Source organism: Manduca sexta, chromosome 19 (genome assembly GCF_014839805.1).
Source record: "Manduca sexta isolate Smith_Timp_Sample1 chromosome 19, JHU_Msex_v1.0, whole genome shotgun sequence".
NCBI lineage: Eukaryota > Metazoa > Arthropoda > Insecta > Lepidoptera > Sphingidae > Manduca > Manduca sexta.
In genome coordinates this window covers 12986309-13274666 of record NC_051133.1, presented here as the reverse complement: position 1 = coordinate 13274666, position 288358 = coordinate 12986309, and the positions used below count along the sequence as shown (strand labels likewise).

The following is a 288358-nucleotide window of genomic DNA, read 5'->3' as shown; positions in this document are numbered from 1 at the left end:
ATTAGAACGATTTGCAAACCACTTGCCACTGCAATTGTTTCATTCAATTATGTAGCCTTGTAGATATTGTAACAGCCCTAATGCATCCTACTGCCTATATTTTATAATATATGCACATCAAACATTTTTTTTATTCGGTGCCCAATATAAATTAAACATCGTTTTTGTACATTTTTCTGTTACTTAGCTAACAATTTAAATTAAAGAGGTAGGTAAAAATTAAAAATTATCACTGAAAACAAAATTACCTCAATACATCCTACCTCCTTTGGATTCGGTTGAAAAACTCCTATACTTACGCAAAATCTAAATTATAAAAATTTCATCACGCAGCAACCCTCAATGGGCAGCAGGCGCCATCGCTACAATGTAACAAGTCCCTGATTTACGTGCGTCGCATGCAAGCGAGTACCACGTAGTGCTTCACGGACCGTTGCACCTCCTCACCACGCATATTGATTCAATCCGTATTACTACGAAATAAGTGACACTGTACGTCGCAGTGTTGTTTGTTGATCGAACGAGCCTTTATAGAAGGAAAGTAAAGAGACTAGGTCCTATATGAGTGAATATTTTTATGTTCGAGAGTTGAAATCGGAATTAAATTAATTTCTGGATTTTTCGCGTGTTTTATTTTATCTTTTTCTCCCGACGTTTCCAAGACTGCACCTTCATGGTTACGGGATGAGCTGAAATGTTCGTCGTCCGAAGTCAAAGTCACAATAGCTACATTTTACAATTATAGAATAAGTCAATAAAGTCGGAATAAAATCAAACGTTAAGTTCGAAACGTCGAGTCGGAATAATATTAAAATATAAAACATCTTGATAAAATCCTAAAACTACTTTTCCTTCGATGTCCTATATGACTAGTTACTTATTACTCGGAGCTCCCCCTGTGTGAAACTCCCTTACAAATAGACTTTGCACTTTAGCAATAAAAAAGTGTAAAAGTAATGCAGAACATCAGATCTGTGTGCTAAATTTAATCCAAATCCGTTGAGCAGTTTAAATATGTATTTCTATGAGGTTAGAAATGTCACGTTGTTAACTGGTAGACACTTGTAGTATTGTTTTATTATGTTTACACATATATACCGGATTTAAATGACTTTGATATTATTTTTTATTAATTAACATTTTCCTTGTAAATTTTCATAAATTCATTGAGAATTTGGAATGCCTAACAAAACCTATATAATATTGTTAGGATAAAAATATTATTTAACAAACCCGGGCAGTCGTCAGCAGTCGACAGTTGGCAGTTGGTAGCGAGCAGAGGGTCTACTTCGAAAAACGAACGTCGAAACGTCAGTCCGAAACGAAGAAACGACGAACTTCGGATTTAACTCTACTACAAAATTACTTCGGATCCGTCACAGTTCTGTAGCTTACCTTAGTGGTAGGATCAATATTCCGTATATTTTTTTTTTGAGAAAGCAGTGGAACTTCATTCTCGCAGATAGTTTTAAAAAGGGATGGTATAAGTTCTTACAAATTCCATGTCTTAAATATTGCGATGAACGGATCGGATCCGTCGTCGAATCCGTCATCGGATCCGTAACACTTCGTAGTACCAAAATGTGCGATCCGTCATCCGAAACTACGGATTTCGTTTTTCGAAGTAGACCCTCAATTGTTTATTAACAGTCGTACCGGTCGTCTGGTATATGAAATATTTAAGTGTATCTATAATCAGTGATATTTCTTTATACTTTAATAAAATCCTAACAATATGTTTCCTCTTTAAACTACCGCGTCTTTCTTTTTCACAATGTTAGATATAATTCCTTACCTTATAATTCCACTAAAACTGACGCAACAAACGAGTAATTTCCCGGCCGCATAATGAATATTTTCCCCTTCGAGCATAATAATACTAACACAGTACCCCGATGGCCCACAGCCCGAGGGCACGTCAGGATATTGCGGCCGCAACAGCGACACATTAACGTGTCCTACAGGATGTTTGGCATTCATATCGGCTGAGTAATAATTATGTACTCATTTTGACAATATATAAATAATAAAATGTTTATTGTAACACTTCCGAAATTTACAAATTCGTGGAATCTTGGCATATGAACTAGGGTATCCTGTGTCTCAGATGCCGACATTTAATATATAGAAAGAACACATACTTCACGCCTTTATCTCCGAAGGGGTAGGCAGAGATGCAACTAAGGCACCCATTATTTGTCTGTGTGTTTCATCCTGTGATGTAATAGGGAGCGTGTCTATCGCCATATTGGGCACACATTGACTCCGGGCTGGTACTAAGCAGAAAAACTTAATATCACTTTGCCTGACTCGGGATTCGAACCCAGAGCGGCAGAGCTGTGTCGTGCACGCAATAAAACTACGCCATCGAGACAGGCTATATAAAAAGGATACTTTCTAATTGCTTAGAGCCATTCTCGAAGTTTCAATGAACATATGACGCACGGCAAACGCAATGAAATCGCGCAGTAAACGCGATACTATCGAGAACATTCTGGGTACTTTAATATAAATGATCGTGCATAGAGCATGAGTTGTCCAGCCCTGGGGTCTTGTATACAAGAGTTCATCTGTATAGACCAACGATAACTTTGTGTCCTAACCAGGGTGTAAATTGAACTTTTTTTTAACTACATTAAACCTTGTGTGACGAACTGTCAACAATTTTTTAAAATTTTATTAATAATTTTAATATGTCTGTCTAATCAATTATTATTATTTTAAATAATATATTGACAGTTAATTTTGGATGCCTGAGGTGAGTGCAAACCGCTACTGTTTATGCCCCAAGGGTGATATTAACAAATTAACTACAAGTCATTCTTTAAACTTTTTTTTTTAATATTTCACAATAATTTGACACTAGTCTTGCACCAATACGTGTAGCTCCAATGACAACGCTAGAAAAAAATGTTACATTAAAATCCTTTATTAAACTTTGTTACAATCAACATGAATACAAACACGCCATACATTTTTTATTAGTAACGAAACGATTTGTCGACAGCCCCTCCTAAACTAAATAAAGTGGACCCTCTCGGAGGGAAGCTCGGAGGCTCGGCGGGTACACCAATTCGATAATCTCTATTTGGACATGATTTCGACAGTTCCTTTATGAAGTAAAGAAAAAAATGATCATAATACCTATTGTATTTTAAATGGGATATTTTGGAGGTTAAGTATCAACTCAAATGTTTTTATGAATGTTTTTTTTTATACGCACACAGAATAGTGACCCAACTACAACATAGTAATGGAATGGCGTCCAGATGGAGAATCGAATGTCGGAAGTTCAATTCCTCGCCAGTCGGCATAGTTATACCAACCTGTTCAAAGTCTCCCGCTTCCTTCATTAAGCGGTAGCATAGATGAGCAGAGTGCTCTCGGGCTTAATTGCTAATGCAGGCAAATTATATTCGTATATTGGCACTATATTCCAGGGACTAAGTTACCCAGAAATATCACGCAGGCAATCGATCCTGAAGCGGCGATAGCCTAGTTGGGTGTGGAACGGACTGCGGAGACGAATGTCCGCAGGTTCAAATCTCAAGGGCACACACCTCTGACTTTTCTAAAATCATGTGTGTATTCTTTGTGAATTTATCGTTCGCTTTAACGGTGAAGGAAAACATCGTGAGGAAACCTGCATATCTGAGAAGTTCTCTATAGGAATTTCGAAGGTGTGTGAAGTCTACCAATCCGCACTAGGCCAGCGTGGTGGACTAAGGCCTAATCCCTCTCACTAGTAGAGGAGGCCCGTGCTCAGCAGTGGGCAAGTATATAATACAGGGCTGATATTATTATTATTATTATTAATTGATCCTTAAAACTAAGTCAATACTTTACGCCAACATCCATGAAATGTTATGCTAAACCAACAATGACTAGCACAAGGGCATATAGAAAATACGACAGTAAGCATTTACCAGTAATTCTAGTGCTATCGCGTGCGTAAGAAAAAAATTCTTAAGACATAGCAGTTTATTTTTTCAACTAATGTTAAACCTATAGATAGATATAATATCCATCTAAAGGTTCGACAGTAAACATTAACAAAAGCATAATATAAAACACGAGACAGTGTAATTCCCAGGAGAAATCCCGCGATGCACTTCAATAAAGTGTGAAAACACAGTAAACGTCGATTTTGGGTGTTTTCCGACACTCTTAGTCGCCTTTCACAAATAGCGGTTAATTGAAAACGGACTCCCGTTGTGTGGTACAAGGTAGGAATTGCAGCGAGTTCGACTTACCTTTGTTACTGCTAACGCCATCTATCTGATTGGCATTAGGGTTATCTGTACAATTTGAAAGCTCTACTTTTTGACATTATTGTAGTTAATTTCCTGTTTTGCGATTAACTATAACTATAAATAAAACGATAGCGCTAAATATGTAACATAATAGTATATCTTTTTTACACACAATAATATAGCAGTGGATAAGTATTCATTTTCAGGAGTAGATTGAGAGGTAACACCCACATTTCGCCATATAATATTATTATTATGATGAACACAAAATTTGGTTTACACAATTCTCAATCCTTAGATTCGCCACTACCTCTGGGGCCTCTAGGCTTACATATTGTAAAATGATGGTTATACTTACCTTTATCTTATAACTTGAGTCAGTCGCCAAACATCAGGGGTACTCAACCCGGGGTGCGCTTCAAGTGTTGCTTCACACAACAACTTTATTGCGCCCGGCCGCCACCCTAGCTCGGGCGGAACCTCACGAAGCGCGGCTAAATAGCCCCATTTGCTTATTAAATGTTTTCCTATAGACAGGAAAGGCGATTGAGCTGTTAACTCAGTGTTTGTGGTAACAACACGACTTGTTTGCGATCTCTGAATGCAAAGTAAGTGTTGAGTCGGTAGCTTTCAATGGAGCAAATAGACGTGTATAATATTTTATTGCAATAAAAACGGTTAAGAACGTTTAAAAAATAACATTAATAATTTAAATATTGTTAAATATTCGTCATACTTTTATTACATTTCAACTAATTTTTACTTCTTATATTCGTATATAAAGTAACTATGGACTATAAAATAAAGATAAAATGAGTACTCAACATGATACGCGTGTTTAAAACAATAATTTCGTTGCTCATTGCAAAGGAAATTCGCGTGTAATGCCTCGTGGTGATGAATGAACAGAAGCGACACCTATTAATCACGCCCACACGCACTAATTGTGAGTCTTTGGCCCAGATAATAGCCCACGTAATCAAGTTTTTTGTAGTCATTTATTTTTTATTGTATTTTGTGTGACGCGAAGGTGACTACGTGCCCCAGCTTTTGTTAATGCATTTTTTTGCATTCGCTAATTAAAAACATGTTTTAATTTCTTATCTAAAAAAACAAGTCAATGATTGGTAAAATTCTTTAAATCTGCACCGTAGATACTTAGTATAAATTATAAAAGTTCAAATATTTCGAATGTATGTTAGAAGATAAAGAACCAACAGATATTTAACTATTTAAATGAAATTTTACCGAATTTAACCACAGATAGACCAAGTCGTATTATTAAATGGCTATTTTTAGCCCGATTTGTGTACAACTAGACTTGCCACAAGTAAAGAGTATCTTAAAATTTATCAGAATAATATTCATGTTACTCTCAAGATTTCATAAACAAATATCAAATCAATCATTATGTTACGTAACTCAAAAAGTTTTTTCACTTAGTCAAATTAATAATAAATGCGCTACCTACATACCTACTGAAGAGAATTGATTTAAAAAAGAAAGAGCAGCAGCGCAGCTGTCAAAGTGACAGCTCAAAAGGCGGGATACGGGTACAAAATAAGATGTCAATAGGCCTACAAGTTGTCGTAATTTTTACATCTTATTTAAACTTTAAATTAAGTGTGCGTCATTTTGTTTAATAAATATTTATATAAAAAATACAACTATAACCTATCGAATGGAAGAACGAGAATAATTATAAACATATTTTTTTATTAACACCTTGGTAGCTTTACGCGATATCGATTAATACTAATTATTACGTGCGACGTTGATATTTGTATAGTCCGGGTGTATCGGATATGAACATTGTTTATGGTTCGCAACATGTTTGTATTCTATCGATTATAAACTACGACCATAGATACAACGAATGATTTATATTTATCCCATTCAATATACAATTATTATTGATGCTAATAAATATAATTACCCAAGCGTTTCCTTATTGCAACTCTAAGGCTATTTAAATTTATAAAATTTACTGTTCGTTTGTAAATAATACGACAGTAATGGCATTTTTTTTCATTTGCATCGTTTTTTTTTTTATTATAACAGGCAAATGAGTACGTTTATCAGCTGCTGATGGTAAGCGATCAGAGTTTTATTACACGACCCCCGAAAAATATTATTGTCGTGTTGCTAATTATTACAGTAAAGTAAGAAAGGTTTAGTGGATGAATGTGTCTCCTTGATTGACAGTTGAATAGAGCTAATAGCCAATAAAACTAAACTAGGCTAGTGGGAGTTGATGTTGAATCGACTTTTTAAGAATCCTAGAGTACAATTAATGTCCTGGAAGTAACGTATGCCTGGGATTTATAATTATCTATATCTTGATAAGGAAAATAAAATTATAATTTACATACTTACCTACCTAAAATTGTTAACTTTTGTTTTGAAACTCGCCACGCTTCTTCTTCTTCTTCTTCAACTTCTCTTCTTCTTCCTACCTCAACATAAATAAATCAGCACAATTTTGCCCCCAAATGTAGCGGATGTTTATTGCCATTTAAAATGCGTATAAAAGTGGTTCTTTTACCAATTATCACCAATCTGAGAAGGTGGAGTTGCAACAAATCTTACTGATGATATAGAAGATCTCTTTTTATGTATTGCATAACCCTTCATACCATATCCATCATTCTATAAGGCAAAACTGATATAAAAAACAGACACTTTTTTGCCGTAGACTTATACAAACACTTATTTACTATGTAGTGATGTAGAGTGTAGACATACATTATACAATAGTACATGAATACGCGCAAGTGTTTGTCCGTCCGAGGCTCATTAGCCAACGATACAACCGTTAATTTGTTTGAGTTGCAATTAACATGTCGGCTTCGACGGCTGCTCGCTGTTTGTTTACTAAGCGACCACAAAAAACTTGGACACGCGCGCTCTGATTCAATATTTTAATGTTCCGTATATTTTTAACTTTTTTGTGTGGTTTTTATAGTCTTACACAATTTTTGAAATAACTTTTTGCATCGGCTGTTTCGTTATTCCATATTTCAGGTGAAAGGTAACAATTATGCTTTTGTGTCTTTTTAAAATGGTTATACCCTGCTAAAACCCCAAAAGTGCGCATACACCTATATTCTAGAATTGTGTTCCACTAAATATTTTTAATCTACTGGTGGTGGGTCTCTCATATGTGACAGTCCGCCTGCGTAGGTACCATCGCAATGTATATTTCTGCCGCCAAGCAGCAGTGTGTAGTCACTGTTGTGTTCAGGTGTGAAGGACATTGTAGCCAGTGTAACTACTGTATATAATGAGACTTAACATCTCACGTGTTTCTACTTCTTCTTCTTCGGCAAGCTCGTCTTGTCGTTCAAAGCAATAAAAAAAATCTATTATCTTTATTCTATTATCACAGCATTACAATACTTTGATGTAAATTGTTTTGGAAATAAATACAAAACAATACAAAATAGTCTTCGTCACGATTTCAGTTGACTTCATACCAAATATGTAAATAGTTTTTTTATTTTCATTATAATTATGAATAAATATATTTATATAAAACTAATAATGGTAATGAATCACAGCGGATTACATTTCTATTAGATTACAAGACACTGTTGTCGACATTTGCATTCTATGTTAATGAGGTGATGACAATGTTTCAAATGGCGATATGATTTACTGCATCGAAATGATATCTCGTTTGGTTTCTACATAAATAACCTTTATTCATCATGTTATAACCTTACAATTGAAGGGCTTTGTATAGCATGTTAGATCCCTATAAATTTTAAACAAAGAAGGAATATTTCTTGACTTTCAAGGAATTGATGGAATTTTGACCATTCGAGGAATATTCATGGATTCCCAAATTATATACTGAAACGGAATTTTAAACCATTACTGGAGTTTGCATATTCTGGAATAAATTTAACATCAAAATTAGTAGTCAAGATAATCAATGTAATGTTAAAGTAATCTCTTCGAGAAAATTCGATAGATTTAAAAAATGTAGACCCGAAGAAAAAATTACGCCAACATCGTGAGATTTACATTAAAACCTAACTTTTTGTCCTCCAACTTGTTTGAATATGGAACGTTAAACAAAAAAAAAGATGTCTATGCTTCGATTTGACAGCTCGGTCAGCCGTTTAAACAAAACAACGCTAACTGTAATCATACCTTACGCCAATACCGCATTGTAATAAGGTCCGATGTGACTGCAACATGTTTTTACAGTAAATTCATTTACCTAGCAGTAATCGATGTTGTAACGTTCAATATGAACTGGATAATCCATTATTAAGATGTCACAATTAATCAGTTGTGACTGAAAGTTGATTTATTTGCGCACTTATTTTTGCAATCAGCTAGTTAATGTTGCCAAAATATTTTTACGTCTTTCTTATGAAAAATATTGACCTTATGTTAAAAGCAACTGTTGTCATTGTCAGTATATTATATGGAAAGGTCGGTAGCGGCGGCATATCGTGTGATATTTAACATAAAGGCCTAGTATCTCCATTGCACGAATACAAAATGTAATGACACTTTCAATTGTATTAAAACCTTTTTCTTACTTCTACCTTAAAAAATACTGGCTATTTATCTCTATAATATCTTTGTATATTTTAAAATAGCTAGATTATCACTTTAGTAGTTATTCTTGGACCTTTTCGCCCTATTTATGTATTTGAACGTTTCACAAAATACTCATTCAAAAACATTGGAATACTAACTTTAACTACTATATTTTTTTGTTAGGATCTAACATATTGCTACGGAAAAATGTATTATAATTGATCAATCCGACAAACGCAATTACTAAGGTGTTATTATTACAATTAAGTAATCTTATACAGTTATAACTCATCGCATGCACTGATTGTATTCATTCAATGCGATGAAAAGCTATAATAACTAATATCTATAGCCTATACAGTTCATTATAATTCGGTATTGTTTGAAGCTAAATGATATTTTTATACAACTAAATATGAATAAAGGTAGATATAATGTACCCACACACGTCTTTTACCCCCGAAACCGGAATCGCAAATGGTTCCCACGTCCCACCGTGTATATTCCGTCCCATGACACGATAGCCTATCGCCATATCAGGCACTAATTCCAAACTCCAGGCTGATATTGAGTAGAAAAATACAATATCACTGCACGATCTGAAAATTGAACCCGAGACCTCAGCACTTGTACGGTAATACAACTACGCCACCGAGGAAGTAGATATATTATTTTCAGTGGTTATCTAAGATATTCAATGTGGAACACAAAATTTTATATAAGTCTAAAAACTTCTCCGTCTCGCCTTGATGAGGGTTCTCTCGTCAGCAATACAGCACGATAACCGCATTTTTAAAAGCTATCTATTCGAATTTTATAATACACTACCTTTTGCCTGCAGCTCTGCTCGCGTGAAAAAGATTTTCCAGGATAAATATTTTGTATCTTCCCAATAGTATCTTTAGTAGATCAGTGATCAATTTAAGAGATATTTGTACTTACTAACTCAACTAACAACTTACCTTACAATACAAAAAAAACACAATTCCATCATAATTGATATAACATTTTACCATGTCTGGCTTGATTGATACCTACAAGTTCTTTTTATTAATCCACAACCAAAACCCGGAACAGCAAAATTCTTTAATCCATAAAAAAGGCGAATCAAGTATCAATTTTACCTTATAAGTGTTCCATAATGATTAAGTAATTGCAAAATGATCTACAGGTGGCAATTAGAATCGTCTGACTAAACAATTGGACGTTTTTATACCTCAATAACGCAGTCCGCTTACATATTGGCTCACTTGTCCGTCTGTCACAATGAAATATTGACTTAAGAAGCCACTTACTTGATTACGATTTTGTAGGCTGTTTAGACGTTTGTCTGTCTAAATATTTTTTGTTAGATGATTATTTATTGTTGTGCAGTTATGGTTTTGTTTTGATTTTCGCGTGTCATAGTTCGTTTTTAAGAACATTTAAATATTATTCATTCTTTAATATCTTCAGATAAGCTGCTATAATGCATTAACTGTCAACAAGAAATAAACTAATCTCGCTACGATCAAAATGCCTGTTGAAACTCTATAATCAGATGTATATTTTGTGTGATCCACAAATATTAGTTGTTTTAGCTCTAACCCAAAGCCTGTCTTATTTTATACACAAGGGTTCAAGACGGATGCTTAATATATCTTAGTATGGTTATATTAACATTAGATGCCCCTAACTCTAACTCGTAAATACATAGTTATGGTGAAAAAATAAATAAAGAAAAAAAAAATTATAAATTTCACCCGATTCTCATTATGAAATAATTATCTTTGCTCGCGGCTCCGTCCACGTGAAATAGTTTTTTCGGGATAACAGTCCCGCTTTATATATAACCAGGGTTTAAAGTAGCCTATAGCACTCGGTAGTAATGTAGCTACGTATTAGTGAAAAATAAATCTAATACGGATTAGTAGTTCCTGAGATTAGGGTGTTCATACAAACTCTTTAACTTTATATATTAATAGATAAAGCGATTTTGCCATGAAAATATTGTGAGATTTTTATTACTGCTACCTTTACTAATGCATGTTGTGGCAAACTTTAAAGGCAGTGCATTTAAACTATTTGATTTTATATTGTATACTAACCTTAATATAAGTAATAGTATAACTCCTACTGGTTGTACATAAATAAATAAAGATGTGCTGCTTTTTCAATAAAGATCGGTAATTATCATTCTTAGAAGAATATAATAAATTTTAATTAATAATTCTCGCTTAAATCTATGACATATTTATATTATATACATTTTATCGCCTTTAATATCTAGGCCATCTCGTCCACATTGCATAAACACATTCGCTAGAGTTGTCCCTACCGGAATGCGCGACCGCAGGAGGGCATGTTAATTAATAGTGTTGTGCATACCGGCGGAGTTACGGGTGTCACCCGCTCAAAGGGCACTGCCTACACAATAGTTATTGTTTCTAATCTAACGGAAATATTAAAAGAATATAGATAATAAAATATTAGAAATTGTGTAAATATTTCAGTTGGAGCCTGATGCATCGATTGTTTTTTGTGCTGACGGGTTACGATTGCGCACTAGCAAATTAAACGATTGTAATAAATAAGTTTGAAAACGTATACTTACCAACTAAAGTAGGTAGAATATATTTACAAAAAAAAAAAATATAAATGAAATTCTAGTTATAAATCATCAACACACTGAACATAAGCATCTTTACACACACCATTAAGCTTTCCACAGGTTATTGTTATAAATTGTTCATATCCACGGCTTATGCGAATCATCTTCATGACCACAAACTAAATAAAAAAAAATACGTTTCATATTATCGACAACGGAAAACAATGCCGCAATTGCAATCTTATATTTCAGCAATATGTTATGCTGTTAAAAATATGACAATTACTATATAATTGTTAGCAGTCTCCAGTAAATATAATTGAAAATTATAAAAATTAAATTAATGTTATATAATTAACTTAATCGATCGATCCCTTAACTTCGACCATATTAGGCGAAGTTAGAACTAAGACTCATATATTTCTGTGTGAGATCTTTATTTAGTACTTTTGATTAATTGTTAATATTTATGTTACTAAACATGGATGGGTGACTGCAAGTCCTTTTAAGTTCTTCACATTAATATAGAAATATTATCTGCATGTTATTTGTTACTAAACTGGAAACAAGATATATCATATTGCACCTGGTTTCACTACTTTAATGGAAAACCTCATTAATTCAAAATTTAATCCTCACCTGACTAAAGGATATCACTTCAAGGGAACTCATACACACCCGAAAAAAAACTATAATTTACCCATGTTACTGCGCCTATGAAGTGAAGCCACCATTTTGACATGCTATTTTTTACTTATTTTTCTTCTGTTCATACTCCATTCCTTTGATGTTCATTTGGTTTATCCGTGCTTCAACCAGACGTGAAATACAAACGACGGACTCCGTAGCCGCCGGCGACTTGCCGCGTAAAAGCCGTCGGCGAACCGACGACATCTCCGGCAGGCTTCCATCATAAGATCAGTATAACAGTAAAGTAAAATTCAGTATAATGGTGTGACGAACAGATAGGGTGGTTGAGAAGTGCTATAAACAGAAGTTTGAAGTAACAAAGTACAACATTTCATAGTCCTACGCTCGTCACATCAGCATTTGCTGGTGGTAGGATATATTTTATATCCGCCCGGATGGCGTACAAAGTGTTAAACCCGCCATAGTGGCTCGCGTACCGGGATCGGCCTGAGTATGCAATTCGAACGGGCCGGCATAATTGTGTCGCCTGTCGAAGGGTAATCATCTCTCGTCAGTCGACATTCTATTAGAACTCACTTTACTTTTAGGTGCAGTGGGTCACTTTCCATACTGTATAAAAAACATCAGATTTCAAACAAAGACCAGCAATTACTTGACTGCAATTTTCTTTAAACCATCGAACAGTGTATGGTCACTGCTATCTAGAAAATAAATAGGCAAATTTTTTTTAAACCAAAACGGAATTCCGAAATGATGCCACGTCTCCAACATCAATTAATGTCATATACATAAGTATCAGATTGATGGCTTAGAAGCCTATATGAAGTCACTTCGTGTAATCAATAATGAGATTTAGGGTTAATTTTTCTATAATTAGTTTTTGATACATCAAATAAATTATTATTATTATTATACAATAAATTTAATTTTGAATTCGTTTGAGTTGTATTTATCCTGCGCATATTTTTTACCTGATGATGGAAAAATCGGCCCTAAAACTACTAAGCATTAGGCATTATTTGGCAGTGTAACTAATACGAGGCGCTAGGGGATATATCTTTGCGAAAGCTTTATACCCGATTGCTGAAATGGTTTTCTTTCCTTGCAGGCTCGAGACACCTTGGAGCGATACCCTGAGTGATTGCCACATTCGCCACTCTAATCCCACCACTGTTATTTAGGATTTTGATGTTAAATATTTTTAAACTATATCCATTATTTTAATCCTTAACTAGTATGACCAGTTCATCAGAGTAACCTAAAATAATTCCGTAAGAGGTGAATTACCTAAATAATTTATTGTAATATACATCAACACTATTATTAAGTAACGAAGCATAATTACTACTGCGAACAAAATAAAACATTAGTGTTTGCTAATAACGGCTTGACAATCTTATAATACATTACTCGATACTATACAACGGTTAATAATTATTATAATTATATATGTTGATATATAGCCTCGTTTCCTGCGTTACTTGTTAACTGAATATTGTAGAATATTATTTGCTTAATGTAGCCCATTTAATAAAATATGGGTAGTTATAAAATAATTTTCGAAGTTAATTGTACATGTCAATATATTAGAAAAAAATGTTTTATAAACAAAAATAAACCGTAACGTAAAAACTTAAGAATGTAAATTCTCTCCCCCTTGTTCCTATTGCTATTATATTTGAATTTTTATGAATTAATAATTGCGTTTTTTTTAAATACCGAAGTAATCCTTACGCTATTTTACATTACCATCTACTTTATTTATACAATTAAATATTCTTTTCTATAAACTACACATACGATGAAACTACATTAATTTTCAGCCTATACGTAGAGTTCAGTCAGGCAGAACTATTCCTACCACTAAGGAACAGAATCCAAACACCATTGTTTAGAATAGGACACAATACCACACCCTACTAGACACTGAAACAGAATGTTTCTGAGTAACAAACGCAATGCAGTGCGTGAAGTAGTTATAATTCAAAGTTATGACCAGCATTGCTAATAAAATGGCAGGCGTAGCTTACACTGACGAGCGACATGACTCGAAATTCAATTATAAAAAAATATATATTAATTTAAAACATGTCCATTAAATTAATAATCATAGCAACTCAATATATGGGTGAGTCTAACTCACGCATTTTAACCAGACTTGATCTAACTGTAACAGTATTTCTTTGCTATATAATAGTAACGGGCCGTCAATTAGAACTATAATGCTGTGAAATTACAAAACACGAATAACATGTGACAGACATAATTTATTTAGTGATATGGATTGGTTATACCGTGCAAGTTGACTCGCCTGTCGAGCGCCGTGTAACAAGAAGCTAGGCGAGTTGTCACAACTGCCTATGTATAGATGGTATGTACACCGTACGGGCGTGTGTAATGCTATGCCAATATAAGGATGTGTTATATTTTACACCCGACAAAATGACCACCGTTCATAGAAAAGAAAGACTTAATAGTGGCTAGTTCTGTGGGTTCGCGTTTAAGTATCTTCTCATAGACAGTTAGATGCATAGAATACGGTAAGACGCTTGTCATGTGAAGATCTACAGGGTTGTAAATATTTTTAATGTTATGTACCAGACGTTTGTACTATATTAATATCATGTATTTTTTTATTCTATCCCGTTTTCTGGCCCTAATAAAAAAAAAACAAAATAGTCACATTAATACTCATCGAGGTTGAATTCAACATTATATTTGGACTAAATAGGTTATTCTTACCTGGTTCAATGACGTTTGCGCACGATGCTCAGCTAGAATAATAAATAGAGTAACCAATACGACTTGAACTTGTCGGTGAGCACATGACAGTAAATGTCCATACAATAGACAGTAACTCGCCGAGTGTAACCTCGTCATTAGTAGCAATAAGTACAGCTGCGACTCGCACTCGAGCTTTCAATAACTCTGACCTTACTATAATGTTAATTAAACTTATGTTTACCTTTGGCGTAAATTGTTGACAATTTTGCATTATATTGTGTAATTTGTACACGTCCAGGTTATTTTATGGGTTTTAGATTATATCTAGGGGCGAAGGTAGATTAAACAAAACTGAAGGAAATACGCATGTGTGTAATTAGGTGTTGATATTATTTTTTTCTAATAAAACTTGGCGAGTTTAAAGTATTTGTCGCAAACCGCCTTAAACGTTAAAATGTTTAATATGTTTTGGGTGGAATCTACACACATTTACGCCGTTTTATTTACGATATTTTATTGATTTTATTGGATTCTTGAGTGCAAGAAAAAATATTGTTCACCACAAATAAACATCCATCCAAATATCGAGCTTCTTTTTCAACTCAAAATACTTATAAAAGATTTTCAATTTCGTTAATGCTTCTAGTGAATATTTGTATTTAAAGAGAGATCGAACTTATTTTTAATGACAAAATAAAGCTACTGATGCTGTTTTACAAACTTATAACATTCATTACAATTTCACAATTTTAAGGAATTGCTTGTGAAATATCTATTCAGAAATTTAGCCATTAGGCATTTTATTATGTTACAATCTTCTAAACACGACATTTAACTCAACTATGATTAAACTACGAAGTCACAGGTTTTGCTGAATGTTTGTGTAATTGTGTATTTGCAATAATTAAGTAAATATAATAAATCAATGTTACTATTTCCAGTACAATTCTCAGAACTAAACATAAAATTAATTATTAGCACATATTAATTATCGTTTTTCTCTGTTATTTAGGCATAAATCTTGACTTAGCTACAAATTGGTAGGAAATTTGCTAATTTTAAATTTAGAATATAATATTTATTTTTTTATAAGTAATAAAAGATTGCCAATTTATTTATTCTTGATTGGGTTAAGAAAGTTCTGAACCTTTTTGTACATTAGTCATCACGAAATAAGTATAAAATTAAAAAGAAACAAAACCACGTCCCGTGACCTTTAATGAAACACGTAATCGTATAATTGTAACGAAAAATTAAAGCAACAAATTAATTTCGAAGTAAAATTATTTTCATAATAAAGTGTTTTGTAAGCAATGGATCATAGAAAGGAGCGCTCGTTGTAAAAACTGAACGTTTTCTTATTGCAAATGTAAATAATACAAGAGGCGTTTTGTTTACGAATATAATTTTATTAACAATTTTAATTTAATGACTGCACTTGTAAGTCGATATCGTATTTACAATTTGCGATTTTATAATAATATTATGATACATTTTACAATTCTTAATCTACTATTCAACTAATAGTTAGTCCGTCCCACGTCTAATGCACAAGTTGATAAATAATCAAAACTTAAAAAATAATAATTCGGAAAGTTTGCCAGACTCGAAAATATATAAAATTTGACATGTTGACGCTTAGTTCGTGTGTATAGAAATGCTGTAAAAACGATTACATATATTTTTCTATGTGCATTCATTTTAATATTTCAACTATATTAACAGAATTTATTCAGATAATATTAAAATAAATGCAGCATACACCATATTCATTATTTTGATTGAATTATCTTCGTTTTTAGTATCTCGTCATGTGTTATTTGTTATTTAAACCAACGCTAAAAATTCTATATCAAGTATAGCCTAATATATTGTGCTCTATGTCATATAGAAAACTTAGATCAACGAAAGAAATGTCAAGTTTAAAAATGACTAAGACACATTACATAGCTAAAGAGCTAACTCAAAAAACAGCTTAAGATCGTTTATAAAACACCCACTCGTACTTTTCAGACTCTTCTGCTTTAGTGGTTATTAACGCGGCTTATTGATTTCATTGTTTGTTTCTGTTGAATACATATTACGCAAATATACTGAAATGAAATAAAATCTCTAAATAAAAAAACACGTTTAAACTTAAATTATCACTTTAAAATAAGGTACCCGATACTATTTCAAAGAGCGAGACTTCAAATATAAATTTATGAAATATGTAACGGTATGTACGCGGCGCGACGCTTAAAATTACGTTTTATTTTCTAAAATCTATAGTATCGCCTGCAAAATGCAAATAGTTATGAGAATAGTCAAATGTCACAAAACATTATACCCAAGCAACTTACTTATTTTAATAACAAATTTTATTCATTATATTGTTCCTTCTCTGGCTTCATATCCGATTTATTAAATTTAAAATAGTTATCTTTTGACACTTAACTTTCTTTTATAAAAGTGATACTTAATTTTTATTTTGCATTTAAATATTATAAAAACTGATTTAATATTGGATTGATATCTCTAAATACACATTTTCTGCAATAGAAATTTGTTGTTGAACATTAACGTCATAGCTACTTTAAATAAACAAATAATTTAATGCATCGACATATATGTACTATGTACTATATTTAGCGTTCCGAACTTTAACTGTGTTCAACTGAATTGAACTGCAATCCATTCAAACTGACTCTAGTATGGTTTATATTGAGTGGTTTAGAATTTTTAATAATCATATTAAAAAAATCTAACTCGAAATGAAAGTTTCATATATTCCCGTATATTTTGTTCTTAAATAAACACTTATAGGTATTTTTAAACTTCATAATACAGTTATGGATTTATTTATACCAATAACAATAAATTGCCGCAATGATAAAAATGGTTACAGTTGTATTATTTTATAATATTTTATTTATAAATGAAGTTAATGTCACTATCCACGCGATATACAACAGCTGTTAAATTAACGCGAATTATCGACAAATTCATTAAAATATACCTATAAAACCAATATCTTGTTATAATATTACGCTTAGGTATGATATTTTTGTATGTCATAGATAAAGTCGGATATATTTTTTCTACCTATTCTTCAAGCAATTGACCGTTTACAATCTTATGTTGGATTAATAGGGCATAAAAATAAATAAAAATAAAGCTGCCAGAGAGCAGTAATGTAAATCTAAATTCACTTCGATAATCGGTAACAAAATACTAATCGAACTTGGTCTATAAAATAAACTTCGATTTAATGTAAATCCGATGTAAAAACAATTACAATTGAACTCTATCACAGAGTTCTTTTAAAAAGCGACATTTTATAATTATTTGCCTTCTCCATCCTTTGGCTTTTTCTTGAAATCAAAGACTTTGTAATAAAACACGGATTTAACGCGGTTATTTATATTATTATTTTCTCCCGACGTAACGAAGACTGCAGCCTTCATAGTCCTCCCCGTTACCAAATTGTTCGAAACGTCGCGTCGGGAGAAAATCATAATATAAAATCCGTAAAATAGATTATACCAATGTCTAACATTCGCGTAAACATAAGAAATCAAAGACTTTGGTGTGTGTTTTCGTCAAAACCTAGCTTTTACGTTAATCGAAGACTGCACCCTATCTGTGCAAAACTACATCGATTAAGCGAATAATTTTTACATCGCTGTCACACATTCTTTATAAACTTATCCATTTATATGTAAGACAAGAAGTCAATATTTAAATAGAACATCGGAGCAATTTTTACTATTTACTATTTATCTCGCTCTATAGACTCAAACAATGATTTATTTATTATCTTAACTCAAAACGACATCCTGTTGACTGAAATAAAACCGTGGATCTTATATCGCCTTTCACTTTAATTTGTCTAGATTCTAAAACAAATGTCAAGTACGTAAACCAGGTAGATAACATATCGAATTAATAACACTGGTATACTGACAAGTTGATTGTAATCTGTATTATGAATACGACGTAGATAAACACGTAAACTTAAAACCAGCACATGAATATGGGGCAATACAGACCTAAAATACCCATAGAAGTCAGGCTAATTTAGACATGGTGGATCAACATTAAAAAAATATTATTTTATTGTGATTTAGTTATTCGTTTTAAAAACATCTCACACGTTATCTTTTTGCACGTCTTTGATTCTGTTTAATCGGATTTGTTAAATTTATACTTGATTTTAAAATAATAATTATATCTTAAGAGATATTTTTTTAGACCAACGATATAAAGTGCTTTCCGAGGCTTTAAAATATTTGGGATTTTATCCAATTCACGTACTCGATCGAAATATAAGATACGAATAGAAATATTTCTCGCAATTTTTTGACGCACATATTCCCGAACATGGCATAATTAATTTTCAAAATTAAATAATAAAGAATTTTGTGGACCAAAATGAAAAATAAATATAATAAAAATCTTGAAATAATACTCGATAGGTACTTTAAGCCGAAGTTATCAGTTTTCACCCCAATAGTAAAGTTAGTTAAAGTAATAAATTGTAGATTTTTAAAACATTTGTTTACTATACAAACTATTAACGCAAAAAATTTACTACTGTTTGTGTACGTATAGCAGTTAATTCATAACTATTAAATGTATTTAAATATTTACAACGTAAATCAATAAATTAGTTATATCACGGCTCATTATAATGTTCACGGTAGGTACATGATTGATATATCGAATGGATTTCCATACGACAAAATAAACTTCAACATAAAATTAAATTGCTAATGCTGTTAAAATATTCTCGCCTAGGGTTTAAAGGCTTTAGAGCTTAAATAACCATAAATAAATAACACTCCATCAATAGAGATTATTTTACCGATAACTTGTAAGTATTTTAAATGAAGTTAAATTAAAAAATTATGCAATTAAAAAATCTATTTTGCTTTATGTTAAGAAGAATAATTTAAAACCGTGTTTACAATATTTATTGTTTTTATTTTACTTTGTTATTAATTTAGAGTGATATGTATAAAGTGAATAGTTGAAAATAAAATACATAACATAGTACACGTAAAACCGCAACACATATTTAGGAATAAAACTTGTGCATGTTATACGGAATTTACAAACGTCAAATTCATAAATAAAAGTGTTTATACAATTTATAAATATGACAACAATTTGAGTAAGCAGATTACCTACTAGAATAGTCATGAATCATACATGGCTGTCGATTCTATTACTATTATAAAAGGACTACTTTTGTGTACTCTTTTTATGCCTGAAAGAACTAAAAGTAATATTGAAAACCTAATTTAAACTATATAAACATGTCTAATGTATTATAATGCCTGTAATTGATGTTAAGAAATAGACTAGCATAAAAATACAGGCGTAGATTTTCTTTACTAGCAATAAAAATGACAAATAATGCCATATTAATGCCAATAAATTTTTAAATAAATTTGTTGACAAACTAAAAATTCAAGTTTAATTTTCTTTTCAATATAAGTGACACTGGTAAAAAATATTTGTTACTATTCTATTACCACGGATCTTGCTTTATGTATTAAAATATTTGCAATGACGTCTACCGAAAAATTTATCAAACATGGAAAATTTTATCGAATTGCGACGCGCCTGCAGAAATTTACCAACCCAACTACCCAATAAAAGTAGTAGGGAACCCAGAAACGAACACTTTAAAACTGGTTGAGGCCTAAGATTATGTAAATGATATTAATATAAGTTATCACATTCTATAACTACAGGAATTGCCTCAATTTAAAATTCCTTAGTAATAGATTCTCTTCCCATAACAACATAGAGTTTGTTCTATAAACATAAATACTTTAAAACATACGACGGCTTAAGTATCCATTCAATATTTAATAATTTATGAGAATAAGGATAATATAGCTTCTCACTAGAGAAAACATATCCAATATGTTCTGTGCCAGAGATTCGCAAATGCAAACTAACAAAAACTCCACGTTTGTAATATTCACGCACTCACTCACGTTTTTATGCCCCATGATGTTATAAGGGATGAGCCTATCGCCATATCGGGCTCCAATTTAAGACTCCTAGCTGATACTGAGTAGAAAATCCCTATCACTTTGCTCGACCCGGGCTCGATGCCGAAATCTCAGCACAGCACGCATACAGCAACACGCCACGGAAGCAGCCATTTATAATATTTCTAACAACTTATTCATAGAGACGCATATGATTTTTCCAGTATTAATTCCCACTCTTTACTTCTCTGTGATAGATAATAAGCTTATTATATATTATTAAAGGAAATATCCGTATCTCAACTTACACCCAAACGCATAAGTTTCTGTCTTAATAAACATCCAAACCTCCAAAAATCTTCACAAACTGAATATTATTGATGACAAATGTTATATTTCCAATTTCCTCTAAATACACAAATTTCTTTGTTACCATCTAAAAGACATCTAAACCTCCAAAAATCTTCACAAACTGAATATATTTGATTACAGAAGTTAATTTCCGAAATTCTTCAAAGTCATGTATGTGAGGCACGATCAATACTTTTTACTTTAAACCTGATTGTACAACTCCATTGTTCCATGAAGCTTAGTAATTGCTGTTGATCATAGACTACTCCCTAGTGTTTAGTATACAACACCAGCCCTGTGGAATTACAGGCCAGTGTAATGTGTGTTTGAGCCATTAGTAAACTGCATTGGATGTTTATTAATGGAGAAATTACTATGCTTATGAATTGATGACAGTTGTAAATACACAGGAAATGTATTGAAATCGATAGATTAACTTAGTATTATAGCCTTTTAAGTTTGATAAGGTTTCTTTACTTACTAAACTCAGAGATAGCCGATTCAAATGTGAAGCCACTGTCTAATAAGGAATATTTTATCAGCCCCATACATAAATAATTTTAAAAAAATATATTAATGTTATAAATAACATATGTTCAATATGTTGTGTTATTCAATGAGAAATGTTATGGTAAGCATAATTGTAAATAAATAAAATTGATATATAATACCGTCTATTGCTAGCGGCTTCACCTTCGTGACAAGCCTTTACTGCTACGAAAGTCCCTAAAATACTGTAACGATTTATAGCACCGGTATGAAGCCGATTGTATCTAATTAAAAATTCAGTTATTTAATCCACCATTTTGTCTATTCCTGCTGTCAAACTGCAGCGTTCAAGCATCATTATGTTTCGGCGCGACGGCATCCAATACTTGCATCCCATGTAGGATATAAGATTGTTTGAGTTTACGTTGTTATATGCATTACAGTAGTGCAATTTTATATAATTCAAAGTTCTAGGTATGGCATCCAACATGTAAGTATGAACCGAGCTACTAGGCAACAAACGCGCGTCTTATTTTAATTGTATAAAAATCATGAACTCGTAGTTTTGCTTTATATTTCATTACATCATTTTAATAAAGTATGTCTGAGAATATATTTTTTCAAATCATTAAAATTAGAGTGATTGGAGATTTCTTAGACTTATAATAATAAAGTTTATTGGAAAAGCACGTTTTTGCAGTGGCTTAGGAAATTGAACCAAATTACAGAACAACTTAGAGCCATCCATCACAAAATTAAATTACCTAGAAAATGTGCGAATATTATCGAACGCAAAAAATATAACAAAAGACTTTAACGCGCTATATCATTAACAATAATATAATGTTCAAAAACATCGCGATTTTAAAAAACGCAACACTCATTTTAGAAATTATTATAATCATTAATGGTATTTGGTGATTAATTCATTATATTTCATTTTTTTACAACATACCAGTAGCAAAGGGTCCATATAACCCGATTCCTGTCGGCTTCCCTTTCGTAATTTATGTAAAATATAATTATTATTAAAACGATTTGCAGAATGCATTTATGCATATTATTAGTACCTATAAGTTGCGTCGGGTTCCTTTTCTAAAAATATCACCCTTCACAACTGCAACATATTAAATAATCTTTTATTAATAAATAATCTTTTGAGACAAGGTATTCTCGTCTTATTAAAATTGAATTGTAAATTTTGGTTACAAGGCTAATTGTGTTAGACATAGGTATGACATAATGATTGAATATTTACGATAAAATTATTTTACTTATAAAATCACTTACATTGTAATTACAAAAATAAAGGAACTTCACCGGCTTCTTTCATAGAAAAAAAAAACAAATTAAACCAAAATTAAAACCGACCGAAACAGTGCAAAATAAAAATAGTACTTTTAAATTAATACTAATTCTCAGCAATACGCAGCGAGTCTAGTTGGGAATGGAACAGACTGCCGAGATAAATGTCCGCAGGTTCAAAACCTAATGGCACACACCCCTGATTTTTCTAAAGTTATGTGTGCATACTTTGTTGACTATCGCTTTCTTTAACGGTGAAGAAAACTTGCATACCTGAGAAGTTCTCTATAAGAATTTTGAGAGTATATGAAGTCTACCAATCCGCACTAAGCCAGCATGGTGTACTAAGGCCTAATTCCTCGCAGTAGTAGAGTGGGTCCGTGCCCAACAGTAGGACAGTATATAATAGAGGGCGAATATTATTATTTATATATATCTAGACAATGCAATAACTCAATTAATTAACCACCCTCAATGGCCAAAGTTGAGTAGTTTTATAAGGGGCTTTCAATTAAATTATTTCTGTTACAAAGATTTTATAAAATGCGTTTCAGGCCTATAAATTGAAACAAGAAAGTAGTTTTGCCTAACATAGTAAAATGTCTCATTATGTGTAGTTTTCATAGATGTTAATTGTTCATGTTTTTTTATGAATGAATTAAAATAAATATATTCTTATTGAATGGTTACACTAGAATCCTTCTGAAGTAGTGATTAATAAATCGCCATTATCACTTAAGACCTCCCCTGAGCAAACGGCCTTGAGCATTCCTTCGATACATTTTCGGCGCACGAGTCAGGGCAGGAATATGCAAAAATTACGAATAATTTCATTGAAAAAATATTTGTACGTCTTCACTGCCTACTTTATGACGTGTTAATTTGTATACAGAGGACACGAGCAAACAGCACGCCTGCTAATAAGAAATACACTTGGTTATATAAATTAACAACGCCATCAAAACATCGCGCGATAATTATGAAATGATGCTTACGCAGAAATAGACAAAACAGTGGGACCTACTAAAACAAAATCGCATACATCGACTAATACCATAATGAAAGAAAATATACCTAATAACCACGTTAACCTCATAACCCAAACTAAAATCGAAGTCACGTATTTGTTCAGTAATCAATCATCGTAGTATGCCGGAATAACACATATGACTACCGAAAAAATGAAATCCGGATGTTTACGCGACTAACGCCACGCAAAAGCTATATTATATTCATTCCGATTTTTTTCTTCATTTCTACAACTGTATGATCCAGGAGTTTGCCTCCAAGAAAGGTCTAAAAACGAGCTATTTATCCGTTGTGAAATACATATAAAATAACCTGTTTGACGCAGAAATGTCCAAGATAGGAGGCTCAACTATTTTATTTAACTTGACAATATAAATTTTGTAGCAACAATTTCCGACACTTCCTTTTTGCAACTTTCTGTAGTTTTTTAGGTATCGTTCCCGTCATTAAGGTACTATTACTTTAGTGTTGCCTTGCAGCTTGTTTTTAGTAGGAACGGCTCCGCTTCCCCAAACTCTTATTTAAGCGAATCATAAATTTTGATGACTCAATATTCTTAACCAGTCTAACTAGTTACGATTCTTGTACAATGTTGTCAAATTATAAATATAGGAAGGGGTGAATTACGACGCAATACTTCCCAACACGTCCAGTTTTTTAGTCCAAGCTGATATGAAGCTTAGGCTATTACTAAAGCGTGTTTATAATTATTTTGTTGTTAAGTTTACAATATCAGTGGATTAAAAAAGACATTGTAGATGTTAAAAAGTGTAGTAAATTATTCTATTGAAATTAAAGAGAGCGACATAGATATCTTAGAGATTTAAAATCATTTTCTTATTAAGTTTGACTTACGAAGCCTTACACCGTTTTTTTTCTATCCCGCGTAGCAAAACGTAGCGCGTTTGATACCCGAACGGAAAAAGAAGAACTGCTAAAACGCCTATACAATTCCAGTTTATTACAAAGAGTATAAGCCATAAGATTTTATTTATATTACAAAACAGTAGCCAAAAACGTTTAAAGACCTACCAATGCTTTAATGAAGTTCGCTTATAATCATTAAATTAGTAGTTCTCAGGGTGAAGAACTTATAACAGTACAAATCTAATTTCGTTAGTATTCTTCCACTAAAATTCTAAGAAAAAAAACCATTGACATAAAAGGCTACATGAAAAATTAGAATGATGTATTTCAACGCGGAAATCAATCGGGATTGCGCAATCATTTCCAAGCCCATTTTCCCGCTTTGTGATGGACGTGGATTGCTTTTAGCCTACGCGAGTATTATTGCAATAACTACATCGTTGTTTTAAATTTTATCACCGTATTGTGAATAAATACCAATCAAGAGCAACTTGGCGATCTTCATATTGAGAACAGGTGCAACTTGGTGATATTTTGAAAATCATAAAACTCTAACACGCATCGAAACTGGAATGTACGTCCCAAGCCCAATACATTGTTGTTAATCCATGTTTACTTCCTCGCTATTCAAAAGGAATACACCAGATATTAACATAACTAGTATAGCGTCAAGTCTGTTTTATCAACTACCATTAACTACAAACTTTTTACTGTTATTTTACGAGCGTATGCCCGCGGTTTTACCTGCATTAAAGTTCTGTCTCTGTCTTTGATAATGTAATACCTTGTAATTATCACTGGTTACTACTGTATAAATGACAAAAAAACTGTGATATTTAGAAAAGAAATAAAAATATTAACAAACAATACATAAAAACAGAACTAATGTCGCTAGGGGGAGCGAATAAAAATAAATCACTGGTTTTTTATGTCATATAGCCGATTCTGGACTCTTCCCGATAATATGCATAACTTGCCTAGATTGTCAAACATATTTTTTTAATATGTTACCTACCTCAAAACGCAACCTCTATTGCAAATACATTCTCCCTTTTTCCATGTAATATTTGTAAGCTATTAAGTTTTTACTGGACTGGTTGATTTATTACTAAGATTGTATCTAGTCATTGACCTGTACATATCATCGGTTAAAAAACGAATAGTATGTCATATGTAGAGCGTAACTACAATCATTTGTTCCTATTTAACGTTACACTAAACATGACGTATGTGTTGTAATTCTACAGAATTTATTTCTTATTAATATTGTACTTGTAAATTATTGTGAAATTTTTAGAACATTTTTAAATGTTTGTCAAATAATGATTATGGTAAAAACTTTTCAAACAAACATAAATAAAAGATAATAGTATAATAGATCAAAATCGAGAACTAAATATATTTCGAATAAGATACCTACATTTTTTAACATCTCGTTCGCTTATTTAAAACGTAACTTTAGTCAGAACCACTTATAAGATCATTCACACGGCAACGGTTTTCTTTTTATAAAAAATCTAATTGAATTTAAATAAACCGAGTTGAAACACGTATACAATCACGCCTAAATCCTAGACGAGGAGGCAGAGATGTAGGAGCACACCAACATAACTCTCAAGAATAATAAATATCGATTGTTACTTTAGACGTCAGTGGCGAAAGGTAACATTTTCCAAAAGGCAGCCCGACACAATATATAAGTACTAATATGCATTAATGCAGTCTGCAAATCGTTCTGATGATAATTAGATTCTAAATCAATTCTACATAAAGGATAGTCAGCAGGAACCGGGGTTATATGAATTCTTCGGTTTTGTTATACAATATACACCACTTTCAGTTCACCTACTGTCAAGAACCCTCTGCATTACATTTGCATGTCTGTTTAACTTCTCTTTCTTTAAAGTTAAAAATTTGTCAATCATACTTTCGATACGGTCGATCTCTATCCACTGTTGAAATAAATATAAAAAATCCATAACTACATTCTAGGGTAAATTAATTCATATTTATATGAGACATTGAGCTTATTGTTTGTATATCCTATTTCTTTTAAATAAGGCTGATATTAAAAAAGTATTTTTTCCAGTTCATTGGTTTTGATTTCCGTAACAATTCTATTGTATCGAGAACGATAAGATAAGTAGGTGGTTATTTATTTTCAAAAGTTATAAAAAGTAATACAATTCACGCTAATTGAAAAGACTTTGTATAGTAAATAATATTACATATTGGAATTACACGTGTTTGTCCCGAGGAGCGAACTTACTAGCGTTTTTAATTCAAGAATATTTTAAAGTTTCGCCAAACTTTAAGCCGTCGGATACCACAAAGAGTTTGACTTAATCAGAAATTATTTGTAATCAAAATGACGTCAATAATTTTCGATAAACAATAATACGGTCATTCCACTATTAAATAAATTGCTTTGTCTAAATATGTATTCAACATAAACAACACATTGACGAGATAAATAACTTTTTAAATTAATAGTAACCATATAGGCCTAGAGTCTAAGCTCTAAACCATATCGTAACACTTTTACAGCATTTCTAACAATTATAACTGATATCATATTAAAAACATCACTAAAGTATACACTCCTTAACATACGTAGAGGTATTGTGAAATCCAAATATTTAGTTCTAAGCGTCCAAATAACTAAAATGAAACTTCGTGTTCAGGTACACACCTATAGCATCAACTACGCGAAAATATATCCCATATGTTACAACTAAATGTTATAAATAAAATCTATATTGGTAATATGTTCAGGCAAGTAAATGCTCGTTGAAATTCGACGTCGGTACGAGAGGCTTCAATAAATAAACTAACAACATTCCGAACGAGTTCATAACGTAAAATAACCCTGTTATACCTCCACTATAACCGATACACTGGACACGCAGCGGCTCTCTGTCACTTCTGTTCCTACGTTCAAATGTAACTACTGTATTAAAGTATTGTAGAGTTTTTATATGTAAAGTCGTGACGTTTCTGGTAAAATTCTGATAAGACTTGATTATTATAAAAACACAAGCGACAAAAAGCCACGTACGTAGTCCAAACTAGTGTTCAAATCGCGAAAACCTAACACAGTGCTACATTGTGTGGAAGTCCGCAACAAAATCGGTACATACCTGCGAGGGCCGCCGGCGCACGCGCAGCGTCCGGCACTCGCGACACTTCACTCTCACGCCTACACCACGCTATACAAATAGTCCTGGAGCGGTGGCGGCCCCCGCGGCTACTCCTCGTCCACGTTGATCTCCGAGTCGGCCGAGTCCTCGTCGTATGTGGAAGAGGAGGCGAACCCCCGGCCGAGCAGCGCCGAACGGTTCTTGGCGGCGGCCGCGCGGTCCCGCTGTCTCCTGTTCTTGAACCAGTTGCCGACTTGCGTAGGCGTGAGGCCCGTCGCCGCCGCCAACTCACGTTTCTTCGTGGGGTTTGGATACGGGTCCTGCAGATACCACTCGCGCAGCAGTGATCGAGTGCGTTCCTTGAAGCAGTGCGTCTTCTGCTCGCCGTCCCAAATGGTTCGCGGCAGTGGGAACTTCTTGCGCACGCGATACTTGTCAACGGGTCCCAGAGGGCGCCCGCGCAATCTCTCCGCCTCCTGGTAGTGTGCCTCCAGCCACAAAGCCTGCAACTTGGCGTGGCTTGAGCGCTGAAACCGGTGTCGCTCAAGGATGGAGTAGAGCTCGCGATGTCGCCCTGCGTGAAACGCTACAACGGCACGGGCTCGTAGCACTGCCTCGCAGCGCTCCAGCTCGGCCACGTTGGGGTGCGCCACCGGCAGCGACCACAGGAATCGCGCCAGCCGCTCCACGTCTCCGCTCTCCTCCAGAGTCTCGCAGACGGTGGCCACCTGCGCGGCGCTGAACGACAGCGTCGGCAGCGGCAACAGCGGCGTCGGCGCCGCCAGCTCGATGGCGTTGAGTGCGAGCGCGGGCGCGGGCTCGGCGCAGGCGGCGGGCTCGGCGGCGCGGTCCGCCGCGGCGGGCCCGCGGTGCGCCTCCAGGATGCGCGCGTGGAGCGCCGCCGTCGTGGACTCGTCCCAGGAGCCGCGCATCGGTGCGAGTGTGCGCGCCGGCGTCGCGCGCGGTGTGAGCCGGCGAGCGCCGCCGAGAGCCCCGCCCGCGCCCCTCGCTCGCCCCTCGCGCTCCGCGCCGGGGGCGGGCTCGTCGCCGAGCACGATTGGCTATCGGTTACGGCGTGGTGCGCGCGCGGGCCAATCGCGCTCGCGCCCGCCCGGGGGCCGGATAGCTTTCAACCGCGGCGCGGCTCCGCGCGGCGTGGCACGGCTCGGCGCTGTCTCGGCGCGGCGCTCGGCCGCGTTTAACGAGGGCGGCGGGCGGCGGCCCCGCTCTCCGCGCCCGCCGCCCCGCGCCGCCATGATCCGCCACCGCTCGCCACCTCGCACCACCTCGCACCGCCGCTCGCCACCGCCACCGCCGCCTACCTCTATCGATTACCTGCAAACCTGCAATTAATAGCCTCCATACAACCATCCGGGTGGATTACATGGCGCGCTGTTTGTCCTGTGTGCAATGGATTCGCTGATCGATAAAATATTTAGCCTGTAATTTGCATACTTAGCGCGGCTCCCACAGCACGACGCACACGGCGCAGCGCACGCCCGCAGCTGCACGCACCGACTCTACCGACAGCCTGTTCACCACAAACTTCATCATGCTAGTGAGGCTATAAACTGTTGAAATATTGCTTCCTGTTTCGAGCATGGATCAAACTTGTTATAAAGTTTACCTACGACAATGTCGCAGTCTTAGGTACTAAATTATTTTTACTATTCTATCGGATGAGTAGATGAACTTCTAACTGAAACTACTTATTACATAAAAAAATGTGAAATTTTATAACCATACAATTGAAATAAACATAAGCATTAAGCAGACGTAAGAGAACCACTCATGTAACCAACCTACAAACCGTTAAAAATCCCCCAAATAAATAAACTAATAAAATCTAAAATATCAAAATGTTAAGTCGTGCTCTACCCGGAGATTTCAGCGTGAAAGCCTTTCGAGAGTATTAAGTTATTGAACGGCAAACCACACCCAGGCTGTAACTCTGCCAGGTGGACCCACACCCCGGCCTGCCCCCGCACACCTAGTCACCCCCCACCGCCCAACCCCACGGGATTGTGGGTCGCGTTACTCGTCCTGTTGTGACCTATTACGTGTTCGTATTGCAATCGATCCTATGTTATTTACTGTTAGGATAATATTTTTTTGTTATGGGACATTAAACTAAACAAGAGGTAAATCAGAGATTTTTTATTACGGTTTTTATCATCAAAGTGCTATGTATAACAGCGAGCTCATTAGAGTGATGGACATACCATGTCAATAGTATTTAGCGATACAGTTTAAAATATTTCAGTCAGTGCTGCCTCTTGCTCGATGGTAGATCGGGAAAGTCTGTCTGGGTTGATATAACCGTTCTGTCTATTTTTCCTCTAAGCATACTGGGTAAGGAATGTTTTGTTTTTGTTTATAAGATTATAACACTTACACTGCATCTCGATTGAACCATATTTGTGTTGATACGTAGACCCGCTTACAAATAACCGTTAATCTATCCATACATATTACAAAACAAAGTCCCCTTTTCTGTCTGTCTGTATGTTGTTGATTTTTTCAAAATCTACTGAACGGATTTTTATAAAATTTCGTATAGAAATAGTTTAAGACGTTGGGAAGGTTATAGGCTACTTTCTATCCCGGGCAAGAAAAGCGGGACTTTTATCTCGGAAAACTACTTAACACGGCCGAAGCCGCGAGCAAAAGCTAGTTTGTTATAATCGATAGACAGAGACAAAAACTTGAATAATTTTTTTACTCAAGTAGAATATATTGGTCGGGCTCATAAACCTGTAATTATATATTTGTTTGTTTATAGCAGAGTATAAAACAGCTCTTATAAAATTAAGTTTGGTGTAGAGCCGTCGGTAAACATGAAAATAGTTTCTAATAATTATTTAATAACCTGTTGATGAACTTAACTCGTAGAAACACAATTTTATGACGATTACGTTATTATTATTAGATTTAATGTTAGCAACTTTGCGCTATTCGCGTGAGTATATTTATATCTAGATACCTCAAGGTGATTAAAAGGACCTAATAATGAATATACAAATAATGCGGTAGTGAGCAAAAAAATATATTTTTGTATATTTTACGAACTATGTAAGTATAAAATTGTTATTTAATTTATATAAAAATAATATTTCCATTGTAAAACAAAATATATTGGTTCATGATTATGTGATACATATACTCACTTATATAAAGTAAAATCGGTGGAAAAATTATTAGTGCATTGTTTAGTTCGATTGATTCCTTCCTAAACGAATTTCGGCCACGGCGGCCAATCTCAACGGATTTCAGCCAAGTACGCAGGAGATGTTATAGTGCAGAAGTGTGCGCGAATTACACAGGTGCACTCTCTGTTCCTTCACTCTCATAGTTCAGTGAGGCGGCAATCCGACATGAACGGACAGAGATCAGGCGCAGGACCAACTGCTTTACGTGTTTTCTGAGGCATGGGAGTATCATACCGCCAATTTCCTGACTCCGAGCTACGACTGTGTAATTTTTAAGATTGAAAAACCCAGTCAATTATTTTGGCCCAACCCGAGATTAGAACCCAGGACCTCAGGGGGGTAGTCGAACTCGTTCCACCAACAACTACGCCACCAAGACAGTCCAGGTGCGTGTGTTTATAATAATAATATAGACCAATAAGACGCTAATATCCGAACTATACTAACTAATCAGACTACTCTCCGATTTATAGACTTATAAATAGAATTGTCAGCGGAACTGGTGGTAGATCTCTCATAAATGAGAGTCCGCCTGGGTAGGTGCCATGGCAATAACTATTTCTGCCGCCAAACAGCAGTGTGTAGTCACTATTGTGTTCCAGTTTGAAGGACATTGTAGCCAGTGTAACTACTGGATATGATAAAACTCAATATCTCATGTCTCAGAATGGCAGGCGCAGTGGAATACCAAATAATACTTTGTAATTCATGGTGTTGGATGGTGTTTCTACTGTCTATAGGCGGTCGTATCGCTTGCCATCAGGCGAACGGCACTTCGTCTCGTCATTCAAAGCAATAAAAACGAACGTATTAGCCGACTTTGATACAAGTTAAATGTGTTAAAACAAAAAAGTATTTAATTTTCTAAATGTTTTATACGGTATACTTCATGTCCTTCCCGACACGTAATACGCACGTCGGATCCGCCGTTGTTTCTACAGATTTGTACCAAATTTGCATTTTTCCGCTCCCTACATACTGTACCGCTCTGATTGAGTGTCTGCCGACTGTAATACATTTAACAATTGTCGGCAGTTCTGCTCGCGTTATTAACTTCTGAAAGATGCAGTTGTAACTAATGGTGAATTTGGTGATAATGAAATAAGGATAGGCTCTCAGTGGCGAAAGGTGACATTTTTCGAAAGAGAACCCGACAAAATATAACAGTACTAATGTGCATTGATGCGGGCATCAAATCGTTCCAATGATAATTACATATCTATACGTAAATGGAATTCGACAGGAATATATAGACACTTTGTCATTGTAGACTCTATTATATGATGAATAACTTCTATCTCCCTCCCTCCTTCTATCATATTATGAATAAATTTTACAAGCTGCGGTAGTTACTGTTGTGTTCAGGTGTGAAGGACATTGTAGCCATTGTAACTACTGGACATAATGAGACTTAACATCTCACGTGTCAGGATGACGAGCGCAGTGTCATACCAAATAATACTTTGCAATTCGAGGTGTTGGATGGTGTTTCTACTATTTATGGGCGGTCGTATCGCTTACCTTCAGGCGAATGGAAAGTTCGTCGCGTCATTCAAAGCAAGAAAAAAAAATTGTCTCTGCCTATCTACTCGATAATACCAGCGTCAGTGTTTAATATATCTACCAAAATGTAAAAATAAGAAAACTCACACTAAAACTGAGAGTTTGTTTGTAGCATACGTCAATTTTGCGTCAATTTTATAGCAAGAAAGTAGTCATACATGTTAGCAGGGTATATCTTATGATGATCTCAATCACCTACGAACACCCAAACTGAAATGGGGAGACATTTTAAAATGTAGATCACCAACTTTAAACCTGCAATAATGTAAGACAAGCGGCCCGTGAGAAATAAGGTAATATTTTTAAATATTTATATTACCCGCGATAATCTTACTAACTGCCATTTTCAATAAACGATCAATCGCTTTTTTCGATCGATAAAAATAGACCAATCAGAACAAAGTATTATTGACAATATAAATGTGTTATTTTGATTGGTTCATTCTCCAATTCGGATTGAAGATTGAGATTGGGATCGTTTATTAAAGACAGCTGTAAGTTGCCAAATATAACAGTAACGTTGCGGGCGTCGGACTCCCCAAATTGTTTCGACTGTGGAGTAAGAGATGACGTATATCATGTTTTGTCGAAGTGTGTGCGGATCACATACTTTGAGCTTCAATATGGTCAGTATAAATAGTTTTTTGTCGGTTGCTGTATCGGAAGAGGCTTTATAAAAAAAATATTTTGATATCATCAAAACTTTGTAGGCACAGGTAAAAGTGGACGTACGGAGCGACATAGTCGTGAAATAACGACCAAGCTCCTTAACCCGTCATGACTTGTCAAAATTTTATTTTCAAATATGTACAGGTAGCTGAATGTTTGCCGCCAAACATTGACAGCTACGCGTGTGACGGAAAAATAACCTTATTATGTAGTATATAAGGTTATAATCCCGTGACACACGCAAATGTCATGTAGCTGTCTTGGCTCGCCGGCGAGCCACGAGAGACCAAGAGTTAAATAATGAATTATAATTAATAATTATAACAGTAACGTCACTCCCAATGTCTTCTGACAAATAATGACAGAACTGTAGTCAAGCCGACCAAAGCATACAGACAAAACTCTACACTGTACTATATACATTGATTGAACCTGTTAAAATAAAACCTACTTATTATAAGTCAAGCAAAGTCACGGGTGCTTACTCGTCAAAATTTCCAAAGGTTCTTAACGTACTCTTTATTTACTTTTGAATAATTATTTAGTTGGAGAGTCTTAGGAGGGGCGATTGAAAAGTTTGCCTTTAAAGTTGTCTTCGAATGGAGGGGGTAGGGGGGAGCTCGCGATATTTTACTTTAAAAATAGCAGAGAAGGTATTGTGGAAAAAAGACTTTACACATTAGTTAGATGAGATAGGAATAAATTTGAAATTTATTTAGATATTTTTATTATATTTTATTTTCGTCATATTACTAGAAATTTATTTATTAATTTTACTATTGCTCCAGACTAATGTAGCGTAGACTGTTTAGTGCATTTATTCTAGAACTTTTCATTATAAATAGCTAAGGTGATGATTGCCGCCCATAATCACACCTATCAGGAATAATTATGGATAATATATTTCCTTTGAAGCAAGAATAAACTCTTTTCGTACAACCTAATTCGTTTTGTGTACCCTTACTAAATTTATAAATGCAAAAGTTTGTAAACATGTTCTTGAAGTAAACATACGAATTGCAAATATACCAGGAGTTATAATTTTGTCTATAATTATTTCTAGATTTATCTTAGATTTATAAAAAAAGAAAAATATATTTTAAAACATTAATTTGTTTTTTTTTTTCCAAAATTTAATGTAACCGAATCTTCAATCTTACATCTAAATAAACAAAGCATAACCTAAATTATAGGTCAAGCTTCTTTTAACACTTTTTCCACAGACAAGTGGCCCGCGGGGTGGCGGGCGGCGATCGATGCCGCGAGATGTCTTTGTTTGGCTGACACCGTGTAGGTGTGGCTCCCGACACTTCATTACTAACATCTCTTGCATTGTACCTCTGAGCTTATTTCGCTGATGGATGGCTGAAAAAGATTTTCGTCCGTTGAATAGGTCTGAAAATGGAAAATGTTCTTTTTGTTACGTTTTTTATGTAGATGTTTCTTTGTCATTTTTATTAAAGAAAATATTTGTGAGTGAAATATAAGGTAATGATTTTATAATATCGCTCTGCTTCTTGAAAAGGTAGACAGAGGTGCAAATTGGATATCCATGAACTAGCTAACATGCAACTTATACCCAAACACTTCAACGTTGTATAAATCTATTTACCTTATTACCTTTAAGGATGAATTTATTCTCTAGCAACTCACGAGTTCCATAACGCACAAAAGTTTGAAAAACTGTCGCCTGGATTAAAAATCGAATCCAATGCCCTTAGACCCAGACCACTTATCCTTCCTTAGAACGCTACTAAACCCATAAAGTGAAAACACCATAGAAATATTTTTTTTAATTAAAATAATACTTTCAACTCCTCCCTATCTGTTCATTTGATTAATGTTCTTGCGAATTAAAGACAGAAAAGTGGTGTAGGAGACAGAATTTCGCCGCTTGTTGTCATATAAGTGCCTCTGCCGTCCCTAGCTTATAGGAGTAGCAGTGTTGGGTATGAGGGCAGAATAATCTGTCAACAAACAAACACACATCACGCATTTTTCTCTGAAAGAATTAAGGTGCAACGGGAGCACCCAATTTTCTCCGAGTGTTTTCCGTCCCATGGTGCAATAGGGGGCGACCTTATCCCCATATCAAGCACAAATTTCAAACTTCGAGCTGAAACTGATCCACAAACCCAAATCAATTTGCCCGACCCGAGATATGAACCTGAGACCATAGAGTGGTGTACCGCTCACGCAATATAACTCCGCCAAGGCAGTTATCATCATAATATAAATCTGTACATGATAAATATTATGACAGGACTCGAACCTCCGGCACCGCAGTTGCACTTGAACATTCGCACTTCACGTACCATTCATAAGATAATAGTAGTGTTTGCAAACATCCTGGGATGTATGTGGGAATTGTCTACTACACGTCGGCGAGAGCTTTGTCGAATGCGTCAGATAGTCCAGCAGCTTGATGCTAAAACAATTGAGTCAACTGGTGGTACTTTTTAATAAAAAATTGTGAACGAGTAAAAAGGAATCTCGTCTTAAGTTTTGCTTTAAATTCTGGTAGTCTTCGCTTATCATCCGTCAATCGTCACCATCTACAACGGTGTTTGCCTTACGAACTGATTTAATTCTTCACAAGTAAAACGATGATCACGGCACATTATTATGGATCGTACTGCTAAGTACCTAAACAGTTTTTTAGATTTTGGATACTTTATTATATACTTTAGTAGTTATCGAAACAATCACATCTTCTTTTGCAGAATAAGACAATGAACTCCCAAATTTCCCATAACATTGCAAGCGAAAGCTGCCGAGCTCCCCGGCCACGAGTACAATGGCCTATTCGGAATACCCACGCGCCGCTCAATCCGTCTGCACAGCGAAATAATAAAACACTATAAAACAGCTACCAACGCTACACAATATGCTATTTTGCATTTGCAAATTTGAAAGTAAAATGTCGAAGCTACTGTGTCGCAACTATGTAACTTACTACATCCTACATTCAACCTTATTTGAAGGGGTTAACCGTCCCGCGCTCGCTGTGCGGTCTCGGAGGCCCGCCTCGGCGGATTCGCGTCAGACAATGCGTAATACGTCACGAGGTGAGTTTACGGTCGCGAGGTATCGCTAGCGGTTTGACACATCGCTTAACGTCGATGATTTGTGGAGGGTTGGACTTTGAATTGATCATCTATGTTGAAACCAAAAGTTTTTATAGGTTCTATTGGTTAGCAGTGAAAGCACGTGACGTGGTTGTCTTTGTATTACAGTCTTACCTTCTATGCAGTGATAGGAGATAAATGGAATAAAGTCAGAATTTATTTAAAACATGCTTGAGACCTATCTTTTACGTTGTACTTTTACCAAAAACAATTTCGTGCTATGTTTTCTGAAAATATTATAGGTTTTGAATGGAGAATCCATGAATCACAAGTGACTCTGAGTGTTTATATATGTATTTACCCACTTAGACTTACCTCAAACTTCGTTTTCTAGATCTCAGCATCGATCTATTACGTCGGAAAAGTTTTAAATTAAAAAAACCCGATTTCTTAGCCTTTTTTGACCTGCTGGCACTAAAAATAATTCCAAATAGTCCACAACGAAAAATGGAACAATCGCCGACATAACCTCATTAACGATCAAATGTAGACGACCCACCAACCAAGCACCGCACGGCTGGCCAACAAGAATGACAAAAATGAAACTAACAGAATGATCACAGAGGCCGGTTAACCCTTCAGTACGGTTAGTTAGCGGCCTCCGCGACCGCCCGCGCATATTCGGGGTAATCGCACATGAAATTGGCCGGCATGCAGATAAATGCGTTTCAATAGCCAATTCGAGGACATCAAAAAGTGAATTACGGACTTCTAATCACATTCCTCGTTTTGTTTACATTTTATAAATAACGAGTCGGCATGATTGCTATGTTTGTGGTCATAAGCATGTCTGAAATAGTTTCGATGATTTCGCTTGGCTTTATATAAGTTTATCCACAATTTTAGATAAGTTTTTTGTATGGCACGCAGTCTTTTGTAAATCAAAGTTTTTGTGTTGCTACTGTTTACCAGTGGCGAAAGGTCCATATAACTCTATTCCTGCCAGCTTCCCTTTATATATAATTTCTGTAGAAATATCATCAGAACGATTTGCATCGCATTTATGCATATTAGTACCTATACGTTGTGTCGGGTTATCTTTCAGAAAATTTCAACATTCGCCACTGCTGTTTATATAATAGTGGTAAACTGACTGTGTGTCTATTACCATGCTTTTGAATATTCAGTATCTGATTACTTTACATTGTCTATTAACATCGCTGTACTTTGACTCTGTGTCTTATTAAGGTATCGTATGATCCACAACTTGCTCTGTAATACACCGTGTATTTTGTTGATGCGGCTTGAATTGATATTCGTGCCCATTATAGCTATGGACAATATGATACATTATACTTTTGCTGGTGGATATATTTTATATCTGCCCGGATGGCGACCACTGTGCACAAGTTGTTAAAACCCGCCGTAGTGGCCCACGTAAGTTTGTCGCGTTCCTGGATCAAGCTGTATATATTCAGTACCAACAGGCCGGCACAATTGTGTCGACTGTCGATGGCTAATCATCTCTCATCAGTCGACATGATATTAGACCCATCAGGTGCAATGGGGCCATCATGCCGTGCACATATAGAAGAAACTTTTAGTATATAGTGGGTAAGCTGCCGGGTAACGTAGTTGTATTGCATACGCGGCACGACTTCCGCTCTGACATATCTGATTCGAATCCCGGGTTGGCGAAAAGTGTTATTGGATTTTTCTGCTCAGTATTAGCTCTGGACTATGTGTCGTATATGGCGTCAAGTACATCTCTATCACATCATGGGAAAGAATACACAACACTACGTAAAATGGGTGCACTAGTTGCACCTCTGCCTACCCCTTAGGGGATGAAAGGCATGGGTTAATTAATTATATAACCACATACTCTTTATGTTAGGCATACCCAACATAATTATAAGATATTATTGTTACATTTCAGTGTCGAAGCCACCATATTGTCAATTATCTCCAAATAGCTTCCATAATTAATTCATTTCCGATGCATTCTGTCTAATACTACAGCTAAACTATTATACTGGCGGTATTGTTCTTGTACCGTCAACAAAGTGATCATATATTGACTTTACTACCACTATCTAAATAAATATCAATACAATATCTAAATAAATTTAACAGACACTAATATCCCGTAGTAAGAGTTTAATTAAGGTCATAATCTGTTACGTTTTCTTTAAGTGAAGGTACAATATACATTCTATAATACAGTCCAGCATAAATTTGGCGGTCATCGAATAGTATAGCATGTCTCATTGTTCGATACTATACCGACCAATAAAAATCCGGCTCGAAGGACCACACGATTCAACCAAAAATCGAACTCGAAAAGCTAATCGTTCGAACACACGAAGACTTTTAATCCGCCCCGATTGTGGCGAAGCATTGATATTCAAATCATGGAGTAAGGGTTGGTATATGATGGAATTGTAGTGGTCATTGTGCAGGACACCCACAAAGGGACATTCGGCGTGTACAGTACAAGCCTTCCGCTGTTACGCGACGTTTTGTTATCGGTTTGTGTGTGGTCTAAGTCATGAGAGCGAGAGGAGGCGAGTAGCGGGACTGACGGCGTTTTTACGTGTAGAGACCCGTGTTGAGTAAATTTGGTGATACAGGATATCCGTTTAATGCGTGGAAATTGGGAAAAGTGGTGCAATACAATGGACTCTTGGATGTTTAAATAAATAAAAAAGAATGATAGTAAATACTGAAAATGGTACAAATATTTAATTTCTTACGTTTATGACATAGTAGTATATCGTGTAACAGTGTACTTTCATTAATAATGTATAACTAATAATCGTATCTTATTCCTCATGAGATGTTTCTATTTTATTACGAAACATAACCTCAAAATCAAATATTCTTAAAAATTCATAATTTTACATATAGAATTTCTTGGTAATACACCATACGTTTATTATGTTTCTGCATTCTCCAACAATAACACGAAAACAAACCGCTACTTTCTTATAGCTTGTGACAAATGCAAACGACACATAGCGTTGTGAGTTCCTTTGTTCAAACGACAGTTTAGCAAAAGCAATTTTGTGTTTTATGCGAGTCGCGACTGCAAGAACGAGCAACAGATATGAACACACCGCGCATTGCATTCCATATTACATGATTGGAAATCAATTTAATATATACACGCATATATCTAGAGGGTGAGCAGTGGCGCATTTACTTTTGATCATCAAGTTTATATCCGTCGTATAAAATTACGTGTGTAGGTATATTATAACAAGATTTTAATGTTACTTATTCTATGAAATCGGTAAATAGACATAATATGATTGCTTAGCGTAGGATTTTAACACAGGACATAAAAAATCACAATCCTAGTTCTCTGTCATAAGCCAGTTAAGCCAATAGACAAAATACGGTTAATATCATCTATAAATATTATAAAACAAAGTTCCCTTTTCAGTCTGTCTGTATGTTATCGATTTTTCCAAATCTACTGAACGGATTTTTATGAAATTTGGTATGGAGATAGTTTAATACCCTAGGAAGGTTATAGGCGACTTTCCATTCCGGTAAAATATAAAGCGGGACTTTTATCCCGGAAAACACCTTCACGCGGGCATAGAATAATATCTCGCTATTCCTTTTTAGCTCTCAGATCCTTTTCAATTTATACTCAACTAATATATATATATATATATATATATATATGTAAATGATATATATATATATATATCATTTACACGTAATTTCCCTTCGTTTCATTAATCAGCTCGTCTACAGTCACAGAAACCTCATAACTCCATGTGTCATTTAGAAAAATAAAATCGTCTATGGTCCGTGGAGCGAACAAAAGGTGCTTGCGGCGACGCGCTCCCGCCGTCCGTTATTAGGACATGTCGTCGTTCATCTTGCGATGATTAGTTTATGTGACTGGTCCCAGCTCTGCGGTCGTGGTCATGTTACGTGTCACCAAAGGGATTGGATTGATGTTTATGGAACAAGATATACTCTATGACTTTGAAGTTTAGTAAAGGGAAACTCGGTTTGTCGTTGCCATGATTTTAATCTTCGAACTGGTATGCGGAATGAAGGTTGTGAGGACGGGGTTTTTGGGTCTCTGGTAATTTCATTGATAATTATCTTTATCTGCCAGCTCGCAAGGATATTTAACAAAATATTTATTATACTACTAGAGTAATAAACTTATACAAAACACATTTATCGAAAAAAATAACTTAACGCAATAATATTATTCAACTGATTTCACTTTGTCGAAGAACAATAATGTTCAAATAAAGGTTAACAAATCCCAAAACATATTTGCAACTATCCTTAAAGGTTCCTTAATTTGAATTACATCATCATACAACAACGTTTATGGAAAGAATGGTCAATGCAACCATAATTTACCACACATAACTCAACTAACCTAAAAGTATGTTTTCACGACACGTAATAAGGTAAGTTTGGAGATAACATTCTGACGTGCATGAATCACGGTTAACGCTGCGGTTACTATCGGCTAAACGTTACAGTAACTCGCAATGACGATACCAGCAACCTTTTAACCACCTCATACTAACCTAAACTTATCCTTTTATTTCGCTCTACCAGCCAGCCTGAGCTGGTTACTTCGGTGTATACCATGTTTTCATTATAAATTTTATCCCTAATTTAAAATGTCCATAGTTATATAAGTAATTTTAATGGATGTTTAGAAATAATAATAATTATTCTTATACACTGTTTTGACGTATCATAAGTGCAACTTTGTTCGCCTACGTGATAAATAAAGTATTTTATTTTAAACCATTCTAAGACGGCCAAAGAAAATGTGTTAACTAGACTCAAGAACCTAGAAATTAAGTTTATTTTGTGATAGAGCGGCGATAGCCTAGTTGTGTGTGGTACGGAGTACGGACTGCCGAGACAATATCCGCAGGTTCAAATCCCAAGGGCACATACCTCTGCAATTCTAAAAAATATGTGTGTATTCTTTGTGAATTATCGCTTTCTTTAACGGTGAAGGAAAACATCGTGAGGAAATCTGCATACCTGAGAAGTTGTCTATAGGAATTTTGAGGGAGTGTGAAGTCTACCAATCCCCTAGGCCAATATCTCTCTAAAGGAGACCCGTGCCCACCAGTGGGACAGTATATAATAGGGGCTGATATAATTATTATATTTTATGATAGAGATATTCTAATACTGGCGAAATATAAATTATATCGTGTTCGAGTAAAGCACAAACACCTTTCCCTTTCTTTGAAGAATTGCAATGCCTACATCATTCTCTTGGTATTTGTAAATGACTGTGTAAATTGATGATCAATTAACATCCACTCACTCGATTACTCGTACCTGTGCTTAAAAAGACATTCTTTGAACTAAAACAAGTGCCTGCCGGGTATTTATATTGCGTATGACCAACACTCTGAGGTCCCGGGTTTGAATCCCTGGTCAGACAGTGATATTGAGTTTTTCTGTTCAGTATCAACCCGGTGTTTGCAATTTGTGTCCAGTATGGCGATATGCTTGCGCGGTATCACATAGCGAAAAGCGGCCTTTTTAAGGATAAAGTTGTGATGCATGTTTGTTTTAAAACATCAGTTAGTAATCCGCAGTTTTATGTAAAACACTTCACAGCAGAGCTGATGCTGATTGCATTAACTAAATGCATTAACACTTAATGTTTCCACGAACTATTTCACGCTGTAACGGTAATCCGGAACATGTTTTCCATTAATACACGATACGTCATAACACATGACGCTGTACAATTACCCTAGTCATATTAAAAGCATAATTCTTAAATAAACATACTTTATATATTTGATATATCCACATATATTATACTGATTTTTATGTTACTTTACTCCTTAACATTCAAGCCGTTCTAAAAGTCTAATAATAAGATTCTAGTAACAGGAAAGCCGGCAGGAATCGAGTTATATGGACCTTTCGCTACTGATAGGATATTTTTATCCGGATGCCTATCGGTGGCCAAGTCGACAAGGTCGCACATTTGTAGATGCCTTATTCTTAATTAGCAGCAACTCAATAATGTTACAAATATTATAAATAATTTCTACAACTCTATAAGATTTCAAAACAAGCGTGAACTTGCATGCACTCCACTACGCATGCCAAATTTTATAACATTAAGTTTGCATACTAAAAAGTACACTAGCTTCATGTTTGCCGATATATATCTAAAATTTGCTGTAAAAAATGCCCTTGACGGTCTACTTACTGAATAAACAATTTAAATTTCACAGTTTACAATGCCAGTGGTGTGAGAAACCAATCCCCAAAGCATTGATCCGACAGTGTTTATACCTCCGACATTGCACTGCGCAGTCCATTATTTCAGCGACACCCCAGCCGCGGCCGCAGACCTGTCAACTGTCAATCATGAGCGTAAGCGGATTTGTTCACCCGCCTACTTGTACTGTGGTGTAGGGGAAAAGAGGGAGCGGGTGTAGGCAATTTTTGAGCAATAAGCAATGGTAATTTATTGCATTTAAATTCCAATTCCAACACTCAGCTCCGCACTCTAGCGTCTGACTTTCAATGCCTCACGCCCGCAATCTAGCATTGAAAGTGTTATATTTATATTTTTCTGTGTTTTGAGTTGTTCACTTTAACATTGCAGAGAATATTACTCTAAAAAAATATTTTATTAAAGGCTTTTATATGAATTTCTATGGTCGTCCACATGATTTCAACAAAGGAATCCCGTACAAATTTCAAGAGCTACTTAATAAAATAACAAATAAATAAATTATTCTCATCGTCCATCACAATATCTGCCTCTATAGTTTAGAACACACATCCGAAATTTTAATTCATAGATTCATCAAACTAAAACAGTATATGCTCAAACATTTATAAATACCTCTGAAACTCATGTTTGTCTTCATTTTTAACTCTCTAATCCTGTACAAATTTCAACTCACAAGCCGAACTAAGAGTATTACTAGGAAAATCTCTATTATTTTATTCTTTTGGTTGGCACCTTGTAACTTGCACCATAAACGCACGGTGTACGCGGTTGAAACTTTTACATATTTATTGTAAAGTCTCGCAGTTTCTCGCGCATATTAACCTTTTAAACCACACTATACCACATTAGCATAAAAATTCGTTTAAACTATCTATTCAATAATACATTGTAAAATCCAAATATTAATTGCGTTATTTAGGACTAATTTAATATTATTACATACTAGCGACCCGCCCCGGCTTCGCATGGGTGCAATGCTGACTATTTAATGGATGTTATTATACATATAAACCTTCCTCTTGAATCACTCTATCTATTAAAAAAAAACCGCATCAAAATCCGTTGCGAAGTTTTAAAGATTTAAGCATACAAATGTAGGGACAGAGAAAGCGACTTTGTTCTATACGATGTAGTGATTTGTATATAGCAAGAGTAAGACATGTAATGACGAATCCCAAAAGTCCCCTCACACAAATTATTTCCCGCCCAGGATCCGAACTCTAGGCTTCCCAATACCGACTCATCGATACTGCAACTAAACTAAGTATGCAGCAATTTATACACAAGCCAACTTTATTATAAAAATACTCAGACATATACATTCCTTTTATCCCCAAAGAGATAGGCAGAGGCCCAACGGGTAGTGCACACACTTTCCAATGTATTTCGTCCCATGACGTGATAGGGGGTGAGCCTATTGCCATATCGAGCACAAAGACTCCGGGCTGATACTGAGCAGAAAAACATAACATCACTTTACCCAATCCGGGATCGAACCCAAGACCTCACCATTGCAGTCATCCCGTAATACACTCCACCGAAATCATAAAAATAAGTACCTATAATATACGCACCCCTAAACCAATTCCCTCATAAAACAAAACTTAAACTTAATACTACTTTCCATAAAGCTCAGTAATATTTAATTAACATGAAAACATAAAATCTTTATAACAACATTTAACTCGCTACGTGGGGCTATAATCGGGAGCTTTCGCTAAGCTCATCGGGTTACTGGAATAATGTTTGCGTTGTCCAAAGCTCATGTTTGGCATAGGGTCGGTATTAACCTATTCGTTTCAAACTACCCCCACTCACACCCTTGTAATGTTCTCTGTCGGATTATACTGCGGTTTGTTGGTTTGCTTTTTTAATTATTTATTTTTATATCAGTTTTGAGCATTTGGCTTGTTATAGTAATTATTAACCTCAAATTAATAATTACTAATTCGAGTAAAAATATTTTGAATCTATCTATTCACTAAGACCCTGATTCCATATTTATTGATTCCGACATTAGTCTGTTAGATCATAAAAAGCATGTATCTCACTTCATCGTGTGTATGACAATTAAAATTAGGATACAGAATATCATTATTTTTTTTATACTTGCACGCATATAAGTGGAGTGGAGCCCAATAAAATGTCGACTGACGAGAGATTATTACCCCTCGGCAGTCGACACAATTATGCCGGCCTGTTAGAACCTGATATACACAGGCTGATCCCGGAACGCGACACACTTACGTGGGCCACTATGACGGGTTTTGACACCTTGTGTACGATGGTCGCTATGCTGGCGGATATAAAATATATCCTATCACCAGCACCATTCCACGCTAATTTCACGAAGAAAACATAACGCGGTCACGTTTTGAGCTAACACTGTAATAGAGAATAAGGCCCAAGATCTTGTTAGTTAAAAATACCCTATAGAGACATAGAAGTGACTTTATATTGAGCAGAAATTAGTACTATGGAACATGATTGAAGTAGTCACATTTGTACCTACCGTTTAGAGATACAAATCATCAAACAAATACGTGAAAAACAATAACATAAATATTTAAACGTATACTTATATTATTACTTCCATCACTGGTTGAATAGTACCTACTCTGCGGCCAACTTTGCCAATTTACGAAACAATACATAACAATCCGACGTCGAGTTGGAATCGTGCATAACATTACAAGTAACGTACGACGCTTGTTAATATTCGCGTGTGGAAATAGGTTTGACACGCAAATGTTAGTATTCACTGTATCTCAGATCTCCCATTAAACTACACTCGCAGCAATGTTTTTTTTTGTCTATATAGGCATCCAAATTAACCTTTACTGAAAGAAATAATGCGTGATAAATGTGCTAGATTGTTCAACTTAAAAATACTAGAACATTGTAAACATATGTGGTCAGATCATAAATCCTTTTGTGTTCCAATTGGAGGAATAATGTGGCTACTGTAAAAACATTATGAAACTTATTATTTAATATATAAGATTGACTAGCATAAAACTAAGCTTACTTTAAAGTATCTTCAAAACAATACCTTTAGCGTGTAACGGTTAACACATGGTCAATACAGAAAAAAATACGCTGCACTCCCTAACTCTCACTTGGCTACCTTAATATCCAGTGAAATAATTCTCGACAATATCAAGCCGATATGTCTACACTCAACAATTGCCTTATCCGCAAATCTATTCTACGAAATGTATTTATTTCAATACGGTTTTGGGATGTTTTAAAAGGTGCCAAAGAGCCGGATCAGTCCAAACACATTAACTGCACTGGATGCTTTGAAAGAATACGCTGTATTGGGTATTCGCAAGTTATAAGATCAAGCGATAAAAATTTTCGATAGAACCATTTTGCAAAAATAAGTATAATTTTTCTTTAACATTAATCGCAATCTGAATGTACCCATGATAGTTCCCTGAAGGGTACATAAGCATAAGGTTACGCTGTAAAACTCGTGTCAGCCTATTAAAACCAAATTATTTTATAATTAAATAAAAAAAATATTGGTACTTTTTTAACGCGTGTGACGGACATGATTTAAACAAGTTTCGTTTACTAAAAACAATAAAACTGAATAATTGCATTGTATTAGTTATTGAAATATTGATATAATTTAATCAAAATGCTATAAGTTTTGTCATTTTTCTGGTAAAACAAGTAACCTCAGTTCAAATGTTACAATGAATAAAATGAATTGTCAAAAAAACAATATTTTAATCTTATAACTTGTACAGCATGTGTCTCACGGATAAGACGACATTGGCCAGTGTCCAGTAAGCAGATTATCCGCTGGCACATTACCCGCAGACACACTCCGACGCCTCAACACACAACACCTATTGTGCAGGATACACGTGCTACAATGGCATCGAGGCATAGACAATATTATCCATAGACCACATGCTATTCACATAGGATAAGATATCCATATATATTATAATTCTCTTTGGGATAAGAAGTTCAAAATATTAAAGTGTTTAATATGTGTTCTGTCAGATAGTGGTACTGCCCCAGTCCAGCCGATTGGTTCTGTAAACAAATATGTCTACAGCGTCACATTACTATTACAAAAACACTAATATTATCATCTGGTTATATAATTACAATTAAAGTGAATTTTCTGGTCAATTGTGCCCAATATTAAGCTTAACCTTCAACACATTATGGGACGGAACACACATGGTGAATATGTGTAATAGCATCAACTACAACTAAAGGATCACCTTTACCTACGCCTGGGGATAAAACGCAAGTCTGATTATACAGTTTCTCGTATACTCAGGTAAAAATACTGACAATATAACATATCAAACTTGATCAGGTTTGTTCCCGTCAAATCGCTGCAGTCATTGAAATACAACGAACAAAACCACCAGACAATATCCTCTTCCAAACAATACTTATATAATTTAATTACAAAATAGAACGGTAAACTGATATTTAGTTGCATTAACATAGTAATTGGTTGATTTTAAACATGTATCGTTGGACGGGGGGATCGGGTTACGGCTAATGCGGTTATTCCGCCCAATTACTCCCCATTACGGATAATTCCGGCCGGCCGGTGTTGCCTCTCCTGTTACACGCTACTGGGCTTTGGTTTACTAGTTATCACTGTATAATGCAAGATGTATCTGAGGCATAGTTGATTGTATATTAGATACAGCTTTTCCCCGCAACTCGTCCCGCGTGCAAAAGTTCTTCCGGGATCAAATTTCCGCTTTATATTTTACCGGGATAAAAGCTTATAACAGGAGTACCTAATGTAGCTTCCTAGTAGTCGAAGAATTATCAAAATCGGTTTAGTAATTTTAGAGATTAACCCCTATCTTCAAACCCATTTTTTATATAAAACATTAGTACCTCTCTTATTAAATCGGTCTACTATCATATTTCTTACGGCCACCATATTCAATAAAAACGTATTTGAATGCTACGATTAAAAATGGAACGTCAGCTCCGTCTTCCACAAGTCGTAAAAATGGTCTCAGAAACAAAGTTGCAAATTGAACAGCGGTACTTTATTGAACTTACGACCGTGTTAGGAAATGACCAATGACCATCGTGGGCGGGTGCTCGTCATTTATAAATAGATTGTTGGAATCCCATGCGTCTGATTCTAAATATTATGTTCAACTTTTGTTCGCAGCTTCGCCCGCGTGAAGGCGTTTTCCGGGATAAAAGTCCCGCTAAGTATATATTTTCCCGAGATGTGAAGTAGCCTATAAACTTCTCAGGGTCTTAAAATATCTTCATAATAAATTTCATAAAATTCCATTCAGTAGTATTGTCTGGTATTCCACCGCGCTCGACATCCTGAGACATGAGATGTTAAGTCTTATTATTTCCAGTAGTTACACTAGCTACAATGTCCTTCAAACCGGTACACTACAGTGACTACACGCAGCTGCTTGGCGGCAGAAATAGATAACCAGAAAGAATCTACTAATGACTCTTTCTTGGTGCTTTTAATGCCAATTTTCCAAACACCAAAAGGATATTTTCACGTGCTCATTATATTACAAAAAAAATTGCATAAAATTGGCCTTAGCAGCTTAATAACTGAATAAATTTGAATGAATACAATAATTTATATTATAATACATTCGAAGTTACACTCCAAAAAAAATAATTAATGTTACATTTCCTATCGTTCCGTTTCGAATGCGTTCGTTTTCCATCCCTTATACATAATCAAGTATTGTAACACATAATACATTGACTGTAATACAACCATTTAGTAGTATCACGCGGTGTCCGTTGACGCGCATTATGGCACCCCATTTGCCGCCTCCCTCCGTGCCTCCATGTCACATAGTACATAATTACTTGGCACAATGGAGCCGGGACAATGCGAATGTATCGCTGCCGATGTCGCGACACCCGCCGTTCGTTCCGCATAGCAATGGCGGTTTGGTTATTCATTTTGATACTTTGTATTATTTGTAGAGTTATGGCGTGTTTGGTACTTTAAAGTATCGTTTTGACTTGTGTACTCAAAAATACGCACGTATGCACAAATGTAACAATTTGGTCTCTAGTAAGTAACAATTGAATTGAAGCCATACATCGAAACTTTAATCAAACCTTATCTCATATTGTCTAGTGATATATTCCTCACTATTTAATACTTGTGTGATATATTATATGGACTTTAGTATTACAATAACAGAAGATTAACGATTCTAAGTTACTTGCGTAACCTGGCTTAAGGTTTTCGAATTTAAAGTACACCACAATGAAAGAAGATAATGTTATCAGTTTCGTAAATATGTTTTACACTAAAGTAACTATTTGAGGTAACTCCCAGCTTACCCCATTATAACAAAGGGTGAAAGGCATGTTGATCCGTTTTGAATACAGGCCATGGGAAAACGCAACACCACGGACAAATGTTTCTGGAACTTTCTTGATAGTTGTGATATTGTCTAAGGGTAACCCCTTTTCTTAATAGGTATAGGCCAAAATATCCATTACAAAGAAAAATTATAAAGGTAATAATTTTGTGAACAAGACTAATGTTTATGTCTACTGATATAAAGACATACAAGTTTAAGCAACCAATTATTTTAAAGGGAATGTTTGTACTATCCCCAAATACTATAATATTTTGTGTTGAGTCTTGGAGTTACAAAAATCGTGAGTCGAATGAGGACTAGTTACACTAATCATATATTTAGTATAATTTGTAGATATTAGGAAACTTTACTAAACGTTACAAAAGCCGTAACCTCTCATACGTCTCAATACTTCAATATAATATTATACTCTCAACATACCAACTTTTTTGATGACTACTATAATATCAAATCCCACAATGACAAAGCTCACATCATAACACGAAATCTCCCAAATATTCCAAATTAAATAGTTAAAGCAACAAAGTGTAATTCGACGCGCGACCGAGCGCGGCCACAAATAATTGATGCTCCATGCTTCGTCTTACTGAAACTGTACACCTAGTGATTCGACCACAATGGGTCCTGTCGGGACGCATTACATTTTTTACATAGATCTAGTTCGTTGGAATTCGTATTTGGGATATTTCAAACACAATATCATCCCAGGCGCAGAACTGTTGTGGTCTGATCGTAGGCCGAAATCTTTTGTACCATATTTTGCGCAACATGAGTCGGTAAAGTTTTGAGACATGAGTGATTTACAATTGTAATAGATAATAACTTCAATATTCAAGAAAAGTTGTAGTGTGAGGCGATATGATTATTTTATTAAATAATACCATAAACAATATAAAAGAATAGGGCTAAAACAAATGTACAACTTAGCAAACGAAAGTCATTCTTGAGATGATTACTGCAAGTATTATGTCAAAGGCAATTTTAGTTAAAAACACCAGTCCTAAAAAAAAATAATAGTTTAATGGCCTTTACAGTTTAACTATATGATTCTTAAACTGTTTTTTATGGTACACATGTATTGAAACTGTACTGAACTACACATTTTAAAAAACAATTAGCTTCCAATCTCACGTATTTTCAGACCGCAAGTTCTATTGTAAATTAATAAAAAACTTCCGACGCGATTAATAGACGCGACGTAATACTTTCCACATAATAACACATTTAAAAAATAATCAATACACGAACATACATTTGTACGTAATGACAGTGGGTAGGCAGACCGATAGTTATCTAAGACACGGTACGCTGACTCCGACCGCTTCTATCATTGTTAAAATAAAATGCGACTATTATGTGTTATGTAAACGGAATTATATTCAAATATTTTTCACATAATAGTGGAGTGAGTGACGAACGGATAATAATATTTATGACTCTTTATTGTGAAGACTAAACGATACATAAAAAACTGCATAAACACGGTAAAAGACATACATTTACGAAGAACGTTTGACTTCGATGCAATTTGCTTGAAGCTAGTTGTTAGAGGGAGGCTTCTTGTACTTAAAAGTCCATCTGAATATTTTCATCGCCAAGCAACAGTTTGCCACAGTGTTTTGTTTCAGTATGAAACACGGTTTGACGTCCAATCTGACGAGGTGAGGAATACACACTTATAAAGTAGGTACTCTGTAATACAAATCTCTCAAATTACTTGTCAGAAAATAGCATCAAACTCCTATATAAGAATTTCAAAATAAATCAGTATATGCTAAGATGTTTTTATTACATAGATACGTTGTCCGAGCTCAATACTGACAAGACGAAAGTAAGGTAACTGCCCGACATTGACTTAGTCAACCTCCAACCACTGTCGCGGCTAGTCGGCTTACTAACTTCTTGTATTTTTATAAATAAAATGCCTTCCTATGTTTTAGACGATGTACAAATTATACTCAACTGTGAATGAAAAAACGTTTCATTTCATACGTTAGTAAGAAGTATACACTATTTAACTTATTTTTTAAACTAATAAATGCATTTCATTCGACTGTCATGGCGACGGGGCGGCCGACGCTCGGGCCCATTCGGAACCGCTCGGGCTCGCTCGGGCCGTATCGATGCGAGCCGCTAGGGCTGTGGCTATAGTAAATACTCCGCTGTTTTTATGTGCAATTTTGTTAGGGTATGACGCGTCTATTTGTAAAATGTCATTGAGTATATGAATTTCCTATCAGCGGGGTCTACAATAGGCCTAACCCATTTAACCCAGTCATAGAGGTCCATGCCTAGCTGACAAATTAAAAACATGATAATATTAACATCTTTATTTAACATATATACAGAAAGAATAACTTGTCACGAGTTTCAAGACATCAAGCTGTCAATATTGATATTTCCACAACACTAGACTTTCAAGGATCTTTCACACATCTAAGAAGTGTTAAATTTACTTACGATTCATCGAGGCGCATCCTAAATAACTTACATAAATCCTTATAACTATTTGCATAAGAATCAAAATGCAATGTTGCATTATTTTTTTTATTTGAGATCATAATATGGTGAAATAATCCCCATTGTACGGTGACAAATGGTGTGGATGCGATGGTCGTGGTGGAACGGTGTGGTAATGCGGCGCGAACTCACGGAGCCCCAGATCGATATCTCGCGGTAATCTACCACCTTTTGCTTGTATATTGACTATATTGCTCTTTATTTTAGAGATATTTTACTTGTAATTAAATCTTAATTATTTATATTGATAGCAAGACGAATAAAAAAAATATACTTACTTATTATAAATCACATCGAAATTCGTAGAATTTTTGGCTTTTCAACAATAAGAAAGCTTGTGCCAAGATTCGGAAAATTATATAGAAACTGCCAAATAACTTATCATATATAGGTATATCATAGAAACGGTTCAAAACCTAATTGATTAATCATTTTGCTGTCTATATTCTTCGCAAAATGCAGTAAAATTTACAATATTAATGACAGTGAAATACCATAAATTAACAAATAGAGTTAACAATGACAAACATCAATAATACTAAAACGATGGTCACACTACGACACGGTGCGATGGCGTCAATTTTGACACCAACGGCTGCAGCGTAAACCCACACTATTTATTATTTGTGTATTATTCAGTGTAAATAAATAAGAGGATGAGTGAATGGTGTCCCCGCTCTATTGTCCATTATACGTACCATAATGTTTTTATGCTGATCTGTAGCAGTTTGTCTATGATTGTAGGGGACAAATGTTTGATGAACGCATCGATACTGATATTGTTTGCATGATCGCGTCTATTATCTGCTCTTTTGGTTTAATGCTAAGTATTTATGACGAGCAAAATAATTTCGGTGGAGAATACATATTTTTTACTTAATTATTGATATGAAAATATATAATACGTATAATTTAGAAAAGGCTAAATAAAATAAATTTATGATTTGAAATTAAAACCGAAATACCTAAATACTGTTATTATCATCTGCATCCCTTTCGCAAAATAGATAGAATGTTAAATCAAAAATGAAAATATTTACAAGTAAATACAAAATCCTCAACATAATATCTTTACAAATCCACTCTACGCATAGCAAGAATAAAACTTAACAACTATTGTTCATTTGTACGTTCTCAGGAAGCAAATATAATGAGTCAAATAATACTAAAACACGTATCTAAATGCGTTGTCAACCGCGATTACCTCACATGACTCACCGAGTCATCAGCATTATCACAATGCGTATACAATGCAAGGAAAATCAACAATGGTTCCATGCAAAAATCATAAACTGTCCACAAATCTTATCGTCATTAGAGCTCGCTAATCCCACCCTGAAAGAACTCGAAAAAAATAAATGCGGATTCCCATTTTAATCCCCCAAACAATCCAGTCCCTGTCAATGGATTTCTGAGCTCCTTATTTCCAACAGAAGTTGTTATTTCTACAAACTTAACTTTGCCGTCGGGTTAATTTTGCATCCGAACACAATACAACTGTGAAAACAAATTACAACCGCAAGTTACATTTTGCTGTGACGTTGGCTAAATAGCTTGCTTCGAAGAATGTATTTTTTATGTGAAACTAGGTTAATGACATCGGTCAGCGTAATCCTGGTACGTCCGGCATCGATTACTGGCGAAGAAAAAAACGTTTTCGCCACTAAAACATGTCAAAACAGTGTTTTGTTCGCTCCGGAAGGATTATAAAGATTAACCAAAGATAAAAAGTTTTAATAAAGTTATACATAAGTCATTTTACTCGGCTTATCTTTGCGTAACATCTGGTTTTAATTAAAATTCTTTGCTGTTATAAACTATTCTCACAAATGAATACATTATCAAAAATCTACAACGTATTATGGCACGGAAGTGAACAATTCTAATAACTGAGTAAGCGAATCTCTGATCTTAAGAGTGAAAGTTAATTATTGTTGATTGTTTAGCAACTAATCCATTTAATGCTGACATATGTAACCTATCACTTAGATAAATCATTATAGAGACTTCAGTGTAACGTAAGCTTCCTGTAATGCGAGTTACTGTTCGACAGACTAAGGCTAATCCTCAAAATTTTGCAATCAGGTAAGCGACTATTTGGGTATAACAAATATGTGTATGATATTTAAATTAAATAGAACGAAGACAAGAAATTTATTATAAAAACTTTGAACACTTCTATAATTATTGCACAGATAACTTTAACTAGGGTAATTGTTCGGAAATAAATGGAAATGAAATCAGCGAAAAAATTATATAAAACTCATAACCAGTGCTTTTATTTTGACTATGTAAATAAATAATTTACTTTCATTTACAATATAAATAAACAAAAAGCTAATATCGAAGGTTTTAATTTGCTATCCATTTATTTCTAGCTACAAATTTGGCAAAAACAAAGCTCTAACGAGAGCGCAGTAACAAAACACCGGCATTTAGTTGAGCGATCCATCGTGATTAGCAGGTACCTCGCCTTGGCGCAATTTTCGTGTAATTTCCCCGCTAATGGCGACACACCCGGTTACTGTTACAGTGACGTACAATTACCTTTGTGATACGAGCCCGATGTTCGCTAAATACCGCTTTTCTACCGAGCTATGGCACGAGGGAGCGCCGAATAGTGTCGGGTCGCTTGTTAACTAGTTTAGTGTAAGCAGTGTGATCGCTTCCATTAGGTAAAGTTGTTTATTAATGCTCGCCTCCTTCATAATATATTACAATACATGACTACAAGCAGTATATCGTTCAGTTCGTGGTATCACTATAGGCATTTTAATGTACTATTAGGCCACTAAAACTAGGTGACGACATTTTTTTTACTTATATGAAAATATTATAACGTAATATGCAACCAAGGTAATTCATATCACTATTTCAACGAGCAGTCGTTAGATCCTAATCTAGCTTCATAAATCATTAGACACTCAAATTTGAATACTATTGCCATCTATTACTTTAAATATAAAACGTTGATCATACTCCCATGGAAGACATTAATGCCATCTATTATTCTTGCCTATACTAATAATTGAGTAAAATGGCTCTAAAATATCGTCAATAGATGTCTCTAACGGTAAAAGATAAAATAATAATCAACAATGTTTATTAAACATTGTAATTAATATAAAATCATAATAACACGTAATAACTGTAATTAATAATGAAATTAAATATTACGTAAACGTACATTTAATTGTGAAATGTCTTTTGTTGAAAGTTGTATGAACAAAATATGTCAAAGTCAACTGTCAAGCTAAAATACAAATGTCAAATGTCCAACCAAACATTTTTTTCTTTACTTGAGCTTATTGTTGCAGTTTTACTTAAATATTGAAATATTTACCATGTTTGGGGTTAAAATGAATCCTTTTAACGATAGCGAACAAGAACAAGATGCTAATTCTGCCTTAACCGAATTAGACAAAGGTATAAATACAACATAACCATAAAACATTCGATCTATTCGAACATAGTTAAACAATTTTTGTTTAATTTCGCAGGCCTTCGCTCAGGAAAAGTCGGAGAACAATGCGAGGCGATCGTGCGCTTCCCTCGTTTATTCGAAAAATACCCTTTTCCTATACTAATTAACTCATCATTCCTGAAATTAGCGGATGTGTTTCGTATGGGAAACAACTTTTTGCGGCTTTGGGTTCTGCGCGTTTGTCAGCAAAGCGAAAAACATTTGGATAAAATCCTGAATATAGACGAGTTTCTACGAAGAGTTTTTAGTGTTTTACACTCAAATGATCCTGTTGCGCGGGCGTTGGCCCTCAGGACGTTAGGCGCGGTGGCGGGAATCATTCCGGAGAAGCAAAACGTACATCACGCCATTCGCAGGGGATTGGACAGCCACGATAATGTCGAAGTGGATGCCGCGATTTATGCTACTACGAGATTTGCCGCACATTCCAAGTAAGATATATCAGCTACTAATGATTATAATGTATGTAGACATCTTGCTTTAGTTAATATATAATAATAAACTGTTGGTGTACTGTGTAGTAAATAAATAATATTCTTTAATTAAAATGCTGTCTGCTGAATAATATGGTCTACATATTATGTTCAGATGAATTAATATTATTAATTATTATTGTCCAAACTTGACATGATGAAGGTGAATTAATTTAAGTTCTGTCTAGGCATACTTACACTGAAAAAATAAAACATATTACTGCATTAATTAAGTTTATGCCTAAATCTCATAGGGAGTTCTAGGGGAAAGAATTCTGATTAACCAAATTATTTATGCAGCTAGGAGGTAGTTGATATTTTATACAAATAGGCATATCAATTATGATATTATTTCAGCACATTTGCAGTGGCCATGTGTAACAAACTCTCGGACATGGTGGAGTGTGAGAGCACCGCAGCTGAAAGACGTGCCAAGCTAGTCAGGGCTTTGAGGACAGTGCATGGAGGAGGTAAAATTATCTTGTTGTATTTATAAAGCTAGAGAGTTTGTTTGTTTGAATGTGCTAATCTCACAAACTACTGGTTTGAATTGAAAGGAAGGCTATAGGCTATATAACATCACACTATGACCGACAAAAGTGCAGCTAATTGACAGACTCTATGAAAAATTTTCATTTTCAGAGCTTCCATTGTATGTTAATTGTTAAAATTACACAACAAAAGTATGTCAAAATTGTTCTCCTTAAAAATTCTAAAAAATGTATATTATAAAATAAAACACATGCCCCTGACGCAATGCAATTATGTCTATTACCAATAACACATCCTATTCACAAGTTATCAAACAAGAAGTATCTATTTTAGCTGTGCGAGCGCAAGGCGTTCTGAAGCTTCTCCGCTCATTGCTGGAGAAGTTTCCATCGTCAAGTTCTGTACGCGCCGCCATCACAGCACTGACGCATATAGCCGCCGACACGGTCGTACATGTTCCTGATCAAGTGAGTTCTATTTCAAAAAGCTTTAATATAACATGCTATATTAACATTAATATGTATTACTGGATTCAAATTAATAAATTCATTCAGTTCATTTGCTATCTGAAATAAGGAAAAAGTCAGAGTTTCCTTTACCCACGAGGTAGTCTAAAATTTGAGTAGTTTTCCAATAGTAGCAACATTTTGTTAACAGATCTGTGTAAGTTAAGTTGTCTATCTATAACCTTTAGAAAAGTCTATTCTTTAAATCATACTCCCAGGTGGAGCTGCTCCTAAGCCTGGCCCGTAACGATGCCCGGTCATCCGTGCGTCGTGCGGCACTCCTGGGCCTGAAGAAGCTGGCAGAACACGCATCGCTGTGGCCCGCCACCTGCATCCACGAGCTGGTGCGCGCCGCCTCCGACACGCAGGACAACGAGCACACCATGCTGTGTTTGGAGGTCATGCAGGTATGTTAACAGGGTGTGTGTAAATTATAGGTATTTATTTACCACTGGCATTGATTAATTAATCCCAATACATTTTTTGATCAATCGCAGACCAATACATATAGTTTTTTTAAATGTTTACAAATAACTTATTTTGTTAGGTTTATTCTCGAGATCGCAAGGAAAATTAAGATTGGAATGGTTTATTAAAGTCGGCTGTTAGTCGTTGGGATAAAAAGGGAACATTAAGAATGTAATAATATTCTGTCTTCACTTTACGTTCCCGCGTGTTGCAACGTGACATGGTAGCATGCAATGTTTCCGATGACGACGTCATGAATAGGGTGAAGGGGAAGAAAAATGTGAAGAAGGCTAACCGCACCATCATGTGGAAAGATTAGTCAGGAAGAGAGAGAAAATTAATGTTCCCATAAATTTTAAAAGCCACATTTTGTATTGAGATCTTTATTTTTCTATACAAATTATTAGAAATTTGATTGTGCAATGCGATGGTATCAGCAACTATCTTATGTGTTAGATGTTGGTGCGCTGCCCGGCGGTGTGCGCGGCGGCGGGCGAGGAGGCGAGCGCGCTGCGGCAGTACTGCGGCGCGGCGGCGCTCAGCGCGGACCTGCGCCGCGCCGCCACCGCCGCCGGCGTGCTCACCGACGTGCTCGTGCACTGGTATACCTTCCCATACCTACATTACTAAAATTGTTTCCTTTGAGAAGTTTCTAAAAATATACAGGTTCTCATTGGTAGTGCGTTAATAAATGAAACCACTGGTCTATGACTTTTTATTGATATTTATTTCAATGTTTAATGTTCGCGTGAACATTAGAAAAGATATTTATTTTGTTTGAACCTTACTTTTTCTTATTTTACATCTATGTTTTGAATAATTTATGGTAAACGATTATTTTCAAGTAGATAAATATGTGATTTCTTTTAATTAACCCAATGTCGAAATGAACTTTTATAATCCCTCCTTAAAACACACCCTGTTAAATTAATTATAGTCGTAAAAAAAAATTTTTTTTTTCAGCTATGAGGAATCTCTACCAGTGGATGGTTCTGATTTGATGATAGCTTTGGAGACGTTAGTCATCGCAACTGGTGTGGATAACAACCCAAACAATATAAAACCTTTGAGGATTGGTTTGCGGTGCTTGGTAAGATTTACTGTATTACTATTTTATGCTATTGAATCGTCAAATGTAGTCTACTTAAAAATCTTTTTGGGAACTGGTTCAAGACGACCCAGCCATGGAGGACAAAGATGAGAACTCTAGAATTTATATTAGTATCGTTGTTTTATTTTTATATAGACTTTTGACAAATTAGCAATTGTTTTTATTAGTCTATTTAAATTAGCTCTCTCTACAATTTTCTATTACAATCTCCAGGTGCGACTGTGCGGCGCGCAGGGCTCACAGTCGGCAGCGCGTGCGGCCGGAGCACTCGGGCGGCAGGCGGCGGCGGCAGCGGCAGCAACCACGGCAACCACTACGGCAGCCACCACAGCAACAACGGCACAAGCCGCGCGTCTCGCCGCGCTGCTCGAGGCACTCGCCGCGCTCGGCTCCGCCAGCCCCGCCGCGCTCAAACCAGCCAAGCGATCGCTTATGGCCACGCTTCAAACGCTACATAGGTATGGACTTATTGCAATGAATATTTTGTATATGGAATATATTAACGCAAGACCCAGTGCCAGTCAATAAATGCAAGCGATCACAATCATGAATCTGTAATTAAAAAATAAATAACTTAAATAAAAATTAATGATTCTCCTATTTTGCGATTAATTCATAATCCTATATTTTTATAACATCCTGTATGGTTATGACTGTCCACAGCGAGATAAAGTCAGGCAGGCAGTCGGACGACGGCACTAACTTGGTGCTGGCGTGCACAGTGCTGTTCCAAGAGCGCGCTGGGACGGCGCTGACGTGCCAGGTGTACGCCGAGTGGCAGTCGGTCGTGCTCGACGTCGTCGCGGAGGCGGATGGGTGGCTGCGGTACAGGGTCGCCAGGGCTGCTCTCAGGTACAACACATCAGCCATTTATCCCCGAAGGGGTATGCAGAGGTGCAACCAGGGCACTCAGTTTTCGCCAAGTGTGTTCCATTCCATGATGTGATAGAGGGCGAGTCTAGATACTATTAATATCAAAATAATGGATAGTTGATTTAAATATTTTTTTACTTTGTTTGTCTGAGTTGCGTGTAAAATTATTTTTAAGATAGTTATGTAGCACAAATATTTTATGCAGTTTTTAAAATTATGTAGGTTTATTATTGTATCAAAAATCTTGTATAATAGAATCTTTAATAATATTTGAGCATTCATTGTCTTTAGGTATGGTCATCACAGCCTGGCGGCCGAGATCCTATCGCGCCTGTGCGAAGAAGCACCGAGCGAAGCAGCTCAACGCTGGCTCACAGCATTGCATAAAGCTGCTGTCGCCGATGCCAAGCTAGTTGAAGAAGGTAAGATGTATTAGTATCGGTGTTTTATTTAATTTAGATACAGAGATTAGAATTTCGTTGATATTTCTTACAAATTATTGAACATTATATGTGATATAAATTGAGACTTGTAATTTTAGCATTGACAACATTTGTTTCCGTTAACCGCAGGCATCTCTGGTCTGGAGGAGTGCAGTGCGGGCTGGGAGGTGTCGAGCGGCGTGGCTGCGGGCGTGGGCGCGACGGGCGCGGGCGCGTGCTGCGCGGCGTGCGCCGGCTGCGCTGCGTGCGCGCCGCTGCCGCCCGCGTGGATGCGCGCGCGTGCGCAGGCGCTGTCCGCGCTCGCCGTCACCGCCGCCGCCGCGCGCGCCCTCTGCACGCAGCCGCCGCCCGCCATCGCGCATGCGTACGCACAGGTATGCACACGGACCCACAGCAATAGTTTATCTATACTGGCGACTACATAACTTCGTAATCAAAGGAATATTCTAGGTCTGAAAAATAATATTCGAAATAAAATGAAAGTCGAATTTAATAAATTCCAAAATATATTTTTTAAAATTTAAACTCAATTTAATTAAACACGCTGTATAAAGTAATATTTGTATAATATAATTCTACTCTAATCACAAGAAATACATAACTTTGGCCTTTTCAAAAATAACTTGTATCCGTAACCGAAGCATATAACTGTTACTGCAGGCGAGCCGCGACCCGCTGCTGACGGCGGGCGCGGCGGCGCCGGCGCTGCGGCGGGCGGCGCGCGCGGTGTCGGCGGCGGCGAGCGCGTACGGCGCCATCGCGCGCACCGCCTTCCACGCCGACGACTCCACGCTGCGGCACCTGCACATGTATCCTTTACTACCACTAACAATATACAGGTGTTTAAAAATATTATATTTAAACCCCTAATTATAATGGTAAAATAAATATAATCATTGAAAAAAATATATATTTAAACTGTAAACTCCAATTATAGTAACTCCTGCAACGCCGTAGATAAAAATAATATTAAAGATCGTTTAACTTCGTAATTTTTTGAATATTAATTATTTTATAGATTTTCAGTTAGTAAAAATTCTTAACTCGGTACCAGTTCCCAACACACCTATACACAGTTAGCGCAGTTTCTGGACCGAATAACTTCGAATCAACAGGAAAAAGCGACGGAATCAATGAGGGAGATGACGCCAAATACTTTGGACGAAATGATTGCACTCTTACCAAGCAAGAAACTCACAGAGATCTCTATAAAACTGTTCGATAATCCCACTACTAACCCTGGTATTACGCATCGGGTGAGTAAAATTAATAATAAAATAATTGTTTGTCACCAAAAATGAAACAATTTATGTTAATTTTTTTTTTGTTATTAGTTATAATTGTTATGTTTTTATATAAAAAGGTAATTATTTCTCTTAGAATCTTTGATGTTCTTTTAGCTATGAGATGCAGTGCATGTTTAAAGCCTAAGTAAACTCGAAAAATTAACGATTATTTTTAAACCACCGTTAACCAAGACTGTATATAAACGATATAATGATATGTGTTGTCAGCACGCCGAGGCGGTGCTCGCGGCGGTGCGCGCGTGCGGCGGCGGCGCGGTGTGGGCGCGCGGCGCGTGCGCGGGGCGCGGGCGGCGCGCTGTGCCGCGTGGCGCTGTCGCCCGGCGCGCGCGCGCCGCCCGCCGACCACGCCGCCGCGCTGCCGCTGTCGCACCGCCTCGCGCTCAAGCTCGAGGGCGTCATACTGCCCGCCGTGCCGCTCAGGTGATATGCTTGTATAGCACAATTCAACATACATACATACATAACATCACGCATTTATCCCCGAAGGGGTACGCAGAGGCGCAACTAGGGCACCCACTTTTCGCCAAGTATGTTCTGTCCCATGATGTGATAGAGGGCGAGCCTATCGCCATATCGGGCACAAATTCCAGACTCCGGGCTGATACTGAGCAGAAAAACTCAAATATCACTTTGCCCGACCCGGGATTCGAACCCAGGACCTCAGAGCGCTATTGTACCGGACATGCAATACAACTACGCCACCGAGGCAGTCAAATAGCACAATTCGAGATTAATATATTTGTTTTATTATTCTGTTTGTACCCTTTAATCGCAACATAAGCATTCTGATCGTAAGACAATCCTCATTTCCTTTGTAACAAAACAACTATAACCATAAATTTAAAAAAAACATATTTAAATGCTATTGACTTATACAGAATTAAAAATGTAAAACACAAGGAAGTAAAAAAAAAAACATAATTGCTCCAACTAAAATATTGATATAACTTATACAACGGTATTTATTGTTTACAGTAAACGGCAAAAACAACGTCAAGTAAAGGGAGTGCAGATCACTGTAACGGCGACACCTCACCCGCGGACTAATGAAAAGGTAATAAGAAACTTTTAAAGCATCTTTTGAGACGTTGACATCTATATAGTTGACTATATCGTGTTTTATTTGCATGATTTCATAATTGGGTTAAAGTACCACCACAAAAATCTCAGTTCTTACCTAAATAAACATACCCTTATTTTGCAAAACCCTGTATAAGACACTTTCGAATAAACTTAACGATATATTTTACAATACATTTGATGGTTAACTATGGCAGGTTAACAGCCACTATACTACGGACTGTTACTAACACTTTCCCTTGTCAAATGACCTTATGACTTTCTATAGTGTAGAAAACTGATTGAAAAAGACTCTATAGTTTATAGACTTTTGACAATGCATTGTAATAGAGGTTTGTAAAATAAATAAAATCCTAATTAATCCCCTATATTGAACACTTTGTCGCCAGACGGTAGAACTAACAAACATCCCGCCAGTGCTGTCGGCGGTGCAGACGGTGACCCCGGTGCGGGACTTCTTCTCCGCGCAGCAGCTCATCAGCGTGAGTGCGGCGGGACTCTACACTGTGGCCGTGGAGGCCGCCTTCGTGGACGAGCAGGGAGAGCTCTGGAACACCGGCCCGCGGACCTCTATTGTCATCAAGGTAAGAGTTAGGTTAGGTTGGGTTGTAATTTTAAAGTAAACGTAGTATACGGCAGTTCGGTTTAGATTCTAGATTAGTTACCTACACGTGAGCTATTTATGTATGGTATGGTAAGTTTTTTTAAATAATTGAGGAGCTAATTGGTTGATAGAATTCCTCAGTCTAGTTATTTTTATATATACGTATATGTATTATGAATCAAAATTGAGTAGTAAAGTTGGATTAGAGACAACAGACCCCAATATGATTCATTTATTCTATTATCGAAAATGGCTAGTTATAACAGTACTAAATATATAGCTATAACAAAGGGAATCAATGGTAATAATATTTTTTTTCTAGGCCCACGAGGAACCCACAGCCAAAGGCAACGCGCAGACAACCAGAGGGAGATTTTGAAATAAGAAGAAACATTAGGTTAAGTAGACAACATTAAATACAATTTTGTAGCATAGAATATAAATTGGTAGTATAATAATGTAGATAGCAAAGGTAATGCATCAGATACAAACAATATGAAACAACGCACCAGGATGGAGGTATTAACAGTAGTAATAACTACAAATGGTGTAATTAGTGACTTCACTAAACATATAAAAGAAAATAAATATCTGATGATTGAAAAATCAGCCTTTTAATGGCTTCTTAAAAATAAAATAATGGTAGTATTATTACCAAAGGCCTGATTTACCATTTTTAAGTAAATTGTGACTATAGTTAGCTAATAACGTTGTTAATCGAATAATTAAATAGTTTTCGATCTTTAATTAACCATTATAAGTACAGAATGTGGACTCGTATAATAGTTTATGCATTTATAAGACGTCAATAATGTTACTATCAATAAAAAAATATGAAAAGCTCTATTATATAAGAGGTTAGATATTTTATTATTACTTATACGAATCTACCGCTCTGTATACTTAATATTTAATATCTCGTAAATCTATTTACAAACCAATTTATAATTCAACGAGATAGAAGCGAATTGGTGATAGGACATGTGTAGACGTGTTGAGATTGGAAGAAATACTTTAGTGCGTATTTTGATTGTAGTAATACTATCACAATGTACTGTAGAAAGGTGTCGTCATATTCGTTTAGTTAGGTGGGGTAATACCGGATAGGAGTTATACCATTATTCCAAAATTCCTGCTACATACGACATATTTTACTAAAATGGACTAGACAGCCAGAAATGGTATTTTGTAATCTACCACAATTGTTTGCCCTGTATTATTTAAATTTACAGGTTAGCAGTAATTTTAAAACAATTGGATATTCCGTGATCCGGTCTTACCCCAACTCACCCTTTTGTACTTAGACAGTGGATATGGCGGTGCTGGTTTCGGTTTGTGGTCAGCAATTAGACGGTTTGTCGGAAATTTTACGCCAAATCTATTTTGCAACATGCTTGAAGTGTTTCAAAAGTATAGCTACAAGAACATATAGACATGAAAGAGAAAATAAATATTACTCTAAAAATGACATGCGAATATGTATTTTTTTTTTTTTTTTTAAGAATATTAAATAGAATGCCAAGACTCGAGGGCATAGATCTAGAAATATAATCCTAGAATTAAATATGATATATTTTTATTTTAAATAATGTAACATTTAACGAACTTCTAGTATGTTCATATCAAGTCGAAAATCTGCAATATTTAATGACTTTATTCTTCCAATATTGCAAATATTTTTGCACAGATATAATTATCACAATATAGTTGAAACTAGATTGTTTAGCTCATTACAGTTAATGACATAAACTCAAATAAGTTTATATTTAATTATTGTAACATAATAAAACATGTCTCTTATCAATGTAATCTCGCAATAAACAAATAAAAGGACAAAGAGGTTTTTTTTATCAAACATAGACAAAAATAAATATTATTTTACAAAGACAACAATAGATTACTAATGATATATTGTCCTAAAAATATATAAGAAATTAGTGATTACTCGTGATCCCACTCGCTGTACCAGTGGCGTAGTAAGGTAACCAAGGGTCAAGGTACAAAACAATATGACCCCACGCGATCTCGTAGTGTAACACGCTTAACCGATGCACTGAATTAAGCGGGAGCATAAAGATCACTTGTCAATCGTTAGGATCCAGGGGCTTCGGTCGACTGCACTGCCTAGCTCTACGTTTCTATTCCTACGTATTACAGTTCATACCCGAAATAAGTTACACTGTGGTCCTCGAATATGGCATAACAAACAGCCTGTTTTTTTTTTATGCAGTCAAGACCGGGGGAAACTGCGAATGGTCCTGGAATCCCTTGGCTTAGCGAATGCAGAGTGAGGAGGAAAGTGTGGAAGAAGGATAGGAACCCTTTTTTAGGATGGGCGGAGTGGAGAAATAGGGGAAATGTTCGCGATTCCTTATAGACCTCAATGTGTAGTTACAACCAAGAGATATAGACACTGAACTGTGTATACCTCTACCGTCTAGAGCCACGGCAAATGTCTGCAATATGAGTGTACATTCGGTAAATTTATTCGAGTGCAAAAGAATTGCTTCGCGAGGGAGGAAGCCTTTTGAGTGTAGCAAATATCAAATCGGACGTGATATAAGATTTATATTCAGTATATTTATTTCGCATTTGATATGACTGCAGAATTAGTGGCAAAAGGATTTTGTGTTCCTTTTCTTGTAGTTTAATATCCGTCATGAGTTAAGTGGATGATTGTCATAACAAAGATATAGACGTCACTCACCGTACAAACATATTGAAGTAACTAGCTAATGCTCGTGTCTTCGTCTGTGTATATTGTGATTTTATGGAAAATCTATTTTTTCGGATGTAAGTTGGTTCTGAATATAGCTCAGAATATATTTTATTTTATATAGTTTTGTATTTGACGAGGCATACAAAATTCCCTTGTTTTACTCCCTTTCGATATTGGGCGAAAAAAATATTTACATGGCACATATTTATTTTCACAGTCCAAGATCCATCCATGTTCATCCGTCCATATTAAATTGCATTGAAGTCGATCTAGTAGTTTATACATTCCCATATTCTTTTAAATTTTATTGACATTTTGTTCTCTTGAGATGGAAAAAAAATACGGTTACCCAACTCCGTCGCTGATATTCATAAAAATTGGTTCAGACGTTTAACCGCGAAGACTTCATCAAACAAACAGACTCACTATCGCATTAACAATATTTACGTGAATGTGGATTGTAGTGTAGCCTAATGACCAACAATCAGCGCCATCGACGATAACACCTCTATCTGGCTGATAAGCGATACACCTGCGCAGTACCACGCCGGCCCGCGCCAACAATGCACATCATAATAATATTCTACCTCATATACAAAGTCGATACCCTATCAGTGTGTGACAGTGTGTGTGTTTGTAAATACAACAACCAAATAAGCGACGACTATCAAGGCGAGACCGTCGATTGTTCGTATAATGTCGGCATTTTTGATAATAATGTCAGTCTTCCGAATAAAGTGCACTCCTTGGATTTATCGTTCAGCAATCTGTCGCGCATCGACTCCACGGCCGTGCTGCGTTCGAAAACAATGCGCGAGTTAATTTTAAACAACAATGCCATAACCGATATCGCTCCAGATTCGTTTTCTTTGCCCGAGTTGAGGAAAATCGATTTGAGTTATAACAGCTTGGAATTTATCGATAAGGAAACGTTCAAAAACTTGAAGAAGTTGCAGTATTTGAATTTGGCGAATAATAAGTTTACAACGTTTGAGAAGTTAACGTTTCATTATTTGAGTAATTTGAATGAGATAATCTTGGACGGGAATCGGATTGGACCGAGTCTGGAAGAGGTAAATTTGTTCGACCGAAGCGGGTTTGGACTGACGCAGAAGGTGCAAACGATAAGCATAAGTAGAGTAGGTTTAAACATAGTTCCTGATAATTTCTTCGTCGACGCGTATGATCTCAGAAAACTTGTGATCTCAGGCAATAAGATAACTGATATTTTCGAAATTCCATTCACATTGGAATACTTGGATTTATCTGATAACCCTATACAAGAAATATCAAGCGAAGATTTTGCAGATTTACCAGCTCTAAGAGTTCTCAAACTAAACAATGTATCCATAAGAGAAGTACCTGAGTATGTCTTCGAACCATTACATGCTTTAAGAACTTTAGAGTTAGAGAGAAATAAGAATTTAACTATATTTGATAAGCTAGCTTTTGGAAGGGATGTTCTTCAAGATCCTAATGATTTTCTCCTCGAAAGATTGTCTATAAAAGGATCCAGAATAAAGAAACTGGATAAAGATCTGCTGGATCCCCTTGGACAACTGATCCAGCTGGATCTCCAGGGTAATCCGTGGATATGCGACTGTGACTTGGTTTGGCTAAAAGAACTGCAAATAACAGAACAATACTACGAACATTTGAGGTGAGTGTCTTCAAAAACCTAAACTGTAGCACAAACAATTTCTCTGATCATCAAAGTTTATTGTCGTTTTTAATTAGTTGCTTTGCTTCTCTTATTACACTTGAGTCTTTATAAAAACCTTCAAAGGGGCTTTAAAAATTTACAATATGTTGTCAACGAACCTAAGTTTATTTATAAACAATCCTTTCTCGCATTTCAAACCCACATCATTATAACACAATCACGCCTTTTTTCTGCCCCATATACGGCACATTAAGGCATCGCGTCTTCTCTGAAACAAAGGAATATCAAGGCTATGCCATTGACTTTATCTACTGTACAAATATTAGTCACAGCCAAACAAAGCTGCCTGGGCGTTAATCGAAGAGTTATCGGTGTAATCCGATCGCGTCATGTCCAATAATGATGCATAGATCGTGATCTAGTCATTTGCTAACATCGTTGCATAGAACAAATTGTTTATTACCTTTGTGTAATGGCAACGTGAAGCTATGAAAATTGTTGATTTCAGTTCTATAGTCTTGGAATCTAATTCGAGTTTAGGGGGCCTGCCTAATTAATCAAATAATAGGCATTTTGTCCAAAAAAGAATATCGATAACGATGTAGGTACATATTGTAGGAGAAAATGGTTAGTAAAATATATTACAGACACACAAACTATAAGAAATTATTGTAAAAAAAATCAATAGTGTCGTTATGCATTAACTACTCATACTCTTATAAACGTTGTTTTTTTTTTATTGATATAATGTTTACCGACTTCAAATGGGACTGGGCGCTCTGTAAATCTACGGGGCTCTCGACTGCAGTTCAAAAAGCCCTTATGCTAATCTGCGGCTGATTTAAATACTTTGTATTTTTTTTTTAATATCCAAAGTTTGGTACCAATTTAATTTATTAAATTTTTTTTTCAGGTGTTTCACACCAAAACCGCTATACAACGCTCGTATCTTCGATTTAGACGCGAAATACTTCACCTGCGGCGCCAAGAAGCGACATGTCGGGGGAATCCTTGCTATAGTTTCCTTCTGTCTTATACTCGCCACTCTTGCAATATGGATATTCCTGTTCTTACCAAAATATATATCTAGAGGGAACGTGATACAGCAAATGTACACCCCTTCTACAGCATACAGTATATTGCCTATGTCTGCGACTGTACACGATTATAGAAATTAATGCAAGGGATTTGTCTATTTTTATGGTAGCAATGTGGTATTATGCTCTTATATGAAGCAAATTTAAACCTTGGAAATCTAGGGAAATGAGGCTTACATCCATTTCCAAAGATGAATTCAGTGCAGTGTGACTTGGTTTTTAACTTAACATTTCGTTATTCGGTTGTATAAAAAGTTACATTATATATTTATATGTAAGTTTAGTATAAGTAGGAAAATGTCATGACAGGGCTATACTTTGTTAAATATTTATAAATAAAATATGTTGCCATCATAGAATGATGGAAGAAAATAAATTGTTTTTTATATATTATTATTCTTTTATTTTACTTTCCTAGAGGAAATATACGAAACTCATATCTCGTGAAAGTTTTAGCCATTCCGCGATCCCCCAATTCCTAAAAACAACTTTTGCACAGTGAGAAACATCAAAATTTGGTTCCCTATTTGCATTTAGTCACCCTAGTACTTTTGGAAAGAAAAAATAATTTTTATAAAGAAGCTCTGAATAAAATATATTGCAAGCCGTTGAACAATGAACATACTCACGTTTTATGCGATCCTCGTTTTTCAACCCATTTTATAATTGTTATGACCATGTTAGATTACCTTATTACTCTGAATATTACTGCTCTGAGTATTACTTCCTTTTGTGCTACGCTGAACGATATGGCAATAAATGCGTGTGCGCGTTACTATCGCATTAATAATATAAGTAAAAAAATATATTAATATACGATTTTAATCTAAGCGTTTAAGTTAGGAATTCGTGAGTGGGAATTTCTTTCTTTACAATATACATTGGTATTAAGATAAAAACATTTCAAAATTCACATTATATATTTAAAAAATACAAAGTGTACAAATCATTATACAATGAATACAATGTTGTGCATAATTGATTTACTATGAGGCGTTTGTTTTGTGCTTCTGACAATACGTCAAATTGAACAATTTACATTTATTTTAAGTCAGTCAAGTTTATGTGTTTAGATTACAAAAAAGTCTTAGTTTTGAATTAACTGTAATAATTGTTACATATACACATTTTTAAAACAATCGGCAAGAGGTTACGCAGCAACGACTTAGGGCCCGGCCACAAGCGCGGCGAGACCGGAGGCGCGATGTGCGGCGCGGCGTACGACGCGGTTTGCGATGGTATGCCACAGCTCGACTAGTTGCGACCACGGACGAATTTATAATTTTTAAAAATGGTGCCATCAAAAGTGGCTGTCAGTTCTATCAAGTATTTTAATAAATTGTTCAATATTCATTATGAATTCACTACGAACTCGCGATAAAAACAAAATATTTTGTTTCGTTTGCCGAAGCCGCCGCGCGCGCCGCTGTGAGCTGTGGCTCAGTTTTTAGGGGGTCCCGGGTCCCCATAATACACCACTGTATTAATAAAAATATGTAACGGCAAGATGAATTCTTATTTACATAAAAATATCGTAAATTTCATGAATTACGACACCTTGTAGAGCTACTATAAAATTTATCAAACAAGACGCGTTTCGTCTTTTTTTATTAATTCAAAACTAACAGCTTTATATATTAATTCAAACACATAAATAATAGTTTAACTTACACCGCGTTACATCTCATTACTAAAGATATTCGACCAAAACTATTCAGTAAAATAAATATACGCCAAAAAGACAGCCATGATACCAATTTAAGATGCAAGTATTTTGTGTGAATTAGGAAATACTGATAACTTTCGATGCCACAATCATCATCATCATCAATCGCAGGATGTCCACTGCTGAACATGAGCCTCCACTAATATTTCCAGATCGACCTATTGGAAAAGGCCCGCATTCAGAGACCCCTTGCGACTTTTATGAAGTCATCTGTCCACCTCGCGGGTGGACATCCGACGCTGCGCTTGCCAGGTCGTAATGCCACAATGCGTAATCCCAAATTTTTTGCAAAATGCTTGATTTTCGCGGCAAATATTTTACATTCGGCTCTTGAGTAACGCGGTATAACTTCACTTGTAATTATCTGACAATCGTCATCTCTTCTACACAATCTCGTTCAAACCTAATCCAATCAGTAATACGATTCACATTTAATTGTTTTGTTTCGCTTACATTTACATTTTCTTACACTTTATATCTAAGCAGGCACAAGCATCTTACAAAGGCTATTTTTAAACACGTGTTGCTCGCCAGGGCCCTAATGAGAAGTATATTTTGGGCGCCAATTATTTTAAATTTATAATGTCGATTACTTTTAGTTCATTAGTAATTTGCGATATAAACACCCATGATTAATGTTTATTTTTATAAAAAAATACAAACAATTTTTTATTAGGACCCAGTAACATTAACAATCCGTGACTTGATCATTTTTACATCCAATACGCGAAGCCAATACAAATTTTGATCTTATGATATGTTACAACTATGGTTTTAAGCAGTCTTTGGTCAGATTAGCAAAAAATTTATATTATATAATTTCGAAAATTGATTCTGTAATTATTCTGAGCACAACCTTACATAACTTACATGGAAATGTGTAAAGATATCAAAAATGTCATGAAAAGCAGTCTTAAATATGTCAGCATAAACATTCAGGCTTTTCATTTACAAAATGCTCAAGTCTTTAAAAGATAAAATTAGTTCTAAAAAATACACAAAATAATCTCTTGAAAACAGCTGGGGGATTGGCACCCCAAAAACGCCTAAATACTGTACTTACTGTACAATAATAAGGCATTGTTTTTTGTAAATGTATTACAGAGTATTAAATCACAGAAACATCTGTCTGTATGTTGCACTGCAACAGTATGGAATATTTAATAAATATCAAAAACTAACCTATGATATGACTGTTAAACTATTAAAGATATATTTGAGATGCATACTAGTTGTCACAGATTACGTTTAAAAACACAGTAATGGAATAATACAAATGGAATTTATTACTCCGACGCGGAGTGGAAATCACATTAAAAATTTGTTTTAAATCAACAAATTATACTAAAATAATAGTATGTTACGAAACAGTCGGAAATGTTAAGGAGCAAAAAGATCTTGAGACCCATAATAAAATTTAATAAATAATAATAATCGCCCTAATTGACATTTCATTTTAAATCCAGACGAATTTCAGTGAAAACTTATAAAATAAAACAATATGAGTATAAACAAAATAACAACAGCCATACTTTAGCGCTCATTTCAATATAAGGGCGTAGATTTCTTTCTAACTCAATATAACGTTATGAAAGATATCTTAGCTCGTAAATAAAAAGTCATGTGAAACTAAAATTTCTGTCTGCCAAAATTCCTATTTTAAGACCTAACTCTGATCGCTCTTTAACATTTCTTTCCAAATTGGTCCTAATAACTTAAATCCTAAATCATGTGATGAACACATTTGAAATGTATGACACAAAATGTACAATTATAAATTAAACTAAAATTATATTGTAAATTACACAATGCCCGCTGAATTGAGAGCAAACCCCATCTACAAACCGCTATGACCAATACAGCTATTATCATTTATACATGGGCTCGGTATACGCCGAAAGGGGCCTTGACCCCTAACAATTAAATATTATAAAAGTTTCAAACCTTAAAACATTATATCTCCATACGAAATAGTTGATCTCATAGCTCTATTGATTTCACAGTAAGAGACAGAGATGATGGGCATTGTTCTTTTAAATGCAGTCTAGTCTTTACAGAATATGTCAAAATTTGAGCTTAAAACTTAATCGAGATTCTCAAACTGAGATTGCACACTTTAATCCCTTAATAAAACCATTTTATTTTACATTTTATCTTTGTTATAGAGAGAAATTTGAATGCAGAAACAAGTTGGTGATGGTTATTTGTCTCTAATATAATTTTACAAAATTAACTTATTTATTAAAATGAGTAAATTTTCTAATAATCTCCTAAGAAAGCTAGCGTCTGCACTGCGCTACAATTTATTAAACTACATTAGAAAAGACAGCAATGGTCAGGCATTAGACACTAAAATAAATAAATGGGTGACTGACTTTTACCGCTGCATGTTAGCATATCACAGGTGCATGAAGCTTATTTGACATTATCTTTCTTTTGAATTTCAAAAAATATCCCAACCTACACAGGCCTGAACATGCAAATACTTTTTCATTAGTATCAGTATCTATAAGAAAGGTTGGTCCCACCCAAAAATGTACCCAAATTTTTAACCCAAAATTGTTGTAAAATTTTTCTTTGATTCAATATGAACTACCTTTCGAGAATTGACAGGCCCCCGAAGATCTTTTAATATGATGCCATTCACCTTCTCCAAACAAATTCCCCGAATACAACTCTCCCAATGCCCGACTTTTGCTGACCAAACTAAAACCACTCCGTATGTCATACCAGCCTGTCATCATCGTCATTCTCCCAATATTCTTCCTGTCAAACGGACGTCTCTGAGTTAAGCCTTAGAACAAACCTGTTGCTCTTGGGGTCTACTACTTCTTCCGACAAGCTGAACTTGGGAAGTTGTTTTATTGTACATATTAGTGAAATGTCGCCTTGCCTCAGTTGAAACTCGATGTTGTCTGCCAGTGGACGGGCAAGTAGCTCGTCGGAGATAAGCGACCACCGCTGGATGGGCCGGGTTTCTTGGTCAGCGGAGAGGACTGGTCCTTCCACGAGGAATGGTTCAAGAAACGCGCGCGGTGATGCGTCTTGCGATAGACAGCGGCCGAGATGTGCTAGCACCTGGAAATGATATTATGGTATGGTATGCTTTTTTTTATCCATTGTGACCAGTATCAGTAGTCCATACAAATTACTTATAAATGGCAAAAGTAATATATAATATGCTCACCGAGTCCGCGGAATGTCTAGGCTGTTGCCGCGTGGCGCGCAAGTACTTCTGCAGCGCGCGCGCCAACGATGGAAATACAGCTTGTGCTGCTTCCCGCGGACCTAAGGCACCACCTGGAAAATCATGAATATTACAAATAGTAATAACTTTTATGATGACCTCAATTTTCTAGGTTCTACTAATCACATTCTTCAATTTCTCAAAATTGACGATTTTGTCATCAGCACAATTAGAGCATGACAGGTTATAATATTTCTAAAATCTAGTGTACATTTTAGAGCATAAAGACTCTACCATCCTGACCATTAGCGCTGGATACGCGCACGCGGCGGACATGCGCGAAGGCGTCTTCGGCGGCGCTGAGAAGCCGCGCGCGACGCTTGCGCACGCGCCTCTCGCGCTCCGCCTCCTCGTAGTAGCGCTCGTTGTGCGCCGAGCCAGAGTCGCGCCGCCGCCCAGCGCTGCCCGTACACGAACCAGTCGTCGACCTGACAACAATTACATGTTTAGCCGATAGCTTATGCCATGCGAGGTGAAACATAAGTTAAAAATTTTTAACTAACCGGCACTACATACAATTGAATAATCATAAAAATCACATTACATATAAAAATAAAAACGTCATAAACACTACATGCGTTCACACTGTTAATAAAAGCGATGTACGCGGATTGTTGTCACGTCTTATACACGTGACGTGGTCGGAATAGTAATGGGGCCTTAAAAATATAACTATTCCAAGAAAGATTCATGTTAAGATTGCGTGTTAACTACGATTATATTATCGTCGGAATATTTAATGAAACAGTCCAGATGCTGATGGAAGAATAATACATTATGTATGTAAACTACAATATACCAATCAGTCCATAATACCTATAGTGCAATATCTGTCAGGGTTTCTGTTCTGACTTATGACACTAGAGCATATTTCTACACCCTTAAGTAAAGGTAACAAATCAACTTTGTAAATGTGTGGACACAACCTCTTTAGTTTCATAATAATTATAATTAAAATACAAACTTGCAATTACCATCTTATGAAACTTAAATATTTGTCAGCCTAAGATAAATTGTAGAAACTAACATCAAACTTCAGATGCCTTTTATTGGTAAAAATAAACTTACCTAGCCTGTCCTGGGGGTCCATTGGTATTAGATCCGTCAACTTCATAGAACTTAATACTTGACTGAGCTTTCCGCTGACTCTTGGATATTGGTATTTTTTCCAAATATGGATTATATATTGGAAACTCTGTATAATATTTCTGCAACACCCACACAGCTGCCCTTTGTATACTCAATTGTCCTATTGCATAGGACCTGCTTTCTCCATCGGGACTCCTGACAATTTTTATATAATATACAGGCTCCAGATGCCTTATTTCCATTAATATTACTGCTATATAATGTATGAAGAGCAATGTGTCTGAGAAACTCGATACATATGATACCAAAGAGTTGTAATCTGTTGCTTCATCACCAACTGCCAGAGCTTTAGTTGCCTCTGTTATTTGAACTATATAGAAAAGCCAATATGAGAATATGCACACAGCTAAAATGACTAATGTAACTGCTCTGAAGACAAATATTCTTGGTAATATCGCATTTCGTGGCCTTATAAATACAGCCCAAACTCCAATTGCCAATAAAACTAATTTAAAAGCTAATGAAAGCAAGATTCCTTTACATTCTGCTGCACAGGCTAGGAGCTGCATCCTCTGACTGGGCTGTATTGCTATGTTATCAGTGAATCCGGGGAAAAATCCTATTTTGGGCAGCACCACCATAGCCAGAGGGCTTACAAAAGACACAAACGACAGCCCAAGTGCTATTGTTGATCCAAAGTATCTGGAGCAAACAAATCCCAGACCACTGTCTGATTCCACGGGCCAGTTACTAACATCTTCCATTGATTGGGAGCCTTCAGAGGTGTTTCCGGTGACTGCAGTTGTGTTTTCACCCCAGTTTTCATCCTGTGGAAGTATTTGTACTTCAATAACTTCCTGTCCATCCCGACCCATATCAGGATTGATATTGACACTGGTTTGGAATGGTGCCATCGTATTATCGCCACCTTCTTTCCTTTGAGACTTTGTACTCCTGCAGAATTGTTAATGAATACATTAATAATTAAATTTATGAGTTTCAGCAATGCACAATTTAATTTAATGACAACAGTACAAATAGAAAATTTTGTAGTTAACATGTCCCAAGAGAAATCAAATCAGATCTGAGAAATTATTATTATTGATTGCAACTTGAAACTGGCAATGGCTTGCCCTAGATATGCTTCATTTAATACTTTCTCTGTATTATTTCTGTATTTGTATCTACAAAGAAATATTATTTAATTGCCATCATTGTTTGTATTCCGAAAAGCAAATTTACAATTCTTTCTTAATTAAAATTACAGTTAAACCAGTTTTGATCACAAATATTTTTCTTCCTCACCCTTAGTTATAAGGCTCACATAACATTCTCCCCTTTATAATACATTATTGGCAGAACTCTGATATGTAAATTGAGTATTTTCTGCTTACACACCAACCAAGAGGAATTATACCAACTGTACTTTTTATTTACATAATATGATTATTTAATTATTTTATGACAGTGAACAGTTATAATTCTAGTAGTAAATTTATTTTGGTAAACTCTTGCTCAAATATATGCAAACTTTATATATAAAAATAAATGAGCTAATGTATGTACATTTAAATGTGTTCGATTTAAATTCAGTACTTATCTAAACTGATGTCGAGAAGGGACATTTTTAAAGGGTATCTAATAGGTACTAATATGTACATCCATGGTACCAATGTAGAAAGTAAACAGGAACAAAACAATATTGTGCATAAAATAAACAATCAGAGTAATTAATCTCCAACGGTCACCAGTAAAGTAAACATACCGGGTGCTTCTATGCGTGTGTCGGTGACGAGAGCTGCGGCGTGACCGACTACTCAGCTCCGATCTCACAGACTCCGTCTCCATGATCCCGTCTCCTGATGTATTCTGCCAGGAACCTTTTCCTTCAATTCACCCATCAGCACACTCCCGGATAAACCCAAAACCTACCATTAAATATAGGTAATCACTGGCAATTATGCCCGCAGTCACGGCATCTGAACACGCAATAACCACGCCACTTTTCCGCTTTTCACACAGAAAACGGAAAATTTATTTACAAAAAAACAACATTTGGACTATCTTTTTTCTGGTTTTTGTATATTTTAACAATAAAACGTTGTCATATTTGATAAAAATGTATAAATTCCAATAGGAGCGTCTTTACGAATGTCGATCAAACGGATTCATGTTAAAATACCCAGTGATGTACAAAAACGCCTTTTGACTTAATCAAATATCGGTTATCTCGTTCTTTCTTGAACGCGTTAGTATAGCACAACCTTTCTATCTCGCTTCTGCATGTGACTTCTTTATTTTGCTGGCTTTCATTTTTTTTATTACGCGTTCAGAAATTTGATTCCATTAAATTATTACCAAATTATTTTTTTACATTTTATTTTCCTTAATAAACATATAATAAATTATGGAAGTTTATATTTATCAAATAATGCGTTTGAATAACAAAAATATTTAACATTATTCAGTTTACGTATAATAAACTAAAATGGATTGGCGGTGATTTCAAAAATATAGCACAAGTGATTACACGAAATGATAAAAGATAAGATAACACACCCATACCACACTGATAACCCATTCACTAATCATTAGTTACGAACATGAAGTTATTGTTTATTTAAAAATAATGGAAAATCCTAGAGTCCCCGATACCAACCAAGTAGAAAGAGGTGACAACAGAGTAGAAGACCTACACCTTGACAGGGTTGTAGCTTCGCAGCCTGAAATCGGTCCTACGCCCCCTGACGGCGGGTATGGGTGGCTTATTGTAGTGACCGCGGTCATTTATCACATCACAGTACCAGCTCTGTTATCACTATATGGGTTGATTATTCTGAAAGGTATCCGAGAAGAAGACCATGAAGAAAATGAGCTGATGAGACTATGGGACGTCGACATCGCCCTGGTGCCAGTGATCATGGTGGTCATAAGGCTGCTGTTGGAATCGTGGTGCCGTGCTGTGGTGAAAATATTCAACATGCCCAGGTTTATGGCCCTGGCTGGTCTTTGCATGACAGTGGCCGGCGTCCTGCTATCCAGCTACTCCACAGATGCGGATACCAATGATCACATCATCAATATATTCTCAGGAATATTTCTGGGTAAGTAGGTACCTAATAAGTATTTTTAAATTGGTTTATTTTAAACGTTTCTGATTTCATTTACATTTTGAAATTTATATTTCTACTAAGGTAAATAGGTTAAGGTGGTACGTATTTATTATAGTCAGCACAAAATTATTTATATTATGATGATTTCAAACAATCAAAGCAGGATACGTATATAGTGGTAGATCTGTGTACTGGATTTTGTTAGCAGATATCTATATAGTGTTGAAGTCTTTAGCATCATAATGAAAACACAAGCACGTGAAGATAAAATGACGTCAACATAATTACCTACTTGGTACATGCGGAATATTTTTTACATGTAACAAACACAAAATAAATTTACATGTTAATAAACACACAAAACTACCAATTGTTTGAACAGCTCAACACTCTCTTTGTTCTATAACTCGTGATGTATTTGCACAGCTGGCCAGTGGCACTCAACGTTTCGCACGCTTATCTAAACAAGAATAAAAATGCAATAAAATTTATAAAAGCTCACGCCCGTAACCGTGAAGGGTCAGACAGAGGTCGCACTGCACATAGATCCCTTATTTGTTTGTTTTTCATGTCAGACTCACATAAATATTGCCCGATCCGAGGATTCAACTCCACGCCGCTCTAATGTCTTAGCCTTAATAAGTCTGCTGTCAGACCAGTAAGGTCATAATCGTTTTATTTATTGTGTTTATGATTTTGATTTCTAGGCATCGGATGTGCTTTAACCGGTCAACAGACTGAAGTCATCATAACACACTTCTTCAGAGACAAATTGACGATGGCTCAAAGAATAGTACGCATGGCACCTTCTGTCGGAAACTGCGTGATTCCTATCCTAATTGGTTACTTATGCACAATTTACACAGGAGACGTTGTCGTCATGATTTACGGAGCTATTATTATGCAAAACTGTGTTTTCTTAGCTTCATACACTCGACCAGTTTACATAGAAAAAGTAATTCGGAGCACTTACAACATGTTAAGAGACGCGATGGAAGATGACGATGAAGTTATATTTTCTAATCAAAGACGCAACGCTGAAGAGAGAGAACGAGCTCAAAGAGCCGCTGAAACAGAGGAGCCAGTTCCCAGAACAACACAAGATGAAGACGCGGCGGATGTCGTTGTCTTTAAATCTAGAAGGAATGCTAAAGAAATTCTAGATCCATCGATGCAAAATAGAGAAAACGGCAACCAATCCCGTTTTTCTTCAGACTTCGGTTCGATGTTCGATGGTGCTAATTCAAATAGATTCTCGTCAAATTTTGCAGACTCATCTAGCAGATTCTCATCTGATTTTGGGGCTTTGGATATAGCTGATTATGGGAGGGTTAGTGGCTATCAGGAACTCGAGAGTATAGACAGAGATGGTCAGGTTCCTCAGCCCTTGTACAGAGAGACTACAGTGAACGCTCCACAAGCCGTTGTGTTTGCGGACGAGATGACTCCGGGAACAGCGAGAAGAACGGCGTCACTGAAGAAGAACTTCATTACAATCACAAATATGCTTTTGGATATAAATTTCTATTTGTACGCATTACTACATTTATGCACGACATTTTCGATTCTTGTACTTGGAGTGGTGTTCCCGCCTCTTATTTGGGAACAGAACCCTTCAATGAATATTTGGCAGGTTAGTATTGTTTTAATTAGAATAGTAAAATTATTTAAATCAGCATTTGAATGCTTAATTAAATGCAACCTATTTCAAAGACAACATTTAAATACCGGGCGCAGCGTTATTAATAATGTTTTTTTTTTATTTAAGTAATTTAATAATTTCTTAATTGCAAAATTTGTGATGAGTAACGATAGTACGAAGAATGTACCGCTCTTTATCAATGTAACAATGAATAATGATCGCGTTATATTCATTTATCAGTAACGTGGTAAATCAATGGGGGTATTCTCCCGGACTTTATTTCTAGTAACTGTATACTTGATGTCAAATAGGACAAATCTTGCACTGTCCGTGTAAGTACAGGTTATCTATCTAAAGTAGCAAACGAGAAACGCACGCCAATTGCATGTCGCCCGAAAGTCTTCAGCAATATTGGCTTTGTTCTTGCAGTGTAACTAACTCTAAACCGGCCAATCCACCGCAGCCGTACTGTAATTGCAATCGAATATTAGTTTATGAAATTATATTTCAAAAATACTTCAGACTTCTGCATCTAATGCAGATGATTCATCGGGATTTACGAGTCGTTTCAAAGCTGCAACAAACAAATTGAAAGAAATATCGTAACTTTGTTTAACCACATCATAGTTTACATCATTAATATCGGCTTTATTTACCGTTAGATACCTATTCCAATAGATCAAAAGATAAAAGATGCGTAGGTACCTATATACGTTATAGATTTAATGTAAGGAAGTACTTTTTTTATATCTGTTCTAGAAAATAGTAAATATTTTCTAACTGCATGCGATATGTCTGCAATTATGAAGGAGTAGCGATGTCCAACTTGTAAAAAAAATCCCTGAGCTATCTATCTGATAATGTGATAGAACCTTTTGTTATATTGAACACGTACTTATACCAATGACAATTAAGTTTTCTTGAAATCGAAACACTTCAGGGATGAACCCTAAGTACAGCATTTATTGCTTCTACAATAAATGCTGTACTCCTCTCAAAGCCAATAAATTTGAATACGTACTACTATTACCTGGAATAGGTACTTACCAATCATTATTATTGCTCCCAACACCTCGACTTAGCATATCTAAATTGCCTAAGAGTTTCAATAAAGTACCTACACGACCACGAGGACAATGACGCGATCATAACAAAGTATTATTATGAATGTCTTATCGGTAAACACCTCAGACGTATCGTTCGATGAATCAATACTGCAGTAATGTAAAATCTTCGTGGAAATTATGGCTATCATTAACATGATGCAATTATTAAGAAGTCATTAATTAAGATAACATTTTTTTAACATTTCCTCATCATTTATTTAACTAAATGATGCCAAATACATGTCACCCGATATGTTGGTAGAAGTTGCCTAAAACTTTAAAATTTTAGCTCCAAAATTATTATTTGACCAATAGATATTCTTCCTCGCAACCACTTATAACATCCGGAAAACAACCTTCGAATTCAGAATATTAGAACAACTCAGAATTTTAAATAATTTCCTAGCGCTTCACTTGTCAAAGCTTAAGTTTCAGAATTCTCCGTAAATAAATGATCTACCAGTGGCGAAAGGTCCTTATAAGCCGATTCCTGTCGGCTTCCCTTTATGTAGAATTTAATTATCATTAGAATGAATTGCTGACCGCATTTATGCATATAAATGTCAGGTGTCAGGTTCCCTTTAGAAGAATTTCACCTTTCGCCACTGTGACCTACATCTTATAAACAGTTGCAAAAAGAGACTGATCTTACATAATTAGGTGAAATACACATACAAAACAGTTGTACCTAGAGAGATAGACTCACACAAAAAACCTACCACGGACCTAGTGTTCCGGTTGTGCTGCATTTATGACCGCTTTTTTATATAATCTCCTTTTATTTTCCTTCAGGTGTCCACATTAATCGCAGTGGCACACGGGTCAGCGCTGTGTTTCATAATGCTGTGCATCGTGCTGCCTAAATCGATCAACGAAAAGGAGAGACTGTGTGCCGCTTTCTGTGTGGCTGGGGCTATTGGCTTCTATGGTAAATACTATGTTTTTAGGCTGTTATATGCATATATAAAAAATCAGTTATCATGCACATGATAAAATTTAGATTCAACATGACATTTTTATCCTTATTATTAATGCAATATATTATCATGTATCGAATGGATATTGCAGGACTTGGGGTTCAAAGCTGACTAGTGAACTTCAGTTTCTCAATATTCTAAAGCAATTGTATTTCGATATAGTACTATAACTGGAACATTCCCTTGTTTCCTGTCATTAGCAATTCCTTTGAGCAGTACTTTCGAAATCCAAAATCATCTTCTAGAGCCACATTGGAATCATGAGATAAATTATTTTTCACGTTATACTCTACTTATTCCAGGAATAACACTGACCAGCGGCAAGAGCCTGCTGGTAGTGTGGTGCATGCTCGCCAGTTTCGCCACCGCAGCATCCAGCATACTCCAACAGCCTTTATACAACAGCACACTAAACGAATTCGACACAACAGCCACAATGACAGCGTCAAACGCGATAGTCGCCATCTTTATTATGATTTGGTCCCTCACACACAATTACGAGTACAAGACTTGTTTCTTGACAGCCAGCGTGCTGCAGACTGTTACTGCTTGTATGTTCTTTGCGCTGTCTTTTAGGAGGCGAAGGTAGATTCAGGGTTCTTAGAATTACTATGTAATTAGAGGTTTTAGATTAGGAAATACGAAATAATTCTAGAGTAAGCCACAAAAAGCAGCTCCTCATATTAGGGGTAGTTACTCCAAATAAAACTAAAACTTGTGCTCCATTATACAATAGAAAGTATGACATTTTTTTATATGTGGAAACATACAAGTTTGGTACAAAATGGGGTATTTCACATTTTACACAATAAGGTAAAGGCAAAATGTGTAAAATACATATCTACTCCAAAGTGAAATATAGGGTGCACTACCTTCTGCTATGTAATACTTTACCAATTTCCAAGACTATGCTAAACCACAATAAGTATTATGGAAATATAAATATATATACTAGCGTAATATAATTTAATTGTAAGTAAATAATATATTGATTTATGACACGATTTAATTGTAATAAAAATACATAAACTTTTCTTCCATTTATTTTAAAAAGAGATCAATTTATGACAGAATCCATAAATAAATATATAATTATAGCTCACATAGATTTAATAAACAGAAATACATTATATTAGTATGTATAATGTATGCATTAGAAAATAGTCAACATAAGTCAAAATTTACCATTTCAACGATAAGTACTTACAACTTAAAATTGACTACCTTATACGAAAATAATACGAGTGCTATCAATTCATACTATGCTGTAATTAAAGCAAATGATATGTTGTCGCATCCCACGACGAGCAAGAAAACCCAAATAGAAGTTTGTACATTTTAAAGTAATAATCAACAAAAACTGTCATTTACCTTTTCTCACCTGTAACAAATAATTAACTAACCCAAGAGCGTCAGTAATAGTTCTGACCCCACCCATTTTTTCTATTAAAGAGGGCAAATAAGGAAGTAGATGGCTTGATGGTGAGTGATCTCCGTACCCGCACGAGGCTATTCATGTGCGGTCGGTCTCCACTCTCCACACGAATGCACTCCCCTGCACGGGGGGATATTTGTCGCGGCTCTAGGTTAAGCGTGTATGCCTCTTGGTTGCCAAATTCACATTGAGGTCTATAAAGGCTCGCGAAGATCTTCCTTCCTTCTCCCCTTCGCCCATTCTAATATAGTTCCTTTTCCTTACCCCCACACTTCCTTCCCAGCTATCCCTTCCCCATTCCTCTAGGGACTGCCATGGTTGCTTAGCCAGGGGATCACCTGTACATCATTCGCAGGGTACCGTACGGTGATAATCACGGTGGCACCACAAAAAAAAAGTGGTCTCCGTAGTCCAGCAACATGTAAAGTATCAGAGGAATCTATTCAGTCTAATCTGCCATGGATGCCTCAACATAATTGTGGAACTCTCAAGTATCAAGACTCCCCCGAGATGGATAGTCTCAAATAAAAAACTTATTGAAATTATTATATGTACCTTCGTACAATAAATACTATAATTAAATAGGAATGTATAACTAGTCTTATAAGCTTTAAGCGTTACATTATATAAAACAAAATTGTAAGTTTGATCTTCCATTTTTATCAGCCGTTCAATTCATTTCAACATATCAGTATTTTTATACCTTTATAACCTCCCCTTAACATAAAGGACAGTCAAACCAGCTAATAAACAACAAAACAGCACAATGGCGTTAAATAAAAATAAGTCGAAGTCGCATGTTCAATAATATTGGCGGTTGGGAGAATCTTAAATTTAAGGAAAGAGGAATGCAATTAGCTTTGAAATTAAAAATAAATACTGATAACCACTGATAATAAAAAAAAAGAAAGCGTAATATCAGCAACATTTAAGTGGATTCAGAGGAATTTCTTGCAATTCCGGTAAGCACATAGTCACCGTACAATGTACACTCACTCATAAGAACCTACTTATGACTTTGTACGAGCTGCAACCAAACCTATTCTCATATACATAGATATATCTGTTTAATATCTACAGAATTAATGAAACGAATTAAATATTCAATTCGAACAATCAATGGATTAAAATAACCGAACTAAATGCTTATTATTTCATCTTGTAAAAGGAAAATATTATAAGCAATTCAGTTTGAGCCCATCTACAAATTATTTACTTTTGAGATTATGAGATAGATTAGGCACTTGCTTCATGCTGATTACTTTAGCAAATTGCGATATTTGTAAGGACCAAAATCCTTTTAACTCTTTCCTCCATGATTTAATTGACCCATCTTCTATTTGAAAATGACTATTATTAAGCACACAAGAGTACAAAAATATGATTGTAGTGACTACAAAATAATTCGGAAGAAATAATACAATCAAGACGTTTCAAGTCCAGCAGCACATTACAAGAACATTCAAAACCTGTTTCACTCCTAAACTAATTCAATAAATCCATCATCTCACTATCACTGAGTTTTTTAACATTATTATTTGACGTACTCTGAGTAGGTAATAGAGATTCGAACGCTGACCAATCCTGTTTTACCTTTTGATTTTGGGTTTGGTTGTTGGACCATTTGTTGTTGAAATTTGGGTTTGAGGCTGACCACCCTGGCATTAGTGCCAACTGGTTGTCAAAGTTTGACGTGTTTTGACTTTGGTAGACGAAAGAACCTGAGTTTTGTGGGCGTGTAGGAGCTGGCAACATCGCGTTATGGGTCATGTTACCCATTAATGGTGGGTGGTAATTGGGTGAGGTGATGTTTTGTGTGCTTTGTGGATACTTCTGTGTGGACAGTTGTGAGAGGTTTGTCTGGAGGAGGGAGGATGTGAGGTCCACGGCCCTGTGAGTTGGCTTCGGAGGTGCTGCGATTGGCATAGGAGGCGGTTGCTGAGTGAACCTCTTTACTGTCTCTTGCTGTTGTGCTATCCTGTAATTATTAGAAAAAATAATAATGCTTAGTTTGATGAAGATCCGTATGATTGTTAATTAATACGAAAAAGGTGGGTCTCATCACCTGGCGGACACTGAGCCTATGGCCTTTCGGGCATACTTTGGACATAGAAGACTGGGATGATGAGTATGCTGGGGGCTTTTTGTGTATAGTCTTTATACACTTACTACCTTCGGTCCCAGGACAAAGGGCAAATAAATTATTTTCTTTATTTATTACTTTCAGAAAATAAATTCAAAGTATTAATCATGTAAAATTTATCTAAAATATTATGGCTGATTCCTTCTAATGCAATATTTGTTAATATAAATTATAAGAAACAATTTGGACGGGCTGTTTGCATAATCATAAAATCACACAATTTATTGTACATCTTGAAACTAAATCCCATGTACCCTATTAAAATAATTAAAATACTGAAGTTCTAAAATATCCATACCTCTGTTTCTCCTCAATAGTCATCGAACCCGGTACATCCGCCATATTCGGTACAATGGGTTCTGGTTTCTCTGGCTTGGTGTTGTTGAATGAGAATGTGTCTATGCCCAGCCCGGTAAACATCTTGTCTATGTCCGTTTGTGGCTGCGGCGCCGGTACCAACGTGTCTGATGTCGTTGATAATGCGTGTTCCATTACTCTGGAGAGAAAAAGAAATTGTGGATAGAGATCGCCATAAGACGACGCGATAGCTGGCGAAATTTGGGACAGATACATAACCGAACCTTGGAAAGGAAAATGGTGTAGGGAGACAGACGTGCAACACCTCAGCGCAATGGTCATAATGCGTGCACAATGCAACCACGAGGCCGTCTATTTCTTATTAATCACATCAAATTTAAAAAAAATAAAATCCTATTGACATAAATTAAACTACCTTCAAATACAACGAAAAATTAAACATTATTTAACATTACAAATGTATACTGGTAACCAATGTTGAAGTTGGTGACTAATAAAATTGCTAGCAAATCTAGATAAATATATGAACAAAATATGGAAATAATATAAATAGTTCAGTTTCAATTAGTCATAGACTCCAAAATTGGTAATCAGTATATTCTATTATGTTAAATTATTCTTTGAGATTGTTTAAGGCGGTTTAATGTTTGCTATTTCAAATCAATACCAAAATGGACCAATCAAAACATAGTTATTTTGACATGCTTACAAATGACTTACTTTGATTAGTTTATCTTATGTTTATTCGGATTGTTTATCTGATCGAAGATTAAGATCATTAAGTAGTTATTGCCTACTCCATATAATATTATATTAAAACAACGGACTAATTAGGTGTACGAAAAAAATACACGAAAGCATATTAAAAATATAGAATTAAATACTCACTTAGACTCATTCTGTATTGAGTTCAGCTGCTCCAACTTGGCCCTGTGCTCGGTCTCTACCTTGGACACCATCTGCTTGACGAGCGTCACCAGTGCGTTAAATTGGTTTAGCGTGAGGCCGTTTTCCACGCATAGCGGGATCAGGAACGGCAGCACCTTCGTCGCGAGCACCTCTTTTGTGATTCCCAGCTTCTTGTGGCCGAGGGCTAGCTTGTATATACCTAGGGGGTGGAGTGAATTGTAAATGGAGGTATTGATACTATGTAATTGCAAAAAAAATTGTAATTTTTCTTAATAATACGTTAAGACCATGTGGTTTGTGAACTTTGCTAGTTTAGAACCTAGCTTACAATAAAAAATAACAAACATTTTAAATAATGCAATCCTAAAAATTATTCTCATCTTATTATAAAACTTCTTGATTAGGTAACAAGACATTATGCCAGACTGCATTCAACCTGCCCTCCACTGCATCAGTAATATTTACTACCAAGTTTATTCCCATATGCTTGATTATGGAATATACATATTTCCTGTATGGTGATTAATGAACGAAACATAATTCTGATAAGTTTATCTATCCGGAAATATACAGGCACGGCGATATATAGTTTCTCAATGTTTGTAAATAATATATTTATACATTTTTAAACAGAAAATTCATTCAAAATATAATATTTATGTAGGATTTTAAATGCAGGGGCAAAAACGCATATGTGATGAAGGCTAAACATACTTGTATAAACAATAATATGAGAATTATTGTATAATAATAAAATGATTATTATAAACTAAAAACAATGTACAATGTGTGTTCAAAAATACTTGCAGTATATATCGCACAAGTCAGAAAAGAATCAAAACATACCTAAAATCCCCATTAAGACCGCGGGCTCCCTCGACGGTATTTGCGGTAAAAACGGTATAATCTCGTCAAGCACCAACCATTTGTCCAAATGCTCCAACAATTTGCCCAAACACAGCAAACAGTTCACACGCACAGAAATGTAATTTGTGTTCATACATAACTTTTTTATACGCGGGAGCAGCGCATTTTTCATAGCAGGATAGTCTATGAGAGAGGCAAATGTTGGCAAAACAGACAAGCACAACTCCTGAATTTGTTGAGCGTCAGACTCCAAAGCCCGATACAACATTGGCAATATATCAGTCTTCACTTCTTCACCAGGAGTTAGTTTTAATAACAGTTCCATTTTCTGCATAAATATTAACAAAATCTGTATCGGATCTTGTATCAACATTACCGGTTTTAAAACTGGGAGTATGTACTTAACATATTCCTCTTTAGAACAGTTTTCAGCTATTAGAAGAACATTTGGTAACACAAATGGTACCATTGGTGGATTAATGAACTCTTTTGTGAGGCAGGGGAGTATGCGATATATGCATATTCGTTGGGGCATTTTCTGGATGATCTGTGGTAGACCTTTGTAAAATTGAGATTTTTGTAAATTATCCCATTGGAATAACGAGTCTAAGTAGTTGAGGGTTTTTACACCAACATCTTCAAAATAAGGTATCTGGAAAATAAAATAAAAAATCAAACAAATGCTAATTATAGCCAAGAACAATTTGTGTAACTAAAAGATTGCTGGTTTTACCTTCACAAACTGATGTGGATCAGGCCTTAATTCTGGTGTAACATTTAACATTAATTTGACGTAATCTCTCAACCCCTCTGCCACACAAGCTAACCGAGATGCTGGAAGACTCCGAATTTCATTCACAAATCTTTTAAATTTCATGTAGTCTGTACCAATATTCCCTAAAGTTGCATGTCCTGTGCTATGTACAGCATATATAACCATCCCTAGGGAATAAATATCACTAGTCGGAGAATGGGATGCAGATAGAATGTACTCTGGGGCTAAGTAATCTAGTATTGGTTGTGTCAATGGATGCATAGCCTGGCAGTACTCTGTGAACGGCCAAAACGGTGCAGAACCAGATGAACTCTGATTTGCAATGCAGAAGTCAAAACCGAATATCTTCCAAGCACCCTGCTGGTTCACAATAATAGATTCTGGACAAATGTTGCGATGAAGTAATTTAACATCGTTGTGTAAGAAGGCTAGACCTTCTGCAATCTGCATTAGTCCATATTTGATTTCCAATTCATAGAGTTTGTAATTTACCAAGTGTGTGGGAGTGGGCTGGGGCATGTTTTCTGTGTTTCCCAGTATGTTTGCGAGACTTGCAAACACAGGCTCTGTGGCAAATGCTAAACTCTCTCTGCTTTCCTCGATGCTGTGCTGTACAGTTAATATTTGGGGATGCCGTAGCTTTGTCAATTGGGTGATTCCTCGTTTCAAAGTTTCCAACATAATATCCCTGTCCCCTTTCTGCCATCTGTCCAGTTGTTTCTTTTCAAATACAAAAATGGATGCTTCCTGTTTAGTTGATTTTTTGTAGCCTTTGTATATCTTCCAGAGCAAACCTACGTGGGAAGATTTTTAAATAAGATTATTTTAAATTAATTCCTTTTTATGAAATATTCTACAGTATTTATTTTATAATAAATATTATAAGAATTTTTGTGTAACTGTATATTATATTTTAAAATATATTTGTTTTATCAGCATTGTTGCATGATTTTTTTTGTCTAGTTTTAACTATGCAATGCAGCAGAGTTTATCTATTACGTTTGACTACGTTAAGCACAGTCACGGATGAATACGGTTTAACAATACCTATCAGTTCACTACATAATTAAATAAAATAAGTATGTATATAAAACTCGATCTAAATAATTTATTAACATAAACAACCCCTCTAACACCTAAATATTACCTCTGTATTTACTTTTCCAGCATATTTAAAACATAATACCTAGAAACTGCAAATCTAAAGCTACTAAGTATACATATAAAATATTGATGACCAAATTACCAGGTCCAGCGCTAGCGACGTATTGTGTGGCTTCAAATTCCCTTGTCACAGGATTTCCTGGCAAAACTCCAGACAATTGAGACACTGTATTGCTCACCGACGAGTAGAACTTATTAAAAACTTCCATTTTATAACACTTTTCAGCCTTTTGTTGAGAAAAATAAAACCATTACGAATTCGACCCGAAATTAAGAAATGTCAATAGAACTTGACATAGCATTGACGTTAGGTACTTGTTTCGTTCATAAACGCATTATGTAGGTACAAACTGCACTCAACATTAATTATATGATAGAAAAATCAAGTCTATTTAATTTTCTGCTTTCATTTCATTTTTGGCCCATTACTATAGTTTATCAATTCTTACATAAAAAAAATGCCAGTGAATTAGGTATCAATTGCATTATTTTATGTTGATAGCAATTATTCCAAGGAGATTGCGTGCGTCACGTTTGACTGACTTGAATTCTAGTTGTCTCTGATTAGAATCTGACATCTGACAACTATTGGTGTCAAGTCAAATTGCACAGTTATGTTGTTTTTATTTATAAATATGTAATCACGGTCGTGTTAAATATGAAACATGCTAAGAAGTTGATCGTAGTGCTATCTGTAATAGTCATAGCACTTCCATGTAGTTCCAGTGAGAGTGATCCGTATGCTAAAGAACCATATCAACCATTGGGTCCTCTAGTGAAATGTAGTTTCTTACCCCTAGAATTCCTTGAGTGCGACGAACCTATTGACCACAAAGGTAACACGTCCGCTAAAAACTCTACCGGATTTGGGTGCACTAAATTTGGTGGCGTCAGATACGATTCAGTTGAGAAAACAAGACTGCAGTGCAAAGCATTGGATGGCATCGAATGTTTTGGTCCCAGGAGCTTCCCACGTGACGGATTCCCTTGCGTGCGGTACTCGGGGCACTATTTCACCACTACCTTAATATATAGCATACTGCTTGGATTCCTAGGCATGGACAGATTCTGTCTTGGACAGACAGGAACGGCAGTGGGGAAACTACTTACATTAGGAGGTTTAGGTATATGGTGGATTGTTGACGTCGTCTTACTGATAACTAATAGTCTTCACCCAGAGGATGGCAGTAATTGGAACCCTTATGTTTAAGTTGTATTTTAGTATTGTTCCTACATTGTTATAATTTGTGGATTCTCTCACCTGAATCATCAGTCTACTGAATGTCATGTCATAGAAGCTCATATATTATTTTGTCATGTATAAAGTTTAGGCCTTGCGGGCGATTGTGATATTTTTCATAAAATGAATGTAAATAAATTTATCTAATAAAAATATTATTGTTAAATCTCATTCTTGTTTTATTTTCTGTCTTTTAGGCACATTAAATGGAAACTATAAAGGGAAAAAACATAATTTAAAAATGGTTACTTTATTTTAAAATAATGCCTTTGTTCAGACTTGTCAGTTATAGGCACAGTAATATACCTAACTAAATAGTATACTTTTCCCTATCCATACATTATAATGAATCATATACATGAACATAATGTGAAATAAATCTTAATTGTCTTGATGTAATAGGCTAGTTTTGATATTATATTGAATCAATCTTATGTTAATAATTATATTTAAAAACAATTTTCCATTGCCTATTAATTTATTAAAAATATAGGTAATAATTTATTCTGATACTGTTGACATTACTATATCTTTAACAAACTAACCAAGATGAACTACAATATTAACAATGGCAATCACAAAAGTTAATTACTATATCATTTTGAGTCTTTCAATTGTAATTTACACTAGAATCAATGTTAGTCTCTTCAGAAAAAGAACATCTCATTAGTGTTTATTTATTTCTTGCAATATACATTATGCAACTATTTTTGATCCCTATATAACTATAATTTATATACCTAATATACATTAGACTCATCAAATATACATCTAAAAGATTTTATTTTATTTGGGAATCAAATTCACCTCGGTTCCAGACTACCTTAGGGCCACAAAAAGCAACATAATGAATATAATCTTCTAAAAGTAAGATAAAAAATTAAACAACAGAATATGTTACATAAATTTTATTAACTTAAGCCACAAGAGCCGAAGCAGTGCTTGACTCGTATTTCCAGTTGGGTGGCAGCACACTCTTTATCTTGTAGTAACGGGCTAGCCTGTGGATTCTGGACTCAACGAGAATCAGCCTGAATTTGCTGTCCCTGTCCTTCCTGTTGCGCTCCAAGTGCTTCCTCATGGCGACAGCCTTCTTAATCAGGTAGTAGAGGTCCTCAGGTAGGTCAGGGGCAAGACCCATAGCTTTCATGATACGCAGGATCTTCTTGCCAGTGACAAATCTGACTTGAGCGACACCATGGGAATCCCTAAGCATGACACCTGAAATTTGAATTTGGAATATACTGACTGGTTGTTAGCCATGGAATTTCATAAACTTAAAATGAACTATTCTTATTATGTTTGAAATATTTCAGGTTTATACAACAAAGATTGCATATTGTCAACAATATTCCTAGCAGAAACTTAGAACAGCCATATATCTATAATTATCGTCTTATTGACATCATTTACATTTGTCAAAAGCTAATGTTTAAAGTGTGGGCTAAAATTTAATAAGAGTTTATCAAAGGGTGGTGAAAAAACTTTCTAAAAATCCTTAACCTGAGATAAAAGTTATTGCTGCACTATGTAAGAATCCCAGATCATCCCTTGGACTTGTCGAATCAATACATCAAGATAGTTATAAATATTTACGCAAAAGATACATATGATGTTAAATGAGAATACAGGAAAATTAAAAAAAAGTGTGCGCCTAAATGTCCTATCTCATGTTTTCTTGTATTAGAACTCATGGAAAGTAAATATTTCTTATCATTTTACAAAGCATGAGCTGGAGATAAAAACATGAAATAGAGTTTGAAGTCAGAAAATATAAAACTTGTCATAAGAGACAAATCGTGTACACTATAATAAAAAAATACAAAACTTTTATAGAGTCCATGGCTACGTACCAATTTGTGAGGGGGTGAGACCCTTTTTGCCAAGCTTGAAAATCTGTTCCTTGACATCGTCAGCGGTAAGTTTCAGCCATGTAGGGACGCTGCGGCGATACGGCAACGCCGATTGGGAAATACCCTTACTGAAAACATAAAATGAAGCGGTTCATACACAGGCCATGTGGTGACAGCGGCAAGGTTATGTTTCCATCACTACGGAAATTTTGACCGCGTAAAAAATACACAATCGTTAAAACACATTTTACACTATCAAATTAACACATCAAATTACCCAGGTGCGTGCATACGACCCATGCTGGCAGATTTTTATAAAATCGCCGATCTGACAACGACAACAAGAGAAACCAAAAAGATGGCAGCCGGAAGAACGACGACCTATGTTTTCTCAAATCATTCTTTTTTTTTATTTATTTATTATGGCTCGGGAAACTTATCCATTGAGCCGACAAATCATTCACTCATTCCAGTGTTTCCACTCATGATTTGGATTTTATCATGTAATCAAAATGGATTATTCCTAAAATTCTACTAATAAATGAACCAGGTTATAATAAATTGAATAGTTTTTATTAAAAAAAATGTTGGTATAACTCACGAAGATTATACGTAAAACCCTAAATTCGATTTTCGATTTTTCGATTCAAAGAGTAAAATAATAATTATTTTACTGGTGCTTCTCCTAAAACGTGCGGCACGATTCAGATCATATTTAATTTAAATATCATCCAGATTTCGGCACAAAAAAGGGTAAACACGATAAGGGTAAATTAATATGCTATTTTAAACACGTGGGGAATACGAGATTATATCTTTTCGATTGTTGACTTAAACTATACAGATGTAGCCATTTCGCTCCGAAAAAGTAACAAATCCATCAAAATGGTTACATTGATTTATTCATCATTTGTGATTCATGTCCATATCTGAATTCCGACATTAGATTTATTATGTACTAGATTAATTTTTTTTTCGTAATACATAGTACGTGCAATGAAAATAGTTTTGTTACGCAGCTAAATGTCTTGGCTGAGTCCATAGTCCCTAGCCTATTTAAAAATATATTTGTCAAAATCATTTGACATTTGTGTAATAAAAACTTCTCGTCCCTCGATCTTCTTGGATTCCAGCGAGTGTTTTCCTTAATAATGGCTGAGAAATATGGAATTTCGGAGGCAGAACTTAATCTCATCAAAGTACAAGCCGCCAGGCGTGCTACTATGAGACAAGAGTTTATGAAACAGAAGACTCACCCTTGGAAACACGCTGCGGAAGCTGGCTATGTTGTGAGTTGAAGTAAATTACGTAATTTATTATTATAATATATTATTACACAAAAAAAAATGATGATTAGTGTTGAGTGTTCCACTATAAATTACTCATTCTTTCAGTTCGATCCTGCCATCCAGAAGTTTATGTCTATGAAGGTTACGCAGTTCGACAATTTTACTCCTAACAAGAGGACAAGTTTATTTGGCTTTGGCGCTATTATCTTACCTATGTTTGTTTACGGATACTTTGTTTGGAAGGACAGAACTGACCGTGAAAAGAAAATAAGGTCTGGAGAGCTACGCTACAAAGACAGGATGTTTAAATTAGCTTAGTTTTGTGTTGAAACAATTTAAATCAAACTGTAGAAATATATTAATTTAATTGTAAATTTTTTTATTCTTCTAAAATTTCTGTCACTGGCTGGTTCAAGGTATTATTATTTATTCCTGATACTTTTTTTTGACATGTTATTAATATGAATTTGACATTCTTGTGCTAAACAGTAATTTATGGCTGCATATAAAAATGTCTACTTATGGATTCTCTGATTTAGAATGCAAAATAATTTTAAACCAAGTAAAGAGACGGGCAAAATACAGAGAGGAGTTTTTGAGAATGAAGTCAGACCCTTGTAAACACTCTAAGGAGGCAGGATTTGTTGTAAGTTGTCCAATAGCAATATTATGTGGAGAATCAGACAGCTAGTTTTTAGTATCGCTAATGTGTGCCTCTTAAGAAAATTATTCTTTTAATCTAAGTTTTACATATAATGCTTGAAATTTTACTATTGAATGGAATGGACAAATCTGTTTTTTGAATATAATATAAAGTATACATCATTCTCTTAAGGTTATAGCTTAAGGTCCATTTTTCATACATTTTGTTTCACCTTTAATCTGGGTAACTAAACAAGTATTGGCAAGTAAAGAATTTAAATTCAGTGATAATTAATATGCATGGATATTGCGGCCTTTAAAATTTCATCATATTAAATTTTAAAGGCCGAAATATCCATGCCTATTAATTATTTTTACGTTTTTCTTTCAACTGCGAGAACTAATCACTAACTAGACGTCAAGAAATTTCGTCATATTAAATTTTAAAGGCCGAAATATCCATGCATATTAATTATTTTTACGTTTTTCTTTCAACTGCGAGAACTAATCACTAACTAGACGTGAATTTAAATTCTTTACTTGCCAATACTTGTTTAGTTACCCAGATTAAAGGTGAAACAAAATGTATGAAAATGGACCTTAAGCTATAACCTTAATAAAACAATGACCTATTCCAAAGTTATGCATTTGTGGGAATCATCAATAAAACTCATTTCTTTTTGTGACCTTTTTTTTTAAGTTGCTATAAAATTTAAATTGTTAAATAATAATATCAGCCCTGTATTATATACTTGTCCGCTGCTGGTATGCTGAGCACGGGCCTCCTCTACTACTGAGAGGGATTAGGCCTTAGTCCACCACGCTGGCCTAGTGCAGATTGGTAGACTTCACACACCTTCAAAATTCCTATAGAGAACTTCTCAAATGTGCAGGTTTCCTCACGATGTTTTCCTTCACCGTTAAAGCGAACGATAAATTCACAAAGAATACACACATGATTTTTTAGAAAAGTCAGAGGTGTGTGTCCTTGGGATTTGAACCTGCGGACATTCGTCTCGGCAGTCCGTTCCACACCCAACTAGGCTATCGCCGATTCCCAACTAGGCTATCGCCGCTTTGTTAAAGATAAGTCAAAAATGAATGCTATAGCGTAAAAAAAAAAGGAAAAATAAAAAAGGTTGCGAACAGATATGGGTTTTTGGACGACTCCCACAAATTAACAATTTGGTAATAGGTCGTTATTTTTTTAAGAGAGCATGTCATGACTTTGATTTGACTAATAAAACTTCAAACATGACCTGGCTTTCACCAAAGTTTTATAATGTAATGTGTCACTTTAAAAAACACATACAGAGTGTTGTGTAAAAATGACATACTCTATAGGTAAATACATTGGGAGTCTTAATCAATTTTCAGTTTGACCCAGCAGTGCAACGCTTTCTATCCATGAAAACATGTTATTATGACACTTTCCGTCCTACATTCAAAAATGCTCGGTTTACTTTATTGGGAGTAATAATGCCTATGGCATTGTATGGTTTCTTAGTGTGGACTGAACGGCAGCAATTTGAAAAGGACTGTCGCTGTGGTAAAATTAAATATCGTCAGAGAATGTTTAAATTCATGTAGAATTATTAAATTCAGTGTAATTATATTTTTTTTATTTACTATGTTTATAATATAAAAAGAAATGGAATAGTATATCTTCTTTTTATTAGTTTACTTTGTTAACACGCTTTAACAGTGGCTTATTTTTAGTGGTTTATTTTATCAAATCAAAATTAGCATTAAAAATTGTTCATTGCAAACAGCTATATCTAAATGTATAAATAACCTGATATTTAAATAAAAATTTATTACTTAGTGAAATTTACAAAGCTTCCGTATTCTCTTATACAACAAATAATCAATTTAATATCCTGCTAAGAATTTATTTTCATGTAATTTAACGATCATCTAATGATTTATCACGAGTAATGACTGAATCGTCAAATTTCACCATGTATGTGGTTCCCTTATGCCAGTGAGCTGTCACTTTTGCAGGCTGTAAAATAAAATAGTTATATTTAGAAACTAACAGACAAATTAATTACCAAATATGAAAATCTAAATTTGCATTAATTTATCCACTTGAAAACTGAAATCATATTATTTTTACTTTGGGAAAACAGGCTTAACTATTATATCTCAGAAATGGAAACAGAAATAAATTTGCTTAAATGTGTACTCGTTACACTTCCCTAATCAGAAAACTGGTGAACTTTATATTCAACAAAACACAATATTTTAAGTGTTCCACAATTTTATCATTAAAGCAGCATCAAGTAACATGAACCACCATAGACAATATATAAAAGACATCTTGTATGATCTTTCCGTTCTGCCGAAAGTATAGAAACAAATTTTCATGGACACATTTATCGTAACAATTGTGTCTAAAATGTTACATTGAAGTTTTTTATTGCTTTGACATTGAATGACGAGACAAGCTTGCCATTCATCTGATGGTAAGTGATATGACTGCCCATTGAAATAAAGCTATTATACGGATTTTATCACGTTTTTTTATATTATTATTTTCTCCCTCTTTTTCAATGTCTAACATTCACATAAACATAAGAAATCATGACTGCCCATAATCAGTACAACCATCATCCAACACTTTGAATTACAATTGTTTGGTATTCCACTGCACTTGCCATCCTGAGACATGAAATGTTGGGTTTTATTATATCCAGTAGTTACACTGGCTACAATGTCCTTCAAACTGGATCATAAAAGTGACTACACACTGCTACTTGGCAGCAGAAATAGACATTTCGGTGGTGTGGTGGTGTTCTTGGAAATAAGCATATGGTATGTCCTTTATAGACGGTGAAAATAAAGAGCAGATAAGTAGTATACTTACAAAACCTCCCTTGGTCAGAACAGCTTCAATAATGCCAGCATTGAATGTGGCACAGTTTAGAGAGCCCTTGTCTTTTGGTACACTTATGAATTTGTTTATCTGAAAATATAAACATGTATAGCACAGGAGATATACAGCTAATTATTTAACCACATCTTTATGAATGTGATAAACTCAAGATACCCAATGGATTGTAATGAAATTTGGTTTAGAGTTTGAGATCCTATGAAGGACATAGGCTACTTTTAATCCCAGGGAAAAGGGACCTTCATCCTGGAAATACTCATTCACATGGGCGATGTCGGAGGCAAGAGCTAGTACATTATAAATTTACAACACAAGGCAAATATGGCTTACCAAAGCATCCTTCTCAATGATGTAATAAGTTTTCTCATCATCGTTTGCATGTTCAAGCTTATCAGCTTCCTTGCCGAACAACACCTGGGAACATGGAATAACATCAAACATTTTTTTGATTACAAAATATAAAAGGAAGAAGTTATTTGGCCATTTGTGGCTAGGTAATTTAAGAGTAAAGAAATAAGAATAAATTACCTTCCACAGAGTTGACTTAACAAAGAGTAACATGTTCAGTAATTTAATTTCACGTTTACTGTTTCTTTCTCTAACAAAATACAAATCCAATAACCTGGTTCCAACATCTTGACCGATTTCCGACAGCCTGAAGTAAGAAATACGAGCTACAGTCCAAATTAAAATTTTAGCAAATATATACTAATTTAATGAATGAAACTTACTTGTTCTGCAGCTCTTGTATTGAATGTGATCGATTTTGGCAATATTGTACTATTTCTGAGAATAAAAGTGCATATAATGCCAACGAAACTTCCCCCTTTCCTTTGCTTAGTGGTTTATCTAATATTGATGATTTTGAACGACTCGACGACATTGTAATCAATTAAGTGATCGTTAATACACTTTTTAAACTATTTTATTATTTACTCTTAGAATAGACACTGCTAATATAGACAAAATCTAATTAAATCTACATACGCCCAAACAACATCAAATCATTTTTCTTTTAAATTCATTCAATACATAGAGTTCGATGTTTTTAACATATTTTTTCTCTATCTCTTTTACTCTACTTGGTTTATTCGAGTATCCTTTACAAATTCATGCTATAAAATTAATTTCTGCGCGAAGCGTGCTGAATAAATTGACAATTGATGACAGATGAGGATTCGGAAACGTCAAACGAATGTCAATATTTTATTTTTCGGTATTAAAACTAAGTAAGGTGGTAATATACAGCCAGACAAAATCTCTGCAAAGGAATTTTATTACTCGGATTATATGAATGAATGAGTCTCCCTAACCGAGTTTCGGCCACGGCAGCCAATTTCAACGGAGATCAGCCAGGTACGCAGAAGATATTATAGTGAAAGAGTGTACAAAATAGTCACTCTCATAATCCAGTGAGACCATGATCTTACGAAGTATTTACTTTATATTCTCTTTGGGTGAGACAGCAAACCGACATGATCGGAGAGAGTTCAGGTGCAAGACCAACCAACGGCTTTGCGTTCCTTTTTTGCATGCATTTTGTTGCCTCCCCAAAAGTGCCGTTCGGGGCGGTCCACTCCCTTTCCCCAAATACAATACGCCACTACGTTGTCAGAGAAAGGTGTCACGTAAGGGTGTAGGTATTAAGCAGTAGTAGGACCAGACTTAAGTAAGTGACTGTCGCGTCGCAGGAATAAAAAAAAATCACCGATGTTTTTTTAGGTAAAATCGTATCGTAACAGCATAGGGTATATTGCAAGCTCAAATTTGATAGTAGGAAAACTTCTGTATACCGCGTCGGAGTGGGTACTAAACGAATGGCCCAAACGTAGCTCTATGTTGTGGTCGAAGCATTACGAAATCCCCTTCTATACTTTGTTATATGATAGCAATTATACCTAAGCATAGTGTAAAAAGACCAATGTAAGCAGTTTACCTGGTGAAAGGATGCACTTACCAACACCTCGGTCGAAATCGCCGATTGTCGTAATTTTATTTCGCAGACAAGTTAGGCAACATCGATCCAGATTTCTCCATTCCTCAACTTTCATTGCATAAAAGACATGCGTTTAAATACGTGTGTTTTCAGTTTGTTCCACTTTAAATGCTCAATAGAAACAGCACGGACACTTGACCTGTTCGCCGTTTGACCCACTTTACATGGATTACGATAAATAAAACGAGGCGTAATTAACAAAAACTTTACTTTGTATTAAAGCATATTATAACAGCGTAATGATAGGCTACACCACTGAACAGTAAAGTTAACAAATAACTAGATTGCATTGTTATTACGTATGGACGACACAAAACATTTACTTTCATGTGAAGGAAAAACAATATTTTTATAAATAAATGACAGAAGCGGGTAAGGCGCCACGTCCAAAAACACACAACTTTATTCATACATTGAATTAGAAACCAATGGGTCTTCCTCATCCAGTTGTCTCAAAACTGCTTGCACTCTGTACAGTGTCTGGTAAAGTCTGCCGGAACATTTCAGTTCCAACACATTTTTGGTTGCTTATGGTCTTACCAATGATAATCCCAACGTACTGAATTTTCGAAGAAAATATACTCATATTAACTAACTATATACTCTAGCATGACCTTTCCTAATACATTGTTTACCATATGTTTTACGACGTTAATTTTGTTTGAAGTTTTCATTGAAAAATACATGGTTAACATTTTATTTTGCGAGTAATCCCGAAAGTAAGAAAAGATATGCATTTCGATTAAAATATTTTCTTGATATTTGCGAGACAAACAATTATGAGTTTGTTATTAAAAAGTTTTAAGTACTGTACTTGGGATTCGAACACAAAAGCTGCTGCAGATGCTATAAGCATGAGACAAAGAACAAGAAATATTTGTTTGTTTATGATCGTTTTATACAATGAAATACATCTATTAACGTGACATTATTTTGTGTTTCTAAAGAAAAACTAGGTGTAAATATATAAGTATTTCAAATTTCAATTGCCTTTGTTTTTCGTAAAAAAAAGGGGAAGATGGTCATGTATGTCACGATCGTCATTTTCTTATCGCAACGTCACGTATGGATAGTTATGTTTTTAAGATAAAACGTCTCCATTTGTATTATGTTATTTGCCAACTTTACGCCTTATAACTAATTAAATTTCCCATTATTATGCCTCAAACCTTGTACGTGCCAGTGTCTACAAACTTTTGGGCGTTTACGACATGTTAAAATGCTTATAATAGTATACAAATTACAAATGCACTCTGTTTGGGGACACTGGTGACGAACATTATTTTAAAACTGTATTTTGTAACATATTTATATTGTAAAATATTTTAATCGCATATCGGAAGAGCAAAACTAATATACATTCTTGTAAAAATATATTTGAAAGTACTATTTTCAAGATTTTTTATCGAATGCTAGCCTTTGGACGAAGTATTTTGGGTATCGGAAGAACTTCCATTTATATTTTCTTGAACGAAATATGCTAATTTATACGATATGAAAATATTTTACATTATGTTTTTTTAAATGTTAGCTTCATGTTTTATTATTATGTTAAGTAGATAGTTCCGTACAATAAATGCTATATTATATATTTATATTATACCTCAGATTCTATTGATTATGAAACAAGAAATTACGCAATCCATAGCAAACATTCTAATTATATCCCGGTATTATTAAGTTCAGCGATAGGAATATTGAAATTTATTACTTTAAGTATTATTTTTTACTGTGAAATTACTGAAATATATAAAATATAATCAGCATTGTGAAACGTGGAATATGTTATTAGTCAGAGTTATCGTTACCATTATTGTAACAATCCGTCTATAAGAACTACTACTAAGTTTGAATATTTATTAGTGTATCTATATGATAGATATCTACAAAGGTAGACAGTAGATGCTTCACTCGAGTTTTCATCGTCTATATTGTTTAACCAATGTATGTGTACAGCAGGTAAAATTTAAATTTATAGTTACGTGTTTATGTAGATTTGAGGCACAAATCTCCAATGCATAATAAAATAAAATGGCAACCCCAATGAATAATTAAATCGCCCGTTTCTTGTAAATGGACGGTAACATCAGCACGAAATTTTAACACAGCTGTAATGGCTACCTATACAAAAATTATATTACTTGCCTCTCTTGATGATTTTATTTGCGAAATATATTCTCAAAATTGAGCTAATTACGTTTATGAATGCATTATTATCAATGATTATATTTTATTTGTTACGGTACATTATACAGAGCACATGTAATCACATTTACGAGACTCTTTTACAGTGTTTCACACATTCTTATCCATTGTATCGTGGACTAAACGAACTGTGACCAAAATAACATATTGATTAAACACTTGTGTTTAAAACTAAATCCTTAAATTATTGATTACAGTGTCGCAGGTACAATTATAACTAAAATATAATGTTAATGTTAGTACAAATGTACAAATTAATTATTGAATAAAAAACAAAAAACGACTATACATTTTTGATAAAATTAATTATATCCGGTGTTCCATTTTCGACTCTTTGGCTCAACTAGTTTGCCACTAAGAAATGTAGCTGCATCAGACATGAAAAAAAGATACGACCTCAGCACTTCGCATAAAAGCAAATATCATTGAATATTCTTTTATATTTTTTTCAGAAGGCTTTAAACACGGCCGTGTATGTCGATTACCGCGGTGACATTTCTATAGCGACGTTTTGTGTGATAACCTTCAAAAGACACTCAACCACTCTGCCAAGTGTAATAGACAGATATTACTGTTTTATATACGGCAAATTCGTAATAAATGATATCTAACATGACAGAACAGTTCTAACGTCATTTGAAATGTTACACGAAAATGACTCGTATTGGAATTAAAATTTACATACATATTTACATTTACTCCATTATTGAGTATAAATTTGTAAATTAAAAATATATGCATAGACTATTTTTTATTAAATGATAAAAATGAACTCAAATTGCCTATGCCATCGTCCAATTAAATATTTTTTACTTTAATTTTTTCCATACAAAAGTCAACTATGTTAGTTTTACCCATTCCCCTCATTATATTATCATTATTATTAAATGAAAAACATTTCAACAATTTTTCTATTTTTTTTTAACTCATCCAACTAGACATATGTGATGATTTTGAGCAAATTAAATAAAAATTTGAGAATAAATCATATCTGTTACAACTCTTATATGAGACATTCTTCAGATAAATTGATTATTGTAACTACCATATTGTAATATAGGCTGAAAGGTCTGTATACAAATTCAGGTTGACATTTTCCACAAAATAAAGGTGAAAACATGATTTAAAATAAAAACAATTATACCAACATGTACACTTGCAAGCGGCCTGTCAGTTATTTTTATCATTATGAGTAAGAAGCAATAAAATAAAGGAGACGGTTAAGAAATAAGTGTTAAAAGAGGAAATCTTGTTGTTTACATGTAAAACTACAAAAGACCTTGACAAAAGTCCACACAAATGTAGTACTTAAAACAATGTCGACCTGAATCTGTGATGCAGCACACCAGACGAAATTAAACAGAATCTTATCTATAAAATTATGCTTACATATTGTATATCTATAATGAGTCATTTATATACATCATTTATATGTGTGTACGTTTAACAGCATGTGGACTGCACAGTTTCTGCTTCAAGTAAATTGAAATCCATACCATTTGGTCTGTTAAAGCCAGTCTTTATACCGTCCCAGCCGTCTTCCACCTTGTATTCACCTGTTTGTATACGATTGTACACTTCTTGAGCTACCAGCACAAATGCTTGTTCCACATTCAGTCCAGTTTTTGCTGATGTTTCTACATGGTGTAAACCTAAAATAATTGTATTTCTTTGTTACAATATTTATTGTTAGTTCAATAAAAAAGCATGTACATTGGCCAGGATCAGAATTTGAGTCTTATATTGTCCTATGTTTTTCGGTCGTGTCGGATTGCCGTCTCACCGGTCTATGTGAGTGAAGGAACAGAGTTCACTTGTGTATCGTGCACACAATTGTGCACTATAATATCTCCTGGCTGATCTCCGTTGAGATTGGACGCTATGGCCGAAATTCGGTTAGAAAAGATCATGTTCAAATAACTGCACTAAATGAATTTCTGGCTATACTACTGTATAAGTATAAAAGTATGAATATTTCATTTTCATATTCTCATTGTTAAAAGTGAAATTCGATTTGTAAAGGTATATAATGATATATGAAAGTCTATTGACAAACAACAAACAACATAAAGGCGTTAGATTTGGAATTAAGCCAAAATTTAATTGGGACAAATACTGCAAATAGAGAACAAAATTAAATCTATTTTATATTTAGCTTTGGTAGATGTGAAAAATATCACAAATGATAACCAGACCGGATAGTTTATTCAGCTGCTACAAACATTTCAATCAACTACTGAAACACGTTAAAAGTAATTTTAAAGATAAAGAAGTGAATATCAACCCTTTAGCCTTTTTAGTAGAGAATCTTCACCAGTGAACAAGTTAAATTATCTAATGTTTGTTGGAAATATACATAAAAAATTACATTAAAAAACCATAATGAATGAACAGTCATGCATAAAAGTAGGTGAACTAATTCAAAACTTCAAACGAAGTAAAGTAAAACTTTACTTATGTAAAAAAATAAATTTGGTTTGAACACAAACATTTTATGCAATTTGATGTTTTGAATTTGTTCACCTACTTATGTGGGTGAATTTACTATGAAAATCACATCAAAAAAATTGTTTCTATTATTTCCCAGCACTGTTGCATAGTAGTCAAATTGTGTAGTACATATTGTATAACAAATGTGCCAAACCTATGTATGAAGCCTTAGTAATGAGAATTTAATTAGAAAAGCTATTTATGTGAATTGATACTATTACTTGTCCACTAGTTCTTGTCTGTCTCTCTTGATAACATAGCAATTTATGATATTATGAAGTACAACACACAATCAAGATTAATTTTACATGACTTTCCTGTGGTTGGTACATTTGTGATTGTAATTTAATAAGATTTTATTGATCCAATTTGAATTTGTCACAGAGAACTGAGAATAAAATAATTTAAGCAATCCTTGTATCATAGGTCCAAGCTTATCAGTATTTACAACATGATGCAACAACATGATATAATTAATGTATTTTATTGAAGTGATTATAAGTAATAGACATAATAGACTCATTGGTATTTTCTCATATATTTGTTTATAGAACTAAATGATGAGACTAGCTTGTTGTATGTTTGATGGTAAACTCTATAAGTGCTTATCATCATCATCATCAGCCGCAGTATGTCCACTGTTGAAGATGGGCTTCCCCAAAAGATTTCCAGATTGACCTATTGGAAGCAGCCCGCATATAAGTGCTTATAAAGAGCAGTGATTGGCAAATGCTTAAAAAACAAAGTAATTCATGGCACACAGCTTCATATTGAACAGTGTTGGTATATTCTTAAATGTTTTCTTAAAGATTATTTCTACATAGGCTAGTAGAGAATGCCACTTATATGTTCTTGTATATAAGGTCTATAATAAACAAATATGCTGTCCTCACATGCCTTTACCAAAGTAAAAAATCATGGTCATATTACTTCCTTATTTCCCTAACAGTTATGCTGATATGTTTGAATTTCCATATTAGTTTTTGTATTATAATGTGTAACAATGAATAGGTTATTAAAGGATTGCGTCCTTTTTTGCCAATCCTCCCTTAACATTAAAATATAACATACCCAAAATAACATTGTGGTGTTAATTTTATATGTGTAATGAAGTTGATTAAAAAATATTTTTACCTGGATGTTTTTTCATGAGTTGTTTTAAAATATATGGGCATGCTGGTGAAATCAGTTGATGCTTGTGTTACACATCAAAACAATACAATAATAAAACAATATTGCATTATAATGTTAAGTATTTGCCATGTGCAACTTGAGTAGCTTATTTATAAGTGAGAATGGACATGTTCTATGAATGGATAATACATGTATAGAAAATATTTACCATTCTCCTCAGCAAACAGCCTCGCCTCCTCGCAAGTTACCTCTCTTCTCGCACCATTTTTGTTGTCTGTGCCGACAAGGTCCACTTTACACCCAACTAACGCGAACACTGGCCTGTGAGGCTCTATGTGCCTCTTAGCCTCCATCATCCATAGCGGTATGTGTTCGAAACTCGATCTATTGCACACGTCGTATACGAGGAGGGCTCCAACTGAGTTCCTATAGTAGGACTTCGTGATGGACCTGAATCGCTCCTGTCCCGCCGTGTCCCACAGCTGCAACTTAATTCTAGTGCCATCCTGCACCTCAATAATCCTGGCGAAGAAATCCACACCCACGGTTGGGTCGGACAACTAAAAATTAACACGCAATTTACTATTTAAAGCACTCACATTAGTAGGAAAACAAAGGACGTTACTTACCTCCGCGAATTTTCCGTCTGTGAAGTATTTTAGTAATGAACTCTTTCCGACTGTGCTATCACCAATAAGGATTAGCCTAAATTGATAATCAAATATTGGATCGACCATTTTTTGCTTGCACTTTCAATAACATCAATTGATACCAACAATAGTCTCGTCGAAAATTACGTATTGTAAAAAATGACAAATAGAAAACATCGACTGACATCAACTTCATGTCACAGTCACATTACAGATGACATTTCTTTATTGTCTATGATTCTTCATTCAATTTCAATTGACATTCCAATTATTTTGTCTGATGTGAATTGTAGTTTTATTTGTCAACGCTGGAAATGATTGTATATAAAAATAATAACTTTTATAGTTTTGATCTTTGTAATGTTATTAATTATATAATTAGAAGATTTGTGAACCACTTACATTATAATAAGTAAGTAATATCCGTTTCCTCCATAGGAGGTTTTGAATGAGCGTACAAGTTTTGTTTACATCATTCATTCATTCAGTAGCTTTTAGATTATTTGATGGATATTTGTATGTTAAACTCTCTTAAAAATCTATATATGGCTTTCACTCATTGTTGTAATCACTAGCCACTAAACATTTATTAGGCTTCTTTATATTTTTTCATATTATAATAGTTGTTAAATAGTTATTGAAGAGATATTATAACCTACATGGCACTTCGTTGGCGCCCCGGTCGTTTGGGACTCCTAATTGTGTTGTAAGTAAATTCAACGTTGTATCCCTTATTTTTTTATTTATAACTTCAGTTTTTACCATAGTCAGACTGATAACGGAACTAAATAGTATAATTATTTTTCAGATAATTGCGGTTTAACAGGGAATTACAATGAACATTAATCCAGTTTACAAAATGAAGGACAGTGCGATATTAGAGCACGGCGATAACAAGACGAAATCTACCCCAATTGGTGAGTAGACAGCTGACAGCATATAGATTACCAGAGCATTGTATCTTTGTTGGTTTCATCTATTTTTATTTTAGCAGTAGATGGACTTCCAAACCATTATTATTCTTTGGTTTAACACTTAAATTTGCTTATTTGCAAACAAATGTCAGTAAAAAAAACAGACAGTTGTATGACAATGTGGTTATTGTATATAAAATTTTTATTTTCCTTCTTTTATAATTGGAGTATATTTAGGCATTCTTCATTCTGCAAGAGACAATGCCCCTAGTAAAGACATTACCTCCAACTACAAAAAATATAAAATTCCTTGTTTTGCTATAACAAGAGTACTTATTATTCCATCCACTGAGCCAAATACTAAGTGGTAACATACTGTGTTTATAATAATAACACAATTCTTGTATACATTACCATAAACAGTATAATGCTATGACATGACAGACATATCTCTACAAATTGTTGCTTTAATGGAACAAATTATTAAATATAATAAATGCTAAAAATTGTGAAACTGTTGGAAAGTTTGCATAAATTTTTTTAGGTACATATTTTCACAATTTATGTTTTTGTTAATTGTTGTAAATGTATTCTATCTTTGTTTCAGCAAAGGTTGCTCCAGAATTAAAACAGAATGCAGATGTTAACACAGAGATAACAAAAACGTGTGCCGTCCTCGGATGTGAGGACTTCAAGAACTTAGAATCTGAATCATTTTTTAGGTGAGAAGTGGGGTTATTTTGTTTGTAATAGTGTTCATGGTGACATAAATGTTGTTGGATACAGTGAGTTCAATCCCCAATGACCCTCAATTTATGTTGTACAGTTGGGATTGTTGGAATGAAAGGCTTATAGTAGTTGTTTTATGATGCATGTTATTTACTACTAGCAATCTAATGCTCTTAATGCTCTTTCATAGTAGCCAAAAATAGAACAAAACAAAGCTTCCAAGTAACAGAAACAGATTGAGGGGTGGTATATCTATCCAAACAGACTTGTATATAAAGTAACTTTGAAATAACAATGACACTGTATTGAGACTGTGTCATTTTTCTATGTTGTAACAGATTTCCCGAAGACCCAAATCGCAAACAGATATGGACAGACTTGACAGGCCGGAACAACTGGACACCCACAGACTATTCATATATATGCATACAGCACTTTGCAGTGGACTGCTTCATGATGGACGAAGATGATAAGATGGTGTTGGTAGATAAGGCAGTTCCTTCATTAAAGCTTCCAAGGCATGTTTTAGAGGTCAGTGGTATGAGTATCATGATTAAGTTATAAAGAATATAACACATACAGTCATTTAATTTAAAAATTTGTAATAATTTTGAATGCTTTCATTTTGTTATACTTCTAAGTTCAAAGTTACTAATTATAAAAACATACATGGTGTAAATAAATTACTTTCATTTATAGGTTGAATACATAGATGAAGAGACCCTGGATAATGATTATGAATTTATGGAGACTGATTCGGAAGATGAAAAACAGATGAATGGCAACACACAAATAGACATCAATAATGTTCCTCTAACAAAGGAAAGTGAAAACATTGAGCTTCTGAAGCTGTTTAGTGAAGTGCAGAGGATGCAAAGGCAAGCTATAGGCCTCAAGGAGAAACTCAAGTGCAACATGAGAGTACATAACAGACAAAACAGGTTTCTGTTGCGGATAAGAGAAATAATAGAGATGAAGAAAAAAGTTCTTAATCAAAAGAGAAAGAAAAAATGTCGAATTCTATTGTCTCTGCAGGATAAAATCAAAGAGGATACCACAGGACTGGTTCTGGCTATGCCAATGAGACAGACAGAAGATCTAAAGAATTTTGCTCTTAGCGTCTATAAATATTCCCCGCAAGCATATATTTACATACGGAATACGTTAAGAACGATGTTGCCAAGCACAGAAATTCTAGATTCGTGGGTCACGGCCGGTTACCAACCTAAAAATTTAGCGTCAAATCTGATCAAATTGGTCGCAGAACAAACAGAAACATCGTTATCATGCAAAGTTTCGTTAGTTTGATGTTATTATTAAATCTCTATTTTTTTATTAAATAAATTCAATTTTTTCCCATCGCATTTGTCTTTCGTTTATATAACCTGAAAAACTTGTAATTTTGGAAATTTTGCATAAAACATCATAGATTATTGCATACATTATACATAGATATTACGGATATGTCCACCTGGCTGTTACAATCGATTCGTTCGATGTAATTTCATAATTGTATGTAGTTCAATAAATAAAGTATTTATTTTCAGTTAGTAAAACGGTAGACATATTAATGTTTTGTCGGTAAGATAGATGGCACTGTTCCAAAGTTTTGTTTTGTTAGAAAGGGAAGGCGCAGCATATTCGCAGAGCCAAACAAACGAAGTACGAACAGTTCCGGCTCAGTGCCGTGATTCCCTCCTCGTGGAAGGTGGTCCGGTGTCGCAACTATTGACACAATCTTACGCCGCGCGTGAACCAAAATAAATATCCCATCTGTTTAAATATTGTGCAAGTTTTTTATTGTTTCCCTGAAAACAAACGTAAAGGATGTGTGTGTTCCACGACCCGCCATATGGTCTAGTACCGCAAACATCCTAAGTTGGTTTCTTATTATTTTCGTGTACGTAAAGTGGCCGAGTGATTTTGTTTTCGTATAGTGTTGTGAATGGATTTATACAACGCGATTATGAAGGCGGACGCTTCGTAAAGTACGTATGTGTGGTGAAATGTAACATTTGATTTTGCGCACACGATGATGTATTTATTTCCGTCTTGATATCAATTTGTGGAAGCGTAACGCTCGGGGTCCGCGGAGTGGCGGCAGACGGCAGCCAGCAGGCACCAACCTTCTCAGCCACGCCGGTAACTGGACTTCGCAATCACTATTCTTTGTGCGTGTTTGGCAGCCTTATTCGTCGCCCGCAGCGCCTTAACCGACCAACATTCAATAGTCCTCGAATTGCGTGTAAAATTTTAAATGTACTACATTATACAGTCGTAAAACAATTATATTTATATTATATACGAGTGTCATATTCAAATCATGTCTAGAAAACATTTCTCCACGCTGTTTATGGTGTGGAAATAATTTTCTAATTATTACGAGCGCAATTGAAAGTATTTGTTCCTGATTTCTTTTGTGTGTTTATAGTGCATTGTTATAGATTTTTAAAACGTGGAACTATTATATTACAGACGTAAAGTTGTGTGGGTGTTTTAAAAAGAGGGTAGTTTCAATGTCGTTCTGTTAAAACAGTGTTATTATAATTCAAATAATTTGCAGACGTTGAAATTTTATTTATTTAGTAACATTCATTTTCCTTGAATAGCTATTAGCTTCAGACAGCCCCGACGAGCTCTTGACAGTTGCCGGAAATTAAAACAAAAAAATGAAATTCAACGCTATGTAGATATTCCGTCTCGTAATAAAAGCCATTTACGTTTTCAGTATTTTTCTTTCCTGTCTGTACATCATTCTTTCAAAGTACCTATTTAATTGAATTTTAAATCCATCTTAACTTCTTCAATCTCGTCTTTATGTCCTGAGATAAAATCCAAATTAATAGACCACTACATTCCGTTAAAGTGTAATTGGAAGAGCGATAGTTAACATAAAATTAATTTAAAGGCAAATTGTTCCTTTTGAAAACATTTCATTCGGTTTTATTTACTTAATAAAGTCGGTTAAAATGACTTAAAAAAAGTGGAAGTTTCTTAATTCGTCGCTTTTTTTGACGTAGGCGGGGTGTGTATCGATAAAAATGTATTTTTTTTGTTTAAAAAAAATTACATTTAGTTTTCTGGAGAATACTTAGATGCAATCGTTTTCGAAGTTTATTGTTTTCTTAAATCGAATGAATAGGTATAATAACTGTAGATAATATCATAGTTTTATAGTCAGTACTAATGACTTGTATTCAAGATTCTAACTTCATAATTAATTGCGCATAACTTACAACTATGTTATTATGATTGTACAGATGAATTGTATAGATTATAAACGTCGCACGTGATTCTTTGTTATGGATAAAGAAAAAAAATAAAATTACTTGTTAAATAAACTATCATAGTCCTTTATGAAGGACGTCTCCGTGTCCATAACTACTTTTCTAGGATCAAATCTTGCAATTCATTTAAATCGCTCAGATACCTAGCTAAAATTCAGACAACGTATAAGAAAATAACATATTACCTATCGGCTTGCGCAATTCTATCAATTCTCAGAGATATTAAAGTTTAGATGTCCAGTCTTGAGGAAATTGTTAGACATGATACTTGCCTACTTATTAATTAAAATAATGTCTGAAGAAATCGGTGTCAAACACGAATTATGCACTTACTTCCCGGAATTTTTCCGGAAGAGTTTATAGATATGACCAATTAGTGTCCGTGGGGCTGGTTATGCAGAACTCCAGATCTTACTTAACGGTAGTATAATCTTAGAAAGAATATATTAATCGTGAGATGTCGATAACGTTCTAATCACGGTATTTTTATCTATAGATACCGGGTCATAATGATTAATATTACCCAGCATCTTATTGCACGAGAGGAACAAGAAATAGCACTGTGGCCTTGATTCACACCCTTTTCTTTAAATGGAGAGAGATTTTTGTGACGCAGCAAATTGCACTCGTGTTCTTCGATGTCCAACATACCATAACTTCATTAAAGAAATATGGCCTTTGCGTCGCAGGATATAAGAGAAAAAAAATGCTATTGCTATCATCAGTTTTAATGAGCATCCATATTAAAAGCAGTTGCAAATAGGTGGAGGTAAAAAGTGGTGCAAAAGGAAAGGAGCGCCGACCGCCGGCCGCCGAGTCAATGTTAGAAATCGCCCTTCGTTTGCGCAACTTCCATACGGCGATTAACCGTTTAAGTGACCATGTGTCACACCGTGCAGTAACCTTTTATAGTCTACTAGGTGACCGCAGTTTACCAGTATGAGAGACCTTTCTTGGAACGGTCCGGCTTTATACTAATCCAGGACAAAAAGTAACCTTTTATACTTACTCCAAGACAGTATGGCCTATCAGTTCAGGGGATTTTTGCGTTTACTTCAAACAAACATTCCAAACATATTTAACAATATTAATATTATGTTGTATCTTTCCTTCGAGAAATCACGGAATACAGGCCGGTCCTTTTGGAAGGCTTGCGTGGGGACATGGATCCAACACGTTAATATTATTATTATTAAGAACTAATACAAGATGTCGTCTATATTAATTATTGCATTTGGAATTTGTGTATCTTCTTACTAATTAAAATAATTATTAAGACAGCAGAGACTACTAATTCAATTGTAATCCTGATGGGATTTCGATGAAACTTTAGTTGTTATTTGGAGCGAAACTCCATGTTTGGAAAATGCTAAAATATATGATGTAGAGGTTATTGATCCAATAAATTTAGGTCGATATCTTACATTGTATAAATAGATCATATTTCATTTATCAGTGTTCGTGCATTGTAAAAATCCAATTGAAATAGTTTTCCACAAATAAAACAATACAGGAGCAGGTCACGTCATATGGTTTCACTATCACGGCCTACTTCCAAATGCCGCCATCTAATGGCGATGCTCGAGACAACTCGGCCATTAGAATGTTCTTTGAGTTAGTTTATTCCTATGTAATACATACTGCTTGGTGTTTAATAACTGCATTTTTACGTAGGTCTCTTTACACAACTGCTTCTTGATCAATTAATTGGCACTTCATTTGCTTCTTGACTTAAGGTTACATTTCTGAGTAGCAGAATAGCTTTTCAAGTTGAATACTTCGGCAGTCTTTATTGTAATTTTGCAACCAGTGATAATTAAACAACAATCGTATTTTCACGCTAATTGTAGCTTGATAACGTTGGTTACAATTAAGTGGGTAATGCAGTGACTCCCTCTGCAGATACTCCTTCAAATATAGATATTGATATAAAAGTCCTAACCTCATTAATTGATTATTTTCCCTGGTCTAGTACCAGTATATAAGGTCGGGAACCCGGTACTGACTTTGATTCTTATCTCAGGTCAATTTGTTTGTGGGAATTTATCACACACTTTATTTGGGACTGGATTTTGAGGGGATTCTCGTTAGGCTGTCGGTCAATCGTCAAGGCAATCCAAATCTGCAACATGCCTGTGTTGCGCCGACCCAAAATGGGAATAGGAAAATTTAAATTTTGAGTGAATGGTTCCTATTACCATATTTGGTTACAGAAAACCTTTTGATCATGAAAGTAGTTTATAACATTCCCTACATAGTATTAATGACATAGTATTTTATCAAAGTAGAAACTAAATCGGATTTATAATGCAACTTAACATCGAGGTTGATCAAGATCGTCCCACGTATAACCACCATTATTATTATATAGCGTTGAAATAACTTATATCAACATTAAATTGCGAACAAGCCAACCGTAGCTCGGCGGCGCGGCGCGCTGGAACAAATCTAACTTCCGTTCTTCGATATAACTGCTGCCGGACGCTTCTTTCGCATTATCCAAGTGATATGAGTCTTAAAAATACGTGCACATTCTAATCTTTTAAAGAATAGTAGAATTTGGAAATAACTAACAGATTATGTCGACGGTGGTAGCTGCAAGATGGTTACTGATTTGCAAAATACTGCAAAATACCGGCCGGTATGTGTTAACATTTTTGACCTTTAATGATAACTTTAAACTACATTGCCATTCATATGCGCCTCTACAAGTTTAAACCATTTTTAACTAAATTTATTAAGGTTATATGATCTTGGGACCACCTTACAACTTTAACATATATTTGAAACTCACCCTTAATATCGGAGCACCACTCCATCAATAAGGTTCAAAATGCAATGAAAACATTACGTGACAGTGTGCGTGCCGGCCATTGGCAACCGCTGAATGTGCAGGTCGCTCTAGATTGAACCGACAAGCGCACGGGTCGTTCATGTTTCGGTTAATTAGTTTGGGATACCTTTGCCGCCCACCTGTGGGGTGATATGACCGGTGATAGCTGACATTGATATTTGGCGCCACTTTTTGTACCAAATTACTCGCGCTATTTTATTTGATGTTAACTGGAGTGGCGTTCATATTGTCGGTAGCCTACATGGAGGTCACGGGACCGTAAGACTGCTATATCTCAAATGCCATTAGCCTGTAATCAACGAGCAGTGATGACACTGAACACCAAAAATTTCAGAACTACGAATACAGTGCAATGCCGGACAGGGCATTATAATTAACAGTTGATAATGTTGCTATTATTTCAAGAGTCTTGAGTTTAGGTAGTTCTTGTACTACACACGTAGTTTGCTCGTTCAATCCTTCAGTTGTTAAAAACGCAGTTAAATTCTGCAATAAATATCACAAAAACGGTAAAAATAAAGAACCTTTGTTGAGCCATAAATTTCCATAATGTGACTAGTACATCTTGTTTATTATGCTTTTTTCTTAAGTACGGTCAATTCTACACTTACCAGAAACAACAGCTTTGTCTGCTGAGTTGCAAACTACTCGATATAACAATAATAGAAACGCCTCTAGAGCCCAAGACATAAGTAATTCAGCGAACGGGTAGCCATTGTGGTTGCGATATAATGTATACTGTTCTTGCAATATTACAGTTCCCCACATCCACTGGAATCACTTATGGTGATTTTATCGTAGTACCCTTATCTCGGCACATAGTAAACACCATGGTCTACTGTTTATGGTATAATCTAGCGATTGTTTATTCAAATTCACATTTCTAATCTTTTATTTGTAATGGTTGGTGTACTCTGAATCTTTCTATAAACTGCCCATTCGGTTAATATTATATTGCTAATTCTCCATTATTCATCAGCAGCCATGTAATTTTAGAGAGCGTTAGTCTATGTAGAAAATCGAAGTAAATTCGATACAAAAAATAAAAAATCTGTGGTGCATAGTTCTTTGATATATGATTCTGTGTGTGGAAAATTGGAATTCAATATGGCGAACGTTAACATTTGCTTCGAAATCCTTTTGATGGTTACTCGCAACGAGGTAGAATCCGTGTTTGTTAATTTTTTTTATTGAAAAGACTGGAATACCTCTCTGCGTATCTTAGTTAGTAAATTAAATTATACAATTTCTAATGATTTTAAGTCTTATAAACGAACCGGCAAAACGGGAGCCGAGTTCCGTGCAATACTCTGAGAAACTTATAGCTATAATTACTATAAATCATTAAGTAACAAACAACCGACAGTCATGGCGCTCCAACTCGATTTGTTTCATTAGCTTTCGCCATCGTACAGTTAATGGCGTTGGACGACTTTTAACAGATGTTATTGGTATATGCGGTTGAAATGTTTATGGGTTCTAAAAAGTAAGTAGATATGCCTATCAAAAGGGGTTAACTTGTTACGTAATGTACCTGTACAATCAATGATTTTGTGTACAATTTGAAATTCAAATTTGGAACTAAGTACAATTTTATAGAGCATAGATAATGAGTTTTATTTAATAAGTTTACGATTAAAGGAAATCACACATGAAGCCAAGTTATTCGTTTTAAGAAATGCTAGATTGTATCTTCAAAGAAATTTATTCACGATATCCGATACGTGATTCGGCAGAGGAGTGGAAGCGTGACTTTTAGTTCCTGCACGTGGCGATCGCATCATGTTATATGCATACGGATGAGTGTTGGTCGGAAATCTCCCATGAGATGGTTCAATTGCAACAAACTGAATAGATTTAGAACGCAAACTGCAGATCTTTCTGTTTCCGCATCAAGTTCTATTGTGATAAAACAAAGGGATAGGTCAGTTAATAGGTATAGTAGGTAATCTTATTTTCCTATTATTTAATTTTCTTTTTAGATATTTGTTTTTATAAGTTATATAATACAGGCTATATTAAAGTTCTTGTTCAAGTATCATGGATTAAGTATTTTTTATTACATTTTCCTCGTTGATTCATTGAGTAGTTTAGCAGAACAATCGATAGTTAGGACACCTTAACGCAGTATCAATCCACTCTCTGAGAACAACTCTCAATCCATCAGTTCGATTGATTCAATTTATTTGAACCTTTACCTTACGTTTATTATTTATGAAAACAGAAAACTTACGCCAAGATGGCGTATTTTATAATCTGTATTCTAGACTCTTTAGGAGAGAGAATTACAGATGAACATTTTACATGTGACTGTAGACTAATTAAGCTTGAGATTTATTCGCCTAATTTAGCTTTTTATTGGATGTTTAATTACTTTAACACCCTAGTTAGCGCGAATGTATGAGTAAGACGGGTTATTTCGGAGTTGACTCTATACTATACATATAATTAAATGCAATTTATCAAGTAGGCATAGGTAATTTGATTCCTTGTACAGATACGCTGTTCGTTCGTTAATGTGAAGTTTAGAAACTCGTTTCTTATTGATTTTACAAACCTCAATACTACTTGCGTTGGAGCCAATATTGGCAAGTCATTTCCAAAATATGTTCCAACATTGCAATGACCTAAAATATCGATTTAAGATAGTCTTTATCTTAAATCTTCTATGCCAGAAACCCATTAGCTAATATGGCAAGCGACCAACTTCAGTCCGCAGAGTTTTTTGGAGCATGATTTTAAATCGCCCTAAAATCGATAAACCACGTGTAACGGTTAATGTCATTTAAGATAAGTCTTTGTGACATTGCTATTTTGTGGTTTGGGGTTTGCATTACATATTTGATAATGGGCTTGACTAATTAAGAAGAATGTGTAAGCTTCCACAATACTTTAAGTGGTGATGTTATGTTAATTCTACCAAGTAAATATAGTATCTATTGTAGAATGCATCGACTTCATTTTTGTCCAAAATCCAATTTTGAGTTTAAACCAGAGGTTCCCGAATTTGGGGTTCACCTGGACCACTTTACCAATCGATGGTTTAAACGTATAACCTAGTTAGGAACAGAGGTATTAGGCGACTTTCCATCGAAACCAAAATAAAAATATGTACTATTAATTTCAAAAATTGTACACGTTGGCCCAATCTTGGTCCAAACATCTGACTAGTGTAGAGATAACGAAGTACGTTTCTGGTCCAGAAGTTCTGTCATTGGAGTGTATTGTCAGGTTTGATTGATGGTTGAGCGGATTGATACGCGGCTCGTTCCCGCCGAAGCACTTAATCTGTGCGCGTTTTTGGAAATCGATCTTCGTGTCACTTCTTACTTCCATCATCATTTTTATGCCCGTTTCAGTTATGTTTGGAGCAGAAAGGTTGGTGTGAGGGAAATGCTACTAACCATAACTGACTGTATAGTAATAATTATTAAAAACCGTCCATATTGATTCGTCGTGTTTCAGATTTACCGATGTAAATCCATTTATTGTTGTTATTTACCATCAGAACCAGAAGAGACTTTCCCACCCTCACACCCACTGCTACAACTCCTGTAAGCCAGGATTAGCAGTGACACGAATTTTATGACCCCGAGAGGTGAAGGTCGGCGAGTCTCAGGGAACACTAACTTGTCTTTATCCCGCAATGATATTAATCAAGTAGAAATATAGGGAGCAGTTGGAAATATTAATTGTCCACTTCCGTCCATAGCCAAGCGGGAGAAAGAATAATGGACTAAGGAGGCATTTTAACCTCAAGTCATTCAGAGCCAGTGTCTTATTCCGTAGCGGAATAAAAGCAAAAGTAAAGCAGCTGTTTTTTATTATTACGTAAAGACAAAGGAGGTGGGTCACTTCAAGTGCTTAACACCCTTAATAGGGATTAGGGAAGGGCAGTGAGAAATAGCTATCCCAGGGTAGGTGTGTATGCAAATTTTGCTGGAGCCTTTATTATTAGCTACACGGGGACGGTGAATGAATCCTACTGCACATGATATTAAGTGGAGTAGGGTCCACATGGAGTGTAGGCTTACGTGAGATGATTACTTCCCATCAGTCAATATAATTATGCTGGCCTGTTTGAAACGCGATAGTGCTGGAAGTGTGTGAATTGCTTTTATTGTAATCATCCTTTCTTTAGTCAAGGTAATACTCACAATAGTCCTGGTATTCATGGATGGCATTGGTCATAAGCGTAGGTAGGTGAAGTGGTCTTAGCGGTTCAAACACTACCCGAAGCTAAGTTTTTTCAGCAATTGATTGGTTTTAGACTTTTTAAGACTGATAAAGTTTTGTTTTTTTTTTCTAATTAATGTCATTCAATGCATTATTTAGTTTTATTTTGACACCCCTTCTACCCGCTAACTAAAAAGACCTGGCTAAGCTCGTAGCGTTGGTCAGGATGACAGTCCCTATCGTGACAATTGTTCGCTAGCCACATAAACACTGACTTCGTACATGTACTCTTAAACTTAACCACACTAAGTATTCATTACTATTCTAAAAGCGTTAAAGTCTATGACTCATGTATCGATATTAAAAATAAAGCGTGTGTTGACCAATAGTTACTAGTTAGTTACATATGTGTGGTAGTCGGTTGAAATATTTGCTAATACGTGGGTGCAGCTGGCGTTCCTTTTTTGTTGTATAAAACTTGATCTAAGTTATTAGTAATCTAGATATACTTGCAGTATATATACATATAGACTGCAACTCAGACTAACGGATATGCTATAATTTAAGACATACTTCACTGATAGAGAATGAATAAACAAAATAAATATTCCAAAATTTTATTGTGATTATGTCACAATAGGGAGGGGGGGGATTTAACTCATTAATTATTCTTTAAGTTTATCAAATATTTACCTCCTATAATTTCTAACACAGAAAGATTAATTAAAATCTGTTAAAAGATCAAGTAACAAGCCATTGACTGTCGGTAGAAGGGGAAAGTGCCAAAAAACGAGAAAAGAGGCGCAATACGCGCACGTGACGTCATCGGGAATAAGTTGCGTGTGAAAGAATGAGATGGAGTGTTATCCTCCCTACGCGCCCACTTCTAAACATTGCAATATTTGAAACTAACACTGAGTAAGGCTACAATTATAGTGATAAGTACCTATACCAACAAATTTTTTGATGAATGATCATTCATTTTCATAGTATCCAGTGGGGTTTTTACCTCCCTTAATTCCGAATTAGACATTTTCTTGCTCCCTATCATTCAAACATCCGGCTTTACCCTTTTTGTTCCTCAGAGTTCCGCAACACACTTACAATCCCTCTGCTGCGTGGGTATCAGCGATCACTTACTTATAAATATATAAATTTTCGTGCTTACTTAATGCAGTCCCATTCTCATAATATTAAGAGAATGTTAACACAATTTCCCGTCTTCACAAGTCACTCACTTCGAAGTGGTTCTTAGAAAGATATTACACTGTCTTTATTTCCTCAAATGTCTAGTAACAGTTATAATATTAAAAGTCTAGTTTTGAAATAAGACGGTAATACTCTTGGGTCTAAAACCTTTTAAGTAAGATGATATTGACTTCCTTTAATTAGACGTTAATGTCCCAAGAGGGGTCTTCAACGGCATAAATGTGAGTGGATAGTTTATCTTAGGTCTAATGGGCTGATGCGCTATTCCTATGAGGTTACAATATGTATATAATTCTTAGAATTTGGAATCGAGCGGCTGTCATCAAGAGTTGGATGAAATGTTGGGAATTAATGTTATATAGGCTATCCTGATTCAGGTCCAAGGACTAAAATTTAAATACTAACTCTTGCTTGCAGCTCCATTTAGAGCCGTTACCGCGAATAATATTCCTTTTTCGAAACTTCGACAATTGATAAAGAAATACTATCCTGTACATGCCTACGATTATGTGTCATATGAAAGAAAACCTTTCGTTTTCTCCAGATGTCGGCAGCTAAATTGGATCAATCCATCATTTTTTTCCGGCACGGCAAAATCCTACCGGATTTAATGGCAAATACAGTTTAGTCTAAAAATAACTTACACGAGGGGCACGTTATGTCCTTCGTTGGTCGTCAGAATTATGTCGGCTACAGATACGTGATAATATTGAAGCTATGGCAGGTATTACTATATGTACGGACGTTGGTCACAATCCAGTTGGCTATAGGCTTGGGCACGAAATACATCGAATACTTACTATCAAACCTTTAAGTTGAAACCTGCGGTAAAATACTTTTACAAGGGTGCGGAGGACATTCCACAGCCTCCACGTAAGGGCGATAAACGTAGACCAATTTGATAGGCTATAAAATCCCCCTAAACTTAGAGGTACTGATATAAACCCCTGAAATACGCGATACACATGCGTGACCTTTGAACGAACGCTTTTAAAAAATGATCGTGATCCCTTCGGTTTTATAGAAATCAATATTGTTAAGTAGGTTTTTATTTTATTTAATGATTAATCTTTGATGTCTGTGATTTTGTCCGAGATGAAATCGCATTTGGATTAGATTTTGTTACAAAAATAAGTGAGATTGAACGCGTGTTCTTCTTTTTGGCGCTATGCTGCTTTCACTTATCCAATAACAGATTTTTTGTATTTGACAATAATACAACATGCGTGTACACAACTTCACTGCATACTTCCGTAGATTTAAGATAAAAACTTTATTGTTTGTCTAACTTGACTTAAGTTATAAAACACAGAAGTGTAAAAGTTCCTGACATAAAACAAAGTATCGTAAGTGAACTAAAGCGTCACGCCGCTGAAAGTTTTAAGTCAACACTTATACGGTGAACGAACTTATGGGAATAAGAGTTGACATTTCGTGCGTGCCCTTTATATTGAGTAGTGTCGAGCCATGTCCGGGGAAATGCCACGGTTCACCAAATAACGAGGCTATGTAGGCGTGGACTGTTCCAAATATTTCGCTAAAGGCCAACAATATAATTGGATCTGGCCTAAAATATGATATGCGAAAACTCCTTCGAGACGCACAACTTAATTAGTACCTAACGAGTTTTTATGTAGCTTTAAATAATTCTTGACAGGATAAGAAACTGGGTATACGTTTTATATTTTCACAATTCATTTTTGAACAGACCGTCATATATATCTTTAACATTTCCAGTGAAGGATAGGATCCTCACAGGCATTGTTATTTACAAAGTTTTCCACGTAACCTATTCTAAATAGCTTCTCATAAAGTAGGAATCCAATTGAAACTCGATAGGTTACAGTCAGGAATTTCTTTGAGCGTTGTTAAATATTTTACCGTTGCTTGTTGTTTGTTTTGCAGAGTGAATTGGGTGGGGGTATAGGTGTAGGGGCTCGGGGGCAATCAATGGAGCATCGCACACGGAACCCGCCGGAGCCGCGCGCGCTCAATCACTCGTGCTCACAACACTAATTTCTAGTGATGGTTTCGAATGTTGATTTTTAAAGTTTCACTGGTCGAAAGGCAAAGGTATTCCATGTTCGTATTTTTTCGTCCTTTACACCGTAAAAGTTGGATGATTGGTATTTGGAAGCGGGTTTTATTGGGCGCTCGTTCAATGAAAATGTAGATATGCGGCAGCCGGCTATTTGAGTTCGGATACGCGAAGTTGAAATTTCTGTATTCGAATTGTGTTGGTACATGTAAATAAATTTTTATTTCTCTATAAAATCATTTGTGCAATATTTATTTTAATTGAGTAAAAAACAATATTTATTTGTGTGAAGGTACAGCTTCAGATTATTTTATTAGTCAAAAATAAAATCGTAACTTTATGAATCCCACTTGAGTTTGGTTTTTGAATATTTATGCTAACAATAGTGTCGAAAAAACATTTCAAATATTTAATTTTGACATATGCAATTAACTATGTATTGAATAAAAAAATATATCAAAGTATTATACAAATTTGAAAACTAGTAAGGACCCGAGTTTCGTCTGGATGCTACTGACGCAGGAATTTTGTAAGTTGTAACTGGCATGGGTGATCAAGATCCTGTTTATGATAATACTCTGGTGGTCTCATGGTAGTTCTCTAGCATGCGAGAATCTATTTGGGTATGTACCACGGCTTTCTCTCTATTTGCTATCAACCACCAGTATGTAAGCACTGGTGTATCCCAGTTTGTAGGACATCGTAGTCTGTGTAGTAAGTGGGCATTAAGACTTAATGATTTCTTATGTTTATACGAATGTGACACATCGAAAAAAAAACTAGCTTTCGCATTTTATGGCGGATTTTTTATTATTATTTTCTGCCGACGGGACCGCTGCAAAATCTACAAAACTGTCAGGAAAATATTTGAATACACAAAACCGTAATAAAATCCGAAAACTAGTTTTATTTGGATTATGAGCATGATAAAAGGTAAGAAGGATGTATCGATAATTTTCTTGTCTTGTCATTTAGTTGTTTAAAAATATTAACTATTTATAACAATCATAATACTGTAACTAAAAGAAGAAGATAGAAGTGGCAGAAATAAAGAAATATAATGATGCACACAATACATTACAAACACTATCCAACACTTTTACTTGGTTCAAAGAGTCGTATATATTTATGCTAGGATTTTAGATCTCCCTAACAGTGCCCTGAGGCGTTTGTGTCAAAAACACGCGCGTTATTTCCCTCGCAGCGTTATTTTGAACTCCTTTGAATTCATACAATGGCGTGTAAAAAAGGAAAGCTGTATCCTTTCCTGTAACTCGCGTATCCTCCAGTTGTAATGTACCTATTGTGTTTTTTTACCGAGCAAATTTTAGGTAAATCGATGTATTTGATAGATCTCTTTGAAGTTTGGGAATTAATACGGTTGTGATAGGCTGTTGTAGGTTTTTTTTTAAATTCATTTTAATGTTGAGATTGATCGGCTCTTGAGCGAAGATTTTTTTAAGAAATATATTGTTATAAAATTGGGTAATTTCAATAGGTTACCTTCCGTTTTTTCCAGATTTTTCTTATATAATTATATTCAAAAGGCTAGTTGGCACTAGGTTTCATTTTTTAGAAGTATTAGATTACGTGCCCTGCAGTTGACGTAACACCATCTCTGAATAGATATGTTACGTTCATAGACCATTGTAATATTTAAAATTATTCATGTTTAAGACCACCGAATTACAACTTTAACCTCTTTTTACGATGATGGCGTAAAAGAAAGTCCCGCGTCGCGTCGTGGCATAATGTTATGACGCCATTATGCAACATAAACAATAGAGTAAAAAATAGACGCGATAGAACGTAACACGTCACGGGTCAGTTGATGAATAAAATGAGTGGGAACCGCGCGTACAGATAATATTTCCGTCAATTTTTATTTGACACCAATGTAACAAATAAGTAACGCAATGTTATACAATAAAAAAATAGCGTGTTAACTGTTACGGACAATTTTATTGTTATAATTTTAACAATGTTTTTGACTACGTATTTGGAAATATACGATTATGAGTTTGCACGTTTTTTACATTTTATGTTAATAGCTAGTAGCGTTACAGGTGTAATTATTTATTATACAATGATTTTGGCTGTGCTATTTGCTGGTTTGAAAGGTAATGGGCTTATTTTCGTCACAAGAAAAAGAGTAACTAATGTCTTAAATAAATTCCCGTCAAATCAAAATCATTTTAATAGAAATGTAGGTAATGTAGGTAATTTATAATCTGTATTTTATGTATTTATAATATTACTTATATTATGTTTGTATTTAATAAAATATAAATTTATTTAATATAGTTATACATTATAGTTACTTTTATGTATGTTTATGTATAAATATCCTTATGCACCTACCTTATTTATCTCTGCACCACCCTTAGGTTAACTGGGAGAGAATGCCTTTGGCATTAAGTCCGCCGATATACTTATTATGTATATAAAGTGCAAAATAAAATAAAATAATGCATACATAAAATTATATATCCATGTATATATTTGCTGCACGTATTTATTTAGCTATGCGGTAATACTATAAAATAACATTTTCCTGAGTTGACTTAGAATTACCAACACTTAACATATAACATCAAAACTAATGTTGCCTACGTAACATGAAATGATTTTATGTTTTGTCCGACTGGCTAATTTATTATAATAAAGATTGTATCTGGTCAACGACCAACACTCACTCACCTACTTCAGGCAACAAAAAATGATATATTGTTATGACCTACTAACAAGACGATATTTTATTTTGAACTTTATAAAAACGCTTAGTAACTAGTATTTACTTCAGTATACTTCAAACACTGCATTTCTCCGTAGACATTTCCAAAACAAAAGCATCATGCTCAAAAATATAATTCCAAAGTTGCAGATGGACAAGTATAGTTTACGTAAAACACTATTATCTAGGCGCGTAATAAAAAAATATGTGCCAGTAGGCAACGAGAAATATAAAAGTAAAAAAGCCGTGAGTAATTCGCAGTGTAGTGCGGGCAAAGCGTCATTATGTGTCTATTCTAAAAATTTTACGCTCGGCTTGCTTTATGAATACCAATATGTTCACGTCGGCACACACGTCCCTTAGGTTTTCTTTTTTTTATATATAAAAATATGTTTAGGGTATCCAGAACCGGACTGGCAGGGTGGGTATGTTTTACTCAGCAGGTATTTTTGTAATTAAATCACCTTCTAAAAAGGTGTGGTTCAATACATTTATTTTATTAAAGTTTGTACATATTGATATTATTTATACAATTGTTTTTAACCAATAAATTTATTCATAAGGCAGCATAAAAAGTTGCATCTACTTCGAATTTAACAGTGCCCTATGTAATGAGAACAAAATTACAAAACTCTTGACCATTCAAAAACTGAATTGGCTTCCACACAAAAGGCTGCATACGCCTCACTACGGAAAACATTCACGTCACCGAGATGCCTCTGGCGACGTCCCTGAGCAGAGTGCTGAGCCAAGCGGATTATTTTGTGTATTCAGGTGGAGGGCCCACGTTATCTCACCGCTCATCTGTCAACCGAGTTATGTAAAAATGATATAGTATCGGCACGTGTCGGACGCTGATTGTGTTTGACTTTTTAAGTACGCACGTAGCGGGTTGTAATTGAATTAATAACGGCCAACAGAAAGAAATTTGAAATATTTAAAAGCTATCTATTTTTAATCAGGTAATATTGCGCTATCTATGAAAAGTAGTAATGTGATAAATTATGTTTGGAATACTTTTAAATATGCTGAGGTTTTACTCTGAAAATTTCCTGAAACATATAAGGTGAGTTCATTATTTTCAAAGTTATAGGCAAGGATGCAATTAGTAGATTAATGATTTTAGATGCTTATTTTCGTTCCACCACAATTTGGTAGATGATAAAGACTAAAGAGCAAAGTCTGAGCCAACAAAGGGAAACATCGTGTTACCTTTTATAATATTTAGTGAATTCATAAAGCTGAAACATCCACAAAGTAAACGATAATAACCCTGTAGTTGGTGTAAAGAGATTTCCAAACTCAGTCTAATCTGATGCCCAAGCCAGCCACAATCCGATTGTCATCCCGACACATGACGCAGTCACCTAGAGCGTCGGGGCTTAGTACCGTTCGCAAATGAAATGCCTTGTTACTGTAGCTATCATAGAGACAGTTAATCTTGTAAACGATGTCCGAAGAATTGTGTTGAGTGCTTGAAGTTTGCCGTTAGTCCTATGGTCATCGTCAATACCGTTGCATATTTAAATGTAAGTCTAAATTTCTTCATGTTTTGTGATTACATGACCAGCTGACCAAATCCTCTGATGGTAAATGCCATCCAATGCCAAAATTAAATTACCCGTTTGCAAGAATTCGATGCAAATTGTACTGCACTGCTATGTGATACGAAGACATTGTGGCTGTTGTAAATATAAGTGAGGTTGAAATTCTAATGTTTTAAAGTAGCAAACGCAAAGCAAAGATGCCTATATTATATTTGCCAGGGTTGTGTTACTACTATTTACGGGCAGTCGTGTTTTCATCCCGAGATGGTGGTCGTCATTCAATCGTTCAAAAATCTTTTCCCAGAATGGCAATTTATCAAACAGTTCATAAATAATTTGCAGCACAGTCGGTGTTTCGGGATGTGTCACCACGAGGCACTGCTGTGAAAAATTGATAGCTTAGCAGCGAACCACACAATCGATTGACGTGCTATTTTTGCCCACTGCCAGCTAAAATGCAATCGGCTTAATACAATGTACAGATATCGGGTTTGTGATGGAATCACTAACTTTCGACCGCTATTTAGAAACTGACGATTCTGTAACGCGTTACGTTGGCACATTTGTTTGAACTTTGAAGGATTGTTTTGGATGGAGTGAATTAACTAGTGGCCTCCGCTTAATTTTATTTTACATAAAGAAAAGAGAATAATGTGTTTCGTGTATTTAAGTTGTTGTTGTGTTGTGTCTTTGTTGTGAAAAATTTTATGGATATTTTCTATCGCATAAACAAGACGTAGTTAAATTATCCAAACGTAAGACAGAAAAATAAATTATTCAAGAAAAAAATGAAGCGCCAAAGTGTGTCGTCGAACAGTTTTTATTTAAATATATTTCCGGCTAGTTTCGCCACACTCCTTGGTTCTGTTAGGATCTTTTTTTACTTAAATAACTGTTTCTAGTAGCATCTACATAACTTCGGTTTTATTTTCACCCTCGCAACTCTGCCACCCACCACTGTATCTACTTGGTAAACCGATTTATCACAGTATGAAAGTCGTTTCATACCTTGAGGTACGTGGGTGTCGCTTATAACTCCCAACCTCGTCTAAAGCAAAGAAAAACAATGTGCTAAGGTGTAGGACGATAATTGAAATGCCCTGTTCTTTACTCAACATGTACTCATTTGAGGCAAATATTTGGTATTATTAAAGGCAAATTGGTATTTAAAGGTAAAATCAAATATGGTTATGTCGGCTCGGTTTGGTGTACGGTTTCCAAGGAGTTAACATTTCATATTTGTATTGTTATTTTGTTTGCTTGCTTTTTATATTTCATATTTATGCATCATAAATATTGAATGTTTAATTTACCTGTTTTGTTTCACACATTTTGTAGGTTAAAGGAAAGAGTAAAAAATTCTTTAAATTAATTAATGTTTCAAGCTGAGTTTACGTTCAATTAGTAATAGTGTTTTATTGATAATCTAGTTATTGCACGATATCCTTAGAAGTAATCAATATTGTATTCGACAACGAGAATTTCCGCTAAAATCACTCTGGAGCTGTATTATTGGAAAGACAAATCGTTTGGTGGCACTCCGTTGTGACTCCGTGCTGTTCGTGACGGCTGCGGGGTTTCTTTTACAAAACTTTATTAATGACCTCCCCCTTTATTATAGCTCAATGATTCATTGACGAACGATACAGTGAATTGGGCTGGAATAAAACCAATAGCCACTGAATTACTCGTGATTTATTATACAGAATAAAAAAATTAGTCTGAACGTGGCTAGTTTATAACGGCTATGTAATAATTATGTAACAGGATGCATATTATCTTCATTAATTCGGATATTTAATAAAGTATGCGGTAGTTGCATAACGGCTGTTGAAATAATGTTACAATGGTGACTATAATAAATTTTATGTACGGATGTATAATTTTTGATTCATGGCTCAATAAAATGATAACCAGCCATAACAGGAAACGAATGATTATGTAAATCTTATAGTCACAATTGTTTTATCTCGTTTTAGTTTTAACCCCGGAAATACCAGTTTATTTGTATTGTATGTATGTTTACGTGTCCAAACGAATAATAAAAACAAATCTATGTCTCCTGAGATGAAACAACGTCCAAAACCGTTTGTCATTAACTAGTACCAAGTAAATAAACAAAGGGACGTCGAATAATGAAACATACATAAAAAATTCTTATTACCACTACTTCCTCAGAATGCGTAACGCGTGGAGTTACATTCTATGTGTTTACGTGTACAATTAAAATTGGACTGTAATGTTTTGTACTAGGATACTTTGTTGTATGGAGCGTTTAATTTTAATATTTTTTTGTAATGTTCTTTTAGAGCTCGTGTTCTAAATTTAAACGGTTGCATGAAATTCGGAAACGTTTTTGAAATGAGGCTGGCTGAATAGGCGAGTTATTTATGTTATCTATATTATAATACGTTTATTTGGGGATGATAGAATCATTTTGTAATACTAACAATACCTAAGAATTTGCAAACAAGGACAGCTTCGGGGTAAGATAGGTGAGATGGATTTAAAGATGTTTACTTAAATATTTCAACAAATTATTAAATCCTCAATAGTATATAGGTATTATTACAGTGTAATTAAGCCTAATAATAATAATAAATGTTTGTACTGGAATAATGGTATTACTAATTTCTCAATTGTAGGCACCTTTTAAAATAGCTTTGCGTTTAAAACCACAAATAGTTTTCTCATGCTGTCGGAGAAAGTAAAATGCATTTAAATTTCCTAGTTACTAGACATGCGGTGTGCGTTATGTAATTTATAACACAGCTAATATAATGGACTTACAAGAAAAGTTTGAACGCGTTAATTTCAGGGATTACTAACTTAATTTTGAATTTTCACTTATAGGAAGCTATATTCATTCTGAATATTTATCCCACTAAAATGTTTATCTCGGTAAAACGTTACCCCGCGAACGGGACCGCAAAACAAAAGCTGAGTATAAGTGTGGAATATAATACTAAGCTATCTAAGTCTATTCCATTTTAACGCGTCCGACATTCAAAATTTTGATAGTATGTGATATTCAGCATTAAACGCAACTATCAATTGCATAAATCTTTTACATGATAAACTACAAAACAGAAATCCTTGAATTCTAATTTGAATACTCTCCCGCTTCCCAATTACATCGCCGTTACGACTGTAAGCTGCCTGGATTGTAAAGGTACTTGACGCAATTTAGCTGGATTAATATGCACGCTGTGGCTGCCAGGCATAGAGTGCAAGAATGTCTTTGGTATCGTCTCGTCGTTTGAAGTCTATGGGCGACACAATTACTGGCGCTTTGAACGGCAACACGGCGTGGAATTAAACCCAGCCCTATGTATTTGGTATGCACTTTATTGATTCCAGCGATTCTAGTTGGCTGGATTGGAATTCTTGCAAATTAGGCTTAATTGAATTAGCTTTCTATTGTATTTAGTAAATATTTACGGATTATTTATGATTGCAATTGCAGTTTTAATTTGTTTGTGTGTCGGCTTTCAGGCGAATGACCTCAATTCATCTGTTATTTTGTTAAAAAATAATACGATTATTGGAATGATTTTTTGCTTTTATAAACTTACCTTATTGACCGAATTTATGCAGGAAGCAAGAACCCGTAGCTGATTATCAAAAATATCCGCTTTGATAGTATGTTACGTGGGTGACACTCTGACACTCGCTTGTAACCTTGATATTCAACTTAATGTTATCTATAGATAAAATAGGATTGCCTATTTGTTTGATGTTTTAATATATTTTTTTCACATTCCGATTGGCTGTATCGAATAATTTGTCAGTGTGTTATTTTTACTTTTATCCATATACATATTTTTTCGCAAACGTCTCCAATACTGCGTTTTATTTTCGACAATATGTTTACTAATAAAATTTATTGTAAACTTTTTAAATTAATTATTATTTTGTTTATTAATAGAAAGCCAGTATTGTACTTGTAGTAAACTAAGTACTTTTATCTTGCTTATGAATGAGTAGAATAGCGTTTATTTTTACCTTGATGAAGGTTCATTTTCATTATCTGAGACAATTTCGATGTTTTCACTCCATAACTCCTTTTTATTCCTCATTCATTTTATGAAATGTGCACAGTTTTAAACAACGAATATAACAACAGTCATTTCAATCAATGGAGATTGTTAAAATTCTCACAATATAAATGTAAAAAACATTTTAATATCTGTCAACGAAAAAGTTAATCAACATAATCCGCCTCCTTCCGCTGCGCTCAACGTTTCAAAGTTTTAATTAAAAAAACGGCAAACATTACTCTATGGATCGAAAAGTTGGTGCGTTCAGAAACCTTTACAAATTGAAATGATTTTTTGAATTTTTATTGGTATGCATCTTTGTTATAGTTTTTGCTTTTTACGGCCACTAGTTTATTGGCGAAAATGTAACTAAAAATCGGGTTGCAATATGATTTCCCAAAAAGGATTTTAGGAATTTTATTTTTAGGAATAATTTTGTGAGAACATCATATAATAGCATAAAAATTATACCAGCATGGGGATCGAGTCTTGTGCGCGAAAGATTTCCTTTCATACTTCCCCGTAACTTTTTCTAAGTAACTTCGTTCGTATTATTCAATATGCTTTCTAAGAATATTGAGAAGGCCGGGCGTCTAGACGCATTGTAGTTAGTTTAGTGTTGGAACTTGGCAGACTGCGAGGGATACTGGACTATGTTATACTTTTCTCCAAAAGTTTCCATTATTATTTCTTTGAAAAAAATCTAAATATAGTAATTTAGAAATCTAAATTTTTACATTACCGCAGCTATATACATTATTTTTAGTATATTAAAATTCGGAAATTAGTTTGTCGAGAATCAGTAGTACAATCCATTGTTATATTTTATCCCAAAAACATATGAAAATTTCGTCAAGCTGGTTACTTTTGTATTAATAAAAATTCAGCGCATGTCGGTCGCTCCCTGATATCTACTACTACAGCTGACCGTTACAAGCACACCCTTCCCCATCCCGCGGCCCCGCACACGTCCCACTCGTTCCTTGCCGTGGCGCGAGCGGTTGCTTGATCTATCAATTCACCGTGAATTTTCATTTATTATTATTTTTGTATATTTATGTGATCTTTTACACCAAAATATAATTTGGGTGTTTCGGCTTTATGGTATACAGAAATTAATCTTGTATATGCACCAAATAAATAGCGAAAATAGTAACCGTACGTTATTGCTTGTACCGTATATCGCCATTGTTCTCACAATTCCGAAATAAAAAAAAACTTTTTAGTTACACTAAACGTGGAAGTCTGTAGCGTTGTGTTCTCCGCGGTGACAGATGGATAGTTTATACGGACCCAACAACGATACTGGGCTCAGAGATCGATACTTCACTCAATTGATTTCATTTTTTAGTTATGTAGTGGACAATTGATTACCTTAGCGTATGATTATTTGTTTTGTTTATAATTTCTATCTAATAGATCGATGATTTTCCAACTATCGTGGATGTTTATGGGCGGCGATGATCACTTACAACCAATTCGGGAGACACATTTTTTCATAGTGATTAGTTCCAATGAGCCGACTGTTGGCAATCAGTGTACAGTCCACTTCAGTAGCTGAACTAGTTCAAAACTTCATTTCGCCTGTACGGTTTTGTGTTTGTACTAAAAGAGAAATCTTTAAATAATAAAATAAAAGGGATTTTTACTTCACACAAATTCAAAAATGTTTCAATTAAAATAAACGCGTGTAGGCGATTTTAAGATTTCATGTTTTTAATTTGTTCAACTACTTATATGGATGATGTACTGTACAGTAATCCAGGATATCATAGAAGTTTCCAACGTACATCCTTATACGCCATTTAATTGGACAGAACTATATTTACTTGTTCCTATATTTCAGACAGTAACACTATATTCCCGTATCACAAACATAAACCGCAAACAAACTCCTTTCACTCAAAAAGGAAATAACAAATCGTCTCCGGCGGGCTGACATATTTTCTCTATCCCACCCTTTTATAGATGCTCTGATTTATAGCACTGAGTTGATATTGGCCGTTACCCGAACATATGTCCCGAGGAAGCCGGGTTAGAGTTAAATTTGTAATATTTTACGCTGCCAAGTTGGGGCACGAAAAGGTTACGTATCCGAGTTGGAATACTTTTTATGTTTCGCGAATAGTTTGCGCGGCTTATTGAGTTTTGCATTGTTTTTGTTATTCAATCTGAGTGAAAGAAAGTGACAGAAACAATGTAACTTTTGTAGTTTTTAACTTGGCTATTCTTATTGGCGTCTTATGTTGATATATTTAAAGATTGTGTTTCAGTTACAAGCCTTACGAACAATAGGAGTTTTATACATCAAATGTCTCAATAGGCTTTGAACAGAAATCTTCCGTAAATCCTTATAATTAAGGCGATACCTCAAGGTCCATTTTCATACATTTTGTTTCACCTTTAATCTGGGTAACTAAACAAGTATTGGCAAGTAAAGAATTTAAATTCACGTCTAGTTAGTGATTAGTTCTCGCAGTTGAAAGAAAAACGTAAAAATAATTAATAATCATGGATATTTCTGCCTTTAAAATTTCGTCATATTAAATTTTACCCAGATTAAAGGTGAAACAAAATGTATGAAAATGGACCTTGAGGTATCGCCTTAAGGATTATAAGCTTACCCGACCAATTATAAAATTTCTCCGCCAACTTGAACAAAGAACACAGGATTAAGCTATCTGTGATTAAGGTGTTATATTTTATTTTAGTTAAACTATATTCCCATTTTATGTGAATTCAAGTTTGTAATTTTTATAAACTTATATGGTAGCCAGTAATATTCAGATTATTAAAAATGTTAACTATATTTGACGAGCAATCTAGTTTCCTTTGCATAACACCAGCATTGTAAATTCGATAAATTGTTTTTCAATTTCGAAAGTAACGACAAAGGCGATTAAAACAGGTTAATCGATAAATCAATGAAATCGAAGCGAGTGAAAGGATTAATTAATCGTATATTTGCGCAAGTGCAATTAATATCGGCTGTTCGGCTAGTGTTGTACATGTGTAATGAGCAGGGTTGGCAACTTATAATAAAGAACGTATAAAACTTACAACATATAAAAAAGAAATGTAGGCATATGGGAATAAAAAAAAAATATTCTTTATATTTTCTTGATTACACAATGTTACTTATTATTTCTGTACTCCTACATAAGTTATTGTTTTCGAAATCTAAGCTTTTTCGTATACCAAGCAAAATTCCAAATAACTGTTTCTTTTTTATTTATAGCTCCAAGTATCTCCGCCAGCGATGATATGTCTATTTATGATATGTTTTGTTACAATAAACGATATTATTATAGTGAAATAAATTGTTGTCAACCTTAGTAACGAGCCGTCCATTAGTGTTGCGATATATGTTACCGAACGCTTGCGATCTTCCGATGCTTTCATACTTTTATAGTTTGTACGTGTTTTCGATTAGTCGATGTCCTCTTGTCTAATAGTACTTGACTTTAATGAAGAAATTAACTTTCAGCTATTTCACTGAGAGGACGGTATATCAAAACTAATTTCATGTTGGTTTTCTATGACTATTAAGTATGTCCTAATTACAGTCAGGTATTAAACGAAAGTTGTACGCGCCGTAGACATATTTGTCTTAAGCATGAATGAATCGCTCCTTAAGGGAGTATCACTTTCTCATAGTGAACCAGCGCGACGTTACAGCTTGTTGATCCATATAGTATAGTTAATCAAGATATCTGGAAGATATAATTACCTTAAACTAATCCTTACACTAGTTCCTAATCCCTAAGTCTTCGAATTAAGGGTGGAAATACTTTTACATTTGTATTGGAATTGTACGTATTTATGGAAGGTGACTTAACATCGTAGCTTGTTCGTATGCTTGATAAAAACAAAATACGTAATAACAAAATTAACCTAAACACATGCTTAAAGCAATCTTGTGTTCATGTATCAGTGACCGTGACTCGACTCCGGAACCTCGCGTTGGGAAGCCAATTGGGCGCCGTGCCAACTTGCAAGAGCTAAGCAACGTAACAATACTAATGATGTTGTATCTTTACCGCTGAATTGGAAAGTTGTGGGTTTTGTGGTGGACTTTTATTCAACCCTAGTGATCAAGGTTGTGCTACATTTATTAAAAAATTGAATTTACGTTGAATTTAATGTCGCTGTAATAGTTCTGCTGTATAGTTCTGGTTCCATGATTACGATCGAGATATCGTTATGTCACAGAATCGTAAAGTGCTATGTTACGTTTTCTAGAGTTAATGAGTTTGTCGGATGCCCAAAATTCTTCGTTTCTAATTCCTTTTCCTGATTTGAGACGCGCTTTCAATTCCTGACAATGTCAGTGTTTGTTGGCGCTGGTGATCTTTTTCACCAAGAGACCAACATTGGTGTTTCCTTAATTATCGCTTTATAGAATTATATTTTTGAATACATAAAAATGATCAGATGTTTAACAGAGTAACAATACAAAAATATGTAGGTACTTGTAAAAATCTGTTTGTCCTTCAGTCGTCATTGTGTCGGCGAGATGGACTGTATAAGACAAATATTCTATTTCTCTTTATCGTAGCGTAGCGTTATTCGTCAAAAAGGTTTTGTATTAAAATATTGTCAGTTATTATAGCTAAATGTAAATCAAATACGAAGTGCGAAAAAATAAAACGATATATAAAATACAATAAACCTCGACACTTTCCCACTTATAAAAAACGAGCCAATAAGCAAAGTCAATAGTCAATATTTGAAACAAGCAAAAAGAACTTTTTACTCTATGGTATTTGTTTCCGAACGTACAGTGTTGCCATTTTTTTACCGTTTAAAAACGCGTATTGCGATACGGCGCGCATCCCGTTGATCGATTGCTTTACGCGTTTAAGTAGAACGGCTCTGGCAGCTGGCTACCGAAGCAGTTTACAGTTGTTCCAATAGTTTTTATCTGCCGGCGTGTGTGCAAAAAAACAATTTTATTGTTCTCTGCGTAGTTGAAATGAGTTTGAAACAATGCGAGCGATTATGAAATATGTAGGTTTTATTAATCTTTATTGGACGTATCAAGACCAGTCTGAAGTTTATTTTTATCTCTGGTATAACTAACGCGGATTATGACCTCATTCTTAATTGGGTTTTGCAGATCGCTAAAAATTTATCAACATCATTGATTGAAATTTAGATTCATGAAATTATTTATGGATAATGCATATACAATATTATTAACAAAAGTAACTGTGTGATTTTAGCTGTCTTGCTAACTTCTCCTTTAAAAGAAGAAGATTTTTAAGAATATAAACTATAAGTTTCAAGTTTTCAGTTATCAGAACACTATTAGGAAGATTATAAATTTTGTATAATTATTATAGAAGCTTACCTTGAGACTGTCGGAGAACTTTTCATTTAAATTTCAGCAAAAAGTTTGCTTACCAACTGAATTTCATGTTTTAAATAAAAATAGCATCTTAAAAATAGTCCAAACCGATTTGGTACCTTATAGAATTCGTTCATTTCTGAGTAGGTCCTATTTCCCACGATTTGTGTTAACGAAGCCTACAATCCGAAGAATAATTCAATTGAACTGGAAATAATAAAGTCGGGCTCGTTTAAGTCGTTCTATTAGAGTGAAGTGTGAAGGAATGGCGTTCTCGGCTCGAACAATAAATTGTTCATGAGCGAATTGTGAAAATCGTGGGTAAATTACTGCAAGCGATTTTCAAACCTACACCCTGATGGGTAGAATCTGTAGTGGTATGGCAGCCAGAACCATGACGCTTGCGCGCCCATAGACAACTGACAGCTTCCGTCGGTAATCGGGTCACGTTCCTTTTTTGAAAAAGCGCGCGGTTCAAGGCGTGGAGATTCCATAGCGAGTGGTGGGGCCCGAAATAGAATTTTATTGTGCCCTAGTACGTATCTGTGGACGGGAGCGTGTCGCGTTCCCATTTTGCGTGTACTGGGATATACGAATTGTGTCAATTTGTTAGCGAATGAGCGTCTGTTCCTTACGGGCTAAACGCTGGCTGTAATTGACAGAGTTGCGCGCTTCCAACCGAAGCCTCACTGTGAACGCAGGCAGGAATGTTTCGTTACGAAATTCTGAATGGAGGCCAGTTATTTTCTTACTTCAAATGAATAAAATAGCTAAATATTATTGATATATTTTTTTTGTACTGACATGCAGAAGTATTGAATTTAATTATTTGAACAGCTTGATATCAACATTCGGACATAGAATAATGATTTTATTTCTTTAAAGGTAAATACCTAAGAATTTCTTATCGACATACCAGTGATTTATATTTTTTAATTAATTTTAATGTTAGTAATAAAGAATCAGTTCCATAGTTCATAATATTTCAGATGATAAAGACATCCACTGGACTCATTAGGGCCAATCTTGGGAAGCGAGAAAAAAGTTTATTTATCAATCATTAATGAAGAGAGCGTATCAGTCCAGTATTTCATTGTAATGATACTCTATTAATAAACAGATTAATATAAACCAGAGGAACTTGATATGTGTAATGTGGTAATTATATTATGGAACCTAGCGTGTCGGAACACAGACATAATGTCTGCCTATCGCGTTTATATTATAATATGCCTTCAGCTTATGGTTTCGCGGAAACAGCGAAGAACAAAGAAGTAACAGAGAACAGAAGCGCGTATATTTATTGTTTCTTATGATTATCCAATTTATTTACAAAGTTTACGAGATTATTTATACATTAATTGGTTGTTATTTATAAAGGAATTCAATCAACGATAAATTACCTACATTTTGTTATGAAAAAATATATTAAATTTAAATCGGCTTTCTCTACCGACTATGTCCTTCAATATCTACAATGTTGTTCTTCCAATCCCTATTCAATACGAATGTAAATGGCGAGCAATAAGTTCTCACGGCAATAGATTGGATTGAAAGTTCTCGCTCCTTATCGAGTGGTATTGCCGCTAGTAGCTCCATCTGTCGGCGGCAAATAAGTGAACTAACAGGCCACAGGTTGCATTTTACGTAAACTAAGTTTTTTCGGTTTCAACATGTAATCATTTTAGTAATTTAATGTTTATGTAATGCCTCATTTAGAGTATTGGGAAATTAAATTATTAAATTGAATAACTTAAAGAATAATTGGAACACGAATATGACTATTAATTATGAGTAATGAATACAACCGAACGGATGTTGCCAAGTTTTAGTTTCGGGGGTTTAATAAATAAAATAACAGAAATGTGCACAGAATGATATTCATATTCATTTGTAACAAATAACAGAAGATTGTCAGTCTTAAAATGTCTAAAACCGATTAATTGTTAGTTGAACTAACTTTAGGGACGACGGGAGGTGGGTTTGAAACCTATCCCTCTAACCCTCGGGTACACCCCTACACCCGAATAAGTTGTTTATACAATCGTATTTGTGACCATTCGTCTGTACCCGGCAAGTTTCTAAGTCAGGAGTAAGGTAATAAAACCTTTATATTATTAAATTGTTTCATTGCTTTACACATGCCTACGTAATAGATTATAATATAACATACCTCTATTAACAAGGGATGATAGCTAACTTTAACGAATACGAAATTGCAACAATCTAATCTCCCAGAGCTCATCTTTTCCAGGTGGGTTTTTAACATAAAAGTCTATTTATTCGTATTTGCATAGTGCGTCAACGTATCACTGCTGCGTCTTATCAATAACAGAACACAAGCATAGTTTTTTTTTATTAGAGGTCGGCAATGTGACCCACTTGATGGCAAGTGGAGTGGGGTCTAATGATATGTCGAACTAAGAGAGATTAACCCCTCGGCAGTCGACACAATTATGCCGGCCTGTCGGAACCGAATATATACACGGGCTGAGCCCGGAATGCGACATGCATTAGCAACTCTGGCGGGTTTTGACACTATGTCTACGGTCGCTATCTGGGCAGATATAAAATATATCCTACCACCAGCAAAAACTGTTATACCAGTTACATTATAGTAATTATTTCGGACATTAGGAGATTACCACAACCAAATACCTCACGAATCGCTCATCAGTATACAATAATTCCATCTGATTGCTAAGTCGAGTGTTGGCTACAATAAACGCTGGGTAATGGCGTAATTTGCCGTCACGTGCTCGCTGAACATGATTGCCGCTAACATCGCCTCTGATGGCTTCACGCGATTCATTTCCTAATGGCAATTGTCTTAGGTTATTGTAGGATTGTCGCATTACTGTGGTTTAGGAGTGGGTAGAAATGTTTTTTCAACATATGAGTAGCAATGTACTTTTAGTTATTACTACTAGTATATAATGTTTGTCCTTTCTTATTTTAGAAGTTATGAATACAGGGTCATTTTGCCATGGCGTCCTTAACGAAACCACACAATCGTGTATACCTCTGCAAGTATTGTGGCAAAAATCATCCATGAACGACGAATATTTTCACCAAAAATGCCAGTTGTACGTTTCTGTTACTGGTTTCTTCATCATTTTGTAGTTTAGAGCGAATATCTCGTGTGCATGAGTATATTTAAATCTGGAGGTCGGGGAAATTATCGTAATTTTAATTTTAAGAAGATAAGTATATATAAAATTTAAATGGAACATCAGAGTCCTTGCATTGGCTGCTGACATATGAGATACCTACCTGCCCTGGTTTGTGAATGAAACCATTATAAGTGGAAAATGAACTTTTCTTGTTTAGGTCGGTTGATGAGCTTTAGTACGGGGTTAGCTTGAACCCTAAGAACACAGCCAAAGACATAGGTTGTTCTGAATATTTGTTACAAACTAAACTCAAAGCGCGTGAAGCTGAGAAAAACCTAATTTATTATACTTAGTTCAAAAGAAATCACATCCACTTTTTTGTAGAAAATGTTATAAACCACATATCTATAATTAACGTTTATAATTCATTACGTTTCGAATGTAGACAGCAAATTAACATCATGCACACTGGACACAGGCAGTAAAGTTGTTTTGCAAACTAAATGAAGTGACTGTGCGATATGATGAAACGTGATGAAACACCTGAACTGTTGCGCTTTGAGTCTAACTTAATAGCTGTTGTTTTAAAGGCTATTTCTCAAAGTATGAGACTCTCAGTTCTTTTTAAAGTGTATGACGCCGTGGCGTCACTGCACCTGATAGTACGTAGAGTGGAGTGCAATGGAATGTCGATTAAAGAGAGATGATTATTGTTTACCCCTCAGCAGTCGACACAATTATGCCGGCCTGTTGGAACCGGATATACACAGGCTGATTACGGAATACGACACACTTGCGTAGGCCACTATGACGGGTTTTACCACCTTGTGTACGGTGGTCGCTATCCGGGCGTATATAAAATATATTCTACTTCCAGCAAAGTAAGTGGTCTAAGTAAGGTGTCTCTTGGTGTTTATGTAAGTAATATTAATAGCCCTGTATTATTGGAATATACTGTCTCATTGGTTATTGAATTTAAATCATATTTAGTTTGTAATAGGGTACCGGACTCATTTTTGTTCTTTACTATTATCAAATATTTACATAATATAAATTATAACACAAAAGGAATTATTAAAATCCGGTAAAAATCAACAAGTTATAAGTCTTTGAATTTCGGTGGAAGGAGTAATTAACAAGAAACAGAAAAGAGACGAAATATCCACATGTGACGTCACCGGGAATTACGACGCGTGCGAAAAAAAGAGATGAAGCGATATTCCCACATCGCGCCCACGTCTGCACGTTACAATATTTTGAATATTTATGCAGTTTTCGCAGGAGTGCTTCTTTTTCGTATTATTAACCATTACATATAGAATAATGTACAAAATCAAGCATAGGCCGGTCCCCTATTGTGTTAGTCTAAAATACTGATATATTGAGTTCATTGTGCTCTTGAGTACCTGTACGACTGAATGTGTTTCCTGAGTAGCGTTTGCCAAAGATAGACTTAGCAGTCCATTAACAAGACTAGCCAACATGACTATTCTTAGCGAAGTCTGGCAATTGTATTATTTGTGTCTAACAATAGTAGGTACTAGTTTTTTATACGAAATGTCTATAGCCTACGTTTTAGTAATGCTTAAGTTACTAATTCAACTATTAATTTTATAGTAATTTAAAGTTTCCCGATAACAAGTTGATGTGTCTGCGCAATGCCTTCGTTTAATTTGTTAATGAATACATACAGACTCTGCCTCTTTACTTGCTTAGTGAATATTGGCGGAAATATATGCGAGAGAGAAAGCATACGTGGGCAAAATGTGTTATTTCTCTTCACCAATGTCCATTGCTTCAAACAAAGTCCGTTTCTTCTGGCATTAGACGATGGTCTACACCAAGTGACTGACTTTCTACCCAGCATTCTGCGACACAAAATTGACAATAGAACTGCACCATCCAATATGTTTTGTAGCGTTCCAAACAAAAGACGCATCAGTACGTAATGGGAGCACTGGGGCATCGGTGGACACTACATGCCTGTGCGTTTGCGAAAGTCGTATTGCATTTGGTGCGACGGTGCTATAACGTAGAAGCTGGAATGTTGTTTGAGAACCCATAAAATATTTGGGACCAACAACTTTTTAGGGTTAATGAGGACTTGGCTAAAATTAAAGATGTTTTTGGTTTAATAACTCTTAAACTTTTGTATTCAAATAAAATAATATCGTATGATTTTATCAATATAGTTAAAAAAGAAAAACATGTTGCCCATGATTTAAGTTACTTTAAGATTTAAAACAGATAACAAATTTCATGTCTATATAAATCACGTTTCACTTTATTTTTATTACGCTAGCATTTCACGTAGCTATAGTAAATCAGTGCGGCGTGTTTGGGAGCTCGTGGGCACACGGCCGGTGCGACGCGACGTGTCTCTCGGGTCCGGTAGACGGTTTTGTCGGGCTGTCGCTTAAACGCGTCTGGCGCTTTCTCTGCTAGTAATGACTATAGTTTGTAGTTGCTTGGATTATCTACGTTTGTAATAATACCTTGTTTTACATACTGTGAAATGTAAAGCACGGGCCTCCTCTATTACCGAGAGGGATTTGAGGGAAAATCCGTCAAAGCAGTTATTTCCGACAAGTCGTGATTAGGAGTAAACCTCTACAAAGTTCAAAAGAGGTGATACTGTATACCATTACGTGTCATTCATGTTTTCTATTTACACATGCTGTATAGATCTAAAACTAGACGTTGAAATTGATATTACCAGGACAAGTAACTGGCATTTTTTTCCTTTAACAAGTGTTCTGGTGCGTCTAATGAGAAACAAAATAGTGCCTAGGTAGCTTTTATATACTTCTCTGGTGAAAACTGCTTTCCGACCTTACGGTATTGTTAATATTGACAGAATCTAAATAATGTAACGTTCAACAGATTCAAAAAAATATTTCATTCCATTCAAAATTATGTACTAACTTGTTCGAAGTGTATCGTTGTTCATACTGATAGTCTCTTTCCCGTCCTAACTCTACAGCTGTCAGAAGCTTTAACGCCCGTCTCGCTTGCGACTTTCTCCATTACTCAGTAATTATTTTTAGATCGCTATATTTATAGCTATTACGTCGCGTTCTATGGAAAACAGGAAGAAATTATGAGTCATTTGTGTTGTTGCTATTAACCTCCGTGTTTTCTTAACTTTTAGGGATAAATTTCAAATTTAATTTTCGTTTATTTATTTACAGAATGTGTGTAGGTTTCGAGGTTAGTGTTCGTTTTCTGCTTCAAAGATCCGCCGCATCATTCGATTTCTTTTAAAAAAGCGCATAAAATAGCTAAAATTGCACCTATTTAGGAATGTAGGCGGTCATGTTGAATCAGCGTCTCCTAACCAAATATTTAATGACTTAACAATTCCTTGTCTCAGATTTTCATCGAGAACTACCTACATTTCAAATGGACTTTTTTCGTTACAAACTACATTACGTCTATTAAAATATCTATGATTAAGCTAAATTTTCAGCACAAAGTCAATGATCTCGTATATTTGCTGCCTTTGAATTCAGTTTATAAGTTTATGTGAATGTTTATTATTCTGTAAGCCGTTTCCAAATCCACCGTAGGATGTTTATCAATAAATCAGCCATTGTATAGAAGCAGGAACTACATTTCGCATTTAGCTCCATAAATCATACTTTATTTTGAAATTCGGTTTTGTTTAGGATTTTGCGAAATGCACGAGTTTCGAGGAAGTTTTTAGTGGTTTAATATATTTTTATTTCGGAGTATGTTATAGTTATACGTATATATTCTCCAAAATGGTTTGACGTCAGACATGCGATCGGTAAAAACCATGCGACATTGTTTCTGCTTCATTTTAAAAAAAGTATTGCGCTGACCCCAATTTGCGTGCGATAAGAACAGGAGGTAAGACTAAAAGAGGCCTAGAGAAGAACTTAAACTCCGAAATCGGGTAAATTTAAATAAGTTTTTGGAATCGTAAAACTCGCACTATTTGGTTTGGAATTTCAAATTACGAATAACACGTTACGCATTATAACCGCCATTTTATGGAAACATAACATTTTAATGTTTCTTTTTATGTAATTTATTCACGAAATTATAGCAACAGCATTAAATTTAAAATAGTAAACACAAATGCAAAGTTTTTATTGGTTTTGTAGTAAAATATGACAGCTATGTCGTGACGGGTTACAGTTTAGACTAACAAAAACTTCGTCAAACAAATCTAGCCTCAGCACTGGCTGTATAAATGTCAAAGTCGTGTACAATTCCATTATTGATATTCTAGTTGTTTTAATAAAATTGAGTGGAGGAGGATTGGGAAAGTCGGGGAATTTTAGTTAGACGTCTGTTATAGTCGTCCCGGTTAATCTATAATATTCGACTATCATATTATGTAGTAGGTGGGTAACAAGTCACCAGAACACGGGACTATTATGTGTTCGAAATAAAAGTTATCGTGGTTTATGAATAGCGGTTTCATTTTCGGAAATAAAATATCAAAATTTCGCTTAAAAAACATAATTGATAAATTTTGAATTCGGAAAAATCAATAATTATGTCATATGTATGGAGTTAAAGGCTAACGTTGTAGTTTTCACATTTTCTTCCTTCACCCTGCCTGCGGTCATTTATAAGAATATTGAAGATATTGATACATCTCTATTATCTATACCATTTACTGGACTAAAGAGGCTTTGAATAGCTGCATTTGCAAAGGTAGAATAGCAGGATTTTTTTGGTATGAATACTTAGTAGTTATTTTGTGATCTTTTTTGTAAACAATCGAAATTATTTTACCGCATTAAATGGCAAATTTCGCATCCTCTCGCACCTATTTCGTAAATAAGAAAATTAGGTATATCTAATCATAAGTCTTCTCTAGTAATCGTAAAACTAAAGTACTTATTCCGCTTCGATTTAAAGAAGTTATGACTTGTACTAGCTTACAGAGTACTCCAGAACATTCATCAATGGAAATCACTACGATGAATCTACAATATGTTAGTACAATGATTTCACTACCATACCTAGTTGTACCCTAGTCCAAAAACACTCCCCAGTATCGGCTTACGGGTAAGTATACACGCGTGTTGTAAACTTGCGGTGACGCGGCTTCAGTAACACGAGCCCTGATGTGTTACGAAACTGGGGAACGTTTGTGTACCGCTCGTTAGGTTTGGATTTTTGAAAAAGTGGGTGTTTAGATTGTACATCAAAAATATTAAGTTGATATTTTAAGTAATTGTGAAAAATGTAGGAATTATTGATTGTTTAGCCTTAAGTATTTGTTTTATAGATTGAACTTAACATTATACTTGAAACAAAACAATAGGGAAAAGAACTAAAGAAGTGTGCTACACATAACTATATAACTATCCTAAGAAACGTGAAAGGAACAGAATACGGATTTATGAAGAAAATCGAACCGAATTCATTGGCTGCTTTTCATGTCAAGAACGAATTTAATCAAAACTGAGCCAAGAGTAAAATCTAGTTACAAAAGAAATCCTTGTGTTTTAATTAATCTGTAATAAATTCTAGGAAATAATAAACACGAAGATCTATATTGCTTGAGTGAATACGTGTACGTGGTTATGAATGACGGGTAGACGAATTAAGACTAATTGAGGGAGCGTTCTCTTAACTGTTAACTCCTTGATACGTCATTGTGATGGTACAGTTTAACGTGTGATAACGCGAGCTGGGACGCGAACGGGTCGGGGATCTTGCAAACGCGATCGTATTTCCTACAGCTATTATCTTTTCTTCGTCTTTGACGCAATCATGTCATCCTTTCAAACTACCACATTGTTACTCGTAACTACAGTTCAACCATAACGTTTGACTATAGTTTTACACGACTCTAAAAATATTGTAACCAGTCAAAATTTTGTCCGTGGCTCGATTATGATGCCTCATTCTGTACAAATATCAAGCTGCATTAGTGGCTGCATCTCCGAAACTTACAGCTTTAAGTACTTATTTAGGTATCCGCTAGTTCTCATTTTAGCTGTTATTAATACAATTTGGCCCTTTCGAATGTAGCCATATCGCCCCAAGATACTCAAGTAAGACTTATCGAATTACAACTAAGTTAGTAACATCGTCCGAACTTTGCTAATTTACCTTTTAATCCGGGCCGAACAATTCGGAACACAAACAAGCCCTAATCTTTAGAAGGGGAAAAATTTCTCTCGTCTCTATAGCTAATTTGGGATAAGTTTTGCTATATCCCGGGCAATTGGGTACTGTGATAACTAATGGAATAAATAAATCAAGTATTAATATTTAAACTTATATTATTAAATTCAAAGTAATTTTAGTGTTGGAACTGGAAAGTCTAAATAAACAAAGATATATTTATGTTTCGTGGACATTTTTGTCAGTTCAAACAGAGTTGTGTGAATTTTAGCGGCGGGCATTCGCGGCGGAAATTTAAAGTTTCGTCGCCGGTAGGGCTGTGGGACGTTGCATTTTATATGAAGAGTGATAGATTTCTGACAGCACCACAGCTCCTGTGACAGCGGTCGTGAATGCCTTGTTTTTTATTTCTGTTAGTGGACACTGCCGACGCCGCCTGAACTATGCACGTGTGTGGCATGAACTTAATAAAGGACTGACTGCCTTTGAAATAAAAAGTGCAACGATTTTCAGTTTGGTAGATTTAATATCAGAATAAACACTGCCGGTTCTGGAGGATTAGCGGAGTGAAATGGGTGTTTGGGCGTTCAGAAATTTCACCTTTAGGTTAATGTTTGAGACAGTAGTAATACTTCGTCCAAGCTAGCAAGTTCTTTAAATTAGTAGTTGTTAACCTTATTAATATTGTTACCCCTGTGATCTATGTGGAAAATTAATTTTACCCTGCCTTCAAAATGGCATCAAACTAAAATAGAACCAAATACAAACATCTTTATTTATAATAAATTGCACACAGCTTTACAATTTACAATTTTAATGTTAACTCCATTACTTTTTTTATATTACGATCTTATAATTAGGTTCTTTGCTACCCCGTGAAATAGCTGATTTACCCCTGGGGGGTAATTACCACCAGATTAGGAACCCAGGCTGTAGATAATAGACCGAGTATATAATATGTCTACAATTTTATTATGTCCAAAACATTAATGAAATATACACACGAACCTTCCTCTTGAATCACTCTATCCATCGGTGGAAATCGTATGAAAATCCGTTCCGTAGTTTTTGAGCTTATCGCGTTCGGACAGACAGACGCGCCGGGGAACTTTGTTTCATAACATTTAAGACATTACTCTCATAAAAAAAATGGCTGAATTACGCTCACCTTATTTCATTTCATGACTGTAGCGCCAGCGTTTACTTCTGTCGGTGAAATGTTTAATCCAAATTGCCCTTTTGTGCTTGTATAATGGAACCGAATATGTTATTGCGGATTATTTGCGTTCACAACTTTTTGCTGTAGTTATATTTTATCGTGCTACATTCTGTTCATTCTGAGAGGGATCATTTTGTATGAAATCTGTATTGAAATATATATTTAAAAATGAGATTTTTTATAAATAAAAACCAGACCTGAACAAGAACCACGTTATCATTTTTATCACCAGGAGTACAGTAAATAGTATTAGGACGGTTAATAATTAGGACGGCTTTCATATAGACAGGTTACAAAAACAGAAACGTACATATGTACTTTTGGGAATCACCATAAGGTCTATTTTAATCATCACCTAAATAATCCTCAGCTCCTGCGCCGTATGTCAAACGGATGACAAATTTCCTTTTTTCCTAGTAGTTAATCCTACACGTACATTCGATGAAATTACGCGTAATACCTGTCCGTCTAGCCTGTCTGGTCGCTAAGCCCCTTATCCCTGTCTCATTGACAGGTTTACAGTTACAGATTATATTCCTAGGGGGAGTGCGACAGATTCTGGGATTACTGGTCGCTCGTGGAAATTAATTTCGTGTCAGGATGGAACTTTGTATCGTGATTTATTTATATTAGAGTTGTATTTAGACTGGGTCTTATAGGTTTTACTTATATATTTATGCATGTGATGATACTATGCTACTATTTTGTGCAATAGTTATTTTTTTAAATTTATTTATTATAAGTTCTCCAAAAAATATAACACATAAATCAATTACCGCTTGACATAAAAATAAAATATGGTGTAAAACAATGTGCATCTTACATTTAAGGAGACACAGCATGCATTAAGTATTTAAGAAAAAAAAGAAAGAAAGATATAAAATAAAAGTATTAAAGAAAAAAAATATTTTTGTTGCAGCTGTCAACTACCACTGTTAGATAATTTATTTATTTAGTTGCAGTCATTGTCAGTTTCATAGAAACCGTATAAGAACGGAATATTCATAATGCTTTGCTGCTATTTTGTCCATTAGATTTAGTTTCAATTGTCAACTTCTATTATTGCATAATCTATTTATTTGGTTGCAGTCACTGCCAGTTTCGTTGAAACTATATAAAAATGGAATATTCATAGCATTCCCAGTATTTGGTTCCGTGTGTTTGGTGCTAAAGTGCAAAGCGTCTGCGTGGACCCTGCAATTCAGTTTTGACAAAATTAAAGTGAATAAAATTAAGAGTTCAAAACTAATTTCTCGTGAAAGTGTCGTCAAATCTTAAAAATAACCACAAGCATCTTGTTCATTACGAATATTTTAACTCGTAACAAGACTTACAAAGAAGTAACGTTTACAAACGGCGTGAATGAACCAGGCTTGTGAATGAAAAAAACAGTTGACCTTTGAACTGGTGAATGTGTACGGCGCCCATATTTCCACGTCCCGTCAGTGTGTTACTTGCTATGCAGTGAAGCATTCACTCGGTGAGTAACACTCGGAGCGGTCAAGCAACGTGACTCGTGTTGCAGAGTCATTGTTAATGGCAGGGTTGTTAATTTCGACAAAACCGGGACTGAATAATAATTCAAGTTTTTATAACGGGGAAACTCACAAATACATTGTGATTTTCGCACTAAGGTTTCTGGATGTGTTGCCAAACTTTGGACGAAGTAAACACCTATCTAACTTTAATACTCCTTTTTAAACCTGCTATTATCCCAACTCCACTCTGTGTGGGGGAGTTGTAGTCTTCATATTCGTAATTCTAACTCCGGCCTAACCAATTCACTTTTCATGGGTGTTGCCACTAGTCCAAAGAGCCGATATTTCAATTAGGAAGTCCAAATATAACAAGAGCCATAATTATTATTGAAGAGAAGACTAGATATTTCTTATTTTTCTACATGGAATCCAAATTCGAGTAACCCTATTTCAAATAATGCCAAAACTTTCATATAAGACTATCACCGCATCAATAAGTAAATAAACAAATACCCTTACAGACCGCAAAGTTTGTGGTGCCCGGCATTGGATTAGCCGCCCACAAATGGGAAGGGTCTCGGTGGGCGACAGGATTATTCTAGCGCACCCTGTTGACATATTCGAGTTTGTAACATGACTTTTGAATGTTTTTAAAATGGATTTCGGCCGCAATATAACAGAACGAAAGTAATGGCCCATACAGATTAGTAGACCTTTTGAATGTGAGAGATGTAAAAGTTATCATCACTACATGAATGCACGAGGAAGGCTGCTATCAGAGAAGAGTGGCGGCGTGTTGTGAAGCTTGCCACCTACACCTGAAGTGATGACCACGACCGTTTTGTCAAGAGTGATACCGACAAAGAAGAAGAAGAAGATGTAAAAGATTTAACGTTGATTTAGAAGTTACGAGAGAACAACACCTACAAACTTGCAAAATTAATCCCTTTACGAATTTTATCTAAGCATTTTAATATTATTTAGGCTTACATTAAGCACAAGTTGACAAGATTATTCAAGTAACATGCTCACGAAATCTCAAATCTGTTAACACGGTACTAAATTGGCTTACAACTAAAGCTACATAGCTCAGTTTTAATCCTCTCATGTATATCTATGAACGTATATACGGATATCTGCCGTTAGCTGCAGCCGCAAGTAATATCCGTAGATGTGCCTTCGTCAAGGCAGGCTGCCTTTAACCAAAAATCATATTAATTTGCAGCGAAATTAATATGATTTTTGGTTTGGAACTTTAAATACGACTTAGTTGATATTGCTTTGGCTAAAATATAATTATAAAACGTAGAAAATAAAATTGCAATGGAAATGAGTTTCTGTAATTTTCAAAGTGATAGATCATTTGAAATGTATTATCATAATTTTTAATAGAAGGTAGAGAGAAGCTAAAAAATTCGTATAGGTGTGCGGGGGGACAGCGAAGAAAATGGGTTGAATGATAAGACTACATCTGATAAAGATGTAAAGGTATAGAAAAGGGAAACGTATAACTGCGAATGAATGAATCCAATCCATCACACTGCGAATATTATACACCACAGACAAGGGCTAAAGTACGATAGCATTAAGAGAGACAGAGACGGAGACACCGGGAAACAGACACATTATGTAAGTTAAACTATTGCTCAAAGTCGTTAAACCTTCAAAAATTAAATCCCATCATACCCCGTTTAATAAACAACGGAAATTGAAATGTAAGCAGAATAATTAACGTAGTTGAATCAGCGAGGGTTCATTGTATCCCAAATACTTTGGGGTGAGCCCCAATAATGCTCATGATTCGAGGTAAACAATGCTTTAATGGCATAAAGGATTCCATTAATTTGTGCCTGTGTTAGTGCAATAAAGATTCCACGCTAAAATGATACGAGTTTTGATGTTTTAGGCATATTTCGCGCCTACAATGTAGGACAGAATACCACTATTTGAAAATTTGAATTATTGTGATTTTATTGTAGTACAAAGGCATCAACGTTGTTCATTCCAAAAATCACGCATACAGTCCCGACGTACTAAGATATATGTCCTGCATCTTGGGTTTCACCTACGAGGGACTTTTAAACGCACAAAATACAGACAAATAGCAAAATATTGATGAGGATCATATAAAGACGTTTGTCTACAGAAATGGAACCCGCAGTCTCTTATTCGCAGCGGGCCTGTCGCCGGCTGGGCATTATGGCCTTAACCGTAACATCTAAATAATGGGCACAGTGCTATACCATGCTTGCGATTTGAAGTTTTAGTACTATACATAAAAATCTTGTTTTACTATGATATACCCGTCTTACAGTTTTCAAAAAACTAGATTGTCATCTACACTTGGAGTTTCAGTAACCTGACATTTACTTTACCCATTAGCAAATCTCCAATCCCATTAGCACACATCTTTATAACTCGCGATGACATCACGAGCCGCAATAATGACAAACATTAACATTTAACACCGAGCTCGATCGTCTGGAGGTCTTAAGATCGTGGTGTTGCGATGGTAATGTTAAAAGTGGCAGTACGCATTTTTTTTTTTAATTCAATGTAGTTGTACGAAATCATTATCTTTCTCCAACAACTGTAACTAGTTGAAATGACACTTTTTAACAGAAGACCGGTAGATGAGTATATGGATGGCTTCCACGTGGATGAACGTGCTGATCTCGAAATTAAGGATTTGAGAATATCTTTCCCGGGAGTTATAAGACGAACCATAACACAAAACACATTTCGTACGTGCGATAGTGTTGCCATTCACCCCTGAGCTATCCAAAACTGGCTAAAGCACATTTTAATATTTTACAATATCTCACTGGCAGGGAATAAGCCGAACATTTGTTTTGTAAATGTAATGAAGATTATATACATAGTTATTTGTTTTGTAAGCCTCTTGCTTAAAATTTATTGATACAAATTTAGTTTCCCTAATTTGAAATATGAACGTGTGGGTCATTGACATAATTTTGCCGAAAATATTCATTTCGATTTCAGCAAAGTGAAACTATGTATTAATATCGTACTAAAATATCTTGACATTTTGTTGTAGCTCAAGTTTGTAAGACTCGTGGTCGATCGACTGAGAATTTTAAGCCTCTTATAAACCTTTCAGAGATTGGTCGACATGCGCTCTTTGAACCTGAGACCAAATTGTTATACGCTCGTCTTAAAATTGGTGAGTTGTGACATTCAAATTTATTACTTACGTTCTAAAAAATAAAACTTTAAATCGTGTACTGAGTAATAACGTACATGCAATGTTAGTGTTCCTAGTGTGGCACCTGGTGGTAAGTGGTCACGATTGTTCAGCAGAAGAATTCGAATTGTTCATAATAAAAAAAATATTATTATGAGGTTACAGTTTTTGTCAATTACTATTCCGATGACATTTCATTTTGTTTTTAAATTTAATATTATGTATTTGAATGTTATAATCTCTCATCAGAAATCTGTCAAGCAAATAATGTATTTTTTGTTTGTTTTAAATTGTATGTGCCACGAGATAATAAATGCCCGTGGTAACCAATGTGGATTGCAATATCCAATTATTGGTGCATCGTTGCGATTATGATTTGCAATTTAATGATGTAATCCGTATCAGTCCCGGCGGTACATACATTTCAATTTGGTTTGATTACTCTATGTTCACAGTACACACTACCGATAAATAATTAAGTTCTGTGGAGGTTCGAAGTAGTAAATTAATTATTTTTGCAATGTAATAAATGAAACTCACTGTTGATTTATTTTTTATTCAGTTGAGGCGATTAGACTTATTATTCGTTAAAATATAATAAAATAAGTTAGGATGATCCCCAAGTTCGGAACTTGTCATAGTTGAATCTGTATCGTATTATTGCAATTGTATGAAAAGTAAATATTGACAACTTGTTGGCGTCAATTTGTGTTGAGTATTTGGTGCAAAAAGTTAAAAGTGTTTGCGCGGTGCCTTAAGTGATTTTCTGTAACTGTGTTCCCCAACGAGATGCAGCATCAAAGTAATCCCTAAAAGGTGATTGTCACACGACCACACGCAGGACGTCCCTATAGAACGACACAGGATCGAATAGAAAAATCTAAAATTATTGTGTATTTTGTGCCCCTCACCGGCGTAGTACTTAATCAGGTAATGCTTGTATGCATGCTTGTAAATCAGAGAGCCTAAAATAAACGAACTTTAGCCACTGCAATCGAATTCTCGGAATAGTGATTCCTAACATTTTTTATTTTAGTCCCTATACAAAAAAGGGGTATTGTTAAGAAAGCGGCGGTCATAGCCATGCAAAAAGGTGCGTTCTACAAAAAATATATACAAAATATTTTATCCTAAGCTGAAATAAGATAGCAACTTATTTTCGGCAAACAAAATACATCTTCCTTCCTTTCCTCTACCTATAATTGCAGATTTGATAATCTAGGTGGTGTTGAAATTTAGTAGCAATAGTGGGCTGCCTCAACTTTTGGAGTCACCATGCAATTTTGAGTTGGTTACAGCCCACCTGGTATCTATAGCTGCGTCGGCCAAAAATACCTGATTTTAATACATTTTAATGGTAATTAAGGCCCTTTTTGTAAACTTAGCTAATTGTATAAGAAACACTTTATTTTGTAACAAAACATAATTATCTCACCTAATTGTGATAACTTGTAATTGGCCTTTGTTTTTTTTTAATTGTTAATTCATATTGCCTAGCTGTAAGGTTTCAAAGCAACGTACATTTCACACGAACCTTAGAGCACTAACATCTCAATTCTTAAAGCGTGACCCGAAACGAGCCACGCGACGTACTGCGCAGATATCGGATGGTATCCCAGCTGGATGAGTTTACCGGGTCACAATAGGTGTCTTAATTACGTTGCAAACTGGGACGCAGCCGTCCCTAGCTCTCGGCCTACTGAATTTGGAGCTCCGAACGACAATGCATTGTAAAACTTGTGCCCTAATTTTCGATGCTCTGTTACAATTTTGCACGGGTTTTGGTTACGGAATTTATAGAATTTAAGGAATCAGTCAGTATATTTTAGGACAGAGCTAAAGCCAGGACAGAGCTAAAACCAATAAAGGTTTGGATCAGAAGGTATTTAATTTAATCAGACTTTGGTTTCGAATAATAACATAAGAATAAAAATGTCGACACATTTTAGTTAAAATAATTAACTAGGTACCACTTATAGGCGGTAAAGTGTTTAACAGAATATTTTTGTTCGTATAAAGACATTCAACAGTATACAAGTAAGTTACCTTCCTAGACAAATGTGACATTGTAGTTTAATATAGAAAATAATATGTTTTTATAAGAAAACTTTTAAGTGAGCACCAAGAATTTTCACAAGATAATACTTCTATTATTAGTACCATCATTTACGTCAATGTTCTTAATGTCTTCGTTCAATAAATCAGTAGCATTGTGGTGCTATTTGTCGCCTGGCTGAAGCCTTCCAAGTGCGTCAAGTGGTCAGGTCAACCGCTTGGTAATTAGGGATAATCTTCTGTGCCATGATTGCATCCAGGTCGCATCGGCGCTTACTGAGCTATTTCCTTACCTGACTCATGATGACCTACATTTGATGCTGATACTATTTCGTTATTTGCAACGACTGAGAATAACTTTCCTTGGAAAATATCTCCAAGAAAAGACCTAACTCCTTTCATAAGTTGGCAATCATCGACCTTCAAGTTTCTAGATGGTCATGGGAAGTGGTTATTACTAACCATTAGGTGACCAGATTTCTTGTAAGCCTCGTCCTTTTGAACATTCAAGATGAAGAAAAATATTCAGACTTTAGGGTTATTGTCTAGTGGACGAGACGAATAAAAGTACGGGAGTTGGACTAATAAAATTTCCTTGAGAGCCCTTGAAGTCTTAAAAAAATAACTGATCGTCTTCGTTTATGGCACACCCTGCCATAAAAATACGAGGCCTTTTCACTTATCTACGTGTATCTGGGGTCTGGGTGTAACCACAACTTATCATATAGTTTGTGACATCATAACACCATAATAACGTTGTCATTCAGAGCTTGAATCAATCACTTTCTATGACCGTCACGCTTTTATTACAGTTACCCGACAGAACTCATAAAACACATGTAAAGTAGCACGCACTTATGCATTAAAATATTTTATTTACTGCTTTATAGGTCTATTAAGAAGGTAGTCAATGGACTTAGATATTCGACCTTGTCTGAAGGTTATAGAGTAGTTATATGCTAGCAACATTTGCACTGCAACAGCAGAGCAAGGTTTATATCATCTATCGTCTTTCTCGGTTCTAATTTATTTTATGTCACATCAGCACAGTATTACAGTTCTTCCATTTGTACGTTCAGTGTTTCAAAATCCATTTCATTTAATGTCTAGACTTATATTTTTACCTCATACCATAAAAATACTGATTACCGCTTTTGATTCACTATCGAAGTACTTAAGGATAATAGTCTTACAAATATATTCCTTGGCAGTAAATGACTCTCCTCAATACAATATAGACACAATACTCGGCAATAATATATAATCTATACTAATATATAAAGCTGAGGAGTTAGTTTGTTTGAGCGCGTTGATTTCAGGAATTGCTAAACCGACTTTGTTTTGTTTTCTCTAATAGGATTAATTCCTGAGTGCTATAGGCTACATTTTATGCCGCCTGACGAGAGATGATTACCCCTCGACAGTCGACACAATCGTGCCGGCCTGTTGGAACCTGATATACTCAGGCTGATCCCGGAACGCGACACACTTACCACCATCACTACTATGGTGGGTTTTAACACTTTGTATACGGTGATCGCTATCCGAGCGGATATATCCGCTAATAAATATATCCTACCACCACCTATGATGATTCGTCGTTCAGTTACAGATTCTTGAGCTCAATATTTACTGCCAGTATGAGTACAGTAACCGAGTGACCAACATCTAAATTATTTCTTTACATCACAACCGGTTCTGCGTGAGTTATGTGAATTATTACATAAACACCATTCCACCTATATTATAAAGCCACATTGGATATTCGTGTGACATAACGTTGTGGTCTCAGACCGCAGTCCGCACCAAGTACTTTCGATCGGACTTTCTATTTCGTGATGTATTTTCGTTTTTCGTTTGTCGCCGTTTTTGGAATACATTGTATTTAGCGGCAGATGCGGTTTAGTTACTTTATTGTGTATAGCACATTTTAATTTAGTTACATTTCAGTTTATTTTTTTAGTTTACGTAGGTTTTGTGTCTAATAAATGTGTTTTTGATTTGAAATATGTTTTATATCCGCCTGTATAGTGACCACCGTACACAAGGTGTTTAAACCCGCCATAATGGCCCACGTAAGTGTCATTTTCGTGGATCAGCCTTTGTATATCTGGCTCCAACAGGACTTGTCAGTCGACATTCTATTAGATCCCATTCCACTTACGATAGTAAGTGGAATGAGATAATAGAATAGAACATCTGATATGATGCAGTGGGGTCACTTTACTGTGTATAAAAAAAATAGAAGCAGTTTTAGTGAATAATAAAATGGAGAAACACTTTCTGAGACAGTTGGGTACATTTTTTAACCTGGCACGACTTGTGTCTTAAACATTACTGTTAATTACTAACGTATAAGATTGCACAAGTCACTGAACCTAAAACTGAAACGAATCGTAATATGTGTAAACGGTACAGTTGAGATAGGAAAGTTCGTGGATGTTTGTTTATTGTTAGGGGTTGAAACTTTCCAACTCGTAAATTTTGCTTGCACGAGGTTTGGGATTGTTAAACGTATCTCAGAGGCATCACATGGGTGTTTATGTTTATGTGATTCTGATTGAATGGCTTATATTGTAAAATCTGGACATGATTTTAATTTTATAAGGATTTTGATTGACATGGTAAGTAACTTTATGGTGCACCTACGTAGATATGAGGAATAACTTATTTGAATAATCATTAAAATACCTATAAGGAACTACTTAAAATTCGCATATAAAACTTAATGTGAGAATTATGAATAAATAAAGAAGAGAATGCCTAATCCGCCCATATGTATACATACGAAGTATATATGTAAATTAATTATGTGATGCTTTAGGCGCAAAATAATAAAACGTGTTTAAATTTTGTATAATATATGTTTTTATTTTTTAAATAAGCCGGCATAATTATTTCGATTGGTTTCTATCTTTATTAAATCTGACGCTACTGAACTCATTCTTTATCGACACTTTGTCGAACCTCTATAAAAATATACCCTATGGCATAAAGAGTACGCGTAGCAGAGGTACGTTTCACTCGGCCGCTAATTTCTGTTAAGTCTGACATGATTACCAATCCCTGGAAAATACCTGTTCTGCTGCTGGTAGACCAATAAAACGAGAACAAAAAACAAACAGGAAGACTCACCTTCTTCGGTTTAAATAGAAGAAATAGCTTGCAGTAACTCCATGGATACATTTATTGGTTATATGTTAAATGAAATATACGTCACCTTGACATATGAATGACCTCTAAACGCTAAAGTAACGAAGCATCGTCGCCCAATACTGACAGTTGTCGACGAGAAGCGTGGACTGTAGCAGGACGGGCTTACATCATTGGGTTACTCGCGTCGCTGTCATTTGTGATAGATTGGTAATTACTTGGAATTTACTATAGAAATGTTTTCTGGGCACTGGGTTTGTGAGCTGGGTCGTAAGTACGGTGGACCCAACAATCGCCTAATTTCCCTCAGACAGTGTATTTTCTCCTCGAATGTATAATAAGATTGTCCTATACGAGAGACCTATCACCTCAAGATCATCATCATTGTAAACTTTCTTATTTAAATGCAAAATATTGTGGAGATTTTTGATGTTTAGACATAATACGCAATATTGTGGAGCTTTTGGCATTTAGACATAAACACAGTGAATACATATAATTATAATAATAGTAGTAGTACCAGCTCTGTATTATACACTGTTCCACTATTGTGCACGGGTCTCCTACTGCTGAGGAGGTTAGGTCTAAGTCCACGACGCTGGTGTAGTGCGGGTTAATAGACTTAACATTTTTTTGAATTTCTTATAGAAGCTTTCTTAGGTATGAAGGTGTCCTCGCAATATTTTCCTTGACCGTTAAAGCAAAAGATAATAACGTACACACATATACAAACAACAGAAATGCGTGCCTTTGGGTTTTTGAACCTGCGAACATTACCTCGGAGGACATTCCGCTCCCAACTAATTTATCGCCGATTCATTGTTATTAACCTGCATATTGTATAGTAAAGTAAATAGTGAACCTTTAATTCCAGTAAAGTTCTTTCATGCGAGTAGCACCTAGTATAGTATTCCTATTATAGGCAAAACTATTTCTAGAATTAGACGTTTGATACAACAACTGAACCATCCCACAACAGCCACACGAGGATGGTACCAGCCAGTTGACCTTACCGGAGCCCACGCGGGGCGCCATGACTCATGCTAAATTTAGCATAAGTACACAATGCGCCAATGGCACTAACCGAACGGATGTTTTCCTACGTGTCACGCGGAAAGCGAGAAGTGTATGCTAATGGCAGCGCAAAACTTCGAGAGGATGTACTGACGATTTGTTGTTGGTGTTACAAGTTTCAATGTATATTATTTGGGCCTGTTGTAGACTGAGTACCGCTGCTTTTATTTCAGACGTCAAGTATTTATGTTATTTTTGTTTCCTGGCAGACTATGTGCGGAATTGTTGAAGGCAATTAATTGTAGCTAGTACTTAATTACTATAACATTCGGCACCAAAGGCAATCCTTGTGCGCTCGGTCAACATAATAAAGTGTTGTATTTCATAGGCAAATAAAATTTTATGTTGCATCCTTTGACGATAGATATAACTGGACATAGCAAGACAAACACTATAGATTCTAATATACATATAACAATATAGGATTAGGTATTGTTCTGCGTAACACATCATGTGCGAGGTTTATTAGTAAGGCGTTTAATGCCTAAAAACAAATGCATTAATGCCATATTATTCTAGTTCAGAATCTTAATCCAATTTAACATTTCAATTGTATTCATGAAGTAAATCTGATAGTTTATAGCATTGTTAATGTCTCGAGTAAGTGATATTAATTGGTTTGAACAATCGAACATGTTAGCATTTAGGATTGGCTTTAGCGATGTATGTGAGCGATAGTAAATCATCATAACTCCTCTGCCTTCGACGTCAGTAAATTAACCTGTGGGCACAGGCCTGTACTATTAAAATACTGGCCCAGTTCGGTAAGGTAGACTTCTCATACATTTTTAATTTATATAGTGCATTAAAATTAAACTATTTTTCGGAGTTTATCGTGGTTTTAATATTTGAGTTTTCTCCCGACGTTTCGAAGACTTGCAGCTTTCATGGTCACGGAGGGGACTGACCAACAGCTAAAATTTAATAAATTGTATATTTGTAAAATGTAGGTAGATATTGCAACTTCGACTTTGCGTTGTTGTGTTTGGAAATCATTATATAATACATGTTTGGAATACTGTTGTAATTATTATTTTAACATTTGTATGTAACGAGTTGTTCTTTCAATGAAGTACAGTGTGCTGTTGATTAATACTGTACATAAAGGCAAAATAATTGTTGCTTTGTTTTAACTTAACACAGAGATTTGCATTATAAGTTAAATGTCAAGCTTAACAGGATTTAAGTAAGCTAATGCACGATGCAAGTCAAGTTCAGGGTGGCAGGAGATGAAGAGGAATCGTCATCCAATAATACACAAACTTGGAACAAATATTTGTGGATCAAAATAACTATTAATCTCAAAGCAGGCATCGAATTCATGACCACTGACCATTTCTAATTTATCGTTATCACTTTTTTGTCCTATTTTGTCCAAAACGCTCTTATTTCCACAATATATAAACGAGTAACGAAACTCACTTTACCGGGCACTGGCACAAATAGCGTATCCCTCAGGAGTCAGGTACCCTCGCAATAAAACAGGTTGCGTACTTATTTGACCGGCCGGAACCTTTTCGTCACAGAACAGCTCTCAACAATTTCATTACAGAATTTCTAAATTTCAATTACACTGGAAATACATAGCCCAGTCAACAGATTAAATTTTGATTGGCTAATTTCAAGGGCCGCTTTGGCCGGGTCGTTTCGGCCAAACTGTCGTTCCGACGTTTTGATCCTAACTCCATAATTAAACACTGGACTTGGTAACACTATTTGTTCATGACGGGGACAGTTTCGCTATGTTATGCGCGTCTTTGGGATTATGTTGATTGTCGCGTGTAATGTGTGTTATTTCTTTAAAAATATATAAAATGTTTAGTATAACATAACAGTAATAGGATGCAAGAAAATTATGCATTAGTAGATTATTATAACACCTCAATATTATTACGTTTAAATTATGCGCATCATAACTTCAATAAATTTCAAACTATTGGGATTTCTAAACGAATTGTTCATTCACCGTCAATCAATGATAGTCAAATCCCTCTTTTCCAAGTATATCGAAATATTTTGTAAAAAAAATTGTCTGAATTCTGAACAAGCTGATGTATATTGAAATAGCCACTGAATAATTTTAATAATAATTATTGCAATCAATGATGGTAATAACTTTGGTTGCTGTCTTGCGCTATTAACATAGTAAGGAATATTTTAAGTGAACATTGAGTGAATTAGTTGTCTCTGCCCACCCTTCAAAAATACCTCTGGTCTATTTATTCAGTTGCAAAACAAAATCTGTATGCTTAATACTAAGTTTGCGAATATATATGAACAATGTTGTGTGGACCTGACATGGGAATCTACATAAAGATGCTTTAACAAATTCTGCAGTCTCTACAGCCCTGATATATCGCCGGAATGTTTAATATCAAACCGTTCTTCTCTACGTCTCGTAAGAATAGCGTCTCCTTGATTTATTAAATTACTAAATGTCATGTGGTTTTGTGTATAGTGACAGCTTGGTTTTTTTCTTATTTTGCGTTCTTTCACCTTTTTTTATCGTTTTTAATCGTGAATATATCTATGCGTAGACCCGAATTTTCTTCACGCTCTTTCTCATCGACTTTGTTTTATTAATCCTCCGCCTTTGTCTAGGTCGTTAAGTCAATAAATTTCAAAACTGCCAGGTTGAGTTAGTAGACAAAACACAATTCATAATGTGCTAAACCATAAACAATGCAATTCCACATCAATTCAATACCAAAAGCGTTTACGCTGCATCGACAAACAATCTATCGTCGAATTATCCGACGCAATTCTGGAACAATGACAGCATACGCTAGTGACCATAGATAATGAACTTACCCATAGACTATACGCCAACAATGGCGGGGTCATTGGCTGCAACTGTCATTGCGCTATCTCGTTTTGGCAAATTAATTTGTTTCTTTCTAATCCATAGTGTGTAAATTAACAATGATTCAGTTTCCGGCGATTATGTGGATTTAGACTAAATTAATTATGTTGGAAATGTCCAGTACAAGCTGACCTTTATATTGCACTATAAAGATAAAGACCGCCACCGGGGCTTTTGCCTTTTGCTCGGTGTACTAGTGAAGGTTATTCAGTGCAGACATCATAGGGAACCACATATACCCGATATTTGCAAAAGAAAACGATGATAAACTTACAATATTCTGCTACCCTGGTACTGGGTGGGGCAGAAATTTTCTTGTAATACGAACAAAAAATAAAGAACATCTTCAAATGATGAAGCATTAGTAAAAATAAATTTAGTAAGTCTATTAATAATGAAAAGCCACTCTATCGAGAACCTCAAGCCATAAACTATCATAATATTTGCACTTCGCTACCATTTCCCGCATTAACATAAATCTCGTTTAATATGCTGTTAATTTTATTACCATAGAGGTAAAATATAGAGCGCAAGTACGCCGGCGAATATTCGAAATATTCGATTAATCATATACATTGAAAATCATAGATAATTAGTTGTGACATTATGACGCCCGCGTAATTTACTAACCTGACATATGTAATTAATGCACGAGTGGTAATAGGTTTGTACTAAGGGCTTCCCGAAGGGGGAGATGACCTCCAAACATTTAATACGAGGTGTAAATATGGCGCGAGAAATTTTTGTCACGGAGAGAATTTGTTGATAAAGAGTGTGATTTTTTTTATTTTTAGTAATCACGTTATAACAACGAAAAATTTTTCATTATACTTAGGCAATTTTAACTTATTATTCTCCAAATAAAATATTATAGGTTATATGATTTTAGCAGGAAGATTAATTCTGTCAATATTAGTTGTTCTGCCCCTATTGCTTTTCCTGGATCCGGCCCTGATTAGTAAATAAACAGTTCGGTAAGGCGACGACGCGTCACCCATCCGCGGATGTTCATCTTGAAGGTCGCGGTTATATTTATTTTGTCGCCTTTAAACATGTGTTTGTTTATTGGTTTCTAGATTAGGACTAGAACATAGTATATTTGTGTACCAACTAAAATACCAATATTTGTCTATTGTGTCATTTCACGTCTTCCATTACCAGTCATAGATTGTATTCCACTTCAAATGTCCCATTGCTAAACAGAATACATATATAATGTCATATGTTTAAGGAGATTTTCAAACAACTTAAATTCAAAAATTACACCGTAACTGCAATTTGTTACTAGCCTGAGCAAATGTCGACGGTTTGCACAAATTCACATACAATGCATATTTTAGATCTACGTTCCAAATTAAAATCACAGACATAAATATGATAAAAGCCCGCTATACAAATGTAATTATGGTACCGGGGAGTAATAACTATACCTATGAAAACAGAACTGGTAGAGTTCTGAATTGAATATACTTGGAACTGGTAGTAGTAGTAGTATGCTAGTTGACTCTACCTGTGACCACTGGGTTTCAAAGTCCCTATATATAGGTTACTTTTCATATTGCAACTATGGTTACGTTAAATATAATTGCACAGGAAGCCATTTGTAACGGTATCGGCCCGTCGGAAGGCGAACCTGTTGTTTCACCGTTCTTGCTAAATTCAATCAGTTTTAATGTTATTTTAATTAATACCAATTATCGTAATAGATCGTTAATAGAGATTTTTGTAAGGCACCGCATAGACGCTTAATAACTCGAACGCGCGTAGCAGTTGTTTCAGCAATGTGATTTTCATAGTAGTGTTTTGTCGATACTTTGACACGCGTCTATGCTGCGTCTAAAATAGCTACATACTTGAACGGTTAATAATGTATCATAAACCCAAAATAGTCAACCATTACACTGTTTATGTGGAAGAAGGTCACTGAGTCATCAAGGGAAGCAAATACAAGTCCGAGATATTAAAATTTTCGGTTTCTATCCTGAAATACAACAAACACACCAGGCTCAGACGTCAGATCAATAAACGTCATATAACCACTTGATAATGACTGTCGCTACCCAATTTTACTGCATTATCATTTTGATGCATTCATTTCGGTAGACGAGTGTGTCCCGCGATAACCTCCGTGGGAACAACGTGGATCGTTCCCACAAAAAAACGCTAAATATGGCGTTCGTTTAATCTCTACGCATCAGGCATTGACAGCCCGCCATCATGAGTGACTACGTGCGAATAAAATATGAGGGACATTTGATATTTTTCGCCAACTGAGTATGTATCCGTGGCTTATAGTCAAATTAATATTTCATATTTTTATTTTTGCAGCCATCGTATTTTGAAAAGTGGCAATGACGTAAGCGAAATCATAGAATATAATTGTCACTGGTTTTCCCATTTTACTCCTAGCGACATCTATTGATAAGCTCGAATGATCAGCTCTTATTTTATAATGATGTAGGAAATATGTCACCTCACTAGTCTAGTTATGTTCTACGCGCAAGTCGGCCAAAAACTTGATTATCGATGTAAAAAACTCGCTTAGAATTGGTAGTCGATATAGACGTAATATAGGACATATGAATATAGACGTAACATTTCAAAATGTGCATGCGATTCACTTGGGGTCGAATCTCCAACACTCGATCTTCTTTCGGGAGTCCATTCGGCTTTCCGATGTGAAACAAATAATTTTCCATTATCATATCTAATAACGTATACACTGTTGCTGATACTTGTACCACATTGACCTCATCTTGGACGCGCATCATCTAATTACTGGCCGTTTCTCGCAACTGTTTCATCTAACCGCCGATCTGTTGATAACTACCAATTAAATTTTAACCTTAGTATAAACAAACTGCACTCAATAATTAATTACACACAGTTTTGATATTACTCTAGTTTCGACATAACGGAATATGTATTAAACAGTAAGGCACCGAAATATTCATAGTAACGATTAGGTTATTGTAGGTATTTTTGTAAATATATCGGTATTATAAAACATATAAAACATTTGGGCCCCAATCCCTCGACTGTCGTAAGTCAATCGCCAATCCCGAAAAGGATTTTCCACTCAGCAGCCCATTTACGGATTTAACACGTATAAAAAATATAAATTCTTGCCGAAACCCTAATGCTTTCTTTATTAAAAATAAACAAAAGGAAAATGGCGGCGTTTCATAATATTCGATGGCGGGAAATTCGGAGTCATTCGGTATTACGCAGACGTATTTTACTTTTTTGGCGGCAATTTGGTTTCTCGTGCGCTTTTTGTGGCCAGTTTTAATCGGCGTCGCTATTCGGGCCACGGTGGAGTTTCATTTGTTCGCTACCTTTTTGTCCAAATCTTTTTTATTGCTAAGGCATTTGTGTCACCTGCCATGTTTCATTTGCTGAAATGAAGCTCTTTATTTCAGTAATGAATCTTACCTGTTGTGTCTTCTGTTGGATTACTTAAAAAATATTTTCTTTTTCTTATAAAAATGTGCGAAACCATTTTGTTATTTAATTTATTTTAAATTTCGAATACTGTTACTACTGTTATAGATTTTTTGCCGAATATTTTAAATTACGACATAATGTCTGAATATATTATGTTTTCTTACAGATCACAATAACTAATATGGTGGGATGACGAGTAAGCGATGCTGCTGCAGCAGTCGTCGCCGGGTCCCAGCGGCGCGGCCAGTCCCAAGCTAGTTCCCAGCCCGCGTCCCAACGTAAGCCCACGGCTCACCGGCAGCCCCAGCCTGAGTGATGGCGCTTCCAGCTCCAATAGTCCCAAACTGGGCACCAACAGTCCCAGTTTGGGCAATAACAGCCCTAAACTGGGCACAAACAGCCCTAGCTTCGGCACAAACAGTCCGAACTTGGGCGCCAGTCCGAAGTACGGCAGCCCGAGGATTGGAGGGTCTCCTCGGCCTGGGAGAACCGCTGTGGAAGACGAGGCGGCGCTGGAGCGGCTGCAGACTGAACTGAAGGAAGGATGGACGGTGCACACGGGGAGAGATGGCAGACTGTATTATTGCAAGTAAGTACACCACTTCCATAATAAACAATAACCCGCCGCGAAAAGAATTAACCTGGATTTTAATCAATAGAAAAACGTTATAATATTGTGATCACACATATTGTATTAATAAATAATCGTTTTTATGCGTAAATTGGACATTATAAACTGCATAATTATTTATGTAAGTCTCTGTTTACCGTTAGTTATTGGGTTCTATAGGAATGTACTTGAATTTCGTTTAATTTTCCGGGCACTCATATTATTTAAAATATTATGTTACCGAATATTTAATACTAAGTATATTTACTGTTATAAATAAATGGAGTGCATAAAAGCGGTCCCAATAAATTCCATTGTATCCAAGCGTCATACATAGAGTTATCAATTTCTGGGAATCGGAACCGTTCATACAGCTTTTTGTTTATAGTAAAATAGAACATAAAATTTAATAAATATCGTACAATTTACTAATGATTTATCACTTGTAAGTAACGCTGGCATTATTTAATTTTTCTTTTACATTTTCATTCATTTAAGATTGGGTAGTTTTTTATTGTGTATTCCTGTATTCAAGGTTTTAGTACTAGATTTTACAATGACATTCAAAATACTAAAATTGGCTAATTGGTTAGGCTTGTTCGCGATGACTGATCTATATATCCTTTATAGGTAACTGAAAAGTTGTTTCCTAATATTAACTTGCAAATATGATCTTAACATTAAAGCGTTGGTAACGAAAACAGGATATTTTTAATCTAGAAACAATACCTCCGAAGTCTTTAAGAAGGATTTACACCATTTATTCGAATTCCAATTCACACCACTTCCGCTTTTATTCAGGCCAAGTTACAAACAGAATCCAAATCAAAGTCCCCAGTATATTGTTGAATATAATTAATACGAACAAACACTCGGTCGACAGTAAAAGCGTGTGTTGTGTCACAAACGGTGATTGTTATAAAGCATAGGGGGGCTACGGGAGCTCGAAGGGGGGTGGGAGGGGGCCAGGCGGCATCTGCGAGCGGTTACACACGTCACAATGGAACGCCAACAAACTGCGTTGCTGGCTGTTCGCAACAGCGCCGGGCCCGCACCGCGCTCCTGACGTCAATATTTTCCCGCCATTGTCGTAAGATAGGGTTACCGGTGAAAGAAATGATCTAAACGTTAAATAATGTCAAAAGTTGATAATTAGATTGATGTTCGATTTTAAGCCAGAAATATTATTTTTTTATTGCAGCAGTGTACCGTACCTCGCTTTATGTGGAAATTTTAGATTTTCAAACCACAATGTACAAAATATGCCCCGCCAATTCAAGAAATGCTCTTTTAGGTAATAAATCACAAAATAACAGTCTCGTAGATATGCCGTGTTTCAATGATAACGGACTATCTAACTGTTCAGAGTTAAATGCGTGAAACTCAGCTAGTAGTTTCGTGAACTAATGTAACACAATATTCACGGTATTTTCATTACCGTTGAGCTAGAAAATGACGTATGGCACTCGCCAGAATTACACATTGAATTATACCAATAGGATCGGATAGTAGATGGCAAAATATCATGTGAGTGACAGAGACAACGCTCTAGGAAGACTAACCTAATCTTCTATCTCTTTCTAAAACCAAATGTGACATTCTTTGGCGAGTACTAAATCGAAATCATATCGTAGAATACTTTACGCTTTGAAACTAATTTATTTATTAACGCACAAAATATCAGTCCAGTTTTCTGAAAACGAGCTAAAGTTTTGTAAACACAGAATTGGTTTCCAGTTTTGCATAAAGCATTTCACGTCTAACCAGAGAAACTGAATTAATTTGTATGCAAATTAGTTCGTCTTGCGGATTAATCCGGGGACGTCTATACTTTGTACCAGTAATAATTTTATTATTGAGAAGAATTAAAGAGTATAACGGTACCAGTTGCATTATGTACGTACATAAATAGAAGAGTTGAATACGCATATAATGCGAATGAATGTGGAAGTAACGACGTCAAACAATCCGCCTAAATTCGCTCGTGTATTCCACGAGTAATGAATAACTATAAGATCTTGTCATTGTTTCATTTTCCAAAAAAGGAATAAAGTACGCCAAAGATTGATGACGTAAGACATTGCGATAATTAAAAAAATATATATAAGTAATAGCAAGCGGCGATAGCCTAGTTGGGTGTGGAACGGACTGCGAAGACGAATGTCCGCAGGTTCAAATCCCAAGGGCACACACCTCTGACTTTTCTAAAATCATGTGTGTATTCTTTGTGAATTTATCGATCGCTTTAACGGTGAAGGAAAACATCGTGAGGAAACCTGCACATCTGAGAAATTCTCTATAGGAATTTCGAAGGTGTGTGAAGTCTACCAATCCGCACTAGGCCAGCGTGGTGGACTAAGGCCTAATCCCTCTCAGTAGTAGAGGAGGCCCGTGCTCAGCAGTGGGCGAGTATATAATACAGGGCTGATATTATTATTATTATATAAGTAATAGAATATTGTGACAAACTATAAATGCGCCCTATAAAGGGCAACGTTGAGTAACTATCAAGAAAGTCGCTTCATTTTAAATTAATTTATGTTACATCGTTAATAACAAAGTATACAGCTAGTAATTTTAACACGATAAATCAATTTAATTTCATATTATAAAGCATTTTAAAGTGATTAATCCAAAGTCTACGTTATTTGCGTCAAGGGGAACCATTTATTCTTTATTTCAAATTAAGGTTGTTTGGAATAATGAGTAAATTGTGTTTTGCTTAAAATTCTGAGTTAGCCGTTGTTTTCGTCTACGAAACGTTGATGGAATATTAATTTCAAATTTTTCGACCCCGCTCAGGGACACGGTTGGGTGTCTGAAAAAATCTTTTAACGAAAAATACATTTTAAATTCTAACGTAATTAGGCAACTGTGTAAGGTTTTTGGAGTTTATGGTATTATCTGATTGTTAACTGCCACCTACCTGCAAATGTAGTCAAAAGTTTTTATATAATTGTTACGTTAAGATGTTCATAAACTATTTTTAAAATAATGTTATTCTCCATGGCATTTGCAGTTCTATGTGCACAAGATAATGCGATATAAGAGTGCATAATAAATAATATAGATACAAAACGTGAAATTAGAGCTATATTTAAAATTAGATTACTGACGGTTTTAGTTATTTATGTTCCAAATTCAAAAAAATAAAATTTTATTAATATTATCTTCATTAAAATTTCATTCCAAAATCAAATTTGTCAGTTGGCAGCCCTGTCCGAGTAAGATGGCGGGCGCGTCATTCGTTCCCGCCTTCATTAGACGGATTGAACTGAGACAATGTACGCGGTATCCGCTTGTAAATGATCCACTGCGATGGATCCAAGCCACGCCTATCCCTATTGCTAAATAATTAACTTTTAATGTTACTTTTCCGGTTAATATTTTAACAATGGGTGCGGCTATATGGCTGTATTGGCAGGTCAAAACTGTTTTTAATGTTGTTAAATTGCTGTTAGTTATGGGTGCGCCGGATTTTTCTCTGATTGTGTGGTTTAGGATAATGGTCATTTCTATTTTTTTTATTAGGTGGCACTAGTTGCACGCTATTTACAGAATAATATTCGAATACACATCCAGTGGACGGTTGGTTTTATAGGATCTTATGACGTTTATCATCAGGCGCACCTGAGTGGCGAACATTTTCCTTGATCTGTCATTTATTCAAAAATAAACCAAGTGCCTGTTTCGCATTTTCCTAGCAAATGCCATTCGTCGCATAAATGTGTAAGCCGACGAAATATAAGACACTCTAACCCAGTGTAATATATGCTCTCAAATAAACGGTTATAAAATAAGTACTGTCTACAATACGATTAATATGCTGACTGATAAATTACATTTACTTGAAACTTGTAAAATTGGACTTTATTTATCTAATCCGCATTACTTAATTGGGTAACTGACCCATCTAAGCGTGACGATACAATTGAAAAACACAAGGCTCTTTTATTTTTGGTAGCTCAGCCAGAGGTCCAAACAACAGCTTCATTATAAGTGTAACACGAGACGTTACAAGGGCTTTGTTCGCTTGATGTCGGATGTGTGTTGACATGGATCAACGTGTTTAGATGTTAGTGAGGACCTTATTATAGAACAACAAATGGTTTGTATAGATATATACATAGCTTGTACGCCACTAATATAACAATGGAATCATTGATGAACCTGTTCCCTGGTATAACTGCCAATTCTAAATTAAAACAGTTATTGTCCTTTCTGGCAATCGAATATAGAACCACAAGTTCATGTCCTAACTTCGTTGCCATGGAACGATATGAATATTTTATTTTTTATTCAATTGGAACGGCTCATAAAGCCAATTACAGCAATTACAAAATACGATTAAAGAATGAATAAAATTCGATTCATAAGTTAATATTTAAAAAGAAAAATTATTTTATTTTATATACATAGGTATAAATTGAATATCAACCACACACAACTGTACATTAATCCAGTTTCAATTGCAAAACGGCCATTTAGATTTTAAATCGTCATTTAAAGCAATAAAAATAAAGAAATAAAAGTCCTTACTGGCGGCATTTTCAAACTACTTGAACGCGAAACTGTCAGAAATGATGTATTCTTACGTACAAAATAAATATGCGCACTAAAATACGCGTATAAACGTCTACACACACCCTTATATCAGCAATTCACACTTGTCGCTTGCCACAATAAACCTGTCAGAACGTAAATAAAAGTAATATTTTTCGCATCCACGCAATTCATTCATAAACCTGTCCCATATTGCGGCGAGTGCGTTACAACATCTTCTACTATCGGTTGCGTCGGCGACCCAAATCTGTCGCGCGGCTCCATTGTAGCGCGGCTGACATGGGTATTGTGCGTATTTGCTATGACAATTTAGATTCCACGCAGAATTTTGTGTAAACGTTACGACAGTTGTGAACTATCAGTTATAGTGAAAAATGGTTGTTTAAAGAACTGCAGCGCATTAGCAATTTTGTTGTTTTGGTATATCGTAGAATCTGCTCAGACTTTTAACGGTTTAATTGGTTTTGAAACATTTGCGCTTTTGTGTTAAATAATACAAAATAAAAAATATTTTTTTGTATATTTACTTCACTGCTGCCAACATTTATAAGTACCAAGTCAAGATATCGATATATATCTTAATCGCATGCTAAATATAGATTTACAAAATTAATACTTAAAAGCATTTACGACAAACACTATTATCTTAAATATAAAGATAATTTTATCAACTGATTAATTCAGTAGTAGCTAAATAAGGCAGTTAATATGGTTTCATAAAATAAAAATATATTGTCGTATCGGATGTAGCAATGGACACTACACCGCCGTGTGTGGAAGCTTTTATGCTATCAAGTTTTGATTTATTATTTGGTAAATTTATGTGTCGGCTCGCACAAAGAGTAGTCGGTGCAGACGTTAATGCGGGGATTGCGTAAATTGAGCGAGAGGGCGTCGGGAGGGATCCGGAGGGACGGGAGGAGATGCTTTGTGATACACACTCGCCGACAGATTGGGATGTAATGCGCTCGCGATAATTGATTGAAGATCTTTGTATAGTTGGTAATGGTGATATATTTTTGACTGTTATATACTCTACTATCTATGTTCAGCAAATAGATATGAATTTAAAAGTACATTGGTATACTTCCTGATTTCTGTTGTACTCCTGTTGAAAGCTAAGGCGAGTATTTGAACCAAGAACATAAGGGTTTCTCCTCTATCCTTCAAATATTAAAAATATCACAAGTTGTACGTAAAATAAAGTCTTATGTAGGGAAAATATTGTGTAAAAAATATTAAACGTTCGCAGCCAGTTACGACTACAAACAACAGGTGAGCCGTCTAATTTTCCCTAAAAAAGTAGAAAGACGAGAGAGTCTTGAATTTCAAGCTTTCAGCGACGTTGCAGAGGTCAGGAAAGGGTCACGCAAGGCGCCTTTGAAGTCAAAGGCTAACACCCAATGAGGTCGCTACGTCAAGTCAGTTATTAAAATTCAATTCACACCAATTAACAATTTCAATTGAACTTGCTGAGTTGGAATAGAATTATTCTATCGGATTTGTGAATTTTTAATCGTTTTTTTGGGAAAGTGATTTAGTGTGTACTAGATCTGTGGGAATTAACTTAAAGAAGGACAGAAGAAAGTAGTGGGTCTTCGTAATTTCGGTGCGGTGTCGAGTGTAATGCAATAAAAGCCGTTTAAATTTTGGCAAATGTTAAAGGAGACTACTTCTGTTATTTGAAATTATTAGATACTATCTACTTTTAATAATTTCAAGAAAAATAATTTGATTTATCAAAAATGTGCTATCTTGATATTGCTCGTACGTCCATATGACGCTGTTATGCACGAAAGGGTAGGTAGAGGTGCAACTGCTCTCACGGTTCGCCGAACTTATAACCGCCTACGTTAAGTTAGAGTCTACACGCGACATGTTTATGATACTCTTGTGCATTGTCTTATTTATTTATAAATACTATACTGTATGTTTCCTTTATTGTAATATTAGTTTGTATTAATAACACGTGAGAAAAATTTTGTGCGGCGTTTTCCAGTTAATTTATCTGATTTTTATATATATTTAATTTTTATTGCATTTGTCTGAAATCTAGAGAAGTCAAAAAATTCAACTATTTTTTGGATTTTGTTGTCTAACATTCGCGTAAACATAAGAAATCATTATATGAAGAAGTCTTTTAATATTTCTCAAGGAGTTTATATCAAAACCAGCTTCAATCCATTTGTTATTAATTAAGTATTTCAATAGTTTGATTTCTATAAAGATTAGGTTTTATTGACTTCTTTTTATATTATTTGGTTATACAATCAGGTAAAAAGAGTAATGTATTCAATTTTTTCAAAATATCACCGAACTAATACCTTAAAAGGAATTGAAAATCGCAGCGCTATGAATGTCCTCATTTTGTATGTTGCACGCATGTTAGAATATGAATGAATGAATGTACCAACGGGATCGATGAATGAATGTGAATGTGTTCCCGAGAAGTGAACATGAAAGGACGGGTTAAATTGATAGCGGATATTATTAACTAGTATTGAATGTATGGAAAAGTGGAATAGGGATAACCTATCTTTTGCGCAATTTATATAATTTATTTTAAAATTATGAGGTTATTCTTTTTTCCCCTGCCCTTATCTTACTTCAATGTCCCCACATTGAAGTAAGATAAGGGCCTAATAAACTGTTTGAGCATGTTTGTGAAATGATTACTTGATCTTAGTTTTTACTACCAGCCCGTCTGGAATCAATCTTTTCTGGCGGATTCAATTTGGTCAAATTGCGTGAGAAATCCACACAAAATGTTGCCCGACCTGAGAATCAAACTTAGGACCTTCCAACAACACATACGCTATCATTAGATCATAGAGGCGAGTTTACAAAAGGATTTAATAGAAAAGAAAACTAAATATGATCAGTCTTATGATGTACTGTCAAGATTATATTATAATTCTCTTTGGTCAAGATGCTTTTGCAAAGGCGATGTTGTTACTGTTTAAGGACAGTCGCCATACCGACAAAGTCATTCGTGTTAAAGTTATAAAAACACGTATTTGACGACGTAAACATCTCCTATTTTAGTAACATGAATTAGTGTCGTCTGCTACAAACATGACTCATTCTAAATACAATCTGATTGCAATAAAAGGTTTTGCGAATGATATTGTAATCTATAATTAATATTTTAAAATGATAATGGATTTTGGATGTAGGAGGTAATCACTATTTATATGATTCTGGGAATTTAGGCTATGCACTATTTTATTTCATTGTCATATTGACATTGCGTTAATCAATAAATCCACTTCGCCATTATCTCTGCTAACATCGTCAAAGATCATCCGTGAATAACGAATATTTTCACCAAAACTCCTGGTTTTTCATGTCTGTTATTTTTTTAATTATCGTTTTGTATTCTAGTGCAAATATGGCGTCTGCGCGAGTGAATTTGTGGCTGAGAGTGTGATGTGGCCGCTGCATCGAAGTCTCTTAGAATAGTAGTAGTGGCATTAGGCCGTTAAAATTAAATAACATTTTATAAATATTTATTTTCTTCGAAACTTACCCTTTTTTATTTTACCTATATGGTTCGATTAACTAATTATAAAGTGTTATTTTCAGGAAGATAACTATGTGGTTTCATTAACTAAAGCAATGTCAAAATGACCCGGTACCCAGGCGGACCCGTGCCGAAATCCTAATGCTTTATATCTTCGATTGACTATGGATCTATTTTCTCTTTGATAAAATTAAACGTTATAGAAAGTAGAACTTGTGCAAAGTTTGCTGGATTACAAATTGAAGCGTCAACCGCTGCGCGGCGGGAGCGCTTGTCACTTGTTTAATCAAATTAATCAGATCGCACGCGGGCCTTAAGTTGTGGCGGGTCTGGGCCCCAATAGAGGACAGGAAATTATGTTTGTCTTGGTTGTAAATAGTTGGTTTTCTTTATAGTGCTAAGACACAAGCTTAATCATGTGAAACAACTGCCAACTAATCAATTGTTGATTAGTCACGTTCTTTAGTGCCATTTTATGACGTGAATCTGGTGCACTTGTATAGCGTTTGCGCGGTGCCTTATACTGCTGAGATGCAGATTTACATTTGACATGAGTTCTAGGGTTCTGAAGTTCTGTATTTCTCTCACTATGTCTCATCATTCGCCTTTCGCCGTCTGTATTCCGTCCCATAATATGATTGGTGGCGAGCCCATCGCCATATCGATCTCAGTAGAAGAATCCGATATCATTTTAGCCGACCCAGGGATCGAACCTGACACCTCACCACTGCAATCACACCGCAATACAACTATGCCACCAAGAAATGCTATTCGAGTAATCGTTTTTTAATTTAAATATAATATTTAAGAATTTTTTCACGGTTCCTGAGTGCGTCCCAAGTTATGATTGTAACGTTCAGTTTGTAAATAGATGCCGACAAACTATGTAACTTATCGAACTTTAGGGAACCGAACCCGCGTCTAATTTACGTGACGCTTAAACTTTCCACATTCACGCTATGATTTTGGAAGGAATTCAGAGCGTCGGCAGCGAAGTTTAAAGTCTTTTGTGACGTTCGCAACTTCAGCGCTAAAGTAAGTAGCTAAGTTAGCATTTCACGAACTTAGTTTATTTTTGAATTAAGTATTAAATAAAAAAATATAGAATGCAGTGTTATAAATCGGATATTTTATGTTGATAATATTTTCGTCTGTTACTGCATAGTTCAATTTCATCTTGAAATAGCAATTGAAATATTCAATAAACTGTGATCACAAAAATAAAACGTTTCATTTAAATTGCCGGAAACTTACGTAACTGTGACAAAGACAATACAAAAACTTCACTTATTTCTACCGTTGCTTCCAGAGTTAATTAAAAAAATACTAATTACTCCAACAAGACCAACAGAAGGTTCTGTTGAAATAGTCGTGCAAACTGAAGAAAAGCTCATTTTGTCGAACGCGTTTGGAAAAACTGGAGATTTCCAATATCCTGTTACAGTCTTAAAGCGACCCCTCGGGACTCCTCGGAGGGCACCTAATCCGAAGATCTGTCCTACATAAGTAGCACAGGAACACACAGCTCAGAATGAGCTTCAAATTTAGTATATATTTCGAATATCGTGTTTTTGAAATTCGAAATTTAATACCAAGTTTTTTATGAAATCCTTTTCTCCGTGAATTGGAGAATTGACTAGTAGAATTAATAAAGAATGAACCTTAATATATAAAAGTTAAGACTCTACATTGTTTTTATACAAACACGGCTTAATGACCCCACTGCACCTGATGGTAAGTGGAGTGGGTTCCAGCTAGACTGTTGACATGCCGGCCTGTTTGATATTATATCAAACTTTAATATAAAAGTTCGGGGTGTATTCTGATTGTCGTAGAACTGCACGAGTTATTGATTGATACTACGACCTAACACCGTTGGGACTGGCGAGCATCTGTGTGTAATCATGTATGGTCTTATGCGGGCTAGTAAACATAAATGTTAAGTACACTACGTTAACTGTCTTAGAATTAAGAACTATTTTCATTTTTGATTGTCAAAATCATTTTAGATTAAGTTTTTTAAAAGTAGAGTTTATACTTCGACATAAATAGGTTATGGTGAAAATAAAGTGGCGTTAGAAGTGTTTTTTTCCCACATTAGTTCAAAGTTAGGTATTAGATATTAGTTCTAAAATTATATATTTCAGAAATAATTATATTATTTATCTTAATTAATGTTCAACAGTTGGGGTCATGAAGAGGGGCGAGGTTTCAATATTTTATATGTAATTCGCCCGGTGTTAGAAGTTTAAAGTATGTGTGTTCGCCGTATCGAAGGGATGAAAATACTTCTTTAGTGATCCGACGCGACGTTAGGGTTAAAATATTACTAGGTGTTTACAATATACTTAAAAGTACAAACACAATTTATTTTTAGAGGTATTTTTTTTTGTGTCGGGGCTTTCAATTTCATATTTTCAAAGTTAAAGTTATATTAGTATCTCTACAATAAGTGATAAATCAAAAGGAAAATGCGGTGCATTTCGCACACAAAGGGAAAGTTCTGAATTAACTTGTAGGTTATTTTATTGGAACAGCGCACAGAGGGTAAATTTATCCTGGCAAATTATTACACGGGTGTACTCAAGCCAAAGTTAGTTAAACCATAAAGATTAAGGCCTGCAGGTCGTATTGGCTTACATAAAGCCATTAGGCACAGCGACCTCAGGCCGGCAGATATTCAATTACTGTCGAATGCTAGATAACTGCGTTTGCTTGCACGTGATTGGCTCGTTTGCTCGTAACGCAATGTTGCACCGAAGGAGGTAGTCTTGGATTTTGATATGAGCGACAGTGTTTTTGGCCATGAGGATGGCGTCACGTTTTTGTGAATTGATATTTCTATTTTTTTTTGGTCTGGAGTGAGATATTACACTATACGTTATCTGTAGTCAAAATAATATTTACTTAACTTAATTTTTGCAATTTCTTTTATTTGAATTCCCAAAGATTTTAAATTCAATTCTGTGGTTCATCCATCTTATCTTTAAATTTAGACAGAACTGACTTAAACTGACCCACAATACCGCGATAGTTTGTTTCACGCGATAAATTATCTTGAAATATAGTATTGTAAAAAATAAAGGATAATTTTGTATCACTAAATGGATTGCCTTGGTGACGTAGTTGTATTACGGTAGGATTGCAGTGCTAAGGTCTCGGGTTCGATCTCGGTTCAGGCAGTGATATTGGGTTTTTCTACTCAGTATTAGATCGAAGAGTAGAATTTGCCAAATTTTTTTATCAAATCATGGGTAACAGACCGGAGTATACACTGCGGAAGTGGAAGCAACAATTGCGCCTCTAGCTGCCCTTTCGGGGATAAGTGCCTGTGTGTGTTAAACAGATTCTGCGAATTTTCGTACATGTACAAATAGAGTTGTATAATTGAAACGTTCAATTAAACGTATTTACGTTCGATGAGTGCTCACAATCGGATCAGTGATGCACCGATGGCCACACTCCGTACCATCCAACTGTTATTTTTGGTGAACTATTATGGTTTAGGTAAGTGTTGAATGGATATTATTTCTCATTTTATCGCGACTTCAACTCCTTAAAGGTCTTTCTGGGAATACAGGTTCCATATTTTTCCGACATAAAAGTGTCGAACCGACTCCATCGGCTCAGCGACCCAAAATAGGTCTTGACCTTCGAAGTGATACCTTCAGATTACCTTATCCTGAGCTGGTTCTCATAAGTAGCCTAAATCTTTGCAGAATATTTCAACGACGCTTATTTCAACAAAAATCCAAATATGTTCACAAATTTTCGCATTTACTATCATGAGATCGGATTACCTTTTGAAATTTTTACCCTTTGCCACTAGTAATTAGTGAAATTACTGAGTATGAAACTTACTATCAAAGTTACGACTCGCAGTTCAATTCCAAACTTTATTATTCAAAAGCAGCTACCGTTTATGGACGCTTGCTTTTACCAGACGAGATTGCTCGTCAAATCATTCGGTCACATAAAAAACTTATAAAACATGATTATGAACAGTTATAGCTCGCAGTTCCCATCTCGGGAAACGATAAAGTGTCGTCGAGTGCAGTAAAGTATATCTATAATTAGAAGCGCCGACGCGGCTCATCGGAAAGTTCAAGTGGGGGGTGCGAGCCTTATAGTGGTGAGTACCGAAAAATCAAGGGTCATTCGTTGAGTAGAGGTAAAATAAACACATACGTAAACTATTAATGTTTTTAAGGAAGGAGAGGAAGAGAGAAAGGGAATGAGTGTGGTATTGAGAAAGAAAATGGAATCTTTTTTGTGCTATTTTGTTGTGTATATGTGGTATTAAATACAGAAAAGATTGTTTTTGAAGATGAGTGAGAGGGCTCCAGAGACTATCGGAATAAGATTTTAAATTTTACAGTCTGACAAATTCTTTGATCGAAGGAACATTGAATTGTGTCTTTGCTTTTTGTGATAAGTGCAGTGGTCCGACAACTTTATCGCCTTTTCTATAAAATAGCCTAAGTCGTGTACGACAATAGTTTCTACCATGTATTTATTAACATAGTAACAATACAAACGCTTCGTTTCATAAATCAAAAGATTAGTTTCATTTGAAAACAACGTAAACTCCTAACCTAAGCAGACTAAAAATTACTCTGTAATATAAACTTATGTCCATTTACCCTTAGTTAAGCCGCAAATATTAGCTGAAGTATCGGCCGGTAAACATCGCAATGCATCTATTCAATCAGGGTGGGTAAACTAGTGGCTTCTTCGTTTCCCTCAGATGCATCCAATCAACCGTTAGTTTTCCTCTGAAGTAAACACTGCATGTTACTTACTTTAATTGAGTCGATGTTACCAGATTGATTGGAAGTTGAACGGGATTTGAACATCGGTTTTTTAGTTTGTAATGAAGTGAGTTAATCTAAAGTTAGTTTAGCAAATGTTTGAAATAATGGAGGCTGCAATTTTCGAAGCGTTGGGAGAAAATTTTGCAATGAAAACTCGCGATAATATCCGAAAATTAGTTTTATTTCGATATCTAGGGTTAGTGTTTTAGTATTTTTTATACAGCCAGGGCAAAATGACCCTTCTACACCAGATGGGAAGTGGAGTATGGTCTAGATAGAGTGTTGACTGAAGATTGATGAAAATTTATTGCTCAGTTACAATCTTTCCCTGTAGATGTGTGACGCAGCACATCTTTTAATGTTTTACGTTATTAAGATTAGTTAACAAATATAAATTTAAATCCAGCAGAATCTGAAATCAATAGATAATGACTAATGACTAAACTAGGTTTCTAGGTAAGTAGATATTCTATCTTTGACTTTTCGGATGATCAACAACTTAATCCTCTAGTGATCATAAAGGCTGCAAAGTCTTTAAAACTATAATAAAACCGCCATTAAATTCGCAAAATAGTTATATTTCAATGTCTAACTTTCGCGTAAACCATTACACGTCCCGTTAATTAAAACATCGTGTTACCATTAAAGTAAACCCCACACTAGCGCATTGCTAAGTACCACTTGGTGAGTGCAGTGTTTTTACCAATCGTGTACCTGTTGCTTCTACTTTCGAGTAATGTTCCCGAAGTGGGGTTCGGTTGGCAAGCTCCAACCTCCTCGCCAATAATGTAACCGCTGTTTTCACTATTACTGTTTTGCCATTCGCTTCCTTACGAATAGTTTCAGGATTAAGGGGATAAAGTACCGAATGTCTATGAAAGATTTTGAGAAAACATGCGGATGTTATTAACGTTTTGCGCAATAACACAAAATAGCGGTAACGAGCTGTCAATATTCTGTTTTTATTATCCATGCGATTGCTATGAAGCTAACAGACTTTTAACTTTGAGCTAATTACTAAACTAATTAATTGATTACACATATATTATTTTGTATGCTTATTTATAAGTGATATACGTAAGTATGTGTATTTTGTATGTATATATTATTGTTTATGAATTGAAATATTTTTATTTATTATAGTTTTTTTATTAACTTAAATTATTGTTTTTTTTTACTAGTTAGCCCTTTCTTTCTATTTTTCTTATATCCATCCCATGTCTGTAATATATTGCTACAGCGATAAAGCCGCCATTTGTATTTAAATATTCTTGTTTTTTTTTCTATTTGTTCTTTCTTTAATGTTTATAATCGTGCGCAAAAAGAGTGAATAAATAAGTACACTAATTAATTTAAAGTAAGAATTAATTTGCATACAGTACAGCACCTGTACTCTCATCCTGTAACGTTACAAGTCTGAAAATCAAAGTAACTTCTCTTATTCTAAGTCAGTTATAGAAGAAATAGAGAAAATTGTTCCAACTACTAATCCACACTCGCACACGACATACTAACAATACGTTTATTCTCCCGTACCGTATAACAATATTAGATTCTCTAGTAACCATTTCAACACATAAGATAGGAAATCAAGAGCCCGGAAGAGCGCTTAACTGGCAACACTTAGGTGCAAACGGGTCTGGTATGTAAAGTTATAGGCATGGGTGGGTAGCGGGTAGTGGGTAGCCGGTAGTGGGTAGCGGGTAGCGGGTACAAACAGTTCCGATAGCCGGCACATCGAGTGGTTTGTATTCATTAGCCCGTGGCTCCACCGACCGATACCTCGCTGTCGGTCGCTACTCAAGGGACCGAACGATGGCTAACTTAATTTGAAAATGGAGTTCTAAAACAAACTTATCAAATGTAATTAATATTACTTACATTCATTGACGTATATTCTATAGATACGAACATCAATATAAACTATTTGTTCAAAATCTGAACTAAAATGGCAACTGTCACTGTTGTAACTTATTTATTCACTTGAATAACAAATAATTTTATTTATTTGACTAATATTTTATATTCAAATCCAGGTTTACACTTAGACTCGAGTTCTTATATCATGAGCGTCACTCCGTACACAACCACAAGTTGTCAATATTGACCATACTAAAGTCAGTTTGAATGGATTGCAGTTCAATTCAGTTGAACATTGTGAATGTTCGGAACGCCAAATCTAGTACGTAGTACAGATATATCGATGCTTACATCTGTATTCACAAATACTATGAGGATGCACAGTCCGGCGAATGCATATTGTCGCTATAATAGTTTTCTTTGGCTTTGTTCAGCTTTGTTTATTACACAGCCAACTGCAGAAAAGTTGTATCTAAATATTATCCAATAACAGCGCCTGGTTCTTTCGTAGGCATAGGAACGCCTACGCATTGCGAAGGCTGTCATGCTAAAATTTTCACAGTCTTTTTATCATAGCATTGCTTTGTACTTAGCTACATAACGTTTGTAAATGCGGGCGTTAACGTTGGTACTGACCTATTTGTTATTTGAGTTTTATTTTTAATTCGTTGTTCATGCGAACTTGTGGGAAGATGAACGCGCTGAATAGGTTATATTTTTTCATCATCTTTTTACAAATTATTATTTTCTTTTAATATGGTATTTCGATGAACGGTCGATCGTATAAAGATTTTGGCGCTAATTCTTGATATGGTTGAGCGTTGTCACTTATACTGTTTATAAAATTTTACCCTAATCCAACTCTAAGCAATAAAACCTTTCTAATACTAACTAACTCAGCGTCCTTCGTGGCCATGTGTACTCCACCGCACCCTTTGAGGCCGCCCCGTCTGCCACCATCCTCACCCCCTCAAATTACCAGCGCCACGTTTGAAAAGAAATTTTTCACAGTAAATTTAAATGATTTGATAAAGTTCCCCGGCGTACAACCTTTGCATCTCGTGTAAGTACGTTTAAAATTTGATTTTCTTGTTACGGTTTTTTCACCGACTGCTTTCCAGACAGTTTCTTGGATTAATTCCACTTGGTTTGATGTCATTGAGCTTGGGTTTGGATGAAATTAGTTTGCTCGACTTGAACCTTTGTACTTTAGGGCACTGACTTATAACTCGTTTTAGAGACGATTTATTGTTGTAGAAATAGTAGTAGTAGTAGAAATAGTATGATGTTTTTATAGCATTTAAACAAGCATTTAACACGTCAAGGCAAGTCACCTTCGTTAATGGAAATAGTGTAATCGTAGGTATTTGCCCACATTAAAGGATAACATCGAAAGTTAACACGGGATATGGATTTTATTGTTAAGTCTTCATGAAATGCAGCAACGAAAGTGGTATTTGTCAAATGTTGGTACCACTTCGAGGATGCTAAGTTTTTTTCATATAGTCCATTCATAGTTACATGTATATTATAAACTACAGTTGATTTGTACCATTTGATAAACTATTTCATCATAATATTGTGTAAGTAATTATAATCGCTAGTTATGGAAATTCGACCATCGAATTTATTATATTTGTAACGTATATTGTACATACGTTTTATATTTATGCACACCTCGATATAAATTTTAATCATGTCAAAACGGACTTATCTATGTGACTCATTGTGCGTAATGTGATTAACATGGTTTACAACGTTTTCTTTTTATGTATTAATATATAGATTATAATAGATTTTTAAAATTATGGTTATGTTTGATATTCAGTATTCATATTCAAGAAAAAAAATATTAATCTCTTTTCATTTGGCCATTGCTTGTAAATGTTCTGAGTGGACCACGGACTTCAACCATAAACAAAAGAATATAAATGTATCAAACGCACGATAGTATGTGTGTGTGTGCGCCAATTTCATACTTCTCTGTCCGAGTAATTTTCGGAAAAGGGTACAAAGGATTTGCTTCACGTATTTATATACTACAATTATAAATCAATTATAATAGTAGTAACTTACCTAGTTTAATCTACGAGGATTTCATATTCGGTAAATAAATCTTGCAGACGTTACACGCTCGTCTTAACACGACAACCGGACCGAACCGGCGACGCGTAGTTAGTACGAGCTGTTAAATATTAATGCAATTTGTCGAAGATTCTTTGATGAAGGCGAACTGCGCAGAAGGAAAACTGGTTTAAAAACCTCTGCTCGGTAAAATAAACAGGACAAATATCAAGCCTTTGACGAAAAATATGAGACGTGCGAAAAAATCACGGGCATCCTCTTCAAAGCTGGCGGGAATTATTTTTTGCATAAATTTCCTTCTAATTTAATTCAGCGTGTCAAGTGGCACGATGATTATACTTAGAATAACTCAAATTGAATAATTTGCCGCCGTTTCGTCACGTTTCGTTTTACGGAGAAGTTTTGTCTTTATAGGATTGTTTTATTTCGATATTCCACATTTTGGTAGCTGATTAAGTTCGTCCAAATCTTGTGTTTAGGTTTTATATAAAAGATAACTAGCAGGTTATTAAAATTATGTAATAGCTTTTGTGGACAGTAGGCGTGCAGCTATATGGAACGGGAGGTCTCAGGTTCGATTCCCGACTCTGGTATAAACCTTAATTCTTGGAACCTGGCTACGGGATGGTCTATTATGATACTTTAAATAATAAAGTTCTACGCTGGTACTACGCCACACTCCACTGCAGTCACACTCTGAGAATAAGTTGTTTTCCTAATATCCAATGTATACAATAAATTTTAATAGAAATTTTTTGATACTGGGACCCTACTGGCTGCAATCAAGGTGAAGAGTAGGGGCAGCTAGGACTTATCGTGGTAATTTAAATCTTACGGCATTTGAAATATGTTTTCATTTAACGCAGTATTTTTACGTCTTATTTATTGCTCTGAGATTTGAGTCCCTGGTCGGACAAAACAGTATCAGCACGGAGACAAAAATGTACGCAGGTCATGGAAATAGGTTCGTCAACTCTCACATCATGGAACGGAATACACAGGTGAAAAATAGGTGCCCTGGTTGCACCTCTGCTTACTCCTTCGATAATAAAAGTGGTTTTGTATTTATTTATTGCGCTGATGAGCATAATATTAATGATAGCTTTGCTTGAGTATTAAACGCATACATTAGCAGGTAATTAAACAGTGCATTATCTAAGTGAACGTGTTTAGCTCGAAGCACTTTACAGACTTAAGTTGGGTGACATTACAGCTAAGCTAGAATCTAGATACGCCGTCGGGAAACGGATGTGAGTTTTTTTCGGCGCCGCCGGAGTCTCCGATAGCTTTTTATCGGCTTCTGCGAGTAAACAGAGTTATCTTCGTTATATTTTATTTATAACATTTACGAAGTCTATTTCGTTTTGATAAAAGTTGTCATTTATTTTTTTTAGAGGTCATTTATGGATTTGATTAAGTTTATAAGAAAAATAAAATTTTAATTTCTTGTGTTTATGTGAATGATAGACATCGAAATACAAAATCTTTGGACTTTATCCCAGTTTTATTTTCTACTCCCGATGTTTAGAAGACTGCAGCTTTCATGGTCACAGGTTGTACTGAGGTCATGGTCGTCCGAAAACTTAGTTACAATATCTATAATAGAAATATAAATGATAACAAAGGCATAATTACAAGTTATGTATGGCACCTACAGTTCACTGATATTGCTGAGCTGCGACAAAGTCTTCTAATATAGGACCTACATACGAATTTCGACTATTCATGTTATCCGAAGCGAAAAAACTAACAAATCTTGATTGGATTTGGTCGGATTCGGGATGTCACCATTTCTATGTACCTGTTTGAACTAAAACTGGAGCATTGAGGCTATTATATATTTTGTAATACTTACTATTCTTTACTAATATTATACCATTATTGTTTAATAGAGTATAAATAACTTTATATGGTGTTGTTTTTATACACTTTGTTTTTTACTATGCCCTGATGTTTCCTTAATGTGACTTTCTACAAAATGCTACAGTGCCGAGTTTTCAGGAGATTCATGATGGCCCCTAAGGGTACAAACATACGGAACCCTTCCACTATTCAACCCTATTTTGCGGACATTATCTTTATTATGTATAAAGTGTTTGACAAATTCATCAGTTTCTGTTACCTGCCTCGATGGAGTTGTGAAGATTTTAATTTTTAATTGTGGTATGAGATATGATCGACTAGCGGAATAACAATATCTATGCAGATAAAACTACGATGCTTCACCTTATTTCCAAGTAACTCCTCTTTATAATGTGATACCAGCCCTTTATTATACACACTGCCTATCACGGGCTTCCTCTTCTATTGAGAGAGATAAGGCCTTGGTCCTCCACGCTGGCCTAGTGCGGTTTGGCAGACTTCTTTTAAACAACGGCAACTTAGCTGAGAAGAAGCTCTTAAGCTCTCAGCTGCCCCCCGCCTCGCCCTCCTAGAGGTTCTAAAACTCGAATGAATTCACCAATTCTATTCCTAATATTCCGTACGCTCAATTACGCTCTGCTCTATGTTATTGTTAAAGCGGATGAGGGGGAATGGGGGAGGAACATGTGCTCTAGACTTTACCTACAATTCATACAATTCTCATTCTCCATATCAACTTGTCCCCCTCTGGGCCATCGGCTGGCGACGCTCTTGGGTATATAAACTTAAGGTTGACGTTGTGCTCTCTTTTCCTAAAAAATCTAACCCGCTATCGCTCCCCACATGTCCCACACCTAAAGTTTTAAGTCGCCCTAACTAATTTTCATGACGAGGTAAGATTAATTGAATTTGACGGCGTACCGCTCCGTTCTTCGTTCTCCGCTCCGCTCCTGCCCGACTTAGGCGATTAATAAAAACGTTTTATGTTATAAAATTTTCATTATACACAAGTCAGAGCCGAGGAACGTATTTTTCTTATTTGTTGGGGATCGTTTCGTAAATTAATTGCTTAATGCTTTTGAATGTTGCTATACTTTGAAATGTTTTGATAATTATTGTTTATAATGGAAAAAAATAAAATACTCTCAATAAATATCTGCAAATTACAATAATATACATGCTATAAACATTCTGAGATATGAATTACGAAAACACATAATTGTTTACTCTTTATTCAGAGTTGTCTTTCCTGCAGGTAAAACTACATTAGGAAATTTCCTAGACAAAAAAAATAATCTTGAAATATTCTTTATTATATGTATATAACACACGAACAAAGTGCTATGTTAACAGATTCTAAGAAAGTCTCTATAACATTATTCTTAGTTGTAATAAACTTAATACCTAGAAAATTAAGTTAGAATTGTATTGCTTATAAGTCTTATAGATTTAACTAGTTTATAATTTACTGCTAAGGCCCTAAGTCTTACAACAAAGGAAAAAGAAATCCTTTATAATATCAGATAATAATGCCCAATATAAAGTAGGTGAAAGCATGAAAACACGATAACTCAGTCTCCAGGGCCGGCGCTGATCGTCAGTTTAATGAAAAAGCGACCTTCCAGTGAATTGACAGCTGACCTCTTATAGATCTTCAGAGGCTGTGTGCTGATTACGTGACTTTAAAATTCATACCAATAAAATTACCATTTAATGATAAACGATTTTAGATTGATAGAGTTTTTAAAAATGTTCTTAAACTAAAATATTATTAAAATTGGAACAGAATCAATTAAGTAAATTTTTCATACGAATCCATTTTGGGTAAAGTGCCTTTGTTAGAATACAATAATGTCCACTGGAAAAGAGACCATAACTTTCACAATTCTCTTCTCTAAGTTATAAAACCAATTATCTTGATCGTTCACACTACATATTTTGTGAACCCAAAGCCCTCAAATCAAAGTTTTGAACAGGGATACGAAGGTAAACAAACCCAAACCTTACCGTTTGGAAACGAGATAAAAGGAGCAGCGGTAATGGCGGACCGCGGCATTAACTAGAGACCAACAAAAACAGAAATCAGGACTCACCAGAGCACCCTAATTACGAGGTAACAAGAGGTACAGTTTAAATATTTATTGAGGGAGCTCGCGGTAATTACAGAGTGCCTTCCAGGGAGGGCCGCGTGGGATTAAATTGTTTCCCTCTAAGCGGTTACGAATGTTGTTATTTCTACTATAAACGCAACTTTGTGGAATCTAAATCATATAAGAATTAATATGAATTAATGATCACGCGGTGTTTTTAAAGTTACTTTTCAGTGCATATTAGAAATTATAATGTCTGTAAAATAAGATTCAACGTAAAAATACTCAAAAAAGCCAATTTTCAATATTTAATATGACAAACATATTTGATGTTGTAAATGTTAGAGGAACTATAAGAAACTTTTGGTCCCACAACTTAGACTCGAAATAAATGTTTGTGGATAGTACAAGCTATTTTCTAATATTCAGATTCATCCCCTCATCACAATACGATACAATTATACGCCATAGAAATTATGTCAATAATGTACTATGTAGATGTGCGATTAAAATTAGTCACATGGTTCTGATGACATTTAAAAAATGTACACTGTTCTCAAATTAAAAAGGGGATCATCACATCCTACATAAATTAACAATAAATACGACCCCCCGAGGAGACGTCTGAGTGCGTGCCGGGATGATATTTCCACATTTTAACAAATCCCTATTATGCGGATGTTAATTTGTTAAAAAAATAAGCAAAATGCTTGTTTTATTTTTTATTTATTTTTAGGTGATAGGTATTTTGTATGCGTGATTCCCTGAAGTTATTTCAGGCCACTGCTTAGTGTAGGTATGTGCTATTAAGCAGCGGTGTGTAATCCTAATTGTTGTGGTTTGCACGATATACTAGCCAGTGTGATTATTTGGCATTATTGTGGTGTTTGTGAATAGAATTATACCTATATACATATTATATAATTATGAAATATCAATATATTATTATATTTAACAATATACATAAACATAATATATACAGTTCACTGTCTCGAGCCCACGGCGCCATACACGTATACGAGATTGTATTGGCGAGAGTGGATGCGTTTTATAGTATAGTGTGTGCCGAACATGTGAAACACTACACAAAAGTAAATAATACAATCAGATACATCAATCTGTCATAGGATTACTCCATGTATTTCCATGCAGCAATCAAACTTATTCAGTTTAATAAACTTTTTTACTTATTCAAGTTTTCCGCCATGTTAGCGGTTTGTTCGTCGATTATTCTATAAAATACTCGAAACCCTTGAATATACTTTAGCGTAACATAATCTTGAGGCGTAATCAATCTGACTAACCAAGACTAATATCGCAGTCTGGGTCGAGTCACCCTTTTGACATTGACTTACTGTGAGACCACTTTATCTTAAAGTATTACGTTTTGGAAAAGGTTTCTTAACGCCTTCCAAGTCGATTCATCTAGTTTCTATTATCACATTTAGGTTCAGTATACGTGGGCTGTAATTTTTCTTGGATTCAAGTCCAAAGTCAAATATTTATTTTGAAAATAATTTCCATGGCTATCATAACCTTTCGATTTTTAGAATATAATTGTCCATCTATGTTAACAAATAGGAAAAGGTTCTTTGTCACAAGATGCCATACTTTTTCATTACCCGACGATATCCATCATAGTGTCGTGGACAGAACCGGGAAATTAATTACACTTTCACAATTGTTTGATTGAGCCAATTGGAATCTCTTTGGATTCTGTAAATGTAATGGCCAATGCGACCTGTATCTGAAGTTAAATACCCGATAACAATGGCCAACGAAAGCCGAAGTTTTGCGAAGTAGATATTTACGCCTAATATTGTTACCTTATCTGTGAAACGAACTCAAAATCTTCAATTCTATAGTTTTATAACGCTCAGCTAGTGAAACACAAAGTAAATTAATTAATATACTTACCATAGATAATTCTTGCATCACAAAATCCATCAAAGCTAAGCTACTTTGTAATTGACAAATTACATTGTACATTTAAACTAACCATCTAAAAGGGAAGCGTGGCTCGAGCGGTCCCTAAATAAATTATTTTGTTTTCGAAGGCTCTTGAGGGGTCGGCAGAACTGCCTCTGGGCTCAGCTGTAGCACCTGATAAAATACCGTCTCAGTCCTTAAGATGCTGAAGGGACAAGTGATCATGGTAATTGTCTCCCGTTATTTAAATAAATTAGTTCACCTTATACTTGTGAAGACTGCTAACGATTAGATATTGTGACGAAATATGTAAAGCGAGTTACTAAAAGAGGAGAGTAATAACGGGGTATTGAAGCTTCATTCTAATATTTAAGAGTTAATTGGTAACATTTACAGCTAAGTTTATGGCTTAAAATTTGCAATAATAAAATTAATTGTAAAGGAGAATGCCCATTTTTGTATGAGAGTTGGGCTACGCTTGCGTCTGTACAAAACCTTTACTAAACTATAGGGAATATATTCTAATTTTTATACAAATTGAAAACAATTAGATATTCGATGGGAGTTCGGAGTAATAAGAATTTTTATAGCGCGGTTATTTTGAGGTTAAGTATGGACTGCAATAATTTAAGGTAGAAAGTACCTACGTGCCTAATTAAGTTCAATATTGCAGTACCTACTTGTTATTGCTATAAGCGATTATTGGGCGGTCTTTTCACCTAGCTTTAATTGCCCTCATAAGTAACTGATAGGTACTAACATATCTGATAAGACGAAACTCCAATAAAACTTCTAAGATAGTATGGCGGAATATTAGTTTTTTCACAGAGCATACATATGTTACCTGACCCTTTGTCTATATGTTTTTCTAACTTACGACTTATTCTATTACATGGATTACCTAATCTTTATTTCCACCTACTATTATCTCACTCCAATATGGGGTCAACACATATTGTAGAATAGATTCAGCTTAGTTTTTATGACCGGCCGTATGCCTGACGCGAACTTTCTTTGGAGGATTCCGACCCCAGGCAACTCATGTTAAAAATACCGAGATAAAATGTTGCTAGGGCTGGAAATCGAACCCAGGAACTCACTTCACAGCCTGATCAGGCTAATAGTTAATTATCATAGGGAAAGATAAATAAAACCAGAAATACGAAATCCGATGCATATTTTTATATAGATGTATATTTTTAATAGAGGTATATATTCTTCGCATCCCAAAATTAACACAAGAATTTGATATAGCTGCAGCACGTTCACATATACTCCTGAAGTGAGTGAATGACTTCTTGCAGCGCTGGTCGGGTCATGTCATGTCGTTGTTGTCTGTGAACCTCTCTATTAGCTGATCTCCAGCAGGCAGCACAAACTCATTTCAGCCTTGAAACCTAAAATATAATGTAGAAGTTGAGTAAACATGTTCAGATTATTATTATTGTTAAACTGTTTTCTTTAACTTTGGCAAGTTTTTTCCCACATTGTGGGTATGTTAATAATAATCTACATAACTTACAAACTGGACAGCTCGTCCAAGAAATATACTTGTCGTTGCTGTGGCGCCGCAAAGGTGCAGTCAATACACCGCCGGGATATGCCGTCTCGATTAACTGTCCTGGGTCTAGGCTCTAGACGACATTGTGTTGTTTACTAAAAGCCTTCCGTCTCAAAGTTCGAAACACACACTATACACACACGTTGTTTTTTTTTTGAGGATTAACAGAGGATTTTTCGACTCAACATTAAAATACATTAGAAAAACACTCCGATCTTGAGTAAGATAAAATATATTAAAATATTATAATGATTTAACCAAAGAGAATACAAATACTACGTAAGAGATTTAACATTCAAACAAATCTAAAGTGTCAAAATATCATTAATTTCAGTTGCCAGTGTAATAAAAATATATACTCATATTTTCATTACTTAAAAATAAAGTCCAGACATGTTTTAGCTGACTTTTGTATTTCTGTCAATGCAAGTACATGTCGCCATTTGTTTGTTTTTGGAACGATTAATATTTTCTCTTTTTTTACCAGTTATTTGGAGTTTGGTCATAATTATTAAGTAAAATATATTCTTCTATAACAATATATTTGAGATGAATAATATATTTAATACATATATTATAGATTCAAGTACGGGCATATTTATTGTACAAAATATTTACTTTTTTATTCCATTTAAAAAGGGAATTTGTTATGAATTGGTATCAATTCGCCATATTGGCAGTAAATTATCCGGTGTTTCATATGCAACAATTAAACAACTTTTTTTTTTCATATCTTTTAAACCCCCATTCGCTTACCACTGAAATAAATACAAATGAAGTGATAATTAAAACGATGATTTTTCGTGGATATTTGGTTAAGACGCATGACTGACGCGAAGATAGCCTGGTTTTGGGCATTGTCCTACTATGGATCCGCTATCTAAAATTTAAGCCTGTTTTGGCGGCAGCGGCATCATCAAATAGCCCCATGAAAGATCAGCGCTGGTTTGCCAGTATGTTGAGTTGAAGCTGTTTTATGACAACTTTAATTTTAAATTGTTATTTTGTCTGTTTGTATTGTATTCTATAGATTTTATTGTCACAAATAAACTGCTTCTTCTTCTAATGTTATTTGCCAGAAGGGAAACTATACAGCGAAATGTATTTGGAGTAAGTATTTCACGCGGGTGGAGCCGCTAGCAAACACTGTGAATGAAATATCTAAAGATAAAATTAATAAAAAACCAAACACATAAATAACAACGGTCATAAGATCAATATAAAAATTCGACGATTTCAAAGAGAACTATTCTAATTCCCACGGCGGACACGAGGTCGGTGACACGCAGTTACTGATATTATCTCGAACGCTGCTCCTCAATTGGTTAATGTTCTCAGCTATCAAATGCTCTTAAGGATTATCATAGACTTGCAGGCACATACACATTCTAAGACAAATGACGCGCCGTATTGCATTTCACTGCTCCATAAAAAACTAAATTGCAGAGGACCAAATATGCTCATTTTTTTTTGTTTTTAACAACTTTTGCTTCGTAGTTTGTAGGGTCTATAAGTGAAGGCTGTCTATAATAATCGGTAAGTTTTTAACTTTCCAGCTATCTGCTATAAAAAGCGAAAGGCGAAGGAAGACTTGTATACTATATTGGAAAAGTTTTGTTCATAGTTTTGAAAGTAGACGAAAATTCGATACCTATATTTACTGTATTCTATCCTTTATTCTCGCGACATAACTTTGTTATCTTTACTGTTTTACGACATTAAACCTTTTCAACATTTAATATATTAGATCTTATATCATTGTGGAGTTTAAACTTTATGATAAAGGAATTTAATTTAAGATTATTTTGAGAGTTAGGGTTGCAACGTTCTGAAAACGTAAAGCCGGACTCTCTAACAGTTTTGGCAAATGTGGTTGTGTGATTATATGGGACACGATGAATCTTTTTTTTATGGTATAATCGAATGGTATTAACACATAATTATAAAAAAAATATGACATTGACAATGCCTTCAATACATTTAAATATTGGATCTTAGGTATCATGAGTCTCACTGTCCACATTAGCTATAGGGGGTTTTAACTTGAAAAAAAAAAAACTGTTTTGCACAGCAAAGAAGTGATGATTCCTGCTCAAATGCATGTATTTAGGTGACATGTACTGTATTTTAGTATAACGCGTATTGATTAAAGTTAATATGACATTGAATACAGAGAATAAATATTTAATAGGTTTTTCGCTGCGTAATGATATGAAAAGCTGGTAATGGACAAATAATTTATCAGTGGTTTGGGGCAGTAAATGTAATAGTCTTTCTTTTATTGAAAAGTATTTGTAAGTTTATGATGTAGCCAGAACGTAAGTAAAGCTATGTTTTTTTTAATTTTTACTTGTCATTCTATTAGAACGCTTTAGTAAATTTAACGTTGCACTGAATACAAAGACCTAAATTATATTTTAAAGTTTCATAATTGCCTTTTTTATTTGTTTGTTATTAAAAAAACATATATCTTTAATGTCATATCAATTTACTTTCGATTCCTTTTACAACTGCGTTATATTCCGTCTAAACCCAAATCAATTAGAATTACTCCGTCACACTGTTTCGCGAGTTGTTTGCTGTTTGCGTAAGTCCGTGTTTCCTGCATCCGGCTGGGAAACAAAAACAGCGGTCGGTAATTAGCTGGCAACACTCCAGACCCATTTTAAGTTTGTTGCCAGAGCGAAAAACGCGACTTGTCACCCACAGTTCTCGGTGTGAATGCGAAGTTGCCAAAGTACGGTAGAGTCAATGCAACTTGGTGTTCAAAGCTCGTTTCTATGCAAAAGTGATGGGATTTTAGGAGCTATAATTTTGTGTACTGTTTTTTTGTTAAGCGGTCTCTTCGTCAATTAAAATCGTAAGTCAGACTGTCTGTTCATGCTGTGTTTTTAGTACAACTGAGTTATAAATCCTAGTTCGTTAAAAGAAGCCGACATTTATTTATGAATGGTATTTTTTCACAAGTTATAGTAGAGCGGCTGTCGTTTTTGATTATATTAATGCTTTACAAACTCATATTCATTTCTCGAAAAGAATATAGCTTAGTTTCTTTTGAGGACACTTACAAAAACTGCATAAATATTACATAGAATACGAAATAACCACTTCATACTGAATTTCATGATATTCTTTATCGCTAAAGCCGCGCGGCTTGCAAATTGCACTGGTTTACATATAGGTCACCTGATAAAACCTAACTTAGGTAACCAGGGCTGGCCAGGTGCCAGCTTGTTGACAACTGTCTACCGGCCACCGGAATTGCGCGGTAAGCGAATTTAGATGCCGCCAATTTGGAGTTCTTTCAAGAGGCTGGTTAGTCCATGGTTGTTTTGTTGTGGGTCTTTTTTTATTATTACTATGAATAATTAGCCGAGCTTGCCGTTCGCCTGATGGTGAGCGATACAACCGCCCATAAACAGTAGATCATCCAACACCTTGAAACACAAAGTATTGTGGGTATTCCACTGCGCTCGCCATCCTAAGACGAGATGTTAAGTCTCATTATGTCCAGTAGTTACACTGGCTACAATGTCCTTCAAACCGGAACACAACAGTGACTACACACTGCTGCTTGGCGGCTGAAATAGATATTGCGGTGGTACCTACCCAGGCGGACTCACATATGAGAGACCTACCACCAGTCACCATCAATTTTATGTCGGCAAACGGCAACTGCTCCTGGTTCAGTGGCACTTAGATAGAGAAGTGAGAAATATACCTCGCCAACTGGAAAAATTGTGTCAGCCTCTTTGAAAATTGCAAAAATATTTCCTTTGAATTTCCTTAAAAATGATATTGCGTTTACCACATTGTAATGGGATAATGGCGTGGAAGAAGGAACAAAGACATTAAAATCTCTCCAAAATTGCTAATCAAAATGTCATTTTTTATGATTCCAAACACGTGAACTGGCGAAACTTAGGCGCAGCAGTAATTACTCGCAAAATGTATATTTAACGAGCCTGGCTTTCGATTCCTTCTCGTGAACAATTGTAATTTAAATGTGTTTACAAATTTTTAAATTACAATGTAAGGAAGTTAAGTGAAAAGTTTATTGTATGCGAGAGTTCGGGCAACAATGCTTGGGACTGCATTTTGCAAACACAGTTGGCCATATGTTTAAGTTTGTGTAATTAGCATACTACATCATATACAACTAAAGGTTCTAGGGCCACGAAGATACCGACAATTTGCTAACAATACAAATAGCAGGTGTGAGCTATCAATATTTCGAAGACATAAATATCACTCAATCAATGAATTGGATTGAAGCAATGGACAATTAATTAAGTGACGATTATATTAAAACTAGCTTTTGCTCGCGGCTTTGCCCGCGTGAAGGAGTTTTCCGGGATATTATTTTTTCCGAATTACTTAATATGTAACGTTATATTATGACCAAATTACACAAAATCATTATAAATTGTAGCCTATGTGTTATTCTGATGTATAACCAATATTACTGTGAAGTTTCATCCAAATCCGTTCAGTAGTTTTTTCGTGAAAGAGGAACAAACATACATACACACATCCGTACATTCATCCTCACAAACTTTCGCATTTATAATATTAGTAGGATATATATTGACAACCCGTTGTCGCCATTTTGTGTCGTGTGTGACAGACAGCGTTTGCGAAGTGCCTAAGGGTGAGGAATGATAGTAACTGAACATTTAAACTAACCAAGTGCAATATTCTTCAAAACTTCCATTCAAATCCAGCAAGTTTGTTTTCATAAAGCGTATTAAGCGGTGATACGGGTAACTGCATGTCTGGCGCTGCGCCAGCCAGCGGTGTGGGTTCGATGCCCGGCGGAGTCTGTTTACTACGATCACGCTCTTGCACGTTGTGCAGATATTGGAGATAATCTAATAAATTCGCTGCATCGCTGTTTGAATTTTGTCGAGTTTGTCTTACAAAGAGAATTTATATCGAAATCTTAACTCAAGTTCTTTCGAAAAGTTACTATTTTTTATTTATATAAGATTTTTATTTATTCACACGTGTAAAGAAACAATAAGTCAGACCGACATTATTGTGGTGCTAATTAAGATATACAATAAATCAGTCATTTGCCACTGACACAATTACGTTTGTCAAATTAATGTTATGCCTTCAAAAAACAAAAAAAAAACATATTTATTTATATACTTATATTTATTATTTAGGAGGCCCATGTCCAGTCGTGGGTCAAAACGGGCTGATTTCAAGATTGGTGATCATCAGAGCACTTTCCAAGCTTATACCTCTAAATTTTGGATGCGATACGATCAGAGGAGAAACTCACTCGTCTCGTCATTGCAAAAAACGTATCGATGTACCTCCATTTCAACTCCGCGAAATACAAAATAAAACTACACCCACATTCTCCCGACGTCGCGCTGGATTTTATATGGATGGAAATTAATTTTCCGCTCGGCGAGTCCGCAAACATTTTGCGAGAATCTTGGTGCGAAATTTCGAGGACTACAATACAATAGTGCTCTGGGTATCGGTTTCAATAGAATGCTTTGTGGTGAATGTTGGAGATTGTAACCTTCGTCGTGACTTATTATTTTTTATATGTTCTATTTTTAGAACTAATTGTATTTTGTTTGCCATAGTTACTTCTCTTTAGTCCGAAATAAACACTCATGTCAATAACATCTTTTTACTAACTTTATTTAATTACTAAGAACATATACCATATTTACAACAGTGAAGAGTTGTGTTGGTTTAAGGTGTTGGGTTATCTGACCACATGACACAGTATATAGTCTTTTCTGTAGGCTTTTATGCCACTTGCATGGTCGCAAAACACTTGGGTTTGCTGAAGAAACTATGCAGATACGCAAAGTGTATGAAACATTTCATGCAGCAGAAAAGATACGTGGGGCAATGCTACTGTAGTCTGTTTTTTTCAAATGATTTAACATAAGTAGTGCATATTTCACTATCACAACGGTAACATCTCTTCTGTTTTCACAGTAGAGAGACGGAGGGGACGAGGATCCGCTATTTAATACGTTATTCGCTCCCCTCTCTGTAGTCTGGAGACTTTCCCCTCCTCACACTTACCATTACAACTCCTGTAAGCCAGGATCAGCAGTGGCACGCATTTTATGACACTGAGTGGTGAAGCTCGGCGAGTCTCAGGGAACACTAACTTGTCTTTATACAACAACGAAAATAATCAAATAGAATGATAGGGAGGAGTTGGTAATTGTAGTCTTTTACACGGATATTATAGAAATGATTCCAAAATCAAGCTAAAATAGCTAACGTTTCCGATAGGTACTAAGGTTTTCGAAGGCACGAGAAATGCCCTCCTTTGCAATCCCATTTTTCCTTCAATGTCGGCAAGGCTTTGTAATTTTTTAGTTTGAGTGGTCAGGAATAATGATCAGCTACCAGTAGTGACCTATCTGTTCGTTTGTTTATCTTCTGTAATAATACTTATACTTGGAGTCTCGAGTACATTGTACAGTCAGTCACGAAAGAAGCTGAACAAATTTAAAACTTTATACGCTTCTGTGCATTAACCTCAATCGAAACATTATTCTTTCTCCATCTAAAATAAAGTAAATTTTTTGAAGTTCATTATAGGGAAAAAAAAGTTGGTGATAAGAACACAAAAGTTTAAAGGCGATTTAAAATGTTGAGTATCTTAAGCTACTTTTGTGTCTGACTGTACGTGTGCTCTCTATTATAAAGAAGGTTATTTTGAGACTCGTCTGAGACTGCGAGGAGCGAATGCAAATTGATGTCGGTCGTTGATTGTCATCTTCCTGCTGGTAACTATGGGGGGTCGGCGCAATATCTGCACTATATATAAGAGAAAAGTGTGTATATTCGTGGGTTTCATTATAGAGATCGTGGTAGACTTAGTTATAGGAAAAAGTATTAATATCATTGTTGGCATAATATAAAATATTTTTGTTCCATTTTTAAATATTTAATCTTGTAATTGTTGGCCCTAACAATGAAAACCTTCTTTCTTTCTATTGGATCAGTTCTTGAAATGATTTGACTAAAGACAGTTGTTGTAAATTAACATTATAGAAAACGACATTTTGAGTTCATACTGCGTAGATCGGATCGTAAGAGCTAAAAAAAATAAAAAAAGGTAAAATAATAAATTGTAGATAGATATTGTAACCTTAACTTTTCAGGCAACTAACACCTCAGTCCTCCCTTTGACCTTGAAGACTATAAAGTCTTCGAAACGTCGCGTCGGGAAGAAATTTAATATAAAAAACCGTGTTAAAATCAGAAACATAGTTTTATTTCGATGTCTAACAATCGCGTAAACATAAGAAATCATTAACATTATCGTTTATTTTTTTTATATTATTTCTTTACTTTTATTTTGGGTAAAGTGAAGTGACCTTCACACTACTATAAGTATACTATAAGTTTATAATCGATGAGTTACGATTCTGGGTCAGGTGATTATTATCGATACAACCACTAGGACTAGCCGGCATAATTTTAACAATCGTTTGAATTTAAAAAAACAATTATCATTTTTTGTAACACGAGAATTGAAGCCACTACCCTCCAATGTAATAGTAAGCGCACACAGCTCGAAGCCCTCGCTTGGATGGAGTTCGATTTGTCATTTCCTTCGGGAATAATAGAAAAACGTCCCGGCACGTGTTTATTCTGACCGGAAGCAGGATTTTCCATTATGTCGCCGGCATTGTAGTTTATCAACCGCAGATAGTATTTATTTGTGTAGCGTCTTTTTTTTTGTCTAGTGGCTACGTATTGAGGTCATAAAATTTGATCTAAGGTTCGATTCCTATGTGAAAATGAATGTTATTTCAACAATGATTGGGTTTTCAGGATTTTTTGCAGAATGTGGTAAGATGATTGCCATCATTCTTATTCTCAATACAAAAATCAAATTGTCATTTTATCTAGGTTCACACAGCGGTACTGCCCCGGTCGAGCCGGGTCATTGCGTAAACTACTGCTGTAGACAAATACGTCTTGTACCAATTTTAGTTCTAGATTATAAAATAATTTAAATTATAAAATAAAAAAAATAAAAAAAAAATTAAATCTACGAGAATTTCCTTGAGAACCCACGGAGTTTTTTGTTTACGAGAGTCCCTCTTGACACGGGATCCGAGATCCAGCGGGATTGTCGCCTGTCTCGGGATGCTTGCTGGACGGACAGACGGAAAAATTGTGTTGGATTTAGACCACGTTATACCGTATTTTAATTTGTAGCTTGAAAACTGTTTGCAGTTGCATTCTTTTGTTGTGAAGTTCTGGTATCAAATTACAAAGAAAATGAAAAGCCCTTTTTTGGTTTATTGGCACTTACTTGACCTAGTGGGTACGTTCGATTTTAAGATCAGGCGAATTATGTGAATTTTGAGAACCTGGCAGTAAATTTGAGACCAATATCCTAATGGCGATAGCTATTAATACTTCATGCGACTTCAGTTATAAAAACACGAACCTAATTAACCTTCTCTGTTGTTACTCCATTGTTATTGTTTGTGGAGACCACGTACTCGCATGCGCAGCTTTGGACGTCCACCTGCAAGGTATATAGAAGACTTGATAAAGGACCCAGGAACACGCTGGATGCAGAGGGTCTACTTCGAAAAACGAACATCGAAACGTCGGTCCGAAATGAAGAAACACCGAACTTCGGATTTAACTTTGCTACCAAATTACTTCGGATCCGTCACCGTTCTGTAGCTTACCTTAGTGGTAGTATCGATTCCCTGTATTTTTTTTTTGGAGAAAGCAGTGGACCATTATCCTCGCAGATGGGATTAAAAAGGGATGGCGAAACCTTTTAAATTTTTACAAATTCCATGTCTGACATATTGCTAAGAAAGACCGGACCCGTCGTCGAATCCGTCATCGGATCCGTAACACTTCGTAGTAATAAAATGTGCGATCTGACATCCGAAACTACGGATTTTGTTTTTCGAAGTAGACCCTTGGGCCGCTTTCGAAAGGTCCGTCTGGAATTTTTGGGGGAAGCCTATGTTCAGCGATGGACTTTATGTGGCTGATGATGATGACGACGACGACGATGATGATGATGGTGATGATTGTTACTGCCATTACAAAACAACACAATATATTTCATAATATGGTATCTATATATTCACTCAATACATTACAACTACATTTATCAAGCCGTTAAGTTATATCGATATTTTATTTTATAGTTAACAACTTACTGTAGACAATAACATTGTTGGAAGTGTTAGTAACGGAACGGGGCGGGCGCGTGTTATCTCACCACCCGCTAGGCCGTGGACACAGTGCATAAGCGGAGTAGAGAGCGGGAGCGTGTACGATACCTCTGTGGTGTATTTGTATTGCATTACTGACGTTTTGGAGGATGAATTCCCAGGCCAATGTAAAATGATATTAGGAATGTCGGATAAGTAAACGACCGGTGTTAAAATTGTGCCTGGTAAATGGTAAATAATTTAAAAAATGAGTTCGTGCCTAGCTGACGAGTTGTGAATACCATTACCTACCCCTAAAAATGATTTTTGTATACATTAAATTTACATAATAGAATATTACGTAGTAGTTATTAATAAAAGAGCAAGAGTTTCACTTAATCCCGCTCCCGCTACCGCCTCCGCGTCCTCCCAACAGTGCTACAATAGTTTCAGCTACAAGCGCTCGTGCGGATGACACGTCCACCCTATGGGATAGAGAAAATATAGCTCTTTAATAAAGTATCTTTAAGTTTCTGCAAACACGTATGAAAAAGAACAGAGTGACCTTACAATGGACTGGCAAAATGGAAGGAAGATTAAGTTGAAACTTCGCTTGCTGTACATAAAGGTCCTAGAATAAAAGTCGCACAATAAACATGTATTTTTATAGTACAAAGGTAACTTTCCACATAAAGTGCAAGAAATCCTGTTGAGCCATTGCATAATGCATTATATAAAGTAAAATTCATCAAATATTTTTCCTTTTTTATTAGTATTTCTTGTAAAGGATGTGATGTGCAGTTTGATGCAATATGTCAAGTACACTGTACGTGTGAGTTCAGTGGCGCGAGGAATGGATCGTCTGTCGAGTATTTTGTTACTAGTGGATATAATCTTAGTGAGAAGTCTGTTTTTCTGTTTCTATGCGATTTAAAAATGGTTTGTTTCTTATAAAAAATATATAGTCCAATTATTTCAAACATAAGGCATCGCTCAGACGCTGATGTCTAAAAACGCTACTCTGAAGTTATAAGGTGTTTCATCAACTGACAGTTTCTTAGCAACATGTCTAACATGTGCCTAACAGTGGCGAAAGGTGAAATTTTTCAAAAGGTAACCCGAGGTAAACGAAATTGCTTTAGTTAACATATCGCAGCCAATTTGACAGAAAACAAAAACTAAGACAAACTTAAATAAACCTAAAAGGGAAGCCGGTAGGAATCGGGTTGTATGGACATTTCGCCACTAGTGCCTAATAGTAAAATATCGGCTTTGGGCTTCTGTTACTTATTGCACGGGCGTCAGTGAAGCAAGATAAATTCACAGAAAATGTTTATTACTGGTTTAGCTCAATTATAATAGTTTTAAGCGGAATAACGCGGCAGCCGTATGTGACACTCGCATTGTTCGTAGCAGACAACTAACGTCGGTAGACTTAAAAAAAATTATAAATATGTTACCGGCTTAATAACTTCGCGCACACTCCGGCTCCCGCGTCACTCCTTACAATCCGTCGTTAACAGCTTCCCTTTGGGAAATTTGTGCCCTTCGCTGACACAAGTCCAGTGTTTTGATAGGCACTGAGTACTATTGCGTCATTTCTGTTCTGCATATTCTAACTTCAGGGCGAGTTTACATTATTGTTAATTGTTTGTCTAATATAACTTTGAAATTGGATCAACTGGCTCTTCGTTCGAGTTACAATATCAGACTGGATACGTTAGTTTGTTTAAGTTAATGAATTCTGTTGGCACAATAAACTAATATGGAGTAATTATTTTTTATGTTTACGCGAATGTTAGACATTGAAATAAACTATTTTTTGGATTTTACCGAGGTTTTTGTGTCCGCTCTGTGACCACGAAGGCTGCAAAGTCTTCGAAACTTCAGGAGAAAATTATATAAAATCCGCAAAATAGTTATATTTCAATCTCATATTGAGATTTTGACTTTCATAGTGTTATAGGAGAAAAGTTGGTTATAAAGGGCAGTCGAGACAAATATTTTTGTACATACTGATTAAGGATTCCCGATTCCTACACCATTTATACTTATAGAGTGACAGCAGCGAGAATAATACAAAGAAGAAATGTACTTATGTTTCCTTAATAGAGAGTTTTATTTCTGATTGCGATACACTACTTTTTATCCCAACCGTATACGGTGACGAAACCGCGAGATATTTCAAAAAACCATACACACATCACGCATTTATCTCCGAAGGGGTATGCAGAGGCCCAACCAGGGCACCCACTTTTTGTCATGTGTTCCGTCCCATGATGTGATAGGGGGCGAGTTTATCGCCATATCGGGCACAAATTCCAGACTCCGGGATGATACTGAGCAGAAAAAACCAAATATCACTGCCCGACCCGGGATTCGAACCCAGGACTTCAGAGCGCTGCCGTACCGCGCATGCAATACAACTACGCCACCGAGGCAGTCAGAGACATTCCATAACTAGAGATTTATAAGCCAGCATTACCGTTCACGCGGCCTTCATGTCCACTGTTACATAAGTGGATCACGTGTCCCGGGGCGCGACTGGAGCCCGGGATCGTGACGCGAATGCCGCAAACCCTATTGGAATTCCACAAACACAATGCACCGTACTGAATTCTACCCTTTTATTTGTCAGCTCCCTTTCCTTAAGTGATATATTGCGGACGCCTTGAGATAGTTTAAGTCGCGTTGTATGGGACAGTTGTTTTATGAATTTAGAACCGCTAGACTTTTGTTTGGAATATGGTAGCAATGTAGGCAATATTGTCTATTTCTCATGTAACCTCAGTAGTGGAAGAGACTCGTACTATGCACTGGGCAGTACTTAGTACACGGTTGGTATTATTATAGTAATATAAAATATAATATTTTCATAATTGCTACTGAACTAAGGAAATTCTTCAATCAAGATTTTTTTTCGTATAAATCACCATAATCCCAAATATCTATCACCAACATCATTCGTGCAGAGGTCGTACATATGAAGGATCGTCTATCCCGTATCCCGCAGGCTCCAAATCCCGGCTTGATTTCGACGTCAGATGTACAAACTTGGCATAATGGACGAGCGCGAATCGCTCACATCGGAAACCGTTTGGTTTTTCTAACAAAATGTGGGAAAGTCGTTAAGTGTGAAGTTTTTTGTTTGCATTTTGTAAAGGCGCCACGCCACGCCAGTTTCTGGGGGTAGGCAGAGTTAATATTCTCGCGGTTGGAATACCTTTATTCCATACGATATGTATAGTCATGGCAAAATGACCACGGTAAGTGGTGTTGGATTCAGATAAAATGTTGATCGAGAAATGTTTATACCTCGTCAGTCGACACAATTATGTCGGCTTGTTCAAAACCGGATATACACAGGCTAATCCCGAATCGCGACGGACTTACGTAGGTCACTATGGCGGGTTTTACACTTTGTTTACGGTGGTAGCTATCTTTCCACCAGAAAACTTTAAGATTAAGTATTTTTTTGCAGAAGTCTAGACTACTAGACTTGCTACGTAGTACAAGTCTAGAAGTACCCCCGATGTTATGTGTTAATCGCTTCGTGGAGCGATAACTCGGGCCTCGTCGCACTCGAGTTAGTATTCACAACTTTTGCCAACGCCTAACTGTGAGAGACTTCACACAATGCGATAGGGAGGAGAATAGTGTCGATACTTTTACTGTATTATTATAAAATACATATTTTTTTAATGATTGATCTTCATCATTAGCACCAGTTTTTAGAAATGCGATAGCTTTATCGGGATGTGGATTCAACATGAAGAGCAAAAATTCATTATAAACAGTAAAAACAAGAGTTATTCCACTCAATAGGTAACTTGTTCGGAAAATATTGTACAACGTATTCTTTATTGCACTCCGCGCTGAAAGTTCTTACTTTTAGTGAATTTAGCGAGACGTTATCGTAAAAATCTTTGCCAATTACATTGGAAGAAAGCAATAAAAAAAATTGAAGTTTTTTAACAATGTCAGAAAGCTTTAGCTTAATAGTTAAATTACTTGAATTCAGCATGAAACGTAGACAAAATAATCCGATTATAGTTACGAAATTTTGTAAAAAATGCCTGATTATCCAAGATCAGACATCGGATGGCGATAGGCTCAACACTATCAGAAATAAGACGGAAAATACCTTAAAGACAAGAGAGTGCAATAATATAATTAATTCATATGTTTATGCAAATGGTAGACTTTGAAATAAAACTATTATGCATCAGTCCGCCCCGTGATCACGAAGGCTACAAAATCTTCGAAACGTCGGGAGAAAATTATAATATAAAATGCGCAAAACAGTTTTATTTCAGAGTGCAATAGTTTTGTAGCTACCGTTCCCTTTTGGATAATAAGAAACAGCGTGAGCGTATAAATCTAATTATATAAAACTATTAATACATTATTTGGGTTTTTCTGTTCAATATTAGCCCGGAGTCTGGAATTTGTGCCCGATATGGCGATAGGCTCGCCCCTATCACATCCTGGGACGGAACACACTCGGCGAAAAGTGGGTGCCATGGTTGCTCCTCTGCATACCCCTTCGGGGATAAATGCGTGATGATGTGTGTGTGTGTAATACATTAAGATATCGATATCGATATTTGCAACGCCTCAAGCTCTTACCGACACCGCGTCCCGCATCCGGCGCAAGTTATCGCGGCGTGTCTTCGTTGCACCTTCCTTTATCTATACCTACCTTTATGCATAGTACTACGTTATATAACTTGCAGACTGACTACGCAGTTGCATTAGTATGGAAAAATATGAGAAAAATACTTCAATTTGCAATGAACTGTCGTACTTTTTGGACATTTTTGATTAATGAAACAAACTATTATGATTAAATTAACCTCCGATTGAAATGTTACATTTATCGAATAATAATAATATCAGCCTTGTGTTATATACTTGCCCATTGCTGAGCATGGGCCTCCTCTACTACTAAGAGGGATTAGACCTTAGTCCACCACGCTGGCCTAGTGCGGATTGATAGACTTCACACACCTTCGAAATTCCTATAGAGAACTTCTCAGATGTGCAGGTTTCCTCACGATGTTTTCCTTCACCGTTAAAGCGAACGATAAAATCACAAAGAATACACACATATTTTTTGAAAAGTCAGTGGTGCCCTTGGGATTTGAACCTGCGGACATTCGTCTCGGCAGTCCGTTCCACACCCAACTAGGCTATTGATACTAAAATATTTATCGGATACTAAAAAATATTTTCCACCACCTAACCGCCATTCCTTAATGACCGACATTGAACCCACGCTTTCTTAAACAATGTTTATACGCAGTGATGATCTTCAGCCACTACCTGATATTTTATTTGATTTTATAAAAAACTTATGCGCATTACACACGGCAATGTAACTTACCGGTAAATACTAGATTTTTGTGTCGCTTCTCTAGGGAATTTTGACCTTTTTCACTGCGGCTTTTAGGTTTGAACACTAAACATTTTTCCCTAAAATTACCTTCAGGTCCTGTGGGACAGCATTCGATTCCGCGGAAGCTGTTAATAAATATTTTACGATGCGAGCGTCCCGCCGGCAGATTAATGGTATCACCGTGGAAAAACAGTTTGCTTTGCGATAGTCGTGTTTTTGTAATAAAAACTTAGATTTCATTTTCTTTGCGATGTTTTCTCATTTTAACTCTGTCTGTCATTTAAGAAGTGAAGAAGAATACATAGAGTGTAGAAGAAGAATACACAAGTACAAACCCATAACAACCAAGCTCCAAGGATACAAAGAAAAAATTAATATTACACCTGAAACTTTCGGCTTAGCTGTAGAACATCAAGAAATAACAAAAATATCTAATATAGCTTACAGTAGATATAGAAAGCATGTTGGTTATATTTATAAACACGCAAAAACACAATTACACTACATTTGCCCCGAATAAAAGCATCGAAATAAAAACACGATGCTCAAAGGAGCCTTAAAGCCTACCTTGGAAGATTCATCAAAATTTTCAAGCGAACATAAAAATAAATAATATTGTCGGCCAAATGTATTCGTGCTTTGTAATGGGTCCATAAAATTGTGCGGGGTCGGGCGAGGACCTCAGACCTGTTGCTTAACGAGGGCGCGTTTGTATTTGAGCCTTATGTAAAAATGAGGATTTACGACCTACTTATTTTGAGAGATAAATCAAAAACGATATGTCTTTTTCATAAGCCGCTGTCTAAGTTTTAAGAACAAATACTTGACATTTGTTGACACTGCAAATTTACCTTTAGACCTGATAAAGTTCCAAATACAATATTCACAAGTAATACGTCCTTTAAAGGTAGCAAGAGTTATGCCAGCCCGTCTTACTAAATGGATACAACCCGAAACGTGCCAGTATAGCAGCTTTTACATCATGCGTATAGTCAATAATCACCATTGTTTTCATCATCCAGTGGACTGCGAAATAAATGAGATGTATTCTCATCGAACATTGTTAACGTAAACACTTATTACCATTCTCATATCCTTGTGGAGACACGTCTTGAGTATGCAATCGTACTGCCAAAGGCTCCTTGCAATCCGAACCGACTCGACACCTCGATAGGTCGCGCAAGTCATGAGAATACGCCGGAAAACAGTAATTAAATTATGAGCGGACTTTACCAATTCTTGTGTGCTTAATTGGCAAGCGTTCGACGTATAAATAATTGAATATCCAGCTTATAAGCTTGTTTCAACAAATCACTGCTATGGTTAGATGGTATCATCGAGTAACTAAAGATTGTTTAATCTGGTGACCACCCAAAAAACGCAGCGTTGATTTTCTGGTCGATGTACACTGTGTAGGCCTGACGATATGCACGGGTCTGGATCCCTCAGAGTATTTTCACGTTTTGCAGGCGACCAATTGGATATCTATTCCAAAGAATTATTGCAACATCTTTGAAAATGCGTGGTGCACCGATGTTGTATTAGAATGAGGTAAACATAGATGAAAAGTTATGCGGTCTACGCACCAATATACGACATACGAGTACAGCATGGAGTTAGCACAAAAGTATAGTTTTCACCTTAATACTTCCCACATTTATAAACAGGGATAGCCTAGTTGGGAGTGGAGCAAACAGCTGAGACGGACATCCGCAAGTTTAAAACCCAAGGGCACACACCTTTGACTTATTCTTTGTGAGTTATTGCTTGCTTTAGTGAAGGAAAGCATTGTGAAAAAACCTGCGTATCTGAGAAGATCTCTATAAGAATATTGAGGGTATGTGTAGTCTACCAATCCGCACTAGGCCAGCCTGGTGGACTAAGGCCGAATCCCTTTCAGTAGTAGACGGGGCGCGTGCCCAGCAGTGGGACAGTACATTATAGTACAGGGTTGACATTATTATTATTATATCTTTCCTGCGGGAAATCACGGCATAAAGGCCGGTCCTTTTGGAAAGCTTGCGTGGGTACATGGATCCAGCACGTAGAGGTCCCTTTAAGATACATTACTCTAATTAATATATTATATATTAATATCAAAATCATATAAAGACCAATACAATAGCGAATATCAAGCACTTAGCCGAATAATAGATGATGTAAACGAGTGTACACATATCCCTCGCCGGCATCCCGCCGTGATCTCTGTCGAAAGCTCTCCAGCTATACTCCGCATAAGCAAAATCACAAGAATGTAGCGCAAGTGATGAGCGGACGGCAGGGGAGATGTTTTTAAAACAAAATGTGTTTCAAAATATATTTTTTATTATTTATAGAAATAATATTATTTTACAATTTTCTTTCATATTGGACCAAATTATGACAGTATACATTTTTGTTGATATTGTTTAAAGTATTAGTATAAACCTAATATTATGTGCCAATAAATGATTACCGGCACATTTATTGTATTATACACAGGTATTCAGAGTCCACTGTCGATTGTTTGTATATTATTTTCTTCATAATACTTTTTGATGAACATAGAATTGTATTACTTTCATGAAGTTAAGCAAAGCTTACAGCAATCCTTTTGATCTCCTTAACTGACTTATCCATTCATAAAAAAAATATATATAAAGAAACTGTATTCATTGCAGTGAATCTCCTTGGTATACTATCTTCTTAAACACAAACAGATAAAGATACAATCCGCCTTCACCTCTCATATGGACACCCAGCAGAGGTCTAAAGTGGAGTATTACACGCTTTGGTCCTTAGAGAGCCTTACGTAACGCATTAAAAGGCTTCTTTTCGCCAGACACAAAGCCTCCACCCTTCGCTGCCGAGTGACATAATGCTAGGCCTAATTAGAGCTCAGTTCTGTGCGAACATTTTGAAAATATGATTCAGTCTAGTTGTGCCATTTGGGCGACAACAGGCAAGTACTGGTGTAATTGGAATAAAGTTTAGTGAAATATTTCATCTGCATTTTTTCGTATACGATTAAAAAAAATGTATATTTGAGTACTATGAAAAGCCAATCAGGTCTTGCACTGTGTAATGTTTATTTAATTGTTAGTAAGTACCTATAGACCAGAAACAGTAATAACCGATAGATTTAAATCACTAATAATATAACTAAATGCCCAGTAATTAAACTGACTACCATTTTCAAACCAGAACACATCAGTGTGTACTGACAGATATACAATAATGCCTACGCAGAAAGATTTCTTGTGACCACCGTACACAAAATTTTATACTCGCCATAGTAGCCCGTGTATGTCACGTTCCCGGATCAGCCTGACTACATAAGGTTTCAATCAGGCCCTTATAATTATGTCGACTGGAGATATGACCACATCTCATCACACGACACTTCTGGATGGTAAGTGAAATAGGCTCTGGACCCTACTTACCATCAGGTGCATTAAGGTCACTTTATCCTGCCAGTATAGAAAGAATACTCTCATACACCCAGTAAAAGTATCGTAATCAAACAATAGCAGAGTAAAAGTAAGACAGCTAAAAAATCCTTGTAAGTAGTAAATACGTACATCGTACACAGCTGTAAACGCATTTTACTGTTATGTGATGTATAACGAAGTCGGGAGCGAGGTCACAGGGCTCGGGATGTCGCTCTTAAAAATATTCCCTTTATCCCCGAGTGGTGACTGACACACGTCGTACAAATAATGTGAAGTAAACGTAACGATGCTCGCCAAGATACACATTACAAGATAAATCTGAAATAAGTTTAATCAGTGACTGAATGAAGGATTAATGTTTAAATATTTCGTCATTTGATGCATCAATTCATTACACGATCAACCTAACAGCCACACCTAGGTCACAAATTTCCGGGATGTCTGATTGATCTGGCACAAGACTATACCTCTATAGCGGGCTGTCGTCAAACAGTGGCCGTTGGTCAAAACTAAGCTAAATTGTTTGTATCATGCTTGAAAAAGCATATTGCACATTAAAGCCGTCGGTCAGGTAGGATAGAAGATAGGAAGAAGACTGTGTTAATCATTTACGTAGGTACTGCATTTGATTTATTTCGTTCACTTCTGCCATAATAATTTTATTGGTCACTCTTTTCATACCTATGTTATTTTTTAGTATATAATTTATTGCATTTTGTAACTGTCATAGTTTTGTATATTACATTTGATATTTTCTGTTTGTTTTCTAAATATTAAATAAATAAATAATATAACCCCTGAAAGACATAAATAAATTCGCTGACTTTTCGATGCTTGGAGCGGATTATTCGTCTGAATGAAATGCTCATAGCAATGCTCACTATTCGTCACAGATCAGTCGCCATTTTGATTTTGTCGGTAAACAGCATTATAGACACTGTCGAGTGTTTACACGTGCTCTCGCGACTCGTGTACAGTGTAAGGGTAGACTGAAATTCGCAGAAATCGCAAAAAAAGTTTGTAAAAGTGTCTGTTACAGACACCGATAATAGTTCTTCTATATAAGAACAAGGCCGTCGCCAAGATGTCTTTCTACAATCGTTAACGCTAACTTCATGTATAGGAATGTCATATCTTAGCGATAGACTTATTGTTAGGATATGTCGTTATACATTTTTTGTTTTCTAGTAGAATTAACGATTGTAGGAATCAATCTTGACTACGGTCTCTGTTATCTTAAACATATATGTTCCATATGTAATAACTAGCTTTGTAAATCATATAATCAAGATATTTGTTGAAAGGTCATGGAATTGGGTGCACTGGAATTGAAATCATACACGCGACAGCCATTTTAACAGACGATCCTATTCCTAGCTAGTTTATTGCTACTAAGTTCGTTAATGAATTGACTAAACAAGACCTCCCCAGTCCCCACTCTGAAAGGTTTAATGAAGTCGCCGGTTCATTTAATGCCATGTTATTTAATGAACACCCAATTTTTTTAAAAAAGCTTAATCAAGACCCAATTTAACTTTTTAAACCGGATTAAGAGATCAACAGCACTTCAGTGTCCATTCGAAACTGTTTTACGAAAGTTTTAATCTATTTAATTAAACGGAATTCATTTATTTTCTTTGTGTTAAGCATCTGTAAATACTTTTCTACAGTTTTAGCAGTAAGGGAAACTTGTTTTAATGTCTGTTTTGCTTTTTACAGTTTAATTTGGAATAGAGATTAGTGCACCGGAGTCTTAGTACGTCATTTATACATCATTTCATCCACGAAGACGCGACCCACTACTTTCTTTAATTGCTTACAGTGTGCGTGAGCACCATGAGTGCACATATAATTGACAGAAAATAATATTATAGGATTTTGAATCAAAAGTTTCTTCTAATAAGTAACAATTTTCATTGTAACTTTTTTCTCTTTACGCGGTATTGCCCTTTCCCTGACGGTATGCATCATAGTGTGTGTGCACTTATGTTGCTCACGTGCGTTTTAATTAACTATTTCTCTTTAAATTAATGATCATATCTTATACAACGACAGACAAAAAAATATTAAAAATTCGTTATAAAGGTTTATGTTACTTGATGTACCTACAACTTTTTTTTTATTATTAACGATTCAACCAAGCCGTATTCCCAATATAAATTTAAATTTAATAAAAGCGTATAAATTAAGGTGTGCCGAAATCTTTCGGCCTGATCAGTAATTTTCACGTGTCGCACATTTTTCACCCGCCGCAGGTCTGGCAACGAGAATAATTGCCAGCAAGAGGATTTAATTATTTTTCACATCATGGTATTTACACAGGTCTCTGGTATATCGTTTGGAATTTGGAATTGATTTTGGTATTGACATTGTAAATCAAATGTAATTGAAAGGGTTAGAATATAAGCCCTTTGAAATTGTTGGGTGAATTTAAATATTTTTTGTTTTTATTTATTTTGTAAAGCGTTCTTTAGGCCTTACTTTTTTAACTTTATGCTTCTCACGTTCACGACTGTCTACTCCATGTTGGTATAATGCTCAGATTCTTGCGGATTATTAATGTGTGAGGGTTTATTCGCGATCTTTGCCGTCGCCGTATAGAGGATAATTAACAATGATTGTACAAGTAATAGAGAAGTCAGAAGGGTGTTCCCTGGAGAAGAACCTGAGACTGCCCTCTCGTCTACCGACTCCACAGCTATGTGTAGAATTAATTTACTGGTCGGAAATGCACACTGAGTAGAAAAAACCTTACCGAGTTTCGATGTACAGTGAAATTAAAAATATAATGTATATTTAAAAAATATAATATTACAGTAACAAACCAGGAGGAATTCAGTCGGCTACTGTTTTTCCTGTGTACATGAATTGCAAACTTGAGTATTCTTCTTCAGGATACAGCAGGATAAACCTGCAAAAAAAATAGCAGTTCCTATTATAAATATAGTGGCGGTTTCCTGGATCAGTCTACATATAATAAGGAAACCCGACATAATTCTAGCGACTGACGGTCATAGCATTACATAAGTCGACAAAGAACTCGGTTCTATCAGATTTAGTTGGCGTGTCGTGATAAAAACACAATCCATTTTCCATAGCATATTACGTGTTTTATTATTTGATAATGTTATTATGCCCTTGTATTGTCTGGGTTTCCTCACGCCCATAATTTTCAATATGAATGCCTTGCCTCACGAAATGTGCCGTGTTTCGTTCGCGTGTGACTCGACTTCGAATCTATTGGAACTTTTTAAATATTTTGCATATTTATTACTTTTATATTGCATTCGCTATGGTAAAGTTTAATGGTAAATCGATTATAATTATTGTTAATATAGGTCACACTTGTCACTCCGTTATGATAGGCAATAGGCTACTGTGTATAAATTAAAGAAAAATGTTACGTCCTTCAATGGTAGATTGCCCGTAAATGTAGGCTAGGTTGGCTCAAAAGGTGACTGTTTGGAACAATCAAATTTAACAACTTTTCATCACGTCTACAATGGTTGTTATTTTATCGGATATTCAATAGTTTATGGTATATATCAGTGGCGAAAAGTATTTTTTTTCGAAAGGGGGACCGATACAACATGGACGTACTAATATGCATTAATTTGTCTAAAAATCGTTCTAATGATAATTATATTCTACATAAATCGCCCACAGGAATCGTTTCATATGGACCTTTCGCCACTGGTATATATTCTGTGCAGCTTATTAGGAAAGACTAAATCGTAGGTACCTGTGTAAGGGCAGCCGGTCCATAACAGTGCACAGATTGGTGGTGAATGGCATCACCACTTTTTGGGCGACGTCTGTGTGCTGCACCACGTGGTACGCCCACTCCGACCACTCGTACAGTCTTGCTGTAAATAATGAGACGTAGGCTGGTTGATTTTTATACGGCCGTGACTAAATGAAACTGCACCTTATGGTAAGTGAAGTTCAAATAGTGTCGACTGACGACAGATGGTTTTATTTCGTCAGTCGACATAATTATGCCGGCCTGTTTGAACTACTGTAGTGTACCAAAGCTACGAAAGTACTTTTCTTTTCCAGTTATCCTTATTCCACTCCATATTAGCAACACACTTTATCAAGTAAGTTGCAGAAAGGATTTTTTTTTCGTAAAACCCAAGTTCTGATAGAAAATGCACACAAAATATTGCCTGAATCACTCAGAAACTCCCGGCCTAGTGACCAAAATGAGACAAGAGCATGGAAAACAAATGGATTCAAATTATCCATGACAGTCCGATAGGCACTTAAATAGTTATCATTTCTATAAGATCAAAGACGAATAAGATATACAAATCAAATTAGACAAATGTCCTGATTTACGTCTACCAGATTTTAGTATGTTGTACTTTATTTAGCAAACCATTACTTATTAAGTAAGTAGTAACCACAAAACCAACTATCACACTGCAATCGAAATGCTACAGTGTCTTTCAACAACAAAATAGCTTAAGAAATACCAAATTGCCACAATCAAATTGAAAGCATCGTAATTATTCCCCGAATGTCCTTTTTAAGTCGACATCGGCTGAAACTTTAACGGCAAGCAATTTAAAGAGCCATTGTAACCCCGGGCTGAATGTTTAATAAAGTATAAATGTACGCATTTATATGAAGAGTTGTTATTTTAACGAAGCAGTGGGGTTTGGTTTTTGATGGGGTTAGTGTCGTAGGTAATTTTACTCGACTACGGTAGGTAGGATGATCTATAATAATATAGGTAGTATGTTTTTTTACGTACACGACTAAGTGACCCCACTGCACCCGATGGTAAGTGGAGTGGGGTCCAATAGAATGTCGACTGACGAGAGATGATTATCCCCCGGCAGTTGACATAGTTATGTCGGCATGTTGGAACCGGATATACACAGGCTGATCCCGGAATGCGACACACTTACGTGGGCTATATGGCGTGTTTTAAAACCTTGTGCACGGTGGTCGCTATCCGGACGGATATTAAATATATCCTACCTCCAGCAAAACACCAATCCACTATGATGGTGGCATTATGGTCCAAATCATTATTAAATTTAAGACATGATACTTTGCCTATTTTTAACATTCATTACGTGCCGACAATCATATCGGATCGTATCAACTGGAAACAGATTTCGAAACGCAGGAGTCACGATCCTCAGTAATGGGGGAACTATTAAGAAGAAGAACTACCGACAGCGCCAGAATATATATATATGGACAAAGCTCTAAAATCATTTAATTATATTCCCTAATTCATAATTATTTTTATATTTGTCTATAGTTTGTGACTTACATTCTAACTTGCTGTTCTTGTTGAAATGGCTCAAGTCCGGTATGTCCAATATGACGTCTATATTTTCGTTGCTTAAGTTCATATGCACCTCACCTTTTTTCTTGGGTAAAGTATATGGATACGTTATTTGGACGGTAGCTGAAAAAAACATTATTCTGTGTTATTAAAAAGAAAAGGAAACGTACACATAAATTAATCGTCATTAGCTAAAACAATTACAATTTTTGTATAATTGTAAAATATAGGTAGATACAGTAATTTTGACTTTTCGGACGACCAACACCTCAGTCTCCCCCGTGAGCACAAAGTCTGCAGTCTTCAAAACGTAGGGAGAAAAATAATACTATAAAAAAGCGAGATGAAGGAAAATAGTTTTATTTCAATGTCTACTTATGACTTAGTGGACAAATATAAGTAGTTGCGTCTCTACCTATGCCTTCAAAGATCTAGTAATTTCCATGCCTGAAGCAATGAACTTTTAATCTGACCATCCGATGACCAGTGACCCATATGCATCGGACATGCACCGGAACAGCCCCCTCTGTTCAGGGCCACCGCTCAACTGTGCCCAATTAGCGCAGTGGCATTCAGCCATGTCGTGTCTTAGGTCGAGATGCCCGTGGAAATGTCACGGGATAGTAGCTTAGGCATATACTCGTCGACGAGATAATGGGGTTATCTTTTAGGTTGTGTTTCATAGGGTCTATTATTTATTGACAGAAAGAGCAAATTCAAATATGCGATTAGGAAAGAAGAAATTTATATATGAAAAGAAGTACAAACATTGTTAAGCTTCAAATTATTTATTTAAACTTTATATAAATTAAAAGTATCAAAGTATCTAACAGTCAACTTCGAGTGATGTAGAGTGAGACATTGTGGGTGTATATAAAACATAAAGTAAACAATACATATATTATATAAAAAATACATATCTACATAAATACAGATATACTAATTATATTAAAATATGTAATATTAAAATATAATAACTATAACCTGGACACTGTTTTGTTTATGAATTTTATCGAAAAGTCACACAATTACTCGACACGGCAATTGAATTCAGAACCTCATTAAATAAAAAATATATATACATACACACATTTAAATACAACAATACAAAAGTAAAGTTTAAACTAAATTAACCGTCTTTATTACATCTAGCAACATCATCGAAGGTTTTTATCTTATAGTCTACGGAATGAACAGAATTTTGATTGTCATGGCACAATGCCCTCACTGAGGGTGAGGTCTCTATACTCCACTTTGCCTTAATGGAAGTTCATGTAATAACAGTTAAGATTATTTATATCAAGCAGTTCCAGATTTGCGTTGTTTACTTAAAATAAGAATAATTTTGGAAAAAAATATTGACATACCATTTCCTGAGAATCTTCTTAGTGGACCTGAAATGATAATTTTGTTAAATATTACGGTTAATCTCTATTAATATGGTCGGTTGAAAGAAAAGTATAGTCAATATTATTATAAAACCATCGCAATCTAAATCTTCGATTCGATCCCCAGAATGTTGAAATAATGTTCCAACAGGCCCGCATAATTGTATCGACTGGTACCATATCTCATCAGTCTACATTCTATTGGACCCCACTCCACTTACCATCAGATGCAGTGGGGTCATTTTGCCGTGCACGTACAAAGAGAATAAATCAATAAAAATAAGTCATTTGTAAGGATGTCATTTTTTTTTTACATATTTTGATTGACGCACTCACAATCGACAAGGAGCGATTTGAATCGTTGATTGATATCAGCGTTTATTAATTCTTGAAAGTTTTATAGATGTTGCTACTGTCCTGCCAAGGCACTTAATGACGTGCATCTCCTCAAATATTTGTTACCGACGGGTACTCCGAGTTTTATTGTAAGATTATATGAGAAACTATAAACGCCAGTTCAGTTGTGGGTAGAGAGATAAATCTACGACTTACCGCTATGTGCCCCCACACCCTCGAACGCTGTAACAAAATTTACGACTTTCAAAATAAAGGAACGGCTTTTAGCTTTTAGGTAATTTATTTAAATAACGATATTAATTATCAATGTATCTTTAATAAAATGGTTTGCTTATGCTAGTAGAACCCTTCGAAAGCAACCACCATAGCCTGTTAGAACACGCAATATTGGTCCAAATAAGTTTGACGTTACGGGAACAGTCTATGTAAGTATATCGAGTTTAATCAGACCGGCATAATTGTATTGACTGCCGAGGAATAATCATTTTTTGTCAATCGACACTATCTTAGACCCTACTCCACTTACCATAAGATATAGACTTTACGACCTTAAAAAAACAATATTTTATTTATAATTTTTAAGACTACTATATAAGATAAATGTATATAATATTTCTATTAAAACTAGGCCGTATTTACTGTATTGATTATTATTAATATTACCTTTGTTCGGCTTGGTGCATGGCATGCTTTCGTTGTTGACTTGAACAATTCTTAGCGGCATTTCAATAATAATAGAGTACTCCTTATGACGACTGTCCATGCTGGAAATAAAATTAATCCAGTTTATATTCAAATATAGTGAACCAAATAGATATGGTAATATTAGGACCGTTAAATATTAATTATTGATTTTTTTATTTCGGTACTTATTGATTTATGCGAATTGTTTCGACCTTATTGCAGTTACGTATAAAATAAAGTTCAAAATCAAACGAACCAAATCATCTAACCAGTTAGTGTAAACTATTCATTAAACAGTGCCGCGCGAAAATGGATACATGAAATTCAATGTTCATTAGTAAAATTTAATAAAAACTTGATTGCGCCCAGCTCGTTTTCAGCGTTGGAACAGTTTAAATGATTTTCAGGTGTCCGGTGATAATTCCGGCAAAACCACAATCACTCGTAATTTAATACAGTGCCATCTGTTATTCGAGGATGGAAACAAATTGTATTTAAACCGGTGACGCGCTTAATTGCATCATTCGTAATCTGTTTAACGCATGAACAGATGATCGCGGGGATATTGCAAAATATCTATTACTTTGTTCGTGTATGATTTATATATAATGTTACAATATGGATGCATTTTAAATAAATGATCATTCATTAACCAAATTTTATCCGAATTCGTTCAGAGGAATCTGCGTTTACTTCTAAAACACAGCTAAATATCTTCCACACAAATTATCACATTAATAATATTAATAAGCTAAAGTCTCTTTAAATGTAGAGCTTCAACATGACTACAAATGTATCTAGAATTATAATAATGCAGTCCCTTAGTATTTTAACTTGGGCAGACATTAAACTTAATCGTCCTAGCTTAGAAACTCTATGAATAGTTTCTGACTGGCCACATTCAAAAACTCATTCGTCTACCAAGTTATTAAATTATTTTTAGAAACTTCGACAAGGTGAATTTATGTAACAGCTTCAGTGGAGCAAGTTGCAAGTGAAGATTACCGAATACCTACAAAGTATTATCATATAACATAATGCTAGAGAGATTGGCAGAACATTCCATTGTATTATAGATGTTGAATATGCATAGTTTCTGTGGCGGAATGGATGAGCAGTTATTTGTGAAATAAAAAAGTTTAATTTAAAGTGTGTGTGATTCGCAAATGTTTGCTGCGTGTCTGAATAAACATAAAAACTTATCTAGCATTTAACTGTTCACTTTAAGCGCCATCTATTATTCAATAATCGCAACTATATTAATAAATAATATAAATAACTCATACCTGATAGCCACCAGCTCGCTCTCTTCAATACCAGAAAGTTTGATGCAAGTTCCGCTATCGCCATATTTATACCGGAAGTGCTCGTAGGTCCCTATACCTAGTTTCTCGTTTCCTAGGAGCACGTGGTCTCGGAGACCTAGGTACTGGCGTTTGAAGCATTCAAAGTCTGTTGTATGACAGGTTATTATGTAGCGGTCTGGAATTTGGAAAAAAGTTTTTAAAAATAATGAAGCCTTTCGCAATATAATACCTATGCTAATTTTACTTAGTAGCCGGTAGCCGTGTATTTGGGTTGAGAATCGTAAGAGTTCGAGGTTTAATTTCTATGTTGGAAAAACTAAAATACATGTGACTAATAAAAATATACAGTAAAGCTTGTTTGTTCCATATTTTTTCTTCTTCATATTATAAATGTTATCTTTATGGTTATATTCACACTTGTCGTATTTACAAAGGAAGATAGTCCCACACTGCATATTCTTAAAAATACGTTGTTACTTCACCTCTACAATACATCATGAATATATATGCAAAATATTACATTATCTAACAAGCCAGCTAAGAATTTTATAACATTTCACATTAAAAACTTTCCAAACCGGGTTAACTTTTCTATTTTCATTTATTAAGGCAAACGTAACCGAAACAACAGCCAAAGGGCTGTTACAACATACTTTAGAAGTCATTCGCCATAAATACTTATTCCGTGGAATTTGTATGTCGAGCGGGTTCCCGGAACTCACAATGTTTACTTTTTAAATTCGATAATGTAATTGCGAATGGGGTTTTGTAGTTTTTGTATGTATTATTTTAAGTATTTTGTATTTATATTTTTTTAAGGTAAATGAGTAGGTTTTGTCACAATCACCTAGTAATAATAATACTTCTGTATTATATACTATCTCACAGCTGGGATTGGACCTCATTTACTGGCCTAGTGTCGCATTCATGATTATAGTCCAATTCATGAAAATATATGAATTATTTTGAATGGAGTACTAGAATTTGAAACGCCTATTACGTTAAAGCGTACCTCTGGCACGTTTTAAATAAAATAAAAGCATATTACCAGACAGGGCGCGGTAATATTAATGCAAATTGCGGGCCTTGTGTCGTCGTGAATATTTGAGCACCTTTGTTTTTCATTGTTGTACATTAGTTAGGTGTCTTTTTATTTGTACGGTATTTTTAATTGAAAGTTGGTTGGTTCGCTAAGCGCCTAAATAAATATAAGCTAAGTTTGAACAATTATGGCAGCACAATGCGGTGATATTAAATTAATAATTAAAACTATTTGCATTACTGGCAACCCTAACTTTAATAAAAAAAGTGATAACGTTTTTACACTTCCTCTTCCCTATCTAGCTCCTCATTGTAATGCATTCTGGCGGATGTACTTTATAATAATTCAAAAAACAGAATATAAAGGGTGATTCATAAATAATTCGCATTTTCAAATTCTATTGCTCCATAAACCTCAACAGGTCAGGTCAGGTGTAAGATAATGTCGTAATATTTAGATCATTGCTACGGATAAAATGTCAACTAAGCCAGATCACCATTTGGAACTAGCACTCTTTTTACAAGGTGAATGTGTATGCCACTACGCGTAACAATAGTTTGCATAATGATTTCTAATGTTAACGCGAATGTTAGACATTAATTTTTTTTAAAAACTCGGATAAAATTGTTTAATTTTAATGTAAAAATAGTTGTTTCTAGTTCATGAGTAGGCTCATACGAAAGACTTGCCAACTTGTTTTGTTAAAATAATTTTTAGAAATTAATTAAATCAGATTCAATTCCTGTTTATATAAGCATTACTGTATTGAAATGTATAATATATAGAGGGATATTTACGTACGATAGAGCTACAGTACATCGATTAAAAGAAACAGGGCCCTTATTCTGTATGATAGTGTAAACGCGTAATGCGGCCGTGTCATGTTATCTTCGAGAAATGTGCGTGGAATGGTATTCTGTAAGCCAAATTTCTATAGTTCTAAACATGATGCGTTGTGTTACGTGCTTGTTACGCACTGTCAAAATAACTTACGGGATTGAGAATAAGGCCCCAGATTTTGTTTCATAAAACATAAAGTTTAAAATATTAAATGACAAAGATAATATAAAAAACAAACTAGTAATTACCTGGTTTAATCCTCAAATCCTTAGCAAAGTTAACACAAAGAAATTGCACTAAAACCACGAATATCTTCAAATACATGCTTACACTACACAGATTACCTAATACGTGTCCGTCTGTCCGCACAGCGCCTGTGACTGACAGTTATTGCACGTGTTATTGAAATCGTATACAAAACACTTATACTTAGGACTTGGACTGATTATTTTCCCCAAAACAAATGGTGGTGGTAAGATATATTATGTGTGTTATATGTGTTAAAACCCGCCATAGTGGCTCACGTGTGCTCCGGTATGAGCCTGTGTACATCCGATTCCAACACGCCGGCATAATTGTGTCGACTGTCAAGGGGTTAATTATCTTTCGTCAGTCGACATTCTGTTCGCCGTGCAGGTTAAAAAAAAGAGTTTCCATAATCTTATACAAAACACTTATAGTTGGGACTTGGAGAGATTTAATTTCTTTAAAACAAGTTTTTATAGTTACACCCGCATCTATTATTGCAAAATGACAGTAACGACTTTGATACTAAGTGTCAGTAGTCAAGAGGTCTGTGGTTCGCCATGCCCCCCAAATCGGAGTGTTCAGTCTCCACAACGAATGCTCGCTAATTCACCCTTCCTTCCGCACTTTCTATCGGGGTAGCTATAGTTGCCAAGCCCGTGCTTCCCATGTAACCTGATGATTATACAGACTGCAGCGGATCCTTAAAAGAAAATCTATCAGCGTCACACAGGTTAGAGCAGATTAAATTTGCGGACTAAGACGTCGTGTGTACCGCTGTCACTAACCGGCCTGTCTGACACTTTCACGTGAGATACCAAAATTATTTTACTATGCAAAATTAGAAGGCAGCTCCAAAACTCTTTTTGGTTTGATTATTGTTTTGCATTAAATATTAAGAGATGATTATTGCACCTCCTAAAGACTGCAAAATATTGCTTTGAAGAGCACCTACATTTTCTCGATTTATTAAATAAGTAAAGCCGGGCTTATGTTTTGTTTCTGCACCACCTTAGGTTAACTAGTAAGAAATGCCCCTCGTCAAAATATAATAGGTTAAGCCTGTCTTTACAAACTTTATAAACTAAAAACAACAAATTCATAATCTAATTTCATATAAATTTCTACAAAGAAAAGTATGATATTACGTATATATTTACTCACTTTTATTCATCAGTTTATTACCAAAATTATTATTTTTAATAATTTATATTAATAACGTAATATTTTATGTAAGACTTGCAAAAATTCAGCCCAAGTTCATTTATTTCATGGTCGCGTTATCTCCGTTGTTTAATGATAATGTAAAAACAATAGTACATGCGTTTGTTTGTCCCAATGCCACGTCCAAGGCCTTCTAATATTCGATGATTACACGTTCAGACGAGACGTATTGAATTACAGATAATATTTGGCATAATTTGGCAAATGTCATAGTTAAAAATAGTAATTACAGAGTCTGTTTTGCAAATGGGTGATGGGTTCCCTTTTAATTAAATTACAGAGACTAACATATCTTCATGCCTGGATCTCAAGGGTGTTGGCCGATTCGTGCATATCTCTAAATTCTAAGCATTCTTAGGCGCGGCTCTGAACTCGTTACACGATATATAAGTTGTTAAGTCCCAAGTCCAGTAATTACATAGATAATGTTCCCTCCTTCCTACAACTTAGGGTTCTTCAAGCGGAGCATGATGAAGAAATTAAGCAGGCCGGTGTAACTGTGCCGACCGTCCGCGGATGATTACTCGACATATTTTTGGGTTTCTCTTCATTTACCATCAGGCGCAGTAAGACCATGGCGCTGTGGTTATTTATTTATTTAATAAAATTAAGACGCAAAACAAATTACTATCAAAATTAAAACTAATTATAAAATATACAAGCATAAAAACTATATTGTATTCCTAAACATTGCGCCCTTATACTAGTTAATTACTTAAAGTGTGGACTAAAATAAATTAAGAATGTACTGTCGATAAAAACCAATAAAATATTGTTTTAACTATAATACAAGTAGGCACAGCATGGCGACAAAAAGAGACACAGCGTCCAGGACGAACTCGCGCATATATGTTCTCATATATAACAATCTTTTAAACTTCCATTGACAAAGTCAATAGAAAATACTTCTCGTCTTTGAATGGATTTTCAAACGACGCGATGCTAATGGGATGTCGCGCTACAATTCCAATAGAAGTTTAGCGGTCAACTTGTTTACACCCCGCAAGTCTCAGTTAACTTGCAAGCGCAACTAAGCCGGAGATACACCAAGCTGAAGTTATGAGTTTTATGAAATTGTGGATGTGTGCTGTGAATGTATTGATTTTGCTGGTGGTAGGATATATTTTATATCAGTCCGGATAGCGATCATCGTACACAAGGTGTTAGAATCCGCCGTAGTGGCCCACGTTAATGTGTCGCGTACCGGGATCAGAATGTATATATCCGGTTCCAACAAGCCTACATAATTGTGTAGACTGCCGAGGGGTTACCTTTCGTCAGTCGACGTTCTGTTTGCTTATAAATATAACTTCTTATAAAATATGGTTGGTGTGCCGTTATGCTAGGTTCGTCTTAAATAATGAAGCTTTTCCGATTCCCGTTGCCAGCAAATTCACTCATTGTGCCTCCGCCTAACTTTAACTATGACGTAACAAAGCTAGGGTAAGCACTTAGGCGGTCGTATGGCTTGGGCGAGATTGCCGAGTTATTGCCGTCAGTCGCCAGTCACCAGTCGCTCTTCAACAGGTGCACATTACGGGAATTACGATGAATAAACCTTTGAACTAGTACGTATATAGACGATCTTAGTTTAATGAAGGATTTCAAAATTTATATGGTTCGAATTGTGAGGGTTGAATCCTAAGTTTGTTACTGATTTCTCTAAATTCGAATGTATAAGGTAGGGTCACTGAAGAAAGCCTAGTTCCTAACAAGGCCTACCATTCATGCTTTTGGATACTTTTTTGTGTCATAGAGCCACAAAATACTCCAATTATTTGTGAGTTCCTTTATTATTAAATATAATGTTTTGCAATTTAATAAAAGGTTTTTATTTATAGTTTTTCACAAACCAATTTTACGAAGATTTCATATTTTGGTGGACCTTCAAAGGAACCGTTATCTTATTAATTTATTTTGCTAGAATGCCAAATAAAATAAATAAATAATAGTCTAGTCACAATGAATAAATAAATAGACGGATTGGCAAGATGGGGGTCTGAAGTTTTGAAGCCCAGGAGAAAGCTTCACTTCGCGTTTTGCATTATACCTCGTCTATTTCATTTTAGTTTTAACTACATTCTGTTATTGCTACCTACATGTATTGTACACTTAAATCTGAAAACAAAATTACTTCATTTACAATAAAAAACATGACAATAAAATTTCATACTTGGCCATTTCATCAATAAAAATATCTTCTAACAAACACCGTTCAAGTAACAATTATAGAGGGAAAATGTAATATCGGAGGCCGGAGGGCGTTTGGAGATGCATACCTACCGCCTCCGAGCGAGACGATTCTCGTCTTGATCAACTATATCTACTGCTTTTTAATCTATTGATAGTAAATCTGGAGTTTAGTGGTTGTGAGCTTGGGCTGTTAATAGTGAATTTGATTCCTAGGTGGGACAGTTTGTGAGATTTTACAAAATAAAAGGTGTTTGGGTTTTGTGTCCGTGGCGAAAGGCTCCTGGAAATTATGGAATAGAAATGAGGTGAGCCAACTCTGAACACACTAGTTTCTTAAACCTTGAAGATTACTTATGTTAAAGTCACTTCTTTTATTTACAATTTATATTGTTTGCAAGTCCTCGCCCTTCAGTCTTCACCGAAAAGGTCACCTTCTGCATCACTCATTGTAATAATTGTTATCGACTTCTTTTATAGATTCGAGATAGTCTAGAGTTTAATCATATCATTTGTCTTTTATTTCTGCAATAAATTGCGAACACAGGATAGTCTAAAAAGTCTATAATGCTATATAAAGCTATTTTTAGCATGCATGCATCTTAAAGGAAACGAAAGGGTGCGAATGCCTTGTCCCTTGCAAGGGGGATAAATTCCAGGACAAGAAGTGTTGGGAAAAGTGCGAGCCTTTTTATTGGATTGCTGGCTACTGTCTTTAGGGTTCTTTTTATTTGGACATGTCAAATAAACGTATGTGGTTAAAGACTATGGTCTATAATAAACAGTCTTACTTATAAAAAATCGCAAAGCTATGCTTAGTTAAAATACAAATTTAGTCAGCTGTAAGTCAAAACCAGGCATCTTGCTTCTTAATAAGGTTTAAACTAGGAAACCGGTGATGCTTTTGGCAGCTATTTAAGCAATTCTTAATCACCTCTTAACGCTAAAACAAGTTTATAAGTAAGACAGACAGTCTCCTTACATCCTTGTACACAATAACAGCACCACTAAAACATATATTTGAATGTCGCGATTCTTCCAGGATAGTGCTAATGATTCATAGAAAATTATGATATTGTGTTTCATATGGTGGGTGAGGTCCAGATACCGAACACCCTATTCGTTACCTAATGTTCTTTCCTTTATAGTCGGCGATCTAATATTCTTCATATAAGTACTGTGTGTAGTGAATATAAAATATCAAGTGTCACACTTGCAAATAAAAGTTTTCCAAAATGAACTCAAAATGAACCCATTGATTATATAATCGTTTCAATCTCTTTTCCATACCTTTCAACCTCCACGAGTAATGAAAATTATGGACATTTAGATAAGCCGAGCGGCACGATAAAATGAAATACAAAAAATATTACATTTACCTTCCAATTTTCTCTTCATATAACAATATCAAACGTTTTTCCTTATAAGCGCACTGGAAAAATAATTTCATCCGCAAGGCTGTTCGAAAAAGTGACGTTGCCTCTAAAAAATACACGTGGTCTATGGCAGATATGGCGGGAGTGTTATCGACAGAATATAAATAGAAATTCTAAAATATCGCCGCCGCGCGGACGGATGTTTTTTTCCTTCCTTGTTCTATTTTTGTTTCGTTTAATTATTATGTTTATGAGCTGTTGAGAACACGTGAAAGGTTTCCCATTCATCAATATAAAACACGTTGTTAAAATTTGTAATATGTTTTCCCTTTTTTTGTTTATGAATGACGTTTTTAATTGTTCGCCTGTTGTATTAACAACGAAACGACGTAATTATTAAATTACGACCACAATACTTTTCATAGGAAACTCGCTAAGATCAAAAACATTCTGGCATAAACAATGGCAACACCATCAAAAGTTTAAACTCTACTCAGTCCGCTATAGTCGTAATGACCAACGAGATCAATTTTTCTATAGTTCGTTTTTCTTACGAACGTCACCGTACTCACCTTAAATTGCATTGTAGTCTATTTCCGAAGCCAAAAAAAGTCTTTCAAGTCCATTTAGCAACCTGCATCAAAGGCTGGCAAATTATTTTCCTTCTTTAAATAAAAACAGCAAAGTTCGTTAAATAAACAGAAAATAAATTGTGCAAAGTAATTTTTCCTAAAATATTCGCACCCAAAATAACAATAAGGGGTGTTTCCCAGGGTGGAAGGGTTGTTACGCTTGTAATAAACCTGGTAATTAAGAGTTCCACTCCCTATTTATCACTAAAAACGGTTGGACCTTCTTACAAGCTCGCCGTTTTCGACTCGCGTAAAAGTTTATTAGTAAACCAGATTACCCGTTCTGAAGTGTGGAGCGGGATTTACGCGACTTATGTTTATTTACATAATTATTTAAAACGAGTTAACGTTATAACGTTTTATTTAACGAACAAATGGATACTAGGAATTGTTGCGCAGTAATACAGGTTTTGTGCCAGAAATGTAATTACCAACAGAAAATTATTATTGTACAGCATTCTTCGTCCATTCCCATAACTTTTTTAAAACGATACGCTTTCTGCGAAAAGTAACAACTTTTTTTTTCTATTATTTGCCAATTTTTTTCGATAGTTCAAAAAAGGCTTAAATAGGAAAAAGAAATATAAGAAAAAATTACAAATTGTCGACGTAATACCTGCTTTTTTTAAAATGTACGAATAACGTGTTTTTAATCATCATTGTTACACTTTCCTATGTTGAAGTAAAAACTTAAAAAATATTGGTTTTAAACCGCTCTTTAAACATTACAATTTGTAGGTTTTATCAGTCTGGCAAGGCCTTCAAAGCTCGCAACACATTGGCGAGATTAAAAGAGACCAAATGCCAATTCCATCAATTCGCAATATTCCTTTGAACAGCTTGGCAATAACATTTTGACATTCCACTAAAAAGTACATGTCCACTACTCCAATAGTGTGGAATACGGCCCAGGGCGAAAACACAAAAGCTTTTGAGCCCCAACACGGATTGACGCGCGCTTTGATCCTAAACACGAAGGCTCGTGCGTGCCAACTGCCCATGCACGCCTGTGTTCAACAATCACCAGCCTTTTCAGCTAGATTGTTGATTGTTTTGTACTAGTTTTTTTTCCATTCTTTGCTATTGATATGTGTGATTGAATCGTCTGTTGTTGTGAAGTGTATTGTGAAATTATGCTTTAGGCTTTTTAGTGTTTTATGTTTATTGTGGAAATCGAAATTATTTTTTAAGTTATTTTCTATGTAGGATTTCTGGTCTTGGACTTGACATATCTTATGTCGATAGTATTACCTCTACCACATCAAATAGATTTAAGGACATCGACTGTAGTAATAGCTTTTTTTTTGCTAGGCAAGGTGACCCCACTGCACCTGATCGTAAGTGGAGTGGGGTCCAATAGTGTTATGTATGTATACGTGCGTAGGCTATAGGTACATGCGTTCACGCTGCGCTGTGACGCAGCGCCAATAAATCAGTGTGCTAGTAACCGGCCTTTGATTCACACCTGTCCGAGACGCAATAAATAGAATGTCGACTGAAGAGTAATTATTATCTCTCGGCAGTCGACACAATTTTGCCGGACTGTTGGAACCGGATATTCGTAAGCTGGTCCGGAACGCAATACAGTTACGTGGGCCACTATGGCGGATTGTAACATCTTGTGTACTGTGCTCGTTATCCGGGCGAATATAAAATATATCATACCACTACCAACACCACGACCCTTCTCCGTTTACAATATATTTCATAAAATCCGTGTTACTCAAAAGTCGAAGATTTACGAGCCAAACTCGCATAACCAAGCGAGAGACGTGACGAGGTCCGAACTGCCGACTCATGTAACAAATAGTTGTTCACAATCACGCGGAAAGGGCCGGCGCTTATCTGACGTTTAATATTAATTGAGATTTTCGTGTGTGCTTTAGTGCGTTAGTGAGTTGTTCAGCCATACTTTTTGATACTGTAAATATTCACTGTAAATATCACCACGTTATTATACTTCACCATGGCAGGGAAATAAGGAAATATGTAACAAAAGGCAAACTCCATTAAAATTGTTCCCATACCATGTTATTTATGTCATTCTGCCTTCTAACCAGAATAAAAAATGATTTTTATAATAGGTTTATTATATCGGATTTCTAGTGGTAGGGTATGTTTGTATCTTTTTTTGTTTATTGCTTTGAATGACGAGACGAGCTTGCGATTCGCCTGATGGTAAGCGATACGACCGCCCATGACAGTAGAAACACCATTCAACATCTTGAATTACATCGTATTGTTTTGTATTCCACTGCGCTCGCCATCCTGAAATATGAAATGTTTATTCTTATTATGTCCAGTAGTTACACTGGCTACAATGTTCTTCAAACCGGCATCTGCTTGGATAGCGACCACCGTTCACAAGGTGTTAAAACCGCCATAGTTGTTCTCGTGAGTCGCGTTCCCGGATCACCCTCTGTATCCGGTTCAAACAGGCCGGCATAATTATAGCGACTGGCGAGGGTTATCACCTTTGTCAGTCGTCATTCTATATGAACTCCAATTCGCTTACCATCAGTTGCAGTGGGGTCGCATAACGGTGTACGTATACTAAAAGGCATATTTATTATAATAGAGTGGTAAAACACACACGACATTTTCTAAGTATGAATGAATATAAGTATGTACAATTGCAGTAATAAAAATATTCTGTAAGAGATCTAGTTCAGATTGCTGTGCATTTGTTGACCTACATCCGCAGTGTTTTTAAGACTTCAGATGAATTTTAATATTTCATACCGACTTGTTTTTGTTTCGACTTGTTAAGTTTTACTTTTTGAGTATTTCCACTTGTAAGTACAATATATGAAGATATTTTTTGCGGTAATTGAATTTGTTATCATGATCTGTACTACAGTACTAGTAATGGTAATGCATGTAAAATTATTTTTTATTTATTTTATTTGAAACTCATATTTATTTGATTTTATATCTACGATTTGAACTTTACCTAAAGTGTTATTTTCAAGAATATAAGTATGTTGTTTTATTTAGTAGAACAATGTCGTAATGACCCCGTATACCATAGTGGGCACTCGGAATAAATTGTAATAAGTAGCAACCTCTATTCATGCATTTTACATAATGAGATATCATCAAGCTAACATTGGACCAATTTAAGACCAACTAGCAAACATTTGCTCAAACTAGCAGTATCTGCTAAAGTAGATCTTTCGTAAGTAACCTAAGACCTAGTGTTTGTTCGAAAGTGGAGACTGTTTTTATCCTATAAGGATCTTAAGTGGTTGGTTACTTATCCGGGGTCGTTGAGATCCCTAAACTTAAGGTAAGCGCACATCTAAGAGTGTAAGCGATACCCAAGCGGCAAATTTGAACGCTGTTTATGTGTTTATTTTCTATCAGCATTGCTCGCAGATATAGTGATATAAACGTCCTTAAGCGAAAAAAATTAGACATCGTTTCGGTATAAATCGTAGCTTGAGGTATTTTGCGGCACATGTAATTTTATAAAATATCACGTGTTTCTGTTGCTTCGCTCCTACAATATAGACCTACTAATAATATAATGGTTCTGGATTGTCTGGAATAGATCAATTAAAGCGATAAGACCGCCTATTGTGCATCATGCTTTTGTTTTAATAATATTTGATTTGTGTACTTTTTATTTTTGTTTTTCGTGTGTGTGCAATAAAGAGTTATAGTGTTCTATTGTAACATACTGTAATTCGTATTTATAGTATTAGCACGGATTTATAGGTTGTCACAGTAAAAACATGAAGCTAACATGTAAAAAAAAAAAAATGCACTTTTTTCAGTAGAATAAGCAAGTTCATTATAAGTTAGATTGCACTTAAAGTTAAAATGCAAAATAAGCTGAGCTTAAACAACTTCATTTGAAGAAACTTTTCACAGCTGCGTATTGATCTCTTCATTATTAATTAGGTTTCTGTTTAAAAGTACGTGCGGAGTATTATTCTAGGTTTTAAATACTCAAAATTATGTAAATGATATAAGTTAATTCATTATTTATTCAAAATCAATTCACGCTACACGATGTAGGTAAATCTACACTACCACTGTGAGGTTGCAGTTTGCTTATAGAAAGCAAACAAGGCTTTTAAATGCCTTTAAATTGGATATTTGTATATTTCACCAAATAGTTATAAACGGTCGCATTGTTATCGCTAAATTGTTGCATAATAACACGTATAATCATATTGGGTTTAGTGTAGTTAAAGCTTCGTTTCGCCTACTTCGATGAGGGCAAACCTTTACGAACGTTTCAGAGATGAGAATTGTACTTGGTTATCTCTTGTTTTTGCAAGACATTTTAATAACATTGTAGGATAGAATTGTTTTAAAAGAAATAAAGTAAAAAATGGTAAGGTTGATCTTTTGTAACTTATAAAATTTAGAGACGCTTTTGGTGAAATTATTATGTCTGGATCAACTGGGTTATCATTTTTTATCTTTTATATAAAAACTAGCGACCCGCCCCGGCTTCGCATGGGTGCAATGCTGACTATTAAATGGATGTTATTATACATATAAACCTTCCTCTTGAATCACTTAATCTATTAAAAAAAACCGCATCAAAATCCGTTGCGTAGTTTTAAAGATTTAAGCACACATAGGGACAGAGAAAGCGACTTTGTTTTATACTATGTAGTGATATTATGGAGGTCGATAAATAATTTTGGCTATATGAAATCCAGTCTAGGTTTCCTAAAGATAAAACTTGTACTGAGAATTAGGCAGTTTTACAACCACTTAACAATTGTTCTATGTAAGTCAAAGTCCTTAAAACATAAATCTGTTGGAAAACATTTCGTATCTCAATTTTAGCGAAGCTCATGGAAAAATACTCCTAGCGAACTCCGAAACCCATAAAATCTCAAGGACAAACCTTCGACCCGGTAATCTTGGGCCGTATCTCGAAACTAATCCAATCCCATTAGTAGAAACTATCAGATCCGCTTCATCCCTCGCAGCCAACCCTGGCCCGGGCGCGTCACTTGCGGTTCATGAATAAAGTATTGTGCTTACAGAGCCTGCCGACGTAGAGATGTCTGCGGATATCCGAATGTTCTATGAAATTATTATTTAACGAGAATATTAAGATGGGGCTATACTAAGATTAATGCTAACACAAGAAATATGGCGTAAAGATAGTGTTTACAATTTTTAACGCCGTTGATAACCGCATATTCACCAGCTTATAAGTTATTTAGTATACAGCACAGTTTAATAATTTAAACAGGGTCATTTTGACGTTGCGATACTAAATGAAACCACATACTTATCTACTTGGAAATAACACTACAATAAGTTGCTTGACTCATAGATGTAAAATGAAAAAATGTAAGTTTTATATTTAATTTAATATACACTTCGTATTATAAACTTACTCTACATAATTTTAAAGTCATTGCGAATAAGTCCAATTAGCGTATTTCATCGGATATTTGGCGGATATTTTTCGGATAAAAGAGAACCTTACCCATCCCTAGCTCGTATGTTTGGTCCGGTGGAGACCCACTTTAAGTTTTACAGAAGGTCTCCCTAGCTTATTTACCAAACCTATTCGAGTCCTTTAAATGGTTCAAAAGGTAAAGAATTAACTAAGGCGGGTCTCGATTTATTGTTTGTTAGTATAAAATGTAGCTTATGTCTGGGATCCCGAGAGATTACTTTGCATAAACGGGAATATGTATAAAACGGATTACCATGTAAAGAATGCAAGGGTATAGGAATTCTGGGGTAGTTGGTGAAAAGAATGATGTTAGTCTAATTTCTGAATTGATGATATTTTTTTATTGAATGCATACGCTATTTATAGACTTGATTATGTATTTGAAGGACTGATGCTCTTCTAATGCCCAGAACATAATAAGAATTTTGAGAAATTGTGAATCTTTCAATCCGCACTAGGCCATCGTGGTGGACTAAGGCCTAAACCTTGTCAATTGACGTGGCCCATGCTCAACAGTAGGCAGTTTATAATACATGGCTGGTATTACTATAATAATAATAATAAAAAATCAAACTCGCTGTTTCGCTTGACAGTCAACTCATTGCCAGCTGAAACACAGAGATTATTTATTTAGGAAATAAACATACATATCACTATATTTTGCGAGGTTTTAAAACAAAAATACGTATTGTTAACCAAATCTTAATATTGTAATGTTAAAAACATCATCAGAAACACCCAGTAAGCACTAGGAATCGTTTTAATAATTAGCATTCTGGTTAGTGCATCTAAATTACTATGGCAGATATCTGCTGAATGAATGAATGATTTCCAAGCTATCTAGGGCATAATGAACGAACGGTTCGAGCTAAATGTCCGGATGTTTTCTGTTGGAGACTAGGCCTCAATAACTTAGGCGAAAATAAAGCTTTAATAATAGAAGTGTTTGGTTAAATTCTTGTATTCGTTAATTGTATATAATATTATTATTAAGGCAATAATAGGGTTACATTGTTTAGATTTGCTTTATATTTTTTGTGTAGATCCATAATTCATATATCGCAGATAAATTCTAAATCCTATATTACTCTTATTTTCTATACTTACTAATATAAATGCGAATGTAGGTATATGCAAATGCTTATATATACGAAATAATCGTAGTAACCGTGAGGTCACGAGCGACGTAGTATTTTATATAGGAAACAGGATATACCAGGCCACCGTAGGTTTTAGTCGGTATGACGGCATAATTGGTAGGGACTTAATAATTGTGCCGACCGTCCGGGGTTGATTATGGTTTACCGGTCAACTTGTTTTTGGGATTCTCTTCACTTACTCTCATATGCAGTGAGGCCACCATGCCCTCGTTAAAAAAAATCTGACTAATTTTGACTGTCCGACCTGCTGAGTCAGGAATGTTATCAGAGTTCTAGCTATATTGTCACTAAAAGTTTTATAAAAGTATCACTGGGCGTAAAAGACAATAAAAGTTGCTTGTTCTTGTTCTGAGATAAAAGTACTTAAGACGGACCTGTCACACCGATATCGATTTGGTACTTTCCTTCGATTATCAAATCGTTCAGGAGCTACGTGAATGCTCCCGACGTCGCCAAAACAATCCCCCGGTCCAAATGTCAAATGTCGGGAAATGTTCACAATTTCAGCCAATAATGGCGCTTAAATGCACGCAGGGTTGTCGATGCCGGCTTTTTGGTGCTACTGTATTTTTTTTATACTTGCATCAATATAAAATATATCCTACCACCAGCAAAGTTTGAAAGAAGAAGGAAATTGGAAAGGAGATTTATTTAATTAATATGATTGTTTTATTAGAAGGCATCGATATATAATATGTACTACATATGTAAGTCAATGTTAGACGGACTGTAATATTCCTGAAGAAGGAAGTCCAAGTTTTATAAAAACTTTTTTTTGTCCTTTATTATTATTGCATCAATTTTTTCTAATGCATATATAATTAAATAGCTGATGATATATTACGTTCAATGCTTAGAAAACACTATAACTTTTTAAGTTAGTATAGCTATAAGAATTTAACGAAAACTGTGTTTAATAAACCAGATTATACAAATTTCTTACAACTTAAAACAAATTATAACTTAAAGGGCTGAAGCGTAAGTTCATTAAAACGTAGTTTTGGGGCAGCCCTAACGAGAAGGCTCGTGAGTGCAGCGCCGGAGGACCCCTTTGTGCGGACCTCTTATTATTTCTCCGACGAAATTGGATGACGTCTTTGTTCGCTATTTTTTTAAAAGTGAAAACTCGCTGTGATTTGATTTATTGAGACCGCTCGGCTGACACAAAGGCGTTACATTACTTCTCTACCTTCTTTTATCTTTAAATTCTTTTTAAAATGTCAGACGAGGGCGTTGGATAGCTTATTGTTGTGATTTCTATGAGAAATCTATTTGGCGTTAAAAGTGTCTTGTAAATATAAAAGTAATAAAAGAGAAACGTAGTCTATCGGCTGGTTGGATAGTCAGAATTTGTCGCTTTTTGATTTGTTATGCCCTTTGTAATACCTTGGAGTCGTGTGGAATTTTTGTGGTACAGATGTTACTCAGCCCGCTCTATTCTAAGATTAAAATAAGATGGACGAATATGCATACATTACTTACATTTCTGTTTAACTTTTAGGACGATAGTTAGAAGTCAAATGTCACGTCTAGTACGGCTGTTTAACGGAAAAATAATATCTTTCTTTTAACTTTAATTGATCAACATTCGTTTTAAATACCTTAACTTTACTTAATGTTACCCCTTTTAATATATTATTCTGTTTCTTTGCAGGTAAGTTGCTGATTTACTTCCAATGTTACAATAAACCTTGAAGGCTTACAAGTAAGTATGATTTTGCAATAAAATCCGTACTAATGTTTGTATAATGATGCAGCGATATAACGTTTATCGTCGCTAAAACGAACATAATAATTTTATGCTAACTTTAATGACGAAACCAGAATAAAAAAAAGGGTATAAAATATTTGAAGCCACGCTTAACACGTGTAAGTTTCATTATCAGAGGAATTACAAGGGCATTATCTACTTTAAAAGGAACATAGAGACTCAGATGAACAAGGGAATGTATTCCTTCTACTTTTCTATGACGCAGTGTCACTATTCAGCGATGGCGAAAGGTGACCTTTTCCGAAAGAGAACCGACACAATATATAAGTACTAATATGCATTGACGATAGCCTAGTTGGGTGTGGAACGGACTGCCAAGACGAATGTCCGCAGGTTCAAATCCCAAGGGCACACACCTCTGACTTTTCTAAAATCATGTGTGTATTCTTTGTGAATTTATCGTTCGCTTTAACGGTGAAGGAAAATATCGTGAGGAAACCTGCACATCTGAGAAGTTCTCTACAGGAATTTCGAAGGTGTGTGAAGTCTACCAATCCGCACTAGGCCAGCGTGGTGGACTAAGGCCTAATCCCTCTCAGTAGTAGAGGAGGCCCGTGCTCAGCAGTGGGCAAGTATATAATACAGGGCTGATATTATTATTATGCATAAATGCGGTCTGCAAATCTTTCTAATGATAATTAAATTCCATATTAAGGACAGCCGGCAGAAATCGGGTAACGGGCTGTTCAAGTATTACGTAACGCAATTTTTGAAGATTTTTGACACCCCCACCTCCCCAAGTAACGCACCGTAACGTTTTCCTGTACGCCCTAGCCCCTCCTCAAAAAGTTATGGAACTCTAAAATTACATTTTTTTTTAAACATACCGGAAAATCGCTAAAATACATTTGTTATTTTTATTAAATAAAAAATCCAATGTTACATAACGCGTTGTACGAACTACGAACCTCTCCTCCCGCGCCTGTAACGCATTGTAACGTTTTACAAACCCCCCTTCCCTCCAAATTGCGTTACGTAATACTTAAACGACCCCTAATATGGACCTTTCGCCACTGCTACACAGGTAACCTTACTATCGCAAACAAAACCGTCTATCTACCAACATATAGCAGAATCGAATAATCCTTCATGAATATACAAAAGCAAGGCGCCGCCCACAGAAGCGAACGCGCAGCGTGTGCGGGACAAACGGACAGATAAATCAATTACAGTTATCAACGGCAGCAGACTTATGCAAATGCATTGATTTATAATGGAAGACTTGTCTACCAACAGTATTATCACGTAGCAAACAAACTATTAGTAATGATTGACGGGTTATCTTTTTGGATCATGATTATTAGATGATCGAATAAGGATTGTATGTTAATACACAGTACTTTTAAGAATTGGTTGCTTCTTTTGGGCACTTGACTCCTTCCTCCGTCATAACCTTGGAGATAAAGGCATGATGTTATGTATGTTTTGTAATCTTACGTCATAGGCAAAACGATCAAAAAGTGTTTATTCCAGCTTTAATCAAAACTTCTACTTAATAAAACCGATTAAACATTTTGTATTCGATAATAAATTGTTTGAAGTTTCATAATCGTTATCCGGATTATACTTTAGAATGTATTCACATATTGACCGCGGTTGACGGTAACTAACCGCACGATAGGATGAACTGTGACCGCAGCGGCCGGGGGCTATAATTAAACTGGTCAAGAGCGAGTCAGGGTTGTCACGCGACTGCATTAAGATTAAGGCAGATTTTTAATGCACACATACTCACGTCTCTGTTCCCTGAAGGGGTAGGCAGAGGCGCAATAAAGCGTCTAGTTATTGCCTTGTGTTTTGTTTTTGTTCCGCCCCATGACGTGATGGGGGTGAGCCTATTGCTATGGCGCAAATCCTACTTTTCTGGTCGATACTGAGTGTTAAAACTCAATATCACTTTACCCGGCCGAACCCGGCATCGTACCCAACATCGCAGTACTGCAGTTATATTGTAATACCACTATGCCATCGAGGTAGATTTGTTGGTGCTAGATCAATTTTAAATGTGACAACCCTAATCGTTCTTCAATATTGAGAGTTTAGAGCTTAGGAATTGAAAGCGTTATAAACTATTATAACAATTTTATTTGTTTACTTTATATATTGTCTTTAGTTGGAAGTTGGTTGCCTACGTGGCGGAGTGAGGTAGTAACTGCTGTGCACGTTTGGTCCCGCCTAGACAAATATGATTCGCAAATATTTGTTTAGGGTCTGAGTGTTGAGTTAGCGAGAGCCGCTTACTGTTTGAAACACTAGCAAACCTGCTACTTCACGATTGTTTCCAGTAGATAGTGGTACTAAACAGTCTATTCTACTTCATTTTATTTATAATGATTGCAGCGTGGCTACCATTTCAATACCTAACTTTTTGATATGGGTATCACTAAGTAACCTCATTGCTTCTGATGGTAAATGGAGTAGGGTCCAGATAGTGTCGACTGACGAGCGATGATTACCCATCGCCAGTCGAGATAATTATGCCGGCCTGTTTGAAACTGGATATAAACAGGCCGATCCAGATACGCGACACACAACTGATTGTCGAATCATTAGACCAAACGAAAATCGTTCCGTTAATGTTAAGGAATACTATACTCGAACTTTGAATTTATCTTTTAATTTCATTAACCGGTCGCTCGCATATGAAATACCTATCTAGATATTATACAGCTTTAAAGGCGCATTACAAAAATAATTTCTTTCTCAACTTTGATCTCTCTAAACCATTTTTCTGTGGTCATTGATGAAAATAATACAATTACCGCGATTAGCTAGCCAAAAATCGAGAATCCATTCCATCTGGAGTAATCTGGGAGTTAATTTGATTATACAATTTACATCGCAGCATTACGGTAATTGCTTTTGAACTTCGGGTCTGGCGTTTTGCTAATTAATATTGAATGATTATTGCTTTAGAAACTTTAGTCGTGTGGTTATAGTATATTTTATTCATTGTGATATTTGGTTTATTACCTCAAGCCAAATTTCATGAATCTCCCATTATTGGTCTCAGGCCGCTTGGTAAAATTAAGACAAATTCTTTCTGCAAAGTATTTTGTTTGCCACACAAAAGTAGGTCTAGAAGTTTTGTATATAAAAAACCTAATTGTCTTCGAGATTATTGTTATTATCCGGATTCTATACTTGATAATCAAAACGATGGAACGTTTAAAAGTCCACGTGTTTTGTTGCTAGGCAGCAGACTTAGTCATTCAGTGATATTTATCCTAAAAGATTCCTGCATACAAAACACCTATCTTTTAGTAACAAAAACTATCAGTATTCTTCGTACTTTTTCAATACACAGTTCCCAAATATACGATGAGATTTCGTCCTATTTCTCTCGGGTCGGAATATAAAATTTTATGATCTCTACATGTCTACAGTTTTTCTATTAACTTTATGTATTATTCTTGAGATTCGTAGCAATGTGATAAATTGGCTATGATCCTTCTTAAATTGTGAGGAATTCTGCAAAGACACTTCTTAATAGCATCGTTTGCTGTATTTTTCAATATAGTAATTAATTATCAGTTACTTTAATCTGAGAAGTCTTTTACATGTAGCAAAGGCACAGAGAATTCTTACCTTTTCAAATGCTACAGGCAAACCTCTTACAACTTCCTTAGGTAAGGGACAAATCACTCCCAACCCATTTGAGTAGGCGCTAGTTTTAATTCCCTCTTAGTGCATGCGGCCTCATTAATGTCCACCGAGTCAGTAATTAGGGGGTCAACTTAATTACAGAGTGCGGTCGCTCCCGCTCCCTCCCCTGCAGCTTCCTCCCTCCACTGCCCCGCTCTGGGGCCCGTTGACTAATTATGTGTTGACTGTTTCGGCGTGAATCTTATTTATAGTGAGGGTAAATAATGTGGAATTAAATTCAATTTCCTGTAAATAAAGCGAAATGTCTGCAATTTATAAAAAGGGTTTTAAAAAATGATTTTGGATTCGCCGGTTCAAACACTCTTAAGATAATTCGTCTTCTATCGTTTCTGTTGAGACTAATTTATAAAACTATTCAATAATGATTGGAGTTTTATTAGCGGAGGATTTTTCGGAGTGGGTAATCTAGGCAATATTTTTACTAGGAAACAGAGGTTTATGCGGAGTTCTAGCATTACACTAAGATACCATTATCTTGGCTATCAAATTTTTATACAATATACAATCAAGAGAAATTGCTTGTCTATCAGTAAGCACGAGTGTCCATAAACAGCAGCATTATCCTAAACTTCGAATTACAAAGCGCTGCGTGGTTCTACACTACGTCACTCAACATTCAACTACAATTCTTCAGTAGTCTTATAAGGTTATCACACAACTAGACTCGAATTTAAAAAAAAAAATGCGTATTTCCGTTTCGTAGCTGAGGCCGCGAAGGCTGGCAAAAGTAGAGATGATGTTAATGAAATCCGGCAGCTCTAGTGGTGCGGAGTGGCAGCAATTAGCGCGACCTGGCCGTATGTGTGTCAGGAGCTATGTTTGTCTGGCAACTCTCAGCTCAGCCCTGGCTGTCGGCCCTTTGAACTAGGAGCTATAAGAGAACTTCACGTGTGTCCGTAGAACTGGTAAATTGATTACATTTTTTTTTTATTTTTGTGATGGGTACATAATTATAGTAATGACGTGACGAATGAGGACATTTTTTAAAATAAGAGCATTGTAATTTGAATTTAGAATCGCTAAGTTCTAGATGCTGCCAATGCTAGACAACATTAAGTCTTAAGTATTGTATTATTAGACTAATAATATAATAACCGCTATGAATAATAAAACTACTAAACTTTAGTTATTGAAGGCGCACGTTCAACTTCCCCTGTAAAGTTGTTTCATAAAGCGCATACATTTTTAACTCCCCCACTCTAGTTCAATGCAAGTTAAGGCGATACCTCAAGGTCCATTTTCATACATTTTGTTTCGGCTTTAATCTGGGTAACTAAACAAGTATTGGCAAGTAAAGAATTTAAATTCACGTCTAGTTAGTGATTAATTCTCGCAGTTGAAAGAAAAACGTAAAAATAATTAATAATCATGGATATTTCTGCCTTTAAAATTTCGTCATATTAAATTTGCTTTTCTTTACTTGCCAATACTTGTTTAGTTACCCAGATTAAAGCCGAAACAAAATGTATGAAAATGGACCTTGAGGTATCGCCTTAACGTGAATCGCTCGATAGTTCCCGAACTAAGATTTGCTGCGGAACTAAACGGCAGAATCTGCTAAATTATTTACGTATTCCGGAGGTTTGAATTTATCAGCAACCGATTTTGATTTATTGATTTTGTTGAAGTTTCTTTATTATGCGTGAACATTTTGTTGCTAATCACACTGGAGAGCGATAAGTAGAAGATGTACAATGAATTACTATTTACAAGGGTGGCTAATCTCAGTACCACTTCAATGTCTATCACTGGTGGTAGGTCTCTCATATGTTGGAGTCCGCCTGGGTAGGTACCACCGCAATGTCTATTTCTGAGCAGTGTGTAGTCACTGTTGCGTTCCCGTTTGAAGGATATTGTAGCCAGTGTAACTACTGGACATAATAACACTTAACATATTATGTCTCAGGATGGCGAGCGCAATGAATTACGAAACAATACATGTAATTCAAGGTGGTGGAGGTGTTTCTACTGTTTATGGGGTCGTATCGCTTACCATCAGGCAAACGGCAAGCTCGTCTCGTCATTCAAAGCAAAAAAGAAGCAATAGGATTTCCAAATATAACAAATAGCATCATCCATAACTATTACGATCAACCCTTTACTCTCGGGGAAACTTATACCAGTAATGACATTTACAAATAGTTTCCCGATCTGGAATTCCAACTCAGAACCTGACCGCTCACTATCACGTTGCCACATGAACAGCTGAAAATAACCTCGAAAAATCTATCAACGAAATGGCGTTGACGAAAGGCGCTATCACTCACAATATTGTCTCGCGGATTCTGTTTCGTGTCGCGTATAAATCTAATTTGACTGAGAAAATGTGACTTGTGATTTGTATGTTTGATATTAGCTTTTTGTTATGTGTTCGCATTCTACATGGTAACCAGTGTAATTTTTATGATGGTTATGAGCTGTCGATCACGGGTCTTGGGTTTGTTTTTTTAAAAACTTGTGGTGGTACAATTAGAACACACCGCCAACTCGTTATCATCGATGGAACTACGAGAAGACCGATATGGTATTGACGTAATTGTAATGAGGCACAGTAATCACGCTAGATGGCGATTGATGATTCTGACCTGCGAGTAGAATGAGCGCGATGTGCAGCATATATATCACCTCCGAATAAGAACTGTCGGAGGGGCCGCGGCCGGTCAGGCGCAAAATCTGCCTGACTGGAAATCTTCCCCTTCCATAGAGGAACGCAACCATCTGTTCCTCTACAGCGGCAACTACCTTCACGCCGCTAAAAACTTTCTAGAACTAGATCGTCTAGAATAGATGTCAGGCAGGAGACCGACCGTAAACACTAAGCCGTATTATCCTTCATGCAACTTTGAAAATATATTGCGCTGACTTCAAATGGCGTCGGAAATTGGACGAAGATAATAGCCCATATAATTACTTGGCATTAAAAGAGTTAACACGTAAGTGTGTCGCGGGATATGCCTGTGTATTTGGTCTCAACAGGTTGGCATAAATGTGTCGACTGTCAAGGGGTGATCATCTCTCGACAGTCATTTTATTAGCCCCCATTCCACTTACCATTAGGTGCAGTAGCATCACTTTGTCATGTCGTCAAATAACATGTCGTCTCGTTGTCACTTGAATAAAATTTAAATCATAACCATTTGCCGTTCGTAGTCGGGTAATAAAAGAAAACCTTTCAAAGTCTCCTAAACTCGTAAAAACGAAATCCCAATAAGCATATTTATGATGTACGTCAAAATATCTGCGAACTGTTGCTGCGGGAAATAGCCTGCCAATCTGACGAGACGCAGACACGACTTATTTGAGGGTATATTAGCTTTATAATGATGATATTTTTATTCTTAGCGTTCATCTGACGAATTGAGATCGCTTGATGTAAGATCAGATACCTTGATTAATGCGCTGAATGCATTGTGGATTTTTTACTGTTAACGCGATGTACTAGTGAATGAATACATATTAATAGAGATTTTTGTTTATTGCTTTGAATAATGAGACGAGCTTGTCCTTCGCCTGATTGTAATCGATACGACGGCCCATAAACAGTAGAAACACCACCCAACACCTAGAATTACACAGCATTGTTTTGTATTCCGCTGCACTCACCATCCTGAGACGTGAGATGTTAAGTCTCATTATGTCCAGTAGTGACACTGCCTACAATGTAGTTTAAATCGGAACACACAGTGACTACACACTGCTTCCTGGCGACAGAATAGTGTATAGTCTGGGTAAAATAGAAAATCAAGTATTCAAAAAGCAATTCGAGTCCACGGTTAATACCCTGGAGTCATGAGTGATCATCACCAGTTGGTGTTAGTCAGTTACTAACACGTATCTAAAATTCTAAGCATCAACTTTACACAGAACGTAACAGGTGTAAAAATGAGGATCCTAAATGCAAAGAAAATATGCTCCGAACTTACGGAGAAAAATTGAAAGTCGATCGGGATATTGATAAGGCTTATAACTTGCTCCCAGGGCTCCGACGGATCAGACGCTCAACCTCCACTTCGAGACTCCAATTAAAATTATCATGTAAAATATTCCGTCTTTGGTTAAGTTGCTCATGGATTGGGAACGCACGGGTATTGTGCCACTGTTTATAAATTAACTATTAAACTAGTAATTTTACTCGTTTATTAAAGTACTAACCACAATTTATTAACTGATATATGTAATCGTTGGGACACTAAATAAATTATTTGTTTATAGGCCAGTATACTCGTACACGTCAAAAGGATATTTGGCATTCCAAAAACCACGAAATTATTAAAATAAGTACCATACAATATATTAATTCAAAAACACATTAATAATGTTCCAAAATGTAATGTTATTCGGCGCGAGCACGCCACAAAGGAGTTAAACACGCAAATCACGCTCGCCGTGATGTCACAACGCGAGCTCCATACGGCCGTGCAAGGTCAGGGCAGTGGTCACGCCGTGTGCTGTCAGGGAAAAGATACACTATGCGACGCTATCACATCTTAACTCACTAATATTATAAATTGGTTTTCCCTGAGAGTCGCCGACCTTCACTGCTCGGTGTCATAAAATGCGTGCTCAGCATCCTGGCTTACAGGAGTTGTAGTGGTGGGTTTGAGGGCGGGAAAGCCTCTAATATTATAAATGCGAATATTTGTGAAAATAATTCGATGTCTGTATGTTTGGATGTTTGTTAGAAGTACCTAAACGCAGAAGCCGCTGAACGAATTGGGTCACATTTGACACAAATAATGTCTTTTATTAACTTATAAGCTACTTTTTATCCTCGTATTTGTTCACGTGGGATGCATTTAATCTATTTTTTAAAATAGCCGCAGCTAGCATTGTTTAGATGCGATGGATCTCTAAAGTTATTTAGAAATTGTAGCGTAAAAGCCTTCCACGCGCGGCGCACTTTGCCATGATAATATTTAGAATTCTAAATTCCGCTACTTAATGAGTTGTCATTATCCGTTTAATAAGTCCTGATTTACTCTAGCATCACTGGTACCCTACACGCCTGTGTGCGAACAACTCTTAATGAAACGTTCGTGGGCGCAAGTCACGCCATGCCACTGTCACGCTGTAGTCGGAGCACGTCGAACACGTCAGCCGGGTAAATGACGCGCTGCCGAATGTACGCAATTATGCCAACCCGACCTACATCTGGCATGGAGGAATTGAGACTGCGATCTATATGGTAGGTCGGCATAATATCGAAGACTGTCGCGGTACGTTTGTTTAGATTTATTTAAATTACATTGTACTATAGATTTTATAATACAACTACTGTAGTTACTTACCATTTTACTCGATTTGCCAGGCTGAAAAAGCAACTTTAACTAAATCCGAAATAAAACAGCTAAGAAGGATTAGTGTCACGGAGTTCGTTTTTGAAAAGCGAAAACACTTCGTAAAGTATTTTTTAATACAACGCAAATGTTAAAAAACGTGAAGTCGATAATTAGGAATAATTTAGCTGAATGTTTTTACTGATAATTATTTTTGAATAGTTCGAATTTAGCTTTACAAGGGAATCCATAGTTTCAGATAGTTACGCAGTAAACACGCGCTTACCGTGATGCGACAACTAGGCAACTGGTTGTATAACCACGGACGACCATTGTCACGTCGAATTTGTAGTCGAAGCACGCTGAACACGTTAACTGGGTATCGCACTAATTTTGGCCACGACAAACTTGAGCTATCTGAAATACGATTGTAGTGCAGTTCACGTAGTATTAAGTAGTGATAGACAATATAGACACAGCTCTTTTCGGATTTTGTCTATTATTTTTCTATATTATGATAAGTTATTTATATTTTCTAAATGTATAGTGTTGGCTGTAACTCAAAGGATATGAAAAATATCTTTACTTACTCAAGGTAATAAATTAATGATTTCAGCAGACTTCTATTTATTACATTTCTATTCATCCACTAGCGAGCAATGTGGGACCGAAAGCCCTCATCAACGAACCCCGAATTCATAATTAAAGTGATAAAAAATAACGCGATTCAAAAGATTTTCAGTTAACAAACTTCAAAGCTGGAAAAAGAGGACAAAACTACGTGAAAAGTAAATTAAAGCGAGCCCTCTACGAGAAACGTGAAGGATTCATTCACATGCACTTCCAGGATAACCTAGTTCGTGAAAGCGTACACACAGACATACATGCGCAACCCCCGCCGTGTGTAGACCTTGTTCCGGGTAAAGGTAGACGCACACTGATCGTCCCTGATCGCACTAACATAAGATACTAAACAACTAGCAATGGTGAGGCAAATGTTTTAAGGAATTTATTGTTCGAAATTTGAATTTCGAATAGGCATAGTGTAGGAATTAGGTGTGCACCATAATTATAAATTAGCACAGCAATCTTGAATTTGGAATCAGGATTTATTTGGATGCAATTTTGTACATGCTATTGTTTGTCTATTGTTCTAGTATGCTAGGCGATTTCGAGGCGGGCCATAAGTGTGCGCCAACACTAATGCAGACACACTTCCGTCTTCATTAACTCGGATGGAAGTCGTTAGATGTTTGTTTACGTCTGGATTTCTTTTGCGCGGTAAAAATGTAATTATAAAGAAACATGCTGGTTGGTGTGTTGCTTTGAGATTTAGACTTCATTTGCTGTTACCATTTCTAAGCAACTTCACGTTTGCTAATGCCTCGAAAGTTGGTTAATCCGAATTAGTTATAAAGCAGAAAATTAAACTGAACTTAGAAACATAAATGTAGCTTACGATATCTATAAACACAAACGTCTAATCTTGATGGTTAGGCAGAGGCCGCAGAGCGTAACGTGCACTTCACTGGGCTTATGTTCTCCATAATGAAAGACAATATTGGGCTTATGTTCTCCATAATGAAAGACAATATTGACGCTAAACGTGACCGGCTATTTGGTATTGTGAGGTTCGGCCTGCATTGCTGCGATACTGCGGTCCGCAGTTTACATTTATGTTATTGTCATCTATCTTCCAATAACAGATAAATTGATTATGTATTAAACTATTTTTCGCATTTTATCGCGGTTTTAATAATTTACTTTTCTCCCCACGTTTCGAAGACTTTGCATTATTAAAACCGCGATAAAATCCGAAAAATAGTTTAATTTAATGTCTAACTTTCGCGTAAACATGAGAAATCATGATTATGTATTATTACACTGAATTGAATTTTTATTGATTATCGGTGGAGTTCTCAGATAAATGACCGAAATATTCCAATTACAAGAGTTCTTTAATGTCTGAAATGTATGTTTGCTTTATATTTCGAATAACATAGTCTGTTAAAGAAGCGAATGGGACACCTGATATATCTCCACCGTCCATAAACACTTACAATATCAGAACAATCATAACGGCTTCAACCATAAAAAAGGGTTTAGGGAACGTAAGGAAGTCTCTCTCAAAATAGGGGAAGGAAATCTCCCCCGCCACACAAGCCATAGTGGTCCATGTAACTGTGTCGCGTTCAGGGATCAGTCTGTGTATATCCGGTTCCAACAGGCCGGCATAATTGTGTCGACTGTTGAGGGGTAATCATCTCTCGTCAGTCGACATTCTAGTGTTCATTGGGGTCATTTTACCGTGCCCGTTAAAAAAATAAGTATTTTTTTTATTTATCAGTTGTCACACCCCCATACTTACATCATGCCTTTATTCTAAAGGAGTAGGCAGAGGAGTAACATGGGCACGCACTTTTCGCCATTTGTGTTCCGACTCATGTGATAGGTAGCAATCGCAATATTAAGCACAAACTTCAGACCCTAGACTAATGCAAAATATCCAAATATCACTACCCAACCCGGGATTCAAACCATTCGTTTCCACCTGCAGTTTATATATATTGTATCAGATATAAATACAATATTGCGCGAAGCTAAAAATTAAAGAGCACCCCGCGTCCTGAATAATTAAGTCTCGCCTACTGATACCGACGGTAATGGATATCCAATGGATGAAAAGCTATAAGTATTAACATTATCGTTGAACTGAGGGATCGGCTCGCGCTGCTACATTTGATTTAAGTTCAGAAGCCAATTTCATAGTAATAGCCAAGTCTTGGGTTTGGAGGTTGACCTCCGTTGTAAGTAGTTATGATTATAGAGCGGTATCATACTTTAATGTGTCAGTGTGATGAACGCAATGCTATGTTGAGGTTTTGAATTCTAGTGGTAAAAGGTTTCGAGAATGTTTATACTGTTTTGAGCTAGATTTTGCTCGCTTCGCCGCATGTGTTAACGTATGTTCCCGGATTTAAAGGCATCCTAAAAATTGGAGTAGTTTTTTCAGAAATGTACGCATTAAACTGATCATCTTTAAAAATAGCAACTTCATATTACATTCATATTACATCTTTATAAACACCATAATACTGATATAAAAATTATATCGGAACTATTTAAAACACAATCAAATTCACACAATAAAGTAACTAGTGTAAAACTATGTTTTGAAATTCCTCACATATTCTCACAACAGTAAAGCTATTAGCGCCTTTCGCGGAATACAACGCGCTGCCGGCGTGTCCGGATAATTCGATATCCACACGTCCGGACAGTCCGGAGTCCGGGCACCGGGACAGCTGTACGCGGGACTGGTAAATAATCCAGTTACCCGCACTATACCTGGTAACATGGTTTTATATTCCATTCTCTACTTTTAAATAAGTTTTTAAATACCTCTCTTGGTTATAGGATAGGTGTCTTCGATGTACATTTCGAAATTCAAGCAGGGATGCTATTCTGTAAGATCTCACTATTGAGCTCTGAATTCGAAGTAAACAACTAGCGCCACAAAATGAGAGTGTCGGTAAAGCGAACTACACTTACTTATGAGTCTGATCTTACGTATATTCAGTACGTTCATCCATATTTAACAAAGACTTTGATATTCACGCCATTGATATCGGACAATCTCATCCGAAATGTCGATACTCTACGCTTCACGCTATATTATACAGAAGAGTGCTGCAACTGTCGCTTCAAGGCGACATCAGCGTAGCTCTATGTTAAATTAAACACATTAAATTTGCGTCGGTATCGGTTATGGATAATGTGGCAGTTACAAACTTCCTGGTGGGCAGGTATCTGATATAATATAACATTAAGTTCTCCGACTCTGTCGACCATCGTATACATGGTGAATGTCCCATGGAGCCTCGTTTCGACGAACCGCGTCAATCAGCCAATATATCCTTCACACATCACGCATTTATCCCCGAACCAGGGCAGTCACTTTTCGCCAAGTGCGTTTCGTCCCATGATGTGATAGGGGGTGAACCTATTGCCGTATCGGGCACATATTCCAGACTCCGGGCTGATACTGAGCAGAAAAACCCAAATATAACTTTACCTGACCTGGGACTCGAACCCAGGACCTCAGAACGCTGCCGTACCGTGCATGCAGTACAACTTCGCTACTGAGGCAGTTAATCAATATATCCTGTAAGATATACGTATAATTGTAGTAAGTGACGTGGGACGTCTTCCACTAATTGAAATTATTTTTGTACCAAGAGTAGTTACCGTCGCGTTCGAAACGAAAAAGACAACTATCACCAGGTACTCTAGTATAAAATCATGCCCGTAATGCTACAAAAATGCGAAACAAGTCACCGTGTGCCTTTTAATTAATTAACAGACGAACTGCACTGATTCAGGATACTTCGATAAACATTTTTTATCGCATAAGATGTAATTGAATAGTAATTAATGTTTAATGAAATACGGATAATTGTGAAGCGAACTTAATTTTGTTGAAACAAGTAATATCAGTGTAGATACAATACAGTTCGAAAGTGTTTTTTTTTTGCCCATGGGTACTGTACTTATTTTAACATTCCCGCTGGAGAAATTCCTAAACTCTAACTGGAGGCGCTAACGCTATAGATGATTGAAGTAAAAGTACCTAATTCTTATTATTTTAACTTACGTAGAGCCGGGCTATACACTTTTGTTTACAAGAGGCAGCTTTGCCGTTTTATATGAATGATAAGATTGCCGGTAACGTTTAAAAAGGCTCCTTCCCAGTCTCTAATTCATAAATATCTGTATTGTACCTTCTATTGTGATTTTGCAGTGTGTGTAGTGACAATGTTTGTAGTTATAAGGAAAATCTCAATCTAAAACACGAAAGCCTTATTCGATTAATTATTCCACAGCAAATCAAATTATTTAAATGTATCATCGGAAAAAAAATGATGACTGGTGAAGTAATATCGCACACACGATAATACGTAATGTGGCGCGGACTGTCAGCAAAATCATTAATTAAATTCATGCTCTACAGTCATACCCAAACGTCTGGGGGATACATTAAAAATATAATTAATTCTTGTTGCCGCCAACACATCTTATTTTATTGAGCACTCCGCGAATATTAAAAATATTCGATACATCGTTGTACCTCGGTAATTCATTTTTGCAGATATTTCCTCCAAGAAATTCCTCATTTATTATCATAACTTAAATAGCATAGTATTAGTTTAACATATAGTAAAGACTGATTTTTTTATTACACATCAACTATAGCAGCACTAATAATTTGTAACTACAGGAAATTTATCAAAAAGTTATGTCTTTTCAAAATACGATGGAAAAATCAGCTATTATCGCACCAATGCGTCTCACGAATAATATTACGCACACAAATCAGTCAATCCGTCGCATAGACACTTAAAACTGTACAAACAGATTGAAATAACTTATTCTAATTCGAGAGTCACTGTAATTCCTTAATTGCACCATAAATTGTAGTATTAAACCACTCTCCAGATATTACTTTGTAGAAGTGTTCACGTTGCTTGTCAGAATTTCTATAATCTACCTTGACAATGAATAAGCCGATTTAATTTCTGTTTGTAATAAACCATTGTAATTTTCACTCTAGTGGCGTACTTAAATACGACTAGCTTTATAAGGTTTTCACGTTAGTCTATAATATATTATGTGTTTATTGACCTATGGCTTGTTGACTGAGGATTTGGTAAAATGCTGAATTTTTGTCTACGTAAATAAAACTTTTTGCTTGTTAGGAGTTGACGCATAAATTGCTGAGTTTGGAATTTGGCAGATATAATTATCATATCCCGAAAAATTGCTGAGTGGATATGTTATTTCAAGATACATTTCCATGCGGATTAAGCTACTATCAAAAGCTACTTACTAATAATCAACGTTTTAACAAATTATTGCGTGTAGGAATCGTACCTACATTTTCTTCTTTCAATGTCTAGGTAGGTCACATAAGTTCTAAAATCTTCAAAATATATTCACTCACCAACGTAATCGATCCAAAATGAAGTCTATCTAATTCACTTTAGATTTTGGTATAGAGTGATCAGGCGTCACGTATCGCGTCCGTTCCGGGTCATTTAACACGCCCTCCCCCAGGGGCTGACCCCACACGAATTACGAGTTTTGTATTAACTCTAAAGGAAGTGCACAATAAATTGCACATGTTGGACAATTGCCAGATTTTTCCGTTACTCGGTTTCCGAGGTTAGTTGATTATGTTCTATTGCCGGTCTGCAGTGGCACAGCGCTGAAAAGTAGTTGCTATTTTTAAAATAAAGAAAGTGGCTTTATTCCCACAGCATTTAGAAATTTTGAAAATTTGGTTTTGAAATGTATATTTTCGATTTCCTTTTTATTCTGTGTACTCCAAAATAGTTAGACGCAGAAATGGTTCGGATTAGTTTTTGTAAACGGCCGCCTGCGTGACGTGACCGTCATTAGGGAATCCAATTCCAGATAAGATGTGTTTGAAAAATCTACACGCTGTGGACGTACTGAGAATAAAGTCAAGATCTACCGATCTACAACCATATTACGGCTACTGAAAAACATGTGACACGAAAAAAAAATTAAAGTAATCAAAACAACAGTCGTTTAAAACCCCAATCCTGTGCTAAAACTAAATGTACAGCGGGGCCTGTTTACTTAGTAACTTGCAAAGCGTCCCCTTTAACAATTCATTATTGCACTGAAAAACGTGAGTGTAGAATAACAGAAGGTAGCTAATCTCAGCGGCGTGCTTGGAACAATAACATAATCTGCCATTGTTGGCGCCTGTGACCACGTTACTGTAAGCGGTTTGGTTCTTGGATTTCTTGAGGTCTTTCTTTGCTGTTGTCCTGCTCCAGTGGATATGCTTATCTTTTAGGCATTAGGTATGCTTTGATATATTTTATACGATCAGCCGCGATCCTCCGTAAAAGAATCCAGTTTTAGCATATTATATCAGTCACACAGTTTTATCTGATCTAAGATTCGAATCAAGGAACACCCAGTCGATAAGCCATATTTCAAATCTTAACAAATTAGAAAGTTTGTGAAATGTTTGTTAGCTGTTAACTCATAAACCACTTCGTGGATTTTAATGAAACTTGGCATATAGATAGTTCAAGTTAATTCAATAAGTATACATCCGATAGAATATAAACCTTACATGTAAAGAACATAATAAAAAATGTATAAAGAAAATATGAAATGTTCAGATTCCCAGCTAGCACACAGACTGCACCTTGTGCCCTGCATTAGCCTGATAAAATATGATCTGCAGGCTTTGAGTTTATTCTCATTCGGGTAAAACGCAGCCGCACTGTGCCGCGCGGATAAATCCACCTAACTTATGCGCTCTGTTATGTCTTGAATTGATTAACATTAAGTTATAAGGATTTAGCGAATCAGTGCATTGTTTTGTATACACGGGTCTTACTCACAAACGTTACGTTTATAACGGTAGTGGTGTTTCCATACAGAAGTTATGTAGCGTCTTATTAGTTTATTAAATACAATAACATCATCTAACATTGAATATTATAAGCTACGTTTTTATTAAACGTTTTCAACGCCCCCACAGAAAAATTACCTTTAACATGGATAACATCGCGATTTTATATTTCTATGTCTTTATAGTAGCAACTAAGGGTAGCATGTATAATTTTTGTATTTTCTGTATAAAAATAACTGAGGATGTATTTTCTTATATAAATTAAAAGTCCTGTGAAGTCAAGTATTGCTCAGACCATCAGAAGTCGTCTAGAAATAAATATGAATACTCTTGCAAAACCGGATCATTCATTTACTTATAAAGAGTTATCCAACAAATAACTGCCATGTGGGGGCACCACACACCACATCGAATAAGACGTGAGATAAGATTGTCCTCCTAATAGCTAGCCGATTACATCAATGAGTTGCAATGTTTCTCGGGTGTCCGGCTGACTGGCAACTGTTGCGCGGTCAACGACCCTCACTTAGTACCTAATAGGGCCTAACGTCCGCACGTCTAGTCTGTATTGAATTATTTATGACGGTTTGTTGGCTATGTGATGTTACTGAATAGCGAGATGAACAACTACTAGTTTTGTTGGAGATAGGATATATTTTATATCCGCCCGGATAGCGACCACCGTACACAAGATGTTCAAACCTGCCATAGTGGCACGTAAATGTGTCGCGGTTCGGGATCAGCCTGTGTATATCCGGTTCCAACAGGCCGACATAATTGTGTCGACTGTCGAGAGGTAATCATCTCACATCAGTCGACATTATATTGGATCTCCCTCCATATCATCAGATGCAGTGGGGTCACATTATCGTGCCCGAATAAAAAATAAATAAAAAAATACTCATCTGAAAGCTGGGTACAAGAAATAACACCACATAACAGAACGGTGAATTATACAAAATTGTTATTAATAATTTACAAAGTATTTTTTTTTGAGCGGCATGTAAGTGTATAGTTTATACGGTTTCTAAAAATATATCTCTAATATTATAATCTGTTCCGAAATTCTTGAGACATTTAATTTATCGTACTTTAATGTAAAGATAATAAAAATCCTCTCTCTATAAACATATTTCGGGTACATAAAAGCTTTTAATCATTACCGTCCAAATATTAAAACCATAAAACGAATATGAAATGTACAGGACTCCCAACCGCATTTCCATCAGGCAATAACCTCAAACGAACACGTCCGGTCAGTTGGCGAGCGAATTGCGAACTCCGCGTGGTCCGTGACCCTCTCCCGATCTGCGATGCTTTATAGATCACTTTCATAAGATTGCTTTTGTTTTGAATAATTATTAAAAACTTGTCACGTGAAGTAGTACAGTCTACTGGTGGTAGGTCTCTCATATGTGAGAGTTCGCCTGGGTAAGTACCACCGCAATGTCTATTTCTGCCGCTAAGTTGCAGCATGTAGTACTGTTGTGTTCCGGTTTGAAGGACATTGTAGCCAGTGTAACTACTGGACATAATGAGACTTAACATCCCACGTCCCAGAATGGCGAGCGCATTGGAATACCAAACAATACTTGGTAATTCAAGGTGTTGGATGGTGTTTCTACTGTTCATGGGCGGTCGTATCGCTTACCATCAGGTGAACGGCAAGCTCGTCTCGTCATTCAAAGCAATAAAAAAAAAATAAGTTAGCTTCCGATCTGCGATGCTGATTTGACGTCCTGCAAGATTGTTTTTATACTAATCGAAATAGGGCGCGTAGATTCAGGCTTTCTTAAATGATAAACAGTAGCGACAATGAAAATTACAAAGTATTTAATGTCTGAACTGTCCTCATCATGAGCAATTGTATGACATTTTGTACATATAGTATCCAATTCCAATATCTTTCAAATGGAAACATAAACATTTTCACACAGTTGCTTGAAGGCAGCGATGGACTAAACGATGCCATGGGACCTACCCAGATAAACATAAATATAAAACACGTACTATATAAGTAGTCCCTTTTTTTCTTTGTATATTATGATATTATTAAATGGTTCCGTATTGTGAAAGAAATGAGCCGAAAATGACTGTAAAGAGAGGGAAAAACGCTTTAAAAAGTTGTTAAAAGTTCCACACGACACCTTTAACGGCGTCCGGAACAAACGCCGCAATTATTTTGTATTTCGTGAGACTTCTTTTGAATTCCTTTGCCTTTTAAACATCACGTTAAAGAAATAATGTCACTTTGCAGATTACTTTGATGAAAAGTTATAAGAAATATTCAACTTTACATTTACCTTCTATAATATTTAAGTAACAAAGGTATTAAAAGAAGAAGAAAATGTATCTAAGATATTAATTTTCTTTATTTTTGAACTGTTTAGAGTAAATTCTACGTGAACTGCCTGTTTTGCTGTTGTATTGCATAAGGTCAGTAATATTCTACTGAGAGTCAAGAACACTCTGTACTTAATCTTACTTAATGCTTAAGTAATCTTCTTTTTATTCAAGCATATGTAGCCAAGTGACCCGTCGATCATCTGCTTAGTGATGTCACAACACAAGAAAAAACATATAAAACCACTCCACGCTGCCATACTCACCATAACAAACGCCATAGCAAGTTGTCACTTCTCAGTATACGTTGATTTCTATGAGAGTGTTACAACCTTTCGCTCTATAGACAAATATGTCTAAAGCGTCATTCCACATTCTGGTATAATCAAAATAAACAACAACCACTTCAAAATCGTTTAATCGCCACCAGCCCTCCTGTTACGGGAACGTAATAAATCCCAAATCCCGATTAAAAGGTACCAATGTTGAGCGAACATAAGCAGATTACGACTGGTCCCTTTTTAATGAAGTTTGTGTTGTTCGCCGTGTTGCTCGTTGAGATTTTATTTAGCCATCGTGTAATATAGCCCCATAGGGCTTGCAAAACATTGCGACAAAGTGTGTGGGCGTACTGAGTTCGAGGTTCGGTGGGAATGTGAGCTTGGAGCGGAGAGGTAGCGAACGCGTTTTGATTTGAAAGATGACAAGGCTATGCTCCTTCACTTATAATATGTTTATGAAACCAGTGATATTTAATAAAAAACAAAAGATTTAGGAGATTTTGATGATTTATCTTTAGGTAAGAGCCAGTAAATGTATGCTATAGGTATACAAACATGGATAGTTTATGTAAGTACCTATAATAAACCTAGAGTTAACTGTATGATATAATAATAATGTATTGTATTCCTATTAGTGACCTACTTGGGGAGTAAATTATTCGATCTGATTGATATTGTCGTATGTCAAGTGCACAGAGCCACTTTGCAACAGATGCGAGTCAATACATTATACACTTTGTTATACATCATAGTTTGGCAGTTGAAGCATACAATTAAGCGGACTGTATTTTGACGTTTTTGTGACATCAACAAACACGGAACAGTATGCAATATTGTAATGAGTAATTTTATGAAAATTATAAATTATCTTGCCCCAAGACACTCTCCCATTTAATGAGGAGTTGTCGTAAAACCCTTTATAAACATGTTGATTGGAATTGTATGCGTTTTTACGACCGACCACTGGTTCGAAGTCAAGTCCTCTGGAGGATAAATAGTGACTAGTTAACATTGTTAGAAAGACTTCAAATAACGTGAGATAGGTAAAGCAAATCGCGTGCAGGACGGCTGTAGTATAAACGGATATTAGACAATAACGGAAATGTAGTTTTACGAGGACATAATACTTCGCAAACTTGTAATACAATCCCCATGGACTCATTTTATTAAGTGTTGTCCAAAACAGGCGTTTGAGTGTCAGCGGGGAGTGTAGAGGTAGCGAGAGCGATTTATGCAGATATTGTGTGATAAAGTCCGAGCATTTCCTTCGAAATATATAACATAAGTAGCAATTACGTGTAGAGTGCCAGTAAATGTGAGTACAGATTGAGATAAGTTTAAGCTGCGAGTTTTGGCACACGAATTTGGTGTGAAAATCTTATTTAAAATCCTTTAAAACGGTCATTTTTAAACGCATAGAAATATTTCATACCCTTGGGTGTACCTAAGGGTATGAAATATTTCTACGTGTACCAAATACCCACGATACATAGTGGAATATGAGTTGTTTGGGGACCGCTAAATATTAAGTAAGATTGCAGCTTATTCCCGCTGTTAATCTAACCACGTCCTAACAACAGTTACAATCACTAAAAGAAACTTTTTTATTTATCATACTCGACAATGTGCGGTGGCAACAAATGTTTGAACAAGAAGGGGGCACGAGGGGACTGAAAACATTGCGTGAGAGGGGCGGGAGCGCACGCAAGTCCACCCGCCGGGGGACAACCCCCCGCGAGAATTAAACAAAAAGAAACGAACAAAGGCTTCCGTTCTTGTGAAATCCTTTTGTTTCTTAACCTGCAGATGAATCTTTGTAATAGTAACTTTTATGTAAAATTATAGAGATAAATTTTCGTTATTTTAGGATTGGATGGAGTTAAAGCAAATATTTGAAGTGAGTATTTTTACTCTGACTTCAAACATAATCAATGAGTTGTGATTTCAACTTCTACTGATGATATTTTTTATGTTAAATAAGTGATAATTTTTCCATATTTCATATATCATAATAATGCCTTAATTTTCAAAAGTGTTCTGTGATGTTCCGCAACATCGTTTGTACAATGTTTATTGAAATGAATGTATGATTTGACGTGATTGGGTGGTTTATAAGTAGATGAACCATACTAAAACCATTGTCAATTGGACTATTTAATGTACTGTAGAATTACAAGAACACCTTTACCATACAACACACACACACGTATACGTTCATTCAGACACACAAATGTGAAACGTAGCGAGTCTATACCCATATCCGACACAAATTCCAGAGTCCGGGCTGGTACTGAGCAGCAGCAGGATCTGAACCAGGGCCCTAAGACCATTGTTGTACCGCGTACGCAATACAACTACGCCACCGAAGCAGTCTGCAGTTAGGCAGCAGTAAAATCTGAACATCACTACTCATCCCTAGCAACTAAGTCAGGGCCCAAAGTCCCCAAAATATAAATCCGCTTCCGTACCTGAGTGTGATAATACAAACCCCCATAATATATTTCATGATGCGCCATTTGGGTCTCCGTTACATCTAAAGTGTGCTCGTACATTATAATCTCAGCTGTTGAGCTGTAAATGTTTTATTTAGATTTGTTTTTATCTTGTTTTAGTGTTCCGTACCCAAATGAATGTTTATTCCCTCTGTTAGGAGTACCCAAACTTTAAAACTAAGCTGACATTGTCTATTTTAATATCCTTTAAAATTTATTTTCACAATAATATCAGCCCTGTATTATATACTGTCCCACTGTTGGGCACGGGTCTCCTCTACTACTGAGAGGGATTAGTTATTAGAGGGATTAGGCCTTAGTCCACCACGCTTGCCTAGTGCAGATTGGTACACTTCACACACCCTCGAAATTCCTTTAAAGAACTTCTCAGGTATGCAGGTTTCCTCACGATGTTTATTCCTTCACCGTTAAAGCAACCGATAATTCACAAAGAATATACAAATAATTTTTTAGAAAAGTCATTTTCTGAATTGAACCTGCGGACATTACTCTCGGCAGTCCGTTCCGCAACCAACTAGGCTATCGCTGCCTAATTTTCACAAAGTAAATGTTAAAAAGCAGATAATGTCTTAAGTAAATTAGTCCCGAAACTTACACTGTATGACAGGCGATGCTGCGAGCCAAAGCTATGAATTATTAGTCAAGAATTCGGTTCCAAGCTCGCCATCATTACGAGCCAAGACAAAGGAGCGTCCGTCTTGAGACCCAGTTATTCTGTTTTATTAAAAAACCCCGTTTACAAAGGAAAGAAAGAAAGAATTCCTTGACGGTAATATTGGCGGACCTATAGTATGAAATTCTGTAGCATCCTCTTTGCTTTAGCGAAGTTTTTAAAGTGAAGGGGAATTGTAAATGTTTTGTCGATTTATCATGAATTTAATTATACCATTAAAGATATATTTTTTGAATCGGATAAAAAGGGTATAGGTGATGACCGTCTTGATCTTAGTAATATACTTGGCTTTTACCAGAAGTTATTGTTGGCGGTATTCACGTAAACCAGTATTGATTTATTTGTGTGCAACACCGAAGCTTGCCATCAGGCGAGGAGTTTGCATGTTTTGATGTTCACTTATTATACATAAAATAGTGATCTTCAGCTTATTACTCGATGATGAACCTATCGCTTTGTCTATGTTTTATAGTGCGTTGGGGTAAGTCCAGAACCACGGGATAACACCAATCATAGTTACTCCTTAACCCGACACTATCTGAAACGGAAAACACAGTCAGTTCAATTTTGTAATGTATCCAAATTGTCGACTTGACTTAATTTCAGTTACACTTTATAGTTTTGGATTAAGGTTCTTACCCTAACTTATGAAAAATCGAACTAAATCTTTATCCAAATAACATAAGGTATATATTTGCAGTCACATCACGCGCACGGCGAGCTGGTTGCCGCCGGCGGAGAGCTGGCCAGTGGGGAAGGATGCCCAGGAGCAGGAGGAGGAAGAGCTGCCTTATGGATGGGAGCAGGCGCTGGATAGCCGCGAAAAGCCATATTATATCAAGTAAGTTTTGGGCGGAACGGTGGGAAAGAGCTGAAAGTATTTAGTAGATTACTGTGCTGAGTATTTTTAATTAAAATCACGCCCCATAGTCGCTTTGCAAATTCAGATCAAGTATATTTACTTTAAATTCGATGCACTTACAGCTGTTAATATAGCAAAATAGTTTAGTATAGAACTTATATAATTTTGCTATAAAATATATTTGAGAGAGCTACCGAAGACTGGAATAAGGGGAAATTCTTTCATCAGTGTACAATGTACAGTCAAAATTTCAAACTCTTCCAAATACCAATTTCAATCGAAATATTCCATTTTCTTTATTTGAAACAAAGTTATCCCTTTGAACGTTATTTTAGGCAAGAAAAAAGATTATTGATGCGGACTCAAAAGTTTAAAGGCGATTTAAATTTTGAACATATTCACCTTCTTTTGTGATGACTGTACATGTACTATAGAATCTATAATAATATAATATAATAATATCAGCCCTGTATTGTATACTGTCCCATTGTTGGGCACAGGCCTCTACTACTGAGGGGGATTAGGCCTTAGTCCACCACGCTGGCCTAGTGCGGATGGTAGACTTCACACACACTCAAAATAGGATCTATAGTAGAATATAATACCACTGACATTTATACTCGTAAAAAAGGCTCTAAACAATTTTTCTTTTAGCCATATCAACAAAACTACAACATACGTGGCGCCCGAAGGGTGTTCGTGCGAGTCGCCACCAGCGCCTCGGGACGTGGTGCTGGAGAGAGACCCCGAGCTCGGCTTCGGCTTCGTGGCTGGCTCCGAGAAGCCTGTCCTCGTCAGATTCGTTACTGACAACTCGCCTAGTGTGGGGAAGGTAAGTTGATTTCATAGTTACTTTTTATCAACAACAATGAAACTGTGTTTAGTCAGTGTTCTAAAAGAAACAGAAATAAGGATTTGTAAAATGCTATTTTCAAATAAATATAATGTGAAAAGTACTATGTAAAACGAATTAACCCGGCACTAGGAAGATAGCAAAGCCGCCATGAGACACACAAGAGCTTTTGGAGATTTCGGGGATTTGGACTGATTATATATTAATTAAGCCATTTAAGATGATAGAGAAATATAATTTTAAAAAGACAGTCTGAGACTCCATCGTAATTTTTCCCCCTTGTTAAAGTTGGAGCCAGGCGATCAGATCCTTTGCGTAAACGGAGAAGACGTGAGCCTCGCTGCCCGTGAGCATGTGATATCGGCAGTACGCGCGTGTAACGAACGCGTGACGCTGCGAGTCTGCCAGCCCGCCAGGAGCGGCAACCCTGCCAGGCGGTCCGCCATGCTGTCCGCCGCCAAACGAGCTCGGTTGCGCGCCAGGCCACCCAGGGTGCGGTTTGCTGATTCTGTGCAGTTGAATGGTGCGCCTATGTACCCGGTGAGTTTATGAAATATATAATTGAGTTCAATATTAAACACTTATTGAGAAGACAATGAAATTAAGAATTATTTGCTGCTAAAAAAATGTTTTGCCCCCAAAAATATTGTCTTACTCAATCCGAATGTTATGTTTGATAGAATCCGAAAATTAGTTTAATTTCAATGTCTAACATTCGCGTAAACATAAGAAATGATTATCGTCATTTCAAACAATCAATATCGTCTAAAAACTCTTGTTTTCAGCCATCAGCATTCTCCCTAGGCGATCTTTGCTTACCTCCAATGGCGAACGTGCTCAAAGTTTTCCTTGAGAACGGTCAAACCAAATCCTTCAAATACGATACCACCACGACCGTAACAGACGTGGTGACCAGCCTCAAGGATAAGCTGTGCATCACCGCCGAAGAGCATTTTAGCTTGGTGGTGGAACATGTGAAGAGTTTGAGGAGGAATAAACTGACGCTTTTGGACCCTAAGGAATCTTTGGCTAGGGTAAGGATGATTCTAAAATTCATTGATTTGGCCTAGAAATGTAGATCTTAGAATTGTTCTTTCATGTATGCAAAGTCTTAATAGATTTGGTTGTTTAAGAAACTTGATTAAAGAGTAGACATTACTTCATATTTCTTATCCATCAGCTATAGTTGATATATGGTCGCTAGTCTTACAGAACTGCTCAGCATAAGCTTCTAGCTGGATATCTATATTGACGTGATCGAAACTCACTACATTCCTTTTGCTTTCTTTATTTATGTCTGACAATATTTTAAATGCTATCAGTCTGTTAATAAAACCACAACAACATTAAAATATTTCCAGATCGCGGCGCGTCCCGGCTCGCACAAAATGCGCTGTCTCTACCGCGTGGTCTTCATGCCGACGTCAGCTGCTGAACTGGCGCAGCGGGACCTGGCCGCCCTGGACTACTTATACCTGCAGTGCTGTAACGACGTCGCCCAGGAGCGGTTCGCGCCGGAGTTACAGCCTGAGGTCGCCCTCAGGCTCGCGGCTCTGCATATGCACCAACACGCCCTCGCTAACAATCTCTCGCCTGCCAAGTTGACTGTTAAGGCTGTCGAGTGAGTATTTTTTCAACATTTTCAAGTGTTTTCTAATTGTTTTGATTTCCTACGACTTACATCTGAAAACTTACTAAGACTCATTCCTATATTGTGTTTTTATTTAGCTTATGTGTAAATACTAAGAGGACTTATCATTACAGCAAAGATATCAAGATCTGAACTAATGATAATAGCTGTTTAGATCTTATTGAAACAGTTAAATGATATCAAACACCGACACAGAGGATTTTTGGAAATCACGGTTACATGAATTCCATGCCTTAACCATATACACATCTGAGTTATAAGCTTCTGAATCCTTCCATTTCCAGGAGAGAGTTTGGCCTGGAGCGGTTCGTGCCGAGCGGGCTGCTGGAGAGCATGAAGCGCAAGGAGCTGCGGCGCCTCGTCGCGCACTTCCTCAAGCTCAACTCGCAGATGACCGGCAGCCAGCGGCAGCTCACGCAGTTACAAGTAAGTTCACACGGGAGAGTTATAGGAAACATATTGCATTGCTTTCGGAGACAGTACTAATAGCCCAGTTACTAAAGGGGGAGATGTAGAAAATTGTTAGGAAAATTGTTCTGTAGTTTACAAGCAAAAGAACTGACAATTACGTATGTTCTTAATCTAGTATATGGATTGAAACCCCGTGAACCCACTTCCATTCATATACGTCGAGTTTCGGGGTATCGCGAAGTAATATCCTCAATATTAACAAGAAGCTATCTTCGCTGTACAGTATGGAACTGGTTGCACACCTACTTTATTTGGCAATCATGTACTTGCAGGCGTCTATTCAGCAGATAAGCTAATCAGCTTATCTTCTAACCAGCCTAACCAGGCACATTGAATTGTACTGTGGTACAGTTAAACAATAGTGCGCAAATACCTACTGTTGCAGCTCGTTCTTCTCCTCATTCAATAAACTGTATCCAATCCAATGTACGATGTTCCAGGCGAAGCTGCACTACCTGGACATCGTGTCTGGGCTGCCGAGCTACGGCGCCAAGTGCTTCAGCAGCAGCCGGCCCGAGCGCGTGCTGCTCGTGTCGCCGCGCTTCGGGCTCAGTCAGATCGTCGGACGCGGCGGCTCTGTGGTCAGTGTCTGTGTATAGTGTACGAAGGAGGATGAGCTTACTAAGATTATGTTTTCTTTAGTGCTTTACTAGGACACTTCTTAGTAGGACTTTCACAGCAATTGCTTTTGAAAATAAGTATATGAGAAGATTTTTTTGTATCAGGTTCCGAGTAAAAACCTTGTAAAACGGCGTAAGCAATTTATGTATAACATTACAGTAGTTGCATATTCCAAATTCGTGTTTGTTATAACCAACCATATCGCTCGCATTATTTAGATTACGTTAATTTGACATTCCGTGACTGAAGAATGTAATCTTAGGAATATATTAATGAATGAATTCCAGCCTCAAGCAATCGCCTCTCTGGAAGAAGTGGAAGGCATCAGAGTCAAACGCGAGTGTGCCGCCAGCGCGGACGTGGCTATTTTCCTACAGAGGGACAGGGTCCTCGCCCTCTTAATGGATGAGAGGGATGCGGCAGAGATGCCCCTTGTTATTGCTGGGTAAGCTACCTCTTAAATTTCATAAGGTCACAAGCCATCACTCTATTTTTAAGCAAAGATCCCTTTCAAAATGATTGGCATTTAGTTAAAATAAATTGAGGTTTCTTATCATTTTCATGTTATAATTTAATAAGAAATAATTTGTGTGTTTTTAGATATTACCGTCTAGCGACCGGTCGAGATCTTAATGTTGAGTTAGAACGGGAACCGATGACAGAGGATATAGGTAAATAAGATCAATTTTATTTCTTAAAATAGTTCATATTTATTTAAATTCTACAACAAAGTTCATTATTATAACGAACCTCCATATTGTAAACTATCTTCTTCACAAGAGCCTATTCTTGTACACAGATTTTACCACATAGTATGGTTTTATTTATATTTGACTAAACATTTTTTATTTGGATAATATAAAAAAAGAAGTATTAGCTAATACTTAAAATTGATTCGTTTCATCTTTTATAGCCCCACCATACCTGTCACAACACAACGTGGTGCCGGCAAAATGGAGCTATCTGCATTACGACGATCCCAACGTTTTATCTAAAAAGCATTACGCGATCTTCAGCATGCCGCCGCCATACCACTCCACGCCGGACCAGAGCAAATCTAATTTGGATTCCAACATGAACAGTAACATCACAAACAAAAATAGCAACAACTCCAGTCCTCTCACTGGATACGAATCCAAGAGTGGTCTCCTCGGACATGACGTCCACTTCGAGAAATGCAAGAGAAGCGATGACTTCAGACTTTTCGATCCAAACGATGCATGCTATCTGGACGATGGCATGGGCTTTGATCTTCAAAGCGTTTTGTCTATGGAATTATTGGAGAACGCGAGCAATAATCCGAGGTTAGTTGAAGCGAAGAACGAAGCAGTGTTGAGGCGAGTGGCAGAGATGCAGAAGTTAGTCGAAAATTCTGAGCAATATTTGACTGAGCACTGTGATGTTTATGGCGAAGATATATACCGCGATGGCATGATTAGAGACGAATTTGTTGGTAAAGAAACTAGTGTTGATCACGTTGAAAGCGACACTGAATCCAATAATAGTAGAATGTCATCTGCTGACGATGCGCCTGGCATACTTAAACATAGCGATTCACTGTTACTTCTAACAGAAACTATAAACCAAGGTCTTAATGGCTTGAATGTACAAGAGACTCCCAAGGAAACTAATAATGTTGCTTTAACAACACGACAGTCGCAAGGTCTTAGTGCTATTTTGAATAATTGCGGACTAACTGATGCTCTATTAGCTTTGAATAATGATCTTTGCCACTCAGAAAGCGATAATGATTCTTTGTATACACCAACAAATAGTCCAATACGTAGACATCAAAATAAAACCACGAATAAAGCAGTACGAACCAGTTTTGGCCTTCATAGTCCCGACAATACTCAGGATACGAAAGAACCCAATCTAAAAGAATATTTAAAACAGCTCCGAGAAAAGAGTAACAAAGAAGAAACTGCTGCGGCAGAATATCCTTTCTATTACCAAGAGAGCTTAGTTGATAATGACGTCGAGCTTATAGATTTAACACTTATCCCTCCTCCACAAACGCCAGATGAATTAGACAGTGCCACACAAGTGCCTCAAATTCTACCAGTTGTTCCCCCTTCCTTTGCTGATAAGGAAGGCTCGCAGGAAACCCTGACAGGGGCACCGAAAACAGAACTAGAAGAATTTATAGCTAATGTTACTATACAACCACCAACGGTGAAAGTCACTCCTGCAATCGAGTTAACACCCGAAGAAATAATGTCATACATCATTCCACCACCCCCGGGCTCAAATGCTTCCACATTAGATAGAGATCAAGTAAGCTATGTAAATCAAACACAAATATTAGAAGCTAGGCAAAATGCAATTGAAAATATAAAGCCTTCAAACGGTGATGTAGTAAAAGGGCAGCTAAGCGTTAGTGAAATTAGAAATATGTTCGCAGCAAAGACTTTGAGTGAAGCGAGGAATAGTTTGTTACTTAAAGATAAGAACAAGACTTCTTCGCAAACTAAATCTGATTCTCCTAAGGGCAAAAGAAAAAGTATATCGGGGGATAAACAATCTAATGGAAACGCGCATGTGATTGAATATCCAACCGTAGAACGGAAAGGAATGTTCTCGTGTTGTAGCAAAGATAAAAATAAAAACGATGAAAATAATGAAGAAACTGAAAAAGTCGAAACTCAGATACAAAATTCAGACTCTATGCCAGACGTTTGTGAAATAAGACCGCCGCCCAGAAGAAAAAACTCTGATGTCAAGAAACCGCCGGAAAGACCTCCTAAAACGCCACCTACGCCTGCGCCGAGACCTCGATCCAACTCTTTCACCTGCCTCAACAACGAGCTAACCGCAGTAGAGATCAGGAGTAACCACTTTAGTACCCTGAACAATAGGAAATTGAACTACAAAGTAATTTGCGACATTAATGAGCAAGCGATGCAAGCGCCACAACTCCCTCCAAGACTAGAAAATAAAGTCCTCTCTCCACCACCGCCTCTATTGCTACCCCCCAAGAAACCACCACTACCTCCGGTACCAAGCATCGAGGTTCTTCGGATGAAGAACTCTCAGAAACAATCACCGATTAGGAATCCGGAACAGCGGTTGGCAAGCATCGGTTCTCCTCACTTCCAGCGTAACTTAAACACATATAGAAATCTAGAAAATGAGAACCGAGTGGACGAAGAAATACTGATCAGATCAACCCCAAATTACAGCTCAATGACGCTGCAAAACCGTCACGTAAGGTCTAACTCGGAAACAAAAAACACCATACTGAAAAACAAGGAGATGTCAACAGCTCTATCTCTGTGCTCTCCTCAGATGAACAGGAGATTTAGCAACCGACCTGACCTCCTAAACGGTGCTCCATGCGACCAGAAAGTGTTCAGTCCACCGCCTGATCGTAAATCTTTCACAGCCAGTCCTACTCCGAAGGTGAACCACGTGCGGTTTAAAGATGACGTAGTAGACGATATCCCTACCCCGCCGTCACCGCCTACTGTGAAGTTCCCGGAGTTCCAGGCCGGGAACAACGGGCACGTGTCGATAGAGAACTTGCTGTGCAAGACAGAAGTGGCGGTGGACGGGCTATTGCAACGCTTGCACCAGGTGGCGCAGAAGTGCTCACATCAGCACGCGCACGGCGGTGGAGAGGATATTGACGAGATAAAATTCCAGGTGAGTTGGACTATTAAAAAGATGTCTATATTTTATACTCCATGAGATGACTAGCAAATCCTGTAGGAGTATAAGCTGGCCTATAATAAAAGCAACAACGCCAAGAACGTTACTTTGCATGGTAATATGTGGTGTGCAAACTGTACATTTATGAAACTCCTATAAAAATGCTTTACTATGAATAAAAACTTTCGGCTTAATATCCAATAAAGTACGTAGTAGTATGTTGTCTATTTATTTCACTATATCTTCAAATCTCCTCTCGCAGCTTTAGTTATAGCTTAACAATAACTTATTCTTGATTGGTGTTGCAGCGTGCCCGCAGCGAGCTGACGTCGTGCGCGGTGTCGCTGGTGGGCGCGTCGCGTGCGTTGGTGGGTGCGCTGGGGGGCTCGGCTGCCGGACCCCCCTCTGGACCCCCCGCCGCACCACCCGCGGCGGCGCTCGCTGACTGCCTCACGCCGCTCAGAAGACTGTCCGACCTAGCACAGGTAAGAACTTCATAATATTTATGGTTATTTTATTCTAGATAAAATGTTGGCGATACTCCAAAGTTTTAAGTTCCAATTAGTTTATTAAAAAGTATCTATCACTCTTATTTGTAATCTTTGTGTACCAGTGTTCCATAAATCAATGCTGATACATTCAACCAGGTATTTTGACCTCTTTCTTTATACATTTTGCCCTTTCCAGGCTCTCGGTCGGCACACGTCATCTCCACTCCAAACCAGAAACTTGGTCCTGAGAGTGCACGACGTGACAGCGGCTTTCAAAGAACTAGCCGGTGCTGAAATGGCTCAAATCATTCACGAGCACAACGCGAAGAAGACACAAGGCCAGGGTCAGGACACCAGCTCCACGCTGGAGGGTCAACTGGCGCTGCGAGCCGAGTGCCTCGCCAACGTGCTGGCAACGCTTCTCAGAAGCTTAAGGGTATTTTCTCCATAATTTAGCGCGTAAAATAGAACATAGGCAATGGCAGCTGTTTGCGGCTTCGTTGGTAAACAATATCGTCTGTATGATATAGTAATTTAAGTTATATAGTTTTTGTTGAAAAATATAACCGTTACTAAAATGAGACCAAATAAAATTAGGTACGTTTTTTTTTGTGTGTAGAAAATTTAAATGTAGTTGGCAACACTTGTGTTAATTTTAGTTGTAGTGATGTAAATTTTAACATTCGTTCACTGTTTATCTTTGTTATCAGTTATTGTGGCGTCTTTTTATTCGGATGGATGGTTTTAACCAGGTTCGTGGCAAAAAATTGCGACGCAATTAAACGTCTCAAATGCCTTGTTAAATATTCAATATTCAGAAAACAAACTAATTGATTGGAAATGTTTAACTCACTGAGATGATATTAGTATTAAATAACTGGAAATAAATAATTAAATTATTAAAAAACCTAATCTCAACAACTTACGTTTAAAGTAAAATAAACACTTCAAAGTTTGGGCACTGCTACGCCAGAATCTCGTTAAACATTGTTAAAATCCAATACAGAACGATTAGACGGTAGCTCCGTCTATGACTTCTATATTAAAAGTGTTACCATAGTTATTAAATAATTTTACCAATACATATCTATTTACACGAGATTTGTGTATATTTATTCTTAAGGATGTGTGATCGGAGGTGCAAAATTTCTTAATCTTACCGCCTCATCTATAAACTTAATTAAATTGTGTTAAACATTTTTGTCTCTCTCTTATGTCAAAATGATCTGAGAGTGAAAAAGACAACGACAATTTGATTACCGATTAAAAATGTTTATAGATAAGGCTTTTAATGTCTAACTAACCGTATCTATATAAATACACTCCATTAACCAGTATAAACGTGCGATTAAAGTTGGTGTTGCTAGCTGTTAAAATTTGTTCTTTGATGTTGCCAGTATTCGGTAATGCTGATATTAATATATTGGTGCTATTTTGAATGAGAATGTGTAAATTTTTTCAAATTGTGATATTGTTGCGTTGGTACCCCATTATGTTTTTTTTATCGCAATGAATAGTTCGTAATATGCACCAGTGATTTGAAACTTACTTAAGACATTTATGTGAATTTGCCCGCGTTAAACTATTATTACGAGCCGGGATATCAATTATTCTCAAAATATATAGCATCTACTTCATTAAAACTCGAGAAACTAAAAAAATATTCATCCTTTTACAGATGGACGACCATGTAAACTTCTGATCTATGTTTTAAGCCCCTACACTTTTAAGTTAAAAAACACGACAAATGCGGCGTCCATGCAGTTATCTATACTTAGTAAAATTCATAGATTTTCCGTGTCTGTAAATGAATAGTTAAATAAGTTTATTTTCACAATCCAGTAATCTTAGTCAGGGATACGCATAAATCTCTTACCGCCTGTTGAGTACAATTTTACCTTTTCTGTTGTTCCAAAGCTTTTTAATAGGCCAAAGACAAGATTTTCCATATATTTTATTTTAACACATTTTTATTTTTAATTTATGATCATTCCTTCCTTGGCTTTTATACTTGGCATAGACAATCAGATTTTATTATTCGACAAATGTAAAAATAAAAAATAGATTAAGTTTTGTCAATTTGGTACACAACGATACAGTCCATATTGTGAAATCAATATATTGTATTCATCATCTTAAGCATAATTATAAGATATAAGCTATTATGGCTTACTTCATTCTTATTAAATAATTCTTTATAAGTGTATTCGAATTTGCAATTACTATGTAAACTCTACACCATAGTGGCAATATTTCGTTGCATGTACGTATATGCTTACATATATTATATAATATGCATGTCATTACGTGGATAAATAAAATAAAATTACAATTATGTTCATAAAAATTGTGTATTAACGCCATCTATCGATGTTTAGGCGAACCTACGTTGAAATGTGTACCAGATGACAAAACTATTGAATATGTATAAAAATAATTAAATGATATACAAACTAACATTGTATCACACTCCATTTATTTATTGTTCTGAATAACATATACAATGCATTTGATGTAATAAACTATATGAAAATAATATAAAACATGTTTTATTTTAAAATTCCTTTTGCGCCTGAACTATGCACGGTTTTTATAGCACCAAAATGTCGAATCTTAGAGCATTGCGTTTGACTACACTAGGTTCGTCAGACTAGATGGAGAGCTGATAGACATTTTTGGGAAAATGTTTAGAGGCAATGAAAAACATTGTTAAAAACTTGACAATATCGAATAATGTAATGATAAAAAACTATATCATTCGTTTTTTTAAAACGCCGACAGTCCTAGCCAAGAATCGAAAGCGTTGGATTTGACAAAATATATTGTTACACACTTCGATAGTATCGCTAATAAGTATTAAATTTTGAGAAGTAGTGACATACGATAAATTAAAAGAAAGAAAAAACTTTTTTCGATTTCTTGAAATATAACTTTGCAAACATCTGACAAAAGTTGCGATCCAGTAAATTGTTTAATTTTTCAACTCTCAATACTAAATTTGAAGATATTAAAATTATAAATTCTTCAAACACATTTTATTAAAAAAAAAAGGATCGCTTATGTTCGCATAAATATATTCAAGCTTTTTAATCATATTTTTCCTTGCCTCAAGTACCTTCCCCAAAAATGTCTTATCAACTCTTAGACTCTATTAAGACATTAGAAATAACAAGTATGTTAAATCTCTCATCAGTAGCCGCCTTAACCGATGCGAGACTCTGAGTAACTGTTGGTAAGGTGTTTTGTAGGTCCTGTTAACATTACATAGATGACCTAAGAGGGTGCAGCAGCTAACTCACCACGCAAAGCCCGGTCGGTTTAATTTCTTTAACCTAATTGTAAGTAAACAAAATTGAGGCTAAATAAATGTGAACCAATGGAAGCGTCGCTTGCCTCTAATCTGAGAATTATTATAAATATAGGTGCCGCGCAGACGCTGTTATCTTACTGCCGAAAAACACACTATTTATTTTATTTTTGCTACAGTTGTTGAAACGGTCCGGTAAGGAATTGCTGAAATCACTGTCATTTTATTTATTTTTATATTAAATAACAATTAAATGTTATAAACTATTATAAACATCTTTTAAGCTGATCACGATACCTTTTTTGAACTAAGTAAATAATTATTCGCTCGTTACGTAAGAGGTGGTCGCGCTCCACCACGAGTATAATTTTCACACGATCCTGCGACCGGTCCTCGCGCTGGGAGGGGACACTCATTACTTACAGGCCGAGGGTTCTGTACTAACTATATCTTTGAAAGAATCGAAAAAAAAGCTCCAAAGAAGTAGAGCCACACTGTTGTTATCTTCAGAAGGAGTGGGTCTATCTGTCTCATAAAATACCAACATGGAATTAATTATGACCATCTCAAAATGATTGGCAGAGATTACCCAAGTTATGTACAGTTATTGATAACTGATGGCCTGCTGTTCCGTTTTGTATGGTGAGTGAGATTTCTAGAAATACAAACGCCTTCCTTCCTTCTTTAATCTGTAATCTCCATTCCTATTCTTTCAACCAAACTTTAACTTTAGGCAGCAGAAATCACCTTACATAAGATAACCCACTAGAATTTACCACCCTGTGCTTTAAACAAATCAATTAATGTGGTCAGGTGCGACTCTTTAAAGTCGTGTAAAAAACTCAACCCAAAAATAGTTATGGAGACAACCATAATGACAATTTTCGAATTGCCAAACAGTAAATATTACAGAAGACTGTCTCTAGATCAATACTCGACCGCGCGAACTCTAAGCAACTAGTTCCAGGTGACAGGCGCTGGACTTTAAAGCAAAAAGATGAGCAAAAATAGTGCATCTTTAACGCGGACTGTCCAGACAAAGATTTACTATCAGGAAACGAGAGGCGACCATTTTTATTTTCTTCTTGGGCTGGTTTTTCAAATATAAGTAAATTAGAAAGATACTTAAAAGTTTTTTAGAGCATTAAATACAACACAAGCATATTAAAAGAATAGTTGTACCTATGGATGAATAAATTGGTTAGGTGTTGGACATTTTTTTTACAATGGTATGACGAAATCACAAACCGGTTCCTTTATTTTAAGCAATTCGATTGTCTATTGACTATCCAATCTCAATAAGTACTGCGTGGTATTGCACTGCGGTCGTCACTCTGAATCGTGAGCTTTTGTTTACATTCTCAGCTCATTGAAGATTGAAATCGTTTGATTGTGATCTGTTATTGAAAAAAACTGTAAATGATCCTAAATAAACAGACAACTGTTTTTATCGTAGATAGCTTCAGTAAATCTCTGTCAGCCTCAGCTACAAATACCGTTTAATACTGGCATAGATTTTGTTAACAAACATTATAATATTAGGATCAGTATTTCTCGTCACCATGATGACATTGTGGTACTTTATAATTGTTAGATGCAGCAGGTCGGTAAAAGAAAATTTGTTTAATTTTACTTATACAGGCAAAAATATCGTTTATACGATACGGCTAATCACAACAAATTTGAAGTTAGAAGCAGTAAATAAATGCTTGCAAACCGCCTGATTAGTCAATATATATTGAATTTTATAGCATCTAAACATCTCGTAGTGTGCACAGTAACGTGTAGTTGGATGCTGTCAATGTTTACAAATAAGGCTCGGTGATCCAGGGTCGTTTACCCCTAAGTTTATCGCGTCTGTTTTGCTTCTAGCCCGACAGCCGTGTAATGCAATAGATATTGCTTATTAATATCCATCTAGCATCAATTCAATTTGGGATGGTCTCTTGTTTTATGGTTTCCTCGCTTTTCTGATTGTTTATTTAGGACCATCAACAGAGATAACAATATAAAATCAACATATACATATGGTTATATTTTTATTTTATTTTTTTTTTTTTTTTTTTCTCCCTATCTGGCTTCTTTCCTTTGGGACAATTTTGCCAACGTCAAGTTCTAGGCATACACATGTAGGAAACGAAGTAAGAATTCAGAAGACGATAAAGTAGAAACAAGCAACAAAAAAGAAGAACGACAACCAACTACAGAGACGAATAACGACATGGACAAGAATATACGAATACCTACATTGAGCAACACTAAAAAGAGAGACAGTAAGAGAAGAAAAAAAAAGGCCCATAAGGGAAGGACTTAATATATCGAATACTAAAGTTTAATATTATTAATAAGAATGAATTTTGATAAAATTTTAATAAAAGGGAATGAACCTGAGAAAGCAAGCAGTTAGAGTTTGTGGGGCGTGGGATATAAGGAGGGATTAAATCATATAAAGAAATGGATAATTTTGGGCAATTAAAAAAGATATGGTCAATAGTACCATCCTCCAACCCACATTCACACAACGAATGATCTCTAATCCTTATTTTAGCCAAAAACGGGGAACAAACATGACCTAAACAAAGTCGAATAATGGTGGAAGTAACCCACCTACTGGCATTACGATACTTGAAAACCATGGTCTAACGGGGACTTCTGATTGAATACAACCATAATGTTTGCCCTTAACAGTTTTAGACCTTAGCCAGATATGATTCCATTTTGGAAAAGTCGTGGTTTAGCAACTGAGAAAAGATCCGAAGGGAAAAGTTTAAAATGAGTGGAACAGCCTGATCTAGTAGCCTCTTTTGCATAGAAATCTACATCTTCATTACCTCTAATGCCGTTGTGACTTGGAATCCAAGCTAAAACTACTTCAATTCCAAGACATTGACATTTATAGAGCAGTTCTTTAGTTTTTAAGCTTAAGGGGAAAATAGTTTTAGAACGAAGAGGGAATTTTATAATATCCTGAAGGCAACTAGATGAATCAGAAAAAATTATAGATTTATTAAGTTTGTGAGATTCAACAAAAGATACCGCTTCATAAAGAGCAATTGCTTCAGCGGAGAAAACTGAAGAGAGAGAAGGAACTTTAAAATTTAAAATCACCTTATATTTAGGGATCCAAACAGCTGCGCCTACGCAGTCAGAAGGGGAGAGTTTGGAACCGTCAGTAAATATATTTAGCCAGCCATTCCATTTATCATTGACAATAGTGTTAAAAAGGTTATTAGCACAGGAGTTATTTTTCTCTATACCAAAGTTAAAAAGTAACGTTAGGAGTGAAAGAAAGGGCATCATATTCCATCGAAAAAATAGGATTGATGGGGAATTGGACTACAGGACATGGGAGATCGGTGAAAGTTTTATAACTAATTATAAGGCAAGGTGGGTCTTTATGCAACCAATACTGAGAAGAGCGAACCAATTGAGAAAGAGAACTTAGTCTGGAGGAAAGGGGGTGTTGGGAAAGTAACATGGATCTACAAAGAAAACGATCAGAAAGATATTGCCTACGTAATTTAAGAGGAGGATCGACACACTCCACTTGTAAAGCGTTAATTGCAGAAGATTTCATTGCTCCAGTGACAATCCGAAGACATTTAGCCTGGATTTTGTCTAATTTATTTAAAGCAGATTTATTACAAGGTTCCAACAGGAAAGTTCCATAGTCAAAGTGGCTTCTGATAATGGCGTTATATAGCAGTTTTTGACAGTAGGGGTGAGAACCCCACCATACGCCAGAAAGTGACCTTAGCACATTAACATTTTTTTCACACTTATTGGCGATAAAGTCCAGGTGAGGAACTCCTGTAAGCCTTGAATCGAGAATAACTCCCAAGAATTTTGTTACATTTTTATTCAAAATTGGGAAACCATCAATAAAAATATCTAAATTAGGAATAAATCTTTTTTTAGAAAATACAACTACATTACTCTTTGCAGCTGATAAATTAAGGTTATGTTTCAATAAACAGGCATTGAGATAGGATAGAGCAGTATTTAATCGAATGGCTGCATCCGAAAACGAAGGCGAAATGGCGTATAATGCAAGGTCATCTGCATATTGTAATATATTACAAAATGACTCCACAGATTCATCAAGGTCGTATGTATAGAGGCAGTAAAGGATAGGACTCAAGACAGAACCTTGGGGTAAACCCTTCCAAATCGCACGAGGTGAGAAAGAGACATGATGACGAATTGAAATCAAACGAGCCATTTGTAGATTACAAATGACACTAGTTAACCTCTCAGGGATACTCAGCTGTAGCATTTTCTGCCTGAGTAGTGGGAGAATAACACTGTCATATGCAGAGGAGATGTCCAAAAAAACGCCCACAGCATGCTCGTTTCTTGAGAAAGCAAGTCTTATGTCTGTGGTTAAAACGGCGAGACTATCAATTGTACTCATGCCTCGTCTAAACCCAAACTGCGTTCTTGATAGTAAACCTTTGCTTTCAACAACGCATTCCAAACGATTTTTAACAGATGTTCAAATATCTTTAACAAAGCTGAAGATAGTGCAATAGGCCTATAGGATGACGGATCTTTAGGGTCTTTTCCGGGCTTTGGAATTGGAATTATAATCTGACTTTTCCAAGATTTTGGAAAATTACCAGAGAGAAATATTTGGTTAATAATATTTAGAAACAGATGTTTTGTTGAAGGTGAAGCTTTGCAAACAAAAGAATATGGGATACCGTTTGCACCAGGAGCAGAGTCACTAAGGTTATTTAGAACAGAAGACAGTTCTTCAAATGAGAATATTTGATCCATTTTATGTGAAGAGGTTAGATGAGAGATTGGGGGAGGAAAACAATTAAAACAAGGAACAAAAGGGGGGAGCTAAATTGTCAACAAATGCGCCAATCCACGAAGAAGCATCGTTAGAAGAAATATTGCAATTCACGGAAGAAGCTCTACGGAAGCTTTTAATATTTTTCCAAATAACTGAAGCATGGGTACGGGGTGAGAGACTTTCACAGAACTTTTTCCAACCCTGTTTCTTTTTTAATGATAAAAATCTGGTAGTGCTGGCTGCGACTCGTTTATAACAAAGGTAATTTTCTGTACTCATATTATAATTATAAATAGATTCAACATCTTTACGCTGACTCACCATGGCAGAGCACTCCGAGTCCCACCAAGGAGGGGAAGGTAATTTACGACATGAAGAATTTTTTAGAGGAAAAATAGAGCTCGCAACTGACAAAAGAGTGTCGGTTAGAGAGAAATATAAGTTAATAAAATTATAATTATCAACGGCAGGAAAAGACGAAGTTTTAACTTCGACTAATTCAGAAAAGAGGTCCCAATCAGCATAATCTAGTCTAAACTTTAGTAAAGGAGGGAGGGCAGGAAGCGGAATTAGGGAATGGGGAAATGATATTAAAATAGGAAAATGATCACTACCATATGAAGACGACAAAACTTTCCAAGATAATAATGAAGCCAAATTTGGAGAAACAAATGATAAATCTACATGACTAGAGTTTTGAGTTGGGGAAACTCTTCGAGTTGGGGAACCATCATTTAAAAGGCATAAGTTCTCAGAGTCGAGAAGGTCAAGCAATGCCACTGAATTAGATGATGACAAGTGAGAGCCCCACGCAGGGTGATGGCAATTAAAGTCACCCAAAATAATAACAGGACGAGGAAGAGTTGAAAAAATACTAGACAGTTCAGACACGATGGAGGAATTAGGATAAGGAATGTAAACAGAAAGAATTGTGATATTATTAACTCTAGCAGCAACAATATTGAAATCCGGACTGTGGGATGGAAGGGGAATTTGATTAAATGAAAAATTCCTTTTGATTAGCAAAGCACAACCACCATATCCATCCATCCTGTCATCCCGGAGACAGGAAAAGCCAGAAACTCTAAAGTGAGAACCAGCCTTAAGCCATGTCTCAGAAATGGCAAGAACAAATGGGTTGAACCTGATTTCTTATGTTTACGCGAATGTTAGACATTGAAATTAAACTAATTTTCAGATTTTATCGCGGTGTTCGTATTTTATTTTCTCCCGACGTTTCGAAGACTTTGCAGCCTTCATGGTCACGGGGGGGACTGAGGTGTTGTTCATCCGTAAAGTGAAAGTTACAATATCTACCTACATTTTACAATTATACAACTTTTTAATTTTTTAAATTTTAGCTGTTGATGGTCCGATCTACGCAGAATGAGCTCACAGTGTCTTGAAGTCTGGCAGCCGGTCTTTTGGGTTCCGATTTAATTAAATGTAGAACTGGATCCCAGGCTTGTGCAAGCTTCCAACCATCTTCCCTATTGAAATTAGGATGTTTTTTATTTCAATAGCCTCGCGAATCATCCTAGGCAGGAATCGGTGTTCTTTGGCGAGGATTTGTGGCTTGTCTAGTCGCAGATAATGATTGGCGCCTCCCTCAGAGTGTTCAGCGACTGCAGACTTCGTCGAGCGTCGGTGTTTCACGTCAGCTATATGTTCTTTTACGCGGGTCCCTATATTTCTTTTTGTTTGCCCGATATAAGAGAGCTCTTTAATAAAAGATTACTCCGATAAGTTAAATCTTGACGTAAACTTGCTCGTTCCTTCGTGTGCAAAACCGCCTAAACTGTATGGGTTGCCGAAAATACACAAATTAAATGCTCCGCTACGTCCCATTGTGAGTCAAATCGACACACCAACCTACAGATTGGCTCAGCACGTAGCAAAAGTGCTTTCACCACTTAGAGGAAACACTAGAGCGTCTGTGAAGGATTCATACCAATTTGTCAGTGATATTAAAGACCTAAAATTAGCTGACAATGAAACTATGGTCAGTTTTGATGTCCAGTCTCTCTTTACGAGCTTACCAGTACAAGATTGCATCAGAATTGTATCTAAGAAGTTAGCAGAGAATAACATTCCTGTGGAATATGCAGAACTACTCCAACATTGCCTTACATCTGGCTATATGTTGTGGAATAATCAGTTCTATGTACAAGTTGAGGGGTAGCGATGGGCTCCCCTGTATCTCCGGTAGTCGCCGATATATTTATGGAGGACTTCGAGGAGACAGCCCTGAGTACAGCCCCGGTCACTCCAAGGTTTTATAAACGGTACGTAGACGATACTTTCACAATTTTACCATCTGATAAAGTAACTGCATTTTTAAATCACCTTAACTCCATCAACAATAAAATCCAATTTACTATGGAGTTAGAACACAATAAATCTCTTGCTTTCTAAGATGTTTTAATAATCCGTAATCCTAATCAGACCTTAAGTGATACTGTATATCGGAAACAGACCCATACTGATAAATATCTGAACGGTGAATCTCATCACCACCCAAAACAGTTAGCTACCGTAGGCAAATCTTTGTTTCAGAGAGCACAAGGAATCTGTGACGAGAAACACCTGGCCGCTGAGCCGCAACATGTCAAGCAAGTACTGCGAGACAACAAGCTCCAAATTCCACGCCGCCGTCACAGAAACCGAGTGAAACCAGCCACAGTTGAACGTGTTCCGGTTGTATTACCATATGTAAGAGGAGTCACCGACAAGATTGGCTACATCCTGAAGCGTGCTTCCATAAAAACTTATTTTAAGCCGCCTAAGAAGATTAGTCAATTTTTACCACCTGTCAAGTGTCACATACCTCTACAAGAACCGGGAGTATACAAAATAGATTGCAACTGTGGCCTCTCTTATATCGGGCAAACAAAAAGAAATATAGGGACCCGCGTAAAAGAACATATAGCTGACGTGAAACACCGACGCTCGACGAAGTCTGCAGTCGCTGAACACTCTGAGGGAGGCGCCAATCATTATCTGCGACTAGACAAGCCACAAATCCTCGCCAAAGAACACCGATTCCTGCCTAGGATGATTCGCGAGGCTATTGAAATTAAAAAACATCCTAATTTCAATAGGGAAGATGGTTGGAAGCTTGCACAAGCCTGGGATCCAGTTCTACATTTAATTAAATCGGAACCCAAAAGACCGGCTGCCAGACTTCAAGACACTGTGAGCTCATTCTGCGTAGATCGGACCACCAACAGCTAAAATTTAAAAAAATTTAAAAAAAGTTGTATATTGTAAAAATGTAGGTAGATATTGTAACTTTCACTTTACGGATGAACAACACCTCAGTCCCCCCCGTGACCATGAAGGCTGCAAAGTCTTCGAAACGTCGGGAGAAAATAAAATACGAACACCGCGATAAAATCCGAAAATTAGTTTAATTTCAATGGGTTGAACCTGTTAATAAGAAAAATAAGGTCATATTTTTTATGATTAATACTTTTAACATTCCATTGCAGGAGGGATTGACTTGAAGCCATTTTTATCAATTGCAGAGATAATTTCTTGTAGCTTTTGAATGACATTGTACGGTATGGCATCATTAAATTTAGTCACAATGTTTATTAAGAGGTCAGAAAGTAAACCAATAAGGCTGTCATTTTGTGATGGGTCTTGTTGCTGCAACAAAGCATGACCATTAGGCATAGAAGAGAGAGGGGTAGATGTTATAAAATTGTGAGCTTCATGATCATAGGATACTCCAAGAAAAGGCCTTGGCAGACGGGGTTTAACAATAGTTTTTTTATGGGAAGACTGCGAAGGCGAGGGGTTTGCTATGAAAGGAGGAGGGGATCTAGGAGAAGAAGAACTAGAAGAAGTTTGGGGCATTGGTTGTGATTTGGTGGCATCAGAATAAGGTCTACGGGAAGTTATTGGAAATTTTTGGGAAGCCTCAGTGTATGAGATGTTGTTTTCAGACATAACTATTTTAATGGATTTCTGTCTAGAATGCTCCGGACAAGCCCTGTTAGTAGAAAAATGGGATCCAGAACAGAAAAGACATAAAGCCTCCGACTCAGGCACTACACAACTGTCTCCAGTATGCTGTTGGGCACATCTGAAGCAGCGAGGGTTTGGAGCGGCATTGGCTTTTTGTATGTCCGAAACGGCAGCAAGCCAAGCACTGGATGGTTGGGAGCTGGTAAACGCTTACAGGCAGGGAGGAATTAAAGCAAAAAACTCTGGAAGGGAGGGTTTGTCCTTGAAATGTGATAACCACAGTTTGGGTAGGAATCCAAACTGGTGAATTATCCTGAAATATTTTCCTATTCAAACGCCTTGCTTTAATTACTGAGCCACAATTATCAGGACAAACAATCGCATGAACTAATTCCTCCATGGACCACTCAACTGGCACATTTTTAACTATTCCCATACGAGTAACATGGAACTTAGGAATCAGGGCCGAAAATTTATGTTGAGCTAATAATGGATTCACTAAGAAGTTATTAGCATCTGTTAATGATTTAAATTCAATAGAAACCCGATTGCGACCAATAGCTTTTATACCGTCAATTGTGATTCCGGAGATAGCGTTTTGAAAAAGAAGTTGCCCTAGCTTTAATGGTCGTATAGTCAAGCCAGCAGATGGGTCTGGTTCCACTCTGGTGACATGGACTAAATAAGGACCATTAGCACAGTCGTCATATTTTAATAGAGAATTTTCGAGAAAATCAGGGTGAGTATACACATTTTATGGCGTAGGGGCGTGACGACCCCCACCGCCCACTAGTGGTGCTCACTACCACTAGTGCAAGTAGTCCACCGACTAATGGCGGTAAAACCATTCCAACACGGCGGAAGGAAGTGACAAGACACAAGACGGGCAGCAGCGTCTTGTGATGAGACTTCCGCCACTGCGATCGCCAACCCGCCTGCCAAGCGTGGCGATTACGGCAAAACCCCCTATGGTAAGGCCACATAAAACCGGCCCCTAGTCCCCGGCGGCCCCGCTATTCCTGGCTACGGTAGCGGTCATGGTAACGGCGGGGCAAGGGGTGCTAAGAATCCCCGGCAGAGACCAGGCTACCACAACCGACGAAAACTGGCCCTGGCAACATATAACACGCGCACACTGCGGACCGACGAGAAGTTAGTCGAACTGGAGGAAGAAGTGAGCAGGTTACGGTGGGACGTTATAGGATTATCTGAAGTCCGAAGGCAGGGGGGAGGACTCGATAATCCTCAAGTCAGGTAACCTGTTCTATTTCCGGGAGGGCGACCAGCAGTCCCAAGGTGGTGTCGGGTTTATCATCCACAAGTCCCTCGTAAACAACGTCGTGAAGATCGAGAGTGTGTCGGCAAGGGTGGCGTACCTGATACTCAGAATCACCAAACGGTATTCGCTGAAGGTTATTCAGGTCTACGCCCCGACCTCGGCACACTCCGATGATGAGGTGGAGGCTATGTACGAGGATATATCTCGGGCTATACATAGCTCCCAGACCTACTTCACCGTTGTTATGGGGGACTTCAACGCGAAACTGGGCACACGTAGCGGCAACGAGCTGAAAATGGGGAAATTTGGGTATGGGCAACGGAACGCGCGGGGTCAGCTGCTGGCCGACTACATGGAGAGGGAGGGACTCTTTATGATGAACTCCTTCTTCAAAAGCGTAGTCAGCGCAAGTGGACCTGGCTGAGTCCCAAGGGTGCTACCAGAAATGAGATTGACTTCATCATGTCGACCAAACGGCGTATATTCAATGATGTCTCTGTGATCAATGCGGTGAAAACCGGGAGTGATCACCGAATGGTAAGAGGCACATTGAATCTTAACGTATCGCTTGAGAGGTCTCGACTGATGAAGTCCATGCTCCGACCAGCATCTGCCCATATCAAAACCCCGAGAGCTTTCAGCTCGAACTCCGGAACCGCTTCGAGTGCTTAGGTGAGTGCGTAGATGTGGATGAGTATAGCAACAGGCTCGTGAAAACTGTCCAGACGACTGGGTCTAAGTTCTTTAAGACCCAGCGTCCAAAAAGAACTCAAAAGATCTCAGATCCCACCCTACAGCTCATGGTAGAAAGACGCAAGATGGTCCTGCAGTCTTCTGGTGACGTGACAGTCTGCCGGAGGCTCAATCGACAGATCTGTAAGTCCCTGAAACGTGATATACGCCAATTCAACACTAAATGTGTTGAAGAGGCTATTGAGCGGAACAGGGGCTCTAAGGTGTTCGCCAGGGATCTGTCCATTGGGCAAAGCCTGCTGACCAAACTGAAGACCGAGGACGGCAGGATTATATCTTCCCGACCGGAGCTCATGGGTGAGGTAGAGAAGTTCTACGGACAGTTATACACGTCAACACGACGACCTGTTTGCAGTGCGGCCACAGATCCAAGAGCCCCACTAATCCGACACTATACCGAAGACATCCCGGACATCGACCTGTGCGAGATTAGTATGGCTCTCGGGCAGCTGAAAAACAACAAGGCTCCGGGTGATGACGGAATAACAGCAGAGCTTCTAAAAGCGGGCGGACAGCCAATATTAGAGGCTCTCCAAAACTATTCAATTCCGTCATTCACGAGGGTACCACGCCCCAGGCATGGCATAGGAGCGTGGTGGTGCTCTTCTTTAAAAAGGGCGATAAAACCCTTTTAAAGAATTACAGACCCATCTCGCTCCTGAGTCACGTCTACAAGCTGTTCTCGAGAGTCATCACGAATCGTCTTGCTAACAGTCTCGATGACTTCCAGCCTCACGAACAAGCCGGATTCCGAAAAGGCTATAGTACCATAGACCATATACACACGCTGCGGCAGGTTATACAGAAGTCCGAGGAGTATAACCGGCCCCTCTGTCTAGCGTTTGTGGACTATGAGAAAGCCTTCGATTCGATCGAGACCTGGGCAGTGCTTCAGTCTCTCCAGAGGTGCCAAATTGACTATCGGTATATTGAAGTGTTGAAGTGCCTATACGAAAACGCCACCATGTCAGTCCGCCTCCAGGATCAGTACTCGAAACCTATCCAGCTACAGCGTGGCGTGAGACAGGGAGATGTAATATCTCCGAAACTGTTCACCGCTGCACTGGAAGACGTCTTCAAGCTTCTGGACTGGAGAGGACTCGGCATCAACATCAACGGCGAGTATTTGACTCACCTTCGATTTGCCGACGATATCGTAGTCATGGCTGAGACCCTAGAAGACCTTAGCGCAATGCTCGATGACCTCAATAGCGTTTCCCAACAAGTGGGTCTCAGAATGAACATGGATAAGACAAAAGTCATGTCTAACCACCATGTCAGACCCACCCCTGTCAAGATAGGAGACGCTACACTTGAAGTTGTCGACGAGTACGTCTACCTGGGACAAACAGTCCAATTAGGTAGGTCCAACTTCGAGAAAGAGGTCACTCGTCGAATCCAACTCGGCTGGGCAGCGTTCGGGAGGCTCCGACACATCTTCTCGTCCCGAATACCGCAGTGTCTCAAGACGAAAGTCTTTGACCAGTGTGTGTTGCCAGTGATGACATATGGAAGTGAGACGTGGTCGCTCACTATGGGCCTTGTCAGAAGGTTGAAAGTCACTCAGAGGGCAATGGAGAGGGCTATGCTCGGAGTTTCCTTGCGGGATCGAATCACAAACGAGGTGATCCGCAGGAAAACCAAAGTAACCGAAATAGCCCTTAGAGTTGCGAAACTCAAGTGGCAGTGGGCAGGGCACATAGCTCGTAGAACTGATGGCCGTTGGGGCAGAAAAGTTCTGGAGTGGCGACCACGAACCGGGAGACGCAGCGTAGGCAGGCCCCCACGAGATGGACCGACGATCTGGTCAGGGTCGCCGGAGTCCGATGGATGAGGGCGGCCCAGAACCGGTCCCTGTGGCGCTCAATGGGGGAGGCCTATGTCCAGCAGTGGACGATTCAAGGGCTGAAATGATGATACACATTTTGAAGGGAAGCAGAGGGAGGGTTTAATGTTTTCTTAGGAACAGGGGGGTCATCAGACACCGAATTAATAGAACGCTTTTTTGCAATAGATGTTAAAGAGCTGGTTGGGACTTGGACTGATTGGGGAGGAATATCTGGAGGATCTGGGGGGCTGGGCGGATCCGGATCCATAATTGAGTCAAAGATATTACATTACAAAACAAAACAAACACTTACCAGATACCAAGGAAAACAAAAACAGAAAAAAAAAAAAAAAAAAAAAAAAAAAAATCCAATACAATTTCAAAGGAAACCAAAAGAAACGCTTACACAGAGAAACCACCTACGAAAAGAGTTTTTTTTTTTTTTTTAAGTAAATAAACAAACAATTAAATATACAAAAACAGTGAAAGATAACAAAGTTTTGAGGTTATACGTGCACGCTTGACCGTATCGAGTACCCAAAAAAAACTATATTTTTATTGCATCACTAATAACAGATGGACATGACGTAAGTAATGTACAAGTGATATTAGGCGTTAAATAGAAATTAAAATAAAAATATTAACCGACACACAACATTTATAGTGAGAATTAACAACATCTAAAGCAAATTTAAACTAGATTTTTTTTTATTATAGACTGGTGATACATTTCATTCTGTTTCAAGGGTGTTGAAGAATATTGTAGCTCGTATAATTGGCGTGTATGGGAACTAATGTCTCGGGCCATAACTGGGTTTCGTAATTCATAGTTGAGTGGTTTCGTATCCGTTATGGAAGTTGTTACATTTATTACAAGACACTCGATCATTTTGTTTTACTTATCTGAATATAAAAATATTTTATTTTGATGGTATATAATCTTAATAAAAAGTCTTGATGCGGGTACATCAGGACTTCAATAGTTTTAGTGCCACACAAACCTATTTCACAATAGCTTTTTTATGTGCAGTGATAATATTCTCACAACGTTATCCATTCTTGATATACCATCGCATGATGAAGGCGATAAAACCTCTGTTTTTATGACGAGGGTAGCTCCCCTATAGAAGGTCGAGGTCAAAGACGTCATTAATTATTAATTAAATATTCTTGGGTAGTCATGCATGGATCGAAGTTCAATAAATTGACAATAGATGTCGCTACTTGGTGGTAAAACTAGACTGGATAGCGGAATTATTAGCAAGTTCGATTTTTACTTCGATTTACGCGCGAAATACAATGTATTTGGGTTGTGTTTTAAAGTTATTGCAAGTTTGTTTTGATATTGTGTGAACGTTCTTAATGATTGATCGCAAAAGACTGACAAAAATAAATGAATGCAAAATTATACCAACCTTATATGACCTGAAAAATTGTAGTTCCTACAGCGATGTTTAAAGAAACGAATGGAAATAAAGACGCAACAGTGAGAACCATTAAACCCTAGACAATGGCCACAACATAGCTCAATTGCATCAAAAGATCAAGTTTTCTATATTAGTATCTACCTATTTTTATAAATCCAACCGTGCAAACATAGTCCCGACCCTTACTAAGATATAAATCTTGTCTTCTACACAGAACTTTTAATGCTACAGACTCCATAAAGCAATTTAGTTTTATTTAAATATGTGCTAACTTTAGCTCGCGGCTTCACCGCCGATTAAATCACTTTTCTGTATGTTACTTTCTAACCTATGCCGTTTAGGAATAATTTTGCCCTCAATATTGTAATAAAGTTTTAAGGTTCGCCCATTTCAAGAGATTAGCCCGTTTAAACAAAGAAAAAACCTTGATTAAAAATGCATATAATATATATTAGATTATGTTGACGGATTCACATGACATAAAATTTGTTTTGCGAGAATTATTTAAAAGCCTATGTCCTTTACAACTTTTCAAACTTACTCCGATCCAAATTTCATGATAATCAGTATTTAGCCGCAAAGGCATAACGAACAGACAATTAATTTAGCATTTATGTATGGATTAGCTGCTCACCCCTAACTAGTATGAATGAAGCGTCAGTCACTCGGCAATTGAGTTTTTCACCCTAACCTCGTAATGACAGGCAAAGGTTAAGTAATGGTTAATTAAACAGCGTTTTAAATGTCAATACACTTGAATTATTTGTACTGATCATCATTAATTACTTTTGTGTAACCGACAACCGTTGTCGTGTTAGTCTGAATATGGCGAGACAGACACTCCGCTCTGGCGGTGAGCGTCACGGCTGCCCATAAATATTTATTTATATTTCTTTATGAAATTACCTCACAGTTGTTGGTCTACCCAAGTAAACTATGTTACTATAAACTTATTTTTAATTATTTACACTAGGTTTGATGGCGGCTTCACCTGCGTAAAAACCTTTTTACAAAAATCTATAAATCATGGTAGCGATCTATCTATCTGACGCCATCTAATTATTAAATCAAGATTAAAAATTCAATTTTTTCCATGGGAGATAATTGGCCATAAAAAGTAACCTGTATGTTAATCCAAGACATGCTTTATCCCGGTGATAAATATCATTGAAATCCGTTCAGCGGTTACTGCGTTTACTTCTAACAAACTTCCAAACATTTTTACAAACGTTCGCATTTATAATATTAGTAAAATAGTGTATAATTTTTAGGGGAAACGTACACGGGGAACAACAGGATGACTGAATTACCTTTTCCCTAAAGGTATCAGGGCGGATGGTCAATAAACCCGAGCAAAAAAGCTCGAGTTAGAGAAAACTTTGAAAGGTGAAATAAAATAGTAAGATTAATAGCTCCATCAACCACAACTTGAAACTCTACAAAACATCAAACGAATCTTTTTTATAATGGTTGTTTATTACACTAGGTTTGCCTACCAAACCTAAATTCAATAATTACTGCATTACTGTTTATATCCAGAAATAGACAATCCGGTGGTATCTATTCAGATGGACTCGTGCGACCTAAATCTATCTAATGTGAATCCATACTTAAAGGAGACGGGCGAAATTGGGCTTGACAGTACACTTATGAAACATATATCAATATTCTTCTTCTATTTTTATATCTGCTATTAAAAAATATTAGATTGTATTACAATGGGAAAATAAAATATTATTATTATGAATAAGTAACTGACTTCCTGTATCGGGAATATCTATAATTAATGTAAGTATATGTCTATTATTAAGGTATATTATTTGTTATTCGCTTTCTGCACTTTTGCGCAAGTGAATGGTTTTGGTTTGATATATTTTTTAACGACTTCCGCTTTTCGAGAATATTTAGACGATTGCTGTTTTAATGAACTACCCACGCTTATTCAACAACGAACTTTGATTTCTTGCTTGCTCGACTGATTTTGCTTTTTCTACTGGATTTCGGAAATTAACGATAAACCATCAACACCATTGTGTTAATTGCAACCTACACGTAGTTTCATCTTGCGATAAATACCTTTATATCGGCCCTCGTCCATTCCATGCGATAATCTCAATTCTGGTTATTATTTAAGCCAGCTGCTCATTAGTCAACACGGCAATCCAATGGACAATGATTAGGTGCTGTGAACATCTTGTGCTATCGGGTAAATACGAAGTTATTCACAGAAAAGTGTTTTTTTTACGCTGTATTCTATAGCGATTATTTCTTTCCTCCCATTGTAGAGACAGATTTTTTTTCTAATTTAGAAATGGTTCTATTATTCCTATAAAATAATGCATAAATCATCTCTGTAACACCAAGCCCAAGGTTCTATGAAGTTTCGCCCGTCTCCTTTTTTATGTTATATAGTTTTAAAGCCTATGTTTTGCCTCTTTATCGGACACAAATCTCAATCTTTGATAGCAGATAAAAGACACAAAGCGATGGTAGCTACCCTTATACATAGATTTTGTAGTGATCTATCGTCAAATAAAAATGTATAGAACTACTAATAAACATGTACTTAAAATATACATAATTATAATACTTAAAAGCTCAGTATACTAAAGTTAATTATTCCTATCGTTATTCGTTACTAGCCTTTGCATAAGATAGTCCTTACTCCTTAGCATCAAGTTATAAAGAAATGACGTTAAAAAACAAGCGATTCTATGATTACAAGATCGATCTACATCTAAGGCCTTTCAAAGAATCCTTTTGCAACTCGATTTGCATACAGCAATTCCTTTTAAGCAACAAAATGTCGCCGCTAGTAAAAAAGCCAGGCACCTACACCAGTCTAAGCAGCTAACCACCGCATCTGAGCCCATGACCGATGTCAATGAATCCAGCTTATTTATCGTTAACCCCGCACTCCGCGACTCGCATTCCTCGGAAACCGCGCGTTAGCCTCAACACAAACTATTAGAAACTATAGTTGAACGTTAGGAAACGCGTTTAGAAGAGTCGCTGACTCGGATGACGGTCGCAAGTCTGTGTTATAGTATTGATGTAACGCGCGCGTTTAAGTCGGGTCCCAGAGGGTTGGCGGGTGGGAATGCGCCTGGAACGTGTGCTCGCGCGGTGTTTAGGAGTTGGTGAGTGCAACGCACCTCTCGCGCAGTTCCGATACCGGTTTCTAAACGGCGCATTTTGCTTCGGCCGATCGGCGCGCCGCGGCTCTGAGAAAAACTTAGAAATATATGCAATGAGAGCTTAGCCGACTTTGTATTGTTCAAAAGCGAATTGCAGTCGTTTTTTTACTTTCGATGCGGAATTTCATTGCTCATAACACTGGATATTGCCAGTTTTTATTATGTGGACGTTTGAAATATTATAATTGTTATGGAACTTGGGATGGTTGAGTAGGAATAAATATACTATAAAGGTATTCATTGCATGCTTGTGTTCAAACTTATAACTTTTTATTTAAAGGTATATTTAAATTGAGAAATGGACATACAACTTTTTATGTTATTTAGGTCCTATCCATATATTTCATAGACAGGGTTATTTCTTTCAAAACAATAAATATGTCCAAAATCTAACGTTGTAGAAATTAATTACCTACTTCGAAATATCTTACAAACTGAAATCTTGACTATCATCCATTCTCTTGGTGCAATGGAACCATGTTTCTGGAACAGACGCAGGTTGGCGCTGGAATGCACCGTCAAGCTGAGCGGACAAACCGCAATCGATGTGGTATCGACGCTTCCGTTCACTCATACAACAACTTCAATTACCAAAAAGTAATTTTGTATATTTCAGACATTAATGAAACGTTTTGAAAATCTTGTATTCAATGTTACATGCTAAAAGTCTTTTTGAACCCAAATTTTGTGAGAAATGGATTATAGGGTCGGATGAGCTAATGTATAACTGAGGTCTTTATAAAGCCAATTGGGAAAATGTTAATTCAAATTATAGAAATTTAAAAAACTTAAACTGGAGGAACAGATATTTCTTGAGTTGTTATTTTATTTCGTTTATTTTATTGTAATTTGGATCTCGATGTCAACTGAATAAAATGTTATATATAAAATATAGATTAACAATGAATACTTACACATTGTAATATATCGTACAAAAAGACAATAAGTGGTAATAGTGTTTAATGCTAGAACCTAATTATCACGTTAGGTGGTCACTGCAAAACAGAGTTAATTTTGTGATGCATAAAGAATGCTGTGTCGCAGCCTTAATTTGCTAATGTCACCCTACGTGTGGCACACGACTTGCAAGTGGCATCACGTTATTATCCCCGAGGGCTAGGCAGAGGCACTTCTTTTTACACACGTTTCGAGTTATATAATATCAGCCCTGTATTGTACGGTCCCACTGCTGGGCGTTCGAGTTATATTCTGTAGTTTCATAGGATGGGGTCTATCGTTATATGGAGCACAAATTATTTTTATATTTTACTTAAATTGTATGTATTTTTGGTATGATTAAATTACTTTTTTTTCCTGTATTGTACTGAGGGCGAAAGCTCGCACTGGTTTAATAAATTGACTACAACAAATGCAGCATAAAATTTTACATAGTTTTAAGCTTTAAATAGTTGTTTTTTTCAACTTATTAAAATGCATAAAAAAATATCATTTTTATTTCCTTTCCCAACAAACCTTGCTCATTTCCTACAATTATACCTTTTAAGTTAAAGAAATAGTAACTACTTCAAATCTGCACGTTCCTATTACCTGTTTAGTGACATTGTCGACATCTTTGTTAGGAATACAATTCCGCGTTACATGGCTATCGTGGCCGGGAAGCAGACCCGAGACTTGAATGAACGTAGAGAATCCGAGTGGGTGTCGCCACTCCCATAGCTTCATTTTGTACATGACGTCCCTAGAGCTGCAAACCGAATAACTTAAATTACTTACGATTTAAGATCAGGTAAGTAGTTACTAGAGATATTCAGTTATAGCCGATTCTGGCACGTAGAATAATTAATTCACCATCTGCGACGAAAAGGAAAATTATAGAGATGGATTAAAGATCCATGAGAGTTGTCACGCTATAATACGTGGTGGGCGAACATTTTTGATCGTTAAGCAATTTTATGGAAATTCCAATCTGGTAATTAGTCTTTCCAAATGGGTGTCATTCGCATTGGTTTGTTGTATTGATTTATTAGACCTATTTATTACGTAGACATGGGGGCTGTAAGATGGCAACAGTTGTAATAAATAGCAAGAGAATTTCTTCATTAACATTAGATATTTTAAAAAATCGCGAAAACGGTACATGTCGACTTACTCGCTTTACAACTTGGGTCTTAGTGTTTAACTTTATGTACACTGGCTGTTTATTGCAAGCACTCAATAACTATGCTGTTCTGACGTCTCTTTGTGTGAGGAAGAGGGACAGAATCATAAGAAATGTGTAGTGTAGAAAGAGTAATACGTATTTTACAATTACACGTACCCGTGGTGGGGAATTTGGATCGAAGTACTTTTTATAAATTTTGCATTTAATTGCGCCATTGACATCTTTGATCAATAGGGAAAAGGATAAAGAGGGGCCGTAAACTAGTTTTGAATACAACATACTCCTAAGACTAAGGTCCGCGGGTTCAAAAACTTGTGTACTTTGATTTTGAAGATTCGGATGTATTCAAATCTGAGAACTAATTCCAAAATCCTCAGTTATAGAGAAGGCCCATGTTAAGAAGTATAATAGGAGATTATAATACAAAAATATAGGGTCAGTATTATTCTACCTGTATGTCATCTAAGATCTAAGACAAGATTATGCAGGCCAACATAGCCATGATGATGACTAAAAGTCTATTTCGTCTCTTTTTTTTAGTGGCGTTACTATATGGATAAAATTACGTCATAATTCATAGTTAATGTAGCATCTATTTTCTTAATATAATTACTACAATAGAAGTTTTTAATAGTTAGCCGGAATCGCCATATCCCTATTGAATTCGAAGCGAACGTACCCCTGCTAGGAAACATGGAGAGAAATCCCAATTTCTTACTAGATGTTTGCTGCCGGCTCCGCCCGCGTGTCATCTCTTCCCGCAATAAAACTATTTATTTTTATGGTATGCTAATCCAAAACTGGCTAATCCAAATATACCAAATTTCACTTAAACTATTCAGTAATTTCTAAGTTTTCTTCTAATAAACATCTTTATAAAATTATACCTTGATAATATTAAAAAAGAATTAAAATGACAAGCGTCAAGACCTATTTATCTATTTACCTAGACCTACACGTATAATGAATTTTTCTGATATTTGAGTTTATTTTTGACAAAGAATATCATTAAATTTCGCCTTATAATACTTAATAAGAAATAAGATGTCATAAGGGTAAAGATCGATCAACATATAATATTTAATAAATTTTTCTTTCAAATGATTCCACTGGCTTTTCAGGATAGAACTTAACCGTTATATCGCTAGTTGCCACTAGATGTCGCGATCCAGACAAGGTTTTAAAATGTACGAAATAACTAAAGCAATTGGTTCGTTACTGAATGGTGGTGGGCGCTGCGGCCACTTTCGCCCGAAGTGCGGCGCATTTCTTCCCAAGGACACGACCAAACCTGTCCGGCCCGTAACTGCCCACTAACGTACGCTGATGAAATATGTAGAAAATAACCAGCACGGCGTTACCGTAATTACTTGGTTTGGATTGTCTTCGTGCTGTATACTGTCTCACTGCTGGGCACGGGTCTTCTGCACCACTCGATAGACCTGAAGACGTAACATATACTTAGGTAGTGATTGGTAAAGTGGTAGCATAGTCCTGGAAGGCTTAATAATACATGATACTGTCATTTGGTTAGAAATTACAGTATTGCATTCAGCTTGGACAAAAAAAGAAAAAGGAATGGCTCTGTCCACACGGACACTAGCATATCATAGACTATATCTATCTAGTGTGTACGAATTGCGGTCATATTGTGCAATATAATAACGAAATTTGGCAATGCTATAACTTTGTTGTATAATTAGTACGTAGGCCTGTTTACGCTCATCTAAAATGTAAAACCAATATTAATTAAATTTGGTATATTAGCGCGAATCTTAATGAAAATGTACCGTAGTTTCTTTACAGTATCAAAGATCGTTACGAACTTAAATTTAATGATTGCTTATGTTTACGCGAAGGTAAGACATCGAAATAAAACTAGTTTTCGGATTTTATCTAAGTTTTTATATTTAAATTTCCTCCCGACATTTCCTAGACTGGAGCCTTCATGGTCACGTGGTGGACTGAGGTGTTGGTCGGAAAACCCAAAGATACAATGTCTTCCTACCTTTTAAAATTCTTCCTAATGACATCCATACTTTAGCCGCTCCTGTGCCGGTCGGAAGTAAAAAACGACCCTGAAACAAAACCTGTTTACCTGAAAACGGAATGTGTCGTGCATACAGCGCGGATATTCATCAACGCACCACTACAGGAAATTATATAACATTCTTAAGTATCGAGAATTTTAATATACGATACATACTTCTTACTTTCATGCCTTTGATTTCTGAGAGGGCTGATCGGGTGGTAACAGAAACCCATCTAAATTATATTCGATTTTTTGTGCTTTTAGCTAATTCAGTTTAGTATCCGAGCAGCATTGATGTAGCATAATAATATAATAATATCAGACCTGTATTATATACTGTCAAACTGTTGGGCACGGGCTTCCTCTACTACTGACAGGGATTAGGCCTTAGTCCACTACGCTGGCCTAGTGCGGATCGGTAGACTTCACACACCCTCGAAATTCCCATAGAGAACTCTCCTCAGGCATGCAGGTTTCCTCACGATGTTTTCCTTCACCGTTAAAGCAAGCGATAATTCACAAAGAAAACACACATCATTTTAGAAAAGTCAGAGGTGTGTACCCTTTGGATTTGAACCTGCGGACATTCGTCTCGGCGTTCCGTTCCACAATCAACTAGGCCATCGCCGCTTTTTTCATGTTATAATAATATTTTATAAACGTCAAGCAAGGCTATGATCTGTATGATTACAATGTATTTTATTATTTAAGTCATATAAAAATATCTAAGTAACTACTGTTAGTTTGCTAAATAAAGAAAAATAAAATTAAATGCACCAATGCTGACCATTATCCGTCCCATGATGTGATAGCCACTTTATCGCCATACCAGACGCATTTCCGATCCCGAACAACGTAGGTATTTCTAATTTATGATATAACAATAGTTGTCAGAAGTTGAGAATAGCCGAGCATTCAACAAGTTCTTAAAAGGCTTGAATGTATGTCATCTAATAACGCATAGTTACATGACCTGAATATATACGGGTTACTTTTATCCCTAAAAATAAAGTTCCAGTGGGATGTGTATTTCAAAAGATAAGCAGGTAGAGTAACGAGCAAAAGTTAGTTCAATACCTAGCAGAAACAATGATAAACTTACTGTTGACTTCGTAATACTAAGCAGACGGGCATACTCAGGTTTTAATATCAGAAGGAAGAGGATGTAAAGAAATATAACAACTAAAATGTTCATTGGATGACATTAATATTAATTTGAAAAAAATAGAAGTTTGTGAGTCTTAAATAGTCTAAAACCAATTAATTTTGTTTGTGTTTTTTTTTTTCTTTTATACTTTTTTTTGTTGTATTTATGTGTGTAGAGAAATAAATAGTTTAAATGGTTTAAATGGTAAATGGTTTAATTGCTAAAAAATCTTTACTTGGAGGGAGGAGAGGGGATTCAACCGATTACTAACAGAGATAAATTTACCGTTGGTTTAAATAAGTATAATGATTGTTTTACAGCGTACAACTATATAGCATGTCGTAAAATCGAAACATTTAATGACCTACCACAAGCCACATTAAAGAGTTCATATATTTTGGAATATAATTAAAATTTATACATAAGAAGGAAATATAAAGAGGGGATCTTTTCATTTTACCTTTATGAAATCAAATGAGTTTGCAAAGCCTTTATGTAAAAGAAAGTTATGGGTATAGGTTATGAAATTATGTAAAAATTCAACTTTAATGTTCGGGTATTCCGGCAAAGTTTTAATTAGTTATTTTTCCGAATAATTTCAGGCAATTTAATTTTATTTCATGATTACTTTTTTTTATCTTTCTTAATTTATCCCTATTCGAATTTCCATAGTGTAATTAATTTAGAAAAAAATAAAATAATTAAGTATTAAAATATTTTTGAATCATGAAATCAATTATGCTATACTTTGTATTTTATCACTGGACTGTGGTAGTCTTATTCAACGTAGCTTATGGAAATTAGATCTATTGTATTTACATTCTGTCTTAAAGTTCAATAAAGAATTTTCAGCAAAATAAACGGTACCTCTATTTTTATGGCCAATACATATGACAAACGCATTTAGATACTTAGGTAGGTGATTATATTTTATTTTTATAAATTTACTACACCTTTCAAGATAGCACTGGCGTCAATGTTAAGATGCCATTCACCTTTAACTAAATTATGATGTAATAAAACATAATATTGTGCCATATAACAGGTGCACTTATACCATAAAGCAAATAGATCTCATATACTCAACAATGTTTTACTCAATGAGACAGTCGATCATCGAAGCAAAGCTTCGAAGTTTACATTTTAAAATACAACAAACAGGGCAGTGTTGGCATTTATATTCAACAAAATAAATGTCTTTAGGTCCGAAATATTTTATGATTGAGCTAATTAATTGGTCAGGAATGCCAAAGCTTAAAGGCAGTGAAAACTGTCAATTTTCTTCATTATCTGTACGACACACGACATAAATAAAAAAGTCCACGCACAATGCGTTTCGGACGAACATAAAACTACCTGCTTGACCATCGCTAACGCAAGAACTCCTGTCGCCAGCGCTGCCCCTAAATACACGCCACTTGACAAGTGAAAATATCCTAACATCTGGTCAATTTCACTCGAATATCAGCCATTTTGTTGTGACCGCAAGAGAGACGGCATTATACGTAGCTTGCTTAGTGCGAGTAGAGCGGTGAAGCAGCTTAGAAAAACATTTCGATCATACTAAGAAAGCAGTTTTACTTAAATACCAGTGTTCGATATTTGAAAGGTTTGAATGATGGAATGACGCCAACATTAAAACGTCTTTTGTTTTCGAAATTTAAAAATAATAATTATGCACAGATAATTAATCCTATAGGAATTAATAATACTTAAAATAATATTATAATTTTTATACAATTGCGTAAGACGAAGACAATGTCGTATTTTCTAAGGCAAAATTCCAGGTTTTAAGTCCTTTCGGTCCGTGTAAGGCCAGTGGTCAATAACTACAGTGGTGGTGCGCAAAAACGTCTGCAGACTCGGACGACATTCTTGCGCTCCCTCCACTCGTCAGGGGACGTTAGAGCAATCCTAAAAGGATTGTTAGAATTGCATCTTAAATTTTATCGGGAGTGTGGTATATGACGAGATTTTTTAATGACATTTCAACGTTTAGTCACCTTAAATACTCCTTGAAACAGTTCTCGCTCAAACGTTGGGAAATTATGCTTGGAATTACGAACAAAAGTGTTAAAAATAAGTTGTAAAACCATTTTTGACGTCGCTAATTACTTCAGTCACGAATTGGATGCATGAACATAATTTATAATTACGTTTTATTGATTTTTATTTTACTTCGTAAATGTTCAAGACTGGATCCTTTGATGATAAGCAGACACCTTCATATAACATTCAACATAAAATATTGCATGTCTAATCTACGAACCAGTAGACGCAATTCATCAGAAATTATCAGCATCTTTAAATAATTGATGAGTGATTCTTATGTAGGACATATTTTACATTTCACTTTA

At 35.9% G+C, this 288358-nt stretch overlaps 14 protein-coding genes across 17 annotated transcripts; 7 read left to right on the top strand and 7 right to left on the bottom strand.

Moving 5' to 3' along the window:
* Positions 1-24646: 24646 nt before the first annotated feature.
* LOC115442057 (homeobox protein SIX6) lies at positions 24647-29314 on the bottom strand. Its single transcript, XM_030167016.2, has 2 exons — positions 29078-29314; positions 24647-29004 (listed from the first exon to the last, which is right to left on the bottom strand). Exons 1-2 carry the CDS (start codon positions 29312-29314, stop codon positions 28051-28053), a joined length of 1191 nt encoding a protein of 396 aa, XP_030022876.2. The 3' UTR covers positions 24647-28050.
* A 25574-nt stretch (positions 29315-54888) lies between these two features.
* Positions 54889-64324, top strand: LOC115442056 (integrator complex subunit 7). The gene is given in 18 exon segments (XM_037440409.1): positions 54889-55055; positions 55130-55544; positions 55944-56056; positions 56412-56545; positions 56803-56991; positions 57509-57654; positions 58016-58142; positions 58377-58621; positions 58827-59015; positions 59328-59458; positions 59609-59853; positions 60140-60288; positions 60534-60735; positions 60994-61073; positions 61075-61206; positions 61762-61840; positions 62256-62450; positions 62793-64324. Coding segments are annotated over 18 exon segments (2910 nt in total). The 5' UTR covers positions 54889-54973; the 3' UTR covers positions 62850-64324.
* A 1378-nt stretch (positions 64325-65702) lies between these two features.
* On the top strand, positions 65703-68342 carry LOC119189795 (leucine-rich repeat-containing protein 70-like). The gene is made up of 2 exons (XM_037440408.1): positions 65703-66849; positions 67766-68342. The coding sequence occupies exons 1-2, from the start codon at positions 65753-65755 to the stop codon at positions 68028-68030; spliced, it is 1362 nt and encodes a 453-aa protein (XP_037296305.1). The 5' UTR covers positions 65703-65752; the 3' UTR covers positions 68031-68342.
* Positions 68343-68850: 508 nt separating this feature from the next.
* Positions 68851-76386, bottom strand: LOC115442050 (vang-like protein 1). 2 transcript variants are annotated; one of them, XM_030167008.2, is made up of 5 exons: positions 75777-76386; positions 73991-74965; positions 73157-73350; positions 72863-72975; positions 68851-72753 (listed from the first exon to the last, which is right to left on the bottom strand). In XM_030167008.2, exons 1-5 carry the CDS (start codon positions 75857-75859, stop codon positions 72445-72447), a joined length of 1674 nt encoding a protein of 557 aa, XP_030022868.1. In that variant the 5' UTR covers positions 75860-76386; the 3' UTR covers positions 68851-72444. The 2 variants fall into 2 exon arrangements, with proteins under 2 accessions (XP_030022868.1, XP_030022869.1); XM_030167009.2 differs by having other exon boundaries at positions 73166-73350; positions 75777-76384.
* A 190-nt stretch (positions 76387-76576) lies between these two features.
* On the top strand, positions 76577-81883 carry LOC115442040. Its single transcript, XM_030166996.2, has 4 exons — positions 76577-77115; positions 77832-78757; positions 80665-80800; positions 81152-81883. Exons 1-4 carry the CDS (start codon positions 76641-76643, stop codon positions 81436-81438), a joined length of 1824 nt encoding a protein of 607 aa, XP_030022856.2. The 5' UTR covers positions 76577-76640; the 3' UTR covers positions 81439-81883.
* A 216-nt stretch (positions 81884-82099) lies between these two features.
* On the bottom strand, positions 82100-88758 carry LOC115442049 (SCY1-like protein 2). Its single transcript, XM_030167007.2, has 6 exons — positions 88543-88758; positions 87255-88090; positions 86501-87173; positions 85634-85853; positions 84726-84923; positions 82100-84262 (listed from the first exon to the last, which is right to left on the bottom strand). The coding sequence occupies exons 1-6, from the start codon at positions 88667-88669 to the stop codon at positions 83770-83772; spliced, it is 2547 nt and encodes an 848-aa protein (XP_030022867.2). The 5' UTR covers positions 88670-88758; the 3' UTR covers positions 82100-83769.
* Positions 88759-89022: 264 nt separating this feature from the next.
* LOC115442066 (TM2 domain-containing protein CG11103) lies at positions 89023-89871 on the top strand. The gene has a single exon (XM_030167029.2). It carries the CDS (start codon positions 89119-89121, stop codon positions 89668-89670), a length of 552 nt encoding a protein of 183 aa, XP_030022889.1. The 5' UTR covers positions 89023-89118; the 3' UTR covers positions 89671-89871.
* Positions 89872-90593: 722 nt separating this feature from the next.
* On the bottom strand, positions 90594-92044 carry LOC115442061 (40S ribosomal protein S13). The gene is made up of 3 exons (XM_030167020.2): positions 91831-92044; positions 91554-91681; positions 90594-90921 (listed from the first exon to the last, which is right to left on the bottom strand). The coding sequence occupies exons 1-3, from the start codon at positions 91851-91853 to the stop codon at positions 90617-90619; spliced, it is 456 nt and encodes a 151-aa protein (XP_030022880.1). The 5' UTR covers positions 91854-92044; the 3' UTR covers positions 90594-90616.
* Positions 92045-92597: 553 nt separating this feature from the next.
* LOC115442071 (NADH dehydrogenase [ubiquinone] 1 beta subcomplex subunit 4) lies at positions 92598-93216 on the top strand. Its single transcript, XM_030167033.2, has 2 exons — positions 92598-92842; positions 92948-93216. The coding sequence occupies exons 1-2, from the start codon at positions 92705-92707 to the stop codon at positions 93158-93160; spliced, it is 351 nt and encodes a 116-aa protein (XP_030022893.1). The 5' UTR covers positions 92598-92704; the 3' UTR covers positions 93161-93216.
* Positions 93217-95280: 2064 nt separating this feature from the next.
* On the bottom strand, positions 95281-97542 carry LOC115442069 (trafficking protein particle complex subunit 5). Its single transcript, XM_030167032.2, has 5 exons — positions 97112-97542; positions 96909-97035; positions 96711-96794; positions 96354-96452; positions 95281-95489 (listed from the first exon to the last, which is right to left on the bottom strand). Exons 1-5 carry the CDS (start codon positions 97261-97263, stop codon positions 95391-95393), a joined length of 561 nt encoding a protein of 186 aa, XP_030022892.1. The 5' UTR covers positions 97264-97542; the 3' UTR covers positions 95281-95390.
* A 1025-nt stretch (positions 97543-98567) lies between these two features.
* On the bottom strand, positions 98568-105063 carry LOC115442068 (ras-related protein Rab-39B). The gene is made up of 3 exons (XM_030167031.2): positions 104835-105063; positions 104414-104765; positions 98568-102233 (listed from the first exon to the last, which is right to left on the bottom strand). The coding sequence occupies exons 1-3, from the start codon at positions 104940-104942 to the stop codon at positions 102025-102027; spliced, it is 669 nt and encodes a 222-aa protein (XP_030022891.1). The 5' UTR covers positions 104943-105063; the 3' UTR covers positions 98568-102024.
* A 115-nt stretch (positions 105064-105178) lies between these two features.
* Positions 105179-107861, top strand: LOC115442067. 2 transcript variants are annotated; one of them, XM_030167030.2, is made up of 5 exons: positions 105179-105561; positions 105664-105772; positions 106377-106491; positions 106837-107029; positions 107198-107861. In XM_030167030.2, the coding sequence occupies exons 2-5, from the start codon at positions 105691-105693 to the stop codon at positions 107804-107806; spliced, it is 999 nt and encodes a 332-aa protein (XP_030022890.1). In that variant the 5' UTR covers positions 105179-105561; positions 105664-105690; the 3' UTR covers positions 107807-107861. The 2 variants fall into 2 exon arrangements, with proteins under 2 accessions (XP_030022890.1, XP_037296236.1); XM_037440339.1 differs by having other exon boundaries at positions 105316-105561; positions 105648-105772.
* Positions 107862-107984: 123 nt separating this feature from the next.
* LOC119189774 lies at positions 107985-260601 on the top strand. 2 transcript variants are annotated; one of them, XM_037440337.1, is made up of 14 exons: positions 107985-108486; positions 161621-162043; positions 252237-252377; positions 253053-253230; positions 253540-253791; positions 254037-254285; positions 254613-254872; positions 255187-255328; positions 255814-255954; positions 256282-256439; positions 256595-256665; positions 256908-259639; positions 259954-260130; positions 260333-260601. In XM_037440337.1, exons 2-14 carry the CDS (start codon positions 161658-161660, stop codon positions 260585-260587), a joined length of 5142 nt encoding a protein of 1713 aa, XP_037296234.1. In that variant the 5' UTR covers positions 107985-108486; positions 161621-161657; the 3' UTR covers positions 260588-260601. The 2 variants fall into 2 exon arrangements, with proteins under 2 accessions (XP_037296234.1, XP_037296235.1); XM_037440338.1 differs by lacking the exon at positions 107985-108486 and adding an exon at positions 108494-108640.
* LOC115442036 lies at positions 207124-215764 on the bottom strand. Its single transcript, XM_030166991.2, has 8 exons — positions 215541-215764; positions 213390-213585; positions 212083-212183; positions 211615-211641; positions 211042-211068; positions 209660-209797; positions 208112-208235; positions 207124-207280 (listed from the first exon to the last, which is right to left on the bottom strand). Exons 1-8 carry the CDS (start codon positions 215614-215616, stop codon positions 207205-207207), a joined length of 765 nt encoding a protein of 254 aa, XP_030022851.2. The 5' UTR covers positions 215617-215764; the 3' UTR covers positions 207124-207204.
* Positions 260602-288358: the final 27757 nt, after the last annotated feature.

Coding starts and splice junctions, on each gene's coding strand:
- LOC115442057 (XM_030167016.2), bottom strand. CDS start 29,314: ATGGTTGTATGGAGGCTATTAATTGCAGGTTTGCAGGTAATCGATAGA. Junction 29,005..29,077: donor CCGCGCGGAGCCGCGCCGCG/GTTGAAAGCTAT, acceptor CGTAACCGATAG/CCAATCGTGCTCGGCGACGA.
- LOC119189795 (XM_037440408.1), top strand. CDS start 65,753: ATGCACATCATAATAATATTCTACCTCATATACAAAGTCGATACCCTA. Junction 66,850..67,765: donor CAATACTACGAACATTTGAG/GTGAGTGTCTTC, acceptor TTTTTTTTTCAG/GTGTTTCACACCAAAACCGC.
- LOC115442050 (XM_030167008.2), bottom strand. CDS start 75,859: ATGGAGACGGAGTCTGTGAGATCGGAGCTGAGTAGTCGGTCACGCCGC. Junction 73,351..73,990: donor GGACCCCCAGGACAGGCTAG/GTAAGTTTATTT, acceptor AATTGTTGTCAG/GTCGACGACTGGTTCGTGTA. Junction 72,754..72,862: donor CTAGACATTCCGCGGACTCG/GTGAGCATATTA, acceptor TATCATTTCCAG/GTGCTAGCACATCTCGGCCG.
- LOC115442040 (XM_030166996.2), top strand. CDS start 76,641: ATGGAAAATCCTAGAGTCCCCGATACCAACCAAGTAGAAAGAGGTGAC. Junction 77,116..77,831: donor ATTCTCAGGAATATTTCTGG/GTAAGTAGGTAC, acceptor TTTGATTTCTAG/GCATCGGATGTGCTTTAACC. Junction 80,801..81,151: donor TGGGGCTATTGGCTTCTATG/GTAAATACTATG, acceptor TACTTATTCCAG/GAATAACACTGACCAGCGGC.
- LOC115442049 (XM_030167007.2), bottom strand. CDS start 88,669: ATGGAAGTTTTTAATAAGTTCTACTCGTCGGTGAGCAATACAGTGTCT. Junction 88,091..88,542: donor CGTCGCTAGCGCTGGACCTG/GTAATTTGGTCA, acceptor CTTCCCACGTAG/GTTTGCTCTGGAAGATATAC. Junction 87,174..87,254: donor ATCCACATCAGTTTGTGAAG/GTAAAACCAGCA, acceptor TTTATTTTCCAG/ATACCTTATTTTGAAGATGT.
- LOC115442066 (XM_030167029.2), top strand. CDS start 89,119: ATGAAACATGCTAAGAAGTTGATCGTAGTGCTATCTGTAATAGTCATA.
- LOC115442061 (XM_030167020.2), bottom strand. CDS start 91,853: ATGGGTCGTATGCACGCACCTGG. Junction 91,682..91,830: donor GGTCGTATGCACGCACCTGG/GTAATTTGATGT, acceptor TTATGTTTTCAG/TAAGGGTATTTCCCAATCGG. Junction 90,922..91,553: donor TCTCACCCCCTCACAAATTG/GTACGTAGCCAT, acceptor TTCAAATTTCAG/GTGTCATGCTTAGGGATTCC.
- LOC115442071 (XM_030167033.2), top strand. CDS start 92,705: ATGGCTGAGAAATATGGAATTTCGGAGGCAGAACTTAATCTCATCAAA. Junction 92,843..92,947: donor CTGCGGAAGCTGGCTATGTT/GTGAGTTGAAGT, acceptor TCATTCTTTCAG/TTCGATCCTGCCATCCAGAA.
- LOC115442069 (XM_030167032.2), bottom strand. CDS start 97,263: ATGTCGTCGAGTCGTTCAAAATCATCAATATTAGATAAACCACTAAGC. Junction 97,036..97,111: donor ATACAAGAGCTGCAGAACAA/GTAAGTTTCATT, acceptor TTCTTACTTCAG/GCTGTCGGAAATCGGTCAAG. Junction 96,453..96,710: donor TCATTGAGAAGGATGCTTTG/GTAAGCCATATT, acceptor TTATATTTTCAG/ATAAACAAATTCATAAGTGT.
- LOC115442068 (XM_030167031.2), bottom strand. CDS start 104,942: ATGGTCGATCCAATATTTGATTATCAATTTAGGCTAATCCTTATTGGT. Junction 104,766..104,834: donor CAGACGGAAAATTCGCGGAG/GTAAGTAACGTC, acceptor GTTAATTTTTAG/TTGTCCGACCCAACCGTGGG. Junction 102,234..104,413: donor GCTGTTTGCTGAGGAGAATG/GTAAATATTTTC, acceptor CAATTATTTTAG/GTTTACACCATGTAGAAACA.
- LOC115442067 (XM_030167030.2), top strand. CDS start 105,691: ATGAACATTAATCCAGTTTACAAAATGAAGGACAGTGCGATATTAGAG. Junction 106,492..106,836: donor GAATCTGAATCATTTTTTAG/GTGAGAAGTGGG, acceptor ATGTTGTAACAG/ATTTCCCGAAGACCCAAATC. Junction 107,030..107,197: donor TTCCAAGGCATGTTTTAGAG/GTCAGTGGTATG, acceptor TTTCATTTATAG/GTTGAATACATAGATGAAGA.
- LOC119189774 (XM_037440337.1), top strand. CDS start 161,658: ATGCTGCTGCAGCAGTCGTCGCCGGGTCCCAGCGGCGCGGCCAGTCCC. Junction 162,044..252,236: donor GGCAGACTGTATTATTGCAA/GTAAGTACACCA, acceptor ATATATTTGCAG/TCACATCACGCGCACGGCGA. Junction 256,440..256,594: donor ATGCCCCTTGTTATTGCTGG/GTAAGCTACCTC, acceptor GTGTGTTTTTAG/ATATTACCGTCTAGCGACCG.
- LOC115442036 (XM_030166991.2), bottom strand. CDS start 215,616: ATGTATTTGAAGATATTCGTGGTTTTAGTGCAATTTCTTTGTGTTAAC. Junction 209,798..211,041: donor AAGAAGATTCTCAGGAAATG/GTATGTCAATAT, acceptor TGTTTTTTTCAG/CTACCGTCCAAATAACGTAT. Junction 207,281..208,111: donor GACCGGCTGCCCTTACACAG/GTACCTACGATT, acceptor TTTTTTTTGCAG/GTTTATCCTGCTGTATCCTG.